General features: G+C 44.1%; 3 protein-coding genes across 9 annotated transcripts in view; all 3 read right to left on the reverse strand.

Annotated features, from left to right (window-relative positions):
• Positions 1-12,819: 12,819 nt before the first annotated feature.
• Positions 12,820-180,899, reverse strand: ROR2 (receptor tyrosine kinase like orphan receptor 2; the record flags this gene model as incomplete). Of its 2 annotated transcripts, XM_084239397.1 has the most annotated exons (9): positions 12,820-14,268; positions 15,200-15,402; positions 18,436-18,681; positions 20,519-20,833; positions 24,641-24,768; positions 35,800-35,830; positions 36,733-37,020; positions 45,487-45,564; positions 180,812-180,899. In XM_084239397.1, the coding sequence occupies 9 exons, from the start codon at positions 180,897-180,899 to the stop codon at positions 12,820-12,822; spliced, it is 2,826 nt and encodes a 941-aa protein (XP_084095523.1). The 2 variants fall into 2 exon arrangements, with proteins under 2 accessions (XP_084095523.1, XP_084095524.1); XM_084239398.1 differs by lacking the exon at positions 12,820-14,268 and having other exon boundaries at positions 15,361-15,402; positions 18,470-18,681.
• A 43,797-nt stretch (positions 180,900-224,696) lies between these two features.
• Positions 224,697-275,191, reverse strand: SPTLC1 (serine palmitoyltransferase long chain base subunit 1; the record flags this gene model as incomplete). Of its 5 annotated transcripts, none has more annotated exons than XM_084238522.1 (15): positions 224,697-224,790; positions 226,647-226,720; positions 230,732-230,849; positions 233,455-233,509; positions 234,803-234,899; positions 235,208-235,303; positions 240,547-240,654; positions 241,978-242,067; positions 245,426-245,555; positions 251,706-251,838; positions 260,369-260,437; positions 261,104-261,201; positions 270,857-270,945; positions 272,335-272,442; positions 275,135-275,191. In XM_084238522.1, the coding sequence occupies 15 exons, from the start codon at positions 275,189-275,191 to the stop codon at positions 224,697-224,699; spliced, it is 1,416 nt and encodes a 471-aa protein (XP_084094648.1). The 5 variants fall into 5 exon arrangements, with proteins under 5 accessions (XP_084094648.1, XP_084094647.1, XP_084094645.1 ...); XM_084238521.1 differs by having other exon boundaries at positions 260,369-260,441; positions 261,114-261,201; positions 270,857-270,951; XM_084238519.1 differs by having other exon boundaries at positions 260,369-260,441; positions 261,108-261,201; positions 270,857-270,951.
• An 11,516-nt stretch (positions 275,192-286,707) lies between these two features.
• Positions 286,708-288,358, reverse strand: part of RAD51D (RAD51 paralog D) — a gene marked incomplete at both ends in the record, with an annotated part of 13,567 nt that continues 11,916 nt past the window's right edge. Inside the window, 2 exons of one of the 2 annotated variants that reach the window (XM_084236672.1) lie at positions 286,708-286,776; positions 286,942-287,106. In XM_084236672.1, the coding sequence (XP_084092798.1) occupies positions 286,708-286,776; positions 286,942-287,106 (234 nt within the window). Of the gene's footprint in view, positions 286,777-286,851; positions 287,107-288,358 lie in introns of those variants that run through there. The other variant, XM_084236671.1, reaches the window with a different exon arrangement.

A 288,358-nucleotide genomic window follows, 5' to 3' on the forward strand; every position in this document is an offset into this window, starting at 1 on the left:
AGAAAACTCAACTCTGTCTCCCTGGCTAAGAAAAAGAATGAGGTTATACAGGTTTTGGAGAGCAGGGCTGGGAATAAAGGAGTTGGTCACAGGGTAGTTCATGCATGGGGGGGTATTTTTCAGTTAATTGGAGTTTGAATTTCTGATGATGGGCCCCTCACCTCTAGGGAGCAACCCCTCCTCTGCATTTGTGTTTCCCAGCTCCAGCTGGTGTTGGAATTCAGCTCAAGGTTAGTCACTTCGCTTGCTCAGGCTGTGCTTTTGTAAATTAGGTTAAGGCTCTGCTGTCTGTGAAAGCAAGCCTCAAAGAGAAAGCTAGATAAGCTTTATTTTCTTTAGTGTTCTCATGTCGAAAGTTAATTTTACCATTTAGCCTCGGTTACAACAGCACCCCAAACACCCACCCCTCTCCACCTCACCAGGTCCAAAGGACATAAGGGACCGAGGGTGTGTGTGTGGGAGGAGGGGTAAATGCACCCAGGACAGATGAAGGAGGGAAGGAACCACTGGGAATGGAACAATGGGTCTCTGGAGCCAACCACCAAGAAGGATTTTTTTTTTTTTTTATAAATTTTATTGTTATATTCCCCATACAATTGCAGCCCCCCCATTCTGACCCCAATCCCTCCCCTCCCGCCCCCGCCCCCCCAAAAGTGTCTCTGGTTCATAGTTTTTTGTTGATTCTGATTTTCACTTTCTTATAGTTATTCATTTTCCTGGTCCCTTATTTAAGCTTTCTAGATTCCTGCTATGAGTGAGACCATCCGGTATTTTTCTTTTTCTTTTTGGCTTATTTCGCTGAGCATGATCCCTTCCAGCGCCATCCATGTTGCTGCAAATTGCATGTGTTTATCTTTTTTGAATGCTGAGTAATATTCCATGGTATATATGTACCACATCTTCTTGATCCAGTCATCTATTTTTGGGCATTTGGGTTGTTTCCAAAGCTTAGCTATTGTAAACAGTGCTGCTATAAACATAGGGGTGCAGGTGTTCTTTGGAATTGATGTTTCTGTGTCCTTTGGGTAAATACCTAGGAGTGGAATTGCTGGATCATATGGAAGCTCTATGTTTAGTAGGTCCAGAAATCTCCATACAGCTTTCCACAGTGGTTGGACCAGTTTGCACTCCCACCAACAGTGCAGAAGAGTTCCTTTTTCTCCACACCCTCGCCAACATTTGTTGTTGCTAGTTTTTTTAATATGCGCCATTCTCACTGGTGTAAGATGGTATCTCATGGTAGTTTTGATTTGCATTTCCCTGATGACAAGTGATGTTGAACATTTTTTCATATGCCTGTTGGCCATTTGCATTTCCTCTTCAGAGAAGTTTCTTTTAAGCTCTTCTGCCCATTTTTTGACTGGATTATTTTCTTTGTTGTTGTTGAGTCTCATCAGCTCTTTGCAGATTTTTGTGATCAGTCCTTTATCATTAGTGTTGGGTGCAAAAATGTTCTCCCAGTTGGTGGGGTTTCTCTTTGTTTTTGTTATTGTCTCTTTTGCTGTGCAAAAGCTCTTTAATTTGATGTAGTCCCAGCTGTTTATCTTTGCCTTCACTATCACTGCTTTGGGTGATGTGTCTGTAAAGATGTCTTTGATGTGCAAATCACGTAGTGTTTCGCCTATATTTCCTTCTATATATTTTATGGTTTCAGGTCTTATGTCTAGTTCTTTAATCCATTTTGAGTTGATTTTTGTGTATGGTGTGAGGTGGTGGTCAAGCTTCATTCTTTTGCATGTAGCGACCCAGTTTTCCCAGCACCATTTATTGAACAAACTTTCTTTGCTCCAATGCATATTCTTTGCTCCTTTGTCAAAGATTAGTTGACCATAAATCTGTGGGTTTATTTCTGGATTTTCTATTCGATTCCATTGGTCTGTATGTCTGTTCTTGTTCCAATACCATGCAGTTTTGATGATTATGGCTTTGTAGTATAGTTTGAAGTCTGGGAGTGTGATGCCTCCATTCCCTACCAAGAAGGATTCTTAACCTTTTCTTCACCATAGACCTCTTTACACTTGAATTCTTTATCTTCTCATAATAGTTTTAACCCAGAAAATACTCAAAATACAAAGGAAACATCTACACTGAAATTATCAATTTTTTTTTCAAACAATATAACATGCTTAATGAATACAAACGATACACATGCTTCCGTATTATCTCAGGATTCTGCAGCCGGCTGGAAAATGGGTCCAGTCTTGTGCTAGTGGTTGTTATCTTGCGGAGCGATTAGCAGCACAAAACCTTGAAACATCTGCCACACCTGTGATGTGGCATGAATTGAACCAATGTTTACTGGCAACCTGCCACAGCCACCTTAAACACATCTTTGGGTTTTTTCCTACTTTAATAAATAAGAGGAAATGCTAGATTTCAGTTCTCTAACTGAAATAGAGGTTTGTAAAAACAAACGTGATTTTCCCCATTCATATTGGCAGGCGGGTAATGGAGGTTGCGGGCTCGGGAGAGATTCTGCCAGCATACCCGGAGAGCTGGGAAGGATGGCATCTCCAGATGGAGGCAGGGCTCTGCCTGTAGGTACCTCACCCTCTCCCCCAGCGTGCCCCTGAGGGAGAGGGGAGTTCCTGTCCTTTGTCTCTTGCAAAAGTGAGATCAGACAGATCTTGTGTTACCTGTGACTTGTCAGTTGCTAAAGCCTGACTCTGCCTAAGTCCATCACACAGCACTCACAGCTGCCCAGGAAGACTTAGCCCATTATAATACAGCTCATCCAGAACATCATGGGGATTAGGGGTGCCAATCAGTCTTACAATAAAGTGAGCTAGAGATAAAATGATATTAAAAAAATTATAAAATACATTTACACTACTGCATTTATCAATATTATAAGTTGAAATCATCCCTTTACAAGATGAATCTCCTGTCTACCACGATCTACATCAGGATTGTCTTACCTGAACCAAAACATTGTAGATGTTATACTATTGTTAACTCTGGACATAAAAAAATAAAAGGATAATGTGAAAAAAGAAAATCACATTTATTGATAGGCATAACAATTCATGCATTGATAATGAAGCAGCAGCAATATGACTTTTACATTTATGTAAAAAATTGCCTTCAGGAATAAGTGGACCCTTGCTGTTCAAACATGTGTTGGTCAAGGGTCAACTGTATTTCTTGTTTAATAACTTCCTCTTGGGAAAGTGGGATGTTTCTTATCTTGTTCACTACTGAGTGCAACTGAAAGTACATCCAGAAGCAGTGTTGAATGGCATATGAACAAATTGAAGGGCATTTGGTGAGAATGAGGTGTTCTTTAAAAGGTTTTGTAATATTTATTCAAATTATAGCTAGATTGAAATATATGAATTGACTGAATTGTCCAAATCAATTTCTGTCTTCTAGAATAGCCTTGTGCCATGATAGTAATTACCCTTCATTTCTTTTTTACTGTTTTCTGATTTTTGTGCACCAGTCTATCAAAGGATTGTTTTGTGTAGTAGTGGAAATGCTGATCAACCTTGTATAACAATAAAAGGCGATCTTCAGGCACTTTGCATAATGGCTTTTTAAAGGATCCATTGCATTTGAGAGAACCCTGACCTAGCAGAAGTCAACAAAGATAAACAGACCAACAAGAAAAGCAGCCTACTCCACACAAAAATAAATGTGTTGGGCATGAGTACAAGAAATCCCACTCAGATTGTAATAGAGACTGCTGCAAACATTTTCTGTTGGCAAAGGAGACAATATAACTGTTTGGGGCTTGGAAGGAACTTTTCTGCTGGGAGCTTTCCAGACTGCGCAGACCCCATGGGGTGATGAAGGCCTAGGGAGGGGAAAGTCACAGGTGAGGCTCCTTTTCATTTCTAAATTTTTTTTTTTTATGGAGGCATGTTTTATTTATCTGTTTGTTTGTTTGTTTGTTTTGTTTATACATGCACTGGGTACAGTCAGAAGCGCGGGAGGGTGAGAGAATTCACCAGAGCCAGAGCAGGGAGCAGAGCAGGCAGAAGGACGGAAGTACACTGCTGAGGGGAGCAGCGGGCGGCAGGAGAGGTCTGCGCGCCATGTGGGACCCTCCTCCGCTGGCCAGGGAGCAGCCGGGGATCGAACCGGCGCCACAGAGGCCGCGGGCAGCTTCGCAACCCAGCGCTCAACCGCTGCGCCACCGGGGAGGCCCCTCCTTTTCATTTCCATTGGATAGCACTGGCCTAGGCCCAGCTAAGGATTTGCAGGTGGAACCCTGTATACAGCGTTACTTTGTACTTTGTAGCAGATGCTGGGGGGTTGGCTCACTCCTCAGGTGGTGCTCCCTAAGACTAAGACTTAGGGAGGGGTGAGTCCCCAAACAAAAACTGAAGGCTTGTACAGAAGCTAAGTAGACACTGCCTTGCAAATGTTCAGATTCTCCCTAAGCTCCACTTTGAGACCCAGTAGCCAACGTAAAGCTCAGTAACGGCCTTAGGATAAACATGTAAATCTACCTCCTCTTGCCACCATCTCCAACCCCTCTACCTCCCATGTGGTGGGCACTGGGTGAGGAGCCCCAGAGCCTGTATTGACACATGTGCTGAGCACTCCAAGGCCCTGGCTAGAGCGTGATTTTTAGTCACTTTAATGAAACCCCATAAAAAAAATAAACAATTCATAGAACTTGCCCTGCAACCTCAATCCTTTCATGTCATGTTTTCTTTTGATATGCTTAAAAGTGGAGGGCTCTAATTAAAATGAAACACAGCCAAACAAACATGATAACAAATGCTGGCAAGCATATGCCCAAATGGCCTCATTTACTGCTGGTGAGAAGGCAAAAGGGTGCGAGTTCTTTGGAAAATATTGTGGAAATTTCTTAAAAAGATCAAATGTTTTCCCATATGAGCCAGCAATTCCACTCCTAGGAATCTACCCAAAAGAAATGCCACATGTACACATGTGAACATATTTACGAATTCACAGCAGGATTGTCTAGAATAGTCCCAGAGGGGAAAAATCTAAATGTCCATCAACAGGAAAGTGAATGAGCACATGTGGTATATTCTTGCCATTGGGATATTTTCTGGCAATAAAATGAACTTCTGCTACGTGCAGCAACATGGATGAACCTCAAAAAAAAAAATTCTAAGTGGAAGAAGCCAGCAGCAAAACATTACATCTTGTATAATTCCACTTATATAAAATGTCCAGAAAAGACAAATCCATTCATACAAGAAACAGATCACCCAGAGCTGATGAACTCCCGAGGTCTTTGTGAGGTGACAGAATATCCACAAAATTAGGTTGGGATAAAGAGTGCAAGTTTACAAAAACCACTAAGTTGTACAATCAGGCCCCCCTTCATCCAGGGGAACACGTTCTACAGCCCCCCACTGGGTGCCTGAGGCCATGGAAATCCCTGAACCCTGTATCTATTATTTTTCCTATAAATATATACCTAAGATAAAGCTCAGTTTATGAAGTAGGCACAATAAGAGCTTAAAAATAACTAGAATGAAATAGAACATTTATAACAATACCCTGCACTAAAGTCACGTGACTATGATTTTTTTTCCTCTCATGTACATAATATTTTCAGATCCCAGCTACGGCTGAAAGCAAAGCTACAGCAAAGGGGGTATCGCTCTTTGCTCAGAAAGGGTAAATTTTCTGGAAGTTGATGACAGCACATTTCAGCTGTTAAAAGTGAGGTGACCCCCTGGAGGCTAAGGGAACCCCAACATCTCCACCTGGAGGGAAGTGAACTAGTTTCCCGGGGACCTAAATCTAAGTCCTTGCTATGAAACGCTGGGGTCTACTCAGAGGGTTCGGGGTGTACAACTTTGTGTTATTTATGAGAAAAGCTGTCGTATAAATGGGTAGCTTAAGGCAGCCAGAGGCCTAACACCATCTTTCAGGCAATTTGTGCATTTGTCGCCAGGCTTTTCCTCAGCACTCGTAACCTCATTTGGATTATTTTGTGCATCTCAAAGTAAGGGTGAATTTTCTTAATACAGTTCTATGGTTTCATATCCTTTTTACTTTAAACTGGCTTTCCCCCAAGAGTCACTTTAAGGCAGTTTTCCAGTAAAGACTCCACATCGAGGAAACAATAAAAAAAAAAACAAAAACGCAGTTAAAAAAGAAAAAGGTGACTATAATTGTTAAAACTTGAGAAAAGAATGGCCTTAGTAAACAAAGCATGAAATAGTTACAAGAAAAAAAAGCCTTACAGCTGAGGCAGTGGGAACAATCCGTGGCAAACTGCTGTCAGGTCCATTAGAGAAAGACCAGAAGCTTCCACCAGGAACGGCATGGAGGAAGACAGGAGCATGGGGAGCTGGGCTGCCTTTATGTCCCAGAATTCTGGCTTTTCTCCCCCCTTCCCATGGTCTATCGTGACCTCAGAAAAACCATTAAAGCAGGTACCGCACTTCACCAGAATTTATACCCTGGGGTCAGGGTTTTTGCCCTGCGGGTAGTGGTGGGTGTAGGGTAAGGAAAAATGTCAGGCTTTTCTGCCCTCTCGCCATCAGGATAGATGATGGATCCTTGCGGTCCTGAATGCATGCCTGATGGCAGGCACCTGGAGTGGGGTGTGGGCATAGGTAGATGGGATTCACCTGGGCTGAGACTGGGCTTTTAAGGGCGGCGTCAGGGGGACGCCAGCAGGAGCCAAGAAGCCGAGAATGAACAGAAACCAAGAGAGAAGCAGAGAACGTGGGAGAGCCCAGATAGAGTGAAAACTTGCTGGGGGCTAGGAGGCCTGCCAGCCTCCCGGCCCCCCAGCACCCCTGCCTGCTGTGTACCTGGTAATCCCAATAAAAGACCTGCAAAAAACCACTGAGGACTCTGACTCCTCCTTTAGCCGGTCTGCATGGGATCAGAAAATCTGCACTGTGTCCATTCCTGCTCCCTACAGTGGGTATTGCAGCTGCTTCTAGAGTTCATTTTCCCTGGGCCCCCTAAGGCCTTCCAGCACCCAAAGGATGGTCTGTCTCTGGGAACATTTTTCACTGAAACCTCAGTACTTCAGACTGGGAGAGTGAACAGAATTAATGAAAAGACAATGAATTAAAAGTGCTAAATTGACCTGCCTTTTTAAAGCTGGGTTAGAGCTCAGTGAGTGTCCCCAGCCTCTCCAGGCACATCTTCCTACCTAGGCCCACAGGAGAATAACCCTGTAGGCTGGGGAGCCAATGTTTTGAGAGATGCTGGTGGCAGGCACAGAGCAGCAGTGGGGGCCTGGGGAGAGGCAATTACCTGCCACTTTACAGCTCATGTCTGCCCCCCCACCCCCACCTGGGACACTGCCAGGAATTCCTTCAGAGACCATATTCTTCCAGACAGGCAGTTCTTTACCCACAGACAGGCAAAGATCCCCAAAACACTCTTACGTGAAAAAAAAGGCAGAAAGTAATTTGTAGAGGTTACGCTGGAGGAATAGCCTCCCCAGAAAGTTGAGATAGGTTTTTTCCAGTATGTGCAACCTTAGTAGGTAGAACTAAGGTCAGTGGAGGCCCTGTGTCTTGGGAGAAACTGTTACTAAAAGAATGCAGGTGACCTAGATTTAGGTCCAGCTTCAGGAATAAGCGATCTTAAAGAATAACCTATTTTAAGACAGAGCAAACCCCGAGAAGTAAGGAGGAGCCATCCCCTTCCTGGTGACGTGGACCCCTCGTTTTGCACCCATCCCAGGCCGGGGAGATTCATCGCCTGTTGTTGGCAGATGAAAAGATAATTTTGGTGCCTTTGGCAGATTTTTCTTTTTCCTGCGGTAGATTTCTACAGGTCCTTAATACTAAATTAGGGGACAGACCAACATCCTCCCTTAGCATACTCTTAGTTGCAGGCAGACACCGCCCTTATATCCCCTCACTTGGGCACAGGTGTCCCCATTTACATGTGCGCACCTAACGTGCACACGCAATGCTCCCTGGGCCCGGGTGTCTACACTCATAGGAGGCGCTCAAGGCTGCAGGTGCTAGCCATAGAGGCTAATGGCAGGAGGGCATTAAAAAGCCTGATTTTTTTTTAATGTCAATAAATCATTTACTGCAAATTTTAAGTGACTAATTTACAAAGGAATAAAATTAGAATTTGGATGTTTTTCCTATAGTTGTTTTTTTATATATTTTTTTATTTTTTTACATCATTGTTCATTTTTAAACAATATTTGCTTCCCCCACCCCCTCAGGTGTAGTCCCCATAGTTTCCTTCCCCAATGCACCCGTGCACCATCACCTCAGTCCCCTGTGCTCCTCCCTCCCTCCCTCTCATCCCTCTCCCTCCTCCTCCCCTGCAGAATGTCTCTGGTTTGTAATTGTCCGTTTTTGCTTTGTTGTGCTTTGTACTATTATTATTTTGATTCAAAAGAACACCTGTATACCTATGTTTATTGCAGCACTATTTACTAAAGGTAAAACCTGGAAACAACCCAAATGCCCGAAAATAGACTGGATCAAGAAGATGTGGCACATATACACGATGGAATATTACTCAGCAATCAAAAGAGATAAACTCGTGACATTCGCAGCAACGTGCATGGAACTAGAAGGAATTATGCTCAGTGAAATAAGCCAGAAGGAAAAAGAAAAATATCGGATGGTTTCACTTATAGCAGGAATATAGGGGAACCAAATAAGACATCAGTGTAAAAAAAATAACAGTACAAAACACAACAAAGTAAAAAGCCTGATTTCTGACTCGTTTACACTACACCCCTTTTCTTTCTGTGTTGCCCCAGTTTCCTTAGCACAAGATATAAACCCCCAGATGTCCCATTTACTGCAGGATTTACAGTATATAGTTAAATTTGGTCTTTTCCTCCTACTGATCTGTCTGATGTTTATTTGTAAGTTCATCCAGCCTGAGAAGAACCCAGAGAGGGGGAAATCTCCACGGCATCCTGATACCACTTATGTTAAAAGGGAAAAAAAGGATAGATGAATATACATGTGCATTTACTTATATTTGCAATAAAAGGCCTCTGGGAAGAGTCTCAAAAAACCAGTAACAGTAGTTACTATCAGGGGCTGGGAGAGCTTTTCCCATCGTCTTTGAGCTATAAGAATGAAATGAAGGGCCTCCCCTGGTGGCACAGGCGTTTGAGCGCCACGCTGTGAAGCTGCCCGCAGCCTCTGCAGCCCTGGTTCGATCCCAGGCCCGGAGAGGGTCCCACATGGCATGGCAGACCTCTCCTATCTCGCCCACTGCTCCCCTCAGCAGTGTATTTCGTCAGTCTGCCTGTTCTGTTCCCCACTCTGTCTCCGGTGAATCCTCTCACCCTCCCGCACATCTGGCCTGTACCCCGGTTCTTGTATAAATAAATAAATAAATCTTTAAAAAAAAATGAAATGAAATCAAAAAAGCAATACGATGCTGTGGAGGCTGGACTATCTAAGTGTGAACACCTGACAATAATGCTCACCACCTTATTGGAGGGCCAGGTAATCCGAATGGAGCCTGGCTCTCCACCAGGTTGAGAAATGCCTGGATTTGCTACTACTCTGGGGCCTGGTGAGGGGGAAGACAGAGAGGGACTGATCTTGGGAAAGTCACACTGGTTCTCTGAAGGTTTTAATACCCTACTCTGACATAGATTTACTTTGATACAACCTCCTTCTTAAAGCTTCGTCTCAAAAGATTTTAAATGTTTCAGTAAGAAACTCACGAGACAAATATCTGTGCAAGATTCATTTCAATCAGCTGTAACATCACAAACCGTCCAAAAACAGCCATCGATGCTGAATTTGGAGGTTGAACTAGGAAACCCAGTGAGTGTATATAAACAGTGCATCCATATTGAAGGCAAGAGTTTTCCTGATTTCATGGGAAGCTGGAGTACACGGTACAGTATACTGCACACAGAGTATACTGTACTTAGTCAAATGCCCTAAATTAGTACCAAAAAAATTAGCCATTGCTCTGACAAGCTGTTTCAATGAATATTGTGTGTCACAAACATAAGGAGTGCTTAAGGCATTTGCAGCTTCACATGACTCGATGAAAGTCAATTACACTCAGGTGAGTTGCTCAAGTGCAGCACTGGCGCTCTGCTGGGGTGAACAGGCTTGCTGCTGGGTGGATGGTACTAGGGACATTCATCTGAGTCACACAGATCATCTCTAAAGTTAGCTGTTCTGGAACATCCCCACTGTGTCACTTTTGTTCAAGTGAATGAACTTTGAAAGTCCAAAAATCTCCCAAAGGATGCATCAAGATTCAACAATCAGAACGAACCATAACAAACAAATGCTCCATTTAGCAAAACAAAATCCCCCAAATCAAAACTCCCTTAATGTGCCCCCAAAAAACCCTCCCAACATCTTTCTGCAGAATCTTGGCTCTGCAGCACTGCCAGCTGCCGGGGGCATCACGTTCCTCTGTGGGGCCCGGGGCCAGTGAACAACACAGGTCTCGCCCCCCTGACTGCGCCTGCAGAGAGAAGCCAGAGAACCGTTTCCTATTTTTCACTCTCAGGTCTCAGAGGAACAGTTCAACCATCAGGTGTACCAAATTAGACGGAAAATGAAGTTCCTCTTTCAGATCAGTGGAATGAGAAGCTCTCCACTTAACCCCAAGTTCTTTGCACAAGCAACAAGACACTGGGGGGCCAAGGGCTTTGTGGTTCGGATCCTCGCCCCAATCAAATCGGTTTCCACCCAGCAGAGAGAGTCCATCCTGACTTTAAGAGGTAAAGGCAGGCCTCCCTCACCTCCCCCCTCACCCCCACCATGGCACAGCCGGTTGAGCGCAGCACTGTGAAGCTGTCCACAGCCTCTGCAGCGCGGGTTCCATCCCGGCTGGCCAGGGAGAAACCCACATGGTGCAGCAGACCTCTCCTGTCTCGCCTGCTATTCCCCTCAGCAGTGTATTTCAGTCAGTCTGCCTGTTCTGCTCCCCACTCTGTCTCTGGTGAATCCTCTCACCTGCTCGCATCTCTGGCCTGTACCCCGGCTCTTGTATGCATGAATAATCTTTAAAAAAAAAAAAGAGGTAAAGGCAGTTCATTTGAGTATACTCCATCTTTGAGCAGCATTGTGCTAAAGCCTCAAGGCAGGAAGAACTGGGAGACCAGTTCAAGGAGGCCCTGAGACAGGATTGATGGATTCTGTGGCTCAGTGGCTCTCAGCAACATCAGCACCTTGGGGAGCCTGCCAGAAATGCAGTCTTGGTCCTACCGGGGCTTGCCAGGAGCGGAGTGCAGAGGACAGGGCTGGTTTTGTAACAACCCCTGCAAGGATTCTGAGGCAGGCTAAGGAAACAAGGTTTGATGTCACACAAATCCTGGCTGAGCCTTATTGTAGGCTCCCAGAAACACAGAAAACCTCCCAGGCTGTGTCTGTCCATGTAGCGGGGTGTGGGCAGGAAGGGCCAGGCCTGGGGCAAGAGGGGTCTTTGCTGACTAGCAGATGCACCTCCCAGCTTCTCCCAGGGCTCAGGAGCCCCTGACCTCCAGGTGACCCTGACTCAGGTGTCTCTGATTCAGTTTGCCCAACTGCAGAAAGTCCAGCACAAGGGGCCCTGAGTACCCCAGACAGGAGGTGGGTGCAAGAGGAGCCCTAAAGAGCCCTGCTTCAGAGCCTTGGGAAGTGTCAGGCACCAGGTCTAAACACAAGGGTTCTGGACCTCAGGAGGGAGCAGGTTTCACACCAAAGAGCATCCTGATGCATATGCACTGTCATCTTTGAGATCTTTAACAGAGGAAGCAATGGAATTTAAATCCATCCTTTATATATCCAGGCATATATATCTGCATCCAAACAGGAGTTGCTGGCCTAGAACAAGCCCCCCTAGACTCTAGGACCCCACCAAGACCCTCGGCCCAAATCATCACCCACTGAGAGTCTCCCTCACCCAGCACCTTCCCACACCCAATGTCCCCACAACCTGCAGAGAGCCAACAGAACACTCCTTTTCGCTTTATTGGATACACCGGGTTTCGAGAGTTACAGGTGAGCCCCATCCCGGGGGCGGGAGGGAGGCAGTGTGCCTGCAGCCTTTCTCCAGCATGAGCTCTGAAATGAAAGGACCTCGCTTACATAGGGGACAAACACAAGCCAACAGAATACAATCAGGTGACATCCCAAAGTGGGGAACGTAAACACTTAAATTACTAAGTCATTATTTTAAAGCTCAAAATACTTCAATGGAAATGGCATACAAAAACCATATAAATTACATTTAAGGTCTGTACATGATTAAAAAAAATAACAATACTGTGCTCTGTACAATATTGCTTCCCTTGGAACATTCTAAACCCAAGAAACCAAGAAAGTGGGCAAAAGACATATGCAGTATCGTTAAAATCACTTCACAAAAATACAAAAATCATGTTGGTTTCTTTTAAGGCACAGTTTAATCGGGGAACTCCTAAGAAACCCCTTTTTCTTGTACCCAGGCAGGCAGCAGGCGGCAGTGCCCAGTTCCCATCAGTCTTTGGCAGCCAAAGAGGCATATATTAATGGCAGGAGGGCACACAGAGAAGAGCAGCCTCTTCATCCTCAGCCAACAGGCTGGCAGGTAGGATTCACAGAGCCGGAGGTCCCACCTTGGCAGGCCTGTTTTCTCAGAGGTTTGCACGATGGGATTCATATGCAAAGTGGAGGGAAGCTGCCACCTCTTTTCCCTTGAAGCACAGATACTGCCCACCTCCAGTTTACCCCAGGGAAATGCAGGCAGTGGGGGCACCCCTTGCTGCTGGCCACCTCCACCTGGCCAGGCCCCTCGAATCACACGGTGGCCTCAGTGGCAGCTCTATGCAGGACAGGATGACAAAACCTCCCGTGAAGAACCTGCAAGCCAGTCATCAATACCCAGGGCTCGCCCTCTAAGGCGGCAGAGGTCTCCTGGAGCGCCCCGGCCCCGCTGCCCTCAGGCCTCCAGCTGCACCTCAGCCTCGTCCATCTGCAGAGTGTCGTTGTCTCCCAGCAGCTCGGTCTCCGGGACGGAGCCGTCCTCCTCTTCCTCCTCCGCTTCCTGCACGGGGCTCTGTGCCACATCTTCGGGGGTGTTCTGCACGTCCTCAGTGCCCTCTGACAGCAGGGCCGCCCTGTCCGCCACCGACGTGTTAGAGGGCGCGGTGGTGACATACCCTGTGCTGGTGGAGCCGCTGCCGCTGTGGTGGGAACCGGGCTTGGGGACCATCTGGGCGGGCACCTGCTGCGGGGCCATCTGCATCGGGATCTGGACAGGGTAAAAGTTGGGCAGGTAGGCCCCGTAGGCAGGCACTGGCTGGTACCCGTTGACGGGGATGTAGAGCTGGGGAGGGGGCACCATGGGTCTGATCTGGCCCTTCATGGGGATGAACTGGGGCTGCGGGAAGGGCTGGGCCTTTTGCTTGGGGCCCCCGTAGCGGGCGTTGCTCACGTTGCTCACGGGGCTGGTGCTCAGGGAGCTGGTCTGTGTGGCGTTGCTGGCTCCCGAGGTCTGTGCCGAGCTGTTGTAGGTAGACAGGTTGCCCCAGGCCCGGAGCCGGCTATGGATGTCCTTGAAGCGGGGCCGCCGGCTGGGGAACTCATTCCAGCACTCGATCATTAGGGCGTACACCCAGGCGGGACAGTCGTCCGGGCAGGGCAGCACCTGGCGGCTGCGGACCATCTCCACCACGTCCTGGTTGGAGTGGCCGCAGTAGGGCTGCAGGCCGTAGCTGAAGACCTCCCAGAGGACCACGCCGTAGGACCAGATATCCGAGTCCACAGAGAACTTGCCGTACATGATGGCCTCGGGGGACATCCAGCGGATGGGCAGCAGCGCACTCCCCATCAGCTTGTAGTAGTCGGCCGAGTACACCTCCCGGAACAGCCCCAGGTCCGAGATCTTCACATTCAGTTTGTCGTACACCAGGACGTTGCGCGTGGCCAGGTCCTTGTGGACCACGTGGTGACTGGACAGGTACTCCATGCCTGAGGCGATCTGAGCCACCACGTGCACGAAGTCGGGGGGCTCCAGGGCGGACTTCACTGTCCGGTCGTCATCCGTGCTGCCCACGTCCGAGTGCGGTGAGCGCATGACCAGGAACTCGTGGAGGTCACCGTGGGAGCAGTAGCTGAAGATCATGCTGAGTGGCTGGTCCTTGGTCACCACGCCCAGCAGGCAGACGATGTTGGGGTGCTGCAGCCGCGCCCGCAGCATGGCCTCGTGCCGGAACTCCTCCCGCAGCGGCCCCTCCGCTTTGTCCTTCAGTGTCTTGATGGCCACAGCCTGGGTCTGCTCCCCTGGGGCCGGACCAAACAGGTGGCCTTTGTAGACTTTGCCGAACCGGTCCTCCCCTAGCTCCTCCATGAACCTTACTGTGGACAGACTGATCTCCTTGAGTTTGGCCTGCTGAGAAGAAAAGCCAGTGAAACATCTCTGTCACCAAGACAGGGAGGGGAGCAGGCAGGCGGGGGACAGCATGGCCCCCAAGGACCCACATTCCCCACCCCTGCCCAAACTCAGCCTCCCAGCCCAGGCAAAAGGCAGCCTGAAACCTTCAACGGGCCCCACCTGCCTGCCAAGTTATTTCCGACGTATGGCAGAAATGCCACCGCAGAGTGTGGGTGTGTACATGCCTATTCACACTCTCACACACTCACCTAGTCATGCCACGTGCCAGCATAAAGTACCCTGTGCCCCCCTGCTGTACCCCCACCTATGGCCTTTCCTGCTGCTCCCTGAGCTGCACCCACTAACCAAGTCAAGCCACCACTGCCAACAGCAGCGCAACCTAGCGTCGTAATGTCTTTCTCAGAACCTGGTCGCTGAGGGAGCGAGCTGGAAGGAGGCACCTCAATGGGCCTGTTTTCGAGCCCCTCCTGATTAGACTCTCCATTCTGTGCAGCCAGCCTCATCTCCCTGAGCCCAGGGGGTTCCATATCCTCCCCAATAGAGCCTTCCCAGCACCCAGAAAACACTCAGTGACTGCTGTCTAAAGAACAGGCATCAGTCATCTCCCCCGAAAACCCTGAAGAGCCCCTTCAAAGCCTGGATGATTCTCCCCAAACTGCTATTATAATGTCCTCCTGTGGGGACAGCTGCGGCCAAGACAGCAGCATTGCTCTAGGAGGCGGCCCATCAACTGTGCGGCTGTGAGCTCTGAGGCTGCCATCGAGTTCCCAGGGGCATCAGTCCTGAGCTATGTCAGAGAGGAAATGGCAGAGCGAAGGACAGCAGAAGAGACGTCTGTCTATCAGTAACTAGAGACCCATAACATCGGGTAACCACCCCCGAGAGGAGAGGAGGAGCAGCCCGAGCAACATGTGGGCAGAGAGACCTGCTTGTGCTGGCTGATGAGGGGCATCTCCACGTCCTGGCTGGGGGAGGCCATCAGCTGGCGGCGCTGGGGCGTGGAGGCAGATGCCTTCTGCTTATTCCGGCACATGCAGACTAAGAAGAAGAGGCAGGCGATGACCAGGGGGATGGCTATGCTTGGAACTAAGATGTACAGAATCCCCATCTTGCTGCTGTCTTGGGGGCCTGTGGAGAGTAAGGAGCTGGTGAGTTTTCTGAAAGCATGCCCCTTTCCACTCAACATTCTCCACCAGCACACTGCACCCCCAACTCAAATATTTAAAGACAAGTGGACGATCAAGATAAGTTGCACAATGGGACAAACCTGCGCACAGACTTTAAAAATTGGGGGACATGCCCCCAAATGCTCATCCTCCTGTACCTTGTGACACTTCGACAACCGCCCACCAGGCACACAAAATGAAACAGAGGACTAGTGCGATCTCAAAAGGCCTTGTTAGTCAAAGTCGCCAGTGCAGGTCCTCCTAATCTCAGACACCATCAGAAATGGGGGCGTCGTCTTATTTCATCTTTACTGAACTTGATGAAACACATCTGACACCCTCCTCCTTCCTTCCTAGGATTAGAAACGATTCTTCATTCAACATTTTAGTATTTTCCACGTTTTTGTATGATAGCATCTTCGTCTGGATGCCAATTAAAAACGCAATTAAAAGAGCCCTGGCAGCTGGTGAGGCTGACCCAATCCAACACGGACAGAAACAAGAATTCCTGAACAGTGACAGTAGATGTACAAGCTGTCTGGGGCTTCCCGACAAGGTTTTGTGTTTTTTGTTGTTTCCCCCCCCAGGGTGAAGAGTGGCGTGCTGTCTCCCTCTACAGGATTTTCGGAGCAGCAGACCTCAGGAACCAGGCAGGTTGTCCCCACCAAGGGGTTAGCGTTGGGGGTTCCGTGCTTTAAGGCAGCAGAGCTGTCTTCCACTGTGGGGATGTGGGGGGCGAGTTCTCCAAAAGCTGCCTCCCAATACCAACATGGGCCCAAGGGTGCATGACTAGTGGGCTAATGAGCTCTCTATCTGAAGCAAACAAGTGATTTCTGCTCGCTGAGGTCCGTGAAAGAGCTGATTCGGTTCTAAAAATGCCCGCAATTGTCTCCCGTGGTTTAAAAAATAAAAATAAAAAAAAAAACCTAAAACATTGTCCAAAACCCAATATATCCCTCTGGCCTCCAAAATAAGATAAAACAAAGCAAATGGTTCTCGCGCCCTTGTGGGGACAGGAGTCACCAGCTCCATTTTCATTACTGGTGAGATGCTGCCCCCTCAGGGGAGATGCTGCCCCCTCAGGGGAGACACTGCCCTCCCCCCTCAAGTCAAGATCAGACGTGTGAGCACTATCCAAACATGGATGACTATTTCACCAGCATCTTAAAAATTATCCACAGAACACATGCTTATTATTCATTGTAATAAACAAAACAGTGAATATTCCTAATAGCCCATTTCACCAAAGGCTATGCTACTGCTAACAGGTTGGTTGTTCACTTTATTTTTCATGTGTATTTCAATTTGACCATGAAATAACAGCCAAGCAATTATTTGGACATACAGAATTAGGGATTTAGATAATTTCCTAAAATAGAATTTTAAACAGAATCCTGGGCTTTCTTCTATAGCCGGACACTGCTCCATGGTATAGATGTGTTTCAAGTGTCCAATCCAACCCTACTGATAAAAAAAATTAGTCTCTTTCTTATTCACTATTAAAAATGATTCTGCTTTTCTACCCTATGAGTACAAGTATTTCTGCAATACAAGATTTCAGGGAATCATTAGGTCAAAGAATATACATATTGCTCACTACATTTCTAAAATTATTTTTTAAAGACCTATCTATTCATGCACAGGAGAGCTGGGGTACAGGCCAAAGGGGTGTGTGTGGGGGGAGAGGATTCACCCGAGACAGAGTGGGGAACAGAACAGGCAGACTGACTAAAGTACACTGCTGAGGGGAGCAGCAGGCGAGACAGGAGAGGTCTGCTGCACCATGTGGGTTGCTCCCTAGCCAGCCAGCTGGGATGGGGGATGGAACTGGTGCTGCAGTGGCCATGGATAACTTGATAGCACTGTCTTTAACCCCTGCACCACCAGGGAGGCCCCTCATTGTTTCTTTTATAAAGAGAGAGGGGAGGGAAGGGGAGAGGAGGTCACAGAAGGGAGGGGAGAGGGAAGAGAGACGGAGGAAGCTACTGCCCTTCAGCGTGTTTTCTCCCTTAGAGGATCCTGTGGACACCCTTCCTGGCAGGAAATTGTTTTAAACAACTGTAGCACTCCACAGAGCAAGACAATCTGTCTGCAATGAACACACATTCTTAAAAGTGTATGTGTGAAGTGCTGACTTAAAGGGAGCGATAACTCTGGAATTGCCAAATTACTTCAGGTCACGAACACCAGATCTCACTCCCATCACCAGCAGGCTGGAGACACACCAGACCCCGCACTGCCGGGAAGTTTCCAGAAAAATGTGAGCCTTGATTTGCTTCACCCGTTCCTCTCCCTTTATCAGCCTTCTCACAGGAATTTTCCACCTCTGCCTCCAGGTTCCAAAATGTAAGAGTAAGAAGGCAGCGGAGCTCAGATCCCATGCAGACTAGAATGGTGAGATAGAAATGACGGAAATACAGAAATAATCATGTCTGTAAGGTTTGCAACCCTTAACAACACTCTTCTCCTGTTCAAAATTTAACAGAGAAATTACAGGGGAAATGGTTACCAGATTTAAGTCCTATTCTCTCCTCACTTGGCCACGCCCACGTGAGCTGAGCAGAGTGGGAAACAAGGGTGGGGGGGCAGAGGTGCCCCTAACTACAAGTTCTGGCGGAGCAGGTGGCTGTCATAGTAATGGTATGCATTTTTACTAGTTCTGGGAAATACTATGTGACAAGGTTAATGGAGAAACAAGATGCCAAATGGAACATCCCAGGGCCATCCATGGAAAGGGGTAGACAGCGGGACCCCAGAATGTAAACACGGTCTCCATCAAGTGGGGTGATTTGTATATTACTCTGCAGACTTTTCTATAACTTAAAATGTCCTATAATGAGGCAATACTACTTTTAAAACCGGCAACAGCTTTCCTTAAAACAAACGGCACGGTGGTGAGGTGGGCTGGGGCCCGGGCTACCAGGCTCCTGGCCCCCCGTCATCACAAAGAGCACTCAACAGTCAACACTTTAAAAAAAAGAGAGAGAATACATACTACAAGAGGGAAGGTCACACAGTTCCATGCGTACGTTTTTATTCTGCGTGAAGCACCACGGGCCCTCCATCTGGCCTCCGGGGTTCCGGCAGTAGGCGTGCCCCCCGCCCAGCTCAGGGAAGTCTGCACTGCTCAGGTGGTGGCTGTGGGGGTGCTGCAGGGCCCAGGGCTGGCACTGGTGTCCTGACTTGGTGGTGCTGGCTGTGCCTCTGTAATCCGTGCCGGAGCCGTTGTAGCACTGGTGGTCTGAGAGAGAGGAGGCGTTAGGAGGCCGTGAAGTCAAGAACCTTTCCCGCTGGGGTTCAATCAGCTGGGGTTCAAGTCCCGCTGGGGTTCCTTTTTTCAACCATACCAAAAAGAAACAGGATAACAAAACCACTTTGCATGCATAGTGGGCCACTTAAACCACTTGGACCCAAACTGGAACTTCCCAAAGACTGAAGGATTTTATATAATTTCCAAGAAAAGCAGCATTCATTTTTATTAACTTATTAAGTATTGACTTAATAAAATTGCAAGCCCACAAATTAAATTTGAGACACAACCGTGACATATAAGGAGAAGAAAATCTATTAGAAGTTATTCTGTGACCTTGAAGTCACCTTTGGGAACCACCAGGCACTCCTTTATCCAGAATGGGGACATCAACTCAACCTCAAGTTCACTTGTGCTAGAAGCAGGAAGGATGATAAACTCCCAGGTCTGGTCCACAATCTCAGGTCCCCTTTACTACTCAGGAGGAGACAGCTCAGACAGCTCAGCAGAGAGAGAGAGTCCCTCCAAGCAGGCCACCCAACCAAGCCTGGGGAGCACAGGCGCAACAAGCTCGGGCATGCTCACCACAAGGAGGCGCTGTTCTAAGAACAGCCCCAATATCAGCTCATGTAAATCTGCAGCCCAGCACCAGAGGGTGCAGTGCTCACCTGTAATACAGACATGTGCAGCACCACCGCATTCGGCCAACAATGACCACATACATGGCGGTGGTCCCAACAGCCAATGCCATGAAGCCTGGACGTACAGTAGGCTGTACCATCTCGGCGTGTGCAATTCCACTCTGGTGCTTATACAACAGTGAAACTGCCTAACAATGAAGTTCTCAGAATGTAGCCCTATTGTTAAGTGACCCATGACTGTATAAGGCGACGAGTGTTCCAGCCATGTGCGGGAGCTCATCCTCAGGAAATCAGTGTTTGCACCTTTGCCAGGGGCCTGGACACCAGGCTCTGACTACCAGGGTGGGGAGCTCTGCTGCACCCCTACGGGCAACCCCCAGTATGTACAGCCCCGGAGATAGAGAGATAGGAAGTCTCCCATCTAGACCTCACCCCTCAGGAGGGTTGCAGCCCTGAGGTAGCTGGTAACAAGAGCAGGTGTTTTTCCTTGAAGGGGTTGGCAGAACCGCCTGTAGGGTGTGTTCTCTCCCAGGGCAAGGTCACCTGCCAGGGCTGCCCAGGCAGGGTTGGCTAAATCTCCAGAAAGTGGGGCCATCTGCTGGCAGAAAGTGGGGGTGCAAGGAACATGCTCCGGTCCTTTTGGGACCGACAAATAGGCCATTCCTGGGCCTCAGACTCAGAATTAAGTGTCCCCCACTCCCACTCATCACTTAGCTCCCATGTTCCTGCAGAGAAGGGGGGGCTCCTCTATTCCTCCTACAGTGATGACTGGTTATTGTGGGTCCTTCCTACGCTCGCACCAGGCTGGACCTGCACCATCTCCCGATCTAAGCCAGCCCAAGGCTAAGAATCCTCCAGCCTTCTGGGGACAGTTTCAGAGACAGGCTCCAAGAAGCGGGGGAGGAGGGGAGAATCCACACATTTTCCAAAGCCTTTAGGTGCTTGTTTCCCAAGGCAGGTTTGGAAGCTGACCCTGACTCTCCTGAGACTCCTAACAGCCTGCAGGGTAGATAGGCAGTAAGATCACTCCCACTGGGGCTGGAGCAGAGGCTCCATGTTCTATAGATAGGCATGGCATCTGGCTGTGGAAATTCAAGACCTGTGACTAGAAGCTGCCCCACCCGCACTAGATTGGGTCGCGTCCTCTTCAGCCCCCCAGGACCACCCTGCTGGAACCCGGCACTCACAGCGGCCCAGTCTTTCCGCTGGGATGCCAATGCGCATGCAGTTGGCGGCGTCCGGGCTCTCGGGCATGGGCAGCGCCTCGCACTTGGGCAGCTGCAGGCGCATGAGGATGAGCGGGTTGGAGCGCGCGATGGTATATTCCTGGCGGCACAGGTCGCTCTCCAGCACCTCGCACTCGTCCCGGCACAGTTCCCGGGGCTTGGGCGCCCGTGAGCGCGCATCACACAGTGGGAACACGAAGTGGCAGAAGGACGGGATGGCGAACTGCGAGCACTGGTCTGACAGGTGCGTGGAGGTGCCGATCATGGTGAAGGCAGCTGTGGAGATCGCGAGACCGAATTAGAGCTGGGCCCCTCCTCCTCCTTCCTCACCCCCATTATGGGTGCAAACAACCCACCTTTCACACCACCTGGCCCTCTGGCCCCCATCTCCTGCCCCTGTCTCCCCCCCCCACCTGGTATCCCTGGCACCCAGCTCCCACACCCTCACCTTCTAGGCACCCTTGGCCCCAACTCACACCCTCGATCCTCATAAGGTCCCCTACCTTAGGCCAACCAAGGAGAGGCCTACCCACCACAGGACCCACAGCAAGTGAGTAGCCCTGGTCTGCTCCACGCAGAAGGGCCCTGGCTCCAGGGCTCCACTCCATCAAAAGTGGGCCAAGAAAGAAGAAAAATAGCTGAAAGTCTCATCCTGCCAGGCGTCTTCTTTGGCAAGAGGACTCCAATTTCTGACCCAAAGTCACTTTCTAAGAACCAGCTCTGAACAGGTGAGGGGTCGGTAGCTGGGCTTGCAGGAGGCACACAAGAGAAGGGACAGAGGACAGTTGGTCCCCCACATCCCTGGTCTGCAGGGGAAGGCCCAGCAGCATGCAGGCCACAGCATGCACATCAAAGATGAAGACATGCCAGGAAGACCGGCCACCAGTTCAGAGTCAGTGGGAGGAGGAGCAAGATGACAAAGGGACGCCTCCCCTAGAGGGCCCCAGAACAGCTGCAGGGTGTTCAGAGTGGGGAGAGGGGCAGGCTGCCTGTGGGAGAGCTGTGATAGAGGGAAGCAGAGCAGCAGGCTGGAGGAGCAGTGTCTGGAGCCACGGTCTGTTGGTTTGCTTTTTAGGGGAAAGACATCACAGGATGGAGTGTGATGAGAATGAGTCAGAAGACAGGAAGAACCTGATGCCTGAAGTGCAGACGGAGAGCAGGAGCCGCCAAGACAAGGCTGGGCAAGTGAGCAGGAGCAGGGCTGTCTGCAGCAGGCGCGTAGGCACCTCCAGCCCCCTCCTGCAGGCTGTCCCAATGAGGGTTCAAAGGAACGAGCCCCACCCATTTGCGCCCATAAAAATCCTGTTTATAGCGATTTGATCTGGGAAAGCTAAAGAAAGAGAGGCCTGCACAGCCTGCTGTTTTCTGCTAGAAAATAGTAGTAGTAGGAATTTAGTCCCTGGGTCTGGGCTTTACCATGACTTGTAGTACCAATTAGGAGTGGACAGCAGGTGGCGCTGCACGCAAGCATCCAACCTCCCACGAGGCCCAGCAGGCACCAGGCAAGAGCCGGGCACTGGCTTTGCGTTATTGGTACAGGAGAGTTGGTTACTGGGTCCTTTCTGGGCCTGTTCCTTTCTTTGTTGAGTGATATATTGAGACCCCATATTGTGGAATAAAAACCCACGCGGAGCCTATAAAGTAGCACCAGGTGAATGGTCCAGGAGGGTCAAACAGGCTGTGTCTACAGCAGTGCCCTGAGCTGGCACTCAACATGCAGCGGATCACACTGTCCTTACTCCTCTTGGCCTTAACTCCTTTCTGGGCCAACATGAAAATCGAGGCCTACAGAGAGTAGGTGGTTCATATGCAGGACCTCTCACAAAATCCAGGCTGGAACCCAGCTCAGTTCTATCATTGGGGAGTTGGTGACCACCAGGAGAGGCTGTGGAGATTGCTTGCTTGACCACAAGCAGAAAGAATTATCTAAGAAAGTCAAACCCTGTTTTCTTTTGGGTTGTCAAGGGAGGTCACAGCTGACCTAGTTAAGGTTTCTCTTCCTTCCCCGCTGAATGTTGAGGGGTTATTGCTGAGGAGTTATTTCTGAAAGTGCAGGTCTGGGTACTGAGGAGACCCAACAACTCATGTCCTGGTTTTTGTCACACCCTATCACTCTAGAAGTTTCTTGGGGTGCAGCCACCCCAAAGCCTCTAGAATCCCAGAAACCAGATGTCACAAGCACACTCTCCACTTCATAACCAACAAGGTCTCTAAACACAAGTCAGTCAATCTAGAGCAAGCTCAAATTTATTTTTTCAAAAATCAACAAATCTAGGGTATCCTCATTCTAAACGTTTATCTAAAAACTGCTATAAAATCAGCTGGCTGAGATATGAGTTGTTTAATCCTTTAAACAATCCCTAGAGAAATAATTGAGGTACAATCTTGTGCCATGAATCCATGTTTGCCAATTAGTGGGAGGTAAAATTAAATCTGAGGAATGCGGCTAGCATTTTACAAGATGATGAGAGCAGAACAGGGGATGTCAGGCGGCGAGGTCATCTTAAGAGCTGTGATCAATTTTCTGTTTTTTCTTTTTTTTCTAAGATATATTTATTTATACAAGAACTGGGTACAGGCCAGAGGCACGGAGAGGGTGAGAGAATTCACCAGAGGCAGAGAGACTGAAACACACTGCTGAGGGGAGCAGCAGGCGAGACAGGAGAGGTCTGCCATGCCATGTGGGTTTCTCCCCCCTCAGCTGGGAAACGAACCCACACTGCAGAGGCTGCGGACAGCTTCACAGCGCTGCGCCCAACCCGCTGCACCAGTGAGGAGGCCCTCAATTTTCTGTTTAAGGAAATGAAAACTAGAGGGAAAATCCTGAGTGCACTGCTTTTGCTAAGGGTGAATGTTTCCTCCAACTCATTTTAGTTCTACAAAATGCATGTATGTTTGACAAAGTCAAGATGTAAGTATATGTTTTATTGATTATTGTGGTCAAAAAGTTGGACCAGTTTGCTTCAAATGGCACACAGAGCCTTTCCTATGTCAGATACCAACATTTTCCCAAACTTCCTCCCCTGGGACCATCATGGCACCCCCTGAGGTTGCTCCAGGTCCCACACAGCTATCGTCCCTTTCTCACTGAACACCTAGGTCTGTCCTCATGGGTCTGCAACCACGGGCCAGATAGACCTTTCATGGCAATGACTTTCGACCTCCAGACCTAGAGGTGAAGGATAAGGCCAGGGTGACCTAAAAGCAGAAAGGCATTTCAGGGACACGGACATGAATTTCTCCCATGGATCCGTTCATGCTCCATATAGGGCAGTGCTTTGCGAGCCCTTTTGCAAGCCTCACCATAACCTCCCAGGGAGCCTAGCACTAGGGCCGCACAGGTCAAGAACTGTCATGTACAGGACCCAGTTAGATTGAGGTGCCGGAACTCTTGCACCTTCACAAGACTTGCCCTGCACCTTAGAGAATCAGGAGAGGACAGCAAATGGTGTTGCAGGGAGGGCAGGAGGGTAGACACGGGAGATGGGCTTTGCAGGACTTGTGTCTAATTCATTTTCTCACTTCTTAAGGGATTTCCCCAGGAAGATGCCAATGTGTGAAGGTGAAGCTTTGAGGGCTCTCACCCAGAGATGGGAAATCTGAAAGAGAAGCTTCAATTCTGAGTGATCAGCTTTATTCCTCAGGCTGGGAAGCAGGCATTGGAGACCTGACTGTTTCCTAGAAACAGAGGCTGACACAAGTCTGAGTCCACCGCAGCGCTCCCGTGGCCTGCAAACCTCCCTCCAAATCGCTGAAGTCAGACTTGTGCACCTTTCAACCCAGTGCAGCTCTGAGACAGTTTCAAGACTCAGGGAAGGTAGAAGAAAGGAGAAGCCAGGCAGGTGGAAGCCCTGGGCGCATGGCTCTCATAGCAGAGTCGTGAGGACAGGGCTTCACACCCAAGGTGTTGGCCTGACTGAGTGTGTCAGAAGTACATCCTGAGTGATCTGTACTCGCCAACTTAAACAAACAAATGGGAACCATGGCAGCAACTGCAAGTGCTCCTAAAAAGGGCTCTGACTTTCTACCAACCAACGTAACAGTTGTAGATGTGGTCACTGCCCCCAGGCCTGCAGCTCCTACCTGTGATACGGTTCTCAATCTCCCCCTGCATCTGGAGGGAGTCCACATAGATGGTGCGGTTACCGATGAAGCGCGCACAGGCGATGCCCCGGTAAGGCTGGCAGAATCCGTCCTCGTGGTAGTCATCTCTGGAAAAAACAAAGTCTGTAAGTGTGCTATCTAATACCCCTGATGATTTCTTTTTTCTTTTGAAATCCAGCAACCTATGAGCCAGCCTTGCCCCTTGGTATGGGCCCAAATGCATTGAGAACTGACATCCACAGTGGAAACCATGGGTAAATTAAAAAACAGTAGCACATATACACAATGGAATATCGTTCAGCCACAAAAAAGGAAAGAATTCTTGCCATGTACAACAATGTGGATGGACCTGGAGGGCATTAAGCTAAATGAAGTAAGTCAGCAAAAGACAAGAGTCACATAGTCTCTCTTGTATGTGAAGCCGAGCTCATGGATACAGAGAACAGACTGGTTGTCAGAGGTGGGCTGAGAGAAGGGAGGACTGGGGGAAGGAGGCCCAAAGGTTTTCCAACAAGAAGAGTCAAAAATACATGTTAAACCTACACACCTATTAAAACCCCACACAGATGTTTACAGCAGTTTACTTGGAAACAACAAAGACAGCCTTTGGTAGGTGCATATAAATAAACTGTGGTACATGCAGACAATGGAATATCATTCCGCACCAAAAACAAACAAGGTAAGGCTGGGCCTCCCTGGTGGCACAAGGGGTTAAGTCTAAGCACTATGAAACTATCAGCAGCCACTGCAGCATGAGTCGATCCCCAGCCAGGGAGGTGACCCACATGGCGCAGCAGACCTCTCCTGTCTTGCCAGCTGCTCCCCTCAGCAGTGAATTTCAGTAGATCCACCTGTTCTGCTCCCCACTCTGTCTGGTGAATCCTCTCACCTTCTGCACCTCTAGCCTACACCCCAGCTCTTGTATGCATAAATAAATAAAATAAATCTTCAAAAACAAACAAGGCACAAATAGACATGGAGGAAAGCTACATGCATATTATACAGTGAAAAAACCAATATGGAAAGCTACATTTACTGTTTGACTTCAAGCATATGACATTATGGAAAAGACAAAATTGTGGAGACAATAAAAACATCAATGGCTGCCACTCGTAGAAAAGGATGAATAAACAGCACAGAAGGTATGTAGGGCAGTTGAACTATTCTGTATGATGATGGTGGGTAATGTCATTATATGTTTGTAAACACCAAAAATGTACAACCCTAAAGTGAATGCTAATGCTTAACAGGCTTTGGTTAATAATGTCACTACTGGCTCATCAGTTGTAACAATGCACCAGGGCTGGCACAAGATGCTTCTAACAGGGGAAACTGTATGTGCTGGAGGTGGGGGGCACATGGCAACTCTCTGTACATTCTGTTCAATTTTTCTGTATACCTAAAACTGTCCACTAACATGAAAAAAAAAAACTAGCATTTTCAAGGGGGAATGCAACCAGGGGGAGACGAACTGGGTATGAAACATGCAACAGCAGAGAAAATTAACTATGAATCCAAATTCCAAACCCAGCAAAAACACCTTTAAAATAAATGGGTCTATTAACCAAAAAGACAAACATGAAAGCATATAATATCAGGGCTTCAAAGTATGGGGGCAATAATTGACAGAGGATGAAACAGAAAACTCCACGGGAACAGTTGGAAACTTTAAAACCCGCCTCTCAGCAATTAACGGAACTATACAAATAATGAAAGAGGGAAAAAAAAGTGGAAAAAATAACCCTCCCATTAACCCTGCACTCCTATATTTATTGCAGCACTATTTAAAACAACCAAGACATGAAAACAACCTAAATGTCCCAAAGTAGAGGAATGCATCAAAAAACTATAGTACACAACTTTACACAATGGAATTTTACTTGGAGATCAACAAAGACAAATTTGGGGCCTCCCCTGGTGGTACAGTGGTTGAGCGCTGGGCTGCGAAGCTGCCCACAGCCTCTGCTGCGCTGGTTGGATCCCTGGCCACCAGCGAGGGTCCCACATGGCGTGCAGACCTCTCCTGCCTCCCGCTGCTCCCCTCAGCAGTGTGTTTCCTCAGTCTGCCTGTTCTGTTCCCCGCTCTGGCTCTGGTGAATTTTCTCACCCTCCAGCGCTTCTGACTGTACCCAGTGCTTGTATAAATAAATAAATAAATCTTTAAAAAAAAAAAAGTCAAATTCATGCCATGTGCGGCACATGGATGGAGCTGGAGAGATTATTCTAGCCGAAATAAGTCAGAAGGAAAAAAGATAAAATACTGGATGGTCTCACTTATATGTGGACTACAGAGAAACCAAACAAAAGGTCAAGAAAAAGAAAAAACTAGCAAGCTGACCTAGAACTGAGAGGAAAGGTGGAGGGTCCAAGCAGGGGAGGGAAGAGGACAAGGGACTATGGTGATGGTTCACAGGTAACATGTGGCAGGAGAATTATGGGACTACATCTGAGGGGAGAAACCAATTACTGCACAAAAGTGAACAATGATCTACGAACACTAAAAAAAATAACCATCCCATTGACCTAATGGACCTTGGTACAAAACATGGACCCGACAGCATGCACATCTTCTCAGTGCAAGTCAGACCCTATATTGCCACAAAGTCACTCACAATAAATTTAAAAGAATTGAAATCAGGCCTCCCCGGTGGCACAAGGGGTTAAGCACCGCACTATGAAGTGATCTGCAGCCACTGCAGCAGGAGTTCAATCCTGGACTGGCCAGGGAGAAATCACATGGCAAAGCAGACCTCTCCTGTATCACCTGCTGCTCCCCTTAGCAGTGTATTTCAGTAGATCCATCTATTCTGCTTCCCACTCTGTCTCTGGTGAATCCTCTCAACCCCCACACCTCTGGCCTGTACCCCAGCTCTTGTATGCATAAATAAATAAATCTTTAAAAAAAAAAAGAATTGAAATCATTGTTTCTGCCCATGTGGAATTAAGTCAGACAAAGAGCAAGACTGCACTTACAATTTCTATTTAACATTGCCATGGAAGGCTTAACCATCACATGAAGGTGACAGACAGACAGATAGGAGACACCTAGCTAGATGACAGGTAATAGAGACATTAGACAGATGACAGAGAAGTAGGTAGGTAGGTAGCAATCAAACAATGATGAAGGTAAGACTTACTATAATGCTGCAATCAGCAAGCATTATATCAGGCATTATCAAGACTGTGGGATCCCTAGCCCCTCTTGTTCTCAGGGATGTTGTCTTGGTGCCCAGAGTTCCTGTTTGTCAGGAACTAGGTGTAGGGTCATACCCGGGGCCTCGCACCAAGGGCAAAAGTCTTGGTATGAGGAACTTATTGAGAAACCAGTATCTCCTGCAAACAGCAGGCAGACAGTACAATAGAGGTAATATGCTTTGATATTGGGAACAATGGAGCCCCCCCACCCCCACCCACCCCGGGCAATAGCCCCTGGCAACTCTATTCCAGCTTACATTCGGGATGGGATGATCCCCACTCAGGTACACTCCCTGCGTACCTGCCCCACCTTTGTACTAATACCTGAGGCTGCCTTTGGATCTGGGCTGGCTGCACGTTACATCCCTCTGTAACCCCTCTAGGCTTCTCTTTTCTCCACTTGGACTTTGAGTAATCTTTCTCATCCTGCGCTGCTCCCAACGCTGCCACCCGGGTGACGTGACACAAGACAGTGTGGGACACAGCAGAGAATCCCAAAACAGACCCTCTCACATGACAAACTGCTTTTGAATAAAGGCTCTGAGGCTATTCCAGGAGGACAGAACACTCTTCTCAAAAACGGTGCAGAAATATGGGCCTCCCCAGTGGCGCAGTGGTTGAGCGCTGGGTTGCGAAGCTGCCCGCGGCCTCTGCGGTGCCGGTTCGATCCCCGGCTGCTCCCCGGCCACCACAGGAGGGTCCCACATGGCACGCAGACCTCTCCTGCCGCCCGCTGCTCCCCTCAGCAGTGTACTTCGGTCCTTCTGCCTGCTCTGCTCCCCGCTCTGGCTCTGGTGAATTCTCTCACCCTCCCACGCTTCTGACTGTACCCAGTGCATGTATAAACCAAACAAACAAACAAATAATAAATAAATAAATAAGACATGCCTCTAGAAAATTAAAAAAAAAAAAAAAAAAAAAAAAAAAACGGTGCAGAAATAAGTGGATATTTTTAAGGAAAAAAAAGTTAACTTAAACCCTTCACAACACCATCCACAAAAATCACTTTTGAGATGAACCACAGACCTCAACTTAAAAACTAAAATTATAACACTCTTAGAAAGAAACACAGAAAAATTTATCATACTGCAGAGGTAGATAAAGACAAACATTTCTTAGGCATGATGCATAAATAATAATAATAAATTGGACTTACCAAAGTTAAAATCCCCTGCTCATCAAAAGACAGCATTAAGAAAGTAAGAAGGCAAACCAGAGGTTGGAGGAAAATATTTTATATATTTCACAAAGGAGTGATATACAGAATATGTAAAGAACTCCAGAATATGTAAATAATATGTACAGAATATGTAAATAACTCAACAGGAAGACACAGTCTTAGACAAAAGGTTGAATAACCAAGTCTTCACAAAAGTGAAGATGGTCCCTTATATTAGTGGTTGGATTAAACTACCATGAATCGTCATGATACAAGACACTAGAATGGCTGAAATGAAACAACTGAGAGCATCAAATAGTGGATGAGGGCATCCCCTGGAGCTGGAACAGGACCTCTGCACACTGCTGGTGGTCGTATACACCGGAAAGACCACTTTAGGGATGAGGTTGGCCATTTCTTACACAGTTTATATTTCCCTGACCATGTGACCCTGCAATCCCACACTAGGCTTTATGCTAGAGAAATTAAAACATTTCCCATAAACGCTTGAACACAAATATCCATAGCAGCTTTCTCTATAACATCCCCAAATTTGAAGGGCAAATATCAATCAACCGATGGATAGATCAACAGATTGGAGTCTCTTCATATAAGCCAAACCTGCCATGAATGAAAAGGTAAGAACTACTGCACGTGCTGTACCAACTGCACAGGAAGAACTTTTCAGACATTGCACTTAGTGACAGAAGCTGAGTGTTAGGGCCTCCCAAGAGAATATAAGCAGCAGGAATTTTTAGTTTTTGTCTGTTTCGTTCCTGAGTGTATTCCCAATGCTCTGAATGAGGCCCAGCACATAGCTGGCACTCAGCAGGAATTTGTTAAATGAGTCAATAGATGAATTAATGATTTCCTTGACAATTAGACACCACATTTATTTCTCTCTACTTCTAGATGAAATACTCCTAGTATCCGGTTATACTGAGGCGACATTAGAATTAGATGCAGCAAAAATGTCCATTTGGTCCTACTGAACACATCCAGTGCCAAATTCAAGTCGTAAGAACCCAAGTCAGCCACACCTTTTAGAAAAACGATGCTTTGCCATGGTCATCTCTAAGGCTGGGCTCACATGAGGGGGCCAGAGGCACAGACACAGTGGCTCGGACATTACCTGTTCACTGGGATGTGAGTTCATTCTCTTTTACAGGGTTCAGGAGACTGGTTCAGCTGGGCCTATCAAAGACTTTCTCCCTGGGAAGGCTGGTGTTTCCTTGGATAACTTTGGCAGTCAGTGTGTACAAAACTCTCTTCCATGCATAATTGGGCATAATAGCTAATACATGGGCTTAAGTGAAAACAAAGGCATCCGTGGGAGCACTGAACGTGTTACTACACATCAGGTGCTGACACTATCATTACGACCACAGCACAAACATTTGCACTACGTTCACTAGCCTGTCACTGTGTGGTCTGAATTAACTACTTTGCCAATGGTTACCTACTGAGTCACATATGCTTTTGACTATCTTTTATTTTACTTGAATTAAGTTTCTTGCATTCCAGGAGTCACCTTTTTCAAAAAATAGAACCTATCATAATAAGAAGTCATGGAGGAGAAAAATAGGTTGGCTTCTCTCTTCCTTCCACCTCAATTTGATCAGGTGGGTGTTGAACAGCTCTAATATCGAATGCTGAGTGTCGGCCTTTCACCTGAGTTACTGCACTCACCGACAGCGGCAATGTGATTTCTCCTGCCGTCATCTTTAATTACTAGCTTGTTAGTTGGCGGTTTCAGATTTTTTTAATAGTGCTATTTTCCTGTAATTAGGATAAAGTTTGAACTAGACTTATAACAATTCCCCAAAAATAGCAATGGGAGGGGTTAAAGCAGAAAATGGCCTAGTGAGTTCCGTTTAGACATGCAAAGTGTGAGGTGCCTTTGAGTCATCTCCTGGAGAGGCCCATTATGTGGTTGAATTTGGGGGCCTGGAGATGGGGAAATAAGTCAGATTTGGAAATGGAGATTCCAGGGTCATGAGCACATGGGTGGGGAAGGGCTAGAGTCTTGGCATCACCTGCGGTTTGTTAAGTTAGAAAGTAAACAGGCTTAGGACATGGCCCCAAAGAAGGTGGTTTACCAAGGCTAAAAATTAACAGAACTTTTAATTGTCCGCAACATTTCCTTTATATGTTGTTGCTGAGCATATTATGGCTACACACTTGTGGGCGGTGAGGCGGGCATAGGAAACAGAGAAGCTCTGATGCTCAGGCTCCAGAAGCACCATCTCTCCACCCTACACCACCCCACCCGTCTGCTGTACCACTAGGCTACCCACTAGCTCAGCATGCAAGCCTGTGTATGGGCCTATAATTGTGAAAGTGAACCACTTTTTTAAAGGGCAGAAAAGAAAACCACTAAGAAATGGGAGACATGTAGCCTCACATCAGTCCTCTCCCATCACTAACCTGCTACTTGAGCATGCTATAATAACCCATCTTTGAACCTGCATCTGTGGAGACAGTCTCATCTTAAAGCTTTTGTTCTCTATATACACAGCATCATCCCCCATTAAGATGAATGGAAGGAAAAACAATGTCTTGATGGCAATACATTCCTTAACCTCCGAGGATTTCCACCCCCACTTCCCTCAACACACAGAGGCTGATGTCCACCTTGATGCCGGGGTCCACAACCAAGAGCTTGCAGGGCATGAGTCCCACAACCATTCCAGGTCACACTTAAGAATCAGCTCACTGCATACCCAGCATCATGCTACAGAAAGTGATCAACCATGGCACCTAATGTTTGCTTTCCAACTCTCCATGTACATCTACAGGGTCCACCACAGGGCGAAAGAGGAAATGGTTTTAACTACAATATGTGACACTGACAAAAAGCTGGTGATGTTCCGAGACAGACATGAGACCTCTGGAAGATTCTATTTAAAAAATCACTGAGCTACTTTCTTTCTATTTATGCTTTGGGTAACTTCCAGAGATGATACATGGGAGTGGAGGTCAGGTCATTTGAACACAATCACAATGAATGAGGAGAAAACACTGAGTCACAAAAAGATGAATCTAATAGGCTGGTGCCTCAGGCCACAAGGGATCCCATCAAGTCAGTTCAATAACACACTGAAAGGATACTCGCCCTGACTGTGGACTTCAGTCAAGAGCTGCAAAGTTACTCAACAACTGGAACTCTATTATGTGACATAATATCAATATGTTGAAAGGAGAAAAACTATATAATCATCATTGTATCTGAAAAACTAACTGCAAAAATCAAACTTCTATGCAATTCTAATAAAAATACCAAAATAAAATTCATATAAAAGACAAAAAGACAAATAGCAGTTAAGTCATTTTAGAAAAACTATATAGTAATAAGGTAGATGTATTAGTTAACTGAGGCTGCTGTAACAAACAGCACAGACTGAGTGACATAAACAGCACACACTGATTTCTCCACTCAAGAGACTAGGAAGTTAAGTGTCAACGTGTCTACCAATTCAGTTTCTAGTCTACAGACAGCCACCTTCTCTCTGTATCACCATATGCCCAAGAGGGAGAGAGTTCTTTACTGTTTCTCCTCATTTTATAAGGACACATCAGTCCTACTAGATCAGGGCCCTACTCTTAAGAACTCATTTAAACTTTATCAGTTCCATAAAGGCCCATTCCAGATATTCAGTCACATTGTGGGTTAAAACTTCAACATATGAATTTGGGGGAACATTGAATCTATAATAGTAGGTGAAAATACTTCTCATCATATGACAAGATCTATTAAAGTTATACTACTAGAACACTTTGGTATTATTCATGAGCAGAAGCTCCGTGAACAAAATAGAGAGCCCACAAGTAGATCCACTTGTCCAGAAAGTCTACATTATAACAGAAGTAACATTAAATTTATTGACTATAGATGTGGCTTTTCATGAGATGTGCCAAGACAGTAAGTCACTGATAGAGAAAAATATTGTAATTGAACCCTACTTTTATCTGTATGAAAAATCAATTGCAGATGGAGACAAAACTATGTAAAAAATTACCTCTAGAACATATCTTAAAATGTGCAAATCAATAACAAAAAGACAAATATTGTAATGGAAAAAGGGACACAATACAGTAGATTCTGCTTAGTTGTGGTAGTTATTATCTACAAAGTCACCACAAATACTGAATTAGAAAATTCTGACCCACTGCTCCTGGGGAAAATATAAGGCTGGGGTGATAACATTTTCATCAATTGCTCAGTACATAACTTTACTTAGGTATGTTTCTGTTAAGACACCTTATGTAATGAATGTTGGTAATTCATTAACAGTGAGCCCTCAAAAGCCTACACGAAGCTCATTTAACACATGTGTTTTCTGTAAAAGGATCACCATAGCCTTCTTATGCTTAAGAACACTAGACATGGGCCTCCCTGATGGCACAAGGGGTAAAGAAGCAACCTAACCTATGACGTTATCCACAGCCACTGCAGCACAAGTTCTATCCCCGGCCAGGGAGATACCCACATGGCACAGCAGACCTCTCCTGTCTTGCCCACTGCTCCCCTCGGCAGTGTATTTCAGCCAATCTGCCTGTTCTGTTCCCCACCCTGTCTCTGGTGGATCCTCTCACCCCCCACATCTCTAGCCTGTACCCCAGTTCATGTATGCATAAATAAATAAATCTTCAAAAAAAAAAAAAAAACACTAGACACCACTTCAGCACTGTGCTTGGAGCCTTTGCAAACAGCGAAATCAGCAAGAAAAAGCACCAAAAGTGTGAAAAGGACACGTGTTTATAGTATGAGCTGAAAGGAGAAAGTAGAGTGTCTCCTTGTTTGTCCTCACTAAGAATGTGTGCACCGTGTGACCATATTTTTTTTGTTGCTCTACAAAAGTCTGTGAGGGACTGTGAAAACACCCTGAGTACTGATTTGGGGGGTTACAGATAAATTTTTGTAAGTAAATGAATTTGCAAACATGGAATCTATAAAAAATGAATACAGAATGTAATGAACTAGAGATTCAAGGGTTAAATGTTATATGTTCAACCTCACTATTTACTGATAAATCTGAAGTACAATTACCATAAATTACTACTTGACACCCAAGATATTGGCAAAATCTGAAGTTCTAACAATAGAATGTGCAGAAAAACAGAGGGAAATAAGAGCTGTGCTTTGTTGGTGGGATGACAAATTCCCTAGCTGTTCTGGAGAGCAACCGGCCATGCCTGGGAGAGATGTGGCAACTCCACTCCCCGATCTCTGTCCCTCTCACCCGTAGGTCAAGGGGATATGGGCAGACATTTTCCTCAGAAGGTTTGTATCAGTAAAAACAACTAAACTTCACTCAGTAGGCACACAAATTGAATCATAGAATGGAATATTGCATGTTTGTTAAAATGAACTTAACCTACATGTATTAACATGTCTTCCACACTGGAAAACCCACCTCACCAAATTTACAAAAACATCAACTTACATGCTATTCGCGAGAGACTGACATAAAACAGAACACAAAAAAAAGGTTGGAAAAAGAAAAGTGGGACAAGCAGAGTAAAGGAGGTCCCTGGAAAATACAAATAACAGGCATATACAATGTTGTTAATCAACATTACATCAATTGAAAAAAATTAAAATATATATCAACACACAATGTGAAAAAAAGTAATTCTCCAAAAAAATATTGTTCGGCAAAACTAAATTCAAGGCAAAAATTTTCAAAGGAAGGGAGATGAAAATAAAACTACAGCGCCCCACGCCGCTAGATACTTATGAATATACATCAAAAACTTAAAAATTTAAAACTGACAGAAATTGACAAATTCAGAATGAGTATGATATCAAATGCTGATATCTGTAACCCATGTGGACAACAAAAAATAGACACTTTTAACAGCACAACTTGACCTACACACTTTAACATACATGACCTAATTAACATATGTATTGAGAAATTGCACACTTATTGAAATAACAGGAAATATTCACAAAAACTGACCACAATGAAAATTTCAAAAAATCACCAAAAGCAAACTACCTCCCAATTCATTGACAACAGTGCAACAAATATCAGAAAGTAACAAAAAAAATAAAAGCCTTTACATGGTGGGGAGGTAAGGATGTAGCCAAAATGGTATTCAGAGGAAATTTTATAGTCCTAAACACGTGTCTCAAAATTTTAAATGACTAATAAAAATTACTTTTCCAAGAAGCTTATGACATAAAGTTTCACCTGAACCTCCACATACACTCCAGAATGGTACCACATAAAGAAGAGCAACCAGACCAAATGCCAGCAGTGACCAGAACATGCCAAGATGCCAGCTGTTATGACCACCTTAGAAAAGGGAGTGCCACTTGTTACTCAGCTAACATACAGCCAAGTAAGCCAGCAATTCTAGTCCCAGGAATTTACCTAAGAGAAATGAAAACACACGTTCATGTGTTACTTAGCAACAGGCACATATTCTGAGAAATCACTGTCAAGTAATTTTATCACTGTGTTAAGATAACAGGGTGTACTTAAACGAACCTAACAGTAACACCCACTACATACCTGGTCCACGTGTCTGCTGTCCTTCTGGTCACCCTGTAAGGAACTAACAATGTCTGTCTTATGACATTTTCCCTTGCACTAAAGATGGAAAGTATAATCATTTTCCAGCCCAACCAAGCACATGGCCATCCTTGTGTGAAGCCCCGCCAATTTCTAGAAAATTCGGCAGAGACATGCATTTCCAGATTTAAAACCAGGATTCTTACATAACAGAAACCCTCAGAGACTGAGAACAGGGTTTAGGGAAAGCAGATACTTACTGAAAGTTATGATTTGGGCTGTGTGTTGGACCTAAAGAGATAAAACAAAAAGACAAGTTATTAATACTTCATGATTTGGAATAAGACTTAATTCCAATTCAGCCAGCCAACGGTGAAGGCAGCCACAGCCAGGGCACTAATTTGTGGCAAGCTGTCCTCGGGCCCAGGCTCTGCCCCTGCCCATGATTATGTATGCCAAGGAAGGCAAAAACCACAAAGAAACGCTGTTTCTGGAGGAACTTATGGAGATATTTCTGGAGTCTTACTGTCTTTTCTCTTCTCATCTAACCTTGATACACAAGGTCTTTTACTAATTGGTGATGGAGTGGTTGGGGGGTTGTGTGACAGGATGGGGGCATTTCAGGGAGCTTCTCACAGCTGGGATGACAGGGACATCCCCTCATGTCACTTAATTGTGCCATTGCCTTCACAAGCACACCTATGACAAGCACACCTGAGACAAACACCTGTGACAGGCAGAGCTATGACAGCACAAAGGACAGAACTGTCATCACGCTCTAATTCCCTCTAGTTGTGTCTAGGTTTCTGTAGGTGCCTGTCCCCATCTGTCCAGGCCTGTAAGTAAGGCCTTGAGGCTAGACTCAGGCCCTGGGACCTGGCTGTCTTGAGATGTGGACAGTCTCCCTTTGGAGATGGCCTCCTGACATTTGACCTTTCAAATCACCCTCAGCGTCTGCACTCCAGGTTTACAGACCCCCTGCATCTGTGTCTGTTTTTCTTTTTTTTTTTTAATTACTATCAAATGCTAACAAGTTAAGCTGGGACCTCGCGCACAATGGAGAGGCCTCAGGAACACTTTTCATTGCTTTCCTCTCTGCTGGTTTGTGTGTGTTCGGTTTCAAACTGCAGTGAGTCTCCCACTTGGCTGTGAAGACATCTGTTAACCAATCTTCCTGGGCTGCCCCGACTCACCCAGTCGCACAAACAAGACACCAGTGGCTGTGATGGTCTTCACCCCGTTGGTGGCCACACACTGGTAGTAGCCAGTGTCGGTGGTGTCCAGGTCCTGAATGCGTAGTCGAGAGCCATATTCTGTTTTCCGGATGATGACGCGCCTGGGCTCCTGTACGACCGGGGCATCATTCTTCAGCCACCGCACGCTGGGGGGTGGGTTCCCAGCCACCTTGCAGTGCAGAATTGCTGTCTGACCCTGGACTATAGTGATATTGTTCACTGGTTCCAGAAAATTCAGAAAGTAACCTGCAAAGAGGAATGATCACAAAAGAGCAAACCTCAGTGAGGGCTGGAAGGGCTGCAGGGCTGCTCAGGGAAGTTTTGATGTTCTCATTTGACAGCCCATTCTTGTTACTGGCAGGAATCAAGTCCTGGCGTGTTGCAGCCAAGGCTGAACTAGTGACTATGGAGCTGTTTCTTTTGGAGAAACCCAGAGCTAGGTTCCTGCGAGCTCTCGTCACAGCATTTTCACCATAACCTGAGAACACCAGCTTTAAAGAGCTAAGGATAAAAAGCTGTCATTTCAGTAAACCAAAACCCAGAATGAATTTAGAGCAACCAGAAACTACAAAGAGAAGAAGCATTGCTGGAGGGGATCCCTAGGTCTGGAAGAATGTTCTGGATGGTCATTGGAACCTGAAATGGTTTCACATGCAATGGCATGTATGTAAAAGGGCTGTCCAGCAGGGAATGGACAGGACAGAATCTCCATAGTGTCTCAACCCAAGCCTTCAATCAGCCTCTTTCAAGCTCTACTGGCAGTTCATGAGACCAATCATACCCAAGCCATGACAGCTTCGAGTTATTGCTTTCAAGTGTTTAGTTCCTCTCTGCATTCAAACCCCAAGTGATTTTCACTTTCAGAGTTTATTCAGCTTTGCCCACCTGTTTACCAAGTCCTTTACTTGACATTCACTTTCAGAGTTTATTCAGCTTTGCCCACCTGTTTACCAAGTCCTTTACTTGACAACACTGCTTGCATCCCACACCTCCCTCCAAGGTTCAACTGAGCTTATTCTGAAGTGCATATGTTCTTTGAGTAAAGGGGGATGAGGCTGTCAACAATCTTGAGTCCTTCTTGGATTGTAAATACCTGTTGCCTTTACACTTGAATAGTTGTTTAGCTGGGTACAGAATTCTAGACTGTCAATCATACTACTGTCTCTGGTTTTGTGGTTAGAATTGCAAATCTGTAAGTTTTTACTCCTTTGTAGGTAAGTCAACCTTTTTCCTCTTAAGAAACTTTTCACATTTTCCCTTAATTTTTGCCATTCCAAAGTATGACCTTCTGTGAACTTATTTTCATTTAAGCATCCTTGGCCTGTAGTGCTATTCCTCACAACTGTATAATTCTTTATCAACATCAATATTGAGAGACATCAATAATGATCTCCCCCTTCCTCTTTATTTCCTCCCTGGAAATTTCCTTCAAGGTATATGCTGAACATTTTTATGTGACTCCTCAGTGAGCTATGCCTATTTTTATATTCCCTGTCTTTTTTTTCCTCTTTACATATATGCCATCTACTCCTTAACTTGTCCATCAAGCTTCTAATTCACAGACCACGTTCTATACTTCTAGAAGGTCTCTGGATCCTGTTTAAATCCATTACTGCTTTTTTCTTCCATGTGGTTTCCATTTCTTCCTTTATCTTTAATCCTTTGGCTTCATTGTTTACTAATCCACCACTCATCCTGGGCTTCTCTGAGTGAGTTTTGGAATTTCTCATTGTACATCTGGCTTTCTGTGGGAATCATTGAAGAGTGGGTTCCTGCAACAGGCAGTGCCAAGTTTTCATGTTAACTCTGCATCTGGGGTCCTCCCACAGCGTTCTTATAAAGTAGATTTTGTTTCCTGGGGTGTGGAGCCAAGTTTGACTTTTCATGGGAAAACCTATTCCGATGAGTGAGAGTTGAGGGAAATCCTCTTCCCACTTCCCTGGCCTGAAGTGTGACCACCACCCCTTTCTCAAGACTATAGCCCCTAGCTTATCTATAATACCCCAATTCTCTGGACTCACAGGCTCCCAACTGGGTTGACACCAAAATCCATCATTCTTAATGCAGCTGAGCTGAGCAGAATAGCGTCTGTCACAGGAACAATATTTTACAGGCCTTGAATTAGGGAATAATAAATGTAAAGTCCTTTACGTTCTTAAAACCAAACTTCATATTTTAATTCTAATCCCTCACTTCTCCTCACTGAAGGAAACACAAAGCATCCAAATCCAAGTGAAATCAATAACTCCACAGTATTTATTTCATATAACCCCCACCAGCATTTTCCTATCCCTGGGGATTTCTTCTAGTCAAGCTGTGTGTTCTGGGGGTAATTCCAGCATCAAAGAGTTGGAGGATTTGACATGTCTTCAGCTGCCCTCGTGCCTGCACCACGTCTACGGGTGCTCTTTCTACACTGGGGTCCATGGATACATTCGCAGGTGCTCCATGACCACATGGTGAAGTCACCGTTCACAGCTGGGTACTTCGTGTCATAACCGCAGACCCAACGCTTAACCTGAGATGAACTTTCTGGGAAAATTATGCCATTTTTCAAGGCTACAAACCATCTCAAGGGGTTCCTGGCTCAGCAGCCCAGGCTGTCAGAGTGCTGTTTCCTTCCTATTGCTGGTGCCTGGGCATTTCTCCACCCCTCCTGCAAGTTTATCCAAGCATTCACATCTTTTGTTAATATTTTATTGAGTATTTGCATGTCGTTTAAGTGGCAGGCTGCCAAATTAGTCTGGCCCACCATTTTCACCATTACTAATTCTCCGAGGGTCAAAATTAAAGCTATAAAGAAAACTCCATGCAGATGAAGAACACCACCACCTTCTCCTGCAGATTTAATTTAGAGGCCCATTTAACCTCTCTGGGCTTCACTCCCATCCTGGGTACAAAATATGGAGCTTGTAGTAATCATTTGCTAGTAAGTTCTCTTCTAGCTCAGAAACACTTCCTGCAGAGCTGTACAAACCCCTCCAGACATGATGGAACAGGGAAAGAGCCACCAGGACTGCAGAGAATTCAGCCTCCTCATGCTAGCTGATGCCCCAGAGCCTGAGAGAGAACAGAAGTCTTCCTTTTTAATTACGCTGAAGAGTTTTCCTTGCTCACAGAGGCCAGTGGGTCTTATCTCCCCCGCGCCGACCTAGGCCTGCACTCTGCTCACCCCTGAACTCTGGGTGGCACAAATGAGTCCCAGCATGACAACACACCAAAGGCTGAGGAAACAGGACTCCCTGTTACCAGGGAACTGCTCCTCCTCACAAGCAGAGCCGTGATTAATGATTTCTTGACCCCACTGGACCATGCACGGATCACCAGTTGGTCAAATTACTGAGGTATTTGAGGACCTGCTGTTTGCACCGGTCACACCGGCTGGCCTGGGAAGGAGATAAAGAAAGCCTTCGACTAGGGGTCATGAGGTCCCGGGCGATTGATTGGTGGGAAATAAAACAGCTTTCCTGAAAGGGCAGGTGAGGAGGAAACAAAACCACTCTCCCCAAGGGGAAATATTCACAGTCCATTAATTGGTCAGGGCAGTGGCAGGGGCCACTCCATTCAAACTGCCCACTGAGCTGGCAGTGCTCGGGCAGCAGGTTTAGTGCAGGGAGCAGGAGAAAGGGGTGTGAGATTAGTGTGGAATAGAATGGGATGAAATCAGAGGAAATAAGGAACACAGTGAAAGAGGAATTCAAGGACATGAGAAAAGGTTAAAAGTACTTCAGAGTGTTGCAATATTTGGAGCAAAGGAAACTGTGTGCCCAAGAAGATATGTTGGAGCCCTAATCCCAGAACCTGTGAAGGTGCCAGGGACAGACACAAGACAAACACACAGGAATAAGCCCATTGCAGTTTGGGGTTCAAAACGATGAGTGGAGGAAGGAGAATCACCGCCTTTCAGTCACCTCCAACAGGAAGAGTGAACGGCAACTCCAGTCAGATGACAATGGTCACAAGTACAGGGGCTCTGGCCCAGTGAAGCGCAGGAGGCCAGGAGCTCTACCTGGGAGACAGGAGAGGATTTGGGGGAGGGCCTCTAAGAAAAGGAATAAAAAGGTTTGCAGGCAGAACTCAGTATCACTGTTCCTGGAAACAGATTGTTCCTGCCTTCCCCGGATGGGCTCCAACTTATGTGACCCCTGTTGCCCAACCTCAGGCCTCCCCAACATGACTGCACACGGCTTGAAAGTATTCATCTGCGGTTGGCATTTTTATCCAACACTGTTCATTCACTTTGTCCAGATCCCGCACAGCCCATCAGGCTCTGCAAATCCAAGGCCCACAGAGATAGGAGTGCTTGGTGATGGCCTTCTCCTTGAGAAAGGCACAGGGTCCAGAGCCTGGAACGCCCATCAGTGTTGCCAAAAGAGACTAGAACCCATGCCCGGCCCTCTGTCCACAGGATGGGCAGCCTCAGATTTCACTGATGAGCGAGGGGGCATCAGAGGGAGGTACAGATTCACAGACTTAGTGCTGCAATGAGGCAGCTGTTTTTGATTTTACCTCATCAGCCTGGGGCCATCACTCTAGTAAATTCTAGGACACACATACGTGCATGCACACACACACTCACCAAGAGGTCCCAAATAAACCAGAGACACATGCAACATACATGCTAATCAATCCATGCACCCTGTATGAATCAGGAACCCAAAGCTCAGTAAACAGACCAGGCATCGTCTCCATACCAATATAGTGAATTCTGCTGACGGCTTTGCATTTTCTGTCCAGGAAAATTTTAGTTCAGCACTAAAGCACACCACATCACAAATAGCATGACTGTCTGTGAATAAGGAATAGATTTCTACGCAGAGGTAGGAATTCTTCTGGTCTCAGTGTGGATGATAGGTAACTCGTCTCCTCGGGCAGGGATACAAGCACACTGGGCCCATATTGGGAGCTGCAAATGAGCAAGACCAGAACAATCCATCCTGGCTCTCAGAAATTACCAATTCCCATGAACATTCCAAAGGACTGTTCTGATTATACAAAACCCAAGATGTGCTACATATGCATTTAAAATACAGTCTTGGAACAAATGAGCAAATGATTTCTAGGCACACGTAAGCTTTTGTATAATAAGAACAATGATAATAATTAGTGTGTCTAATGTAGCAGGGAATACAAAACCCCAGATCTAGCTTCGCTCCCATATTCACCCAGCACTGCAACCCAAGTCCTGCAGCCACATCAGTCCTCACAATGACAGTATCTTGGCAGATGGACACGTCAGGCAAACTTTTCAGTTGTAAATCAATGTTCTTTGTTCATTTTCTCTTTAATATATGCCTTTTGCTCTCGACTCTCAATGCCAGCCACCAGCTATGTGGTAAGTGCTCACTACCAGCGCAAGGCAGCTGAGCACGGATGCTGTTGTACAGCTTGTAGTTCATTCTCGATCTTGTTTTGCTTGGACCAAGGTAGAGCAGTCATATCACGACAGATTGGTGGGATGTCACTTTTACCTGCCTCAATTTTACAGGTATATGGGCATCATAAATGATAACTGTGTTGAAGGAAGAGCCTTTGGTGTGTTGTCATGCTGGGACTCATTTATGCCATCCAGAGTTTAGGGGTGAGCAGAGTGCAGGCCTAGGCTGGCCCTGGGGAGACAGGACCCACTGGCCTCTGTGAGCAAGGAAAACTCTTCAGGGTAATTAAAAAGGAAGACTTCTGTTCTCTCAGGCTCTGGGGTGCCAGGTAAATGAGGAGGCCAAATTCTCCACGGTCCTGCCTGTTGGCTCTTCCCCTGTTCTAGAGAGGTTTGTGCAGCTCTGCAGGGAGTGCTTCTGAGCTAGAAGAGAACTCTGACTCTCGAATCTAACTGGTATTTTTAGTTGATAGGCACCCAAGAGAGCTTCAATCAGACTGGTCAATTTACAATCCTGTATTTCTATATTTGCATAGCTGAGCACTGTGAGGAGGGGTGCCCATCCCAGATATTTGATAGATGTTAGTCAAGCTCCAGTCAAACTGGTCCGTTCTCAAGCCCATTCCAATAGCCTGGAGCCTGACATAAAAGGGAGCCTGGCCTCTGCCTCTGACTTGCACTGAGGTCAGGGTAGGCAACTAGGCTGGAGGGCCACAAGGAACCGCCACCAGAGCCTGCCTCAGTGGGGCCAGAGGCAAATGCACCTGATACCCTTCAGCTCAGCAGGGCTAGGTCTAATAATTTTGGGGGCCCTGCTTCACTTCTCTTCACCTGGCCCACCTTCTTCAAGCTGCCCCCTCCGCTTCCCCCATCACCCTCCAGGGCTGCCAGAGAGTGAATCAGGTTACACCATGTCACAGCACTAGAAATAGAACCTTCCTTGCCATCCAAGAAGCTGTGTAGGCTCTACCCAGGGCTGCCCAGTGGACCTTTCTGTGACGATGGAATGTTCTGGACGTGCACTGCCCATCATCATGGCTTGAGCCATATGTGTGCTTGAAATATAATTAGCAGGACCAAGAAGGAGAGCAGATTTAGCCACTCGGACCTCAGTCACTCTAGGTCCATCAGCCACCACCTTCTCGCAGTTGTCCAGGCCGCTGCACAGGCCACTGCTTTGATCTGGGATACTTTTCCCTCCATCTTCTTTTGGTTGAGTGCCTGCTGCTCAGATCTCAGTGCACGCTTGTCCCCGAACAAGACATTCTTCCTTTCCTTTCAGCTCACCATGACCTGACCTCTCCCTGGGGCTACTCACTTCAGTTCCTAATATTATAATGACTTGACTGTTTCCCTTTATGTTCCGCCTCCCCAATCCGGTAAGCTCTGCCAGGTAAAGACCTCACTTGCTTCATCACCAGTGTGGGCAGGACCAGGGGCCACATGTGTGGGCCTTCAGGACTGCAGGCTGAGATGGACATTTGAAAAATGATTTCAGAACCTAACCATCAAAAATCATCTTTCTAAGAAATGTTTCCTAGGCCCAAGTCTTCAGAGCAGAGACCTTCAAGTCCTGGGGACACATCCCTGTCCTAAGAGAGGACAAGCAACCAGGGTCCTTGCAAGGCTCCAGCAAGCACACAGGAACATGCATGCTGATGTAAAGAAATGCACGAACTTATTTACTGCATTTAACACATTAGAGAAGAGAATGTTGTCAAGGGAGTTCAGGCACCAGTGAAACCAACCACAGGGAAGTGCATCCAACAGAAATTTAAGCCAAAGGCACTCACGCCGTCAACACAGAGTCAGAGGGAGCTCAGCACCCAGGGTGACCCCAATATACTCTCTCAGGACACAGAGGGATGTTCTGGGCACCCAGGCCAGGACCAGTGGGCTTGAGTCACCAACACTCAATCCCAAAAGACCTGGCCTGTGGCCCAGAGATGGACACGTTCCTGAGTGGGGCAGGGCAGCTGACATGTGCATGGAACTAAGGAATTCTCATGGGCCACTGGGCTCTGACTCGGCTTTAGAAAATGAAGCAAAGCAGAAATGAAGTAGCTACTCTGCTACCCCAGTGTCATGCACTGAATTATGCACCCCTGCCATGTTAACCCCCTACCACGTTAGGTCATCTTGTAGTCCTAACCCCAGTGTGATGGAACTAGAGAGTGGGGTCTTTGGGAGGGGGTTAGAGTTAGATGAGGTCATTAGGATGGGCCCCCTGACGAGATGTGTGCCCTTATAAGAGGAGAGGGGTGGGCTAGAATGGGCTCCCTCTCTTCACCTTGCGAGCACACTGGAAGGCAGCCAACAGCAAGCCAGGAAGAGAGTCCTCACCAACAACCAACCATATCAGCACCTTAATCTTGAACTTCCAGTCAATTCAACAGAAATAACTTCCTGTTGCTATTTGTCTGTAGGGTTTTGTTTTGGCAGCATGAGCCAACACAGGCAATAATCTAAGGCAATATGGTAAGGAGCCGAAGCAGGAAAAGACCCTGCTTCCTCCCCGAGTAACTGAGCTGCATGGAACGAAACGTGATCCCTCACCTCTGCTATTTCAGGTGCTGCCAAAGTATGAGAGTGAGCATAGCCCTGACAGGGAACCTGTGGGAAACGCCCAGCAACAAGACAAAGAACCAAAATTGCAGCTCCTGGTGGCAGCACTCACACCGTGAGTGCCCATTCACCCTGGACAAATTGACCCCAGAAGACGCCTGCTTGTCACAGGACACTTAGTCACCAAGCCAGGAGTCTAGCTCCTAAGGCTCTGCTCAGGCCCACAAAGCAGCCCAGGGCCCCTTCCTCCCCTTCTCTGCCTACCTTGTCTAGTCACCTCCCATCTGACCTTTTGAATAGCTCCAACCAGCCTTCTGCACCCTCGCAGGTGCATAAAGAGACACAGCTATGAAGGCAGGCGCACCTCCATGCCACCACCAGCCCTGGTCACAGGGCTCCAGGCGTCAATTCTGCCAGCCAGCTGTGAGCCTCTTTACATGGTCTCTGAACTCACTTTCAAAAACTTACATTCAGGGGCCTCCCTGGTGGCACAAAGGGTTAAGCACAGCACTGGGAAGCTATCCGCAGCCTCTGCAGCCGAGTTCGATCCCCGGCCTGCCAGGGAGAAACCCACATGGCGCAGCAGACCTCTCCTATCTTGCCCGCTGCTCCCCTCAGCAGTGTGTTTCAGTCTGCCTGTTGTGTTCCCCACTCTGTGTCTAGTGAATCCTCTCATCCCCTGTACCTCTGGTCTGTATCCCAGTTCTTGTGTGCATAAATAAATAAATCTTTAAAAAAAACTTGCATTCAAAGAGCACTTCACAGTTTACCTTTCAGAGTTGGCACAGGGCTGTCTTGTCCATCCAGTTGTCCCAAAGCGTCATTCAAATCAGAACCCTCCACCTCCCCTAGGAAAAGAACACAGTACACACATTAAATGAGAATTAGCTTCAGGAGGTTTCACTTAATTTGCATTCATGCAAAAAAGATAATGCTCCAGCAAATGGTTCACTGTTGATGGAAAACCTTGAGGGATGCAGTGTTATGGTAACTTCTAAAGGGCTTTTGTGGTATCAGATTTGAAACAATAGTAAAAGTGATTCTTAAATTTATCCCAAGAACAGCAAAATACAAATGCTTTGCAATACAGAAGATGAAACAAATGTGTAAGTGAAGGAGCCCTGAGCTACATCAGGGAGGGAGAGAGAAATGAGGACTGTGCTTCGCAAAATAAAACACATCTGTAGCCAGCGTCAGCATGCTGCCCTTCAGAAATGGACCCTGGTAATTTTGAATAAATTCAGAATTGGAGAATTTCTTAAGTGACTTATCCCCTCCTCCATACCCCCCAATTCCCGGACACTCTGGCAGTCATCCATGGAACAAATACAGACAGAAGCAGCAAATTTTTAAATAATAGCAACTCCACCCCCCCAGAGTGGGAGTCGGCCCCTTCAAATTCATCACACACAAAGAACAGATCTGGTCTACTGGGCCTGAACACTCAAGTGAGAGCACAGCACCAAGGAGGCACCCCAGACTCTAAATCCCAGGTGAAGGAAGGGCAGGTGTGGCTAACACCCTAGAAAATCACCGGGCTCCCACATCCCCTTCTCCATATCCCCGACCAGTCTCTTCCCATTTGCTTTTGCTTTCACACTCTCACCAACCCCCCCCCCCAAAAAGCCACCCCCCCACCCAGCCTTGGCTGGGCCCCGGGTGGGGAATGGGTTAGGAATGGTGCAGTGATGGATGTGACAATAATACATCTCCTGCTGGACCTGGGTTTGCGGTATCACAGCCAGTCAGAAAGAGACATATATGCAATGGAATATGCACAGCTTGGAAAGGAAGGCGATCCAACCCCTGCTGCCCCTGGGGGAATTCTGAGGACACTGTGCTCAGTGACACAGCCAGACACCAGACGCCGACCACTGCCCCCAGGAACATGCAACCTGGAATAGTCAGATTCAGAGAGACTCAGAGTAGACTGGTGGGTCCCAAGGGCTGGGGAGGAGGAAGTGTGCAGTTAGTGTTTCATGGGGACAGAGCTCATACGAGGAAGAGGAAGAAGCTCCAAAGATGGATGGTGGTGATGGTGCTGTGAATGAGCTTAGCGCCACTAAGCTGTGCACTTGAAACTGGTTAAGATGGGGCCACTCTCCTCCTGAGACTGCCCCCCGTGTCTACGCAGGTGCCTTTTTCTTTTTCCTTTTCCTAATTAACCTGTCCTTTTAAAATGTTTTTTAAAAAACTAGTTAAGATGGTAAGTTTTATGTTATATGTATTTACACAATTTTTTAAAAATATTTATTTATTTAATGATGCAAGCACTGGGTACAGTCAGAAGCGCCGGAGGGTGAGAGAATTCACCAGAGCCAGAGCAGGGAGCAGAGCAGGCAGAAGGACCGAGGTACACTGCTGAGGGGAGCAGCGGGCGGCAGGAGAGGTCTGGGCGCCATGCGGGACCCTCCTCCGGTGGCCGGGGAGCAGCTGGGGATCCAACCGGCGCTGCAGAGGCTGCGGACAGCTTCGCAACCCAGCACTCAATCGCTGCGCCACCGGGGAGGCCCTGTATTTACACAATTTTTAAAAGGCCTCTCAAAGACATAATTCAGTGTTGGGTCACCCCATTTGGACTTTCAGATACCACTTAAGATACTTGGAAAAGCTGAGTCCTAAAAGTGAAGCATAGGGATTTTTTTAGGTGGAATCACAAAGATTCTTCATATTGCTGAGCTGATATAAACACTGGCCAGCTCTCACTTAAGGGCCTGGTGTCTCTCAGTCAAGCCTCTCTATATGGCTGGTTCCTAAATCACAAGACCTGCCTGCACACCCTTAGAATTCACCACTGGCTCCCAAACGGCCAGGGGGAAGAGCTGATCAGAAAGGCCCCAACCCTATTCACTCCTAATGCAGGGACATTCCTTCTTCCTGCCACTTGTAGTCCAAAATACCCACCCATCCGAGGCCAGGCTCCCAAGACATCTTTCAGAAAACGATCCCAAACAGCCATTCAGAAGTAGTATCTTTGTTCTTTAAAATCACTCCCCAAACTGCCCACCTCTCTCCCGGCATATCATTCTCTCCTGAGTTAACAGTTGCACATTTTAATCTTCCCACAGGGGATGTAAAGAGCTGGAGAACCTCAGTGCTGTATGGTGGGGAGAGCTCACACTCCCAGCATTAAAACCTAGACAGAATCCTGGGCTGCTGCAGAAGGGAGACAAGCACATGCTATGGAAGCAGTTGAAGGGTTTTTGCTAAAGAATGAAACTTCAGTTTAGGGTTTGAAATTTTACATTGGCATGTTACACACAGCATCACTCAGCACTGTTTAAATGTAGAGAGACCACAGGAAATCAAACACACTTGTACTGTATACACACATCTGAAAGAGGCGTAAAAATTATTAACTGCTTAGCAATTGACAAATGGTGTGAAACAGTCAAATAAATATACACACTGAAGAAAAATAAGCACCATTAGTCCAATTCCACTGTGGAAAAGTTTCCCCGCTCTTTCAAGGCAGCGTGCAGTTTAGAAATGTGTTTTCTGAGGCGTGGACAGGCACACTCCTTGTAGAAGAGCCACGTGATTCCAATGCTTCTACTGACTCATTAACAGATGTCACCTCCCACAGATGTGCAGAGTCGCTGGTACGTGAGAAATGCCAAGGTTCTCTTTGAATATGGTCAGTACATTTGCTGCAAGTTAATTGTTTCTTGTAGCTCATGCACTGTCCTAGGTAACATTTACTTCGGGTATGCACACAAGACCATCATCTACATATCTGGGGAAATGGATAATGGTAAATAGTCCAGGGTTTGGATGTAACAGGGTCCAAGTTTGGGGCCTGTATGGAACAGGGTCCAAGGACCCTATGTGTTTGCACTACAAGTGAAGCACACGAATAAATGCAGGTTGTTCACTCGCTGCAGTCCTTAGAAAGGCTACCTCAAGGGTGAACGAGCTAGGCCTTCTTAGGCCTTCTTTTGCTTCCAGAGGAATTAGGGTACCATTATATTCTGAAATTTAGAAGTATTCTCCTAGATAAAACTGAGGCACAGAATGGTGGTCCTCCCTTATGACACTGCATGTCTTTTTTTTTTTTTTAATAGAGGCATGTTTTATTTATTTATTTTGTTTGTTTTGTTTATACATGCACTGGGTACAGTCAGAAGCGCAGGAGGGTGAGAGAATTCACCAGAGCCAGAGCGGGGAGCAGAGCAGGCAGAAGGACCGAAGTGCACTGCTGAGGGGAGCAGCGGGCGGCAGGAGAGGTCTGCGCGCCATGTGGGATCCTCCGCCGGTGGCCGGGGAGCAGCTGGGGATCGAACCGGCGCCGCAGAGGCCGCGGGCAGCTTCGCAACCCAGCACTCAACCGCTGCGCCACCAGGGAGGCCCGACACTGCATGTCTTAAAATGTACAAGCAAGGACTCCCTGGTGGCACAAAGGGTTAAGCACTGCACTATGAAACAATCCACAGCCTCTGCAGCATGAGTTTGATCCCTGGCCAGCCAGGGAGCAACCCACATGGTGCAGCAGACCTCTCCTGACTCACCCGCTGCTCCCCTCAGCAATGTACTTCAGTCAGTCTGCCTGTTCTGTTCCCCACTCTGGTGAATCCTCTCACCCCCCACCCCACATCTCTGGCCTGTACCCCTGCTCTTGCATGCATAAATAAATAAATCTTTTAAAAAATAAAAATTAAAAAAGTATAAGCAAAATGCAAGGGGTACATATGTGAACCTGGAAAGAGGGCAAGTGAGAAACCATCTTTCAGCAAATCCCAATGGGGTTTCTCCCAACTCTAAAAGGGATTAGTAACCAACCTAAAGAAAAAAAAAATAAAACACACACAAAACAACAACCACAAAAAATTGCCATATATACATCAAAATGTTACTATTTGTTACTTAGACTTACAGGTAACTTAAATTTCTTTTATTTTGCTTTTAAACATCTCTACAATGAACAAGCACTGAGTTTTTGATAGGCATAATTCACATGCCATAAAATTCACCAGTTTAAAGGGTACAATCTAGTGGTTTTTAATATACTCACAAGATTGTGCAACCATCTTCACTACATAATTCCAGAATATTTCATCACCCCCCAAAGAAACCTTGTTCCCATTAGCAGCCCCCCTCTCCCCCTCCCCTAGGCCCTGGCAACCACGAATCTGCTTTCTGTTTCTGGATTTCTCCATTTTGGACATGTTATATAAGTGGAGTCTTACAATGTGTGGTCTTTTGAACAAACATCAATTTTATGATTAGATTTTTAAATTTCATGCCCCGTAGTAGCAAAAAGGAAAAACAAAGGTTGGACCGAAGCCAGATGCATGGGGTGATTAACAACGGAGCCGGTCAGACCCTACCCAACCACGTAGGGGCAGCTTTACTCCCCACGTGGAACAGGATGTAGAGACAAACTCAAGAAGCAGAGGTGACCAGAAGCTGGACAGGCAGAACTAGAGCACCATCTGATCCAAAGATGTGACAGAGTCAGGGTTCAAAGGCTCACAGGCAATGAGACCCTACACATCCATATTCTTGCTGCAGAAAAGCAGACCCTGAAATGTGCAGTATTTTTTTTAAAGATTTATTTATTTATTTATACAAAAACTGGGATACAGGCCAGTGGTGCGCGGGATGAGAGGATCACCCGAGACTGAGTGGGGAACAGAACCGGTGGATTGACTGAAATACACTGCTGAGGGGAGCAGTAGGCGAGACAGGAGAGGTCTGCTGTGCCATGTGGGTCACCTCCCTGGCCTGGGATCGAACTCTCATTGCAGTGGCTGCAGATAGCTTCATAGTGCTGCGACTTAACCCCTTGCGCCACCGGGGAAGCCCCCTGAAATTTTCAGTATTAAGGAAGCATTTCAATATTGCCACTTTAGAGGCCACCATAAAGGCTCTTGCTCCCCAAGTAGCAAATTCTTCTGTGGGTCACTGGCGCTGGTGGACCACTGTCCACTTCTTAATCCCTTGACCTGCCTCACCAGTTACTGCCAGTCCCACATGATGTGATGGATCCTGGGTAGTGTGTGCCCAGTAACATCTGTGTGTCATCCAGAGGCCTACTTGGGTTTCCCTGGCCCTGGTACCATCACTGCCAGGGGCTGGCAAGCCAGCTAAAGGTGAGCCCAGGTCCTTGAAAGCTTATAGGATATAAGGTAAGACCTAAAGAGAAGAGACACTTTGTCCTAACTACTTGGGACTTGACTATTTCCTTCTAAAAATGAGGACACTATGTGGAGCGAATTGCACGTCCTCACGTGGCAGAACTCTGAAAGGCAAGCTACTGTGCCATGTGTCCACTAGACAAATACTAACGTTCTTACCATGGGACATGGTGACTCTGTAAAACTGTAAAAGCATACACAGCACAGTGCCGAGCTACTGGAAAACTCAAGCCTTTGGTGGCATCAGTTGGGTAGTGTGATTTATTAGTTCCTTAGGTGTTTTTGATGCTTAAAGAAAGGAGAATATTTAACATGAAACAAAATTTTAAGTTTGGCTGGTTGCAGTGCAGTGATAAATCAAATATACAGTTTGATTCAGGTCAAAATTACAGTCTAAAGACTAGAGCAAAGACTTAGTGTAGTAATCTGGATGGGACTTTGAAAGACAAAAAGGAATTAGGTAAAGTCTAAGGAAAAATGAACAGTATGGATTTTACTTACAAATAATGTTAATATTGGCATATTCGTTGTGACAAATGACCCATATTAATGTAAGAAGTTAACACTAGGGTAAATGGGAGTAAGATATATAGGAACTCAACTATCATCACAACTCTTCTATAGATCTAATACCATTCTAAAGTGAAAACTGGGCCTCCCCTGGTGGTGCAGGCGGTTGAGCGCTGTGCTGTGAAGCTGTCTGCAGCCTCTGCAGCCCCAGTTCAATCCCCACTGGCTGGCAAGGGTCCCACATGGAGAAGCAGACCTCTCCTGTCTCACCTGCTGCTCCCCTTAGCAGTGTATTTCGTCAGTCTGCCTGTTCTGTTCCTCGCTCTCTCTATGGTGAGTCCTCTCACCCTCCCGCGTATCTGACCTGTACCCTGGTTCTTGTATAAATGAATAAATTTTTAAATAAATAAAGTGAAAACTTTGCGGAGAAACAATTATACATCCCATTGCATTGTTCAGATCCTTAATCAAAGCTCAAAGGGCAAAGAAAAGCTACAGGAGAAAGTCAATCTCCAAACACCTTATGCACTTAATGGTGAAATCATTGGCTAGAGCCCCAAAGCCAGGCAAGAAGGCTGACTTCATGAACAGAATTTGACACTTATTCACTGGATTAATTAAAGATCAATAAATGATTCAATAGCCAGAGAGTACTCAGAAATTAATCACTTCAGAGAATGCTGAGTGCTAAGCTGGATCCTACACTAACTGTGGGGCATGATGATACCAGCTCCCAAACAGGAGCCTAAGGCACATCCTTGGCAGCACTTCAGTATTCTGAATATTGAGGGCAGCGTCACATGAAAGGATGCTTTGCTCATGTCAATACTTGGGTTTTACAGGTAACCTCAACAGGTGGAGGTGTACACGCCACCCCATTGTCTTTATGTTCTGAGTAACTGGGAACTGTGCACCATTTTTCTGTAGACCACCTCTCTGTGGGTCACCAAAGTAAAACCTAGATTTATATCCATAAAATAAGAGAAATCTACAATCTATATCCATTAAATCTAGACATCTACACATCTACAATTTGCAAAACAGCAAATGGGTCTGCCCTGATTTCCAGACTCCGGCTCTATATTCAAATACTGGTTCTCTTATTAGCAGCAGAGGCACCATGAGTCCATGGCACTATTCTATTTTTGATTTGTGTCTCTCTTAAAAAAGCTTTGGCGGTCACACTTTTAGTCCATTAATCAATCGGTGCCTATTGGTTTCAATCAGTGCACTTGTGATTAGAGGCAGTTTGGGGCATATATGGACAGGTTCAGAGCACTTTTACTTAGCATTAATGAAGGCAAAGCTTTGTCTTCTTGGATTGGTCATCCTTAGGAAAAGGTACAACTGCCACAAGATGAGGAAGAAGACCAATCAGGACATGGGAAAAACCACAGCCCGGCAGGCAGATTTTGCAAAGACCAGAAGCCTTTAAAAGGGGGCAAGAGTAGATGTGACGAAGAACCATAACATAGAAATGGTCAGACAACACGTCCACTTGCAACTGGAAATGTTTGTCATGCCTTCTGGAACAATCTCTTGGTTCAGCAACACATCAAATGGAAAATATCCCTGATGACAGGAATGTACAGTTGGGAGGAGGGGCGAATTAATAATGGGAAAAGGTGCAGAGCCTAAGGTCCTAGAAAGAGTCCAATAGCCTGGGAACTGGGCCACAGAAAGCATGTCTACTAGTAAAGAGACTCGATAATGTTTCTGGGAATGTGCTTATTAAAATGTTGCACAGTGCTTCTTAATTGCTGGCTAGGAAACCACCCAGCGTTCAAGGAGAGCTGCCAGTACCTAATCACTGGTAGTAGTCTTAACAGTTTGTAATTTTTTATTTTCATCATTCTAACTTTGAGTTGAGTAAACATTGGCCTCTAGGTCTACCTTCCTAGAGGGGCTGGCCAAACTCTGCTTTGGAAATATGAAGTGAAATTCAACAACCTGAAAATGCGTCCCTCACCAGTATAACCTTGGCTTTGATTCCAAACCCCCAAACGAGCTCGCACGCAGGCCCTCCAGTATCGCCTCTTCATAAAGCGCTTTCTACCTTCTGTCACCCACAGCCCCACAGCCCCCAACAAAGGCCCCACTGTCAGGGCCCAGTGAATATTTGGCTGAGCAGGGGAGACCACTCAGGAGGCTGAATTGGGGCCTTTCATCGACCTTCTGTCTTCCCCACTACTACAGCCCCCGGCAAGGCAGAGCAGGAAGGCTGGGGGGTCCCACCCACAACAGCCGTGGCTGGAGAGGTGAGACCCTGCCACCCACTCACACGGCTCACACTTTCACTAACGCGGCCGCTTGTTACTGCAACAAGCCAGCAGAAAAGAGCAAAGAATCGCTGGTGAGCACGCCGAGCTGATTGTTTGCACCTACAGGAGAATCTTTTGAATGTCAGTTATTCCCTTGCACACAACTGAATCACTTTTTCACCTTGAATTTCTGGGAGGTTTTAAAACAAATGTAAGAGGGGAAATTCTCTTTGAAATAAAACATTAGAAAAGGAATTAAAATGTGTATTGTTCCACGGAAATGATGGAAGTTGCCTTCTATTTGCTTGTAAGTGTGAAAGGCCTCAGCTGTGTAAACTGCAGCCTTGGAACCCAGGGGAACAGGAGCAATCTTGGGTGAAGTAAAAGGAAGCCAGAGGGGATGGTTCTGAAAGTATGGGGTGGACTTCATCAGCCAAGGGTCTCTGTTTTAGGCCAGAGAGGCTTATCCAGTTGGCATGTAGGAAAGCAGCTCACCTCAAGTTCGTGGAAGCAAATGGTGACTGTAAATGTCTGCTATAATCTAAAGTGGTGATATTTAAAAGATAGCTTTATAAAAGTTTATTAGTGATGTCATAAGACAGCACACAGTCTGGGAGGCTTAAACACCAGTCTGGAGGCTGAAGGCTGAGAATAAAGTGTGGGCAGAGCTGCTGTCTCCTGAGGCCTCTCTCCTTGACACATCAGTGGCCACCTTCTCCCTGTGTCCTCCTGTGGTTGGGTCTCTGTGTGTCTGGTTCCCCATGTCCTCTTTTTGTAAGGACACCAGTCAGGTTAGTTTAGGGTCCATCCTGATAACCTCTTTACCTTAATTAGTTCTGAAAGACCTTATTTCCAAAGAAGGTCACGTTCTTCACATTCAGAAATGCTGGAGATTCGTTAGGACACCAACAGATCCATTTTTCAGGGGACGCTGTTCGACCCTAACAGGTAATGTTATTTATCATCAAAACTTACCAATTAATGTTGATTTGAAAGTGATCTTTGCAACTGCATGTTGCAGACTCATAGAAACAGAAAAAATTCCTTGAGGAAGAATAAACAGGGTACCTGGATCGAACATAGGAGCTTCAGGTAGGGTTGCCCACCCCTCCAGGGGCCTGCCAACAATTTGCTGATGACTCCAGCACTCTCACTCCTTCCTTCTGAAACTGAGCCCAGGCTGCCTTCAGACAACTCATCCACTGCCCTCGGAGCCTCACCTTAAGGCCCCAGCAGCATTCTGGCACCTTCCCAGACCCTCCATGCCTTGGGCTGGCTTTGCTTTTGATCATTCTGTTTACCACATGCCACCCTTGCCATCATTCCTCCACTAGCAGCATGGTGGGGAGGGATGCAACGTCGGATGTGGAACAGCTCAGCTGTCTTCTGTCCTGTCTCTGACATCAGCATGGTGCTTGCATTTATGAACACTGTCGCCACAACTCCTTTCATGTGACTTTCCATACTTGGATTTCCTCTTGCTTTGTTCTCCTCATCTCTGAGTTTGGCCCCTAGAGGACCTGGGCTATAAATGACAGCAGAACAACCACGGCTCCCAGCCAGGCCTCACCACGGCAAGCCAGGCCCAGAGAGCTAAGGACTTGCCCACTTCTCCAGTTGCATATGTAGGAGATGCATCATGCAGGACTTGTCCAAACAGGAATGCAGCCTCCCATCAAACAGTTCCCTGCAATCCCCCACCTTCTTAAGCTTTGACTCCACCCTCCCACCAGTAAAGGCCACTAATTCTGGCTTCTTTAGCGCTTTCTCTCACCTCCCACATTAACCCATCAAGTAATGCTGTTTGCTCTGTCTTCAATGTGCACCTGAACAACAGATCCTCAGTACCCCCTGCTCACTACAGTCCCAGCTCAGATGTGACAGACCACCCCCCCACCCCCCGCTGGCCTGTCCCCCCACACTGCATCCACAATGAACCTCTAAAAGAAGCTTCTAACACTGTCAACAGCACAGCAGGGTGAATCTCAAAAGCACAGAACTGAGTGGAAGAGGCCAGAAACAAAAGAGCCAGCATGATCCCACTTGCACCAAGTTCCAAAACAGGCCCACCCCTCCTCTTGGAACTATTAGTATTGGCAAATTACATCTTTACATGTTTAAGTTCATCAGCACAGTTTTATAAATATAATTTTACACAGGATAAGAGTTACAAATAAAAAATATCTATATTGTCATAGTATCTATGTGATTACCTTGCTGGTAATCTTTTGTTTCCTTCTGTGAATTAGAATTCCTTACCAATGTCTTTACATTTTATCTTGAATGCTTCTCTTAATTATTTCTTGTAGAGCAGTCTGTATATATATATATACATATATAGAAACACACTTATATACAAACAAATATACAAATATATACATATATAAATATATATATATAGTTCCCTCTTTTTAGCATGCATAATTTCTACTGGCCTGTCTTCCAGTTCACTGATTCTTTCTTCTGCCAGGCCAAATCTGTTGTTGAGACTATCTAGTAAAATACAGTTACCATATTTTCAAGTGTGGGATTTCTATTTAATTCATTTAACTGCTGTCATTTTATTGATATTCTCTATTTGGCAAGCTAGAATTGTAATTTCCTCTAATTCTTTAGAAATCCTTTGCTTTAATTCTTCGAACATATTTATAAGTTTTGGCCCTCTCAGCGATTTTTTCTGTTGGTATTTTTTCCTTTCCTGTGTATGTTGCACACTTTCCTACCTCCTTGCATGTCTTTATAATTCTTTGTTAAAAAGTGAACAGTATAGATAATAATATTTAAACAATGCAGTAGCAAATCCATCTATTCTTCAAAATTTGGTGTTGCTACTGTGGTTTTGTTTATTTTTAACTCTTCTCCTATGTAAAACTATAATTTATAAAAACTATTGATGGACTTAAACATGTAAAGATGTAATTTTTACAACATTTATAGTTCAGAGAGGAGGGATAGGAAAAGTGATATTGTAGCAAAGTATTCACTATTAAAATTATATTAGTATTGATAAAGGACTGATCACAAAAATCTGCAAAGAGTTTATGAGACTCAACAACCACAAAGAAAATAATCCTGTCAAAAAATGGGCAGAAGAGCCAAAAAAGAAACTTCTCTGAAGAGGAAATGCAAATGGCCAACAGGCATATGAAAAAACATTCAACATCACTTGTAATCAGGGAAATGCAAATCAAAACTACCATGAGATACCATCTTATATCAGTGAGAATGGCACATATTAAAAAAACTAGCAACAACAAATGTTGGCGAGGATGTGGAGAAAAAGGAACTCTCCTGCACTGTTGGTGGGAGTGCAAACTGGTCCAACCACTATGGAGAGCTGTGTGGAGATTTCTGGACCTACTAAACATAGAGCTTCCATATGATCCAGCAATTCCACTCCTAGGTATTTACCCAAAGAACACAGAAACATCAATTCCAAAGAGCACCTGCACCCCTATGTTTATAGCAGCACTGTTTACAATAGCTAAGCTTTGGAAACAACCCAAATGCCCAAAAATAGATGACTGGATCAAGAAGATGTGGTACATATACACCGTGGAATATTACTCAGCATTCAAAAAAGATAAACACATGTAATTTGCAGCAACATGGATGGAGCTGGAAGAGATCATGCTCAGCAAAATAAGCCAGAAAGAAAAAGAAAAAATACCGGATGGTCTCACTCATAGCAGGAATCTAGAAAACTTAAATAAGGAACCAGGAAAAAGAATAACTATAAGAAAGTGAAAATCAAAATCAACAAAAAACTATGAACCAGAGACACTCTATAGGGGGTGGGGGGCAGGGAGGGGAGGGATTGGGGTCGAAATAAGGGGGTTGCAATTGTATGGGGAATATAAAAATAAAATTTATAAAAAAATAAAATAAAATTACATTAGTATTAATCTGAACTAGATTTAAACAATATGATAGTAATCTTTATGGCAATCACTAAGAAAATATTTTTTAATGTATGTAGATATACAGAGAGTTAGGATAAAGTTATTTTTAACTTACACTAAGAACTATCTATTGAACACCAAAAAGGACAGTAATCAAGGGACAGAGGAACAAAAAAGACCTACATATTGAAAACATGTATCAAAATGATAGGAGTAAAATCTATGTATCAGTAATTAAATTAAATGCAAACAGGTGAAAATAACAAATTAAAAAACAAATACTGGCAGAATGAATTATCTGTAAGAGATAAACTTCATATTCAAAAATACAAGGGTGCTGAAAATGTTAGCAGCAATCATAAGAAAACTGGACTGGCTATATTAGACTAAATAAAGTACAATGCAAAAATCATTGCTAGAAACAAAGGACATTTTGTTTTAAGAGCATCAACCAATCAAGCTACTATAAACATGTATGCATCTAATAAGAAAGTCCCAAAATACACAAAGCAAAAATGTACAGAAACAATTAGTGAAACTAACTAGTAAGTAAAGAGGTAGAAGTAGTAATCAAAAACTTCCTAGAAAGAAAAGCACAGGACCAGATGGTTTCTCAGATGAATTCTACAAAATGTTTTGAGAAGGATTAACACCAATCCCTGACCTCTTTTCAGACAGTATTAACCCTCATACTGAAACCAGACAAAGACATCACTAGAAAACAAAGCTACATAACAATCTTTCTCAAGAATATAGATGCAAATGTTCTCAACAAAATGTAAATAGCATTTCTTCCTTTTTTTAAAGATTTATTTATTTATGCATACAGAGGATTGGGGTACAGACCAGAGGTGTGGGGGTGAGAGCATTCACCAGAGACAGAGTGGGTAACAGAACAGGCTGATTGAAATACACTGCTGAGGGGAGCAACGGGAGAGTCAGTAAAGGTCTGCTGCACCATGTGGGTCACCTCCCTGGCCGGAGATCGAACTTGTGCTGCAGTGGCTTCAGATAGCTTCCTAATGCTGCATCTTAACCTCTTGCTCCACCAGGGAGGCCCCAAATAGCATTTCCTCTTTGGAGAAATATCTCTAGTACATGGATAGCGGTGATGGAAATTGAGAATCCAGAAATGACCCACGTATATATAGAAATGGTCATGATCAACAAAGCAGCTTTTCAACGAATGGGAATGAATCCATAAATCGTTGGAACAGGACACCATTTGGGAAAAAAGCAGAAACTATCACTCCTCATGAAAACTAAATTTTAATTATCAAAGATTTAGACATATGATATAAAACCATGATATAATGCTCTGCTCATGAATGAGAAAAAGACCAAGAACCAAATGCAGAGAGCTGAAAGATTAAGAGTTGGCAGATAAACTCAAATGAGTAAGATATCAATATATGACTCAATATGCAGTGTTAATCTGGTGAACTGAAGTGTAAGCCCAACACTCACACGTCTCATTGGAAAGGAAGGGAAGGAGACATTTACTGCCTGGTCCAGCACATGGAAAATCCCTGATCATCTCTGCTATACCAGATGGGCATCCACCCAAACTACTTATCCTCCACTTAGTCTGGAGGTGCCAAGATGTTACTATAGGATTCTTGTTCCAGCCCTGGCTATTACAGCTGTGCTCAGGAGAATCCACAAATACTGATCAAACCAACATTGCTTGCTAAATTATAGTAGAGACAAGGTATGGTGAGAACGAATTGTGCATAGTATATACCGCTACACCACTTCCAGTCTACAGTCACTAAAAGCTACATAAGAGATCACTGTGGAGACTTAGGGAGGGAAAAAGGTGAGTTTGAATCTATATTGTTTTAGCACATTTAGGCTTTTTCTTTTCAATTAAAAAATTGATTTATATTTAAAAGTAAAGCAAAATAAGTCACCATGGAAATTCTGTGATCAATGAGATTCTCTAATGTTTAAGAACTATTAACATCTTAATGAATGATGTAACTTAAAATATCTATTACAAGAAGAGAGATGTGGCTGTATTTAGTTTGCCCTGTATGTCACACACCTCCATCCCCATTGGGCATTTCAAACAACTTGAAGATACTTTATATTCTATTTCCTGAATGTCTTCCACACACCATCTTTACACAGTCGGTACCATCTGATTTCTTGATTATAAAGAGTAAGGATTTTGCAACTCATCACATACTTTGGTATTTTATAGTGACAGTGCTGTAGCATTAATACTGACTGTAATAAAGCAATATAAATGATTGCTAGTAATTATAAAATGCCTGTAATCACCAACTATGATTGCTTTCTATAATTTAATGTCTTTGTTTCTTCTAAACTTCTTTTAAAGGAAAGAGTTTATTGAAAAATTAAGTAGGTAATCATATCACCAGACACCACTTATTTCCCATGCCCCTATAAAAAACATTTTCCACTACATTGTTTTACCTAATTGAGACTCTTCAACTCATAAATCATGGCTGTTTCAGGCTTCTCTTTGAGCCTTTTTTTATTTTCACAGCCAGAGCCCTAAACTAATCAATCATGGAATCATGTCATGGATAATTACCACGGCACTGACTTGTTTTCTGTCTCTCAAGGCTGCAGGTGTGCTCACAGCTGGGTATTTTAAAGCTCTTTTGCCTTAACAACCAAGAGGCTCCAGGGGAGCTCTTGTCTCTCTCAGTGATTGTCACAAAAATCTGCGTGCATGTACACACACGTGGGGCACCCAGGAAGAACACGCGCACACACTGCCATGACTCAGCGGTTCCCACGGCTCCAGCCTTGTAAATTTATACTTTCTCAGGTCTTAAGTCAGATGTGACCTAGTGAAAATAACACTGCACACGGCAGGCCTACACCAACAAAGCCCGGAGCTGGGTGATTCACTGAGTGAGGGAAACAAAGCAAAATCTCCAGGGTACTAGAAGCTGGGCTTCTGCATGGAGTGAACTGTGGGCTGAACTCATTCTCCAAAGGCTGTCTCTCCTAAAACATAGCTTTGTCTTTTACCCTAAATTCTTTTTTTTTTTTTAAGATTATTTATTTATACAAGCACTGGGTACAGTCAGAAGCGCGGGAGGGTGAGAGAATTCACCAGAGCCAGAGCGGGGAGCAGAACAGGCAGACTGACGAAACACACTGCTGAGGGGAGCAGCGGGCAGCAGAAGTCTGTTACACCATGTGGGATCCTTGCCAGCAGCGGGGGGGGGGGGGGGGGGGGTGTCAAACCGGCACTGCAGAGGTTGCAGGCAGCTTCGCAGCCCAGCACTCAACTGCTGCGCCACTAGGGGAAGCCCTACCCTAAATTCTTAAGGGCACATTTCCACTTCCCACACTTTTAGAGTCCTCACCCACCAGCTCTCATGGGTGCCTGTAACAGCGTGGCACCCTAGGGCACATGGACGGGGCTGACACCTCTGACCGCCTTCCTGATCCATGAAGTCAGTTGCACCAAATGCCTCCTATCAGATGGTCCAGTGCTATGTTCTGTTTTACTCCAGCCTCTTTCTCAACAAAGAAATCCTGCTACTTCTGCCTATAATAGATCTATGAGGCTGGGCAGACCTTGGAATGGAGGAGGAAGGAGGAACACAGAGAACAAACATCTACCTGCAGACAATTTCACAAGCTGCATCAGAAAACTACCATTCTGGAGATCTGCTTATAAAGAATTTTTAAAGAGAATCACCAAATCCATCCACACCCCCTTTCTTTCTCACACACCCTTCCCCTCTCTCTCTCTCTCTCTCTCTCTCTGCTTTAATTGTGCACTTTTCCTTGTGCATAAGGGCGTCTGTACGTGTGAGGTAGAAAGAAGTTATAACAGATCCCTGAGTGGCTGCTGTTCCAATCCTCTTCCCGCCTTCCCAGAGGTTTCCTCTTTTACTCTAATAGTTCTCAATGGTTGGAAAGATTTTGCTCCCCAGGGAGTCGTTTCTGATGGTCAGACTGGTCGGGGTGCCCTTGGCATCTAGTGGGCTGAGGCCAAGGATGTTTCCAAACATCTCCAATGCACACCACAGCCCCCAGCACAAAAAATTATAGAGCCCCAAATGTCCACAGTGCCAAATCGGGAAATTACGACTCCTTTCAGCCTTAGGTTTTCCTGCATGTTCTTAGTTTAGAGGCAGCGAGGCTAAGGGTTGAAATAAAACTTAGATCTAATCTTTTCCAGCTGTCATCTCCTTGCTCTGCCTTCTTACAATTTCACATACAAACTCTGAGTCCCGGAAGGCTCTGGTGTGCTGGGAAAGTCCAACATTTATAGTCAGGCAGACACCCACAGGAATCCCACCCCTGTCACTTATTAACTTTGAAGAGGGGGGGAGGGGGCAAAAAAACATCTTCTGGTCATCTCAGACCCCAGAAAAACAAAATGGGAATTGGGACCTCGCTACTGGGTCCCTGTGACGATTCAAGGGGATTCAGGCAAACTTGGGGGATTGTGCTTTCCCCTCTGCACAGAGAGGCCAATGCATGCTTCTTCTTTCTCTCCATCTGTCCCCCTTTTTCTCATTTTCCCTCTTCTCACACATGATGCCAAAGAGACTCGTGGAGCGCAGAGAACACCTCCTCAACTGGGGCCAAAGCCCTTTCCCCTGCGGATAGCCCGTCCGCTGCTGGCACCAGCACCCAATACACCAGGTGTGGGTGACCTAGGAGCACCTGACAGAGAGACGGCAGCTCAGCCGTGAAGGGAGAGGGCCTCTCGCTCACCTGCTCTATGCCCTTGGCCAGGTTTGCATTTGTTTCTCCGTGAGCATGGTGTATGCCAGAGAGTGATGTCACTGAGACAGGGCTCTATCGTCTGCATGGTACAGCACCTTCTGCCAGGCCCTCTCCTGGCACCCTGACGAGGATGACAGAGAGAGGCAGGGACACCATCACTGGCTGGAGGGAAACTTAGGAAATTCAGGCAATTAAACTACTGGAGGAAACATGTGCCCTACACAAGGAAGGACACCTGTGGGGTCTCGCCTTCCCGCGGGCTCTCATCACAATCCAATGCGCACACCCACCGGAGGCCAGGGGGGCAGGAACACGAGCTGCATCAGAAAGGAGGCAGAGGAAGGACGAAGGCCAGGCGCTCTCTGTGCAGACACTCCCAACTCTACCACCCGGACCTGATACCTTCCCCAACAGGTTTTGGTAAAGTTCACAGCAAGTTTCCAAAGAGACTTGTTATGGATGTAAACACTCCCTTCTTCCATGTACACTGGCTGCAAACAGCAAGGAACAACAGAGGGACACAGCCTTGTTGAAAATCTTTATCAACAAGGATGCTAAATATAGCACCACATTCAAGCAGGGCAGAGGAAAGGCCTGGAAAACCTTCCTCTGAAGGCACAGTCTTGATGAATGAGGATGTTAGAGAGGGGCCTCCTGAGAGCTGGGTCTAATCCATCCCCCTTGCAGACTCTCCCAGCATTATTTTTCTATGGAAATTATTTTTAAATATGGAAGGGTGAGATAAATTGAACACAGACAATCCCCACAAGGGAGGCTACACGGCCGTGGGGTATCCAGCTTTGCTCCCCTGAACAGGTTCCGTGAGTGCCTGGAATTCAGAAGCTGCCAGGAGAAGCAAGGTTTGCAGGATATGGCCCGAAAGGCTTCATATTATCCTTTCCAAAGCTTCTCTGGACCAAACTGACCCCCAGGCTTGATGCTAAAAGGAGGTAACAAAGGCTAGTCCCAGAATGCCACAAAGGCGGGTGTCTAGTAGGGAAGTCGATCGCAAGGCACATGGAGTGGACAAAATCTCCTTGGTGAAACTAGGTGTGCCCTGACCCAGCCTCGCAAGCAGTGTTTGCGCAGGAAAGCAGAAGGAACCCCAAGATCCAGAAGCGAAGGGCCCACCCAAGAAGCCTATCACAAATGAGGGCCTAAGGACTCAAGAACTGGGGCTCTGGGGCTGCTGTTATTTCTCCAAACTCACCTGTCAGGCAGATGTGGCCAGGCCCGAAGGAAGGGAGGCTGAGGCCGCACCAAACATACATAAGCACACACACCAAATTTTTCCCCATCACAATAGTTTTGTCTTTTTGAGAAAAATGGAATAAAACAGTATGCAAGTGTAGAAGACCAGAACATGCCACATCAAATATGCTACTTCAGGGCTACCCACTCAGGACCCATCTCTGAGTGGGTTTCCACAATGTGACTTCGTTTGTAGGGTCAGTTTCCCGAGGTGGGGTTGTTGGTGCGGGGTGCGTGCCTTGTGAGGGGCAGATGCAGGCTGCTGTGTGAGCAGAAGAGACCTTTTCCTGTCCACCTTATCTGACAAGAAATGTCTTGCTTTCCTGCCTAAAAAAAATGCAACTCTGGCAGAAGGACTGTGGTGAGCAGCAGGTAACTGAGGGACAGCAGACCCAGGAAGCAGGACATAATCTCGCCTTGTGAGTCCATCCCCCTTGCAAAAAGGAAGGGAAGAAGGTCCCATATCACTGGAGTGGAGGTGGTACCAGGATGAGCCTGAATAAATTAGTCTTCTAAGTAACCCCTATCTACCATTCATTTCCACCTATATTTCCTAGTCATTCTTTTACAAGTTTCAGTCCCCATAATTGCAAACCTCTTTCTTTTGTCTAATCACATCTCCTGACTTCATCACCCTTTGTTCAAATAGCATCAGCACCCAAACTTAACCACTTATTTGTTTTCACTTTGTGTGAAGTTTTCATGCAAATAAAAACATTAACATGTCTAAAATCTGCAGGTCTTTTCTCCTGCTAATCTCTCTCTTAACAGCTTAATTCCCAGCCCCCAGTCACAGAACCTAAGAGGGAGAGGAAGTCTTTCTTTTTCCTCTCCTACATAACATTTTGGTGAAACTGGTTCCTTTCACTCAACATACTGCCTCTGAAAGCCATCTAACTTGATGCCTGTAGAAATAATTCATTCCTCTTTTTTTGCAAAAAAGTATTCCAGGAAAGGTTGGATCAGGGCTTGCTTGTCCATTCATTCACTAGAGGACATCTGTGCTGTTTCCTGCGTTTGGCTCTTCCAAGGAAAGCTGCTAAGAGCATCTGCAGACTGGCTGGGCAGCAGCCAAGAGCGGTGAGGGCCACTCTGGGGAGACCCATCCAGCAAACCAGCCTGCTCACACTTTACCAAGCACACAACCTGCCCAAGGAGCTCATTAAATTGGACTCTGACTCTGGAGAGAGCCTGGGACCTGTGACACTGCAGGTCTCCGGGCCACTGTGAGCAGGGAGGTCCTGGCTTCTGGCAGAGCCACAGCGGCACAGCTTTGGACTCCCACCAGCTCCTGCCCAGCAAGCCTTTCAAGGCCTTGGTGAGTGGGGTTAAGGCTAGCAGTTGTCAGCAGGTCCTCTGATTGGTCAACATAACCCATCACTAATAAATTTTTTAATTTGGAAGATTTTAGGTGGAGCACACTTGGCATCCTCTACCACATTTGCCCATTTCTGTCACCCACCTGGGCCCTGTGGGCACTTGGGCTTGTACTCCTGCTGAGGCCCAATTTGGGCAGAGGCAGCTCTGGCTTCCAGAGGCATCATGTTTACAGCACAAGGACACAAGGGCAGCACCTTCTCTGCACAGTGGGGCTCCCCTAAAGGACATTCACTTAACCCCCAGGGCTTGGCAGGACAAAGAGAAAGGGGAGAGGGGGGTTCCAAGAGGAGGGCGCTCACAGAGCATCCACTAAATAATGCCAGCAACACCCCCCTTTCGCCCACAGGAAATGGACTGAATCCAGCCTGCAGCAGGCGACATGTGCCAGGAAAACCATGGTGGAAAGAATGTGAGGTTTTCCTGATTTCCTGACCACCAGGGAGGCAAAGAAACCACCGCACCATTCCTGCAGGAAGAAAAAGCAGGCAGCTCCAGTGCCACACAAGGACGTTGCCTCACAAAAGGCCAAACGTGGGCAAAGGACAGAAAACATCATTTTTCCAGAGGATCTACAAATGGCCCACAAGCACAGGAAATGATCATCTTTAGAAAGATGCAAAATCAGGGCCTCCCTACTGGCGCAAAGGGTTAAGCACCACACTGTGAAGCAATCCGCAGCCTCTGCAGCACGAGTTCGATCCCCGCTGGCCAGGGAGAAACCCACATGGTGCAACAGACCTCTCCTGTCTCACCCGCTGCTCCCCTCAGCAGTGTATTTTGGTCAGCCTGCCTGTTCTGTTCCCCACTCTGTCTCTGGTGGATCCTCTCACCCCCCGCATCTCTGGCCTGTGCCCCAGCTCTTACATGCATAAATAAATAAATCTTTTTTAAAAAAGATACAAAATCAAACCACAGTCATACCCCACATTACACCCATTAAAAGAAAATCGCAAGTGTGGGTGAGGATGTGGAGACATCCTTGTGTGTTGCTGGCGGGAACGTAAAATTATACAGCTGCTAGGAAAACAGTATGGTGCCTCAAAAAATGAAGAATATACAATCACGTGTCGCTAAAGATGTTTCAGTCCACAATGGACCATACATGGCCGTGGCCCCTGAAGGCCACTCCAGCAGCCCAGCTGTGTGTAAGTGTGCTCTGCCATGCAGGTGTGTGCAATTACACTCTTGACATTTGCACAATGATGAACTCATCTCAGGATGAGCCCCATCTCAGAACAGAGCCCCGTTGTTAATGGCTGCAGTTACCAGCAACCCCACTTCTAGGCATTTACCCAGAAGAATTGAAAGCAGCATCTCAAGCGGTATGTCAGACTCAGGTAGCTTTACTCACAGTGACCAAAAGGTGGGGAACACACGTGCCCATGGATGAATGAAAGGATAAAACAGGGCCTCCCAGTGGCGCAGCGGTTGAGCTCTGGGTTGCAAAGCTGCCCGCGGCCTCTGCAGCGCCGGTTCAATCCCCGGCTGCTCCCCGGCCACCGGAGGAGGGTCCCACATGGCGCGCGGACCTCTCCTGCCACCCGCTGCTCCCCTCAGCAGTGTACTTCGGTCCTTCTGCCTGCTCTGCTCCCCGCTCTGGCTCTGGTGAATTCTCTCACCCTCCCGCACTCTGACTGTACCCAGTGCTTGTGTAAATAAATAAATAAATCTTTTTAAAAAAAGGGGGGCATGTCCACACGACAGAACATCAGTCTTGAGAAGGAAATTCTGACACCTGCTACCATGTGTGGACATCACGTGAAGTGAGACAAAACAGTCCAAAAAAGACAGATATCTGATTCCACTTATGTGAAGTCTGTAAAGTCATCAAGTCCAGAGGCACCTAGGAGGTAGTTCCCAGCAGCCGGGAGACAGGGAAGTTGAGTTACTGCTCAACAAGGGCACGTTTCGTTTTGTAAAATGAAAAAGTTCTGGAGACTGAGTGTTTGGCAATAAGAATATACTCAGCACTACTGAACTTAGGAGTGAAGATGCTAAGTTTTAGGTGATGGGCTTCTTTTATCTAACCACCATTTAAAAAAAAAAAAAATCCAAGCAAATTAGATGAGAAATCCATAGAACGACACTGCAGGCTGGAGCTGGGGAAACCCGGACACACTCCGTGGGGGTGGTCCCCACGGTCTCAGGGCGAGCCACACCGTGTGCTGGAAGGGACCCACAGGGACACACACGGTGCACCCCGCCATGAGCTGTGCTTTCTGCAGACCTCCACCTTTTCAGAACTGTCCCGATTATGCAAGTTTTGCTTTGTGGGTGCTCACCTTTAGAATTTCCCAAGTTGGAACAGGGACTTCAAAGCCCAGGTCACATGCTTTCTGGAATCATTTCTTCTCTGGGTGAAAACATTTTAGATTTTATGTTTAACGTCTCCCATGGACGATGTCATCAGCAGAAACACACTCATTTCTATACACTGGGCATCAGGAGCATGACCTTGCCTTTGTCTCGTCACCCGGAGATGGAACGACTCTAACTGCCACATCCCTGATGGCTGCTCGGCTCAGGCCGGCACACAGGCCTGCCCAGCAGCGCTGGATCCACGGGGAGCATAACTCCGGGTACACGCGGGAAAGTAGAACGCTGTCTCTGTCTCCTTGCCCACTCTCTCCTCTGTTTCAACAACCGTCTGATTGAAACACTGAGCCAGCTTATACATCTCCAATACCCAGGGCTATCTTAGCAGAGAGTGTGGTTCCCCACAGCTAAGCCGAGCTCACTGCCTTGGAAGGGGCCTGTGCTCAGCATGCCCTCTCCCCACACAGCTGCACGATCTCCACCGCCGGGGCTGTGCCAGGCTGAAGCTGCGCACGCTGGCCCCCAGTCTGTAGGCTCTGCATGAAGCAGAGTCCCCAGAAAGCAGCAGGCACACAAGATCATGGTGTGTTCCAGAACAAACCAGAAACAAACCCTACATATATTCTAATCAATCTGCAGGTGTAGCATGAATTGGGATCCCAACACTGAGTCAAGAGAGGACCACTCTCTCCCTAAGGACAAGAAGGAAATGCCTGTCTTTCAGAATCAGGGTCTGGCAGGCTGGCAAGGCCTAATCCCAGTGCATGTGACCAGGGTCACAGGCATCAGTGACCAGGTGGCCAGGGTCACTTTCATCAGTGCAGTTGCTTTGGACTTCTGCGGCTCTGGCCCAGCGCTGGTTCCCAGAGCCCCCACCATGCCCCTTGTACCTCCCGAGGAGAGCAAATCATTAGGGATAAAACAACAGCAGTGTTTAAGAGTGGGGTCACAGTTTGAGCTCTGGAGACTGGAAAGGTGAATGAAAATGGCTGTTAAGTTCTCTCAGCAGCCAACTTTTGAGTTGTTTCCCTCTATTTTAATTAACTGGATAATTCCAAAGCTTCTTTTGTATGATCCAAACTCTCTCTTGGTACTCTCTACCCCCATCCAGGAAAATTCCTTTTTTTCTTTGCTTTGTGATTTAAAAGCTTAAATCAAGATGCTCTGCAGGAATAAGGTAGGTGCCTTTAATCCTCCTCACAAAAGAGCACCTACTTAGCCAAAGTACTTCACGTTAATACTTGAACAGTGAGTATTTAATGACTACAACCTCTTAAGGGACTTATGTTCTACAAAAGCCCTGGGCCTGTCCCCACGTCTCCTCAGAAGCCCTCTCCATGTCTCAGGATCCCTCGTGCACTGTCACACCCAGCAGACACACGGCACAGTGCCCACCACACAGTCACAGTCACAAAGCCCATGTGGGCCTCTAAACACCTGTACTCCTGCAATACACACAGGACCACCCGGTTTTTATCCACCCACTTTGCAGGCATTGAGTTGCAGAGAGCACCCTGAGAGGCATCTCTTCAGCCTCAGTTCCCCACACCCGCCAACCCAGGTGCAAAAGTGTGGCTCACTTTGGGGTCAGCAGAGAGCCAGAGCTGCCCCAGGGCCCACCCTCTCCCATCCACCCCTTACCTTTCATCAAACTTAGCTCCCCTGCCTCTCTCCCTACTCCCACACCAGAATGACATTCTCAGGTTCTCAAGAAGTTCAAGAAGCTGCACCTCATGGCTAAGTAGCAGCAACTTTGCATGAGAATGGAGCATCCAAAATGAGAGGCTCACAAGCAAAGGGTCTGGTGGAAGACATGCCAATGTGCCCTGGGTGTGTTCTCTGGGAAAGCAGCCCTCTTGAGCACACATGCACACGCTCACGCTTGCACATACACACCTGTGCACACACATCACCCGCACAGCAAGCACCCCACAGGACTCCCAGGAATCAAGGAAGAAAGAAAAGGGATGGGTGGATGGAAGTCCATTCAAACTTTCAACTGAATCCCAGTCCATCATCAGCACGGGCCTGAAGGGATGACCCAGCTCACGTTCTCCTGGAACACTACTAATAGGAAAGTATAGCCCAGGAATGCAGCCTAAGTGCATCTACACCCCTCGACGTGTGCTCAGGCAGTTGGGAGTGAGTGGAATGCAGTATAAAGTTCACTTTTCATTTGATGGTAGAAAGCAAAATAGCCTGTGACATGCATTTCAGTGGTAGAACCAGCTGCTCTATGGCTGTGGGATGTGGAAGGTTAGAGAAAGGCCAGCGGTGGTTTATTAACAGACACACGGAGAAGAGGTTTGGAGGGGGGAAAGAAATTCCCCTCGGCCCTGCTGGGGAGGGTCAGTGAGATAAGTGTTAAGTCTGAAACTATGACAGGAGAACATCGGCTTCCAAGCTCCCTGGCTGATTTCCCAGAGGACACGAGGGAAGGAGGGCCCTGTCCATGGCTGGTGTCCCAGCCTTCCCCAGGCCCGCCTGCATCAGCAGCCCAGCACCCCCAGTCAGCTGGGGCCCCAAACCAGCTCCTGCCAGCTGTCCGTGATGATTCTGTGCTGTTATCTAGTTAACTGTTACAAAATGTGACAACAAAGGGGCGCCAGGTAGAAAAGAGGTACAGGGCATTTCGGAAGAAAAAGGAAAGGAGATCACTTAAAAATTGATGAGCTTCCTGTGCAAACACGGGGCGGAGGGGAACATGAGGATTCTGAGGACTGTGTCTAGGAGCTTCTGCTCCATTTTAAAGAAATTCAAACCTGAAGAAATCAAAACACACTTTATGGCTTAAGAAGCACTTAGACACACCAAGACATTTAACTAAAGGCAATTTATTTGCCAAAGCATAATAATTCACAACAAACAGCAGTTAAATTTTTGATGGTGAATTTTTAACTGTAAATGCAGAAGTTAAAATAAAATGGAACTTTTTCATGTTTCCCGATTTAACCTGTTTCCCCAGCTGCTAACCTCAGTGCACCCTCAGGTCCCCATCTGAATGTTTCCTGTGTGCTGGGGCATGTGATGAATCACACAGCATCATCGTTACCTTCCTTTAGATATCTCTGAAGTGCTGCCACGATGCCCATCCTTCAGGCAAGCTGCCAGTGAAGTGTGGTGGCCTGAGCTAAGCAGCCTGTGGGTCTTGAGTGATGACCTTTGCTCAGTTGCTAGTGTGCAACTTAGTTCCTGGTATGACTCTTGATTCATGTTAGACCATGTACTGCCATGAGGCAGAATGGACGTGGGTGGGGGGCGGGTCCCGTAACTACTGACCTTTTGCTCACTCCTTGGTATGCAACTGTACGACTCACCTCTTGGTGTGTAGCCACATCATATCTGACCTGTACAGCTGCCAATGCAAACCCACCAGGAACCTTGTAGAAACTAAAAGTGTATATAAGACCCTGACTTACTATAAATGGGGCTCAGCCTTTAGATGCAAATCCACTGAGTCAGCACTAGTGCAATAAACCTACTTCTTTGTTGGCCCTGGTGTCCAAGTTTCCTTTGTGCCATATAACAGCAGAGGCAAAGAGGAATAAGCGCTTCAATCAAATGCACACCAGGCCATGCAGAAGTTGCTCCAAGTCTTCCCCATCCATTCACAGGGAAACCAGGAAGCAGAGAGGGTGGGCTTGAGCCTAGGAGCTGGTTCATCCACAGAGAAGGAACAAGGACCCTACTTGAATCTATCCAGATGGTAACAAAGTCGCAAACGAGAAAGTGTGAAGGGAAATTCATAGTCAAGCCACACACAGAGACATTCACTTTCAAACACTGGAATTCAAACAGAGGAATCCCTCCAGACCACTTGTTTGGCACTTTGTCCCAGCATGAAGCTCCCAGTCTAGCAAAGCACCAGCTTGAAAACAAAACAGGCGAGCCCACGTCTCCTAAATGAAGAGAAGCCTGAGGATAGCCATCCTCGGGAAGAGCTCTGCCGTGTACACCCATATAGGAGACAACGCCAAAGAACGTGAACACACCTGTGCTCTGGAGATAGGACACAGCTGTGGCTTGGGCTGAGCAGCCCTGCTGTCCACATGAGGGAAGTCCTGGAAGGGTCCCCAGCGTGGCAGATGCAGACATGATACAAGGGACATGACAGTGTGCAGAAGACATGGCAACATGGAAAGGATTCGCATTCAGCCCTGAAAGTGAAAAAGAAGGCAAGGGGGCATCTCCCTTGTCCCCCACTTCCACACATCCTGGGACCATGTCTGCAAGGCAGTTGGGACAGTCGTACTGAAAACAAGTGCCTCTCAGACACATAATATGGGGAGAGTCACTAGAAGTGATCACGTGCAGCAGGAGGAGAATGCATATCTTCTGCAAATCTGCTATTGCAGAGGTCAAATTATGCTACGAATTCTAGCAACACCAAGTCAGCACCTCCCAAATAACCACGCATAAAGGGGGGCAACCCCCTCCCAGCCCAACAGGGGTCTGTACCCCCACTCTGGGCTGAGCTGGTTTCTACCCGGCCTGAGGCTACATGGCAACAGAATCAAACACGCAACGATTTCCCCGAATTCAGGAGTGTCTTGGCACCTGTTTCCATGTCTTCGGAAAAGCCTTCAAGGTGGTGCTATTTCACAGTGAAAGCCGTGCTCATTCATGTACAATATGCCTCACACATGCCAGACGCAGCCTGCAAATGCCTCCTCAGAGGCGCTGTCAACCCTGAAGGGCCTGCTGGATTGACAGGTGTGGTTTTCGCATTGTGCTTAAGCAGATGTTTTCACAGGTATTACTTACCTTGATATTTGGTCTTAGAGTTCCACAGGAGGAGCAAAAACATACCAGCCAATCTAAGACCCTCATCCCCTCCCGCTGTCTGCCTCTGTGCTCTACCTCTCACTGTTAAACACTGGCATGCTGGAAGGAGGCGGCCACAGGACAGCCCAGAACGTGCTGCAGCCCATGGACAGCTAAGGGCGATTCAACCTCAAGCAGGGTTAACACAGGTGTCTCCAAGGTTCTCCAGAAGGAGCCTGCGGGCCCAGAAAAGAAGGCTGTTACGTGGACAGCTAGCTGCAGCACTGGAGACCTGTGGCCCAGGCCACTAAGGTGGCCCAGACAGCAGGGACCACACTGTCTCTGCTCATGGCTCTGGCTTGGGAGGTAACAGAGAGTAAAGCAGACCTGGGGGGTCCAGGAAGGTCTTGGGGCCCGTTTGCCAAGCAATGCTCTCTCTCAGAGAGCACAAACACTGAGTTCCAGCTGCACGGGGCTGAACAGAGCTGCCCAAACCCCACATGACTTGGTCACTTTGCACAGGAAGACGGCAGCCTCCCAGCTCAACCAGATGTCTGCCCAAGTGCTAGCGACAGGGACTCTCTCAGAGGGGTGCCAAAGATGCACACCACGATGTTCCACTCGCCGCAGGGTGGGTCTGCCACAAGGACAGCATGAGTGTAGCTACCCGACTTTCTCAGGTTGGTGTCTGTGATGGACTGGATTGTGTCCCTTTAAAATCCATGCACTGAAGCCCTGGCCCCAGCACTTCATGATGTGATGGTATTTGGGAAGAAGGCCTTTTAAGAGTAATTAGGTCATAACGAGGTTGTTAGGGGGGGTCCCATCCAATACACCCGGCATCCCTAAAAACGAGACCAGGACGCACACACAGAGACCGCATGTGATGCCTTGACAGCTGGGGCCTCGCTGACTCTGAAGTGGCCGCCCCTCCCAGAGTCAGCCAATGCAGACATCAGACATCCCCTGCCCTAACCACCCTGGCCAGATGCTAGACAAGCAAGGCGGCCCCAACACCCTAACCTGCTCACCTTTCTTGCCCATTTCTCCTGTGGAAACCACAAAAGGCCCTTGTGCATGTCCCCCGCCCCCTACCCACCCTGGTGCTCCCCCTCAGCCTTCTGGGGCCCTTGCTCCCTGCTCTGGGATCCACGAAGTTAAAAATGTCTCTCTTCCTGTCTGTGTGTTTACATACTCGATTAAAACAAATCCAAGGCACGTTTAGAGCAGGTTCTTGCTGCCTGGGACTGCCCCACACATGGTGCTGGCCTCTGGCTTGGTTGGTCTGCCCTGTGTTTCCTTCACGTGATTCTTCACTGCTGCAAAAGTCTATAAAACCCTCAGTTGCTTTTCTGTGTGTGAAATCAATAGTTCATGTCTCCTGGAAGAAAATGAGCAGATTTAGGGTACTCCCTGGTGGCACAAGGGGTTAAGCATAGCACTATGAAGCTATCCGCAGCCTCTGTAGGACGAGTTCAGTCCCCAGCCAGGAAGCAACCCTCATGGTGCAGAAGACCTCTCCTGACTCGCCTGCTGCTCCCCTCAGCAGTGTATTTCAGTCGATTTGCCTGTTCTGTTCCCCACTCTGTCTCTGGTGAATCCTCTCACCCCCCACACCTCTGGCCTGTACCCCAGTTCTTATATGCATAAATAAATAAATCTTCAAAAAAAAAATGAGCAGATTTAGCATAGAGCTAGCTGACTCACCTGCTCTTTATATATTCCCAAGGAGGTAATCCTAAAGCAAATACATCCTCAAGCTCCCACACTGGGCCAGGCATTGGCTAAGGAGAGGATGTCGGGAAGCAAGGCCACGAATTTGTATCAATTATAAAAATCTACATCTAGTGTTGTTTCCAAACCTAGGTAGGGATCTGTACCTCGGAGGGTCACATGAGTGTGAGGTCATCCCCCACACGGAGCCCTCTCAGGCCCTGGATGGGAGCAGCTGTGCCATCAGAGAGGAGAAGCCTAGAAATCCCTCACACCCAGAGCCTCTGTGCCTGCCCTGTTTCTCCTTTAAAGAAAAATACTTCATTTTACAGGTCTTCAGGTAGTTCTCAGCCAAAAATGAAGAGAGGGAACCTCACACTGCACTTTCACCCGGACCCAGCCTGAGCAGTGTTGACCCACAGCATCTGATTTCCCGACTCCAAAAACAGGGACGCCCGGGACGGCTGCGCACCAGGGCCAATGTCTGTGGTTCTGTCTCCCTTGTACTCCGCCTACTTACAGTCGACTTCCCCTTCACCACCTGCCTTGGTAGTGTGCTGTTAATTGTTTTCTCTGTACTCAAAGTTAATGGTTTGCCCACACCAGCCATGCCAGGGAGCACATTCATCCTAGCCACCTCTATGAAATTTACCTTTTTGGCAAAAAAAAAAAAAAAAAAAAAAGATTTCTGGCAGGTGCTGCCCCTTCGGGATGAATTCACAGCGAACGAAGTAAAACAAAGTCAGCCTCCTGGCACAAAGACAGAATATACATAAACGAAACGTCGGCTCTCTTCAGTTTACATCATTCACACCCCCTGCTCTACAAGGGCCTACAAATTACAGCTGTTGATGTTTGCACAGAAACTAAACTTTCACTCTACAGAACTCTTACTTGTCTAAATGTATTTATACTCTCGGTAACGGAGGGACTCATTATTTACACTGGTTGTTTAAACAGTAACCAGATTGTTTAGGACTGGCACGTCTGGGTCAGGGTGGGTTTGCCGTCTGTGGAACGCCACTCAGAAGCCACACGGTTAAAGGAGCCAAATAAATGGGCAGCGGGGAAATTAGGGCGCGAGAAAGGGTCTTTGTGAATTGTAAACAGGCCTACATTGTGGGGCCTGCTCTGTGGGTCCCTGAGTAACCACACGGCAATAGGATATCAAAAAAGCATCCAACCACAGAAACCTAACTAGTCCCTGCTGCTGGGCCCAGAGGAGCCTTCTAGAAGATTCCATCATGTCCCATCCCCTTGGCTGCATGGCACCGTTCGTATGAATTCAAGGCCCACTCCAGGAGCTCTCCAAATAGGTCTGTCCAACTCTCCCTTCATACAGAGGTCCCAACATAAGCACCCTACTCTCAAGAGAGAATGGTTATGATCTGGGATATAAGGCCTCCCCAAGCCAGAGCAGACCCTCGCATGCCAGAAATGAGCAAAATCCACTGGGAAGACTTGACGACAGCAAAACAAGAGAGCTGAGGTTGGCAGTATGGGCTCTCAATGATGAATTGTACTGCATTGCTCTCCAAAAGAAGAAATTGAAAAATAAGGTGTTCTGTCAAGAAGAAAACTGTTCAAAGGGGAGAAAATATCAAAGTCAAAGAAACCTTGGAGTACTTCCACACTTGGAAAGCATCTTCATCTCTGGAGTGCAACAGACAGCTTTGTCAGCTGCCTAGAGAAGAGAAAATAACTCCCTACGTCCAAGGGCTCTGGCCTCCAGCACCATCTCAGTGCACGCCTGGTGAAGAGCAGGGACACGCCACCTTGCAGAGACACATGCAGCTTCCAGAGGCCCAGGACATAATAGTCATCTTAGATTCTAATAACCTTCTCGATCCCCTCTCAGTGACTGTACAGCCACCAACAAGCCATGACTTCTGAGTATAAAACAAAAACAGAACATCACTGTAAGTAATGCCACTGGGCAGGTGAGCTGCTAAGTAAAAAAAAAATAAGTCAACTTCAGTTCACCTCCCTCTTTCCACCAACTCCGGTTTAGGGACCCCCTCCCTGAAGGAACTCAAGTTATAAGAATTTATAACATGTACTTTTTTATAACATTTCCATTTATAACATTTCCAGCATGTACTCCTAGCTCTTTCGCTGAAAGATAAAATCACAGGTTCCTTCTGCTTTTCAAGGATCTGAGAGATGGTGGAAAGATAACCAGAGGCCCAGGAAAAGGAGATGAGGTGATAATTGATTAAAACATAACAACAGCATGGCTGTCAAATAAGAGCTTGGGCTTTGGAATTTCAAGAACAAAACAAGGAAAGTGAATTCACACCCTAAACTCTCTAGGCACCCTTTCCTCATCAGCCCAAGGGGCTGACACATTTGGTGACAATCCCCTTCTCTTCAGGCAGTCAGGAGAAATGAGGTGTCTTGCCAAGTGCACAGCCGGATGCCTGCACCTAGCATAGCTCCCTCTTACCACAAGCTCAAAGCAGAGTGTAGACATGACAATGATCCTAAGTCAGGTCCAGTGACCGAACGCAATTTAAGTCTTCCAGGGAACTGTGGAAGTCTACTTAGGCAATGGCTTTAAGAGACAGTTCATGGTTATGTAGATTATGTTTCAAGAAGGAAATCCAATAATGTCAACTACACTTTCCATAATAAATGATATATTCATTACACTTTAAAATGATCTACGGCTTCCAACATGCCACAGATTCATGGCATTTATAAAATGATTTTTCTCTGATGAGCAGTTATTATAAAACACTATGGCTCCTTTTCAGTAGCAAAGAAACCACAGGCATTTTCATTCATAATAAAAGTTATCACATGGGTTGAAAAATAAACTTCAAGACAATTAGGATACAAGGGTCAAAAATGGTACTTAGAAAAAGAACATTAAATATTTACAGGTTAAATGGGTGTATTTTACTCAAGACTGAAACATTAAACAAGCTCCTTTTGCGTTTGACAGGCTCATAGAGAATTACAGGATTTTCACTAATCCTCAAATAAATGGCATAAATACTGTTCTTAGGTCAGAAACTGCCTGCTGGCTAAGGAGGCATCTTTGCAATAGAAAAGATGATAGCACCTCAATTGTCAGCCTTTGAGAAACTGATGGTCTTTGAGTAAATATTCTGCAAACCAAAAGTAATTGATGGGATGCCAAAGAAAATCACAAAGGACTGCTTGGCAATGCAGAGGAAATCTGGAGCCCTTTTCAATTGATTAGGAGGAAATCATTAAACCCCTAGACAGCACCCTGATGTCTGAAAGATGGGTATGTTCCAGTAACAAAAATGCAAAAGCAACAACCACTTATTAGGGGGGAGCTGCCTTCAAATCCGGTACACACACAAGCCTTGTTATGCATGATCCTTTGACCATTCTCTGACTTCGCTCAGGTTATATGGGTAACGAACCACCTTCTAGAATTCCCAGAGCCCAAGTATTCCATAGCTTTGGAAACTCCTCTCAATAAATGGTAAACAGATCATGTCTGATCCAGTTACTCAAGACAAATGCCAATCCCCTTTTGTTCTGCCCTCCCTAAAATTCCTCAAAGTGCACTGGCCAGGAGTCTATCACCCAGATGGTCCCAAAGTCCATTCCTTCTCTCTTCTTCCCTGCCCACATTCTACACCAGCCACCACCATTCTTGTTCTGGTCCACCAATGTGGCCTCCACCCGGATTACCTGCAGATACCCTCTGCCACCACATCAGTTTACAAGCAGCTAAATGGAAGGTTCCCTCAAACCCTCCGAGAAGCTACCTATCCCACATCAAACAGAATAGAGAGCCCCACTCGACCTCTCTTCAGATCTTATTCCCCCAAAGCTCCTTTCTGCTATAAGACATGACATTGTGTTTCATGGGCCAGTTTGCATGCAGAGACACTTCTCAGCCACATATCCCACATGGGCTTCCCCTGCTCCCCAGTCCCTGCACTCACTCATACCACCTCATGGGACCACCTCCATGGCCGTTACCTGTATCCATAATCCCTTGGTTTGTTTTTTCAGTTGTTGGCTGACTCTTCTCCCACCAGAATATGCTGGATATACTTCAAGGGAAATGACAACCCACAAAGGATCTAAACACGAGATAGAGAAGCAAGGACATGGAGGGTGTGGCAAAGACCATCATTTACCACTTATTACTGGTTTTGAAGCATAGTTTCAAAAGAAAAAACACTTGTAAAGTGGATTTGAGAAATACTTACAAGCATTCACTAGCAAATTACACAATTTTCAGTTGACATTACGTTAAATCTCCTAAAATGTGACAAAGTATTACTCAAGGGACCATTTTTAAATACTTTGATGTCACTGCACACTTGTGAGAAATAAAGGACTCTTAGGAGGGAATCATGTTGCTCCAGCAAACCTCTGTTCTGCCTGCCTTCTTGGTGGTCCCATCCCATCTCCCCCAAGTCGTGAGGGGCTTTGACAGTTGGCTACTTCAAACAGAACAGGGGATACATCCATGAAGCTCAGTGTTTGAGTCTGAAGCTGAGCTTGGGAGTGATTCCCTGGATCCAGTTTGTGGAGCAGACCTGGTAGGCATGGCCCCGGGCTCCCAGAGTTCCTTCCAGGACAATGAATTGCCTCCAACAGCAGGGGAGGCCTTCCATGGCATCCAAAGCTCCTGGTGGCCACCCACAAATGCAGGCCACCCTAAGCTCATAGATAACAGACTGTATCACACTGTCACCATGAAAGCACTAGGCCAGGTTAGGACTACTGCAACCATGGCCTTGGCATACATGGATGAGTCTAAGAAGAGACAGTCTACACAGCAAGAAGTCAAAGAAAGGGTTTTGAGACCAAATCTGGCCCCAACGGCAGCCTTTCTATACCCCCATCGCCCCTGCCTCAACCCAGATAGGGGTCTGCCTGGGTTCCTATAGTCCAGGCACTGATGCCCAGGAGGGACACAGCACCACAGCCCCTCTAAATCTGGTCGGTCCTTGGCCATCTTGCCCAGTCAAGGCCCCATCTAGTATCCATGGGAACAGAGGAAAAGTCAAGGCTGAGTTTAACTACCGTGATGAAGATTTACTTAGGGAGCAAAAGCAAAAAGAAACCACAAGCCCAGCGGGTAGTTAATGGGAGGGGGTAGGCCAGTGAGGCTGGCTCGGTGTCTCCAGGGTTTGTTTATAGCTGTTCCAGACGATCTTAAAATTATCAGGTGGGGGAGGGAGGCTCAGCACTCTGGTCCACGGTGCAATTTATGAAGCATTTCCTTTTCTCTGGGGCCAAAGCTGTGATCACATGAGACTTTGCTTTTCTAAACTCCATGTTTGTTTTTGTAGTTTCTGCCAAACTAAATCAATTCAGCTTGTGGCAACCTTTAAAGACTCTTGACTCCCTCAAACAGTCTCAAAGTTTGACTCCTTTCCAAGAACATTGACCAACATTTGTATAGGTTTCACATGCCTGGTGATCAAATCCTCTAATTACTCAAATCTGTGTCACATAACTGTAAATTAGTGACTTCTAAGATGACAGATTTCTGTTCTTTGATATGCACGGCTAAGTGTCTTTTTTTTTTTTTTCATTCCAGTAGGGCAGAAACACTGAACTTTTCTTAATAGCACTCTCCCTCTGCACTCTTTAATGTCTTTAACCAGAACAAAATGCCACACGTCCCCACAAGTCCCCTTCATCAATCCCACCGCAGGCACTAACCTCCCCCAGAGTCCACTTTGTTACCCTGGCGCACTGAAAATCTGAATCGTCCCTAGCTCGTGCTGTGGGGTGGAAGAATGTGCTACAAAGGAAGCCCCTGGGGCTCTCTATAGAAGGAACTGGAACAACTCTCTGGGCAACTGCCCAGTTAGCCTGTGTGTGAGTCTCAAAATTCAGTACTGAAATCGCCCCCAATGTGATATGGTAGGAGACGGAGTCTGTAGGAGGTGCTTAGGTCATGAGAGGGGAACCTTATAAGAGAGACCCCCCAGAGAGCTGCCTTGTCCCTTTGTCCATCTGCAACCAGAGCCCACCTTACTATCATCCTCATGTCAACCTTCACCCTTGAGAATTGCGAGAAATCAGTGTCTGCTGTTTCTGAGCCCCTCTCTGCCTGGGGTCTTTTGTTACAGCAGTCCGGATGGACGAACGAGTTGGAAATAAAATACCAACCAGAATGGGGAGCTGACCCAGCTGACTCTGGGATTCCAAGTAAGCCAGTGCTACCCAACACTGGTTTCTGGGTCCCAGGCCCATTTCCTCTGGGTACCCCAAAAATAGAAATGGGGACAGGGACGAGCCAGCCAGCTGCTACTGCAGCCCAAGGAAGGTAGGGAGGCATAGCTTATTCTCTCACTGGAACAACGGCCACTGCCTGTCTGCTTTATCTCCTCGGTCCACTTCTGATTCCTCCCCCACCAGGCACCTCTCTGCCAACATGCAGAGAACACCAGGTTCCTCAGGGTCCTCCCCACCACACCTCTAGGCAGAAGTATGTGTGTGTCTGAGTATGTCTGCCTCTGTACATGGGTATGTGCCTATATCTGTGTGTCCAGTGTGAGTGCGTGTAACTTTGTGTCTGCATGTGTGTGTCTGCCTGTGTGCATTTCTGTATGTGTAGGTTTTGCCATCTATGTCTGTGGGTGAGTCTGTGTGTGTCTGTGTCTGGCGTGTGCTCAGAGCCACCAGGAAAACAAGCTCATCTTCCTAGAGAGTGGATTTTTTTAACTCAAAATTTGGAGGGAAATCTAAACAATCAAAACAAACATGAACATGCCCTGGAGGAGAACACAGAATTAATACTGATTTTTAAGTGAAAAAAAGTCTGTAAAGGCAGCTCCTATTTTTCAGTCTACAGCGTGACCCAGGCCTCACTATACAAGACTCACCACCAGCACCCCATCTTTGGGAAGTCAAGAACCTCAGCTCCAGCAACAAATTAGGGGTGGCTTTGGCAGCCTCTGTAGCTGCCTGAACCCCCATGGGAAGGCAGGGCTGGACTGGACCAGGGAAGAGCTGACAACATATTGCCATTTGTTGGGGAATTTGAGCAAGACCAACACCAAGGCCCACAATGACCAACAAAGTAAGAACCTCCGATGCGGGACCCAGGAAACTCCAATGCACGTCACCAGGACTGGGAGGACAGAACAGACTCAAAAGCGATCCAAGAAAGGAGAATCACATGGGCAGTAACAGTGACCATAATCCCTCCACTCAGATCTTGACCCTTGGTGTTCCCTTTCCTATGGATCAGTAGAGCAGAGGGTAAGGCTGCCCCCTCACACTGCACACACATTCGTGGCTGTTGAAAGAATCTACCTGGGGGACCAGAGCTGGAAAACCTGCTGTTTTCTTGCGGGGTTTTACCACAGATGCTTCAGGCTTCAAATTGACCCCACTCTTCTGACAATCAACTTCTAAAACACAAACCTCCTCTCCTCTGTTGGAACCATCTCTCTCCTCCCCTTCAAAAGGTGGGCCCTTCCCACTCTCTAGGTCCCAACTCTCTGGCACCAGATGGTCAAAACCACCTATGAATGCTACAGAATCCCTGCTGGGGAGCAAAAGCTACTTGGGGAGTCTCCAGATGTGGAGTGTTACCCAAAGGAATGTCTCAAAAAAGAAAGGAAAATTTTGTTGGATACTCAAGTCCCAAGGTCATCTGGGAGTGCTCTGCCTCCAGTAGCCACTGAACGCCTGGGGTCACCTGAGGCAGCAGCAGCACACAGTCCGGGTGTTGGCATTCAGAGGGTGGGCTCAGAAAGCAGAGAAGAGGAGGGGACACAGAGGTGACAGCAGTGAGAGGGAAAGATAAGAGTATGTTTCCAAGGGGCGGTACCTCTAAAAGCAACACCCAGTGGGTCAGCCCATGGAGAAACAGAAAGGAATGGCTGTCACTAACAAGGGGTAACATCTAAACAAAGATGACACTAGACCAGCAGGATCAGACACATTATTTAATTAGATTTTGCCACTTGTCAAAGTCATGCCAGAAAACCTAACAATGACTGGCACATAAAAGAATAAGCAACAGTAGTTCAAAATTGCAGCTGCAGAAGATGCACCAGCAACCACCCAGCAAGCTTCCCCTTCTGGCTCTGCTAATCCAAGAGTCCACCTGTTTATGGCCACAGCAGATGGACACTGTTGAAAAATCAAATGTGAAGGTTTGTTCGGGGAGTGACCTAACATGCTATTGATGAAGAGGCACGCCAAAGCATTCACTGTGGGGGGGACCCAGAATTGCTGGGGATTTCACAAAGAGCAAAGCAGTTCCATCCCCAACCCAGAACAGAGAGCAAGCACAGCGATCTCCACAGGTCCCAAAAGTGATGGCTACAGGGGGCACCTGAGGAGGGTCTGCCCCCAACCCCAGAGAGCTCCCCCACCATGGAAGCACTGATTTTTCATAGCGCAGTGGCTAGCAGGTAGCCCAGTGCTCCGTGATCCATGGATTTGATTCAGTTGCTACTTACAAAGAGGGGAGCTCTTCAGAAGGTGTGGCCCAGGCTGGGGTGAGGCTCTAGGAGAGGAATGAAGGGAAGAGAGGCAGGGGACCCCCATGCAGTGATGGGGTTCTTGGCATTCACAGGCCCCCAGGGAATGAAACACTGATCAAGCAATCAGAAAACCAAGTCCTGCTCAGCAACTGGAGGCTCCAGTCCCTGGGAAGGGGCAGGACATGCAGAGGAGCCCCATGGGGGCGGCACCCTCAACAGCTGGACTGAGTGCAGCTGTGGAGTTACCTGCGAGAGTCACCAGTTCTGATGATGTCCACGGAGAGAGAATGCACTGCAGCTGAACACAGACCTATGACCTACCTACCGAGGAAGAAAACCCCCAAGCTGTAAAGTAACAGAGAGGAAATAAACACTTTATAAACAAAAAGGTAAAACCCAGCATGAATTGGACTGGATGTTCCTTGTGAGCAAGGCCAGGGCTTGTATTTCTGTTACATCCCCAGGGAACAAAGCCAAAGGCTGTGCACAAAGCAGACATTCATGAAAGCCATTACCAGCAGCAGGCACGAGGGCAACTCACTTCCAAAGGCAGAACACCTCTGCTGTCATCAGCGATGTCACACACACACACACACACACACACACACACACACACACGCACACACATCGCTGTAAGAACACTCCTCATGCCACAGCGACATGCCCAGCCCCATCATCTCGCTTCCCCCGGACGTGTGGGTGCTCTGGCCAGCCTGGGTGGGATGGCAGAGTCCCAGCTGTTCTCAGGTGTGGGCCCTCATGCCAGGGTGAGCACTGCAGATAGGTGACCCACCACAGGCAGGAGCCTGGGCATTGTCGCCCTCAACTGCTGGGGCAGCAGAACCTCAACTTGGGTTTCCAGCTTCAAAAGTTTCAGACCCTACACGGAAAAATCAAGAAGGTTCCAGAAGCTTCAGATCATTGCAAGGAAAACAGAGATCTGGTAACTGAGATTTTATAATAGAACAAAATGGGGGGTGGGGAATGGAAAGAGACCCATCGAATGGAATACTTTGCTAGTCTCTAGGCAAAGGTAAAATGCTTGCACAGACTGCTCTGCCTCTCTGTGACCTCTCATCCATGGGCCACAGTCCTCCAGGCCCTGAGACCCACGTGCTGGGTTTCTCCATGGAGATGGCAACACCTGCCCACATCCCCCCAGACGAGAGGAAGCCCCCACACTGCCCATGCAGTGCCCAGGAGGGATCCACACCCATGCTCTCCATCAGGCCACAGGAACTCCTGGAATGGCCACAGAGCAGAGCCGTGGTCACAGTCTGCAGAGATGGGCATAACTGAAGACGACTCAGGTCGGTGGCCAGCTTCCTAGAGGGAAAGCAGAGAGGGCAGTGGAAACAGGGAAGCAAGGAGTCCATGAGGACAGTGATGGGGTTAAAGAGGGCCATAGTATGAAGAGAGCCCAATGGGCCCACCCAGGGGGTTTGGGGGAGGGAGGGTCCACTGGAAAGGGGGTATCCTAAAGACAACAGGAGGAGCTAATGGCTGGGTGTGTGGTTCTCAGTGTATCCAATCTACTCTGAGCTCATCAGAAACTACAAAGTAAAAGTGGACACATTTTTTTTCTAGTTAAGGATCCTAATGGGGAGGCTATCCCCTCCCCAAAATACGTTTCCTAAGATCAGCTGGAAAACATGGCAATTGGCCACAGGATTCAGAACCCAGGGTTCCTGCCTGTCAAGGCTTTTCATTTCCTGGGCAAGTCACATAAAACTGGTGCTTATTGCCTGCTTGGTAAAGGGTGGACCTGAGCAAAGAAGAGAGAGAAGGAAGAGAGCTCTAAAAATGTCACTATGTAACAAAAGCCAAGAAAAGCTTTCAGGAAATGGCAGTTAACCAAAACTGGGGTGTGGGCAATTCGTGAAAGTGACAGAAATGCAGAGGCCTACATGCAATATTAAGTTTGCATTGCAACTCTCGGGACAAAGTCATGATTTTTTAAATCGTATTACTTCCCGCTGCTGCTGGAAGGGCCTGAACACGGAGTAGCTAGGAGAACAGAGGGCCCACACGCTGTCCTCTCCCTGCCACAAGCAAGGACCGGGCTCCTTGGGAAAACCATGGGTTGACCATCTAGGAGAGGGGACAGAAAGTTGAGCCAGAGACCCTTCCCTGTGCCAGAGAGCCGCCAGGGTCAGCCAGCCTAAAGCCCTGCCATTGACTAAAAGGAACATCAGAAAGAATAAAATAACGTGGAACAACTATAACATATTGAGGGGGTTTCTTTTTTCAAATAAATAACCAATCCTTAATAATTCTCAACAATTAGATTAACGAGTAATTTTCAGTAGAAATGACTAAATGAGACTATCATCATCTTGCAACCTGCCACTTAAAAGCTGATTCAGACAGAGTTCATCCCTGGGGGCAAAAGAAATACATGACACTAACATCTGAATCTAGACTCTGTGTGTGTGTGTGTGTGTGTGTGTTTGCTGTATAATCTTTTTTTTTTTTTTTTTTTTTACATAGTTGAAAACCTTCCTAACCAAGGTGGAGGGAAATAAAGAGGCGGGTGACAGGGAGATTGCATTTAGCTAAATGTCTCCAGAAAGCACAAACACAGAACACTCCAAAGTTCCCTATTTGCAACAGCTAACACATTCACAGGAAGACAAAGCAAAGAGAGAAAGACTTCAAAGCCATTCATCAAGAATGCAGGAAGAGAGACAGAATGACTGAAATGCAGCTAAATCCAATTTCACCAACTCAGCCCTCATATGTTCACAGCAGGCACATCTGGGAGTGCCCAGGGGTTCACCTGCATGAGCTGTGACAGCTGTGCTCTATCCCTAGTATATGGCACCCCAGTTTCCTTGATGAGAAACAGCATGAGAGAAAAGACCCAGGACTCTCACCAGGAGGATAGGAAATGTGTCCCTGCATCCTGGAGGGAGGTGAGTCAACTCAAGTCTCTTCTTTGGCAAACCCTGAGAACAGCAGCGCCCAGGGGGCATTCCCCGTCCTCCAGCCTCCAGGAGATGAAAGAAAAGGGATCTCTGGGTTTCAGTCAAGCAGCCAAGTCCAAGAGCCCATGTGGTTGCAACCCAGAATATTTCTTTGTGGCCTTCTGGAAGCCAGTGACAAACAACATGTGTCTTTCAGACATAGGGGACAATCAGAAAAACACACACATCTGTTTCCACCATGGACAACACGTCTGTAATACACAGAAGCCCTTACAACCAGCAACCCTCCCCAGATGTGGGAAAGGTCTGGATAATCCTGGAAGACTGGTTAATGGCAAGAAAGGGAAACCATCACACACACACAAGAGTGGGTGCCACAAGGTGCCAGCAGGTTTGGGACAGGTGAACACCAGATCACACTCCCACTGTAGGGATCAGCAAGGGAGGGTCTGGGCAACTGGTAGGTCCTGCTCACTTTTGACTCAACCGCAGTTATTCTGGGGCAAACACTCAAAGCAGCAGAGTATCTGAGAAGCCATCTGGAGATTTTGCATTTGAAGACATGGGGAAACAACACGGTTCAGATTAGTAACAAAGATTTGCAATATCCATCCTGAGCCGCGGGAGGGGACGGGCACAGCTTTGAGGAAAGACCCCCGCAACTCCAGTCTTTTGGGTGCCCTGAGGGACAGGGAAACCATCCACAGAATAGGGCACCAATCACACATTATATTATATAGCTCATGTGGCTTTTGAATCAGCTTGGATTGGACTGTGGAAGGAAGAGCATCAGTTTAGCAAAGCTGCAGGTTTTCTCCATTGGCTCAAATTGTTGACTTAGACACATAATCTGATTTTTAAGCAGAGAAAAGAAAGAGAAGTTCCTTCTGCTAGCAAAGACACCAATAAGAGGAACTATAGCTCATTAAGTCAGTGTTGACCCACGGGCACAGGGGACAGAACCGCACTTCCAGGGAGCAGTGCTAACTAGGTTGTGTAGATGTCCTGGGGCCCTGCTCTCTGAGCTCTCCGCAGTAGTAGCTGGCCTACCAGGTCACTCCCGGACCCAGTTCATTCACAAAGTGGGAGACAATGCCCTCCCATCTCTCAAGATGGAAGCCCTGGCGTGTGCAGGACAGAGTCTCACCTGTGCGCTGCACCCGGGGCTGGCATGTTTGTTTTATGCCTATGTGTCCCACACATTCCAGTTTGCATTTCTTTTTTTCTTTTTAAAGATTTATTTATTTTTATACAAGAACCGGGGTACAGGCCAGATGCGCAGGAGGGTGAGAGGATTTACAGGAGACAGAATAGGGAGCAGAGCAGACAGACTGACGAAATACACTGCTGAGGGGAGCAGCGGGTGAGATAGGAGAGGTCTGCTTCTCCATGTGGGATTCTCACCAGCCGGCTGGGATCAAACCCGCGCTGCAGAGGCTGCGGACAGCTTCACAGTGTCGCGCTCAACCGCCTGCGCCACTGGGGAGGCCCTCCAGTTCGCATTTCTTAATTCATGGGACTTTGAACCCTAACATACCTACATCTTTATGTGTGTTCTAACAAAAGTGTATCTTGAAAGAAAAAAAACAGAATATATTGTGGTTAAATTACACAATCCTCCGATTGTGCAAGGTAACTTGCTGGGCAGAAACCCAATGGTTAATTCAAGGGGTGAAGTCACTTACCTCCAGTAAATGCAAATAATCAACAATTTCTGTGGGTGTGACATTACATTTTGAGAAGAGGAGACTGTGGGGATTTCTTTATTAACTTTGTTTTGATTATGAAATCTAAATCAACTTTTATAGAAAACCCGAAAGCACAAGGAAAGAATGAAAATCACCTGTCATATTTTGTCCCAGACAAAACCAGTATTAAAATTGTGATGCAGGCCCTTCCTGGTGGCGCAAGGGGTTAAGCACCACACCTATGAGGCAACCCACAGCCTCTGCAGCACAAGTTCAATCCCCTGGCAGGCCAGGGAGCAACCCACATGGCACAGCAGACCTCTCCTGTCTCGCCCGCTGCTCCCCTCAGCAGTGTATTTCAGTCCGTCTGCCTGTTCTGCTCCCCACTCTGTCTCTGGTGAAACCTCTCACCCTCTGCACATCTGACCTGTACCCCAGTTCTTGTATGCATAAATAAATAAATCTTAAAAAAATAAATAAATAAAATTGTGATGCATTTCTCTCTGCCTTCCCAAACTCTGCACACATATAGTCACACACTTTCATTTCATGAACTGAACTTCTGATTACATTATTATGAATAATATTATATTCTTCCTTGACTGTATGTTCCATACAGAAGAGAAATCTTTGTGTAGTTTAGATTCGGGGGGGTTGGAACACTGCCTGATGCATGTTTAGCACTTAGTATTCTTAGCTGAATGGATAAATATTACATTGTAAAACAGTCCATCATTATAATATATTATGAAGATTTTGCTCTAACACTAAACATTCTTTGAAAATGCTATTTTTTTCAATTGAAGTAAAATCAGCTTATAGCATACATAGGTTTTAGGTGTACTGACTTACAACTCAACATCTGCATATACTACAGTATGTTCGTCATCAAAAGTCTAGTTTCCATCCTTCACCACACAGTTGACCAGTTTTGACACCACCCCACCACCACCACCCCACCTCCACCCCGTATCCCTTCTAGTAATCATTAGTTTGTTCTTATCATCTAGAAGCTTGTTTCTGTGCATTTGTTTCTTTATCTTCCACCTAGGAGTGAAATCATAAGGTATTTGTCCTGACTTAGTTCACTAAGTAAGTAGGTCATAACCTCCTAGTCCATCCATGTCACTAATAATGGCAAAATTTCATCTTTTTTTTTTATAGTGGAGTAGTATTCCCTTGTGTATATATGCCATATCTTCTTCATCCACTTACCTGTCAACGGACACTTAGGTTGCTTCCAGTTCTTGGCTATTGTGAATAATGCTGTGATGAATGTGAGGATGTATGTGTCTCTTCTAACTAATATTTTCATAATCTTCTGGTAAACACAGATTTTTTTATGTCTACAAAATACTTCTCTGTAGAGCTTTCCAAGTTTACTTAACTATTCTGCAACTGAACACTCAGATGTTTCACTCATTAGCTGTACCAAATAACGCTGTGATAAACATCCTGTCTGTGAATCTTTGTTTATTTCCCCCCCATATTCTCAGGACAGATTCCTACATGTAGGAGTACTAACTAAGCCAAAAGGTGGGATAAAAAGAAAGGTCCAATTTGCACATCCACCGGCAATGCACAAGAATACCTTTTTTTAAAATTTATTTAATTAGGCTTAACGTCTATTCTGAATTTTGAATGATTCTGAGGTCTTTTTAAATCTCTGTACCACCCATTATGACTTTTCTTCTGCTAATTTACTGGTGTGCTTTGGTTAATCTCCTGCTAGCAGTGATCACTCAGGGCAATACAATGTTGTTTTAGCACTTGCAGCTTTATAATATATTTTAAAACACAGTAAAAGATTTCCTTTTAGGGCCTCCCCTAGGAGTGCAACGGTTGAGCGCTGGGCTGCGAGGCTGCCCACAGCCTCTGCAGCGCCAGTTCGTTCCCCGGCCACCAGCAAGGGGCCTACAAAAAAAAAAAAAATTTCCTTTTACCATGTTTCATTTTCAAACTTTTCTCTACCATTTAACTATTTCTTTATTCTTAAAGAGGGGCCATCAGCTCATTTTGTCCAGCACAGCCACAAAATTCCCACTAGATTGAATTTGTGGACTAATATTATTTTAAATGTTTTCTAGACTAGGGAGAACTGACATCTTTAAATCATTTAGACTTCCAGAGCATGGATAAATTAGTCTTTTTTAAAAAGTCCATTATTCTAACATGCTTTTATATCTTTGGTAGCGTTTTCAGTTTACTTCTTTGATAGGACCTACACAGGTTTTGATGTTGTTTATCTGTATTTCTTCTTACAGTGGAATTTTCCCCATATATAGACCTGACTATTGGTGATTTAAAGGAAAGCTTCTCCAACAAAATTGTATGCAAATATATTAATGGATTCACTAATTCTAAATGGTTTTAGTCTGTTTACTTAGCTTTTTAAGGTACACAGTCCCATAAAAATAATGACATACAATCCATTAAATCTCCCCTTGTTTCTGTCTGATGTCTGAATATATTGGCAAGACTTGCAAAATAATATCACATAAGGTTTTTTTAATTGGCCTTGATATTAATGGGAGAGCCTGTTTCACCACTGTTTGTTTTTAGTTTTGTAACAGTGTAATCCCATAGAAAGGGGAGGTTCCTGGTTCCCTGTCACACCCAAGGAAGGGTGGAGCTCAGCAGCAAGGGGAAGCTTAAAAGGACTTGGGAGAAAAGGCTGGGGAAAGGAAAATTGGGGAGACCTGGAGCAGACACGAGATGCAGAGAGACATGTGAAGAAGCGGCTGCGCTTTCTTGGACTAATACCGGGGACTTGGGAGATACGGAAAGAGACAGAGATGTGGGTGAGAGACCCCAGGGGGAAGGCTGACAAATGGCAGCCTTTATCTTGACTTGTATTTTGATTTTATTCCTTTCCAGATGTGCCTGGTCTCTTCTGCCCCTTTCTTTGGGTTCCCCACCAGAAGGTGCCTTAGACTTGGGCAAGTTTTAAGGCCTCAGTAGCCCCAGTTTGGACCAGCCCTTTTTGGCTGGGCAGCTACCCATGAGGGGATGGACAACTGTGGGGCCTTGATTTGGATACTATATTCTTTTTCTTCTCTTCTTTCTATTGCATATTAATTCTATTAAAGTTCTTTTTGTACTGAAGGTCTTATATGCACTAAGAATGTGTTTTGTCTTTATGCAGCAGAACCCTCTTAGAGCAGGCAAGTTTGAGGGTCTAAGGGTGCTCCTCATTCTGACCCCTAACAGTTTGAAATAGATATTAGCACTTTAAAAAGTTACCCTATCTCTAGTTTCCTATGGCTTTTTTTTTTTTTAATGAAAAATGTGACTAATTTTCTTAAAATCTTTTTCTGGATCTATAATCTGTTTATAAAGTCTAAATGGTTACAGTTATTAGAAAATAAATACAAAAATACAAGCTGGGAGTGACCTATGGTATAGTTTCAATATATGTTAACTGGTCATCTTCACTCTCTCCCACCTCCAAATAAGTTAAACTGGCCCTGCAGTTACTTCCCTGAAGTGCGTTCAGAGTGAGGGGAAACGTGGGTGCTCCTGCAACCCCAAGTCCTAGGGCGGAAGCAGGGTCCAGGTGAGGGTGAGGAGAGGTCCCCGAGAAGAGGATGTGGTGCCCTCGCTGTAACACAGCTCTCCACAGTGGAAGTCCCAGACTTGAAATAAATTTAGGTGCACGGACAGCACAGGTGGACTCTCCCCCAGCCTAGCAACAAAGCAGAAGGGAAAGGTCAAGTGCACCAATCTGTGGAGCCTGAAGCTTCCCCTCTCAGCACATCCCCCAGGTGCTTGGGATCCTGAAGCCTCTGAAGCATCACACTCCCTGGCTCTGTGCACAGTCTCCGTGATTGGCCCTGCTGGAACAGCCCAACCCGCACCAGCCTGCAGAGCCTGAGACCTGACCACCCCCAGGACTCCAGGTCTGCTTCTCCTGGTCAACTCAGCTAGACCCCAGGCTGGGGGAGTGGGCTCCCTCCTCCTAACAGCTGCCAGCTTCAAAGGCTAGCTCCAATGCACTGCCCAGCTTCTGGGAAAATCCAAGGTGTGGGTAAGCAACTAGATTTCTTTCCATGGCCTCACCCCCAGCCTCAGGCATTGTAGGCAGAAGTCAGAGATGGGGGATTGGGAGAGGCCCAGCTTCCTCCAGGCTCTATAAGTCCCTCCAAGTTAGGTGAAGTTGAAGAAAGAAAAATACAAAGGCATCTCAGCTGGCAAACTGATTTCCATGACAAAGGCCAGTAAATCTTGCTACACAGAGGACACCCCTGATTCTGGGGACTCAAGAGTCAGAGCGGTCTCCCTGGGAGTCCCTGGGGCCATCCTCCGGGCATCCTTAGGGTGGCCCTTCCTTGTGTCCTTCCTCCCCACCCCCCACTTCACCAGCTCCCCTTTCCACCATTCAATCTACCACCCTCAGGACATTCTAGAGCTGCAGCAATTAAAGCCAGCTCTGCTTGAAGGGCAATTATGTTTGGTGGTTTATTTTTTAATTCAGTCACAGAGTAAATATGCATCATGAACTCAGTCTGGCATGAGCTCTGTCTGAATTTTCTTTACATCTAACTCCAGTGCAGGCAGGAAACCTAGTCTCCAAGTGTGACAGCGGATCTGCGGGACAAGCTGTCCCGCCACACACGGTCCGTCAGACTGTTCTTTTAAAGCCATGAAAAGCCAACGTCAGCAAGATTTATGTTCAGCCCCCAAACAAAAACACAACCCTGGGTAATGGGTTCGTCTATCAAAACATTTAAGGTTCCAAAATGAAAACCTGAAGTGGGGTCACATTTTTAAGGACTTCTCAAAAGGTATGAGTCCCAAGTGCAAGACCATGCATTTTAAAGCTGAGGAAAACTTTTGTGAGCCCTGAAACTAAGGAAGGTGTGGTCCCTCAGATGCAGCCCCGAGATTTACCCGAAAGTTCCATTTGAACCAGGGCTCTAACTCCCACAGGGCTCAAGATAAACACAGCGCTAATAAAACTCGATAGCGTGGGCTCTGTTCAAGTGAGGCCACTTTATAACTTGACCAAGCCCTCTGCCAGGAAATGATTGCTTTTCCAGTCCAGCACAAGAATGTGCTCTGCCTAATGTCTCTGAACACAAACGTCAGACGAATGGGTGGGCCGGAGGCCAGTGAGGGTCTGCAAACACAGTGACGGGACTTCAGAAATAACGGTCCTTCCATCTTCACCTGACCCTTCTGGAAACAACAGGAATGAAAAGGGCAGACAAAAACTGCCTCCCTCCTGACCAACAAGTGTTCTTCACCAACCCGGCCAGTTCAGAAAGAGCTGTTCATTGATGAAAGCAAAGATCTGCCTCGTTGTCTCCTCTGTGCTAAAGCTCTGATTTTGGTGGCTTCTTAGAAAGGCACTTCCAATTTCATGACCATGGCCGCTGTTTTAAGAGTTCCGTGGCTCTCTTTACACACCCGCCACCCTCAGACACCATGCCACATGCCAAAAAGGCAACAGCAGCAAGGACAACAGAGCAGGCTCCTGGGGGTTACCTCGGCTTGCTTGGGTTCAAGTTAGTTGAACAGGTCCCTCCATGGCCCAGATGCCTGTTTCCTGCCACCTGCCAACAAGGGAAGATGCTCCCGATCACAGCCATGGGCTTGGGGCCGGCAGCATCAGACCTGGGCATCTTTCAGTAAGATCCATGAACTGCAGTGAATGGTCTCTGCAGGGAGAAAGGCCTGCAGACAACAGGCTCTGTGACAGTGGAAGGCAGCAGGACCACTGGGGACCGGGAAGTGTGACTGGTGGAAACAAAGCTGCCCTCCTGCCTGGGAAGGATGCTGAGAAGACACCACAAAGGCAGCTTCCATAGACATCACATCCATGTGTCCTCCCGCTCATGAGTCCTCCTTCCCTCCCAAAGGGCGTCTTCATATCTCAATGCTATGACGACGCTTTCATGACAATCGCTTTTGTCACCAACATCAGCCCCTGAAACAACTGCGCTTAGCTCGGTCCAAGTAACAGCTCTGCACATGGCACCCCACGACACTGCCGGCAGAGCCCTCCTCTGGCCTGACGAGCTGGGGGCAGGACTGGTCAGAGATGGCGCGCATGCCTCCAGGGCCCCTTTTGCGTTGCCAACCACAACTCCGGAGTATGAAGAGGTCCCAGTTTACAGACCCATTGCTTGCTCAGAAGCACGATGCTCAGCACATCCCAGACCAGATCTCCTGTGGCCCCCGTCAGGACGCAGGGACCTACTGCACCCTGGGCCTGGGGGCTGCATGGCTGCTGCTCACAGGCTGCCCACATCAGTGCCAATTCCATGACTTCTCAGGGCTGCAATCTGCCCAATCCTGAATCACAAGTGGGTATGGGCTTAGCATTTACTGGTCCAAAGGAAGAATCGCAGGCGTCCGAAGTGAAACTGGGCTAAAGAAGGCACCGGTGTCTGGTCCTTTTCCACATCCCTTGAAACTGGGTGGGCTTCATGGCGGCACTGGCCAAGAGACAGAGGAAGCAGCACTCTGCCAGTCCTGATTCCAGGACTCCTGAGCCTGTGGCCTCAGTGACCTGATGCTCCCTTGGGAACTGAACCACCAGGGCAACACACCTGCCCCGGGCTCCCACACACCTGGAGGAAAAGGAGCCACCTCTCCCACCCAGGTCACAGCCTCCTGGCTCAGGGGCCGTTGAGGACACCTGGGGCCATGGAGATCTGTCCCTCATTCAGTCTGTCCACTTTAATACACTGGAATAACCACAATATTTGAATTTTGGGTGATTTTTGTTTGCAACTTCAGGCAATGGTATATATTGAGTATGTTTGTTTCCAAAGGAAGTTACAGTGACTTAAGATTATTGGATTTCAGAACCACCAGGAAAAAAATGAAATCATTTTCTTTACAAAATGAAAAATGCAAGGCAAGTGATTGAAAAAGTTCACTTCAAATAACAAAAATTATATATATATACACCCCCATTACTAAACATTTAAGAAATTTCTGTTCTTCAGTGTTTCCTAGTCTTTAAAAAAAAATAGAAAAAAGAAAGAAAAATCATGTAGTGAAATCCTATCCACTATAAAGAAACCAAAAATTGTAAGTAGGGAGGGAAAAGTCACCAGATATTATAAGCTGAGACTTAACTGTTTAAGCGAGGAAGGGAAAATCCTCTCTCTATTACAACAAACCCTTCCCCCAGAGCATTTAGTTGAGTGGTTTTTTGGGAGGAGGCCCATCAATTAAGGGGCCAGCAGTTATTCTCAAAGGTTTCTCATAAATTGTTCATTTCCCAGTTGTCTCGTTTTCAAGATGCTTAAAGTGTTTTAAAAGGAGAAGAAAAATTCCAATTGTGCGCAAGAACATTTCTGAGAGCCCAGAGTCCTTAGATTGATTTACACACATTTGACAAGTAGAAAAAATATTTTTTAAAGCACCGTTGTGGTTCCATTCATTTTCCCCACATCTCAATTTTAAACTACAAAGTATAAATGAAAGACTAAAAAAAGGTAAAGTTGTCCCTAGCCCACACATTCTAACTGGAACATGTAAAAGAAAAAAAAAAAAATCTCAAAAGGATAGCTCTATTGTCAATCACATTAAATACACATTTTAGTGAAATCAGTCATGTGTCCATTATCCCCATAAAGCTGGCTTTTGTCACTGAGGCTTCTGCCTTGTTCAGGGGTTTATTTGGGGTTGCATAGTTTGTCCAGCAATCACTATCTCTAGCATATACCTTTACCTGGGAGCACACCTGATGTCTATATTCTTCCCTTTGTATTTTAGAAGATGTGTCCATTACAGCTTATTAATAAGGATCACAGTATCTCTTTGAAAAACCTTACTTCTCCTGATCGCTTCTAGAGGCAAGTTAAAGCAGGCAACAGGAGACCTCTGAGGACAGAGCAAGCCACCCAGACAAGTCTGATACTGGATTAACCAAGAGAAGGTATTGCTACGTGACTGAACAGACATAGGTGTGTAACATGTAAGCTGACACACAGTAGGGCCTGAGAAAACATTTAGTGGGGTGCGTATTTCTAAGGTGGACACCCCATTTCTGCTCCCACTTTTCAGGAGGTCCCGCTGTAGAGAACCGAAGCCCACCTCAAACGGCACCTGAGGCCGGGCATCCCTACCGGCCATGGCTAGCTCAACCATCCACCCCTCAAGTCTCTGCAGTTATTCCCTCCTCTACTCTCTTGTGGAATCATTCCAGAACCACCACCTATATCCCACCTGCCCCAAAGCTCTGTCTCCCTCCAACATTTAAAAAAAAAAAAAAAAAAAAAAAACCTGTATAAAACAGGATCCCAAATCACTGAGATCAAACCCCAGGGGCGTCCCCTCGGATTTAGGGTCTCACAGCCAAACTTCTCCATTTCTGAGCCATGTTGGGTGCCCAGGGCCCTGTCCCCCACTAGGCTCGTGGGGGGAACCCACAGCCTGGCTCCATTCTCTCCAGAGAGAGGGGAGGGGGCTGGGCTTCTGGAGACCAGACCCCTCTCAGAAAAAGGGATCTATCTTACCAGGCCCTTTCAAAACAGCAAAGCAGGCATTGTGTGTTTACGCATTTAGCCGTTACAGATGTTATGAATTTTCGTGAAACCCAGCATTCATAAAAGCAAAGGCCCCACTCTGGAGTTTTAAATAAAAGAGCACAAAGAACAAGAAAATCGTTTTTCGGCATAAGGCAGAAACTAGAGAGAAGGTTTCTTTGTGAACTCTGATGGAAAAGTGGATACATTTCACATTGGTAGGGAGGAAAACTTAATAACGACCCTGGGCAAAGAGTCAAAAGGACATTGAAGTACACAGGCCCTGGGTACAGAGCACACAGGCCTGGGGCCCACGCTGCTCACAGCTGCCGCTCGGCTGACAACCCAGCAGTGACAGGAAATTCAAAATAAGCTCCGTGATTGAACAAAATAGGGGCTCGGAGGGGTGTTGGGCTTGTTTTGTATTTACCAAAATACTTTCTCCAATATTCCAGAATTCCGGATGATTGCTGGAGAGAGAAAGAGAGAGAGAGAGAGAGAGAGAGTGCGTGTGTGTGTGTGTGTGTGTCTATTTTTGTGTCTGTGTGTCTGAGTGTGTGTCTGCATGTCTGGGGAGGGGGGTGGACTAGCTGCACATTTAGAATCCAAGGCCACTTTTCTCAGCTGCTGCCAGAATGCTCCCTGGAGATCAAGATATATTTAATACAATTCCCAGTACCTTTTATGTCAGGAAGCAACATTGAACACAGTCCTTTTCTCACAAGCACATCTCTTCTGGGTGCTCACAGAGGTCCGGCTGCTCAATTCCCTCCTGCAGGCGCCAGCCTTCCTTCCCAGAAGCTTTTCCTGAGCCATCCCCCTGCAACAAGCCTGCCTGTGCGTCCCCAGAGACCTACCCAGGCGTCTGGGCATTTCAGCCAGCCCTGAGTGGGTCCTTGTCCTAGGTAGGGGGGTCAGGGGTTGTAATACAAGAATGTGCTGGCAGGTGTGGTTTATGGAAGCCAGAAAGGATGTGACCGATTAAAATAAAAATGATCGTTTGCACGGGGCTATTCTGCACCCCGCTGGAGGGGGAAGGAAAAAACCTAGCAGGCTCCTGGCCCCTCTGGGCAGCTGGCAGCACCCTCCCCATGTCCCCAGGAAGGTGTGCTCAGACCCCAGAGCCCCCAGGGAACCTACAGGCCCTCTGGGAGGGCTTTCTGACTTGCTTTTCTGCTTTACATTCAGGAGTATTTGCTGGAAAAATGTGAATTGAAAGCAAAGCAACTTGGGATGGGAGAGGGAGATAAGCAGCCCATCCCAAGTGTTCACCTGAGCAAGAGTTGCCAGGGCTGCAGTCATCCAGATAACTTGAGAACCAAGGAAGGCTGGATGCCAGCAGGAACCCCTGACCATAGGCATGGGCACAAGCACTCAGCTTCCATCCAAGCCCTTACCCCAGGCACAGGCGCAGGAGCAGGTCACAGACCCACGTAGCCCCATCAAGACAAACTGTCTATCCAAAACTCATTAATTTTCCAGAAATGTTCTTCATCCCCTGGATCTTGACAGGCCACAGCCCCCTGTAAGAAATGCTGGTCTAGACTGAGTGGCCGGGATGCTAATTCTTCAACTCCTGACTTTCTTGGGAGATAGTAGACTTCCTCTAACGGACTCTGCCCCATGTCCACCAGCTACTCCCATTCAGCAATCACTGCACACACGCAGATCCCCACATGAAGACATGTCTTTCTGGGTTTAAACCAATGTCATCATGAAATAAATCAAGGACAAAGGGGAGCCTAGAACACCTGCAGTCTGCTTCTGCTTCTCTTCCTGGAAATGCCTCTTCTCCTATACCTGGCAGGTTCCAATTCTCCTGGGAGGTGGTTCCTGCCCACCGAAAGAGAAAAGTCTGGATGTCACAAACATACACACACACCCCACAGCAGCAAACCCCAATTAGTTAGCAGCAGTTATCTGGACAAAACCAAAGTCAACCAACTAGACCCCACCGAGGGCAGGAAGGAGACCACTCCATGCTGGACCACGGATGAGACCAGAGAATTGGGGAGGTCTGGGCCCCAGACCACAGATCATGGGTTGACCCGTTCACCCCACATGTATTCTGGAGAGAAAACTGGAAGCAAGTCCCAAATCCACACCTGCCTAATGGAAGGAACTCAGACGCCCCATCACCTATGGAGAGAAGCTACATGACATCATGACATCATCCCCAGGGAAGCCCACACCTGACGAGCCTGGGGCACACGTGGGGAGGCAGCTGCCCTCACAGCCACAGCCTCGATGTCCTTCACACGTCTCGTGTGGTTGGGGCTGCCTCTATTTTTCTGAGAGGAAGGGGAAATCTCCAACATCAAACTCAAACAACTCCCGTTTGGCTAGAGGGTCAAAAGTCTCAATTCAGAACAAAAGGACGCAGCCTCAGCGTGCACTCCCCCTGCTGACCCCAGCATCTACGCATGTCCCCACCACTTCCCTGCAGAGGTGCACCCTTCCAACAGCCATGTGCAGGCACGAAAGGCCTTTGGCCCACTACCCTCTGAAGTGCCTTTTCATCCGTGAGATGAGGAAGGAAGAAGAAAAGGGGGATCATAACTCTGAGCGCTGAACATTCAGCAAAGCTGCTCAGAGTCAGCAGCATAAATCAGAATGTTTTAGTATTTCAGGGCAGAAGAAATGGTTCTCCGGCTAAGCTCCCTACTGTTTCTTAAAGTGATTATTTTGATTTAAACCGCTGCCTGGTGGCTAGACTGCTAGCTACCAGCTTCGGGCCGTTTGTCCTGGAAGCCAGAGCACAAAGAAACACTGTTGGCTGGCTCCCGGCTCCTCCAGGAAAGCTCGGTGGCTCAGCAACCTCCACAGACACGCACTGTTCCTCACCGGGGCAGGAAGCAAGGGCTCAGGGTCGCTGCCACCACTCCCTCTTCTGCCCATTGCTGTCACACACACACTGTGGTTTTATTCCAGCTCTTTCGGCTATCTTGACATGGCAGGTTCTCACCGTCGGGGGAAGGTCTCATTGCCACCAGAACCAGCCCAGTGCGGAAGGGTTAAAAAAAAAAGGCAGAACCTGGTGAATTCATTGGGGCAAAAAAAGGCTGCATTTAGTAAGCACTCTGCTCAATCTCAGTTGTCACTGGTGGGTGAAGGGGGAGGAATAATTCTGCATTTTCCACACATGTGTCCTGATTTAAAGCAACCATTTCATGGTTTGCAAAATATTGCTAGACAAAGCAAAACGCATTCATGACATAGTTCACAATTATGAATCCAATCAAAAATAGGGGAAATTACAAGGGTTGGCTGGGGTAGGGGCCATTGCCTATTCTCCCCTGCTTTCCCCACCCTCAAGGGGCTCACAGCAGGTTGAGGAATGCTTACTCTGTCCAGTGACACAAGGACATAGTGGGGGTCTCTGGACCTCTCTCCCAGTACCCCTCAGTCTCAGGCTCCAGCTTGAGCTTGGCCTGGGAGATCCAGGGCCTGACTCATGCAGAAGCCTCTCCCAGACTGCAACCAGCAGTCAGAGCTGCCCCAAGTCCAAGAATGCCAGGCCTTCTCTGCCTTCTGTGGTTGAAACAGTAGTTGGTGAACTCTGGAAGCTTTTTTCTTTGGAGTCCCCTCCCCAGAACCCTGTCTTATTCCCACTTGTCATGTGGGTGAATTTGAATAAGATTAAGGTAATTGGATGTTTCCATGAATGACTTCGGGTCAGCCCCCCATTTAAGCAGAGAAGGCCTAGGGGAGAAGGCCCAGATCTATGTATTACAACCCTGCTCCTCTGTACACTGCACCAACAAATGGAAGGGTACATTTCCGTGCACAGAGAAACCCAAATACACCCCTAGGAAGTCTCCCTAAACCTATACTCTTGTCTTGGTCAGCCTTGGGCTGCCATAACAAAACACAGGCTGGGCAGCTTACACAAAAGACAATTCTTTCTCACGGTTCCAGAAGCTGGAAGTTCAAGATCAAGGTGCAGGACGATTCCGTTGCTGGCAAAGACTCTCTTCCAGGCTTGCAGATGGCCACACACTCCTCACGTGGACAAACAGTAAAGAGAACTTGGGTTTCTTCCTCTTCTTCTGAGGTTGATAACCCTATCATAGGGCCCTACCCTATGACCTCATCTAATCACCTCCAATACCATCACATGGGGGATTTATGGTTTCCCCATATGGACTGAGGAGAGAGACACAAGCATTCACTCCACAGTGTCTTCTCCCCACCCCACCCCCCATTCCCATATAGACAGACTCGCAGGACACCAGAGGAGATCATGTGAGAGGAAGTGCAGTGTCTTTAAAAAGTCAGCCTAAATGCATACAACCCAGCTACCCACTAAATCTTTTCTCCAAGATGCTGTTCTCTTTCCTGTATTGGGTGTGCCAGGGGTGAGGGCAGGAGAGCAGACTGAGAACTGCCCCAGGGGCTCGGTGGACCCTGCTCTTTCCATCCGAGAGGGTGCTGCTAAGCAGGAAGACATCTCTCACATCTCCAACACCACCCCAGACTCCACTCCCCAGAGCTGAGTTCCGCTCCGCTGGATGCAAGTCTGTCTTTGATCTTAAAAGAAGCTCAGGCTCACTCTCCAGGATGAGAAATACACAGACACCAGCTTCCACACAACTCCCAAGCTACATCCCCCACTCAGTGGTGTCGAAACTGCTTCCAAATGTAAAACAGATGAGCCTTTTAAAGAAAAAGTTATTTATATTGTGGAATCTTTCAGAGCAAGCAGAAACTTGAAGTTTATCACCTGGGGCACAAAACTAATGATACTTGAGTCTTCTCGCACTGAAGGGACAGATGTGTTTTATGGAAAATAAGACAAGGAAATGTGTCGGCTTGATTCTATTTCTTGATTTCTATTCTCATCAGGGATGCATGCCAAATCTCATCAATCAAGGAAAAATGCCATTCAGAGAGCTGGGCAAAGGGCTCTTTCCTGAGAATCCCCCAAAGGTGGGGTTTAGGAGAGGTTCTCCAGTAATTAAACCAGGGGAGGCTGTCTCTAAGCTCTGCTGACCTTTCAGAAAGGGATGGGCATCTGTGCATCCACCCATCCAGAGCACAGACTTGGACACGCGCCCTCTGCTCCACCACCTTAAGTTCTACTATTTCAAAAAAAAAGCTGGACATGAGACAACTTCAGTGAATAATTCTATAGGGCACTGGACTCATGTTGACCTCCACCTGGGGACATTTTTATAACAATTTCCAGCTAATACATGAAGGAAAACAACACATTTTTGTGTTTGGAGACTTTGAAAGCCATCATAACTTTAAGACGAATCTTTCTCTATGAAAATCAGGATTCTTAACATTCTACCCCTGAGAACTGAGAGTTTAGGGAACCTGAGTCCAGTTCCACAGACACCACTGTCCAAATGCCCAACAACAAGACCATGGTCACACTGCTGTACAGAGGGCGGCCACTGGCCTACTGCTCGTGCACAAGATGTGCTGGACCAGCCCCACCCTCGGAGCAAAGGCTTTGCCTGTGGATCTGTGATCACAGGAGCATAATAGGAACTGTACCTACAAACTCCACATGTCAACCATGATCTCACAGCATTCCCAATTTCTTTTGATCTCGACACTGAGAATCTAGGGAAACGAGAAAAAGGCCAGAAAAGGGGCCCAGGAGATGGAGATGACCTGAGACAAGAGAAACACCTCCAAGGATGAGCCCAGTAGCCCTGATTACAAGAAAACTCAATCTCAAGGCATGATCGTGTTCTTCCAAGTCCTGCTCTTCCCCTTTCCAGTGAAGACTAAGACATGCCAGGGCTCCAGTCTGAGTCTCCACCCCAGACACATGCCAAGTTCACAAAGAACCCACAGCCCAAGAATCCAGCTCGCTTTCCTCAAGAGCTAACCCTTCTGGAGTCCACTGCAGAATTTTTTACCTTCGGTTTCAAACAAGATGCCCTCACTTCTCAAACCTTCTCTTACACTCTGCAAGTGATGTCTGAATGCCCTGTCCTTTGAGCCATCCATAAAGATAAAGCTAAGAACTGAGAACACTCACTTCAGACACCAGTAAGGGCATTTATAGTTATATAATGGGCATACGCGCGTACACACACACACACATACATGCATATCTATATTATATGCTTCCACATCTCTCTCTGTCTATAAGAATGTGATGTTTTGAGCATGTCTTTTCCCCTAAATTACATCCCAGTAGACATGATTTTTTACAAATGACTTTTTTCACTGAGCCATCATTCAAAACCAGCTCACTTTTCTTCATTTCATTCACAGCGAATGTATTGTATTTCCTAGCACGCTTATGCTGTGTGTGTGTGTGTGCGCGCACGTGCATTTACCATTTCCAAAAGAATTAAGTTAACGTTTCTTTTCTCTCTCACAAACAGCACTGTCATGACACATTCTTACATCCATCCTCTACTGTACCCACACTCAGTGATTCGGGAAGAGAATCTCAAGACATGGAATTAATTACCAGGTCCATGGGGCTACAGATTTTTATTTTTAAGTAATACAGCTAATTGCCTTTCAAAATAACTAACAATTTATAATAAAGTTGACGAATTACCCACTTCCCCACACTCTTATTAGCCCTTAATAAAATTCTTAAAACATACCAAATGATAGCCAAAAATCATAACTTTTTATACTTCCTAACACTAGAGCGGTAGACAGAATAATAATCCACCAAAGGAGGCCCTCCCTGGTGGCGCAAGGGGTTAAGACTCAACCTATGAAGCTGTCCACGGCCTCTGCAGCACCAGTTCGATCCCCGGCCGGCCAGGGAGCAACCTACATGGCCAGCAGACCTCTCCTGACTTGCCTGCTGCTCCCCTCAGCAGTGTACTTCGGTCGATCTGCTTCTGTTCCCCACTCTGTCTCTGGTGAAATCTTCTTACCCCCCACACCTCTGGCCTGTATCCCAGCTCTTGTATGCATAAATAAATAAATCTTTAAAATAATAATAACAATCCACCAAAGTGACCCATATCTGAATTCCCAGAACCTGTGAACATGGATCTGACATAGGAAAAGGAACTCTGCAGACATGATTAAGTTAAGAGATGGGAAGACAATCCTGGATTACCAGGGTAGCACCATTGTTATCACTAGGGTCCTTACAAGAGGAGGCAGAGGGTAAAAAAGGGTGTTGGGTGATTGAAGCTGCTCCACTGCTGGTTTTGAAAATGCAGAAAAGTGGTCATGAGCCCAGGAATGTAGGTGCCTCAGAACTAGGAAAGGCAAGAAAATGGAGTCCCCCAGCACCACCAGAAGGTGCACAGCCCCACTAATCCATGTTAGATTTATGACTTCTAAAAGTGTAAGAGAATAAATTTGTGTTGTTTTAAGCAACTAAGTCTGTGATATTTGTTACAGCAGCACTAAGAAACTAATACAATGAGCAAAGATAAGTATTTATTCTAAGTTTGCAGGCTATTTATATATTTCTTTCTGTAAATTCCTGTTAAAATATCCTTTACTCATTCTACAGAGCTTCTATTAAGATGTATCAGTCTTTTCAATTATATTCTTTTTTTTTAACTGAAAATTTTTTTTAAAGATTTATTTATTTATTTATACAAGCACTGGGTACAGTCAGAAGCATGGGAGGATGAGAAAATTCACCAGAGCCAGAGCAGAGAGCAGAGCAGGCAGACTGACGAAGTACATTGCTGAGGGGAGCAGCGGGCGGCAGGAGAGGTCTGCACGCCATGTGGGACCCCCGCCGGCGGCCGGGGATTGAACTGGCATTGCGGAGGCTGCGGGCAGCTTCACCACCCAGTGCTCAACCACTGCGCCACCGGGGAGGCCCTTCAATTATATTCTTGTTGACTTATTTAAGAATGAAAAAATCAGGGCCTCCCCGGTGGCGCGGCAGGTTGAGCACAGCACTGTGAAGCTGTCCGCGGCCTCTGCAGTGCAGGTTCAATTCCTGGCTGGCCGGGGAGATACCCACATGGAGTAGCAGACCTCTCCTATCTCGTCTCCTGCTCCTCTCAGCAGTGTTTTCGGTCCATCTGCCTGCTCTGCTCCCCGCTCCGTCTCTGGTGAATTCTCTCACCCTCCCACACCTCTGGCCTGTACCCCAGTTCTTGTATAAATAAAATAAATCTTAAAAAAAAGAATGAACAAGTCATTCTCCACCTCAAGGTCACAGACAACTTGTCTAAATTTTTGGTGACCTATATAAAGCAGATATATATTATGGCATTTTCTCAAAGGCACACTCAAATATCCTTACACCACTTAATAAAAACTTCATTATTTCTCCTGTCATTTGAAATGGTTCATTTATCATTTAATAATCTCCCAGATATTTCATAGGCCTATTAATGGATGATCTATTCTAGTCCTTTGATTGATCTATTTAATTACCATAACACATAGGATACACTAAGTTCCCATTAGTTTTTCTTTTTCAAAATTTCCTTGTCTTTTTTTTTTTTAAGATTTATTTTATTTTTTTATGCATACAAGAGCTGGGGTACAGGCCAGAGGTGCAGGGGGGTGAGAGGATTCACCAGAGACAAAGTGGGGAGCAGAACAGGCAGATCTACTCAAATACACTGCTGAGAGGAGCAGCGGGTGAGACAGGAGAGGTCTGCTATGCCATATGGGTTAGCTCCCTGGCCGGGGATTGAACTGATGCTGCAGCGGCTGCCAATAGCTTCATAGTGCTGAGACATACCCCCCTGAGCCACCAGGGAGGCCCCCCAAAATGTCCTGTCTTATTTTGCTAATTTTCAATTCTACTGGGTTTTCAAAATAGTGAGGCAAATTCTATATAATAACTTACTGGCGTACTAACAGGATCTTATTAAATATATATATTAATTTGGGGAGAACCAAAATCCTTGTAACACTGCTTTTCCCAGCTCTGGTTCCAAGACTGCCACCTGTGTCTATACAGGTGCCTCTTTTCTTTCTCTTCTTTCTCCTTTTCCTAATAAACCTGTCCTTTTAAAGTTTAAAAGAAAAAAATATGTTGCTTTTCCATCCCACAATTGGGTTTCCCTCTCTGGTTATTCCAATTTCTCTGATGCCCTTCACTGAAGTCATTTAATAGAATCAAGAAATGCAGCTGCACACTTCTTACTAAGGTTATTCCTGGTCAGCTGATTCATCTGCTGCTACTACAAACAGCACTTTTTTTTCAGGTTAGCACTTTTTTTTAGTCTTTTTTAAAACTTTTCTTTTATTTTATACATTTTTTACATCATTTTTCTTTTTTGCACAATGTATGCATTTTCATCTTGGCTATAGTCCCCATACAATTCCCACCGCCCCTCCTTGTTTTGATCCTACTCCCTCCTCTCCCCCAGTAGTGTGTCTCTGATTTATAGTTGCTTGTTGGTTTTGATTTTTACTTTATTATAATAAAGCACTATTTTTAAGATTTACTTTTCATTACTTGTTCTAGTTTATTGCAGGTGTATAAAAATGATGCTGTTGTTTGCAACTGATCCTGAATCCAGTCAACAAACTCATCTTATCTCCTTATGTTGTAGGATGTTCAACTGAATTCTAGACATTGTCTATTTGCAGACAATGGTATCAACTAGAATTAAAGCTTTATTATTTTAAAAAATGTATACCTATTGTTTGCTTCATTTAAATTTGTCTTAGAGAAATGGTGCTGTATCAGATAAACATATTTGGCTCTTTACAACCTGCTAATGTTCTTGAGACTAGTTTTACCTCTAATAAAAGCAGATACAGAAAGTTCCCAAGCACAGGAGCTATTGTCCCTGTGGAGCTGAGGTGCACCACCCTCCCACTCCATGAATGCATAGACCAACCAGACGCATTCCAAACCCCTAATTCGGGGATCTTTAATGGAGGCGTCACCAGATGGGAGGCTGAAAGTTCCATTTCTAGTCGAGGCTAGTCTTTCTGGTGACCAGCCTCCAACATGAACTAACCAGAAGCCCACTCTGCTTGGCCTCATCAGAACAAATGACACTCCTATCACTAGGAAATTCCAAAGGATTGAGGAGCTGTTTCAGAAACTGGGATCAAAGATCCAATATTCAAACAAAAGATGTTCTTAACAGCTTTATCACCCAGGACATTACAAGAGTTAGGAGCTCTGTGTCAAGAACAAAAGGCAGGGTCTCCCTGGTAGTACAAGGGATTAAGTCTCAACACTATGAAGCTGTGGCCAGCCACTGCAGCATGAGTTTGATCCTTGGCCAGGGAGCTAATCCACATGGCACAGCAGACCTCTCCTGTCTCACTTGCTGCTCCCCTCAGCAGTGTATTTGAGTAGATCTGCCTGTTCTGTTCCCCACTCTGTCTCTGGTGAATCTTCTCACCCCATGCACCTCTGATCTATACCCCAACTCTTGTATACATAAATAAATAAATCTTAAAAAAAAAAGAACAAAAGGTAGAGGCAATAATACTCAATATTGGTTATTATAGCACATCTGGTAGTGGACAGGAGAGAGAGGGAAGGAACAAAGCCCATCCAAGTGAGTTGATGGGCAGGTTACTATGGTCCATTTACAATGGGCACCCTTGGGAAGCTGTGCAGATGGAGACGGTGGAGCTGACCTTGCAATGTGCACAAAAGCTGGCAAATTATCTTTCCCTGGTCCTGGTCACTGCTGGTAGAGTTCTGAGGGAGGAAGGGGTATGGTACATGCTAGCTCCCCAAATCTCCAAGGGACCTGATCTGCAGATCAAGTATGCTTCTGGCCAGACAAATCCAAAGGCAGAGTCTTCAGGGCTTGAAATCAACAGCCTGCTTAACAGGGTCAGGTCAGGCGAGGTGTTGATGGGGACGCTCCCCACTACATAATTATGACCTTGCACCTCCCCTGTCACTATAGGCTTTACTACTCCCGACATTCCATCTGCAGACATTACTCATCTGCAGTCTTCACTGCAGAGTAAGAAAGCATGAATTTTTTTTTAAGATTTATTTATGCATACAAGAACTGGGGTACAGGCCAGATGTGTGGGGGGTGAGAGAATTCACCAGAGACAGAGTTGAGAACAGAACGGGCAGATCAACTGAAATACACTGCTGAGGGGAGCAGCGGGAGAGACAGGAGAGGTCTGCTGTGCCATGTGGGTAGCTCCCTGGCCGGGGATCGAACTCATGCTGCAGTGGCTGTGGATAGCTTCATCAGTTGTGTCTTAACCCCTTGCACCACTGGGCAGGCCCAAGAAAGCAGTAATTTTACCCTCAACTCTTAGTGAAGATGGGTGCTCCATCCTACTTCCCAATTATTTAAATCAAGAAATTAAGGTCAAGTGTCCTTGTTTAAGGAGTCAGTTATGTGATGGTAGTGCCAGTTTGTAATCTCAGAGCATGAGGTCCTCTGTGGCCTTGGAGGAGGTAGCACAGTGGTAGATGCTTGGTAAGCCAAGGGTCTCGAACCAAAATGTCACCATGTCACCAAGCAAAACCACTTGGTAGCCTTTATTACTTTCAACAGAGAAGTAAGGTTTGACCTGTAGAGTACTGTTAAAGTAGCACTGTCACCAGTCACTTGGCTTCTGCAAGCCAGCAGGGAACTAGTAAAGGCTTTATTTTAAAAAAATGTAATCAATAGAGATGCTGGAAATATTTTAAAAGAGGTAAGAGAAAACATTTATCGTTAGGTTATAATTACAAATGATATTTCTAAAATGCTTAGACCAAGGTTTTCAAGGAGAACAGAATTATCTTCATGTCAAGTGACTGTCCCCTATTTGAGAACATAAAATTTAGCTCATTTTTTTTTAAAGTTTCCTGACCTTAAATCAGCATATCCAGGTCCAACTCCTTCTGCCCCTGGACACTGACCAGGCATCCTTGGGCCCAGGTGCCAGGCCTGGTTTACACAGACACATACAGAGGGACAACCACGCAGGACACAAGGAAAAGGGTCTCAAAGCCAAAGAGAGAGGCCCCAGAAAGGACCAGCTCAGTCTACGCCTTCATCCCAGACACCTGACCTCTACGTCTGTGATAACTTTGAGGGGTCAGAGGTAGCCCATGGTCTGAGTCACATTTCCTAAAGCAGATACCCCAAAACAAAAAAAAACAATTTCCAACACTAATGGATGCTTGCTGTTTTGAGTGTTTCACATGTCCAATCTCATTCAATCACCACATGCAACAAGCATTATTCTTATTAGTCACAATGGACAAGGACCAAATTCAACCATTCTCTGCTGAAGTCACTCCCCCAGGCTCACCTGCAGGTAAGTGACAGAACAGGAGCGGGGCTCGAGTCAGATCACACCCATGCTAAAAACAGCCTCAGAAGCAAGGGGTCCCAGTGTGGACTGGACAGCAGCTCTCAACCCCACACCTGATTCAATGGGCACCCACACCCTCCCTGGCCCCGCCACTCCTACCCCCCACCCCCATCCCATCCAACTCTTCCAGACTGAGCTCTGTCACTGGCCATCTAAAACCCCCGGCACACCACCAAGCCACAGCTCAGGCATCAGCAGGTCAGACTTCCCTTCTGCATGGAGACTAACCCGCCCACTACCTTGACCTTGAGTTCCTGGGAGGGCCCTTACCTCTGTTCAAGGCAAGGAGTGCTGGCTTGATGACCACCAGGGTGGCATCTGGACCTCACGGCTGCCTCTATGGTGAGTGTGACCAATTTGGAGGGATGGAGTCGGCAGAAAGCACACTCTTCACCCGGGCAGCAGGACGCGCAGGAAGCTGACGGCCCTGCAAGCAGAACTGTACGGGTCGCACTCCAGAGCAACCGTTAGCACTCGACCTCCAGGCGGGGCTGGGGCTGTGCAGACAACCTCCCGGGCAGTGGCCAGTCAGCCACATCCCCAGTCCCCCTGGGGCCAGTTCCAAGGGCAACAGGGCCGCCCTTGTTTCCCTGCAGGTTCAACAATCTGGTTCTCATTGAGCAGAGTTTGGAGTGCTCTCCCACCACATTTTTCTTTAATTATGATAAAAGAGAGTAACTTAATCAAGCATAAATCCTGTTGCAATGAACATGAGAAAATAAAGGGGTTAACAAAGGGGTGGGGGTGGACACTACGCCCACGGGTCCTCCGGATTTAGGAGGAAGCAAGAGTGCAGATCCAGTAAACACAAACGAAGGCTGGTCCCCACTCAGAATCTGTTCTTAATCCTGCCTCGGGAAGAAGAAACAAAGGCAGGCACCCTGTCTGACTGTGGCACCTGGAAACAAAGACTACATCCACTCAGGCTGTCCTGCAGAGGAGGGGGCACCATGTTCTACAGCACCCTGAGCTCCTGCCCGACCCCAGGGCCACCAGGGGAGGGTGTGACTATTAGCAACCTGCCTGGGCAATGGAAAAATATGGTCACATGTGTGTACACCTATACATATATACATGCACCATATATATGTGAACACATGCACGCACGTGCATCACTGTATGTTCATACATATGTGTGTTCACATGTACATGCCTGCATAGGCACACACGCACCCAAAGAGCAGTGGTTTCCATAGTGCCAAGAGGCCAGCAGCAGCACCCAGAGAGGAATGCTTAGAAATGCAGAATCTCAAGTCCCACCCCAGACCTAAAGAATCCATTACTCCAGAGGTAAACTGGACATTGTGTTTAATAAGCCCTCTAGGTTAAAAGATAAGAACCACTGCCAGCTAGAGCAGGTCTAAGCCACAGAGAGGGAGAATGCTGTTTCAAAAATAAGAGAGACATTAAGACAGTGAAATATTATTCAGCACTGAAAAAATGAGCTGCCACAAAAAATGGAGGAAACGTAAATGTATGTTATTAAGTGAAATACAGACATAGTAGCATTATTCATAATAAGTCAAAAAGAAACCCAAAATGTCCACAACCTACATGTCCACACACTTAAAAACAAATAAAATTATGCAATGGAATATTATTTGGCAGTTAAAAATAATAAAGCACTGACACATTAACATGAATGAACCTTATACTAAGGTTATATTAAGTGAAAACATTATACTAAGTGAAAGCAGCCAACTGCAAAGACTACATATTGGGTGGTTCCAATTATATGAAACATCTAGAACAGACAAATCCTTAGAGACAAAGTACATTAATGGAGGGTTGGGCTGGGGGTATGGGACAAGAGGAAGATGGGGAGCTAGGGCACAATGGCTGAAGGGAAGAGGTTTCTTTTAAAGACGATAATAGGTGCTAAAATTTATTGAGGACATGGTTGCACAGCACAAAAATACTAACAGTCAGGGAACTGTACTCTTTCAATGAGTTTCAATGAGGCATTTAAATATATCTCAAAAAAAGTATCAATAAGAATGATTAATTTGGGGATAGTAGAAATGGGGAGGCAGATAGGCTCCAGTAACATACAAAGTGGAACAACATTGAAAATCAGACAGTTTCAGGAAAGGTGAAAGGGGGCTATTTGGGAAATGAATGCCTGAACCCAGCGTCAACATGCAAGACTCCCATCCTTATGCTCATGTGCTACCCTATTCCTTTCCCATCCAATCTCTGTGTTCCCTGGAAGGCCCCAGGACTTGTGATAGATCATCAGACACCACCCTGGGAAGGGACCTCAAGAGTGTGATATGCTCCAGTGGTCTTGGTTAGAACAAGACCTGGTTCTTAAAGTGGGAGAAAATCCATTAATCAGAGAATCAACTGTAGGTCTCCTATCATTCCCTCCCCCACTTCCCAGGAACTGAGAACATGGGTCACAACATCGAACATCGGAGGAGAAGGGGTGTGCGAATAGGAAGAACTGGTGATATACACATTGCAAAGGGGAGAGAGATTCCAGTTCTGTTATACAGTCTTAATTACAGCCTAGAGAGGTTATAATTGTAATACCCAAGTTTTCAGGGAAGCACCACCATAGATCAAAGCAGGTGGCAGTCACCCGGCCGGGACTGTGACAGTCACATGACTCAAGAGGGCTTGTCGTACACTGTCTTCCTTTCCAGAGTGGTCACCCTCACACTGCTTCTTCTTTCAGGTAGACACCCAAAAAAACTACGATTTCCTGATTTGCCCAGTGCTCCTCTCAGCAGTGTACTTCAGTCTGCCTGTTCTGTTCCCCACTCTGTCTCTGGTGGATCCTCTCACCCCCCTCACCCTGCATCTCTGGCCTGCACCCCAGCTCTTTACATAAATAAATCAATCTTTAAAAAAAAAATGTACAATTTCCAATGTCTATGCACATGCCAAAGAAGTCCAAAGGCCAGGATTTATCCAGGACATGCTCACTTTAGACAACAACTTCTTTAAAGGGCAGATCATTTACACCATAATTAAGCAGTAGAAAACAACAGATAAATCAGACCTTGTAAATCCGAATGCACCATAGGTTTTATTCACGTTGCTGTTACACACCCTGTTATAAATATCTTCTTTCTGTCTGTCCCGAAGCGGGGAGGGTGGATCATGAAGATCAAGTTCTTTTCTACCAGTTGAACCAACAGTCTTCTTCTAAAGGGAAATTTAAATGACCACAGTATTTCCCCTAGCCAAGAATTTTTGTGCTTTGCCATGTACGTTCCCCCAACAGCCAAGTCTTCGATTCAGTTGTATATGATCTGCAAAATCCCCAAAGTAAAAGCTAAGGCTAAAATTCTTCTTAGTATAGTTTTCAAATATAGTAATTCTATATGGCAATAAAAAGCTTAAAAGATCCCAGCAGTCCTTTCAGAGGACAACAACAGAAAAACCACATGAAGGCACTTGCTTTTGTAGCCCATCAGGCCAGGTAAAGAGGCAGTCTGCACGCCTCCAAGCAACAGAGCTGCCCTGGGCTACGGTGACAGCTCTCCCTAAATGACACCTCAGCTCAGGGAAAGTCCCAGATTAGAGACGCAAGGAATCAAATGATGACACTGTGAAACCGGTTTCTTGGTTTTTAATTTAACTGAAAAATACTGTGGTTTTAATCACATTAACTTTCCTTCTCTAGAAAGCAGGCAGCAAAATGTGGACTTGGCAGGAGTACATTAGGGAAAGGGGATGAGCCATTTCATGTCTGAAAGCACACCAAGTAACAAGAGCAATTAGGTAATGTCTTGTTCGAAGCAAGCAAGAGATACCTTTTTGCAGAGTAGTCTTTGTTATTACGAAATTAGAGGAGAGCATGATAATAATATATCAGAATATAGGTTAAAGACATGAGTTTATATTAAACAAGCAATTACGAGACTGTGGGATAAATTCTATTTCGGCTTTTCCCTTGGATACAGGAGTGTGGGGAAAATGAAAAACACTGGCTTCTTCAGGGGTCAGGCGAACCTGTCCAAGGTGATTTCTTCAGAAGGCAACAGCTGAAGCAGAGTTGCTGGGGATGTTGGCTGGGGCCCCACTCCCCGCCACCCCCAAAAAAATGTAGTACAGAAGATGTTTTCTTTAAACCTCTCCAGAAGATAGGCCTCTACCTTGGGATGCCATCCAAATTTAGTAACTCATTGGAAAAACAGTTACTTCCAGAATTACCTAAATCAAAACACTCCACTAGGGCTTTTGTTACAACAGTAGAGTCACAGTGAAAATGCTTCAGTGAGCAGGCAAGGAAGAAAGGGAGCTGTTCTTTCCCTCCACCTCCACTCAAGCTGGCCAGCTGCAGGTATTAAAGCTGCAACATACAGGACCACTGAAATTTAAAGTAATTGAATTTAAAGATCTAAAACATGATTACTCAATCCCACTACCCGCATTTCAATTTCTCAATAGCCACATGACACTAATGGCTACCATACACAGATAAGGAATATTTTTGTCCAGAAAGTTCTGTGCCACACAACTCAGGAAGGAATTTAACAAAACATTCCACGTAGGGGTTTTTTTGCCTGGAAAAAAAAAATGGATAGGATCTTGAAACAACCTTAAATCTGCAAATCCTCCTCAAAATGAGGCTGGTGCTATTGTGTTTTAAGGCAAAACAGAAGATAAATTTTGTAATCAGCTGTTATGATCAAACACCATGAGGGGGCCTCCCCGGTGGCGCAGCGGTTGAGGGCTGGGTTGTGAAGCTGCCCGCAGCCTCTGCAGCGCCGGTTCGATCCCCGGCCACCAGGCGAGGGTCCCACATGGCACAACAGACCTCTCCCGCCGCCCGCTGCTCCCCTCAGCAGTGTACTTCGTCACACTGCCTGTTCTACACTCCGCTCTGGCTCTGGTGAATTCTCTCACCCTCCCGTGCCTCTCACTGTACCCAGTGCTTGTATAAATAAATAAATAAATAAATAAATCTAAAAAAAAAAAAAAAAAAAAAAAAAAAACACCATGAGGGTTGTAATTCCTCAGATGGTGTGAGCAGTTTCCTGTCTCTCCCAAGGAATTAACAGAGAGCAGCAAGTCTGGGCCTCGCAGTGGCCCTAGACCTGAACTCAGCAGAGTCTGAACTCGCAGGTGGCAGCACACGGAAGAGACAGCGCAGGCCAGAGAAGCCTTGTGGGTCTCCATGGCAGTGAAAAAGTGAGTAGAGTGAAAGGAGGACCCAGTCTTTGCCCCCCCCCACCTTTTTTTATCCCTTTCTTCATTCTCTTGCACACCCCCCACCCCCCAGGGTGCTGTGGTGGTGGTGGAGGCAACAGGTGAATGACTGCAAGAGCTTAAAATTCTGAGAAAAAGAAACTATTTCTGCAGCTGGAGAATTGGGGCCCCAAGAGGTGATCAAACCCTGATGCCTTTTTCTCTTTCTGTCCTCCAACTGCTCGGCCCAGGGCATAGATACAGTCAAGGGGCACAGGCCCAGAACACGGTAACTAAAGCCCAAGGTTCTGTGCCAAAGGATTAAAAATGGGAGTCCCAGAGAAGGAGAAAGTATAGGGGAGATGATGGGGAGGGAAAAATTCAGAAAAGTGATCCCTTAGTATTGTTTATAAACTCCTGAGACCACCCATGAGCTGTACATGTCTGGATCTGACCACAAACAGATTCTGACAATAAAACTGAAAAATAGAACACCACCCAGTTCCTAGTCTGGCCACAGTGTGATGCACACATGAATTGTGTGGCACACCTGGGATAGTTCCAAAAGCACCACACAGGCTCTGAAGGCAGAACTGACATTGGAACCAGAAATACGGAAAGCTGGTGGGAACTTGCAGCCTGAACCCAAACAGATCAACCCCTTTGTAAATATCAACATTCCTCGTAGGGTTAAACAACAGAGCCTCACAGTTAAAATGTAGTATTTTAAATCTCCATGATACAATCCAAAATAACTCAACATACAGAAAACCAGGAAAATCTCCAACCATCAACAAACATTAAAGGTAAGATAACATAGATGTCAGAATCATCTGACAAAAAATGTTAAGACAACAACTACAGAATGTTCAAACAAGTGTACTTTGGAAACCAACAGAAAGATGGAAAGTCTCATCAAGTAAAATTAATATACAAAAGAAATAATGGAAACTTGAGAATGAAAATATACAATAAATGGAAGGAAAATCTCAATGGATGGGATGGAGCTGATAGAGGTGTCAATGAAAATCATTATCTGAACAAAAGAGAACTATGTAAAAAAAAGACCCTCATAGACCTTGAGATAAAATGCAGTGAGATACGAAATTCATATCATGAGTCCTAGAAGGGGAAGATTGTGGAAAAATCATTGGTAATAATTTCCTAAGAGTGGCCTCCAAAAAAGAATAAATAAGTTCACAAAATAAATTCAGTGAATTCCTGAAAAAAAAAATGAACTCAAAGAAAAGTAAACCCAAAAATGTAATTATCAAACTGCTAAAAAGTAAAGAGAAATAAAAATCCTTGAAAATAATCAAATTATTGAGGAAAATCCATTTAAATGGCTTTAAACTTCTCATTAAAAATAATGGAGTTCATGGGTCTCCCTCGAGGCACAAGGGGTTAAGCACCGCACTATAAAGCAATCCACAGCCTCTGCAGCACGAGTTTGATCCCCAGCCAGCCAAGGAGAAACCCACATGGTGAAGCAGACCTCTCCTGTCTCACCCGCTGCTCCCCTCAGCAGTGTATTTCGGTTGGTCTGCCTGTTCTGGTCCCCACTTTGTCTCTGGTGAATCCTCTCACCCTCTGACCTTACCCCAGCTCTTGTATGCATAAATGGATGGGTCTTTACAAAAATAATAATAATGGAGTTCAGGAAGACAATGCAACAGGATATTTAAACAAACTTTGAAACAAATGATGGACCCAGAATTCTATACCCACCCAGTGAAAAAATCCTCATGAAATGAAGATGTTTTAAAGTGATTGAAAATGGACAGAATTCATTGCCAGCAGACCTATAGTAAGACAAACATTAAAGGAAGTACTTCACACAGAAGGGAATTAATATCAGAAAGAGAACTTGAATGATCAGGAATGAAAGAAGAACAAAAATATTGATTGGGAACTCTTTTTGTAGCTAGGGGGAATGCAAAATGGCACAAGCACACTGGAAAATGTCTTGGCAGCTTCTTAAAAGTTAAACATACACTTAACCACATAACAGCAATCTTACTCCTAGGTATTTGCCATAAAGAAATGAAAACTAAGGTTCTTGCAAAAACCTGCCCACAAATATTAATGTGACTCTACTTATAATCATCAAAAAATAGAGACAATCCAAATGCCCCTTGATAGGTGGATGGGCAAGCAATTGTGGTTAATTCAAACAATTCACTGCTCAGCAATGAAACAAAAAGGACTACTAATACCTCTAACAATGTGGGTGAATCACAAAGGTATTATTCTGATGGAACACCCAAATGACAAAATATAGGTCAGAGAGCAGATAAGTGGTAACCAAGGCTATGAAAGTGGGGAGAGGGCAACTATAAATGGGTGCCACAAGGAGGCTTGGGCGGGGGTCTGGAATCTCTCATCGTCATGATTCTGGTTAGTTACAATCTATCTGTATTTGTGACGTCTACAGCAACTCAGGATCAAAAGAAATATCTTCATAATGAGTAAAACACTAAATGTTGAAAGTACATATATCAAAAGGAAAAAAAAAGCCTTCATATTGCAACAGACGTGGGTTGTATTATTTCATTCAACCTGCAAAATAGCCCTAAGATCCAGAATTGTAACTGATTTTAAGATGAGTTTGAGCAAGTGTGTGTAACATTTTTATATACCAAGGGAATACATCCATTCTAATTATAATCATGGGGTCAACTTTTGGGATGATCATCCTTTAGGTTTTGGAATGTTATTAGCAGATTTCTATTCAGTAACTTTCTATTTGGATTTCTATTCTATTTCTATTCAACTGCAATGAGTTTGGTAACACCAATGGTAAAAATAGTATTTACTGTTCAACAGCTCGAGCAAATTATTCTTTAAAGCAGCACCTCCCAGAGAGAGACACAAATCTCTAAATTTATGGGTTCTCCTAGCCACAAAATGCTGATTATTTTAATTTGACCCATAGGGTAACTATGCACCATTTTCCCTGATTTGAAAAAGTCTAACTTGAGGTAGAATGTCCCGTGCTGTCCCTCCATCTCCTGTCTCTATCTCTCCTCCGCAGAGGATCACTTTCTGTTTATACATTGGACTCCCTCCATCTGTAGGTCAGCTATCTGGCAAAGCTATCACTCTGTGTTTGTCTTTCTCTAAACCATTCTGTGTCTTCTACTCTTTCTATTGTCCTTCCTTATCTCATTAATTGGCTGTAATGCATCACACAGCATACATGAGATAAAAGTTTGTTGAATCAATCAATCAACCTGCAGATTGGAAGAACGTGTCCATGTGCTATAATAATACAAATGTATTTATGCCAATCTTAAAGGGAGCTCATATTCAGTTTCAATTTTAAAATCTTATGACGTTATATTTTCCAAGAAGTTTGCAAAAAATATCTCCCATTTCACATGTTCTTCTGCAAGATGACCCTGACTCCTGCTTCTACAAAAGATGGGGTCTATTTCCCATAACATTGGAATCAGGGTGGACCCTAGATTGTTCTGACCTATAGATTATAAGATTATAGTGAAAGTGACCCAGTGACAGTTCTAAATGGAGTCCTTACCTGGCCAGATTCCTACCCTTAGGGCACTCATTCTTGGGAGAGTCCTTCTTGGAAAGCATGCCATGGAGAGGTCATGAGTGAGTTTTCCGGTAAAGCAAAACTTCTGACCTCTGAGCTGCCAAGTGGCATCAACTACCAGCCATGTCAGGATGCCACCTGAAATGGCCAGTCCTTTCCTGTCTTCAGATGAGCCCGCAGCCCCAGCCAACAATTTACCATAGCCACATAAGAGGCCCCAAGTTGGAGCCCCATCAACCCACAGCACTGGATAACATAACAACAAATTATCATTTAAGCTTCTATGCTGTGGAGTGTTTAATTACACAGCAACAGATACTCAAAACAGATCCATAGAGAAATTTCATTTTCTCCATAAATCTAAATAAATAAGTTCTTGATTTATTCAATCCCATTTGCTTTTTTTTTTTTTTTTCTTAACTTTCTGAAAAACAGCTTCCCCACCTTTGGTGCACTTAAACTCAGTCTATGATGCATGGGAAGTTTTCTGACCAGGGTCCCTCTTGGAAAATACATTTGGAGCTACAACCTCAGGTTGGAACTTTTCACCTTTGATCCATCTTGTCGTTTTAATTATGAATAATTGCATTACCCCAGGGCAGCTGCTGTTCTTTCTTGACAGATGTCAGCCATCACCAAGATTTCCAAAATGTCCAACAACTCTTTCCACTCTCCTGCTCAGCCCTGAGGGAGGATCAGGCAGGGTGTACCCCACATGGCAGGAATCAACTCTATTTTTGTAACCACAGACTTCTGTAAGGTAACTAGTGAGTTAACTATTCGTACATCTCTGCATTTCCCAACTCTTACTTTGGGCTGGTGTGCTTCAAGAGCCATGTATTCCGTGCACCAGGTTACACTGCACATTGCTCAATGGGTAGCACTGTGGCGGGCTGAAACACAGGGCATGCATTTTATTATGTAACCCAGGAGACTAGGCTAAGAAATATAAAAATATGCAGAATAAGAACTCCTTTGGCAGCTCCTCAGTATAAATTAGGAAGGCATGGCGCATAGCCAGAGCAACAACACACACTGGGGGACAGAAGGATCTGAACTCTGTGGTCCTGTTCACACTGGAAAAGTTAAGGGCACTTTGGTGTGCTTTGCCTAAAATTAAAGAACTAGACCCACAAGGTCCACAGACCCAGTGTCCCAACCACAGCATGACTCACGTTTTGTGCTCTGTGGAGAACCTAAGCACATTCCTCAGAAATTCTTAGGGCTCATGGAGACTCTACTAGTACTTTCCTGCTATCATCATTATTGTCATCACCTTGCTTCCCTGCAATTCTGACAGCTATGGGCCACTGCCTGTCCCTACCCATCACTCCCCAGCCCTGTGGGGGTCTGGCTCTTTCCTCTGGAGGAAACAGGATAAATCCTGGTTGTACCCCTCCTCACCCCACCACATCCCATCATTTTCCACTTACGAAAACTGCATACCAACTCCAGACTACCGTTTGGGTGTACCTGGCCCGAATTGCCCTTGTCAACCACCGGAAGTACTTTCTAGTAAGAGCACTAAATGTCCCCAAAAGAAATAAGGGTAAATACTGGTACAATAAAGCCCTCTTGTTGCAATTCCACAGACATCTGAAGTGCATTTAGCCAGGGCAGATACACACACCACCCCCACAGTAACACAGTCCACAGTAACATAGCGTACCCAACCCGGCAATATATATCCCTGCGTTGACAGCACTGTAATTTATCCAGCCCTGAGCAGCTGAATCCGAGTCCAGTGCCTTGTCCTACATCCAGATTCCTCCATAAAGAGATGCCTTCAGGGAAACTTTTCCTCCCCTGAAAATTCAGGCTGTAAATTACCTCTGACAAATTAACTTTCACTTCTCCTCAGAGACAAATTTTAAAAGAAGAGCGTCTAAGAGAGTACATTAAAGGCTTTTCTGTCTGGTGGTCCTGTGGATTTGGCTGGGGGAGTCAGCCTTCTTTTGCTTTGACAGAGACTTACAGCCTATAGTTCGGTGTCTGTCCATAGAAAATCAAGTCAGTACATGGGGAAATGATAGCAGCCACCTGGAAGGAGCTCACAAAATCTGCTCCAGAGAGGGCCTCTGAGAGTCATTAAAATTAGGCTTAAACTCAGGGAAAAAGAGAAGGCCCTTCATTTCCATTCTGATGGTGGGAAACTTAATCCACTTCAGAGCAAGATTATTCCAGCCAAAGCCTCTTAGCCAACTTCAATTCAACCAACTCCTCCTCCAGATATGGGAGACTCCTCAGAGCCCATAGAAAATGTATCCTCAACACTATTCCAATTGGTCCCACCCGCCTCCCTTTTGCTCCAAGAAGTGGGATGCACGCTTAGGAGGTCTCAACCACATCGGTGCCCAAGCCTGTTGATGCCAGCTGCATTTATCAGAGTAGCTAATTAATTTAAATACTATCAAAATATGCGGTATTTAAAGGATCTAAAAGGTTCAAAGAAGTTCTTTCTAGGAGAACTAAGTTGACTTTGAAAAGACTCAACATGAGGAAAACAAAACTGTGTTAGAGAAATAGGAGAGAAAACAGTAAAAGATTAAGAAAATACTATAATCACCCAACCGCAGCCTGCTTCACAAGGTTTTATCAGTTTTCATTCCATTTCTAAAGAAAACAAAACTAAAAACCCTGAGTCATTTAAGCAGGAAGACAACGGGAGACTCCAGTTGGGTGAGCCTCTCTAAGAGATGTTGGCCTACATCCAAAGATTGGCAAACTCGCTGACATTTATATGATTTAAATTGAACACAAGGCTTAATATATGGATGTATTATTTTATTACTTTTCCCCAACTTTAAGACATTATGTGGGTTAGCCCACCCAATTACAGGTCCCCACAGCAGAGGGTAAGCAGACTTCCACTCTAATCTTTATTTCAATATGCAGTGCTGCACATTGTAAATGCCCAAAAACATTCTTCAGGCTCTTTCATTCTTTCATTTATACCATTTTTCTTAAGTGGACAAGAATTTGAGTTCGCCAGCAGTAACAAGCATCCCGCACTAAGAAGTATACGGAGACATTCTAGTAAGGCTCTCAATTGACTTTACAAAGGTGAAGAAAATGAAAATGCTTTTATAAGGATCCAGTTCTTAATAAAATAGCTGGCTAATTTTCTTATTTTAAGAAGCAAGCAGAAAACAGGCAAAGACTTATTGCTGTACTTCTCAGATTATTATATTCAGCAGTAAAAGAAAAAAAAATTGCTGAATCGGTTCCAGGGCAGAGAGAGGGGCACCCCAGACCCCCCAAACCTGCCTGCTCTAAATAGGTTCTGCCATCTGCCGCATCAACACAAAACATATTAGACTATAATGGCAAGGAACTTTAATACAATTAGGAAGCAATACAGGAAAGGCAAAGAATATAGTTTCTAAATCAAGCACCCAAGGTTACCTGTCCCCTCATGGGTGAAAGTTCACCCAAGCAAGATTGGCCCAGAACAAAGCCCCAAAGCCGGCCACAAGTCTAAAGCATCTTCCAGTGGGGACCCACAGAAAAGGATCAGAAACAACCAGACAAGTCTTGGAGGAAAAGAGCAAAATCAAAAGCAAGACAAAAACCACCATTGTCACCTCCCCAAGGGTCTCTCACCCATATCTGTGTCAACCAGTCCACGACCAAAAGGCAAGCGCAGTTTCTTCACGTGTCTCTCGGCAACATGTGCCTCCTCCAGGTCTCCTTCTGTCTCTCCATCCTGCTTCCTTTCCTCCTCAGTCTCCTCTGCAGCTACTTCTCTCCCTGCTCAACTCCACCCTCCTTTTGGGTGGGGCAAGAAACCTGGAACCTCCCCCTTTCCTGGGGACCACCCTGTTACGGATTGACCAAATGCTTTTCTTCCTGAAAAGCTCCACAAAACAGGGGACCTCCCTGGTGGTGAAAGGGTTAAAATCTCAGCACTATCAAGTTATTGCCAGTCATGGTGGCATGAGTTCAATCCCCTACCAGGGAGCTAACCCACATGGCACAGCAGACCTCTCCTGTCTCACCTGCTGCTCTCCTCAGCAGTGTGTTTCAATAGATCCACCTGTTCTGCTCCCCACTCTGTCTCTGGTGAATCCTCTCACCCCCAACACCTCTGGCCTATACCCCAGTTCTTGTATGCATAAATAAATAAATAAAAACTTTAAAATATATATAAATAAAAGCTCCACAAAATAATAGGGATGAAATAAGTCATAAGTCCATAATCATATACAAAACAAGGGAAAGGTCGTGAGAGGAAAGAGCTCCACAGATTTGTAGAAGACTGTCAGTAGGCTCCAGGTACAACAGGCAGGGAGCCCATACACAGTCTAGAGGATCTATGGAAATAAGCAGAGGACCAAAGAGCATAAGGGGGTCCAAGTGACTAGCACAGCCACAGAAAGACTCAGAATTGAGAAGCACCACACTCATCAGCCAGGCAGGGGTGAAACCCAGTGAGACTGCAGACATATGGATGAGTAGAAACCTAAACCACCAATTCTCATCCCCATTGTGCCCATACCCTGCCCCACTGGAGCTTTGGATTAGGCCTGGCAAGCAAGCACCCATTTCCTAGCCTCCTAATCCCTGCAGGGGCATAAAAAGAGTGTTCCTGTCAATCAAGAGTAAAATGAAATGAACCCCTGCCCCCAGGAACAAACTTGCATCTTGTATGGCACCCAGCGCCCAACACCAAACCGGGAAGGAAGCCCATCCACCCTCATAGTACCAGATAAAGCTGAAACCCCACAGCAGATAAAGCTGAAACCCCACAGCAAGGAGAAGAAATAAGGAAAGTTTCAGAATGATAGAACAGAAGAAATAGGAGAATAGATCCATATTTTTTATTGAAACTTTACCGAGGTAATTGTTGACATATAAAACTGAGTATTCATATTAAAAAGTCAGCACTCAAAGAAAATCAAAAGCACATACATCTAGCATACCATCGTGAAATTTCAGAACACCCCGGATAAAGAGAAGTTCCCAAAGTCTCTCGAAGCATAAGCAAGTTACCAGGAAGGAAAGAACTGAGGCTTCAGCAGCAAGTGGGCCCCTCAGAAGCAAGCACAGGGGTTGGGAGACTGTATATTTCAAGGAAACATGACATTCGCTTAAGAAAGGTACCCAGGCAAACTAATGTGTGTGTGTGTGTGTGTGTGTGTGTGTGTGTGTGTGTGTAACACACAAGGACTCAGAATCAAGCACCCAAGCCATTTACATACCAGTTCTTTGAACTTCCTATCTCTTCCCATACGTGCTCCACCTCTCCTCAACCTCACTCATCATCACACACTCGAGTTTGCATACGCACTTGTGAAAGGAGATGGTCAGCAGTCCCATAGATACCTGTGTAGAACACAGGCCCATCCCTAACCCCGTGCCCAAAGCAAAGGGCAGCATAAAGACACGGACTGAGTCTCCCAGGGCAGGTACAGGGTCTGTGACCAGAAAAGGATCAAGCGGTTCAAGACAAAAACTACAGCATTCAGAGAGGACAGAGGTCCATGAAGGGAACAAGATCATCAAGAAGTGGCCAGATGACTGGACCCCTAGGAAAGACTGTGTTGCCAGATGACATCACTGCCTTCACCCCTGAAAGTCCACTCTTGTTTAGTTTCTAATAATTCTGATGAATCACCACAGATGACATTTATCAAGTCATTTCACAGCCAGGGTTTGTTCTATACCAGTTATTCCTGTTATGTCTATTGACAGACTAAATTACACTTAGGCAAGGCGTTTCATCTCCCAAGTTTGGATTTAAGTTAAAATAGGAGGGGAAGGGAGGGGCCCAGGGGGTGATAATACTCAGTGGGAAGTTAGAAGACTTATAATTAGATTGCATTTCAAACTTTTCCAGAGCTCCCCAGAGAGAGGCTATAAATAACTCAAGGTATTATTATCCCCAGAGATAATCAATTATTTTCTCATCAAAAGGAGGCCAACAAAGAAAGGCTTTAAAGAGAGGGACCCCCTTCATTTGTTTAAGCCTCCAGATTTCCAGAGTCTTTAGAACTTCACAGGGTCCAAGGACCAACTCCAGCTTCCTCCAACAAATGGAATATTTACATTACCTGAGAAATCCCTTTATTACTAGAAAAAATATCAGTTGTACTTTAATTTAATGCACTTACTCTACAGACTGGTGGGGGGGGGCACTAAACAACTGCATTTGCCTCAACAGACCAGACAGCCCTTCCCTCCCTGGGCCCAAGGTTCCCTGTCCCTTCTGCTTCTCTCCATCTGGTAACTATAACTGGCCCTTTATGGACAGTGCCAGAGGCCATCTGCTCTTCCTCCAAGTCTCCCTGGCCTCACCTGCAGAACAGGTATGTTTCTACTCTACGTCCTCCCAGCATTACAAACCAACCCATCTCACAACCTCTACCACACTGAACACTTACTCATTTGTACGGGAGTCCCTGAAGACAAGGTCTGTGTTTATTGTCATTAATCCCATTACATACCCTGCACTCTGTTGGGCTTGACTCTTTTTTGATTTTTGATAAATGAAGCAAATTAGCCTCTGCAACACCACTCAGAGGCTCAGACCAAACGGTGGCCCATCATTTTCTAATAAGCACACAGTTCGAAGAAGAGCCTGCTCTTCGGGACCAAAATTAAAAGCTGACCATATACCCAAAACCTCTAGTTTTCCAGGGGAGGAGGAGGGAAAGGGATCAGAGGGAGGAAGGGAGGAGCACAGCGGACTCTGGTGATGGTGCACGGGTGCCTTGGGGAAGGAAATTCCATGGGGACTACACCTGAGCAGCATTGAGGGGGGGAGAAGCAAACATTGTTTAAAAATGAACAATGATGTACAATGTATATATATCTGTTTCTGGTGAATCCTCTCCTCACCCACACACACACCTCTGGCCTACACCCCAGCTCTTGTGTGCATAAATAAATAAATCTTTTAAAAATAAATACATAAATAAACTAATGGACTATTAAATAAAGGATTATATTTTTTAGAAAAAAATTCTGTGTACCATACTTGCTATACTTACTCCATACCATTTGAACAAGTGGAAAACTCTACATGTCTAAAAACAATGGAACACTTGACATGTTACAAGATAATGTCCTTAATTAGATGCAACCATTTATATGGCAGTTATGAAAAGACTAAAGAGGCAACAAGTCTATGTACTCATACATGCTACTGCATGTATGTTCACAAATGTGTGAAAATGGGAATATGCCATATTTTAAAGAGTAAGCTATCTCCAGTGGTATAATTGCAAATAATTTTTTCTTCTTTATATAAAGTTTAAATTAATCAAAACCAGGAGTCAAACTAGGCATTCAGCTTCTCATTCACACTTTCACTTTTCAAGCGCTCAACAGCCACCTGTGACTGGTGTTACTGACCTGGACACCACCGATAAAGAACATTTTCTTCATGCCAGAAAATTCCACTGGACGGGGCTGCTCTTACAATGCCACTGATAAGAGGCCTGGAGGAGACGTGTGAGGACTGGAGCCTCTCTCCCTGCCAGTGGGAAACCTCCACCTGCCTTCAGGGTTCCAGCAGCCACAGCCCCGCCTGGTGCCCTCGCCACTGGAAGTTGCTGGATCCCATCCAACAAAACCCTTGCTTGAGCAGAAATCTTGCCAAAATTCCTTCTCCTAAGGAGGTCCACCAGCCCACAGCATCCCCTCACCCCTACCGGGCCCCTTTCTGGCTTGAGTTCCAGCTGGGAGGAAGTGTCAGAATTTCACACCGACGTGGTTTTCCCCGGGCACACTCACATCTCGTCTCAGGAAGAGCGTGTATGGTCCCGGAGAGGCCACGAGGGAAATCACACTCACACCTACCCTTTAACTTGGGCCAGCACACGACTCAACGTAAAGGAAGCTGGCAGAGTTGCCAGAGTGAAACCCCGAGTGGGAAGTCAAGGTACTTGAGTCTAATCCGTCTCTTTTCTCCTTTTCACCACTCTGTCAGTCCGGTTCAATCCCATCATTCCTCATTCAACACCATCCAATAAAGCCCGTCTCACCTGTCCACAAGACAGCTTCTGCTGACACGATCCAAACAAACACAGGTAGCAACACACGCCCGGCAAGGCCCTAATTTTGGATTTCGACTCCAACAACGATGTGTGCTGGCAAGAACCCGTGTGACAGGTGGGTCCCCCCTCCAGGAATCACCAGGTGTGATTTGCCTACTTGACCTACAAAGAGGATTACTTTCTCTCCACTTATCCTTGACTACCTTTAAAATAAAAAAAAAAAATTAAAAAGTAACAGGCCTTCCAGGTTCAGAAATCCTGTATTCCACATTCTCTCTTCACCTGACTGTCTTCCTGACTGTTTTAATACTGTCAAATATTAACACACAAGGGCTTCATCTCAGTCCTCTCCCTGATCTGACAATGCCTGACAAACTTGTTCTTCGCTTGGGTTTTCAGTCTGAACTAGAGATAAAGCAATTCCCTTGGCTGCCAAAAACATCCAAGACCGTTCCATCCACTCAGCCTGCTTCCATTTCCAATTTGGCAAAACTTTCGGTCTTTTTTTTTAATGAATGTCAGAATATAATCTGGATAGATATTAACATGCACTGAGTCTTTGGACCAATTTTTTAAACATATTTTCTAAATTAAGTCGTATCATTGACTTCCTGTGCTGAGAAGGTGATTAATTGGTGGAAGAGACAACCAGGAAACATTTTATTGCCTGAATTCAGCATTTTCTGTGTTACAGGCCAAAACCCTCTAAGCCTTCTACTTTACAAAGCAGATCCGTCAGCATTCAAGACGCCAGACCTACAGTTCTCAGAACCCAAGGTAATGAGGCCAGCAGGAATCTCCATTTTCTACCTTGCCCCAAAATATTCCCTGAGAGATGTGAGCCTTTGCATCCAGGCTCTGCACCATTTGTTAATCAGACCCGAAGCGTCAGCCTGGTTTCCAAATGGCAGCATGGCCTGCAGCTGGCTGGAGAAGAACAAAGAGCAAAGCTCTGCAGAGAAGTTGAAAAAAAAAAAAAATAGAAAACAGCCTCTGCTACAGTTCTGGAGGGTGATCTGTTTCTGGAGGCCCTGCCTGGACCTCTTCAACAGGAATGAGCAGGCTGCAAGGCCTGTGCTTTTCATGGAGCTGAATTCCCAGCACAAGTCACGATGCCAAGATAATACTGACTTTTAAGTTCCCCTTACCCTGGGGTGGCAGTAGGGGGGCTCCCAAAACTTACTAAGGTGTCGCCCCTCCTCCTGCATCACTGCACCGGAGGGAAGAGGACATAGGATATAATTAAAGGACAGGGTCTCAAGCCTGGGTGAGGCTGGGATCTGAGGGCTTCAGAACTGCCCGCTGGGGATTTCAACAGGAAACTACCAAAGCCCTCCCCACACCCACCCCACACCCCCAAGCTGGGATTATGTCAACTAATTCCAATGCCTAGGTCTTATTTCACAAGTGATAAGCAATAAAAAATAAAATCATGAAATAAGCAATAAAACATAAACACTGAATATTTTACTTTATGAAACTACTGCTCACTGTTTCCAGTGTGATGATGGCGTTGTGGTTCCTGTGAAAAGGAGCTTCTACTTTTGGAGACACATAATAAGACACATACTTACAAATGAAAGGATGAATTTTGAAAAGATGGGTGAGAACAGAGGTGAGAGTGGGCAATTGTTGGAGCTAATGGGACCCACCGGGTTCATGCTACTCTCCCTATCTCTGTTGGGGCCTGAAATATTCCATAATGAAAACATCAATCCTCCCCCATCCCTCTTTCGAGGATAGCATGAGTCTGGGCTAACCTGGCCTGCAGTGACCATGCAGATTTGGTATCTGTCTACACTGCACACTGTCTACACCAACGTGCCTGGGCAGGATCTGGAGCAGCTACCCCTCCGTGCTGACATACAGGCCTTTCTCCCGTTCCAGGGGTTGTGCTGGAGGGTGAGGAAGTGATCCCTGACCACCCCAAGTTTCCTTGGAAATACAAACCATAGTCTGTTCCCAGGATGTTTCTTTTCTTTTCTACTTAAGAAAGGCAGGCTTTCCCGTGGGGGCCAGCTAGCAAAAGGTGTAAATGCAGGGTTCTGGGGAACACACAGACCTAGGGCTGTGGGGGTGTTTGACAGGCAGCAGGGGGATTAGCAGATGAAAGGAAAAGATAATATTACCTGCTGGGGTTATCTTTCTCTTCACCCAGGGTCATGAACCCATTACTTACCATTTAAAAGCCCAGCAGGGGGAGGATCCTATGAATATATAAATACAGACCCAGCACCAGAGCTCCTGACAAAAGGAGAGACTGCCCGCTTTTCTTTTATCCCGGACTGCAGGGAAATTCAACCTCTTCAGGAATCTGGAGCAAGACAGCTCTTCACTTCCTTTCTGGCTTCCCAGAACAAACCCACAAGGCAAGGCCAGGCAGGAATAGCAGACGGGTGAGCTCCGGGTGACAATCTCCTGCCCGGGGCACAGAGTATATTCACGGAAGGATAAGCTTTTAAAGTTCCGTTTCTAACATCTGACTATTGGAAGGTTCCAGGTCCTTTTTTTTTTTTTTTTTTTTTGCAGGCTTGGAAATATTTTAATTTACTATATAGTGTCCATACTTGCTTAAAAAAAAAAGTGAGTGAATGCTACCCAATAGGCAAGTGAAAGGATGACTTAATCCTACCTCATTTCTCATCCAAAGGTCCCCACTGTCCTCAATTTATATTAATACAATGTCTCCATCCAGGGCTTTATGCTTTGGCATCTGTTGATCTCAAAGTAACATATAAAGCTGCTCTGAAGAGTTAACCTTACATACATAGCACCATTTGCATATCCCACATCTGGCTTTTCCTGCTCAAGCTGTGCTGGAAGAGTGGAGGTGGTGGAACTTGGGGTTACCCTCAATAAACAGGTCATAAGCGTCTTCCACTGCCACCAGCAGAGATTTTGTTTACAGTTTTTGTGAATACTAATGAAGGCACTAGGAGGGACAGGTTTCCTCAATCCTGGTGTGAGGGTTTCTCCTGCCTGGGAGTGGAGAGGTGAACTGCAGTTTTTCCACATGTGGCTCAGGAACTGAAAACATGAGTGTGCCAATCAAAACTCCTCCAGCATCTGCGCCCTACAGCAGGTTTTTGCCAACACTTGGAAATGCAGACTTCTAGAAAAAGTGGTATCTCCTTGTGATTTCAACTTGCTCTCCTCAGTTCATGAGTCTCTCTAAGGTTTCCCGCCTGCTTATATGTTTGAGTTCCAACTGGGACCACAAAGCAACCTTAGCAACAGGAAGGAAGCAGCACATCAGAGCACATTGATGACGGAAGTCTCAGCATGGGGCCATCACTGGAGACTGCCTCCCCGGCACCATCCCCTCCTGTGAGACTTGGGAAAACATCAGCAGTTTTTCCAGCTCCCCAGGCAGCTAGTGGTAAGCCCCACTCCTTTGCATAATGACTCTACCCGCTCACAAGTATCTCTGGGCTGGGGTGCCGTGAAACAGAAGTGATACCTCTTACAATGCTGTCAGAGGCTGACCAAGGCCTAGGTCACTGCTCAGAAATGAGAGAACAAAAGACATCGGCTGAGTGAGTAATAGGAGACAAGGGTACCCAGATTCATGAGTCAGGAGAACCGCGGTCAGGAGAGGAGCAGCCGCAGCCCAGGGAGGAGGCCAGCTGCACCCCACCACAACACCACACTAAGCACTCATCCCTCTCCAGTGGGCCTGTGGGGTGAGAGTGCCGGGGTACTGAGCATGCTGAGTATGCAGCCCCATCAGCAGAGCTGAGGCTGCCTCCTGCGCCCAGGCCCTGGGCCCATGCCATCGCCTGATGTGCAAAGTGACTTTCTCAAATCTACATCAAAGTCACCCTGGGGGAACTAAGAAGAAATGTCCTCTCCTGGCAAGCCTTATGCTTGAAGTCAGCTGGTTAGGAAGCTGCTGTTATAGAGCAGCCCCGAAATTGAACGGGTTGCCTGGCTGTGGGTCCTCACCCGCGCGCTTACAAGGGACTTTTTAATACTCCACTACAGGCATACACAAAAGGTTAACAAAAGGTTTATTTACAAGGGAAAAGGAAATAAGGAAAATGTACAACTCAGGGAGAAAATAGGGAAATAAAGTCTTTAATGCGTCCTACCCGATCCGCCGACCTGGAAACCCAAAGGCACTCTCAGAGCTGGCCGGACGCTGCGAGCTGGCGGAAAGCCAAAATGGGGGACACCCCCCCCCCCAAAGCCCACGTGTCTGGCTTTATATCATCCTGGCTGCTTAACCCCACCCTCAGGTCCCAGCCACCTTCCCTTTGGTGGTGATGGGATTTGGAGTTCCCAGTGTCTTTGGCTTTGGCCTGGGGTGGGGGTGGAGTCCACAAAGCCTGTATGGAATTAGCTTTAGGACATCCTTCCCCCCCCCTCCCCGCCATCCCCCCTCTCCCTGCTCTGCTGTCCCTCCTTTTAAGGCTCATGCAAAGACCACACTGTTCTGCACATACCTCGCTGCCCACTTCAATCAGGTGGGCCAGAGTCAGGTGCTCACTCAAAAGTACCAGGGCCAAGGTCAGACTAGGAGACTCAGCATAGAACATGGGGGCGCCCTACAGTCAGGCCCAGAGACCTGGCATCAAAAAGGCCTCTCCGGGCCTCCCTGGTGGCGCAAGGGGTTAAGACCTATGAAGCAATCCATAGCCACTGCAGCATGAATTCGATCCCCCAGCCGACCAAGAGCAACCCACATGGTGCAGCAGACCTCTCCTGACTCATCCGCTGCTCCCCTCAGCAGTGTATTTCACTCAGTCTGCCTGTTCTGTTCTCCACTCTGTCTCTGGTGAATCCTCTCACCCATCCACACCTCTGGCCTGTATCCCAGTACTTGTATGCATAAATAAATAAATCTTTACAAAAAAAAAAAAAAGGCCTCTCAAAGTCCCAAGAATTGTGCTCAACTTTCAGATCCTCATTTATGCTTCTCCACTTCTCACCATGCAGGCCCCTAAGTGCAAGAAATGAAGTGTTGGCATGGCTGGCACCCAGAGGAATACCTCACAGGGGACAGGCTCCAGAACTTGGTCAGGGACCTGAGGAATAGAGGAAATGACACTGGATCGGGGGGTCACTGCTGCTAGGGCCAAAGATGACAGGTCAGTCGGCCCAAAGGAGGACAGAGAGACAGACCTGGCAGGAGTCAGTGACTTAGGCCATGCAGGTAGGAGAATCCCATGGGCCAGGCTATTCTCAGTGACACACCTCTGCACAGAAACAGCACTGGCTCCCCAGGGAGGCATACTCAGTCTCAAGCAGGGCGATGCCACCCCACTTTCCAGGCAGGCGATCCTTGGGGACAGGGGACACTTCTGTCCCCTGCTCAGACTTCTCTCGTGACAAGCAGCTGCTTTGCCACGCCCCCTGCCACAGGCCTGACCACTGTCCTCCATGCTCCGGATGCTCCCGGTGCTGTCCTGGTGTCCCCACAGGGTTCCAGGGAACTGTTTCCCAGATCTTCTGCCTCAGTGACTACACCTTACACAACAAGGCTGGGTTTCAAAGCCTAGGGAGACACTGTACTCGTGTGAATGCTGTTTAAAACCGAGGTTGACACACATTGACTCCATTAATACGATTGCTCGGCTTTTCCAACAGAGAAACAACCCCCTGTATCCAAAGAACCACTTTTCCTGCATGTTTCAGGGCAAACATCATGATTCTATGCCTGACACACATGGTTTAACATGATAGGCTGTAAGGAAACGCTGACACCAGCAATCCCATGAACGTGACCTGGCAGAAATGTGCCCGGATTTCAGTGTTTCTGCAACAAAACCGCTCACCCTTCCAAGAGCTGTGCCCAATGGGGTGTCACCAATCCCCACTCCCACCCCATGTGAGCCTGGTCTTTCTCCAAAACAAAAGGCCACCAAATCAAATTTTAAAATAGACTGTCTCCGGAAAATAAGAGAAAGAATCGAGTGTTAATTTTTCACATGAAGAATGCAGGAATCTTCCCCAGCCCCTCTCCCCCTTTTTGTATTCACTGACTTCCCAGATGATCATCGACTTAAGCTCTTACATGCACTTCCTTAGCCATCTGACCCTAAGTTAGTGAAAGGTGAGGGTAGAGCCCCAAAGTCTTTCTCATAATAAATGGTCACACAGACAGAGCTCAGATCTGTACTGTGTCCTTATTCAGTTGTATTGGATTGTTAGGGCTGCCAGAACAAATCACACAGCCTGGGGTCTTCAATGACAGACTGCATCAACTCACAGCTCTGAGGGTGGGAAGTCTGAGGTCGAGGTGTGGAGAAGGCTTCTCCTTCCAAGGCCTTGATCCTGCACCTGGCCAGACCTGTGGGCTCCCACTCCAAGTGTCTGTCCACTCTCCCTTGCTAGAGAGTACACCTGCCACCGTGGATTCCAGTCTGCCCACAGACATCATTCGACTCAATTACTTATCTGAATCCCCTATGGCCAAGTGCAGCCATGTTCTGAGGTTTGGGGGTTAGGATGTCCACACGTGATTGTGCAGGGGGACACATTCAACCCGCAGCAGTTGTGTATTCCTATGTCAAGACCATGCAATTCTAATGGTTAAAGCCTTGGACTATGTTCCGATATCTAGTAAGATAAATTCTCCATGTTTATAGTTCATTTTCAAAATGGTCTTGATTGCTTACAGGCTTGGCACCTCTTCATCAACGTAAGAATCAGCTCATTGAGTTTGATGAAAACAACCTTTAGGGCTCTGAATTACAAAGCACTGAATTCATGGATTATTTGGCAGGCAACCCCCGTTTTTAACAAGCCCGAGACTTCCTAGACAATGACTTAATTTCCCTTTTCATTTGGGTCATCTTATGGGGTCCACTCATAAAGTTTATAGTTTTCTTCTCATAGATGTTGCCCATTATTTAATAGACTTATTTCTGGGGTTCTTACAGTTTGGGATATTTTCTAATAAGGTAACTCCTGTAAAAGGAAGCCTGTAGGTTTTCTACCTTAACTCATATCCAGTCACCTTGCTAAACACTGTCCTGAGTTATAACACTTGTCAGTTGATGCTCTTAAATTTTTCAAAGCAAGATTAATATAATCTATAAATAATGACAGCTTTCTCTCATCTTTTCTAATTATCACATTGGCTGGGGCCCAAAACAGCACTGCATGGTGACAGTGACAGCAAGTGTCTGCATTTTGTCCCTGACTTTCAAATGTTTCACTTGAAATGTAACTTACACCATAGATTTCCAAAAGAATTATCGAGTTAGGGCCTCCCTGGTGGCGCAAGGAGTTAAGCACAACCTATGAAGCTGTCTGCAGCCACTGCAGCACGAGTTTGATCCCAGGCCAGGGAGCTACCCACATGACATGGCAGACCTCTCCTGACTCGCCCGCTGCTCCCCTCAGCAGTGTATTTCAGTCCATCTGCCTGTTCTGCTCCCCACTCTGTCTCTGGTGAATCCTCTCACCACCACTCCCCCGCATCTCTGGCCTGTACCCCAGTTCTTGTATGCATAAATAAATAAATCTTTTTAAAAAAGAATTATCAAGTTATCTAAGATTATTCTGCTAATTGTTTCATCTGCAAAGACATCCAAAATTTAGCACAAGTATTTATAGCATCTATTGAGATTATTTTTCCCTCTACTCTGTTAATACAGATTTTTTTTTTTTAAATGCCAAATCCTCCTAGAATTCCTGGGATAAACCTGGTTAATTATTGTTCTTTTAATATATCTCCAGGTCTTAGTGGATAATTCCGCATAGGATTTTTGAATCTGTGTTTTCAAGTGTTCAAAAAGCATCTAGCTGTGTTCAGTATATTAATTTTCACAGCACAATGGGTTCTCAGCTTAGGGTCTTACAAAGCTGAGACCAAGGAGTCTGCACGGCTGTGTTCCTTTCTAGTGGTTGTGGGAAAGAGTTACCACTTGCTACATTCAGATTGTCCAAACTCAGTTTTGTGTAGTTGTAGTATTCAATAGTTATAGAACTAGGGTCCCCATTCTCTTGCTAGCTGTCACCCGGGGATGACTCAGCTCCTAGAGACAACCCACATAGCTTGTCACACACCCCCTCTAGTTCCAAAACCAGCAATACACAAACCCTTCTCAGAGTTCAACTCCTGACTTCCTGTCTCTGACTTCCAGACCCAGGTGAGTCTCATGTGACAAGGCCAGCATGACTGGATGACCCCTTTTTTCTTAAAGTCAGCTGAGCAACATAACATTACCTAATGATGAAGGGAGCACAAGAAGCTGGGGGGGGGACCTTAGCATTCTGCCCAGAACCTGCAGAAAGGCAGTACAGCCTGGCTCTGAAGCCAAATGCCTGGGAATGAACTCCATCTTCTGTCACTTCTGGCTCTGACCTTGGACGGGGTGTTTTTAAACATAAAACCAGATGACATTTCTCTGCTCAAATCCTTCCAAGAGTTATGCCCAACACTCGGAATGAAGACCCAAGCCCTACTCCAGCCTTGCAAGGCCCAGCATGCCTGCTCCTGCTCCCCAGCACCAGCCTCCAACCAGGCGCTCCAGGCTTTTTCTAGCCTCAAGCCTTTGCACTCTACCATGAAAATTCTTCCTCAGTCATTTCAGTGTTTCTGTCCCTCATTTCCTTCCTCCATTTGCACAATCAATGTCAGGTTCATCTGAGCTCTCCTGACATCAAAACATATCCACTTGTTACCTGATTAACATGGATTTTAGACTAGAAAATGGATTTAGAACAGAAAATGACAAAACTTGAAACTTCTCAGGGATCTCATAGGTGACCCCTCCAGTACATATGCCCAGGATGTTAGTCCCAGGGTATTTTAACTGTTATTCCTAGGGATAGAAATGAATTCTGTCCTTTGCTTCAGAATACTCAATTATTTCTTCACTGGAAATTTCTTCTTACCCAAACTACTGACTGTGTCAATTACTGCTAAGGATGTGGGACAAGAGGGTGTTGGTGGGTACATTCATCGGGTGCTGGTGGGAAATGCTAAATACAGTCACTTGCAAGACATTTTGGCAGCAGCTTACAAAATTAAACATGCTCTTAGCGTAAGATCCAGCTATCACACTGGTATGTATGCAAATGAACTGAAAACGCATGTCCATGCAAAAAACAGCACACAGATGTTTACAGTTTTTATAATTGTCAAAGCTTGGAAGCAACTGAGGTATCTTTCAGTAGGTGCATGGAAAAACTAAGACACATCCAGATAGCAAAATATTACTCAGTCATGAAAAGTCATGGAGGAACCTTATATGCATTTCACTAAATAAAAGAAGCCAATTTGAAAAGGTTATCTACAGTATGATTCCAACAATATGACATTCTGGAAAAAAGCAAAACTATAGATGGCAAAAAGATCAGTGGTTGCTCAGGATTAAAGGGGAGAGAGAGAACAGAGCACAGAGGCAGAGCACAGAAGATTATTAGGACATTGAAACTCTCCTGTATGATACCATAATTGTGAATACATGTCATTATACATTCGTCCAAACCAAGAGAACATACAACAGTAAAAATAAACCCTAATGTAAACTAAGGACTTTAGGTGAAGGTGACAGGCCAATGTAGGTTGATCACTTTTAACAAACACTCTGATGAAGGATGCTGATGGTAGAGGGGGCTCTGCATGTGTGGGGTAAGGCCTCTAAGGGGGCTCTCTGTACATTTCTCTCAATTTTGCTTTGAACATAAAACTACTCTAAAAAATAAAATCTACTTAAAAAGAAAACTCTTTCTTTAGTGGATGCTTCAGTTTTTTGGTGGGTGGAGTCCTGGTCCAGCTCACCAACCCTGAGCTTGTGCTTCTCACCAGAGGGACCTAGGGAAGCTTTGGATTCCAGGAATGACCACACAGCACTAAGCCGTGTCCAATCATTCAGGACTATTCTGGCATGTTCCATTTCTGACAAATGCCAAAATTTAACATTGGAAGCAATGACAAAACCCCTAAGGCCCAAGAGAAATAAGGATTTGTTAGTGGAAAAGTCTCCCCAAATCTGTCTGACTTCCTGCCTCTAGAAGCAAAATCTAAATCCTGCAATCGATCAGAAAAAGCAGCTGCAGGCTGCCCCACCCAGCTCTGCGGGCACTGCTGGCAGCTTATTCACAGCCGCTGAGGCTGTCTCTGGCTGAATCTTCTAGAAGCAATCTGGGACCTCCTGCTTCCCCCTTATTCTGTCCCTCTCAAGTTTCTCTTCAAAACCACTCCACACAGTCCCCAACTTATGATGGTTCCAGTTAGGATCTTCTGACTTTGTGATGATGCAAGAGTGATAAGCATTCAAAAGAAATCATACTTTAAATTTAATATTAGGGCATCCTGTTTCTCCCTTTCAGTAGAGAACTCAATAAATTGCATGAAAGTCAACACATTCCTATGTAGGCTTTGTGGTAGATGGCGTGGACCACCTGTACACTAGGGAGCTAGACTCAGCTATGATACCTAGTAGGTTAGGGGAATCAAGTGCTTTTCAACTTACAATTTTTTTAGCTTACAATGGGTTCATCAGGACGGAACACCACTGGGAGTCAAGGAAGATCTGCACATTAAAACCAGCAGAATTCTCTTTCCTCAGATACCCATTTCTTCTTACAAATGATTAAATGCCAGGTTTCTCCCTTCAGCTCTGGGAATATCTGTTCCCTTTTGGATTGTGTGTAGAGGGGAGTGCGCAAACCACCAGGTAACACTTCCAGGTCATACCTGTCCACTTCCCGCCCACATTGTAACCTGCCTCTGGTCCCCATTGTAATCTGCCTCCTAGGACAGCAGGAATAGACTAACCTGGGCTGCCCCTCCACAGTCCAAACCCATAAAGTGGATGGAAGAAAGCTCACAATGTAAACTGTAATCTTTTTTAAAATAACTTCGAAGGGTCTTTTTTTCCTTCCTTTTGGGCTTAGAACTGATTAAACAAAACAATGTTTTGTCCAAACCTGCGTTTTTCTTATTACTTCCTAATCATTTTACCGCTGACATAAAGACCTGTTCTTTTCCAACACTGGGCTCTTTAATCATTTCTGACAGGCCCACTTTCTGCTTGGCCGGGCCCCAGCAAATACTGCTGGGCTCCACCACCCTTCACTGCTCTCTTAAGACCCTCTCTTGGGGTAACACAGCTCATTTGAAGAGCAAGTCAGAAATGGGAGGGAGAAAGGGATGTTTCCACCCCAGGACAGAGCTGCTTAGAGCTGGGAGCTGGGCATACACGAGACATCGTGAGGCACTGCGATCAGAACCATCACTCCAAGATCAGGTGGGAGGTGGGGAGCTAGCAAAGTCTGCTTGCGAGCCAGGCTAATTATTAATATTAGCAATTAAAACTACACTGCTTAACTTTCAAAGTACATTCAAATTTGGTCTCTTGGGATTCCCCGGTGGCGCAGCGGTTGAGCGCTGGGTTGCGAAGCTGCCCGCGGCCTCTGCGGCGCTGGTTTGATCCCCGGCTGCTCCCTGGCCACTGGAGGAGGGTCCCGCATGGCGCGCAGACCTCTCCTGCCGCCCGCTGCTCCCCTCAGCAGTATATTTCAGTCCTTCTGCCTGCTCTGCTCCCCGCTCTGGCTCTGGTGAATTCTCTCACCTTCCCACGCTTCTGACTATACCCAGTGCTTGTATAAATAAATAAATAAATCTTTAAAAAAAAAAAAAAAACAGGAGAGTAAAAATTTTGGTTTCTTGTTGAGGTCCAAACAGTCACACAGGGATTCAGAGCAGACATTCCCACCTGATTTAAACAGAGGGAAGAAGGTAATGTGGTCTCCTGGCATGCCTATCTTTAAGGAGCTGCCAGAGGTCGCTGGGTTCAGACGTGGTATAAATAATCCCATGGCTGGGACTCCTAACAGGTAGTATGGACTGTCATCACTTTAGGAAAGTTGCATCAGCTAAAAGAGGGAAATGGTACTGAGAAGTGTTCTGAAAGCAGGATTTTGAAGGCAGAAAGGAGGTCAGGTGAAGGAAACTGCCAGCCAAAGGTGTGGAGGCTGGATGAAGCATGAGCTGGAGGAAGCCAGTAGACAGATGACAGCCCCCCAGGGCCCAAGGGGTGAGTACAGGAGCACAGTCACTGGGGCCCACCCGGGAAGGGCTCTGGGGGACTAACACTCAGAACCTCACAGCACCTTCTAAATCAAAACACTGGGGAGGCCCAGGACATCCACTTCGGAGCTCGCAGAGAGGTCAGGTGGGAGTCCCAGGGGCAGAAGGCAGACCTGGCCAGGACACCCAGAGCTCTTGGAAGGAAAAAATCTTTAAATCAAGAATGCACATCTGTTTTTAAGAAGGAAATCCGTTATTAATTAAAGATCAACTAAGCAGCAAAACTCTTAGGATTAAAAAAAAAACCCAAAACACTGTTTAATCAGGTACTAGACTGTAAATCCTTTTCCTGAGCAGATTTAAAACAACAGCCACAGGGCTGTTGTTCAGATGAACAACCCAGGAACCTGCATAAGGGCCCCTCTGCTTATATCAGATGAGACATAGGACTGATACCACCATTTGTGATTTCTCCCATTTTCTCTGTCATTCAACCTAAAGAAACAAGCACTGTTTCCTCAAATTGTTTTACTTGACAGTCTAACCACACCCACCTGAAATGTGAACTATACAACAGACAGGGATAGTGTACGTGATCTGATGTATATACGTAGACACGTTATACAGCAAATCTAGTATAAATTATACCCAATAACCACTGGAAATGCAAACCTGTACTTAATAGTTTGTGGACAAGTTTAAGAAACTGTGAAAGTCAAAACTAGAAGACAGAGTTTAAAGTTGTTTCAAATGTATCCAGACCTATACTGAGCTCATCAGCTTATTTTCTCCCCAACTTATATCAAAGCTTCAGGTTCTCCAATAGGAGAAAAAGTTCCATGTAATTTTAAATGTTGACTCAGTACATGATCATCTTCTGCGGAGGGTGAAGAATAAAGGGCTATGACAGTTCTAGACCTGAGACACAGGAGCTGCACGTGTCCTTCCCCACTGCTGTCCAGCAAGGTCATCTGTATCTGTGTCAAAGACTAGAGCATCTGCCAGGAATGCTGAAGGCTCTGGAGTAGTAAGGCCATATGCAAACAACTCCCTCTGTTGACTCATCGAGTCCCCACTCTTCAGTCCATGCAGTGGGGTGGCCGTGCCCACTTTACAAATGCATCAACTGAGGATGGCAAGATGAGATACTGGCACATGCTCGAGGTCCCTGCTCCAGAACCCGTGCCGTGGCACCTCCTCCTCCACAACCAGACATTGCAAACTGTGATGAGATGACTCCAAAATGGAGAGTCCACCTCCCAAGGGGCATGGGGGAAATCTCAAGCTCCCCTGGCTTTCTATGTACCCCGAAAATAACTAGGAGCTTGGGAAAGCCCACAGAAAAATAACCATTTACGTTTTCCTCGTATTTTCTTTAGCTAATTCTTTCCTCTGTGGAAGAAATGTTTCTATGCCAAAGTAGAATGCTCAATTTTCTATCCTTATTTGTCACAAAATGAAGTAATCCTCCTCCTCCTTCCTCTCTGGGTCTTCCTTTTCTTTCTCACCAGGAAACCCAAACCCAAGCCCTGGGTCAGCTCCAGGGGGCCCACCTTACCTGCCCCCATTCACAAAGTCTGAGGGTCACAGAGTGGAATCTCCTGACTTCCCAGGGTCAGGGCATGATGTCCAGGGCCACCCCATGGACCCTACAGATGAGGCAGGCCCTCCAGACACACCACCAGTGAGAATCATTAATTTCCCTAAATTCAATAAGACAACAGTAAAGGAACATAGCTGAGCTCATTCTAATATAAACTTGTTTCATCAGAGTGGAGTTAATAACTGAACATTTTATCTGCATTGACAAAAAAAAATGACCATTTAAAAATCATAATAACCAGATGGGCCTCCCTGGTGGCACAAGGGGTTAAAGTCTCAGCAATATCAATCTATCGCCAACCACAGCAGCATGAATTCAATCCCCGGCCAGGGAGCTACCCACATGGTACAGCAGACCTCTCCTGTCTCACCCACTGCTCCCCTCAGCAGTGTATTTCAGTAGATCCACCTGTTCTGCTCCCTAATCTGTCTCTGGTGAATCCTCTCACGCCCCACACTTCTGGCCTACACCCAGTTCTTGTATGCATAAATAAATAAAATAAATCTTTAAAAAATAAATAAATAATAAAAATCATATAATCAGGAAGGACATTCTGACACCAGCTAGAAACAGTTGATCCACTTTTAAGACATTATGCTGAGGGAATAGGTCAATCTCAAAAAGACATATACTGTAGAATTCCACTTATGTGCGGTCCCTAGAGTATCAAGTTCATAGAGACAGAGAAGAGAATGGTGGGTACTAGAACTGGGGGAGGGGAAAGGGAATTTAAGGTTCAGTGGGGATAGAGAGCTTCAGCTGGGTGGGAAAGATAAAAAAGTCCTGGAGATGGATGCTGATGGTTGTTGGACAACACCGTGAATGCACTTGATATCAACAAACTATACACTTAAATGTGATTAAAATGGTTTTATGGTAGGTATACTCTGCCACAATAAAAATAAGAAAAAACCCATATACTCGAAAGCCAAAAATTAGAAAAAATATTTTCCCCTAATGAGTGAATTCCAGGAAAAGGAAACAACCACTTGGAGGGAACAACCAGATTCCTTGTGCTCCCTCCTATAAGGGCACTCGCTGACACTCTTGCTGGGGACCCTCCTTATTCAGTCCCCCAAATAAATGTACCTTACACTGGGCTGACTTGTGTCTTGGGACAGCAATCCACACATTTTCTTCCCCAATCAGAAATGACATCCAGTTCTATGTCTCCAAATACAGGCATGGAACATTCCAAAGGCAGTCACTTGTAGAACAACCTCCCTCAACCAAAGTATTCTCTGTAAAGGGAATTTTCTCCCTGAAGTCAGCAAATCAACTCATTCCCCAGGAACTGAATCTCCCATATTCTCAGTGTCCCAGAAAGCAGCACAGTCAGCCTGGCCATCACGGCTGCCGCAAAGATGCCGAAAATCTGCAGACAAAGGACCAGGGCAGGTTTAGTAGGAGCTCATAAAAATACCTAAGCCTGAGCTCATCTAAGGAGTATATAGCAATAAAATTCCCAGCTGGGTTTATGTATTTAAAGGGACATGGCTACATTCTCAAAACAAAATCTACTTGATTCCCCAAAACACAACCAGCTGATGGCTGAAATCTTTTACGGGAGAATGACTATGTACAGTCAGAGGAACAATGAAGACAAGGTGAACCATCCACAAGAGACAGGCAGCCCTGCCCAATCATTGGTAGTGGCAGCCTCGAGCAAACCTGAGATTTGAGCACTGGGATAAGAGGATCCTGGAGTGAGGAGACTCCCCACATCAGAACCTGAGCGCTCTCCCAACTCCACTCTGCCATTCCTGACTTAAGTATGCCCTCGAGTCCACCAGGATCCATGAATGTCCCACCAGGCAGGTTCAGGGTAAGGGCACCATCTTCCTCCAGGGCACCATGGGTGCAGCACCTGGTCCAAGGCAGACATGCCCTCACCCCAGAAAGAAGTCATGACACCTTCCATTTCTCAACAGGCGCATGGCAGGAGACCAAGAGCCAGCACCTAGGTCTACCCTTTGATATCAGGATGGGTCTCCTTTTGGCACAACCTTACAGGAAGTCATGAAGGTGGAGGAAAACCAACAGACCTAGGGTCCTTCCAGGCTGACAATATCCTGTTTCCAAAATCAGATACTTCTGGCTTATTAGGCTCACCACTAGGTCTGACAGCTCCTTAGTTCTGATGTCATCTAAGGTTTTAGGAGCCTTGATCCTAAAAACAAAGCAGATACTCCAAAGGGGAAAAACCAAGTGTCATTACTCATCAGCTTCCATACTGCCTGCCACCTGGAACTTTGCCAAGCTCAGGACTGCAGAATGCACACATCCATACACACATGCACACACATGTACACATATATGCTTGGACACACACACCCTGGTATTTTTATTAAAGACCACAAGCATTTGCATGCAAGAGGTGGGGGAAAACAAACAGCATACTTTTCAGAAGACAAAATGGAAATTAAGCAAATGCCAAGACATGGGGGAGAAAGTTCAAGACTGAAAAAAAGGAGTCAACCAGCAAGCTTTCTTTTTTTTTTTAAGAGCCTTCCCTGGGAAATTCTAGATCCCAGTAAAAGATTGCATATTAAAGAAAATGTAGAAAATTACAGACTAGATGTATGTGCAATTCTGAAGTACTGGTTTCAAGAAGCCATTATTAATGAAGAAGCAAAAACACTGCTGATTTGAAGAGAATTCCTTAAAAAACAAAATAGTAATAATTGCTGAGCAGGCATAATAAAGTAAAACTCAGGGGAGGGTTTTAAAACCACACAATGCTGGCGTAGGCTGTCCCCAAGCCCCTGCTGTCAGAGCAGTAACCTCGGAGGCTGGGAGACAGGTATGCAGGGGAGCCTCGCCCAGGGGCCCCTCTGGCCAAGCCTGGAGGGGCTGCTTTAATGGGAGTCTTTTGTCCCCACCCTGCAGAAGGCTCTTCCCAGGAGGGCAGAAAGACGTTTCAGTAACACATCCCTGAACAATGACGATCTTCTAGTTAACTGGGAAACCCGAACAACCTTTCTATGCAGTTTGGGAAAACTGTGTTTGAAGAAAAAACACCCCACCAAAGCCAGAGTGACCTGCGCATGGCCACTTGCTGGCAGGGTACCACCAAAATCACCAAATTATGACCACAAGCAAACTGCCTCCAGCTCCCACGGAAGAAACCCTAAGTGTGCCCAGGGCTGCTCCTCTGGTCTGTCACCTCGAGGGAGACAGAGAGGCAGAAGTTCCTCGGGTCTCTTCCACCAGGCACAGCCCTTCCTTCAGGCTTTCAAAAAATTCCCTTCAACTGTACAAAAATGAACAACAACACAAAAAATAAATATAGGAGAGGGGGAAATCCTTTCTGGTTTATTGTTTTTTCTTTAAGTCTTGGTCATATGGTCTTGGCCTCATTAAATGGATTTCATCTAATTGCCAACTCCCCGAAGCAACTCATCTATTTTTTAAATCAAGGGATAAAAACTGGCAGAGACTGAATCACGACGATGAATAAAATCACATGTGAGAAATCTGCATAATTATCTTTATACCCTAGACAGAAAGCCAATTACTTAAAAACTCCTTTAAAAGGGGGTCAAACTTCCCCATTCTAATGAACTGGCATGCATTTTCCTTCCAGTTTATCTCCTAAGCCCCCAGACCCCTTCTCACAGGGCGACCAGTGAGGGTGGGATATGCCAGTATCCTGGGAGTTGACACATTTGGGAACTTCCTTCTCAAACTTAAATCAAGACAAGGAATTTGTCAAAATCCACAAGGAAGTAAAGAAAGGAGTTCCCTGCACTCCTTGGACAGGAGGATCCAAGCAACTGCCTTGCCCAGTTTCTTTAGGAACTTCACCATGTTAATCCCCAAGTGCAGCGGGACTCTGCAGAATGGAAAACCAAAAATTAAAGGGCTGGGGAAGGGGATTTGAACACAGAAGGAATCAAAATGGAATCAATTAAGTCATCTTTCTGAGACCACATTCCAGCAGCTATACTGAGGCCAGCAGACAGGCTCTGTAATGCCGGGGGTGGGCTGGGGGGGGGGCCGGTGGGGGGCAGCGGTTGCCATTCCTTAAATAGAAGTCATCTTCTCAGAATACTTTTCTACGTGAACCAGAGAATGCAGTGAAATGAACTGTGAGTCTCCTGCCTGCACTGGCATTTCAAGGTCATCCAGCTATAGTGTGAGATCCAAGCATCACCCCCACATCCAAGGGGGGCTCTGGACACCCTACCCGCGCCACCTTCAGTGGGGAAAGGTTCAGAGTGAAGAGGAAGAAATGAGTCTGGCCCTCCAGGCACTATCTGGGGCTTGGGATGGAACTGAGTGTGATAGAAAATTCCTTCCTTGGAGACAGCAGATGCCACAGTACAAAAACGCCTTGATGAAAAGTTAAAAATGGGTAATTATGGAAGCAGTGATGCTACCTCTAGGTCCTGAGAAGAATGGGAGAGAGATGCGCACGCTCGTGTCCACGCATGTATGGAGAACACCGTGAATCTCGGTCTGAAAGAGGAAGGAAATGCTGGCAGGCAGAGCAGGGACAATCCCTGCCGACACGGTGCTAAGTGAAGCAAGTCAGTTGCTGGAGAACAAACCCTGCCTGAGTCCTGTCATATGAGGTATTTGAAGTAATCAAATTACTAGAGGCAGAAAGCAGAAGGCAGGTGACCAGGAGGGAGGACGGAGGACAGAGCTGACCAGGGACTGAGTTACAGTCTTGGAAACGAAAATGTTCCGGGAACGGATGGTTGTGAGGGGCGCACAGCCACGCAAGCACACCCAAAACCCCTGAACTGTCGTAGCTGTTTGAATGCTTGAACTGCATGGATAATCACGTTACGTATAATTTACCACAGCTAAAACTTTCTAAAGATGTGCATCTGAGCGTTTGGGATATACTGAGCACCCAGACCTTCCCATTTAGGGAGAGAAGCGCCCCCTTCCTCTTCTGGGTCAACAAATCCAGAATTAAGGCCATTTCCAATGTCCTGTGAACAACAAAAACTTTTTAGGGCCTCCTTGGTGGCGCAGGGGATTAAGGTGCAACCTATGAGGCTGTCTGCAGCCTCTACAGCACAAGTTCGATTCCCCGGCCGGGAGCAACCCACGTGACACAGCAGACCTCTCCTGACTTGCCCGCTGCTCCCCTCAGCAGTGTGCTTTGATCAATCTGCCTGTTTTGTTCCACTCTGTCTCTGGTGAATGCTCTCACCCCCAAGCCTCTTGCCTGTACCCCAGCTCTTGTGTGCATAAATAAATCTTTAAAAAAAAAAACTTTTTAATTGATTAAAACTTGAAAACACAGGGTCTCTCTGGTGGCACAGGGGTTAGATCTCGCACTATCAAGCTATTGTCAGCCACTGCGACCTGAGTTCGATCCCCAGCCAGGGAGCTAACACACATGGCGCAGCAGACCTCTCCTGTCTCGCCTACTGCTCCCCTCAGCAGTGTACTTCGGTCAATCTGCCTGTTCTGTTCCCCACTCTGTCTCTGGTGAATCCTGTCACCCCCTGCACCTCTGGCCTACACCCCAGTTCTTGTATGTATAAATAAAAATAAATCTTTAAGAAATACTTGAAAACATATGCCTTAAAATTTATTTATTTTTTTTAATAGAGGCATGTTTTATTTATTTATTCATTTATTTGTTTGTTTTTTTTGTTTATACATGCACTGGGTACAGTCAGAAGCGCCGGAGAGTGAGAGAATTCACCAGAGCCAGAGCGGGGAGCAGAGCAGGCAGAAGGACCGAAGTACACTGCTGAGGGGAGCAGCGGGCGGCAGGAGAGGTCTGCGCGCCATGTGGGACCCTCCTCCGGTGGCCGGGGAGCAGCCGGGGATCGAACCGGCGCCGGAGAGGCCGCGGGCAGCTTCGCAACCCAGCGCTCAACCACTGCGCCACCGGGGAGGCCCTATGCCTTAAAATTTAAAAAGTGAATATATTTATATTTACTTTGAGCCCTTAGCCACCTAAGTCACTAGTAGATTCAGCATTGGAAAGTAACATCTGGTATATATTTCTCTATCAGTGCAAAAACACATTAAGATAATAAAGACTCACCTGAGAAGTTTTGTCCTTTGGGAACAAAAGGTCTCTGAACAAGGGGAATGCAGATGGTTTCTTAAATAGAATATTTAGCTAGGGTAAATGTAAGTTTCAGTGATTTTTAACAAGGAACACAAATAGGCTTTATAGATGTTACGTTAATGAATACCAATATAGCACTTTCTGAAGTCAAGCATTGAGCCTAAGGGTTTTATAACTATTAATTCATTTAATTCCCAAGTCAAGGAACCCCTGAGGTGGATCAGTACTAGTACTTACCCCTGGGGCGGTGTGTTTACACAGGAGTCAAGGCGCATATTGTTACCAAGGAAAAATAAATAACATCAGTCCCAAAGAAAGATGCTTACAATGATTCCACATCCTTCCACTGTTCCTTCAAAACTGATTGATTATTAACTCATATGAATAACAAATAAAATTAACATCATTTTAATATATTATCCAAAATGAGTTCCACTGAGAATTTAAAACATTCAATAGAGCCAACAGAAACAGTGTTGGGGTTCCCAGTGGAAGGTGCCAATTAACAAAAGTGACTCAAATTCCAAGAAATGCAGACCCCTTATAATTTCATTATGAAAACTTATAAAGCTGACACCTTGGACAGTTGGAATCTGCTGACCAGGAGGGCACGTTTCCCTTTCATCACCCCAAATTAGCACATCACGGCAGATCTGGCTGTTGTCGGCATCAAGCCAACAAGAGGAATTTAAAAAGAAACCACAATAACCCCAAACCTCTTTAATTTACAGAGTCCAGGGGCCTAACGCAACACTCTTCTTTGCCAAAAATAACCTATAGGATTTCTTTCAGATGAGAAAATTTAAATTGCTTGCTAATTGCTTTCCTCTCCAGCATACTGTCTTGGAATCTCTGGCCCTTGGGTGCACATCACCCACCAGGATGGCAAGATAGCTCTGGGCACCTTCCAACTCTGGGGACTGGGGTCCAGCCTCTGTCCACAGCTGTTTCCGGGGGAGGTGGCACCTACTACATGGCCTGTTCCCATTTCAAAAAGCAGGAAAGCACCCTTCTCATGGGAAAGAAAAGGTTTATCCGCACTGATTGGGAAATCCGGAATGAAGGCCAAAACCTGGAAGGTGTCCTCACCTGCCACTGCCTCTCAGCTTCTGATGATGACAGGTTCACAGACCTGAGCTCTCCTATTCCTTCTGTGGATTCTGGTCCTGTGAGAAACATCATTTCTTTCCCAAAAAAAGGAATACTATGCTTGTTCTTCAAATCATCTGCTTTTTTTTAAACATTTTATGATTCTCATTATTTTTGACCTATCAATTTAGCAAAAAAACCTAAGTTGCAGTGTCGGGTACTGGTAATAAGGTGGTGAGAAAGGGGACCACAGAGGCATGACCAGGTGTAAAGCAATGGCTGTGTGCTAGAAGCCATGTAGTCAGTCATCAAACACCTCCCAAACGCCTGTACCTGTTAGTAGAGTAGTGGTGGCTGGAGAGCTCTGCCAATGACCATGGTTAACATCCCCAGTAGAGGACTCATGGACATCACACACCTCCACGTATCATCCAGTGTTCCCTCCTGTCCTCTTCCCAGGCAGACAAGCCAACTAAGGGACATTGCACAAAATGACTAGGAAGTGCTTCTGAAGAGTGTCAACGCAATTCTGAGGGACTATTGCAGACTGAAAAAGAAAAAAATATGTGAATTAAATGTAATATAGGGGCCTGAATGGGATCCAAGGCCCAAAACAGATACTGGTGAGAAAACCAGCCAGAATCAAATACAGTCCATGGTTCTGTTGATAGTATCATGCTAATGTTAATTTCCTAACTGTTTTAATAAATGTGCCACTTAAACATAAGTTGTTAATGTTGGGAGAAGCTAAGGGAAAAGGTAGATATAAGGAAATGTACTTATTTTGCCATCTTCCCATACGTCTAAAAGTATTTCAAAAATAAAGTTTGTGTGTGTGTATGTGTATCTTCCCACCTGGAAAATACTTTCTTCTAGGTCAAAACAAAGAAAATCTTTGTATCTGAAAGTCTGTGAAGGATAAATATTTTTTAAAAGTTATTAAATTCATCAAATATACGACAGGTGAATTTTTAGCATCTTTTTGATATATCAGTTATAATTATATTCTTTAAACATGTTTAAATGTTTAATATTAAATGTGATTCTTTAATACTCTATTTTCCATATGTATTATTTATTAGAGTAATTAGATCTTTAGTTTAGTTCCTTAAGATATAAAAATGGGTGGAAATGCTTAAACAATAAGCCAGCCAAGAGTATTGAGTGGTACATCATTGTAAAAGAAAAACTGATTATTTATTAAAACTTAAAATGACTACCAAAAATCTGTCAGAGGATAATAGCTGATAGGAAACCTTCAAGTGCCCTGACACAAAGCGCCATACCCGATACAGACTGGACAGGTTTTTATTCTTTGGAATGAGACATACTGAAAAGATTTAGTCTCTTCTCTCTCTTTTTGGCCAAAAGTGGGGCCACCTTCTCCCATCTCATCGTGGGTGGACTTCAGTCAGCCTGCTTCCCTTTGGGGGAGGTGAGGAGGGTAAAGGAAGGGCCGTGTAAATCAAGTGCTAGAACTCAGTCACTCCTAAGTAACATCTCCCTCTTACTGTTGTCACAGATCTGTGAACAGAAGCTACAAGAACTCAGCCACTTCTGAGATGTGCGTGAAGTCACGTTTAGCTACGATTGCTTCCACTCTGGATCACAAGAAAGTGGGCAGGGTGACTCTTTCGCTAGCAGCCAATGCTGACATAAAGTCATGGAATTGTGTTTGCTTGGTCCTAATTTTGGCACCTGGAATTCTTCTATGGTCTTGCCAAGAGTCCGTGCTTCTGAAAATTAGAAACTCAGAATCAAGAATAACCTGACATGGATTTTAAGCCCTCTTGGCTCATTTTTTTCAGTGGAAGCTTCCATGACTGCCTCTTGGTGAATTCTGTAATCTTGCCAGACATTTGCCACATGAATGCTCCATCAGCAACCTGCCCTAGCTGGCCCCACCAGAGCCACTTCCCCTGCCCCCTTCCCAAAGCCTCAATGAGGGCACCTCCCTTCCTGCAGAGTCAACCTGAGGGAAGCCCTGGCCTTCACCTACTTCCCACCCTCATCTTTCTCCTCAGGATCCACTTCCACCCAAATGGAAACACCCATTGGGCTTCAAATCCAAAAATTTTGGTTTAACCTATTGTAAATAGTGCTGCAGTAAACATAGGTGTACAGGTGTTCTTTTGAATCAATGTTTTTGTGTCCTTTGGGTAGAGCCCTAGCAGTGGAATTGCTGGGTCGTATGGTAGCTCCATGTTTAGTAGACTGAGGAACCTCCAGACAGCTTTCCATAGTGGTTGGACCAGTTTGCACTCCCACCAGCAATGTAGGAGAGTTCCTTTTTCACCACATCCTCGCCAACATTTGTTGTTGCTTGTTGTTTTGATAAGTGCCATTCTTACTGGAAACAACCCAAATGCCCAAAAATAGATGACTGGATCAAGAAGATGTGGCATATATACACAATAGAATATTATTCAGCAATCAAAAAAGATAAACTCATGCCTGGACAGAACTAGGAGGAATCATGCTCAGTGAAATAAGCCAGAAGGAAAAAGAAAAAATATTGGATGGTTTCACTTATAGCAGGAATATAGGGAAACCAAGTAAGACATCAGTGTAAAAAAAAATAACAGTACAAAATACAACAAAAACAAAAACGGACAATTATGAATCAGAGACATCCTGCAGGGAAGGAGGAGGGAGAGGGATCAGAGGGAGGGAGGGAGGAGCACAGAGGAATGAGCTGATGGTGCACGGGTGCATTGGGGAAGGAAACTCTGTGGGGACTAAACCTGAGGGGGTTGGGGGGAAGCAAATATTGTTTAAAAATGAACAATGATGTAAAAAATAAAAAAAAATTAATGTAAAGAAAAAAATTCCAAAAATCTTCATTGGAGTCAGAAAATTAACAAGTGGAAGGAATTCTAACCATCGCCAGCTGATTCCATCTGTTCCCACTGTGGTTAATTTTCCTTAGGGGAATTCTGATTTTGAGCAAAACATCCAAGTGGATGAGTTACTGTTTGGGGCCTTGTCCATGCTTTTACACCAGGCATTTCATAACTTTTTTTTTTAATTAAAAAGATAAACTTAGGGACACTCTTTGAGAATGTGAAACCTTATTTTATAAATGACACTGAACCACTGATTTCTCCCACAAAACATGCAAAAGAGGAAGAAAAACTGAAGTTGGCCATCAGCATGGTAGGAAGACCCTCTAAAATCTTTAAAAATAGCAGGCTTTGCAAGCCCTCAGATGGAAAATATTCACTGCCTCCAGTCCATGAGAAAAATGAAACCAGGAGATACTGTCTTCTGTAGTTCTTTACTTTTACTCCTTCCCAGTGTCTCCAAAATTAACTTCTCCATGTTTTATTTGTTTCAGCACTGACTGTCCCTCGACCTTCAGTCACCTTCTCCTGCCCCCACAGCATCCCACCACCACCTTGTCAGAGCTGTGCTGGGTCTGATACAGAGCTCAGATTTCCTCTGCAAGTAGGAGCTCTGTGCTCTTTCATGCTGTCATTTCTCTCCACTGATTTGGAAGTTTCCTAGTTCTAAACTCTTTGGCTATATGATCTAAATATGAATTTAAGAAAAAGAACCCCAAACCCAGACTTGAGGGAAGATGATATCTGCAGGGAAGATGATATTTGACTTTATAATGTCACAGGAAAAAAAAGACTCGATCTGGTGACACCAATGGACATTCTGTGCCCTCGCCTCTGAGACACCAATGGGCCGACCCTTCAGAAACTTCAAGGAGAGACAGATAAGGCAGGACGGCTGAGAAAGTTGCCTCCCTGGTCACCCACCATCAGCAAGGACACTCAGAACACACCCAGCGGTAATTTCAGAGTTATACCTGCCCCCCCCCCCCAAAAAAAAAAACCAGAATGAATAAAAAAAAAAAATCAGGTGATGATGGATGTTTTTGAGGCTGTGGGGACACAGAACTCTGATATATACTACCGGTGAGAAGTAAAACGTGCACTCTGGAAACAGTCTGCAGTTCCCTCAAAATGTTACGCCTGGGGTCACCACCTGCTCCCACCGAGCCATTCTTAGATACAGAGAAGAAAATGTGTGTGCATGCAAAAACATGTACAGGAATATTCACAGCAACCTCATTCATGATCGTCCAAAAGTGGAACCAAACCTAGTGCCCATCAGCTGATGAATAAATAAATAGAATGTGGTCTCTCTCTACAATGGAATGTGTTCAGCAATAAAAGGAAAGAACTGTGATCACAATAAACATCGTTGGTGATGACATAGGTGTGGTTCGTCCCCTTGATATGATGTGAGAATGGCACTACACCCCAGGCATCCCCCTAAACCCACAAGCCCAGTCTAGCCATGAGAAAAACATCCAAAAACCCCACAGCGAGACACATTCTACAAACCACCTGACCAGGACTCCTCAAAATTGTCATGGTTCCCCAAAACCAAGTCTGATAATGTGGCATGGTCAAGAAGAACCCAAAGGAAATGGAAAGCTCTCCACTGACGATGAGTGAAGCTGAAGAACAATATAAGGGTCCCCCTCGCCAGCCCACCAACCATTCTGTCGGCTTTCTCCAGATCTCCCCTGGGCACCCCAACTGCAGCCTGATGTTCCAGCCCATCACTCCTCTGATTCAACCACACCAAGGATTTAACATCATTTTTTTATGAATTATTTTATTTTATATAATTCTCATATCATTTCTCATTTTTGCATAATGTATGCATTTTCATTTTGGTTATATTCCCCACCCCCTTTTTCTGACCCTAATCCCTCTTCTCTTCCCCCTGCCCCCCACTGTATTGTGTCTCTGGTCTGTAGTTGCTTGTTGATTTTGATTTTTACTCTATTGCAATTAGTCTTTTTCCTGGCCCCTTATTTAGGTTTTCTAAATTCCTGCTATGAGTGAGACCATCTGGTATTTTTCTCTTTCTTTCTGGCTTATTTCACTGAGCATGATCCCTTCCAGCTCCATCCATGTTGCTGCAAATTGCATGAGTTTATCTTTTTTGATTGCTGAGTAATATTCCATTGTGTATATATACCACATCTTCTTGATCCAGTCATCTATTTTTGGGTATTTGGGTTGTTTCCATAGCTTAGCTATTGTAAACAGTGCTGCTCTAAACATAGGGGTGCAGGTGCCCTTTTGAATTACTGTTTCTGTGTCCTTTGGGTAAATACCTAGGAGTGGAGTTGAATTTGACATCATTTTTAAACAGAGGCAGTTCAGCTTCTTAAGTAGATTGGGAAACCTCTAAGGACAAATACGATGTCATCAACAAATTTCATGTTGCCAAGACAACACTCTGCTCTTAAAAGCTCTTTTTTTATACAAGAACCCCCTTTTTTAAACAGTTGATTTCTCAGGCAACCAGAATTCCTCCACCCAGCTGTATAGCAGGATGTGCTTTACAGTCACACAAGAGCCGGCTTTCTTTGATTCTGTTCTTTCTTTATACTCCAAATTCACCCTGTGTAATTTCTTATTAAACCAAATACCAGTTCCTAGAAATAACAGTTTGACAAAACCCATAGATTGCTCTCTGTCTTTGTGCACACAGCCATCTGAGGAACGAACCCCAGATTTATGGCCTTCCAAATATTATTCCTCCACCCCTGACTCACTTCCAGTATTAACCTTATTCCAAAATCTCAGTGGATCACTTCATGTGTTTAATAGCCTCATTTAACTTTTTTTCCTTCCTACCAAACATGTACCTGGGTTCCTACAATAGCAATTTAGTTGTGAGTCTCTAGAGGAACTTTTCTTCTGACGGTTGGCAATATAAATTCTCATTTTGGCTGCTCCCACCAGAAAACCCAGGTCTTTAGGTTCTAGGTGGAGGGTGGGGAGGAAGGAGGGTTAGACCCAGGTCACTGACTTCAGATTCTGCTTCCTGTGTCATCTGAGGGAAGGTTTCTCTGTACCCCATGCCACCACCATGGAGAATTCCTGGGAGGAAAAAACCGACAGCCCCAATATTTTCTGGAACTGAATTTTATGAAACATTTTGCACAGGCTGCAGGGGGCTGCTTTGAGCAACACAACCTGTACTATATCTGCCCACCAAGGCGATCTGACCCCCAGATGTCTAGAGCTAATAGAAGCAGCCAGTCACCCTATATCCAATTCAACTCCCAAAATTAGGATGCTGTGTTAAAAGGAAGTTTGGAGACATTTCTTCCCCCTTTTGAGTAACTGGTAAGAAGTGGCAAAAGGTCCTAAACCCTCACTGAATCACATAGTAGATTGTACAGTGTTATTACTGGGACACAAATATTAATAAGTCACATACTATAGCCTGATTAAATAATTCTAGGAATGTAAATTTTTCTCTTTAATGTTAGGCCCTTGTATTTAAGAACAAGCATCCTCCTGCCAGAGGTGAGCAATGAAGGAATAAGGGAGCAGAGCCCCCGGGGGAGAGGGCCAGTGTCTCACTCAGCAGTTTGTCCTGAACACCTGTGCTTCAGGTGCTATTCCAGATGCTACTGCAGGCACTTGGGGGAACTTTCAATAGAGGAAGGCAAGACTTCCACACAGAGCTGGGAAGCAGAAAAAAATGAACAGACATCAAATAAATGGTGTGTTGAAAGGGAACAGAGCTGTGCACAAAATGGGCAGTGGAACCCAATGAGAGACTTCAGGAGAGATGTGAAATGAGCATAATTCACTCACTGAGACCCCAGAAAACGGGACACCAGCCTTAAATATCTGCATTAAAATAGCACTGGGGCGGGGAGGGGGCTCCCTAGTGGCGCAGGAGGTTGAGCGCAGCTCGATGAGGCAATCTGCAGCCTCTGCAGCACGAGTTCAATCCCCGGCCGGCCAGGGAGCAATGCACATGGTGAGGCAGACCTCTCCTGTCTCGCCCACTGCTCCCCTCAGCTGTGTATTTCAGTCAGTCTGCCTGTTCTGTTCCCCGCTCTGTCTCTGGTGAGTCCTCTCACCCCCTGCATCTCTGGCCTGCACCCCAGCTCTTATATGCATAAAAAAATAAATCTTTAAATAAATAAATAAATAAATAGTCACTGGGAGGGTCTACATAAAGGTCTTTATCAGGGGATGAAACACTGAAATCAGCCAGTTCTTGTGGACATCTGCCAGCAAACAGCTAAACTCATGCCAGTATTTACCAACAAATTGAACCTGTACCCAAAGGGGTGATACAGCAGGTCATCTGCAGCCAAGTGCTAAATGACAAGTGGCAAGCATGAAGAAGTGGAGACAGGAGAACAGCCTGTCCCACAGGCCCCAGGGTTGGTTATGGGCATATCCTAGTTCTCTGCCTAGCACATGGGACATGAACCAGGGCTTGAAGTCAACACACCTGTCTTTCATATGAGGGAAAGAGGTGTTAAAAGCAGACTACAAATTAAAAACTTCAAAAAGATTCTGAGTTTTTACTCAATCAAGTGTGATCAATCCATTATTTGAGTTATTATACCTGTTCCCACTTTACTTTTTAGAAAAATATATGGCAAAGTGGGGCAGAATCAGATCAACAGTGGAACCCACACCAACATCAATCAGGGCTTCAGCACCCATGCCTGAGTGTGGGTGCCTCAGGCCTCCTTATATCACCATGTGTTCCTGTGCCAACCTGAAGGGAATGGAAAGGTCTACACCAGTAATAAAAGACAAATAACCTATGCAAAAACGGGGCAAAGGACAAGAACAGACATTTGTCCAAGAAGACATACAGATGGCCAACAGCACATGAAAAGACACTCAGCAACACAAGTCATGAGGAAATCAACACTCAAACCCAGGAGAGACCAACAGATGCCTGTTTCCAAACAGAAGGCCAAGAACTTGTACTGGCAGCGATGTGGAGAATCTGGACCACTCACACTGCTGGCAGGAATGGGAAATCGGGAGAATAGAGTGACTAGTGGTGCCTCAAAAACCAAGCAGAGCTGTCACTTTACCCTACACTTCTACTCCCTGGTGTGTGTACTCCCAGGGCAGCCAAGCTGTTCTGATGGCCTTGATGGTGGAAATCAGCACAACTCCTCCAACTGGGCCCATCTGCTCTGCCTCCAGCAAGAAACACTCCAACTGTGAATGGACCAGTATTCATACTAAACACCGCATGTTAAGGAGACTCGAAGAATGTTTTCTAAAGCCAATGGATGGGAATGTTTTCCAAAACCTGCCAATTCCTGGGCATTCACATTTCCTTCCTTCCCTGTCAAGCTCCACAAACCAGTCCTTGGCCAGGTCCTGCCATCCACTCTGCCTGCCCCTTCCTTCTCTCCTGGGTATCTCGCCCAGCACTGTTAACCCACCTGGCCACCCACCTGGACTCAGCTGGCCCTGGCCTCCCCCGACCCCTACTTGAATACACCTTGCCTGAGATATCTCTGCCTTCACATGAAGTCAACCCCTGGTGCCAAAGAGTTTTCCAACTTAAAAAAACATAAGTTACAATAACAACAGGAAAGAATAAAGATATGTTGCTACTCTGTCCACTGAAGAGTTAGCTCCAGGACTTCAGAGAGCACCTGGCACAAAGATACTCCAGGTACTTTCTTGAATAAACCAACAAATGAGCAGTCCAGGGGCATACAACAGCTACCCCAACTGGCTGAAACAACAGGAATTAGAGACAGAGTACAGAGCAGCAGTATCTGGTATACCAGTCACAGCCATACACAGCTTCAGAGTCCTTAAACCTGGCAGGTGTGACTAAGAACTCAGTTTCAGTCCAACTAATCAATTTTAAATTTAATGAATTTATATTAAACAGCCACATGCAGTTAGTGGCCACCTGTGGGACAGTACAAACAATGCATACTCGCCCAGGCATCTGGAAATTACATCCCAGAAACATCTAAGCTAGGCAGATTTACAGTTGGTTAGTTTAGGACTTGGTGAGGAAACAGTTATGAGACCATGGGCTGAGGAAATGTATATAAAACCGCAAATACTTTCTAAAATTTACCCTAAAAGCATTTAAAATGGCACATTCAAGAACTGCAAGTATTATTCCTCCTAAATAATCAATGTCTTATCATTTTATTGCACTGACTTTAACACTATAATGCTGACCTGAGATTTTATCAAAGTGCTTATAAATTGGGTTGCTTATTGCCAATACCACCTATACAAAGGCACCACGTTGTCGGTCTTATGTCCATCCAAGTGTTCGAGAAATTTGTGATTTGGAAGAGTATGGCCCTTGTGGATGCAAAGAGGGAGGGATAGTAGAATTTTTCAGGTGGCAAAAGTATTGGATTGGCTGTCCTTTTGTGACCCCAACCAAGGAAGCTGAGGAGAGAATCAGGGTACCTGTGTAGGCCTTCTCCCCAGAATTCTGCAGGAAGCTCTGCTCTCCTACATTTCCACTGCAGGTCACACCTACTTGCCCCTGTGATCTGACTCGGCAACACCAACTGACCACTAATCCTTTCCAGTCATCCCCATACTCTGTCTTGTCGCCCGCGTGCACTGCACACAAATGACTTGGCAGGACATGAAAGCTTTGTGGGGTGAGGTCTTCGGTCCTCCCTGGGGGATGCTGACCAACCCCCTTTCCTTTCCTTCCAGGGAGCCTGGGAACTGATTTTATAGATACTCACACAAATGCAGAAAACACAAAGTGTATGTACAGATGTTCACTGCAGCACAGTCTATATAGAGGCTGAAAATCAGAGTATCCATCCAGAGACCGGAGATATAAACATTATGTTTATCCAAGTGACACATACTAACAAAAGTTTTTAAAAATGAGGTAGCTGGTGTGCAGGTAAGATTGAAAAGAGGTAATTTATATGAGATGGGCAGACTTTTGTAAGTCTGTTATAAACTCATCATATATAGAAACAAATCAAGGAAGCCACACGATGAGCCCTGAAAACATTATGCAGTGAAAGAAGCCAGATACGATGGCCACATATTGTATGACTCTATTTATACGAAATTTCCAGAACAGGCAAATTCAGAGACAGAAAATAGACCAGGGGTTGCCACTGGCTGGGAGAGGGGGTGGGCAGTGTTAATGCAGCATTTCTTTTGGGGGTGAGGGGAATGTTCTGGAATTACTGTGATGGTTGCAGAACACTGAATGTGGGAAATGCCACTGAATGATGCTTTAAAATGGCTAATTTTATGTTACGTGAATTTTACCAAATTTTTTTTAAAAAATAAGTAAAGGAGAAGTACAGACAAGCACGTGTCCATAGAAATGTCTGGAATGAAGCAGGAAACTGAGCCAAGTTTATCCGGGAGCCTGAGGGGGAATGTGTGGGGGCGGTGAGGAGTAACAGGTATTTTTCATTTACACCTTCTCAGGTTTGTTTGGTTTGTTGTTTTGGATTTTTTTCCCCCCAAACCTTCAGCATTTGTTACGGGGGTTTTGTTTTTCTTTTATTTTTCTTGATTTTTCCTGAGTCAAGTAATAAAAAGCATTGCCCTGATATAAAACTGAAACATTCCAGAAAACTCAAAATGAAGTTCCTTCTGATCATGTTACAGGGCAGAGGGAGGGGTACCCCAGACCCCCAAACCTGCATGCTCATGGGTTCTGCCATCCACCACATAAAGACAAAGCATACTCTAGTGCATGAGACTTTCAATGGAAAAGAACTGTAATACAGTACATTTAGTGTGCAATAGAAAGAAGAGGAGAAAGGGACTGTGGTTTCCAAATAACGCACCCAGAGTTGCCCATCCCCTCGTGGGTAAATGCCCACCCAAACAGGGTTAGCCCAAAGAGGGACCACTGAGGCCCAAGTCTAATAAAATCGAAACCCAAGTCCACATAAAGACTGCCATTGTCAGCCTCCCCACAGGTCCCTCACCCAAGTCTCTGTCTCTTTCAAGTGTCTCCTTCCATGTCCCCCACCCAAGTCCCTGGTACAAGTCTAAGGCCAAGAAGCAAGTACAGCTTGTATACATGTCTCTCGTTCACATGCCTCCTCCTGGTCTTCTTCCTAGTCCATCTCTCTCAGCTTCTTTTGTTTCCTGCTGCTGCTTCTTCCTCTTCCCAGTCTTTTCTAGCTTCAACTCCTTGCCCAGCTCCACCCTTCCTTGGTGGAGTCGGGAACCTGGAACCTCCCCTTTCTGTGGCCATCACACTGTAACAATCACACCCCAGAACTAGGAGGCGCATCTTGCAAGTATTTGCCTATAGAAAGCACCAACAACATGTATTCTTGGGGTGGGGGGGGGGGATTTTCCACATAATAATGTTTTTAAACAAATACTTGCAATTGAAAATAAATCACCTCCCTGCATAGCTCCTTCGATCTCATGTGGACCCCACATCACACACACAACCCCAAACTCATGGCAGGCTCCATTCTATGGTTGAGGCAAAAGCAAGTAGAAAGAACATTTTTAAAAACATAGTTGCAGGATTAAGTTTTACCCACAATTTATACCCTCACTTGGCTTTTGTTCTGTTTTGTTTTGTTCTATTCTGTTTTGTTTTGAATCAGCTTGGCTTTTGGACCCATAGTAATTTGTGGTTAGTCAACTAGAAGAAATTTGACTATCTTGGGCTTTTCTATTATTTTTTAAAAGAAAGGAAATAAATAGCTCAAAGTTTAAAATAATAGCCCAAAAAAAAAAAATCTGAACCACATTTGAACTCTGAAAATACTAATTAGAGGTAATTATGGCCTGAGATCTGCCTAGTGAAAAAATGAATTTTCCTTGCTCCAAAATAAAATGATAATGACGCACTGAATTTTGCAACTACTGAAGGAAAAACAGTATACATTTTTAAAAAAATCTAGCTGAATCTTACCAATGAAATAAGCGTGTGCTGGACCATGACTGATGCAATCAGATAGTTGTCTCAGAACTACAATCTCCTTTCCAGCCAAAGCACCCCCTTCTTTTAAAAACCTTACAGTCAGAAGTCCCAAAGTCACGTAGGTACATGCCAACAACACTTCTAAATATGTTCATTGCCAATTCTCCTCCCCTGAGTGGCCCCATGTGTACTTGAAAAGGGTTCTGCACCAAGGGCCTCTCCATTGAGCAGCCTGTCGTGCACCCCTGAGCCCCTGTCCTGGAGAGCCCCGGCAAAGTTATGAAGATGCCATCTAGAGTCTGCCCCATTAACAAACTCAGAGTCAGCACTAAGTCCACCCTCTGTGCCTTCTGTCTAGTGGGAACTTGCAGCTGCCTCGGGAGCCCCCCTATATTTTGGTTGTGGACAAGGTGAAGTAATTCAACCCTGAGTCAAAGGACAGAGAACTGCACTTTCCAGAGCTCTCCCCTATAGCCAGACCTGCTGCCCCTTTCTCTCCATCAGGCACTTCCAGGGCATCCCCACTAGACCAGGTCCACTAGGAGCCCAATGTCCTCCCTCTTCAGAGGCTTCGGCCTGGATGAACCACACGCTGACAGCCACAGAAGCCCAGCACCAGGGGAGGTTTGCTTTCCTTGGGTTTAGTTTTTCTTATTATCCAGGCTCTCCCAAAGGCAACAAAAGTTGAAGTGGCCACCTGGCATCACAGGGTCTTTCTGAGAAGGAGTGGGGCCACCTCACTCTGTTCTGACATCAGAAAGGTCCCTAGGGGACTCACAGACCCACTTCCAGGAAGGCAGCTGGATGAAGGTGAAGGTGCAGATAGACAGCTGACCATCAACCCCTGGAGAGCAGGCCTGGGGTGCAGAGCCAACCACAGAGAAGCTCCTAAGCCACAGGGCTGGCCACAGCATCGCCCAGGGAAGCATAGAACTTCAGGAGAACTTCAGAAACCATGAACTTCAGAACTTCAGAAACCATGTCAGGTGCCCTGACCCCAGCCCACGCTCCTCCACCAGTCTGGCCTGATGAGTCTGTGTCCCCTCCTCTGACCACAGCTCTAACCAGGCCTAAGGCCAAACAGGCAGCTACCACCCCAGCTCCAGAGAACTCACTGGCGGAAGGGTTGGCAGTAGCAGCAGAACCTTCTTATAAATAAACTATTTAATAATTAAATAAATCCCTTCTTTATTTAACTAAACTAAAATCAATACGAGACAGTACTTGCTCAGCATGCACATTAGTGCAGATGTGTATGTATGAGTCAGCTCAGGCTGTGTAACAAAGAGTCACAGCTTAGGGGGCTTAAGCAAACAATGGACATTTGCCTGTCATTTGCCCATCACCCCACTGCCCTGAAGACTGAAAGTCTGGGTTCTGGAGGGCAGGGCTGTTTCTCCTGAGGTCGCTCTCCCTGGCTTGCACACGGCTGCCTGTTCCCTCTCTCTTCACACAGTCTTCCCTCTGTCCAAATTTCCCTTTTTATAAGATACCAGTCATTTTAGATTAGGGTCCACCCTAATGACCTAAGTTTAACTTTATGGACTCTGTGAAGACCCTCTCTTTAGATAAAGTCACATTCTGAAGCACTAGGGAGTTAAGACTCCAGTGTACCTTTTTTGGGGAAAAACAAATTCAATGCATATCAGTCTAATGTTCTTTTTATTAAAAAGTCATTGCAGGATCTTCATAGCTATAAAAACTTGCATTGTTGGGCCTCCCTCATGGCGCAAGGGGTTAGGATGCAACCTACGAAGCTGTCCGCAGCCTCTGTAGCAAGAGTTCGATCCCCGGTCAGGGAGCAACCACACGGCACAGCAGACCTCTCTGACTCGTCTGCTGCTCCCCTCAGCAGTGTATTTCAGTTAATCTGCCTGTTCTGTTCCCCACTCTGTTTCTGGTGAATCCTCTCACCTGCCCCACACACACACCTCTGGCCTGTACCCCAGTTCTTGTATGCATAAATAAATAAATCTTAAAAAAAAATTTTTTAAACTTGCATTGTTAAGTATTTAAAGACATCTCTTATGACATTTTCTCCTCAACACTCTTTTAGATTTTCCAAAATTTGCTTTACTTTCTGTCTATCAGGAAAACTTTGACTGTTGGGGACATTTAGACAAGGTAAAAGTATTTCAACCCCTGCAGGACTGAACACAGATGGTTGCTTTAGTCTGCACCACACACCCATGGAGCTGGCGCGAAGCAAGCTCAGGTGGAGGTTTCCATCACACGTCAAAACATCCCCCGTGTTCAGAATGGGAACTGCACCAAGTATCTGGAAGCAGAGTGTGAGCACCCAGAGAACTAGCTGAGAGGCCCCCTGCCTCCTGCACTTCCCACTTCCTCACCTGTTCAGAGAACACCCAGAAGTGAGGAGGCCCCTGGAGAGCTGATGAACTCCCATGGTGTACTCGGCAAACTATCTTTCTAGTTCTCCCTCACCTGGGTAGAGCGAGACAAGGACTTTATCCAAAGGAGGAAATGATGGCAGAAAGCCCTTACTCACTTATTTAAATTTGCAGAAATTCAATTTGTACAAATGTGTACACATTTTATTTGTAAAAATTTCAGCAACGGAATAAATTTGTAAAAAAGGACCTAAAGAAATAACCCAATAAAGTAACCATTAGGAGGCATAATGGTATAAAAAGTTTTGACACTTTTTAATGACAATCAAAGCAGTCTCTGAGTTTAAAAAAAAAAAAAAAACCTAACACTAAGATATAAAGATTCCTTTGACCAACCTCTTGTCTTCCCGAGGTGACCACCGTCATCAGTCTGACAGGTAGGTGGGACACTTTATTCTAGAGACCGATGTCTCCTGAGATTTTTTAGGTCAATTGCATGTATTGCATATCTTTCTGCTCCTTGACTTTCTCCCCACCTAGTATGTCTCTTTGAAATTTCCTTCCCTGGCACCCCCGGGTCTCCATGTCCATTTACGCTATGTAATAACCCACAGTTAAGGCACAGCCCTAATTATTGGGATCCCAATTATTAAAAGACATGTTGATATTTTCAACTTGTCACTGTCAGCAATGGCTCTGCTGTGAACAGCACACCTCCCAGGCACACATGCTTTTACAGAGCAGGCCACAGTATGTGTGTATTTTAAATACTGCCAGGCAATGCCAACCTGCTCTCCAGATGTCGAGGTGCACAGCACAGCATCAAGTTCCCCACATCACCACTGACAGCTCCTTACCTCCCACTTCCCACACCAGCCAAAGTTCAGTCAGAAGAACACTTGTTGAAAGAGAAGGGGGAGGGGCAGTCCACACCCGAAACTAAAATGCCTCCCTCCCTTTCCATCTATACCACCCCGCAGGCCCTTTGTTTTATTTTTTTTTTTTTTTTGACAGTTAGGAATGGGAAGTATTTATTCTTGAAAAGTTTAGGTTTAGAGGAGACATTTTATCCATCATAATATTTGAAAGGCTGACTTGTAAAATAGGCAGATTCTATTTTTTTACATAGAAGACAAAACTAGTAAATAATTTTTCATCATCTGGAGGGGACCAGAATGATAAAGGGCAAGTAAAATACTATGAAGTCTAGATTAAAGTGAGAAAAACATCTTTAGGTGGCACAGGATTATAGGTTTGGTTTTGTAAAATCTTTTTTATTGAGATAAGAGTACATACTACGTGCACAAGTCTTAAGTGTAGAGCTGGATGACTTCACTTAGGTATGCACCATAGTTCTCTCCTGGTGTTCATAGAACTTTCCATCATCTCAGACCACCTTTGGTCTGAGCCATCTCAGCCAGTAAAACTCCCTTCAACTTAGAATCTTTTTTTTTTTTAAAGTTTACTATAAAATGGTCACAACTTTATTCCTAATCACCCCAAATTGGAAAACTATCCAAATAGCCATTAGCAAATATATTAACATATTGTGGTGTATCCACACAATGAAATACTACTCAGCAATAGAAAAGAATGAATCATTAACCCATGCTACAACATGGATAAATCTGAGAAAGATTATGCTGAGTGAAATAAGCCAGACACTTTATGATTCCATTTGTGCCAACCTCAAGATTGGAGATTTTTTTTTTTTTTAATAAATTTTATTGTTATATTCCCCATACAATTGCAGCCCCCCCATTCTGACCCCAATCCCTCCCCTCCCGCCCCCGCCCCCCTAAAAGTGTCTCTGGTTCATAGTTTTCTGTTGATTTTGATTTTCACTTTCTTATAGTTATTCATTTTCCTGGTCCCTTATTTAAGTTTTCTAGATTCCTGCTATGAGTGAGACCATCCGGTATTTTTCTTTTTCTTTTTGGCTTATTTCGCTGAGCATGATCCCTTCCAGCGCCATCCATGTTGCTGCAAATTGCATGTGTTTATCTTTTTTGAATGCTGAGTAATATTCCATGGTATATATGTACCACATCTTCTTGATCCAGTCATCTATTTTTGGGCATTTGGGTTGTTTCCAAAGCTTAGCTATTGTAAACAGTGCTGCTATAAACATAGGGGTGCAGGTGTTCTTTGGAATTGATGTTTCTGTGTCCTTTGGGTAAATAGCTAGGAGTGGAATTGCTGGATCATATGGAAGCTCTATGTTTAGTAGGTCCAGAAATCTCCACACAGCTCTCCACAGTGGTTGGACCAGTTTGCACTCCCACCAACAGTGCAGAAGAGTTCCTTTTTCTCCACACCCTCGCCAGCATTTGTTGTTGCTAGTTTTTTTAATATGTGCCATTCTCACTGGTGTAAGATGGTATCTCATGGTAGTTTTGATTTGCATTTCCCTGATGGCAAGTGATGTTGAACATTTTTTCATATGCCTGTTGGCCATTTGCATTTCCTCTTCAGAGAAGTTTCTTTTTAGCTCTTCTGCCCATTTTTTGACTGGATTATTTTCTTTGTTGTTGTTGAGTCTCATCAGCTCTTTGCAGATTTTTGTGATCAGTCCTTTATCATTAGTGTTGGGTGCAAAAATGTTCTCCCAGTTGGTGGGGTTTCTCTTTGTTTTTGTTATTGTCTCTTTTGCTGTGCAGAAGCTCTTTAATTTGATGTAGTCCCAGCTGTTTATCTTTGCCTTCACTATCACTGCTTTGGGTGATGTGTCTGTAAAGATGTCTTTGATGTGCAGATCACGTAGTGTTTTTCCTATATTTCCTTCTATATATTTTATGGTTTCAGGTCTTATGTCTAGTTCTTTAATCCATTTTGAGTTGATTTTTGTGTATGGTGTGAGGTGGTGGTCAAGCTTCATTCTTTTGCATGTAGCGACCCAGTTTTCCCAGCACCATTTATTGAACAAACTTTCTTTGCTCCAATGCATAGTCTTTGCTCCTTTGTCAAAGATTAGTTGACCATAAATCTGTGGGTTTATTTCTGGATTTTCTATTCGATTCCATTGGTCTGTATGTCTGTTCTTGTTCCAATACCATGCAGTTTTGATGATTATGGCTTTGTAGTATAGTTTGAAGTCTGGGAGTGTGATGCCTCCATTCCCTTCTTTTTTTTTCAGAAGAGCTTTGGCTATTCGGGGTTTTTTGTGATTCCATATGAATTTCATCAATAATTGTTCTATTTCTTTGAAGAATGACATTGAAATTTTGATTGGAATAGCATTGAATCTGTATATTGCTTTTGGAAGGATGGCCATTTTAATAATGTTTATTCTTCCAATCCATGAGCAGGGGATGTCTCTCCATTTCTTTGTGTCTTCTTCTATTTCTTTTAACAGTGTTTTATAGTTTTCTTTGTATAGGTCCTTTACCTCTTTTGTTAGATTTATTCCCAAATATTTGATTTTTTTTGTTTCAATAACAAAAGGGATGGTTTTTTTGATTTCTTCTTCTTCAGATTTATTGTTTGTGTATAGGAAGGCTACTGACTTTTGCATGTTGATTTTGTATCCTGCCACTTTACTGAACTGATTGATAAGTTGAATTAGCTTTTCTGTGGAGTTTTTGGGGTTCTCTATGTATAATATCATATCGTCTGCAAATAGTGATAGTTTGACTTCTTCTTTTCCTATTTGGATTCCTTGGATGTCTTTCTCTTGTCTTATTGCCCTGGCTAGGACTTCCAGTATTATATTGAAAAGCAGTGGTGAGAGTGGACATCCTTGTCTTGTTCCAGATCTTAATGGAATTGCTTTCAGCTTTTCACCATTGAGAATAATAATGGCTGTTGGCTTGTCATAGATGGCCTTTATGATGTGGAGGTATGTTCCTTGTATCCCAAGAATTTCAAGGGCTTTTATCATGAATGGGTGTTGCACTTTGTCGAAAGCTTTCTCAGCATCTATTGATATTATCATATGGTTTTTATATTTCTTTTTGTTGATGTGTTGGATAACGTTGATTGATTTTCGGATGTTAAACCATCCTTGTGCCCCTGGAATGAATCCTACTTGGTCGTGGTGAATTATCTTATGGATACATTGTTGGATTCTGATGGCTAAAATTTTATTGAGGATTTTTGCATCAGTGTTCATTAGGGAGATTGGCCTGTAGTTTTCCTTTTTTGTGTTGTCCTTGTTCGGTTTTGGTATTAGTGTAATGTTGGCTTCATAGAACGTGTTTGGTATTGTCCCTTCCTTCTCAATTTTTTGGAAGAGTTTGTGAAGGATAGGCACTAATTCGTCTTTGAATGTTTGGTAGAATTCATTTGTAAATCCATCAGGTCCTGGGCTTTTGTTTTTGGGGAGGTTTTTGATTACCATTTCAATTTCGCTAATTGTAATTGGTCTGTTTAGGTGTTCTATTTCTTCTTTATCTAGCTTTGGGTGATTGTAGAGTTGTAGGAATTTGTCCATCTCCTCTAGATTGTTGTACTTGTTTCCATATAACTTTTCATAGTAGTTATTAATTATTCTTTTGATTTCTGCTGTGTCCGTTGTGATTTTTCCTCTTTCATTTATTATCCTATTTATTTGTGCTTTCTCCCTTTTTGCCCTTGTGAGCCTGGCTAGGGGTTTATCTATTTTATTTATTTTTTCAAAGAACCAGCTCTTGGTTTCATTGATCTTTTGGATTGTTTTTTTAGTTTCGATTTCATTTATTTCTGCTTTGGTTTTTATTATTTCTTTTCTTCTACTGGTTTTGGGGTTTTTTTGTTGTTCTTTTTCTAGATCTTTGAGCTTCGAGATTAGGTTGTTTCTTTGAGTTCTTTCTTGTTTGTTGATGTGAGCATCTATTGCTATATATTTTCCTCTTATTACTGCTTTTGCTGCATCCCATACATTTAGGAAATTGGTGTCCTCCTTGTCATTCAATTCGAAGAATTTTTTAATTTCTTCTTTTATCTCCTCGTTAGTCCAGTGGACTTCCAGTAGTGTGGGTTTCAATCTCCATGAGGTAGGAGAGTACCTTGCCTTCTTTTTATGGTTTATTTCTAGTTTGATGCCTTCATGGTCAGAAAAGAAGGTTGGTATGATTTCAATCTTGGTGTATCTGTTGATGTTTGTCTTGTGCCCCAGTATATGATCGATCCTAGAGAAAGATCCGTGTGCGCTTGAGAAAAATGTATACTCAGATTTTTTTGGGTTTAGTGTTCTATATATGTCTGTTAAGCCCAAGCACTCTAGATCCTTATTTAGAGCTTTAGTGTCTTTACTTATTTTTTGTCTTGTTGATCTATCCATTGTTGATAGTGGTGTGTTGAAATCTCCCACTACGTATGTGTTTTCTCTGATGTCTGTTTTCAGAGATGCCAATAGTTGTCTGATATATTTTGGTGCTCCTTCGTTTGGTGAATATATGTTAATGAGTGTTATTTCTTCTTGAAGTATTGTTCCCTTGATCATAATGTAATGACCACTGGGATCTCTTTTTATCTTTTTAAGTTTGAAATCTGTTTTATCTGATATGAGTATAGCTGTTCCTGCCTTCTTTTTTGGTCCATTTGCTTGTAGAATTGTTTTCCATCCTTTAACTTTGAGTCTATTTTTATCTTTTGCAGCTAAATGTGTTTCCTGGAGACAGCAGAAGGTTGGGTTTTGTTTCTTAATCCAGCCTGCAACTCTGTGTCTTTTTATTGGAGAGTTTAGTCCATTTACATTTAGAGTTAGTATTGATATGTTAGCATCTGTATTTGCCATTGTGTTTGTCTTTCCTTTGATTTTATTTATTTATTCTTTTAATAACTTTCTTTGGCCTTCTTTTGTTGTTATTCGTCCCTCTGAGGTTCTGGCTTTAGGACTCCTTGTAGTATTTTTTGGAGTGGGGGTTTAGTTTTAATGAAATTCCGGAGTTTCTGTTTGTCTGGGAAGGTCCATATTCTTTCTTCAAAGAGGAAGGAGAGCTTTGCAGGGTAGAGTATTCTTGGTTGGCATCTGTTTTCTTGGAGTCTGTTGACTATGTCCCTCCACTCTCTCCTTGCCCGTAGTGTTTCTTCAGAGAAGTCTGATGTCAGTCTGATTGGTTTCCCTTTGAATGTTATCTGTTTCTTCTCTCTTGCCAGCTTCATTATTTTTTCCTTGTCTTGGATTCTTGGGAGCTTTACTATTATGTGTCTTGCTGTATTTTTCCTTTCGTCATGGAAGTTTGGTGTTCTTCTTGCTTCTTGTATATCAATTTTCAGCTCCTTCTTCGCGTTTGGGAAGTTCTCTTCAATTATATCCATGAATATTTTCTCTGTTCCTACATCTCTCTCCTCTCCTTCTGGGATTCCTATAACTCTTATATTTCCTTTCCTCATGGAGTCAGATAGTTCCCGAAGTCTTTCTTCGGTCTTTTTCCTTCGTACTTCTCCTTCCTTTTCTGTTTTAGTTCTTTTTATTTCTGTGTCTTCAAGAGTACTTATTCGTTCTTCCATTTCATCTATTCTGCTTTCATTGCTTTTCCCAGAGTTCTTTAGCGTCTCCATTAATTCTTTGATCTCCTGCATTTCTTTTACTTCCCTCTTTAGGGACTCAATTTCATTCTTTTGGTCATTAATTATTTTCCCCTTATCATTGTTTTCCTTTATGACTTCAGTCAATTTTTTAATCACAGCAATTTTAAATTCTCTATCTGTAAGGTTCAGAAGTTCTTCCAAGTTACTGTCGTTGCAATCTGGTAGATGGTTTTCTTTTTGCGGTGTGCTATTTTGCTGAGGAGTTGCTGGGTTGCATGTGGCTTTTCTACTCCCTACTGCCTGTTTTCTAATTTGCCGTATTCCTTGTGACACTGTGTTGCTGGTACTGGCCGGCATCTTGGGTGACCTTCCCAGCTCACCACTGGCTCCTCTGGGGAACTTCTGCTGGGTTCACACAGTCTCCAGCAAAGAAAGGTCGCTGCTGCAAACGCCCGGTCTGCCCAGCGGTGGGTGCTGCTCCCCTCTGGGCTGGAACTGCAGGCTAGAAGGCGCCCGGCATGGGCAAGCCTCCCAGCTTACCTCTGTCTCCTCGGTGAGCCTTCTGCTGGGTTCACACAGTCTCCAGCAAGAAAGGTCGCGGTTGCAAAATGCCGGTGCAGGGGACGCGTTCCCCTGCACACCCGGTCTGCCCCAGCGGTGGGTGCTGCTCCCCTCTGGGCTGGAACTGCAGGCTAGAAGGCGCCCGGCATGGGCAAGCCTCCCAGCTTACCTCTGTCTCCTCGGTGAGCCTTCTGCTGGGTTCACACAGTCTCCAGCAAGAAAGGTCGCTGCTGCAAAATGGCGATGCAGGAACGCGCTCCCCTGCACGCCCGGTCTGCCCTAGCGGTGGGTGCTGCTCCCCTCTGGGCTGGAACTGCAGGCTAGAAGGCGCCCGGCATGGGCAAGCCTCCCAGCTTAACCTCTGTCTCCTTGGTGAGCCTTCTGCTGGGTTCACACAGTCTCCAGCAAGAAAGGTCGCGGTTGCAAAATGCCGGTGCAGGGGACGCGTTCCCCTGCACGCCCGGTCTGCCCCAGCGGTGGGTGCTGCTCCCCTCTGGGCTGGAACTGCAGGCTAGAAGGCGCCCGGCATGGGCAAGCCTCCCAGCTTACCTCTGTCTCCTCGGTGAGCCTTCTGCTGGGTTCACACAGTCTCCAGCAAGAAAGGTCGCTGCTGCAAAATGCCGGTGCAGGGGACGCGCTCCCCTGCACACCCGGTCTGCCCCAGCGGTGGGTGCTGCTCTCCTCTGGGCTGGAACTGCAGGCTAGAAGGCGCCCGGCATGGGCAAGCCTCCCAGCTTACCTCTGTCTCCTCGGTGAGCCTTCTGATGGGTTCACACAGTCTCTAGCAAGAAAGGTCGCTGCTGCAAAATGGCGATGCAGGAACGCGCTCCCCTGCACGCCCGGTCTGCCCTAGCGGTGGGTGCTGCTCCCCTCTGGGCTGGAACTGCAGGCTAGAAGGCGCCCGGCATGGGCAAGCCTCCCAGCTTAACCTCTGTCTCCTTGGTGAGCCTTCTGCTGGGTTCACACAGTCTCCAGCAAGAAAGGTCGCGGTTGCAAAATGCCGGTGCAGGGGACGCGTTCCCCTGCACGCCCGGTCTAGGCCCTTTGTTTTAATAAGCCCATTCCTCCAGAACACCTCACATCAGAGGGGTCCCAAATGAAAAGGGCTGGATTACACAGCAGAGAGCTGAAGGTGGGGCCTGGGTGCATCTCCCACACGCCAGCAACTTGAAGGGGGTCCCTGCGCTCTTTGAGCCTCCTCCCTTCAAAAGGCCCCTTGCCTTGGAGACACTGAGAAATAGTACTTGTACCTGCTGAATGCAGAGTCACAGACCCAGTGGGATTCTCAGGGTCTGGCTTAAGGCTGATTCTGATGGTGCAAACCAAGGTTAATGGGTACACATTGCCTGGCTCCTGCCACAAACAAACCAAGTGTAAAAGGGCCACTTTTGAGAGAACTGTGGAAACTGGGCAGGGCCTAGGTGTCAGATAGCACTGCCTGTGATAACCTTATCAAGAGAATGTGGAAAACAGTTGCTACCATTCATGCTGAAGCATTTACAGGTGAAAATTAACTCTGTCTGGGACCCATTAAATGGGCTAGGGGAAATGAAACAAAATTAACAGAACATGGTAATCGTTGAAGCGGTGTGAAAAATATATAGGGGTTCACTGTACTAGTCTAATTTTATGTATGCTTGACATTTTCTATAATAAAAAGCATAAGGGAAGACATGTTAGACGTTCTGGGAGTCCAGGAACTAGACTAACACAGCAATTTTCAGTCCTCTCTGTGAAATGCTCTCTTGGTCGGAAGGCACCAGAACCCCCACCTTCCCCATCCAGGTGTGAGAACTGACACCATCCGGAAATATCATAACCATCTGAACCTTTTTTCCAATACAATGTGTTAAACTCCTTTGTTGATTCTATTGGTTAAGTCACATTGTTTCACTGCACATTTTTTTTTTATTTTTAAGATTTATTTTTATTTATACAAGAGCCGGGGTACAGGCCAGATGTGCAGGAGGGTGAGAGGATTCACCAGAGACAAAGCGGGGAACAGAACAGGCAGACTGACGAAATACACAGCTATGGGGAGCAGCAGGCGAAACTGGAGAGGTCTGCTCGCCATGTGGACATCTCCATGGCTGGCGGGCATCGAACCGGCACTGCAGAGGCGGCGGGCAGCTTCACAGCACTGCGCTCAACTGCCTGCGCCACCAGGGTGGCCTTGCACATTTTTAGTTCCTTGTTTTGAAATAATTTCAGCAATGTTGCAAGATTCGTTCATGAGCTCCCTGACACATTTTTTTAATCCAGGTTCATTCATTTTTCACATTTCACTCAGTGCTTCGTCATTCTCCTTTCCATACACACACAGTCTTTTTATCCTGCACCGAGAGGAGACTGCAAACATCATGTCCCTTAACACCCAGTACAGACTCCTAAAAGCCAAGCATCCCCTTATATAACGTCAGTACAATTAACAAATCCAAATTCCTCTTGACAACGAACACTTTTTTTTTTTATAAATTTTATTGTTATATTCCCCATACAATTGCAGCCCCCCCATTCTGACCCCAATCCCTCCCCTCCCGCCCCCGCCCCCCTAAAAGTGTCTCTGGTTCATAGTTTTTTGTTGATTTTGATTTTCACTTTCTTATAGTTATTCATTTTCCTGGTCCCTTATTTAAGTTTTCTAGATTCCTGCTATGAGTGAGACCATCCGGTATTTTTCTTTTTCTTTTTGGCTTATTTCGCTGAGCATGATCCCTTCCAGCGCCATCCATGTTGCTGCAAATTGCATGTGTTTATCTTTTTTGAATGCTGAGTAATATTCCATGGTATATATGTACCACATCTTCTTGATCCAGTCATCTATTTTTGGGCATTTGGGTTGTTTCCAAAGCTTAGCTATTGTAAACAGTGCTGCTATAAACATAGGGGTGCAGGTGTTCTTTGGAATTGATGTTTCTGTGTCCTTTGGGTAAATACCTAGGAGTGGAATTGCTGGATCATATGGAAGCTCTATGTTTAGTAGGTCCAGAAATCTCCACACAGCTCTCCACAGTGGTTGGACCAGTTTGCACTCCCACCAACAGTGCAGAAGCCAACATTACACTAATACCAAAACCGAACAAGGACAACACAAAAAAGGAAAACTACAGGCCAATCTCCCTAATGAACACTGATGCAAAAATCCTCAATAAAATTTTAGCCATCAGAATCCAACAATGTATCCATAAGATAATTCACCACGACCAAGTAGGATTCATTCCAGGGGCACAAGGATGGTTTAACATCCGAAAATCAATCAACGTTATCCAACACATCAACAAAAAGAAATATAAAAACCATATGATAATATCAATAGATGCTGAGAAAGCTTTCGACAAAGTGCAACACCCATTCATGATAAAAGCCCTTGAAATTCTTGGGATGCAAGGAACATACCTCAACATCATAAAGGCCATCTATGACAAGCCAACAGCCAGTATCATTCTCAATGGTGAAAAGCTGAAAGCAATTCCATTAAGATCTGGAACAAGACAAGGATGTCCACTCTCACCACTGCTTTTCAATATAATACTGGAAGTCCTAGCCAGGGCAATAAGACAAGAGAAAGACATCCAAGGAATCCAAATAGGAAAAGAAGAAGTCAAACTATCACTATTTGCAGACGATATGATATTATACATAGAGAACCCCAAAAACTCCACAGAAAAGCTAATTCAACTCATCAATCAGTTCAGTAAAGTGGCAGGATACAAAATCAACATGCAAAAGTCAGTAGCCTTCCTATAGACAACGAACACTTTTAAGTGATTTTTCTCGACATTCCAACTCCAACAAAGATTCCAATCAGTGTGTGTCTCTGCCCCCACACAGACCCACTCTGAAATCAGAGTGTTCATACATGTACTTAATTGCTTATTATCAATGTAGAATCTGTGCTAAATCCCATGTCTAACAGATACTTGAATTGTACCAGATTTGGGTTCTCTCCCCACGGCCATCCCTGATGTCCCCTTGTCTCTTCCCCTCTCCCTCTTAACCTCAGAGTCCTCAAGATGTGTGTTGATGTCCACCGGTTGGTTTTTTTTAAAAAAATTTTTATTTATTTATGCATACAAGAACTGGGGTACAGGCCAGAGATGCAGGGGGTGAGAGGATTCTCCAGAGACAGAGTGGGGAGCAGAACAGGCAGACTGACTGAAATACACTGCTAAGGAGCAGTGGACGAGATGGGAGAGGTCTGCTGCGCCATGTGGGTAGCACCCTGGCCAGCTGCTGGGATCAAACTCGTGCTGCAGTGGTCGGCGATAGCTTTATAGCGCTGTCTTTAACCCCTGTGCCACCAGGGAGGCCCTTTGTCCGCTGGTTTTTATAACTACTTTATTGAATGAACTGCTATGTAAATGTCCAGTATTTGTTTTTATCGTTCTAAATTGTCCCAGATTTAACCACTGGAACTCTTCAAGTTGGCATCTGTGTACATTTGATGTACATCATTTTCAGTCCTGTACAAACTTCCTATCACAAAACATACTCCAGGATCATCTTCATTTTTCCCTGTTCCAGCCGCATTATCAGTTAGTTTCTCCAAGGCATTCCTCCTTCCTTTAATGGGGAACAGTATTTATAAACCAAGATCTGGGCACTAAGAATGTTCACTCCTAAAGAGGTGCTAAGAGATAACTGTTATGCATAGAAAAAATACATTTTATAAATTATGAGTTTATAAGTTTAACATAACATATAGTTTACCCTGGACAACACAGGTTTTAACTGCGTGAGTCCACTTAAATGTGGATTTCCCTATAAGCAGACAATATCAACTTATAGCCTGATAACTACAATAAGGCAGTGTAAATGCATTTTCTCTTCCTATGACTTTCTTAATATTTTCTTTTTTCTAACCTACTTTATTATAAGAATAAGTACATGACACATAAAAGAAAAATATGTTGATCAACTTTATGTTGTTGGTAAGGCTCTTCAGTCAACAGCAAGCAGCTAGTAGTTAACTCTTGAGGAAGTCATTAAGTTAAATGAAGATTTTCGGGGCCTCCCTGGTGGCGTGAGGGGTTAAGGCACAGCCTATGAAACTGTCTACAGCCACTGCAGCACGAGTTTGATCCCTGGCCGGCCAGGGAGCAACCCACATGGTGCAGCAGACATCTCCTGCCTCGCCCGCTGCTCCCCTCAGCAGTGTACTTCGGTTGGTCTGCCTGTTCCGTTCCCCACTCTGTCTCTGGTGGGTCCTCTCACACCCCACACCTCTGTCCTGTGCCCCAGCTCTTGTATGAATAAATAAATCTTTAAATAAATAAATGAAGATTTTCAACTACAGGGGATGGGGTGTGGCAGCCCTAACCCCCACCTTGTTCAAGGGTCAACTATATACTGTTATATATGGATATGCATGTATACCTATGTATATATGAAAATATATCCAATCATGAATCATGCTGATGGCTCCAATTCCAATCCAATGTCCTTGGGTTCTTCTTGTTTCCCTCATTCCACATTTGTATCTCCCACTCTTGCTAGGTGAGAACCCTGTATCCCACACTATCAACACACAATCCTACACATCTCATTGGCCAATCCCACAATTCACACAACAGTTTCAGAATCGATACAGCCATACTACTATGGAAAACAACCCTAATCCCTAGAAGAGGACAAGCTTTGTTTTCAGGGCTTTTTCTAGACTGAGGATGGAAACAGTCAAAGTACTGGGTCCAGGGCCTCCCCTGGTGGCGCAGCAGTTGAGCACTGGGTTGCGAAGGTGCCCGCAGCCTTTGCAGCGCCGGTTCAATCCCCGGCCGCAGGCGAGGGTCCCACATGGCGTGCAGACCTGTCCTGCCGCCCGCTACTCCCCTCAGCAGTGTATTTCATCAGTCTGACTGTTCTGTTCCCCACTCTATCTCTGGTGAATTCTCTCACCCTCCCGCACTTCTGACTCTACCCAGAGCTTGTATAAATAAATAAATCTTTAAAAAAAAAAAAAAAAGTACTGGGTCCAACATTTACTGGAACTAGGTTTCATATTGTTCCTTTGCAGCACAGTTCGGTGTATTTACTTCTTTGCATTCAGCTTTAGTTTCTTTCATGATTTCATTTTTTGAATATATACAGCATTAACATGTTCCAAAGTAAAAACTATATAAAAAGATACCAGAATAAACTGAGAATGACTAACATAATAAAGGCCTTACATGGTAAGCCCACAGCCAACATCACACTCAACAGTGAAAGACTGGAAGCTTTTCATCTAAGACCAGGAATAAGACAAGAATGTCTGCTTTCACCATTTCTACTAAACATAGTACTGGCAGTGCTCGATAGAGCAATTAGGCAAAAAAATGAAATAAAAAGCACCCAAAATTGGAAAGAAAGTTTATCTATCTTTGTACGTGGCATCATCTTACATGGAAATCCACCAAAATACCATTTGAGCTAATAAACAAATTCAGCAAATTTGCAGGATACAAAATCAAAACACAAAAATCAGTTGCATTTCTATACACTAACAAAGAACAATCCTAAAAGGAAATCAAGAAACATTTCCATTCACAATAGTGGCCAAAAGAACAAACTCCTTAGGAAGAAAACTAACCAAGGCAGAGAGGCAAAGGACTTTTATTATGAAAACTACAAAACACTGCTGAGAGAAATTAAAGATCCAAATAAGCGGAAAGACTTATATTTGTAGACTAGAAGATTTAACATTGATAAGATGTCCCTACTACCCAAAGCAATCTACAAATTCAATGCAATGCTTCTCACACTTTCTGACTTCAAAACATACTACAATGCTGTGTAATCAAAATAGCGGGAAAAGGACAGAAACACAGACCAAAACCATAGACTAGAAAGCCCAGAAGTAAACCTACATATATGGTCAAATGGCAAGGGTGTCCAATGGAGAACAGTCTTTTCAAGAAGCAATGCTGGAAAAACTAGAAATCTGCACTCAAACATGAAGCTGAACCCTTAACCTTATGCCATATGCAAAAATTAACTCAAACTAGATCAAGGAACTAAACATAAGAGCTAAAGCTATAAAACCTTCACAGGGAAAAGTTTAATGACACTGGATTTGCAATGATTTCTTGGATATGACACCAAAAGCACAAGCAACACAAAAGCAATAGATAAGCTGGATTCCTTAAAATAAAAAAGCTTTTATGCATCAAAGGATGCTATCAACAGAGTGAAAAGGCCGCCCGCAGGATGGGAGGAAATAAGTGCAAATCACCTACTTGAGAAGGAGTTAGTATTCGGACTATTTAGAACTCCTACAACTCAACAACAACAGCAAAAGACAATGTGAGTAAAAAATGGGCACGGGGTGGGGGGGGCGGGGAGTGCCTCCCTGGTGCCGCAAGGGGTTAAGACGCAACCTTAACAAGTTCAATCCCCAGCCAGGGAGCTACCCACATGGCGCAGCAGACCTCTCCTGACTCTCCCGCTGCTCCCCTCAGCAGTGTATTTCAGTCAATCTGCCTGTTCTGTTTCCCCACTGTCTCTGGTGAATCCTCTCGCCCCCTGCACCTCTGGCCTGTGCCCCAGTTCTTGTATGCATAAATAAATCTTTAAAAAAAAAAAAAGGCACAGGATTTCATCAGTAGAACTTCAAAGATAATGCAAATTGCCGACAAGCTCAAGAAAAGATGCTCAACATCACTGGCCATTAAAGAACTGCAAATCGAAATCATACTCATGGTATGATGACTACTATCAATAAAACAGAAAAAACAATTGTTGACAGTGTGCTGGTTCCTCAAAAAATTAAAAACTACCATCCAACATTCCCACTCCTGGATAAATTCCTAAAAGACCTAAAAGGAAAGACCTGGACAGATAGTTGTAGATCCATGTTCCCAACAGCATAATTCACAATAGCCAAAGGCTATATTGCCCACCAACAGATGGAAAAGCAAATATATATGTTATATCTATATGTCTCTCTCTATATATATCCATGTTCATGTATACATGCATGTATATGGTTTGCGTGTATATGAAATGGAATTTTATTCAGCCTTAAAAAGAAACATAGCACTAGGCTTCCCTGGTGGCGCAGGGGTTGAAGTCTCAGGCTATCAAGCTATCACCAGCCAATGCAGCATGAGTTCGATCCCGGCCAAGGAGCTACCCACATGGCCCAGCAGACCTCTTCTGTCTTGCCCACTGCTCCCCTCAGCAGTGTATCTCAGTAGATCGGCCTGTTCTGCTCCCCACTCTGTCTCTGGTGAGTTCTCTCGCCCCCCACACCACTGGCCTACACCCTAGTTCTTGTGTGCACAAATAAATAAATATTTTTTTTAAAAAAGAAATAAAGCACTAAAGCATGCTGTAATGTGGATGAACACTGAAAACACTATGTGAAGTGGAAGAAACAAGTTACAAAGGGACATTGACTTTGTGATTCCATTTATTTGAGGTCTCTACTGCAGTGGGATTTGTAGAGACAGGGAAGAGAATGGTTGTTTCCAGAGGATGGAGGAGGGAGAGTGGGAGGTGCTGTTTAATAAGAACAGCTTTTCAGTTGGGAAGATGAAGTTCTGCAGATGAGTGGCACAACAATGTATAGGTACTTAATAGCACTGAATTGTAGGGCCTCCCCTGGTGGCTCCGCGGTTGAGCGCTGGGCTGCAAGCTGTCAGCCTCTGCAATGCTGGTTCGATCCTGGCTGGCCAGCGAGGGTCCCACATGGCGCAGCAGACCTCTCCTGCCGCGCCCACTGCTCCCCTCAGCAGTGTATTTCGTCAGTCTGCCTGTTCTGTTTCCCACTCTGGCTCTGGTGAATTCTCTCACCCTCCCGTGCTTCTGACTGTACCCAGTGCTTATATAAATAAATGAATCTTTAAAAAAAAAAAAACAAACATAGCATAGCACTGAACTGTACATTTACAAGTGGTTGAAAGAGTACATTTTATGCACATTTTACCTTACTGAAAAAAGAAGATCTGTGGTAACTGGTCTCTCCTTGCAAAAAGCAGCGTATGCCTACAGCCTGCTACTGCCATTTCTTCAGCCCTCCACCCACCTCTCCCACTGATTTTTTTTAAAGATTTATTTATTTATGCATACAAGAACTGGGGTCTAGACCAGAGGTGCAGGAGATGCAAGGATTCACCAGAGACAGAGTGGGGAGCAGAACAGGCAGACTGACTGAAATACACTGCTGAGGGAGCACCAGGCGAGACAGGAGAGGTCTGCTGTGCCATGTGGGTATCTCCTTGGTGGGGGATCAAACTTGTGCTGCAGTGGCAGGAAAAGGCTTGATAGTGCTGTGTCTTTCACCCCTGTGCCACCAGGGAGGCCCTCTCATGCTGATTTAAACTTGGCTTCCTTGTCACCATCGCCTCCTACAGACTTATATGGTCCTCAACTTTTCACTATTTTAAACTGCTCTGAAAACATACCCAATGTTATAGACCATGATTTGGTGAGGTGGGGGTGTTGCTTGCAGGGTGGAAGAAAATTCTCAATTTCCAAATGTCATTTCCAAATAGTCTATCAAAGTAGGAAACACAAAAGAACATGCTACAGTAGAATAGGGAGGACTCTTAACGCAAGGTGACCCAAAAGTGCCCGTAAGCCTTCTCAGCCTGTGCCCCTCACGCCTTTCCTTGCCATCAAATTTGTAGGTTGTCGCTTTCTTGATGGCAAATTCCACTCATTCTTATTTCCAATGCCCATTGCCTGCCAGGGGCTAAAAAGCTGAGCCTGTTTCCCTTCCACCCCTTCCGAACTCCTTAGGGAAAACTGAATTTTTCTATCTTGCCTCAGTTTCCTCCTAGGACCTTTCCTGGGAATCCTCCAACAACCAAGTCCCTGGATTTTTCATGCACCTCCTTTTTTGGGTACAAACACTATCCTCCCCCTGTAAATCTGTCAATTCCTTTGCCCTCTTCATCCCCCACTGGGATTTTGGTCTCCACATGGGAGACTTCATTTGCACCCTACAAGGAGCCTGGATAGTTTGGGAAGCTGACTGGAGATCTGGAAGGTTTCTAGGCCCTTTATCATGCTGGGACTGTTGGAATCTGCACTTGAATCTGCCTCCTGACTAGTTTCTTTTTCCCACTTGAAGTTTCCTTTTATGTCAGACTCATCCAGTGGGTGTCAACAGTAATAACTACCAACATTTCATGTGCTTTTAATGGCATTGGAGCCCCATGTCAGCCTTTCCAAACACGCACACACAGAAGTGCGTCTTCACAGAATTCTGGCAAACACCATAACCCAAAAATACACTTCAGTGTTTAAAAACTAACATTTCCCCCAATCAGCACTGTCTAGAACACAAACATGCTGCTAAGGTTGTTGCCTTGCTCATCACACAGGGCTGAGCCCCTCTCTGGCAGATTAAATGCCTTCAAACCTCCCAGGGTCAACAAAGAAAACTCTATGCAAACAGGTGAAACCCCAACTTGCTCTGGACGTTACGATTTGTTCCTGAAGCAACCGTGACAAACACACACACCCTGGACAAAGAAGGAAAAGGGTCCTCCAGGGCTGGTCGGTAGCGGTGATAAAGTTGTCCTTTCTGGACTGGACCCACTCTGGCAGCTGGCCACAAGTGTGCCTGTATGGCAGCGGAGTTGAAGCTTTCGTTTCATTTTAATTAATTTTAACCAAAATAGCTACATGTGCCCACTGGCGAAGCTAATCCACAGCACACCTCCACAGGAAGGGTCTCTGCAAGTCAGGTTAACTAGCCCTGCAGGAGAGAATCTGGGTGTGGAAACCATTAGCCCCATCTACCCCCACCCCCACCCCCCCACCCCACCCCCAGCATTTGGGATTTAAGGAAACCCTCCCCCACACCTCAATACTTGAAGAAGCAGCCACATACTCCCCCAGATAACATCTCAAAAGTGACAGAGTGCTTACTGAAGCCCATTCCAAGGACAATTAAAGACACACACACCACTTCCCACTGGAACTTAAGACCTCCTAACGGACAAGCCACTTAGTCGAATTAGGCTAAATTTTTCTGTAATTATTTCCTTCCCTTTGGCTTTTGATTTCTTGGTTCTTTCAGAGATAGAACTTTAAAAAAAAAAATTCCAACAATGGTGCAAACCACACTAACACAATTCCCTATTTTTGAAAGCTTTATGAAAATTCCCAGCATTGTTCAACAAACAGTTCCTTGGCTACTCTGTTAATATGATTTTAAACAGATCACACCCCAGACATATTTTATGACAACTACACATGCAAAGCAGAGCTGTCCCGCCCTTATTTCCAACTTGGCAAGTTCCTCAACAAAACCAAATAAATATATACTAGAAACAGGAGGCTGGTACAAACCCCAGCTGGCTGCAGCCATAATTAGGGGGCCAGAGCTACTCTTACAGTTTAGATTTTTACTTCTAAACTCAAGAAGCCTACACTACCCACTGAGGTCTTAACATTTCTGTTACGGTGCTGCAGCTGAATAAGGCAAACCCCAAGAACCCAAAGGGTCGCTGAGAAGTCATGTTTTCCACGTTGCTTCCAGTCCAATTGTCCTTTCATGAAATTGCTACTGGCTGCAAAATCCAGATTTAACTGGCAATGTCTCAGCCACAAAGCAAAGCCCCCCTGTGACTGGGCTTTGAAACCTTCCATGCATAGTGTTCTTGGGGTTCACCTGGCAGACACCACAGGGTCCCCAAAGAAGGAAATCACTTAATGGCAACTTTCTCTACCAGGAAGATTTGTGCCCCATCCCACCCCTTGGGGTACAGCAGGATAAACCCACAAGCCAGCCCTTCTCCGCCGAGGGAACCACCACAAGATGCCGGTAAGAGCAGGAGCCTATGAGTTCCCCTCTAAGTTCCCAGGGAAGGGGCCAAATAAACACCAAAAGGCCTCCAATGTCAACGAACGTTCTAGAAGAGGGTTATAAATTTGGGGTGGGGATAACTCATAGTAATCCTGTTCTCCCTGACAACAATTTGGATGGTATAATTAGAAATCTCCCAGGAAAAGAAAGTCCACACATTTCTTGAATTTAATCAGACTGGCCAGAGTTCTACAGATTAGGGAAGTCTTTCCTTCACACCAGCTCCCATTTCAATGATAATGGTGACCTTCTACATCCTGGCCTCCCAAGGAATGCATTTTAAAGACCTGCCTCTTCACTGAAACTTTCCTTAGAAATCCTACTTTGAAGGATTCATCTTCTCCACCTGTGACACGGGCAGTTCCCTATTGCTGTATTTCTATTCTACTGGCTTCAGAAAAGATACCAGAGGAAAGAAAAGTATTAAATATAGACTTTGCCAGGCTGAATTAAAGTGGAGGCTAAACCTTTACAGGGAACAAGTCATTCACTGCATATCACACCAGAGGCTGATCTACAAACACCAATGATGTTGTACTCGGACCAAACAACAGAAACAAAATACTTATCGGTTTCCTAACTATGACTGGCTTTAATAATCAAAAATTCAGCCTCACTGACTAGAATCCCCTCCGTCATCCATGAGGTTTCTAGAAACAATCCTTCAGCAGCTGACAATAATGTCACACAGGTCAGTAGCATTCAGAGTTTCTAGATAGAATTTTTTATCAAGTAGATTCCAGGGTTAAACTTGCTCTTCATTAAATACTGAAACATTTCAAATGTATGCTGCTTCTCTGCTTGGTACACAGCCATAATAAGAAAAACATGTTGCTTGACTTACTATATACATAAAAAGTCTTCTTTTTCCACAGTCTTCTTATTCAAGATGTTTTCATTTATTTCCTTCTAGATGGATCACTATCATTATTTATTATGACCAGGGATCTGGGCCAGAAGTAAACACTGCACTGTCAAAATGGGGGGTAAGAAGGACCCCAAAACTCCCCCTCCCAAACAGCACTGTCCCAAATCAAGTTTTTGTCTCCTTAGGGGGCAGAGCCTTCCATAAAAATGTAAAATAAACAACTTATAAGTCCTTTCAGAATAACCTTTCCATGTTTTCACATAGTCACTTATGTTTTCTATATAAAATACACTCAAATTACAGGGATTCTTTTTCTACGGCAGAAAAGATGCCAAACACCCAAATCTCCTGTAATCATAAAATTGTATTCATATTTTGAATATGAATGATCATATTCTTTGACTTTTCTGTTAACCTAACATTCCAGGAGGAAGAGAATTATAAACAGCTTTCCTACTCCCGCCCCACAGATTATTATTATTTTACTGGAAAAAGAAAATTACATCCACATAAGGTTCAAAAATTAACTAAAATGACACTGGATTGCTTTGTTGTTCAGAGATTTCTTAAATTTAACTGGAAATGAGGACTATGTTTGAAGTATTCCGCCCGAAATGCGGTCGCAACTTTCTGGTTTCTGCAAGAACCTTGATTTATGCAAAAGACCCACCATCCTTTCTATTATCTCCCACCTAAAACGCCTCCCTAAAGCACCCCATCTCCCCCGCAAATGCAACAGAAACTGCCCGCCCCCCTGCAGTTTGCCAGGCTGAGTTCCGCGCGGCCATCTAGGTAGCACAGGGCCACTGCACGTCCAGTCCCGGGTTCAAGCCCCCTTCTCGCTCCCGCACAGCCCACCGAAAGGAGCAGCAACTCTAATTCTTGTAGGGGGCGGGGGGAGGGAGGTTGCAGAAATCGACGGGGTTGTTAGAGACCCACGGGCTGGCGCAGAAATGTACTATGTACACACCGTCTCGCCGTGCGCCCCGTGCGGCTTAGGCTTTAAGGGAGAGCGACATAAATGCAAACCCCTTCCCGAATCAAAACACCAGAGATGTCTGAGGTAACTGGCATCCGCTTAAACCCAAACACTCCCCCCAGAAAGGCCGCCCAGACTTCTGCTTCCGAGGACCGGATCCCTGGGGCGCGCAGCTGGCAGCAGGACGCAGGAAGAGCTGAGGCCCCTTCCTGCTCCCGGACCCCAATTCTCACCTGCCCGCAGGAACGCTGGGGGGAAGGGGTGCCCAACGCAGGAGGTGGGCGACTGTGAAACCCACTTACAAATAAGGGGGCGTCTCACATTTGTGGGACTTGAGGAGAACCTCTCCCGCGCCTGGAGGTGGCACCCCCACCCCAGCAGGGGGCCGGGTACCCCGCGAGGCTGCGCGCCGCGCGGACGTTCTCTGAGCGTCTGGACCCGGTGGGCAAGCGCCGCCTCCTGGGGTGCCCTAAGCCGGTACCCCCCGCCCCCGCTCCGAGAACCCCGGCAGCTCCTGCGCACCCCAGGGCCCCCGCTGGAGACCGCGCGGGCCCCACGGAGACAGCGGGGGCCCCACGAGGAAAGTGCCACCAGGGCGCCCGCTCGCCCCTCCGTCGCGCGCCTCGCCTCAGGGCCGAGTCTCGGTGTGACCCGAAGGCACAACCGCTGAAGGGCCGCCCAGGGACAGCGACCCAGGCACGGGGACCGCGCTCCGGCCACCTCTCGGCGTGGGGGAGGGGGCGAGGGGCCAACAATGGGGAGGCCGGAGACCCTCTCAGCCCCGCGGCGGGGTGGGGTGGGTCGGAGCCGGCTTCTCCCGCCCGCCCGTCCCCGCCCCGGGGGAACTCGGGGACAGCCGGGGGTCTTGAGGTCCGTGCGCCCCGGATGGGTGACTTGGGGTAGAGGGCTGAGTCAGGTCCTGAAATCACAGGGCACGTCTGCGGACCCGGGCCGCGGTCACACCTCCAAACCCTCGGAAACCCCCGGCGAAGGCTGCCCGCGGGCGCGGCCGCCGCCTGCCCGGCCTCTGGAAACACTTAGCCGTCCCCAGAGCGCGCCTCGCTGGGAGCAGCCCGGGCGGCGGGGAGCGAGCACGGAGGGGGCCGGCCCCGCGCCCCTAGCCCGGGAGCACGGCGCCAGCTCGGCGGCCCGGGGCGCGGTCCCCGCGGACGGCAGGCGCACGGAACCGGGGCGGCCGGTCTTACCTGAGGTCCGGGGCACCGAAAGCAGGAGCGCAGCGGCCGCCCAGACGGCCGGGGCGCACAGCAGCGGCAGCGCCGAGCCCAGGGCCATGCCGCGGGCCGAGGGAGCTGGACGCGGGAGCCGGCGCGGCGCTGGGGGCCGGGCGCCACCTCCCCAAGGGGCCGCGCGTCCGCTGCCCTTTCTCCCTGGTGCTCCGCCGCTCGGCGCCTCTCGAGGAACTGCTGGTTCTCGTTCTCTGCGGGCCCGGATGCGCCGCTCCGACCCAGGCGCGGCGCGGGCTGCCTGCGAGGCTCGGGGCGCGGGCTCGGGGGGCGGACCGCGGGCGCGCAGGAGGCAGGGTCCGCGGCTCGCCCGCCCCGATGGGCAGAGCAAGGCCGGCACCTGCGCCCCCTGCCGGCGGGACGTGTCGGCGGCGGTGCGGTCGCGCGGGAAGTAGGGGGTCGAGACCCCGGGCTGCGGCTCGGGGCGCGGAGTGCCTCCCGCCCCCGCCCTGGGGCTTGCCCCTCAGGACACTTGGGGTGCAGAGGTGGCGCCAGGTGGGCGACCCGCCGGACCTCGGTGGGACTGCTCGCTCTGCAGAGGCGCCCGGGGCGGTAGAAACCACCTTCAGGGGCGGAACCCCCATGGACCTGTGCACACACACACACACAAATAACTCGGGACGACGTCCCTCTGCAAACTCCACGGGGGCAAATCAGAGAGTCATCCCGGCCCAGAAGCCAGCGGCGGGGGAGGCAGAGGAGCGAGGTGTTAGAGAAATGAAACGTTCACTCAGGGAAAGGAACTGGCCACGTCCCCCGTCCCCCCCGCCCCCCCCCCCCGGCGCCTTCCAGGGCCCTCCTCACCGCGCCCCGCCTGGTGGGGACAACCACTCCTGTCCCAAATGCCCCGACACTACTGAGAGTGGAACTGCGTGGAGGGCGACCTCGGGAGTGCGATACTATCTGAAGCCACCGCGGCTTTTTGGTTTACTGTTAAAAGCAAATTGTGTAATTTTACCCATTAAAGGCAGAACACTATTTGTTCTCTGCAGAGCCCCCAGAACATGCAGAAGTAATTTGCTTCACTTGTAAAAGACATTTTGAACGCAATTCAAATAACATGTTTTCTTGCTTATTCTTGGTTTTGCTTAACACATGCAAAGGTCTGGAATTGGAAGGCCTGACCCTCCACTTTGTAACTTAGGAATTTTCTTTGTTTTTCCTCCCCTGGAGAAAGGATTTGGAACCTCCAGCGTCTGGGTTGTTTGTTTTGTAAGATTTATCTTTTAACTGATTGTCAAGCAGTTTGTTTGGCGGGTTTTTTTTTTGGGTTTTTTTGTTTTGTTTTTTTGTTTTTTTTGTTTTTTTTTGTTTTTTTTTTTTTTGCTCAAGCACCATTTCCTGCTGGTTGGGGTAAATTAGCAGGAGCCCCGGTCTTGGGTGTCAGACTCTGAGGCCCCCCACTCTTACCGCCCCAAATGACCCCCCCCCCTCCCCGGGATTGCCCTTCCATCACCCCACACATGGCAGGAAATAAACGTGCTTCTGCTATGGTCTGCTGACAAAATGGCTGAGCCAGCCCCCCGTTGGTTACTCTGTTAAAAGTATTTAGACCTCTCACTGTCTCTGCTGAATTTGTTGGGGGAAAACATCCTCCACAGTTCTCATTCCTAATGCACGCGAGAGGGTCTGGGACTGGCCGTGGCAGCCAGGGATCCAGGGAGAGTGGAAGAAGATGGTAAAATCATTACCCCGAGTCAGGACCCCAGCACAGGTGGTCCAGTCAATGCTGCCGGGGCTTCTGAGCTGGGGGTCTGCTCTCCTGGGTGTTGTTTGAGGACTGCCAGGTGTTTATCTTTGGGTTTTTCCTCCCCTTGGGACCCCTCAAGGATGCTTTAAGAGTAAATAAGTTTTTTTTTTTTTTAATAGAGGCATGTTTTATTTTTATTTTTTTTTAATAGAGGCATGTTTTTTATTTATTTATTTGTTTGTTTGTTTGTTTGTTTATACATGCACTGGGTAGAGTCAGAAGTGCGGGAGGGTGAGAGAATTCACCAGAGCCAGAGCGGGGAGCAGAGCAGGCAGAAGGACCGAAGTACACTGCTGAGGGGAGCAGCGGGCGGCAGGAGAGGTCTGCGCGCCATGTGGGACCCTCCTCTGGTGGCCGGGGAGCAGCCGGGGATTGAACCGGCGCCACAGAGGCTGCGGGCAGCTTTGCAACCCAGCGCTCAACCGCTGCGCCACCGGGGAGGCCCGAGGCATGTTTTATTTTATTTTATTTATTTGTTTGTTTGTTTATACATGCACTGGGTACAGTCAGAAGCGCGGGAGGGCGAGAGAATTCACCAGAGCCACAGCGGGGAGCAGAGCAGGCAGAAGGACCGAAGTACACTGCTGAGGGGAGCAGTGGGCGGCAGGAGAGGTCTGCGCGCCATGTGGGACCCTCCTCTGGTGGCCGGGGAGCAGCCGGGGATCGAACCCGCGCCGCAGAGGCCGCGGGCAGCTTCGCAACTCAGCGCTCAACCGCTGCGCCACCGGGGAGGCCCAAGAGTAAATAAGGTTTTAAGAGTTGGTCTTGAAGCACTTAGTTCCAGATTCCTATGTTCTGGATGTGTTGCAAAACCAAATGGGCTTATAAAGAAAGATCCTAGAAGCCTTACTCTCAAAACCCTGGCAATGGGCAAAACGTGATCTGTTCTGTGGCCCCATGTGTGTTCCTTTTGCTTTCTGTTGTGCCTGGCTGGAGGTTGTGGTTCCAGAACCATCCCATCAGCAGCTCTGTCTCTTTATCTTGGTGTGAACTTGGGGGAAATGACTTAATCATGCTTCAGCCATTGATCAATACGTGAGATTTTCACATGAATGGGTTCCCTACAAACCTGACCAAGTTTAAACAACAGCATACATTTTTGCTGACAATCTCTTAGATAGGTTCACAAATATGGGTTCTATCACACACTATTCCTGAAAGCTTTTCAAAAATTATCTTTCCAGCATTTCTTTCCCCAAAGGTTTCCTATCTGTAACTCTGGCCTGCTCACCCCCTCTGCCCCTGACTCCCTCCCTGCTCCCTCTACAAATTCAGAACTGAAGGATAAATAATAAGTTTATATTTCCAAATGGAATAGGGTCAAAATATGTGCTTTCTAAGGAGTTAGCAGAATGTGGCTTAAATCCAAAGCCAGATTGCTGTATAACAAATCATCCCAACACCTAACAGCTTAAAACAGTAAACATTTATTATTTCACATAGTTTCTGTGGGTCAAGAATTCAGGAGAGCTTCACGAGGCGGTTCTGGCTCAGCATCTGTGTCAACCTCAAAAGCAAAATAACCATTCATTTTACCAGCAAAAGGAGCTTACTTGGGAATAGCAGAAAGGCTGCAATCCTGGATAAGCAAATCATGATAACCCATAGACAAATCTGGGGAAAAAAGGAGAGGTGCTTGCTTTTATAGGGGGAAGGAGAGGTTGAGTGGAGCTGTTAAATGAAAGTCCTTGGGAGGAAATTAAGAATTCAGGGGGCCGATGACTCCTCATTGGCTGAGTACAGCCTTTTCTATGACAGGACTGTTGCTGGGCGAGGGGAAAATCTTCCTTCCTGGTAGCAAAGTAATTTTCCTTTTGGGAGTGCAAGGTGTGCTTCTTCCTGCAGGCCAGGCAAATAATAGTGAGTGCTAGTGTGTGAGAGCTCCCCCTACAGGCTGAGTCATCTGCTCAACGGAGGTTTCCTTGATACATTTTTACAGCTCCATTGTATCAGGTTGCAGTCAGATGTCAGGGCTGCATCATCTGAAGGCTTGACTGGGCAACATGATCTTCACACCAGGCTTCATGCACCTGACAAGTTAATGCTGGATGTAGGCTAGAAGCTGCTGGGCCTCTCTACAGCATTCCTTTGTCTTCTTGACAATGTAGCAGCAAGCTTTCTCCAAAGGGAGAATAGATGGAAGCTCCATTTTTTTAAAGATTTATTTTATTTATTTATGCATTCAAGAACTGGGGTGTAGACCAGAGGTGCAGGGGTGAGAAGACTCACCAGAGACAGAGTGGGGAACAGAGCAAGCAGATCTATTGAAATACACTGCTGAGGGGAGCACAGGGCAAGACAGGAGAGGTCTGCTGCACCATGTGGGTCAGCTCCCTGGCCAGGGATTGAACTCATGTTGCAGTGGCTGGTGATAGCTTGATAGCACTGCGCCTTTAACCCCTGCACCACCAGGGAGGCCCCAGGAAGCTTCAATTTTTTATAACTTAGCCATCGAAGGCATACACTGTTATGTCTCCTGTATTCTGTTGGTTTCACAAGCCAGCCTCCTTCCATGTAGGAGGGACCCCTACAGGGTGTGTATGCCAGAAGGATACAATCAATCCAGCAAACTATGCCAACGCTGCCCACCTGGAATACAACCATGCTGTCCCCAGGTCAGGCAGATGGCAAGAGGGAGAGAAAGCCAACATGGTATGTGCCCAGCAGGAATAAAGGGAAGAAGCCACATGCCTCGAAGACCACCAGAGGGTACTTGTGCTGATGTCTGTGGAAGAGCATCCCACATGCTCTGCAGGGGCAACGTGAGAAACTTCGAGGTGAAGGAATCCCAGGTTATCCGCAGAACAGCCCTTAAACCAGGGTAGCTATAGCCACATGGTTTTAAGTTGAATTTTCCTTTTTTCAAAAGATTTATTTATTTATGCATACAAGAACTGGGGTACAGGCCAGAGGTGCCCGGTGGGGGTGGGGGGGGGCCAGAGGGCAGGTGAGAGCATTCACCAGAGACAGAGTGGGAAGCAGAATGGGCAGATCTACTCAAATCCACTGCCAAGGGGAGCAGCAGGTGAGACAGGAGAGATCTGCTGAGCCATGTGGGTCAGCTCCCTGGCCTGCTAGGAATCAAACTTGTTCTGCAGTGGCTGGTGATAGGTTGATAGTGCTGGTTTTTGGACCCCTGAGCCACCAGGGAGGCCCTAATCACCCATTTCTATCTCCCCTACCACAGTCACAGCCTCTCATCCTCAACTAAGTTAGTGCAATGGCCTCCTACCTGCTCTCTCTGCTTCTATCTTTGCTCTGCTAAGTCTGTTCTCAACAAGGCAGCCAGGTTGATGACCATAAAAGCCAACTCTTTTTTCCCTCCTCTCCCTTTAACTTCTGCAAGAGTCCTCATCGAAGGAAAAACAAACATCCTTCCAGTGGCCTTATTCGGTATGAATAGGGTCTGTGCACCACATGTCCCCTGAGCGCCTACAACTCTGCCAGTGCCTCCCTCCCTTGCTCCTTCCCCACTGACTTCCTTAGTTTTTTCCCAACAGGCTGGGCCTTGTGCCCACACCTGGAATGCTGCTTTAAGAGGCCACGTGCCATGTTTCTTCGCCTCCTTCGGGTGCTGCGCAAGTGTCATCTTCTCAGTTACACCTTCCTGGCTGCCCTGTTCCCATCACTGAGCATTCCTAGCTTCCTTAGAGGCTCTCTTTTTTCTCCTGAACTCACACCATTATCTATAGTGCCATATATTTTATTGATTTTTTATTGAGTGTTTAGTCAATATTCAACTCCCCACATGACCTCATACAATTTTTTGTTTTTTTGGTTTTTTGTTTGTTTGTTTTCAGATTTCACTTCTTCTTTTCCATAAGATGTCATCTGAGAACATGAGTGTGGCCTCCTGTATTCTGACAGTGAGGAGAAGAGAGAAGAGTCCTCATGTCCGCGCAGAGAAATTGGCAGCCTCTCTGGTGGGATGACTGGATTGTTCCACTCTGGTTCCATGTGGCCTTTGGAGTGATGTACTAACACTTCCTTTGGGATCTCCGCCCCTAACCATAGCAAGGCCACCCCCAGTGGTCTTCTTCTCAGATCTGGGTTCTGCATTCCACAGATGGTGTCAGAGTCTCTTTGTTGGAAAACTCATTCTGTTCTGCTTCAAGAGAATGTATGATTTATGCATCTCTTAGGGGTTGTAGATTACATAAACAATACATTATGCCGTGAATTCCAGCCCTGCCTTTGTATTTATTTGAGAATCTGATGCCACATCATAAAAATGATGTGAACAGTAACAACTAAAACTCACTGGTGCTAGCTGAAACAATAAGATTGAGAACCTGTTTAAATAATAACATAAAGAGTGTTTTTCTTTTTATGGAAAGATATTTGGTTTTCACATGGAATGGAAACTAAATCCTTTTTGGTAAATCCTAATCTAAGCAATGTAGCAAAGTAACACACCAGGATGCATACCATCCTTTAAATTGATTATACTCTATAGCTAAATATTTTCTAAGCTGCTGTATATAGCAACGCTGACTACCCTGTTGTAAATTTCTTTACAATGAAGTAAGGTTAAATAAATTAATATATGCACTTAGAATGATGCCTAGTATATTGTAAGCACCATATATGTAAGCAATTTTTATTCACTATAGAACACACAGCTGTGTGTGACATTATGCATTTACTTTCCTTGTGAAAAAATAGTTTACAGTAGCATTACTCTAATCTATCAAGTTTATCCATCAACTATTCCACATATCCAACCTTTGGGGGGTCTAGACGGACATACATTGTTGAAACCAAGAAAACTCTATATTTGGGCCTCCCTGATGGTGCAATGAGATCAGTCTCAGCACTATGAAGCTATCAGCAGCCACTGCAGCTCCATCCCAGGCAAAGGAGCTACCCACATGGCGCAGCAGACCTCTCCTGTCTCCCCTGCTGCTCCCCTCAGCAGTGTATTTTAGTCAATTCGCCTGTTCTGTTCTCCACTCTATCTCTGGTGAATCCTCTCACCCCCTGCCCCACCTCTGGCCTGTGCCCCAGCTCCTGTATGCATAAATAATATGTCTTTAAAAATAAATAAATAAATCTTTAATCCATTTGGAATTCACTTTTGTATATGGTATTAGCAAGTAATCCAACCTCATTCTTTTATGTGTGGCTTTCCAGTTTTCCCAGTACCATTTGTTAAAGAGACTGCGTTTTTCCCATTTTATGGACATAGATGCTGTAGCATAGATTATGTGCTGGTATGTAAGTGGATTTATTTCTGGACTTTCAATTCTGTTCCATTGGCCCATGTATCTATTTTTGTTCCAATACCATATTGGTTTTAATACTGTGGCTTCATGTAATTTAATACCTCCATTTCTCTCCTTTTCCCTTAAGATTGCTTTTCCAATTTGAAGTCTTTAGTGCTTTCATATAAATTTCAATATTCTTTGTTTAACTTCTTTGAAACAGACTGCTTGTACATTGATGGGGATTGCATTAAATTTGTATAACATTTTAGGCAAGATAGTCATTTTGATTATATTGATTCTTCCCATCCAGAAGCCTGGATTGCTCATCCTATCTTTCCATCCTCCCGTTGCAATTTATAAAACACATCACACCGCATTCAAGTGCACAAGAAAATTAAGAACATAGAATCCATTCAGTACCACCAAACAGTCTCAAAAATTTAAATGGATACAAGACAGGCAAAGTATTTTCACTGACCACAATGGATTAAATTAGGAATCTATGAGTCAGGCAAGATGGGCATATAGAGAGGACACTGGGATCACCTCCTCAACACACACACACATAACAAAACTGATGTGAAAATAGCTATAAGCCCCTGAGGGAAAAATTAATTATCATCATACACAATAGGAGCATCAATGCTGGGTGTGGGCTAAACCCTTAGTGAACTTTGGAGGGATAATGGGGCAGTGTGGTGCCCCAAGGAGGAGTGACTGCAGTGCAGAGTCCTCTACAGCTGTTGGCTTCAGCACACACCAACACTAGGTCTTCTAGGGTCCAGTACTATACTTGATAAGGGGGTGCATGAGCGTGCAGGATGGCAGGTGCATTGAGAGAAAGCCACAGAGATGAGAGCACAGAGCAAGGATAACTGGCTCATAGCACAAAATAACTGTAACCTAAATTGGGCCAGAGCATCTGGACTTCCTGAACCATCTGCCACCCCACCTCACCCCAGGCTGAGATGTCTTAGAACACTTATCACTCCCCTCAAAGAAATTCTTGACAGCAGGAATTTCAAATCCCCATGTCTGCTGGAAGCAATGCTTTGATGACTATTGCTCCATCAACTTTTATAATTACTACCCCTAACTGGTACTTGATAGTCTCCCAACAACTCCAACAAGCACAAAAACAATTGCTGAAAATTTAGCATTACTAAAACCCACATAAAATTTTTAATGAGGAGACAGAAGAACTTGGTACAAATGTAAGAACAAAAACACCGTGAAAGGAGTCCCAGCTCCGTGGGGTTTTGTGGAGTATGACAGAAAAGGTATTCAGGGCAATGCTGATGGAACTTACAAAAAAACAATGGAGGACATATAACAACCACTGGATAAAATTAATGAAAATATGAGGCAGCTGCTTTCAGAAATAATGGAGTTAAGGGCCTTCCCTGGTGGCGCAGCGGTTGAGCTCTGGGCTGTGAAGATGCCCGCAGCATCTGTAGCGCCGGTTCGATCCCCGGCTGCCGGCGAGGGTCCCACATGGCACGCAGACCTCTCCTGCCGCCCACTGCTCCCCTCAGCAGTGTATTTCGTCAGTCTGCCTGTTCTGTTCCCCGCTCTGGCTCTGGTGAATTTTCTCACCCTCCCGCACTTCTGACTGTACCCAGTGCTTGTAAAAATAAATAAATAAAATCTTAAAAAAAGAAATAATGGAGTTAAGGTTCTCCCTGGTGGTGCAAGGGGTTAAGTGGCAGCACTATTGTTAGGGGGAAAGGATGTCCTGAGCTAATCCCATACAGGCTTTGTGGACCCCACCCCCACTCCATACTAAAGCCATCAGGACATTGGGAAAGACAAATCCCATCACCACCAAAGGGAAGGTGGCTGGGACCTGAGGGTGGAGTTGGGCAGCCAGGCTGGATACAAAAACCAAACATGTGGGCCTTGGGGTGGCTCGCTGTCGCTCACCTCCTGGCTTCACGGCTCCTGGCTCGGGGCCAGCTCTCAGAGCGCCATTTTGGGATTCCTGATCGGAGGATCGGGTAGGACTCATTTAAAACTTTGTCTCCCACTTTTCTCCCTGAGCTGTACATTTCCTCATTTCCCCTTCCCTTGTAAATAAACCTTTATTAACCTTACGCGTGTGCCTGCAGTAGAGCATTGATAAGTCCTTTTAAGTGCGCTGGTGAGGACCCACAGTCAGGCACCCAGTTTTGTATCGGGGTTGCTCTACAACACTATGAAGCTATCTGCAGCCTCTGCAGGAGGCACAAGTTCCATCCTTGGCCAGCCAGGGAGCTGACCCACATGGCACAGCAGAGCTCTCCTGTCTCACCTGCTGCTCCCTTCAGCAGTGTATTTCAGTAGATCTGCCTGTTCTGCTGCCCACTCTGTCTCTGGTGAATCCTCTCACCACCCCCCACGCCTCTGGCTTATACCCCAGTTCTTGTATGCACAAATAAATAAATCTTAAAAAATAAAAATAATAACATTAAGAAACACTACAACTGGGGCCTCCCCCGTGGTGCAGAGGTTGAGCGCTGGGTTGCGAAGCTGCCTGCAGCCTCCGTGGCGCAGGTTCGATCCCCGGCTGCTCCCCAGCCACCTGAGGAGGGTCCCACATGGCGTGCAGACCTCTCCTGCCGCCCGCTGCTCCCCTCAGCAGTGTACTTCAGTCCTTCTGCCTGCTCTGCTCCCTGCTCTGGCTCTGGTGAATTCTCTCACCCTCCCGTGCTTCTGACTGTACCCAGTGCATGTATAAACAAAGCAAACAAACAAACAAACAAATAAAAAAAACATGCCTCTATTAAAAAAAAAAAAAGTTTAAAAAAAAAAAAAGAAACACTACAACTGATTTTAAAAACACAAGCAAATCAAAGCAATGGAGAGATCTGATGAACTTGAATATTACAACAAAGTAGAGAAAAAGGAATTTTAAAAAATGAAAACACCATAAGAGTTCTCTGGAACAACTTACAGAGGAATCTTATCTGCATAATGGGGATCCCAGAACAATAAGAAAAAGAGAAAAAGCATGGAAAAGCTATTTAAAGAAATAATCACTGAAAACTGTCGTGGTATCATTATTAAGGTGAAAAATTAAACCTCCATGCCTTGCCCAGCAGGTAACTTTGTGAGGCTTGAACGGATAAGGGAGAGGAAGGGACTGCCCTGGGAACTGGGCCATTAAGTCAAGTTCCAGACCATGAGTCTAGCCCGAGGCTAGATACCTTAGCAAATCACTGATGCCTGAATATAAATAGAGTCTCAGGATCCTCCCTCAGGACCTCTCCCCACCCACTGCTCCTCTCAGCAGTATATTTCAGTAAATTCCCCTTTTCTGTTCTTCATTCTGTTTCTGGTGAATTCTTTCACCCCTGTGCCTTTGACCTACACCCTGATACTTCCCCCACGACAAAAATCATTCACTCTGATCAATGAAGTTTATGAATTTTTTTTAAAGATTTATTTATTTATTTATACAAGCACTGGGTACAGTCAGAAGCGTGGGAGGGTGAGAGAATTCACCAGAGCCAGAGTGGGCAACAGAACAGGCAGACTGACGAAGTACACTGCTGAGGGGAGCAGCAGGTGTGGCGGGAGAGGTCTGTTGTGCCATGTGGGACCCTTGCCAGCAGCCAGGGATCGAACCAGCACTGCAGAGGCTGCAGGCAGCTTCGCAGCCCAGAGCTCAACCGCTGTGCCACCAGGAGAGGCCCAGTTTATGAATTTCTTACCAGAGTGATACAAATGACTAGTACTAGAAAGGGGAGAGGAGGCATCACTATAGATTACACAGACTATCATTAAAAGAAGAATAAAGGGATAGTTTAAAAAACGTTAGGCCGATAATTTCAAAAACTTAGAAGCTTTGGGCAAATTACTCGAAAGACACCAGAGCGCTTTCTGAAAGAAATGAACTGAATAACAACAAACTCCCTTTGCTGAAGAATAGACATTATAGCCCAAATCTTTCCAAAGAAAGTGCCAGCCTCACCATCAACTTTACTGGTGAATTCTAGAATTTATTTAAGGAAGAAAGAATATCAACTCTACACATAGTCTTGCATAAAACTGGAAAGGAGGTAACATTCTCAACTCAATTTATGAAGCCAGTATTATCCTCATACTAAACAATGCAAAAACTTTGTAAGAAAACAAAACCATAAACCAGTATCTCTCAAGAAATAGATACAAAATATTGTAGCAGATTAAGTCCCATAGGTATAAAAGTATCCATACATCATGACCAAGAGGAGTTCATCCCAAGAATATAAGTTTTGCTGCAGAAACTTATTGCAGTCTTGGTTCATCTATTCACAAATCCGGATGTCAGTACAAGATGCACGTCTTCCACCCTATTCTACGCTCTTTTACTTAGGGTCTGTTACTTTTCCAGTCACCTATTGCTACATAAGAAACTACCCCAAAACTTAGTGGCTAGAAACTTAGTGGTTATCTCCCTGACCAGGGATCGAACTCAGGCTGTCGCAGTGGTAGCACTGAGATTTAACCCCTAGGCCACCAGGGAGGTCCCAAGATTCATTAGATTTTAAACAGCAATTTAAAAACAACTATGGCTTAAGACAACTATTTGATTTTGGAAGTGTTTGATTGGGTACATAGTCTCTAACTACATAAGGTCAGCAAGGATGCCACAGGTTGGGGCACTTCCAGATGCCCTCTTTACTCGCATGCCATAGGGTTCATTGCCCTTTCTTGGCCTTTTTCTCTGTTTGCACAGTGTCTCACTCTCCAAGGCATCTTCACTTACCTTGGACTTCTTATAGCAAAATGTCATTAGTGTAGCTGTATTTCTTATGTGGCATGTCAGGGCTCCAATAGAACAAGATAATACCTTCTGTCTTAAAGACTTGCCTAGAACTAGAATAGCTTCACATCTGCCACATTTCATCAGTCAAAGTATAGCCACATTCCAATCCAGATTCAATGAGAGGGGGAAGAGACCCACTTCTATGGGAGAAGTATTATAGAATTTATAGCCATCCTTAACCTGTCCTCACTCCACTACTGGTACCAATTTATGTGTTACTTAAGCTTATTTTTGGGGAAATAAGAAATAAATTCAAGTTTCCTTGAGCAAATAGGAATTTATATGAGTGTAGAAAAACCTGAAGGACCAGACTTAGAAATCATCAGGAACTGATGGAGTTCCATTTGGTCCACAGTAGTCATCTTTTACCACATCAGTTGTAAAGAGTCTGGTGAGTGTGATCCCATGGTAGCGTATAACCTACATCCATTCCTTCTATCAGTGTGTCATGAGCTCTGGGAGAGGGCATCCAGTTAGAAGGTACCATTTCAAAAGTTTACACTGGCATCAACTACAATGAGAAACTGTCCCTATGTTACTGTTACTATGGCAGTTACTGTTACTATGAGCAATCTTCTCATCAGCATATCATGCAGGAGTATTTCGGGAACCATTAGAGATAGGTATTGTTTGTTGAGTAAATTTCTCAATGCTCATTACAAGAGGATGAATAAAATTATAGAAAGCTATAATATATAGAAAGCTATAAAGCTGGGTGAGGAAAATTGAGGTAATTTATACACTATGGTAATTTATGTGATTTATACAATGATTATACCACCCCCTCCACCAAATTCATGTGTTGAAGCTTTAACACCCAACCCTGCAGAATGGGATATTTAGAGACAGAATGGGGCCCTATTTAGAGATGTGATCCAATTAAAATGATGCCATTAAATGGGTCTTAATCCAATATGGCCGGTGTTCTTATGAAGAGGAGAAATTTTGATACAGAGACACATATACAGGGAGACAACATGTGAACATGAAGGCAGAGATAAGGCAATGTCTCTAGAAGCCAAGGAATTTCCAAATTGCCAGTAAACCACCAGGAGCTGGAGGGCAACTGGAACATTCTCCCTCTCAGGAGGAATCAACCATGTGAACACCATGATCTCAGACTTCTGGCCTTCAGAGCTGTGAGACGGCAATAAATTTCTGTTGTTGAAGCTTGTGGTTCTTTATTACAGAAGTTGCATTAATCAAGGGCCTCCAGAGAAACAGAACCAATAGTATATGTCTGTATGTATATATAGAAACAGACAGACAGGCAAAGCCACATAAAGAGACAGATATGTATGTTAAGGAATTGGCTCATGTGATCATGAAGGTTGGCCCGTTTAAATTGTGCATAACAGGCTGTCAGGCCTGTGACGCAAAGAAGAGAGGAAGGTTCAAGTCTGAGGGCAATCTGGAAGGAGAATTCTTTCTTGGGACACCACTGTCTTTCTTTTTTCTTAAGGCTTTCAACTGATTAGACAAGGTCCACCCATATTAATATGGGTAATCTGCTTTAATGAAGTCTAATGATTTGCATGTAAATCACACTGAAAAAATACCTTCACAGTAACATCTAGACTGGTGTTTGATCAAAAACTGGTACTGGTGTCTAGCCAAGTCAACACATAAAACTAACCATGACAGCCATCAAAGTCACAAATAATGAGAATTGACTACATATGTCTATAAATTCACATGTAATTTTCAAAATTGCATCATATAACACATTGTTTTCCAGTTTGATTTTTCAAAGTAACCCAAGAAGGAGACATTTCATATCAGTACATATAGCTGAAATGAAGTCCTTTAAGCCAAGGGCAGGAAATCTGTGGCCAAGTCCAGCTGCTGCCTCCTTTATAATGAAGTTTTATTGGAATACTGCCATGCTCACTCATTTTAGAATTTCTTATGGCTTCTTTTGCAGGTCAATGGCAGAGTTGAATAGTTGCAAAAGAGATCATAAGATACCCACAATCTAAGACTACCAAACTCTACTTCAAAGTGTTGTAAGAGTCCATAGCATGGATGGTCAATGCCGGGGACCAGCCTCCAGCAAAATGTCGTGTCAGGGGTTCCTGAAAGGATGAGACGGCCTACGCGACCTGTAAGGGGCTGAAAGGAAGGGGATTAAGGAGACACTGATACTGGATGGGGTGCAAAAATCTTCTGCTCCGAGACTCAGCAGGTCTTTATTTAATCATTTTTAGTAATCAGAAAAATTACATCATCATGTGCAAAGCAGAAACAATTAGTGCATTTTATTCCCATGGACTATTGGCTCCTATGGGTCTCAGCTAGACGGTAGCCTTCAAGGTTAATAGATAAAAAATCGAACCTAACACTAAAACTTATTATTCAGCTAGACAATTACCTAAGACAGTTGATAGCCGCCAGTGCTTCCCTTTCAGCTAAAGCCTAAGCATCAAAAGACTCTTCCATTCTTATGGCCTTCAGCCGGAGACCAGCTGCGACTCAGCTATCAGAACTTTTTCTACCTAGAAACTTCTTAACACAGTTAACTTCATTTAAAAACTTTCCTAAAAATGTAAATCAAAACTACCATGAGATACCATCTTACACCAGTGAGAATGGCACATATTAAAAAAACCAGCAACAACAAATGTTGGCGAGGGTGTGGAGAAAAAGGAACTCTCCTGCACTGTTGGTGGGAGTGCAAACTTGTCCAACCACTGTGGAAAGCTGTGTGGAGATTTCTGGACCTACTAAACATAGAGCTTCCATATGATCCAGCAATTCCACTCCTAGGTATTTACCCAAAGGACACAGAAATATCAATTCCAAAGAACACCTGCACCCCTATGTTTATAGCAGCACTGTTTACAATAGCTAAGCTTTGGAAACAACCCAAATGCCCAAAAATAGATGACTGGATCAAGAAGATGTGGTACATATATACCATGGAATATTACTCAGCATTCAAAAAAGATAAACACATGCAATTTGCAGCAACATGGATGGCGCTGGAAGGGATCATGCTCAGCGAAATAAGCCAGAAAGAAAAAGAAAAATACCGGATGGTCTCACTCATAGCAGGAATCTAGAAAACTTAAATAAGAGGCCAGGAAAAAGAATAACTATAAGAAAGTAAAAATCAAAATCAACAAACAACTATGAACCAGAGACACTCTATGGAGGGTGGGGGGTGGGGAAAGGAGGGATTGGGGTCAAAATAAGGGGGTTGCAATTGTATGGGGAATATAAAAATAAAATTTAAGTTTAAAAATTAAAAAATAAAAAATAAATAAAAACTTTCCTAAGAAACTTCTAAATAAAAAGGAAACTTCTAAAAAAGCAAAAGAAGGACTTACTATAACAGTTGTGCTGGATTGCTTGTCAGATATGTACAATTGTCTCCCATTGTCAAGTGGGCCAAATTGTTTAATAACTAATTTCTAAACAGACAATTTTCCGTGCCGTTTATTTGCAGTATGCTGATACATATAATTTATTGCCTAATGTACTTTTTGGGAAATTTTTCTCTTTTTATGACCAAGAACAAAAAGTGAAGGAATGTTAGATCTTCAGCCCCACGGTGTGAGGCACAAGGAATCTTCAGCCTCACAGTGTGAGGCCCTTTACCTTCGGCCCCACGATGTGAGGCCCTTCAGCTTTGTTGCTTGCCAGTGTCTTATCTGGCTGGGGCAACAAGGCCCCCTGCAGCAGGTCAACATTTTAGTTAGGCTTTTATTGATTTGAGAATATATAAGTCTCTTATTACTTTTCATTATTTTCAATAATAGTGCACAGATCATCACCAACCTTTGTGTAAGTAGATATGAATATTTCTGTCAGAAATTTCTGGGTTTTTTTTTTTTGCCTAGAATTCCACTTTTATTTTCCAATGTGTAACATCTTTCAATAATTGTGATTTAAAAAATTATTGAGGTAGTATTGGTTTATACAATTATATAACTTTTAGGTGTACAACTTTGTAATTATAACAAAAAGATTTTTAGAATTAGAATGTGTAGGGTATTACTACTTTAATACGTATGTTTCAAGGGTCCTCCCTGGTGGCGCATGGGGTTAAGACATAATCTATGAAGCTATCCGCAGCCCCCGCAGCACAAGTTCGATCTCTGGCCCACCAGGGAGCAACACACATGGTGCAGCAGACCTCTCCTGCCTCGCCCACTGCTCCCCTCAGCAGTGTATTCCAGTCAGTCCTCCTGTTCTGTTCCCCACTCTGTCTTTGGTGAACACTCTCACCCCCAACGCCTCTGGCCTGTACTCCAGCTCTTGTATGCATAAATAAATAAATCTTTAAAAAACAGAAATGAAAAGGAAAAAAAAGTGTATATTTCAGAGACGCTCATAAAATCATCTCCAAACAGCATATACCTTTGCCTTTTCAAGAGTTCCCCTTTGCCCTTACCAAAACAAGCAGAAATTCTATGGGGACTACACCTGAGAAAAGAAAGCAAACATTGTAAAAAAAAAAAAAAAATGAAAAATGATGCAAAATATACATAAATCAATTTAAAAAAATCATGGATTGAAAAAAAGTTTTCACCTTGTTTTACTCTGCTTTCCCCTGATAATTAATGACATGAAAATTGTTTTCATTCTTCATTTCATACTTTCACCACTAACAGACAAATATATTTTTTTCTCTAATTTTGAGAATTAGAATTAATTCTGAATTTGAGAATTTGTTTATGCTCTTACCTTTCAAGACAAACTTACTAGTGTTTTGCTGCCTTTGTTTTTTTTTTAAAATCATTATTTTTTTTTAAGATTTATTTATTTATTTATACATGCACTGGGTACAGTCAGAAGCGCAGGAGGGTGAGAGAATTCACCAGAGCCAGAGTGGGGAGGAGAACAGGCAGACCAACGAAATACACTGCTGAGGGGAGCAGTGGGCGGCAGGACAGGTATGTGCACCATGTGGGATCCTCGCCCGGCGGCCGGGCATCAAACCAGCAGCCGGGGATCAAACCAGCGCTGCAGAGGCTGCAGGCAGCTTCACAGCCCAGCGCTCAACCGCTGCGCCACCAGGGAGGCCCTGCTGCCTTTGTTTTTTAACTATGCTGACTCTTTTCTCCCACATTGCACGAAAATGAGAGTTGCACTTATAAACTTTTACTAAAAATAACAACACATGCTTCTACTTTTAAAGAATCCTTTTACAACCAAAGTTCACTTTGTAGTCATACCATCAATAATTGCTAGCTCTAACTCTAACATCTTTACGTTTCTTTGTTCACCTTCTTCTTTGACCTGAGTGCCATTCTTCTCCTCCCTCCCCAAACTTCTCTTCCATTTTATTGGAGTATATCCACAAGTAATTTTTTCAGAAGGGACATGAGAGTGTGTAGTAGATATCATTATTTGATGACCTATTATCCATTCTCCCTTTTATATTCAGGTATTTACCATTGTCACCTAGATCACAGGACTCAGAGTAACTTTACCTGATATATAATTTTAAAAAATTAGCAACTTTTGCTGATTTCTCCCTTTTCGTAGGAGAAATCATTCTTGTTTTCTCAATGCATCATGTATTTGAATCTATCTAAGCATCATCATTTTAATTCATATTGACTAGAGTTTTTTCAGGTAAATAAAAAAGATGACTATATTTTCCAAATATTAAGGGCTTTAGTATCCAGAAGCAGGGCGCTCACATAACTGTTGGAATGTAGAACAAAGAAAAGTAAGTGAAGAATTCATTGAGTATTTTAACCCTATGCCTCAAAGTGGGTGATTGCCATCAGATTGCCAGGAAGATACTGTAATCCTCAGGGAACTTTGGAAACCCCTACCAAATTGCACTCTGCAAAAATGGTGTGGGGGGTTCTGCATAGGAATCTGGGAAGATGCTGTGAATGCAACATCTGACCATGTGTTCTGTTATAAGTGCCACTTCTGAATAATGGTCTCTTCTCTTCCACCTTCCTAATCTCTTGCAAGTGTCTTTTGTGGGCAGGCACTATGCCAGAAACTTCCATGGCAGAAGATCCTGGGAAATATTATTCATGACTCTTGCAACATGAAAACCATAGGTGGAATGCTGGCACGCCTTGTTGACAATATGCTGCAAAGCACATACCCTTTATTGTCTGTTTCCGTTGGAGGCCACTCTGTTTGCTCATCTCGGTCCTTTTCTTTCATGAATGTTCTGAGTGAGTCTTCTTATATTTCCTTTGTAAACTTCCCAAAGAGACTTCAGATCCCTTTCCGGGAGGTGTCCTGGAGAGCTGGGAGGCATGGCAGGGAGCCATAGTTATCAACAGAGGATTTTATTCAATGGGTGATTGAAATTTATATACTTTTTGCCACTGGGTAAGATCTTTCTTTTCTTCCAATTTCCGATTAGCTCAAAAATGACCTCATTTTTTCCCATACTTCTCTAAGAGAAAAATATCCATGCTGCCAGATCTCTACATTGTTTAGACTCTAGAGAGATAAACCAGGAGCTTTCGTTTTGAGACATGTAGCCTCTCTTGTCAGCTGCCACCTTCCTGTTTGTGATGAGGCAAAATGTTTGAGTTTCTGATAAGTCCATTTGCTGTTTCACAAGCCTATATATTTGTCAATTTAGAGATAAGTTTTTGTCTCATTACAGTGGAATTTTTGAAGAAAGAGTACTACACACAGGACATCCCTTGAAGAGTACCTAAAGTACCTCTGATATGCCTTCTAGTCCTGCTCAGCAGATCAACCTTAGGGGGGAAATGTGAGTTTGGGCAAGGGAAAGCTAGTTCAAAAGTGAATTTATTGATAGAATTTTCTCAGAAAAAATGGGAAAACTCATTTATACTTTCATTGTCTTATCTAAAGAACATCTGGAAAGTATCACCATCACTAACTGAGCCCATTTGCATTGTTTTCCTAAGAAATAAAAAGCAAATCTCAAATAACAAAGGTTGTGGGCTGTTTTGTTTTGTTTCGCAGTGCCAAATAGCTCTCCTTATCATAGGTGTATTTGATGACAGCTATTGATATAGCTATCAACATTTGGTAATACAGGATTATAGAGTATATATATATTATTACAGGTTGTTGAATATGATAGTTGTACCTACTATGAAACATCATGCTTCAGAATGCAGGGCATAAATGCAGCTGCTGCCCACCAGGAACAGGGGACAATGTCAATGGTCCTTATACAATTTGAGATCATGACATGACAATAGGGGTCAATAAGGACTCGGAGCTTGGGGTACAAAGAATACCAAAGTATTTAGCTGACTTTGAAGAGTGATTATTCTAGAAACATGGGATTAAGACATGTGGTATATGTTCATTATCTATTAAACCTATCAGTTTAAAATTTATCAATTTAAAATAATCCACAATTATAATCTCATAGCTTTTGTGAATTGGGAATAAGGAAACAGCATGATTGAGTGATGTGGCTGAGACTCTTGGGAAGCTTCACTCAAGGCATCAGTCAGGCTGGCACGTCATCTGAAGGCTTGAGTGGGGGACAGAATCTACTTCCGGGATCCTGTGCATGGTTCTTGTATCCTCAAAGTTTATCAGACAGAAGATTTCATTTCCCATTGTCTGTTGGAGGCAGGATTCACTGAAATCAGCCAGAGAGACTCTGCAGGCCAGATGGAAGTTACTATCACATGTAACCTAGTGGGATGGACGGAGGGGTGACACCCCTTTACCTGTGTTCTATTTTGCTCATCAGAAGGAGGTCCCAGGTCCTGTCCACACACAGGGCCATGTCCACTATGCGCACTGGTGTGACTATGCCTGCTGGGGAAAGTTGGCCTCAACATAGACAGCACAAACAGAAGTGTGGGTGTGTGGGATGCAGGGGTGTGAGATCAGGCACAGGGATGGAGCACTGGTCAGGGAGAGGAGGCCCAACCAGTGGTGTGGACACAGTAGAGGACTCCAGGGCATGGGAAGAAACCAAGGGAAATAGCCCCACAGATCTTCTTGCCAAAAACATTTTAACTCAAATCTCATCAAACTTTTATTTTTTTTAAAGATTTATTTATTTATGCATACAAGAGCTGGGGTACAGACAGCTGTGTGGGGTGCGGAGGGGCGGGGGTGACAGGATTCACCAGAGACAGACTGGGGAACAGAACAGGCAGATCGACTGAAATACACTGCTGAGGGGAGCAGTGGGTGAGTCAGGTCTGCTGCATCATGTGGTTATCTCCCTGGCTGGGGATCGAACTCGTGCTGCAGTGGCTGCGGATAGCTTCTTAGGTTGCGTCTTAACCCCTTTTACCCTCAGGGAGGCCCTCATGAAACTATTAAACCTAACTTCAGTTATAGGAAATATGGAGTCACAGGAATGGTGTCTGGTATGACATTATACCAGAAGGAAACAGCCTGGCACAAACCTTAAAGTGAGATACTTCTCATGACAACTGGCCTAGGCTTTCAACATCCCAATGTCATAGAGAAATAAGGGAGTGCTGGAAGGTTGAGTTAGGTAAAAAGAAAAATGAATGTTGGATGGTTGTTCTCAAAAAAAAAAAACAACTATGGAAGCATTTGGGGATGGACAGCTGGAGAAATTTGAAAATGACTTGGACATTAGAATATATTTGGGAATTATTAAGCATGATAATGGCATCATGCTTATAGAGGTAAAAATCCTTACTTTATAGAAGTGTAGGATGAAGTATATTCATCTAGGATGAAGGCCAAAGTGTCTTCTTTAAAGTAGTCTGCCTTAGGGGTCTCCATGGTGGAGAAGGGGTTAAAAACATTGCACCATCAAGATATCACCAGGCACTACAGCACAAGTTAGATTCCTGGCCTGCCAGGGCTAACCCACATGGCTCAGCAAATCTCTCCTGTCTCACCTGTTGCTCCCCTCAGCAGTGTATTTCAGTACATATGCCTGTTCTGCTCCCTGCTCTGTCTCTAGAGAATCCTTTCACACACACACCCTGCACCTCTGGTCTATACCCCAGTTCCTGTATTAATTAATTAATTAATTAATTAATTAATTAATTAAATCTTTTTCTTAAAAAAAGTAGTCTGCTTTATAATGGTTCAAGAAAAATATATACATAGCCTTACATTGGAAGCTCATGGCAGAAAAAAAAAAATCAGACTTGGGAATATGACAATAACCACTAGTAGGCTTTCTAAAAATTCTGAAAAGCATCTTCTTTGAAGCTTCTAAGAATAGCTGTGTGTTTCCTTCACACCAGTACAGGGCTCTGCTCAAAGAAATTACTTAAATATTTCCTGTTGAATTGAAAATCTTTAAAGATATTAGACAAACATTTGGCTAAAAATACCGAAAAAAAACAAGAACTTAATTTCGTACAGAATAAGTCAAGTAAAGGTAAGCTTTGCCAGAGTTTCTAAGTAGATATTTGGGGCAAGAATCCATATAAAAATTAGAGGGGGAAAAAAACTGAAAAATTAATCTGAAAAGGGCCTCCCCGGTGGCGCAGCGATTGAACGCTGGGTTGCGAAGCTGCCCACAGCCTCTGCAGCGCCAGTTTGATCCTCAGCTGCTCCCCTGTCACCGGAGGAGGGTCCCACATGGCGCGCAGACCTCTCCTGCCGCCCGCTGCTCCCCTCAGCAGTGTACTTCGGTCCTTCTGCCTGCTCTGCTCCCCGCTCTGGCTCTGGTGATTCTCTCACCCTCCTGCGCTTCTGACTTGTATAAATAAATAAATAAATAATCTTAAAAAAAAAAAAAGAATGGGAATGCTTTAAAAAAAAATCTGAAAAATCAAGGAATGTAGTACAGATGGAGCATGAATTCCCTCTATAAACATTTCAAAAGCTACCAATTACACACCAAGCATTGGGTTGAAAACCTGGGAGACAAAGATGAATAAGGGATGCATTAGAAAGTTTACAGTGCAATGTGGAAACAGGCCTGTAAATAAACAGTTACAATGAATGTGGGAAAGATCCTATAAAAGAAGCACTAAACAGGCTGTGATAAACTATCTGGGGGACTCAAAAGCGTTTTAGAGAAAATGCAGCACAGACAGGCAAAGGCCTGGTGACAGGGGCAGCTTGATACCCAGAGAGCTTTAAGTAATTTTGTGTGAGTCTTCTTGGGAGGCTCTGTACGTGTTACTCAAAGATCTTCTATTTTTCAGCTTTGCAGAAAATGGACAAGACATGCAGTTGGGAGTCTGCTTCTGGTTCTGCTGCTGCTGATTATCTGTGTGCCATCAGGTTTGAAATGTCCCTCCAGAAGCCTCTCCATTTTTTACCGACCTTAGAGCATTTCCTATTGTGTGAGCCTGGCATATGCTTCACACACTCGTTTGGGGGTGTGCATGGTTAGAATTGCACCCATCTGCTAACACTTGATATGTGTGTGTGTATGTATGTGTATACATATGTATATATATCCATCAAAACAAGCCAGGCATAACTTACTACAGTGAATTTGTACCTGGAAATCATAATGCTGTGATGACGGGCAAGTTCTATGGTCATCCAGGAGTCTAGCCAAACTGTGAAGACAACCTGAATCTTGCTGGTGGTGACTTCCTGGGACAATACTGGCTTCTCAATGACACGTGGCACTCAAACAAACTATTACCAAGAAGAAAAGTCTTTACATCAGGAAATACTGAAAGAAGTTTGTATTTGCCAAATTGGGAGAAATAGATTGCACGATGTCATCCGCACTTTAAATTTATTTTTAATAGGAAGCCTTCACCTCTCCTTTTTTGGTCACTTAGACTTTTACTGGTGGTTTTAAAAATGTCTTTTATTCCATGACATTATAGGAAAGGCTTTTTTGGAGCCATAGTTCAGTTATAAATGACTCTAGCACAACTGTTTTTTATTTCCATTTGTTTCACTGACTGAGAATGTAAATTGAACTTTAGTGCTATTGTGCTTTGTTCTGGCTCTCTGTGGAAATGTGTTCTGAATTAAAGCCCACGAATAAACCAGAGCAGTCCCAAATATTGCCCGTCAGCTTTTGAATAGCCTGAGAGCCAAGAAAAGATAGAGAATGCAGTTTTATGAGCCCCAGATGGCGTAGTGGGTGTCATGGATGTCTTTATGTGGAGAGGTCACGGGTTCAGTTTCCATCTGGAGCAGCCTCAGAGCCACTTCATGTCTAAAGGAATCAAGATGGGGTCTTGGGGAAAGGACACTGTGCCTTCTCATCATGATTTCCCCACTGCCTTCACTGACTTTCCCTTTGCTATAATCCCTGGATCAGTTCTTTCTCTTCTTTGTTACTGGGAAACTCACAGCTCCTGTCACTCACTCCTGAAGCAAGTGGGAAGGCTCCTAGGAATATTTCCCAGTTGTCCCTCAACTGCTGTCCTTGAAGAGAGAATAACTAAAAGTTTGAGTCCAATTTTCTCTTCAGAGCAGATAGAGCTACACATAGCCATGGTATTTGTGTCTTACTTATTTTTTTTTAAGATTTATTTATTTATTTATACAAGAATCAGGGTACAGTCCGATGTGCAGGAGGGTGAGAGAATTCACCAGAGCCAGAGCGGAGAGCAGAACAGGCAGAGTGACGAAGCACACTGCTGAGGGGAGCAGTGGGCGCGACAGGAGAGGTCTGCAGCGCCATGTGGGACCCTCACCCGGCTGGCCGGGATTGAACCGGCGCTGCAGAGACAGCGGACAGCTTCACAGCACGGCGCTCAACTGCCTACACCACCAGGGGAGGCCCTTACTTTTGAAGAGTCCTGGTTCATAAAGCCATATGGATCTGTGGCCGTGTTACTACTTCATGTGCATTTCTTCTTTTATATTTTAATAACTTTTAAAATTATAGTTAAAAAAACACAATATAAAATTTACCATCTTAACAAACTTGTGACAAGTGGTAAATAAGCCTTAGAAATCTAATGCACAGTCTGGCAAATACGGACAATGAGATTGTATTATAATCAACAAACTTGCCAAGAGACTAGAACTAAATTATTTCAAAAATTTAAAAAAAAGATAATACTGTAATGTGACCAAGTGCTAGTTATTGCTACATGGGTGATCACATTACAGTATAGGAATCTATCACATGACTAAGTTGTACACCTTAAATTTATACAAAGATATATGTCAAATATATTTTTAAAAATAAAAAGAAATTTTTTATAACACTTGTTAAGCATACAGTTCAGTGGCATTAGTGCATTCACATTGCTGTGCTACCACCATCCATCCACAGAAATCTTTTCATCGCAAAAAACCGAAACTATCCCCCATCAAACACTGAATCTTCATTACTTCTCCCAACCAGTCCTTGGAAACCTAAATTCATGGACTTTTGCTAGACTTCCAGGAATAAACAATAGGGAAACCATTTCTCCTCTTTTCCCAGATTCTGGCTAAGCCCATGAAGAGGGAGCACTTTCCCTTCACTCCAGTCTTCTAGAGGGAAGTTGAGAGTGCCTAGTTCAGCCTTGGTTTTTTAAGGCAACATTTTCTTGAGACCAAATCATTGACTTGGGGGCTGTGGTTACTCAGATCTGCCTGTGACTGGATGGAGTGAGGTCATTAGAGGTTCCTAAGTCTACTAAAAATGGAGTTACCATATGACCCAGCAATTCCACTCCTAAGGATCTACCCAGAGGACACAAAAACATTGATTCAAAAAAATACCTGTTCCTCTATGTTTATTGCAGCACTATTTACAATAGGTAAAACCTGGAAAAAACCCAAATGCCCCAAAATAGATGACTGGATCAAGAAGATGTGGTATATAACAATGGAATACTATTCAGCAATCAACAATGATAAACTTATGCCATTCACGGCAACATGGATGGAGCTGGAAGGAATTATGCTCAGTGAAGTAAGTCAGGAGGAAAAAGAAAAATATCGGATGGTTTCACTTACAGGAGGAATATAGGGGAACCAAATAAGATATCAGGGGAAAATAATAACAAGATAAAACACAACAAAAGAAATACACAGTTATAAATCAGAGACATCTTGAGGGAGGGAGAGGGATCAGAGGGAGGGAGGGAAGAGCACAGCGGACTGAGGTGATGGTGCACAGGTGCATTGGTGAAGGGAATTCTATGGAGACTACACCTGAGGTGGGGAGGAGCAAACATCATAAAAATGAATAATAAGGGCCTCCCTGGTGGCGCAAGGGGTTAAGATGCAACCTATGAAGCTGTCCACAGCCACTACAGAGCAAGTACGATCCCCGGCCAGGGAGCTACCCACATGGCGCAACAAACCTCTCCTGACTCGCCTGCTGCTTCCCTCAGCAGTGTACTTCAGTCAGTCTGCCTGTTCTGTGCACCCTTCTGTCTCTGGTGAATCTTCTTACCTGCCCCACACACATACCTCTGACCTGTACCCCAGTTCTTATATGCATAAATAAAAATAAATCTCTAAAAAAAATGAACAGTGATGTAAAAAAAAGTTAAATAAATTATTTATATTGAAAAGGAAATAAAAGTACCCTTAGAAAGTAGAGGAAAATCCTTTTCTCTGATCTGCTTAATACTAGGAAAATGGATGTTTTGATCTTTTATTTGTTGATTCAGAACCCAGAAGAAAAGAGGAGTATTTGTTGTCCCTCCAAAACTCTGCATGAGCCTGTGTACCTGGCTCATGCCACTGACGGTAGGTGATGTACACATTTAGTCAACGTGTCTGCTCTGAAGACTCCTTAATTTAACTTTCTGCTAAGTCATATGCCAGTCTTGGTGAGCAAGATCCAATTCTATTAATTATTCAGAATAATTCACTTGTAATGTATAACTCAGTTAATTATTAACTAGCATCCTCCCATTTTGTACAAGACAAAATAAATCTCCAACCATGATTTCCCTCACACTGTTCCAGAGGCCCTGAGAGAAGCTGTAGCTCACTGATGACAAACCCCTGGCTGCAGTTGGGGGCAGACCTGTGTGCCAGGTGGTAGGGAATCATTCCCTTTGTTGCCATTGATTCTGTTTTTTACATACTTAATTTGAAAATGATTTTGGACTTAGGGCCCTGTATATTCTCTACCAGCTCCCCTTATGTTAGCATCGTTCAAAACAAAACAATCACATCAGGGAATATGTGTAGATAGGGTGCTACTAAACAAACTGCGACCTTGTATGAATTTTACTGGTTTTCCCACTGATGTTTTGTCTGCTCCAGGATCCCACCCTGCATTTAATTGTCCCTTAGGTGTCCATTCTGGAACAGTCCCTGTCTTTCTTGGTCTTTCATGGCCTTGGCACACTTTTGAAGGACACTAGTCAATTATCTCTATAGAATATCTCTTGATTTGGATTTGCCCAATTTTTTTATTATTAGATTGAGTTTTTTTAAATTTTTAGCAAGAATACGGCCTCCTTGGTGGCGCAAAAGGTTAAGATACAACCTATGCAGCTGTCCGCAGCCTCTGCAGCATGAGTTCAATCCCCCGACTGACTAGGGAGCAATCCACATGGTGCAGCAGACCTCTCCTGACTCACCCGCTGCTCCCCTCAGCAGTGTATTTCAGTCAATGTGCCTGTTCTGTTCCCCACTCTGTCTCTGGTGAATCCTCTCATCCCCCACACCTCTGGCCTGTACCCCAGCTCTTGTATACATAAATAAATACATCTTAAAAAAAATTTTTTTAGCAAGAATACTGAGAAACGATGTCTTGTACCTTCCTCTGCAATGTGCTTTTTAAAAAAAAAAAGATTGATTTATTTATGCATGCAAGAGCTGGGGTACAGGCCAGAGGTGTTGGGGGTGAGAGGGTTCACCAGAGATAGAGTAGGGAGCAGAACAGGTGGGTCCACTGAAATACACTGCTGAGGGGAGCAGCGGGCGAGACAGGAGAGGTTTGCTGCACCATGTGGGTTGCTCCCTGGTCGGCCAGGCATCATACTCGAACTCTGCAGCAGAGGCTGAGGACAGCTTCATAGGTTGCGTCTTAACCCCTTGCACCACCAGGAGGCCCCTGCAATGTGCTTTCTCAGGGATCATAGACTGTGGATGCAGTTGTCTGTGGGGGTCTTCACTACGCAGAGTCATTATTAGAGGGGGATATTTTGAGAAAATTCAAATATCCTATTTCTCCTCAAACTTTCCCCCACTCCACCAATCTATAGCTTGGCTCTTAATTATTACTATGGTATCCACCTAATGATAATTTCCAGTTTTGTTCCTTGTTCTGCATTTGCTAGCTGGAATTTATCTGTAAGAAAGAGTTGTTACTATGTTCCCATTTATTTACTTAATCACATTTCTATATTTATCATGGATAGACTCGTGGGTACTTACTACTCTCTGAGGTTTAGACTGAATTATTATCATTATGCTTTTGTTGTTCCATTTGTCACCCATTGTGTCTCATTTCTGATGCCCCCCTCCTTCCTGGTGTGTGTAAAGGATGCAAAACAGTTCTAAAACCAGAGGTAGCCTTCTTTTCACTGTAGTTGCCATTCCAACAGGTGCTCCATGAAAACGTCAGTGGATTGCTAGTATCTTGATATAATGGCCTATTAATTTCTCTTGATTTAAAGATTAAATTTATTAGTCATAAAAATTTGGTATTCATAGAGTTTTGCTGGGTTTTGAGTGAATAAGTGCTGGTTAAATTGTAGGGGTCATTAAATGCTAATCACTATTGTTTTTGTTTTTATCACCCATGAGCAATTTAATTATAAACAGGACAATTCATAAAATTGTCGACAGAAATTCATTCAGAAAAATTCCTCATTTATAGAATTACAGAATGAGGAGAATACCTACCCCACAGAATATATATATATGTATGTATGTATAGAATATGTAAATATATACATAAAATAAAACTTTTCTTCAAGTGTTAAGTGGACTATCTTCAAAATTTCTTCTTTAAAGATTTTTTCCTCCAGCTTCTGAACTAACTCTATCACTAATTAGGTGACAATTTTCAATTTTTTATATTAATTTGTTGGTTACCTGTGTGTGACAGAATGAAGGGTGATTTTTTGTACTTCTTACTCTCCTGAACTTTTAAAATTTTTATACCATGAACATGTATTTCTCCATTATAATAAAATGTTATTTAAAATATTTTTGCTGGGCCTGCCTGGAGGCACAAGGGGTTAAGCACCGCACTATGAGGCAATCCGCAGCCTCTGCAACACGAGTTTGATCCCCGGCCAGCCAGGGAGCAACCCACATGGTGCAGCAGACCTCTTCTGTCTCTCCCGCTGCTCCCCTCAGCAGTGTACTTCGGTCAATCTGCCTGTTCTGTTCCCCGCTCTGTCTCTGGTGAATCCTCTCACCCCCTGCATCTCTGGCCTGTGCCCCAGCTCTTGTATGCATAAATAAATAAATCTTTAAAAAAAATGATAATAAAAATATTTTTGCCATGCTTTTCAGGTTTATTCATTAGTCTCTTCACAAGCACTTTTGACTTTTTTTCCTAGCAATATTGAGATATAATGAGGATACAACATTGTGTAAGTTTAAGGTTTACAATGCATTGATTTATTTATTGGTGCTCGTATACTTTGTAATCTGATTCCCACCACCATTTATTTTTTGTGGTGAAAACATTTAAGAGCTAATCTCTTGGTAACCTTCAAGTCTATAATGTGTTCTTATTAACTGTAGTAACTATGATAGACATTAGATCCAGGAATTTATTCGTGCTCTCTCTGGAACAGGAGTTGGGAGGCGGGAAGAAAACTTTGACCAACATATTTAGAGTGCTTTATAACGTAATCCTTTAAACCCCACTCAAAGTGCAGCAGATTTTGCTCATTGAAGAGACAGAGTTTTCCTCTTATTCCTCATAGTAAAGTGGAGAGTTGTTTCCTTTCGGGCACAGGTTCATTTGTTTATACATTAGAATGGTGTTAGGTAGATTATTTTGTTAGCTTGTAAAATACACACAATTTTATTCATCGTTCTCCATTTGAACATAGTACCACCAGGAAAATGTGATCTGTTAAAATTTGCCCAATACAGTAAGGAATTTTAATTTACTTATGTTTTGGCTTTGAGAAACAGGATTGCTTAAACAAACTCCCTCAAGACCTTGGAGTGTTGTGGGCCAAGCACTGGATTAAATTAAACAAGCTGAGTTTTCTTACCTAGTGTAACTGTATAGGAGTATTAGCACTGCATTAAGACAGCATTTGTTCACCACACTCTATTAAAACTTTGAATGGAGTTTTAGCCTAAATGGGTTTAATTCAGAAAATTCTTTCTACAGAAATGAACCTTGAAAGCATTATTATTCAAAAAGGCATTTGGAATAATACCTGCTAGCCTAATTCCAACTGAGGTGGAATGATGTAAGTGCTATAAGCAGTGGTCCCTGAAGTCCTTCAGCACTAAGTCTGGACTGGGTTCAGATAAAGCCCACTCCAAGAGGAAGGAGAAAGGCTGATACCAGGAGAGCCCCAGTAGGGGCCTGAAATCAGGATCTCCCAGTCTGGTTGTGGAGAAGAACTCACCAAGTCCCCCAAGCACTTATTTGCAGAGAATATCCATTTCTGTTAAAATCTCCAGGCTATTTCTTTGCTTGGCCTGGTCATGATGACCCCCTACCAAGCTGGGAGGACCATACCACATGTCTCTGAATCTGGGTTCTAACAAGCCAGAAAGGGGAAAGGACTATAGAGTCTATGACACTAGAGGCCTGGGCTTTTTCCCTCTGAAAATTTAGGGCTATCTCTGGTGTTTTGGGTAAGTCCCATCCCCTTTAATCTAGTCTTGGCTAGAACATTTAACTGAAAAATGAAAGCATTGAATGAGAAACCCTAAAAAATGGGAATCTGGTGAAATGGATGCTTTCATAAGAACAACTCTGAGCTAGCCATTAGATTTTGAGATAAATGAGGAAATCTTCAGTGACAAACCTATAAGGGACTATCTTGTAATATTAATAGTGTTGCCTATTAACAGTGTAATATTATGCTGCCTTAATAGTTTCAAGGACTGTTTTCTTGTAACTTTGAGATTAAAGTATGTTTGTTAGGAGATAGTCTAAATTTCAAGATGGCTTGGTATAGACAAACTCAGTTCACTTAGTGTTGTAAATGATATTTCTCTCTAAAGGCTGACTTTACTCACCAACCCTGGTAACTCGCTGATATCACTTTCACTCTGATTAATCAGCTTCTGTAAGATGACAGCTCTCATCCTCTTAAAATTAGAAACAGCTCAAGGCGTGGCCTTTTCTGAATATGTATTTGTAAATCCATAACGGGACTCTATCATATTACCTTTAATATATAACTGAGTGTAGGGTAAATGATTTTCAGGCTTTTCTGCCCTTGCCACTAGGATTGCCCTGCCTGATGGAGTCCCTGCATTTTGTTACATTGTTATAAGTTGTATTGCTGACCTCCGGGGGCCATGACTGCAGTATTGAGATATTCACCAAGCGAGAAGAAGGCAGGAGAGAGAACTGGAGAGAAGGGGAGAAAGAATGCCAGAGAAGTCCCCGGTGGCACAGTGGTTGAGTGCTGGGTTGCGAAGCTACCCACAGCTTCTGCAGCACCGGTTCGATCCCCGGCTGCTCCCTGGCCACCGGAGGAGGGTCCCACATGGCACGCAGACCTCTCCTGCCGCCCGCTGCTCCCCTCAGCAGTGTACTTCGGTCCTTCTGCCTGCTCTGCTCCCCGCTCTGGCTCTGGTGAATTCTCTCACCCTCCTGCGCTTCTGACTGTACCCAGTGCTTGTATAAATAAATAAATAAATAAATAAATAAATAAATAAATAAATAAATAAATAAATCTTAAAAAAAAAAAGTCCAGAGTGAAGACTTGCCTCTTGGCCCCCTGGCATCCCTGCCTGCCTTGTACCTTGTTGCTGCACTACCTGTAAAACCTCAATAAAAGCCTGAGAAAGCCACCGAGGACTCCAGGACTCTCTTTTACCCTATCCGGTCTGCTCAAACCATAGATGAACCAGCACTGTGCTCATCCTGCCCCTACACTGAGAAACCCAGCTTGTTAGATCGGAAATCTCAGAATGATCTGCTTACGGGATAGGTCATTTAAGTTCATTTTCCAAAGTATTCAATGGACATTTTCAATATGAAAACTTATGTCCCTGGTTCTAGGAAATTTCAATGTATTAATTTTTGAGGAGTGGAAAGCCTGTGTTATTTATCCATTTCTCATTGTTCTAGAAAATCCAATAATTGGCAAAATCTTCATAACAAATTTTTGGGGAAGAGATTCTTTGCTAAGAAGATCCAGAATGCAGATCTGCATTTGAACACTCATGTTCAAGGGCATGTCATTGGATACCAAGGCTTAGATATTACCCCAAAGTGCAGAATCAAAGACATCCTGCAGTGAAGGAGGAGGGAGAGGGATCAGAGGGAGGGTGGGAGGAGCACAGGGGACTGAGGTGATGGAGCACAGGTGCATTGGTGAAGGAAACTATGGGGACTACACCTGAGGGGGTGGGGGGAAGCAAATATTGTTTAAAAATGAACAATGATGTAAAAAATTAATATAAAAAATAAAATTAGACCAAAGATTTTGCCGATACAAAAGTTCATCAAACACCCCATCTTTGAAACATAAATATGCTTGGAATTTGGTTCCTATGGAATGATTTGAGAAAATACTGTGTGACATTATATATCTGAAACAACATCAAACAAGGAATATGGTTGGGAAACTCTATTTTTTTTTAATAATAAATTTTATTGTTATATTCCCCATACAATTGCAGCCCCCCCATTCTGACCCCAATCCCTCCCCTCCCGCCCCCGCCCCCCTAAAAGTGTCTCTGGTTCATAGTTTTTTGTTGATTTTGATTTTCACTTTCTTATAGTTATTCATTTTCCTGGTCCCTTATTTAAGTTTTCTAGATTCCTGCTATGAGTGAGACCATCCGGTATTTTTCTTTTTCTTTCTGGCTTATTTCGCTGAGCATGATCCCTTCCAGCGCCATCCATGTTGCTGCAAATTGCATGTGTTTATCTTTTTTGAATGCTGAGTAATATTCCATGGTATATATGGACCACATCTTCTTGATCCAGTCATCTATTTTTGGGCATTTGGGTTGTTTCCAAAGCTTAGCTATTGTAAACAGTGCTGCTATAAACATAGGGGTGCAGGTGTTCTTTGGAATTGATGTTTCTGTGTCCTTTGGGTAAATACCTAGGAGTGGAATTGCTGGATCATATGGAAGCTCTATGTTTAGTAGGTCTAGAAATCTCCACACAGCTTTCCACAGTGGTTGGACCAGTTTGCACTCCCACCAACAGTGCAGAAGAGTTCCTTTTTCTCCACACCCTCGCCAGCATTTGTTGTTGCTAGTTTTTTTAATATGTGCCATTCTCACTGGTGTAAGATGGTATCTCATGGTAGTTTTGATTTGCATTTCCCTGATGGCAAGTGATGTTGAACATTTTTTCATATGCCTGTTGGCCATTTGCATTTCCTCTTCAGAGAAGTTTCTTTTTAGCTCTTCTGCCCATTTTTTGACTGGGTTATTTTCTTTGTTGTTGTTGAGTCTCATCAGCTCTTTGCAGATTTTTGTGATCAGTCCTTTATCATTAGTGTTGGGTGCAAAAATGTTCTCCCAGTTGGTGGGGTTTCTCTTTGTTTTTGTTATTGTCTCTTTTGCTGTGCAGAAGCTCTTTAATTTGATGTAGTCCCAGCTGTTTATCTTTGCCTTCACTATCACTGCTTTGGGTGATGTGTTTGTAAAGATGTCTTTGATGTGCAAATCACGTAGTGTTTCGCCTATATTTCCTTCTATATATTTTATGGTTTCAGGTCTTATGTCTAGTTCTTTAATCCATTTTGAGTTGATTTTTGTGTATGGTGTGAGGTAGTGGTCAAGCTTCATTCTTTTGCATGTAGCGACCCAGTTTTGGTTGGGAAACTCTAAATGGGAAAATGTTTTCTCTTTTAACTAGATACTGATCTTAAAAAATAAACTTTCAAATATAAACATTCCTGCAATCAGAAAAACTATACATGTTAGAGGTAAAAACTGGGTTTAACCCAATTTTACACCCTCTTGTTCATTGGCTGCAGTTAGAGATAGAGTTGGTGGATGATTGTTTGCTGCAGATGCAGGGCGACAAAGATGGGGGCAGGCATGCAGCAGCCACAGAGCTACCCACCGCCTCCCAGAACACTCTCATCTTTATATATATATATATATATATATATATATATATTTTTACATCGTTCTTCCTTTTTGTATAATGCATGCTTTCTTTTTTCAGGTGTAGTCCCCGCAAAATTCCCATCACCAATTCACCCATGCATCATCACCATAGTTCCTTGAACACATTCCCTCCCCCTCCCTCTCCCCTGCAAAGTGACTCTAATTAATAGTTGCCTGTTAATTTTGATTTTTGATTTTTTTTTCCTGGTCCCTTATTTCATTCCCCTACATTCCTCCTATGAGCGAAACCATCTGATATTTTTCTTTTTCCTTCTGACTTATTTCACTGAGCACAATCCCTTGCAGCTCCATCCATGTTGCTGCGAATGGCAGAGTTTGGTTTTTTTTTGATTGCTGAATAGTATTCCATTGTGTATTTTTATATCACATCTTCTTGATCCAATCATCTATTCTGGGGCATTTGGGTTGTTTCCATATCTTACCTATTGTAAATAGTGCTGCAATGAACATAGGGGTCTCACACCTTCTTAATGGCAGGTTATTTGGGAGTGATTTTCCATTCATTTAATAAGTGTTCATTGAACAAACTATTTAGCATCACTTAAGCTTCTGAGGGAAGAAATTATATACTAATACAGTACTATAGGCTTAATTTATCTTGGGCACGAAATCTGCCATCACAGATGAAAACTAAAATATTGCCTTCTAAAAGTTTTTATGGAAGTGGCTTACTGAAACAACAAAGTCAAGAATTAATATCAAAGCTTATTTCAAAGTATTTAGAACTCATATTCATTCTCCAAATCATCTCAGGACACAATGTCTGTCTGCAGTAGCAATTTCGTAGCGGGGTGGATGCCTGTATCCTACAACCTAATTTAAAATAATCAAGTCCAGATGTCATCGCCAAAAAAGAAGTTTGCACCATTCACTGCCATGACCTGGATCAGATTTCAAAAGTGTCAAATCAAAGCTGTCCCACCAAAGCCTGATTTCTTAACGAATTCCTTATGCATTTCATCTTTGGAATAAAAAAAAAGTAGGGTATCTGTTGGGGGGTAAAATCTCGATTTATAGAAACAAACCTCGTGGGTGTAATACTTTATGAAACATGCCCAGCACCGTTGATCTTCTCACTGTAGAGTTATTTACTGTGTTATTATGCAGTTTTCATTTAAAAAGTCACATCTGAGAGGCAAAATAATATTCAGAGAGAAAAGGGAGCATGACCTTCAAAAGATGAAATTGAAATTCCAACATAAAGTCTTAAAAACAACTGCTGATGTCATTTCTCCTACCTTTAGTTCACTAGTTCAATGTGATCTTTTCTCAGAAAGAGGCAGCCAAAGAGCTCTGGGAAATCTTGTTCAAGAATTCAGGAAAATGGGGATCTGCCTTACAGATGTCTTCAGGACACTGAAATTAAACTATGAAAACTCCATTTACTCGTCTATCCAGCCAGTAGTCACAGCAGCACGCCTCTCTGCACCAACACTGAGCGTGGCTCTTGGTCCACGGAGTTCAAATGGTTCTTTCTTGTTTCCATTTGCAAAATCTTAAGCCACTTCTAGGTTCGGAACAAGAAAGAGTAGACTCATTTGCCCTTCCTATTCCTACTAAAAATAATTAAATATCCAACTGAAATAATTAAACAGAATTCTGAAAGCTGGAAAGACAGTGAACTGTTCAGGACTGAATGATGAGGTGGCTTAGTGCTTTTATCTCCCACCTACCCCTTATGAGAATCAGAAAGTTCTGAAACCTGGAACCACCAAGGGACACAGACAAGTAAATAAGACAAGTCTGTCCAAGAACCAGGAAAGGAGAAACCCAACACAGATCAAAGGGCAGGAGGCAGGAACTCCCACTTTACAGGCAAGGGGACACATCAGGGGGCAAAATTTTTCTTCAAAGCACCACTGGACACCCCCACCCCCTTCTCCACACCTAGGTCCCAAGGGTGGGGGCTTATTCATCAAAGAGCAGCACAGGAGCCCAGTCCAGCATCTCTCTTCCCTCCACTCAGGGACTTAAAACTTGAGTCTAGCAGTTTCCTTTTTTTTTTTTTTTTAAAGATTTATTTATTTATGCACACAAGAGCTGGGGTGCAGGCCAGAGGCGTGGTGGGTGAGAAGATTCACCAGAACATAGTAGGGAGCAGAAAAGGCAGATCTACTGAAACACACTGCTGAGGGGAGCAGCGGGCGAGACAGGAGAGATCTGCTGTGCCATGTGGGTAGCTCCCTGGCCAAGAATTGAACTCATGCCACAGTAGCTGGCAGCTGGCGATAGCTTGATAGCGCTGAGATTTTAACCCCTGAGCCACTAGGGAGGCCCCAACATAACTTATTTTAAGGGAAATGCAAATTAAAACAACAATGAGATATTACCACACCTGTAAGAATGGTCTATACTACAAAGAATGAAAATAACAATTGTTGGTGAGCATGTGGAGAAAATTCCCATTGTTGCTGAGAATGCAATTTGATGTAACTTCTATATAAAATGATATCAATATTCCTTAAATAAATAAAAAATGGCAATTCCATATAATCTAGCAATATCTCTGCTAGGTGTTTATCCAAACAATATGAAAAATCTAACATGAAAAAATTTCTATTCATAGGTTCATAGTAGAACTTTCCACAATTGCCAAGTCATAGAAACAAACAACATGGCCACTGCTCAGTGACTGGTAAAGAAATTGTGGAATGTACACTAAGTAGAATACTATACCGCCATTAAAAAGATGAAATAGTTCCTTTTGGGACACAATGGATGGGCTGTGAGATGATTATACCAAGTAAGTCAAAATGTGAATGACAGATAATCAGATTATACTTATCTGTGAATATAAATAACAAATATATATATTTATATATACCAGCAAAGCACAGCAAAAACAGATTTTTTTTTTAATTTCTTTTTCCTTTTTTTTTTTTAAGATTTATTTATTTATTTTATACAAGCACTGGGTACAGTCAGAAGCACGGTAGGGTGAGAGAATTCACCAGAGCCAGAGGGGAGAGCAGAGCAGGCAGACTGACGAAGTACACTGCTGAGGGGAGCAGCGGGCAGCAGGAGAGGTCTGCGCGCCATGTGGGACCCTCACCTGGCGGCCGGGGATCGAACTGGCGCTGCAGAGGCTGCGGGCAGCTTCGCAACCCAGCACTCAACCACTGCGCCACTGGGGAGGCCCCAAAAACAGATATTAAGGGGTTTCCCTGGTGGCCTCGGGGTTAAGTCTCAGCACTATCATGGCGATAGGCTAAGTTCAATCCCCAGCCAGGGAACTAACCCACATATGACGCAGGAGATCTCTCCTGTGTTGCCCGCTGTCCCCCTTAGTAGTGTATTTCAGTAGACCTGCCTGTTCTGCTCCCCACGCTGTCTCTGGTGAATCTCTCACCCCCTGCACCTCTGGCCTACACCCCAGTTCTTCTGTCCAAAAATAAATAAAATCTTTTAAAAAATAAATAAATCTTTAAACAAATAAAACAAAAAACAGATATTAGGCTTAGTGAAAAATATACTGGTTACCAGAGAGAACAGGGGTTAAAGAGAAGGGAATCAGGGATGGAGGTGGGTAGTACATTGGCACCAGAGGTTTGGTGTATCGTGAGTGAAGCCCTAGCACATATGGAGGAGTAAAAATGTAACCCCAACATTATGTAGACATGTAAACAAATGACAAATTTAATTTAAAAAAAATAAAAAGAGAGGCATGCACAGACAAAAGAAAAATACATTAAAGAGAATATTGAGATTGGAAATGAAATAAATATAAAATATAAAGTGAAATACAGTACATAAAAATAAACCAATAAATCTTTTACAGCCATCGCCCCTTATCTATGGTTTTGTATTCCAAGTTTTCAGTTATTTATGACCAACGAAAGTCAAAGTAAAAATGATGCACAATAAGATATGAGACCACATTCACATAATTTTTGTTACAGCATGTTATCATTTTTCTATTTTAATTATTGTTGTTAATCTCTTACTTAACTAATTTATAAATTAAACTTCATCATAGGTATATATGTATACAAAAATAGCATATATAGGATTTGTACTATCTGTGGGTTCAGGTATCCATTGGGTTCTTGGAACTTATCCCCTGAGGATGTGGGAGGAGTGGAACTATGGCATTTCTAATGCAATTTATGGTTTCCAAAGTATTTTCCTTTTTTGATATTACTGAATTGTTAAGTAATGCCAGAAAATGATAAAGAAGCTAATATTTCCCCCCCAAGTCATGCACTTGGAAATAACTACCATTAATATTAGCTTACATACAATCTCCAAGGTAATGTGTCTGTAATGGGGTTAAGTCAATGTTAACCCTAATTCTAATAGTGGGTTACACTATTCTTTCCCCATTTTCTATGTGAATTACTCCTTTTTGTGTGTTCTTTCTTGGAACTCCTGATTTACACTAGGTAATGACCCCTACAGATTTCATACAGTTGCATTGTTAAATATGTCATCTCCATATAAGTCACAGATAGACATCTAACATTCTGACTCCCAGAGACAGCTCTACAGAAACAGCACAATGACAGTGTGATCCTGCTGAAGGAGCTGTGCGGACAGGCACATAGATGCTGCAGCCAAATTCTAACCAGATTCTACACTTACTGGCTGTGTTGGGATGGGTCACTTCACCTATCTGTGGCTCAGCTACAAAACAGGGGTATTGACAGTACCTGTCAGGGTTTCATGATGAGAGTTCACAAGTTAAAAGTGCCTCACACTATCTTCCTCAGCTTGATTTCCAGCTGCCAGAGGTGCCAGGAAGAGCAAGAGGGAACTTGCTGGGACTGGACTCTATGTACTCTTGAGATTTTTGTCAGTTGTTCCAAGCAAAGGTTCATCCATCTTTTGGGAGAGTTTTCTACTGCTCCTTGTCTTCCAGGGATCCCAAGAAAGGGGTGTCTCTCACCTCTTCTAGAACTTTCTGAAGGTTGTTGGGAGAAGGTTCTAACTGCTGGTTTTCACCTATATTTCTACCACTCCCACTTTCATTAGAAGTTTCATTTACCACCTTTTCCTAGAACTCTCCATCATTTGGCCAGAGACTCACCCTTGAGACTGTTTCCTCAGTTAACAAAAAAGCCACTTGTCGTGGAGGGAAAGCCATGTGCTCAGGGTCTAACAATTCCTGTGAGGAAGAGTGAATATTTAGAATTTATACCAGAGTTCAATGTTTCATCCTAGACAACTGTGCGTTAAATGTTTACCAAGAGTCTGAGGTAGCACTGGTGCTGGGGAGACAAAGATGAATGTAGGCCCTCCCTGCAGACTTTAGAAGAGGTTTCCATCAACACAGCATGTGATCTTCCCAGGCAGTTTATAACTGGTGGAATTAAGGTCGCTATGTGTTAGAAGATGTGGTACAGACGCATGGTACAGACACAACCATGCTTATTTGAAAATATGATAAGATGATATTTCTGGAAGAGAACAACCAAGAATATTTAGAAAATGACAAAGATAGTAGACTTACCAGATATACAAACATATTTGGAATTAACAAGAGTTGGCAAGTTCTGGCAACGCCCAAGAGAAGATCAACAGCTTATCAAAAGGCTATGAATCCCTAGAAGGAAGCATTTGAAGCATCCCTAAATGGGGAGACGTTGCCCTTATAATTCTGGGGTAGTGACATATTTTTAAGTAAGGCAAGTTTCCAGGCCATAATGGAATAGACTGGCAGATTGGGCAGCATAAGAAATTGAAACAGTTAAGAGAAAGATAAACTCAAGAATAGAAAGTAAAAAAAAAATGCATGTGATATAGATAACAGATAAAGTATTTGTTGGTATTTACTTTTAAAAAGACTTTGCAAACTCATAGACTCAGATTCTAATTCTAGAAATCCACAAAATGGAAAGCATCAGAGGCATACAAAGTTAAACGTTTAAAGATACTCATGTCGTTATTCTGTGTAATGGAAAAGAATTAGAAACTTAAATGTCTATAAATAGAAAATTGGTCATATAAATGGTAACACATCTAATCTATGATAATCTGATGGAGTAAAAGGAATAAGGGACTAGCATGGGAAAATTCCTACATTAAGTCAGAACAATGCAATTGTTTCTAATGTGTTTTTAAAAACTCCACTTCAGGGACTCCCTGTTGGTGCAGGGGTTAAAGACAGAGCCATCAAGCTATAGCCAGCCACTGTAGCATGAGTATGATCCCCAGCTGGCCAAGGAGGAACCCACATGGCGCAGCAGCAGACCTCTCCTGTCTCACCCACTGCTCCCCTCAGCAGTATATTTCAGTAGATCTGACTGCTGTGCTCCCCACTCTCTCTGGTGAATCCTCTCATACACACACACCACCTCCCCCGCCCCGCACCTCTGGCTTACACCCCAGTTCTTGTACACATAAATAAATAATTTTTTTTAAAGATTTATTTTATGTATACAAGAGCTGGGGTGCAGGCCCGATGCGTGGGAGGGTGAGAGGATTCACCAGAGACAGAGTGGGGAACAGAACAGGCAGACTGACGAAATACACTGCTGAGGGGAGCAGCGGGCGAGACAGGAGAGGTCTGCTCGCCATGTGGGTTGCTCCGAGGCTGGCGGGAATTGAACTGGCACTGCAGAGGCTGCGGACAGCTTCACAGTGCTGGGCTCAACCGCCTGTGCCAAGAGGGAGGCCCATAAATAAATAAATTTTTAAAAAATAAAAAATAAAACTCCATTTCAATATAGGTATATAAGTAAATATTTAGAAAATGTTCTTGAAGGATATCCAACAAACTGTGAATGGAGTTCCCCCTCGGGGATATGTGGAATCAGGTGGAAGTAGGATTTTTCCATTTTAGTTTTCAGGCCTCCTTATTGTTCGAATGTCTAATGTGAACGCATATCACTTGGGTAATTTTTTTAAATGTACTAATTATCTTTTTATTAATTTATTTTAGCATAAAAGAACTGGGGTGTAGGCCAGAGGTGGCGGGGGTGTGGTGAGAGGATTCACCAGAGGCAGAGTGGGAAGCAGAACAGGCAGATTGACTGAAATACACTGCGGTGGGGAGCAGAGGGCAAGACAGGAGAAGTCTGCTGAGCATATGGGTTAGCTCCCTGGCTCGGGATCGAACTCCCCATTTAATCCCCATTGCGGTGGGCCTTTACAGAGGTAGCACTGCAACTTAGCCCCTAGGCCACCAGGGAGGACCCCTCACTTGTGTAATTTTAAAACACACAGGCAACAAGAAAGTAAGCTTCCTCATCCCAGGACAACAAATTGGGACCTTGCATGTCCCTATTGAGTGGGGAGTCCGATGAGCAGGATGCCACCCAGGCAAGAGGGGACAGGAGATAGCTGCAGAGGCGTGTGGGCCTTACACATGCTCAGTTCCTTTCATCCAGCTACAAGGAGATTGTGGGTCATCTGCATCAGGGCAAAGGAGAGTTTCCTCTACATTTGAACTGAGAAAAGAGAAAACTCAAGACTTTAGAAGAGGCAGATGGACAACCATAAAATGATTTGTCACGCAAAGATCTGAGGCCCTTGGAAAAGGTATCTGGGCCCTGTTCTAACTCAATGCTACTCAGTGACAGTGTCAGGATGCTAGACAGAGAGACATCTGTGATGGGGGGGGCTCCTCCCTGCAGGGGACCCATGCCTGCTTGCCTCTCAGAAGGTCTAACCTCCAGCCCTCCCTTAATTACTCTGAACCCATGAACTGAGCCAGGGCTGGGCTGTAAACCCCCACCTTTCTTTTTTTTTTTTTTAATTTTAATTTTATTTTTATATTCCCCATACAATTGCAACCCCCTTATTTTGACCCCAATCTTACAGACACATCACCCAAAGCAGTGATAGTGAAGGCAAAGATAAACAGCTGGGACTACATCAAATTAAAGAGCTTCTGCACAGCAAAAGAGACAATAACAAAAACAAAGAGAAACCCCACCGACTGGGGGAATATTTTTACACACAACACTAATGATAAAGGACTGATCACAAAAATCTACAAAGAGTGATGAAACTCAACAAAAACAAAGAAAATAATCCAGTCAAAAAATGGGCAGAAGAGCTAAAAAGAAACTTTTCTGAAGAGGAAATGCAAATGGCCAAAAGGCATATGAAAAAATGTTCAACACCCCCCTTTCTTAACTGGAAGGAGCTGGGAATGCTGGCAACACACTCTTGCCTCTTTCACTTTCAGTGGCACCCCGTGATGTTGCATGTGCACACGGAGCACACACTAATATTTAGAGAAGCTTTTCACTGTCCACATCCTTCAGAGCCGTCCCCAGACTTGACCACTGTTCTCCTTGGCTCCCTATTCACCACTGTGGGGGATGAAAGGAAAAACTTGGAATTTACCAGGAGATCTGGATCCTCACTAGAACACTCAGGACAGTTCTAAGTTAGTATGTACATTCAAAGGGGAGGGAATATTGCTTTGGCTGGAAGTCTTCAGTACTTGTGGTGTAAAGGGGTTGTAGAATCATGGGCCTAGATTTCTTGCAAGTCCTGGAGTAACTTCCTACTGGAACAAGCAGAAGGTAAGTGTTCTACATTCCTGTGTGGGTTTTCTGCTGCCAATTTGCCTTAGTCATGATTTTATCATATTAGCACATATTTTGTACTTACTATGAATCAGGTATAAATTTCACTATTTGCATGTCACCCCTTTAATATTCACATGGTTCTGTGGCCTTAATCATGGTTATCCTCTTTCTGCAGACAAGGAAACTGAGGCACAGATGACTTCAGCCACTGCTCAAATTCACTTGGATAGTAGAGGGTCACAGAAAACTAGGAGAACCTGGTTGTAGACAACAAAAAGAAAACAGTTGTGTGGTTACTTCCTGCCCTAAGGGCATGTGTTGAGTAAAATGGGGTCCAAATAGTTTCTATGCTGCTCACCCCAGTAGTTGCTTCTCTGAAAGGGGATCATTCTAGAGACTACAAGAACCTTCACTGTTTCTAAGAAATTTATAACCCCTTCAGATTGAGATGATTTTTCCTTAGCAATTGCTTTACTTTTATACAAACTTACTGGCTTTATTTATATTTTTAAAGATTTATTTATTTATGCATACAAGAACTGGGGTATAAGCCAGAAGTGCAGGGGTGACAGGATTCACCAGAGACAGAATGGGGAGCAGAACAAGCAGATCTACTGAAACACACTGCTGAGGGGAGCAGCAGGTGAGACAGGAGAGGTCTGCTGTGCCGTGTGGGTAGCTCCCTGGCTTGAACTCATGCGCAATGGCTGGCAATAGCTTGAGAGTGCTGAGACCTAACCCCTGCTCCACCAGGGAGGCCTCAAACTTAATGGCTTTAGCAGATATTTTTAATGGTACATAATATTGAATTGTGGTCATTCTGTGGTTTTAATATAAAGGCTTTTATATTTATTTTATTTATATAATGTTGGTCTGTTTCAAGGATTGATGTAGAATGTCTATTGTTCCACCATTTCTCCTAAGAACTTCAAACCATTTTTAAAAAGCAGCAGTAAATTTCTAGACATATACCCTAGAAAGTATAAAAACAGCTGAAAAACTACTATCCCTTATCTATTTAAAAAAATAACAATGCTGCTACTTTAGTAGTTACAAGAAACCAATACTTTAATCAGTAGATACCTAGGATATTTCAGATACTATACACTGAAGGAAAACACTAAGAAACTAAATAGTTTCTCAACACACACACACACACACACACACACAGAATACTCTGCTAGGTTTACAAAAATGTTAAGATCAAGAGACGATCATGTTGAATAGTCTACACAGGCAAATAGACTGCTTTTCAGGAATGTAGGTTTATTTCATTAACAAAACAAAACAAAACAGATTCATCCCCCAAAGAGTATTCTTTAAAGCAGCAGCAATCACAAGGCACATATGTACGAAATACCTCAAGCAAAATAGACACTAAACATTACAAAATATGTTATTTAAAAAGATGTTGAAGACCATTTGTTGCTATTAACAGATTATAAAAATGACATCTTTTAATAATTTTATTCCCTTACCTTTAATAAGAGAAGGAATAACACATATTATCTCTGCACTATGTGGCATATATCACAAACATTTATACCACCTAACTTGGTTTGCTAAAGAAAAGAACCAGGTAGCTGAATTACAGCTTAAAAATTTTATTTTCAGTGCTTTCACATCTTTTAAAAATATTTGGAATTCATAATCTGAAAAGAACAAAAAGTTTCCTTTTCCTTAACTTAGAAAAAGCCTGTAATTGTATGTCTCAAGGCAAACCCATTATACAAAAAAGGAATACATTTAGGATGTTCTAAAATTTCAAGGACATGGTTTATACTTTGGGATCATTACAATAATCTTCTTCCTGAAACAGATTAGAAGTCAACACATAATAAATGTAAAGGTCAATTATATTAAAATAAAACAGTATTTGATTTAAATTATTGCTTACTTAGGAAGTATAATGACTATTCTCTGGCTAGAGATGCTAAGATTAGCTGTTAGAAATGGTACAACATCAATATTTAGTGTATATAAAAATTCTAGGATTCAAATATATTATAATGAAAAGTTTATAATAATCACACACAAAGTATTCCTTTATTAGCCACCATTGAGCTTCACATGATAAAGACTGAAAAAGATGTGGTTTAGATCTTTCGGAATATATTTTGCATCACACTTATTAAAGTGTTGTTCCTCAGAGCTGTAATGTTGCAAGGATATTTTTCAATGAAATTATTAAGGGATGCTTACAGAATCTTTACTATTAGAACACAGAGGAGATAAACTGAAGCTCCATTTTTAAATGACAACAACAAAAAGAATATAAAATACTAGTATAATAAAACATTTAAATAGTACTAAATAGCACAATTTAAATGCTAGTTTTCTGCTGTCATAAGTTTTCCTCTTAAAAAATATCTTGGGCTTTTAGATATGTTTTCTTTTTAAAAATAAACAGCATCCTTCTCATAGCCATCCAGAGTCCATATTTATACTATCTATTAAAAACCACAGGCTATCCACAAGCCCTCTTCCAGGTCACTCAGCAGCAACACTGAGGTCTGTCTTCATGTTATGTGGCAGGTGGCCACCTGGCCCGAGGTTCACACTAAAGCAGGACAGCCTGGGCCACCTCCTTAATTGTGGATGCGGCTTTCTCCAGTTCCTCTTCTGTTTGTTCCACTGTGACCACAACCCTAATGCTGAAAAGAAATAGACAAAAAATCATCATGTAAGCCTATCTCACCGGAGCCCATTTTTGTGAGTCAAGTTCTACACCACCCAGCCTCCCATTAGCTGACCTACTGTCAGTAACTGCTTTCTCACTACCACAGCAGGGTTTGAGTTGTGGAAGGCCCGTGTCCTGCAGCCTATCTGGACATTTACAGAAATCTGCTGGTGGCAGCCTAAACCCTAGTGTTTGTCTAGTTAAAGTACCCTGGCAGGGGCTGGCTCTGCCCAGGGATTCCAGGAGGCTTGGTCTTTTAAATAATCTATTGTTGCTTCAAGCACACCAGGCCTGAGGCAGAAGCTCAACACTGCTGAATTTAATGAGGGTTTGGATACTCACAGTTATAATCCAAGGAGTCATGTGAAAATCTTATAACACTGAGCAAAGCAGCAATTTTCATGTTTTCAGGAAACTGAAGACAAGAAATGGAGCCTGACAGGGTGACTCTACCCTTTGTCCCCTCACTTCCCTCTGCAAACATCTATTAAGTCCACTGGAGACATATTTACTCTGAGCAGCACTGTGCGGGGCATGGAGTCCTGAGGACACAGAACAAGTATAGCTTATCTTCCTCAACCGCACACCTTTCAATTGGGAAAGGGAGAAAGCAGCACAGGATTGTGAGGGTGTTTACAGCTACTGCCAGAGTGGCTCCCAGAAGCCCAGCCTGGCACCCCGTTTCTGTGCAGCACTCCAACTCTGCTGCTCACCTGGTCCTCCCTTCTGCCTTTCTCCAGCCTTCCTCTTGCTGGTGCCTCTCAATTTGTGCTCTGGGTTCTCCAGATGCACTTGTGGGTCTCCACATCACCGCGTACCTTGCAGGAAGGCCAAAGCACCCACCAGGTGTGGACAAGCATGTTTGACAGGTTTAATTTTCCACACTCAGCTTGAACATCACCTGAGTCCCTCCTAGGCCAAAACTGTGGCCTCTTCCTGTGACCTCACTGGCAGAGTGCCATGACCGCGAAACTTCACACTTTGTGAATCTACCTCCTTCAATGGCAGTGCATGTGCTCAGAGGCTCAGGATGTTTTGTTGAATGAACGCCGATTTTCTATCATGAATCAAGGCACCTTCCAATGTAGAGCTTGTGGAACCTCTCTAGACGTTCCCTGGGTGTTTCATAAGTGTTTGTCACGTGAAGCACCACATGGTGTTCTGGCCAGCAGCAGGCCAAGTCTGCAACCCACCTGGCCTATGCCCCTTTCTGCAGGACTGTCCCTGCTCACACAGCATGCTGCGTTAGCAGAGTGGAGCATGTGACTGGCACTTCTGCTATCCATTTCACTCTTGGGACAACAGCCATTTCTTTAAGTTAAAAGGGAGGGTACGGTGAGACCTGATGGCTTTTCAGTTAAAAATCTGAAAACATCTAACTTAAGAACAGAAAACAAATGACATACAGTTGACCCTTGGACAACATGAGCATTGGGGATCTGACTCTCCACCCGCACTCCACCTTGTACAGTAGAAAATCTACATACAACTTTTGACCCCAAAACTTAACTACTAAGTGCCTATTGTTCACTAGAGGCCTTCCAACAATATAAACAGTTACTGAACATTTTGTATGTTTTATATGCTGTATTCTTATAAGAGAGTAAGCTAGAGAAAAGGAAAAGCTAAAGTCCTAAGAGAAAACACATTTTCAGCACTACATTGTAGGTATCAGTACCTGCAGTTTATACTATCTGTTTACAAGAAAATCCAAGCAGAATTGTGCAGCTTGACACAATCTTCCTTACCCTATAGTAGACTCTCAAAAATACATTTCACGTAGAATTTAAAGTAGGAAAAATGCAAGGCCATGTTGTAATGTCTACCAACCTTGGAGGTGGGAGGCACTTCTCCTCTTTCTCCAGGTAGCGTGCCTGAGTTAGTGCAATGCCTCTGTTCATGCACTGTGTGAAGAAAGGGATTCCATTTACAACGTGGTTACAGACACCAGCGCAATTAACACAGGGAGGTACACGGAATACTATCCTCAACAACAGCTGCAATTAGATTGTCCAATTATAACCACTAAAGACAAAACCATAATGCTACAACACAGTCTGGACAGTGCCATTCTACAGAGCCCTCTGGGGCGATGGAGTTCATGCTACATCATCCAGGCCAGAAGCCACAAGGTCATGTGGCCACTGGCACTTTGAGAAGTGGCCATAATTTTATATTTTACTAAATTTAAATATACCTCTAGGTAGTGGTGACCATTTAGACAATGCAGAATTAGGACATGAGCAAATATATAAGCACAGTCCTGTAGGCTAGCCAAGAGTTAGACTGAGGAATAAGGCCAGCAGAACCGTTTCAGAGAGAGACTGCAACACTTCAAATAGCAGCAGTACCGCTGATCTCCGGGTGGTACATCTGGATAAGACGCCACCCGGCACAGAAGAGTCTGCTGTCACACTATTTTTGCACAGCCTCCCCATACACTAACCAAGTGACAATAGTTAAAACATCTGAAAACATTATCAAAACAAACATAAAATCAGATCATGGTAGGTTATGAGGGTTTTTTTTTTGGGGGGGGGGTGATTATGTTTTAGAATTAGATAATGATGGCCGCCCAGCTTGAGTGTGTACTAAAATTGCTCAATTGTACACTTTAAAAGGTGAAGCTTAAGGTATGTGAATCATATTTGTAAGAAATCAATCATTGCAAGGGGTGGTGTAAAGAAAGAACATTTTATTCCCAGTGCTTGGCAGAAAAGGTATCTGCTTGAAGAGTGGCCATTCTGTAAGCTGCAGGCAGGTTTTCCACTACAGTGAAAGATGGAAACTACCACCAAGCAGTGACACTAGACTTCTGCTGATTCCACATTTTAGAAGTGTATTTGGAAAAGTCCAATTGTCCCGAAAACATCTAGACCGGCTCTGCCTAGCCTTGGCTAGTGAACAAATATTATAGACCACTGTGCAGTGTTTTGTTAAGAAATGCAACAAAAACTTGGCAAAACTCTCAGCCTATGAAGCTTAAACTAGAGCTACAGTACTATGACTCTTCCTTCTCTCTCAAATATTGAAAAAGAGGAAAGAGGAGAGGAAGGATAAAGGATCTTTACGGTAGAAGCCAAGGATAATGCAAAGAAATGGTAAGATCTTTCTTCTTTCTACAAATGCAAATTTTCAGAGAGCAGTTGGTCCCCTCTCCAGAGGTTCTGCTCTTTTCTGTAAAAATTCAAGATGATCTCCTGAAGGCAGCCAGGATGGAGCCAGGGCCCACAGGGCATTTTGGGAGCTGTGCACTATATGCATTTTCACTGTCTCTTTGCAAGGTTAAGATAATCTATGAAGCTCAGGGTAATAGCACCAAGTCAGTCCATTCCCCTGTGTTCTCCTCAGTCTTCCTCTGGTGCAAAGTAGTGGAAAATCTTAACTGCTGCTATTAGTGAGAATAGGACAGGGGTGGTGTGATACAGAACTGGCACTGTGGCATCTAGAGTACCCCACAATGTGAAGTGCATAGAAGGTTGTCCTGCCTGGAGAATGATGGCACTGCTGTGAGGATTGTGGCTTGAGATATACAGCGTAAACAGCCTTCTCTGCAACTCCTGTGTCAGCTTCACCAACCCAGCAACTCAGTTTAGGAAACAAACTCAGGTGTCACAGGAGAGTAATATAACTAATTTGTATTTTACTGGGTGTGTCTATTCAGCTTCTATTTATTTTATAAGTTTGCTGGTATTACATTTAAGAATTCTAATCAGGAGAATGCTGTATTTCCTCCTCTTTTTTTTTTTAAGATTTATTTATTTATGCATACAAGAGTTGGGGTACAGGCCAGAAGTGTGGGGGGTGAGACAGAGTGGGGAGCAGAACAGGCAGAATGATCAAAGTACACGGCTGAGGGGAGCAGCAGGTGAGTCAGGAGAGGTCTGCTGTGCCATGTGGCTTGCTCCCTGGGTGGCCGGGGATCGAACTTGTGCTATAATGGTTGCAGATTGCTTCATAGTTGCGTCTTAACCCTTGCACCACCTGTGCCCCTCTCTTTTTTTTAAAGATTTATTTTTACTTATTTAAGCATGTAAGAACTGGGGTGTAGGCCAGAGGTGCAGCGGGTGAAAGGATTCACCAGAGACAGAGTGGGGAGCAGAACAGGCAGATCTACTAAAATACACTGCTGAGGGGAGCAGCAGGTGAGAAAGGACAGGTCTGCTACGCCATGTGTGTTAGCTCCCTGGCTGGGGATCAAACTCATTCCACAGTGGCTGGCGATGACATGACACTTTACCCCCTGCACCATCAGGGAGGCCCTGTACTTCCCCTTTTATGTATGAACAAATTTAAGTGACTTAACAATAAGTGCACTGAGGCAGTGAAAGGAGTCTGTGGGATGCTTTTCCTCTTTAAAGAGTCTTTTTTTCTCATTTTTGCTGTGCCTGAGGGGAAAGTTGTGACATTTCCTGCTGCAGTAAGTGAGAGACCCTCTAGCCCAGTCATTCATAGTTTGACACATTTCCTTAATTAGCTACCTCAGATTCTAGGTGGGATTTTATTTTGTTTTATTTGAGACAATTGACTCTGGAAGGCCACACACTGCACAGAGCCTGTCCACAGATCTGTTCCTCCATCTGATGTGGTTCACACGTTGTAGGAGATGAGATGCTGAGACAAGCCATGAAGTTGGTGGTGGCATGATACTGCATTCTCCATACTAGACAAGGGCCTGCCTTCCCTGAGCCAACTGGGCAGGCTAGCCAAAGGCACACACCAAAAGGCAGCCACCACTGTTACCTTGACAACTTGCAGCTCATACTTGGAGCACTGGAAGGAACTGTCCAGACAAGCGCACCAACGAAGGCTGTTTTCCTTCTCAAATACATCCTAGATGCACTTTAGATTATGGTAAAGGGCAGTGTTACTCCAGGCAAGCATGCTTATGGTGCTGCAGGGCCAATGGATGTTAGAGACAGTGGCACAGAGGAAAGTGAGAAGGCGAGGATCAGCAAAAGCAGAGGGCAAGTGAGTCTTCTCCAGTGGTGCCCAGGAGTGTGTGCAGTCACTACATCCAATGCATCCCCCTCTACATAGATGAAAGCCTGGCTCTGTAAATGGGAAGCAACTGGGTTTTCTGGAAGGCTAATAATTCAGAGTAGAAACAATGTATATTTTAAGAATAAAACCTCAGGGGCCTCCCTGGTGGCGCAAGGGGTTAAGCACCGCATTATGAAGCAATCCACAGCCTCTGCCACACGAGTTCAATCCCCGGCTGGCCAGGGAGCAACCCACATGACGTAGCAGACCTCTCCTGGCTCTCCCGCTGCTCCCCTCAGCAGAGTATTTCAGTCAATCCACCTGTTCTGTTCTCCACTCTGCCTCTGGTGAATCCTCTCACCCCCCGCATCTCTGGCCTGTACCCCAGCTCTTGTATGCATAAATAGATAAATCTTTTAAAAAAAAAAGAATACAACCTCAGCTGGAGCTGAAACTGACCCAATGGGACAAACTGCAGCTGTCAGTAAAGACAAGCTATAGACTCAACAGGGCAGAGCCAGACATGAGGATGAATGGGCATCTGAACAAGGGGTGGCCAGCAATTTCCATTACATGGGGCATTTCTTAAAAATGACCTAAGAGGGCCTCCCCAGTGGCACAGTGGTTGAGAGCTGGGTTGCGAGGCTGCCCGCGGCCTCTGCAGCACCAGTTCGATCCCCAGCCACCGGGTGAGGGTCCCACATGGCGCGCAGACCTCTCCTGCCGCCCGCTGCTCCCCTCAGCAGTGTACTTCATCAGTCTGCCTGCTCTGCTCTCCACTCTGGCTCTGGTGGGTTCTCTCGCCCTCCCACACTTCTGACTGTAGCCAGTGCTTGTATAAATAAATAAATAAATCTTTAAAAAGAAAAAATTACCTAAGACATTGCTTCACTCAGGGCAAGAAGACAATCACTGGAATAACAGACACTTACTTGATTTACAATTTCCTGAAGTAGTTTAACATCTTTTTCTCGAGATCCAGTGCTCTCTTCTAGCTGTAAGTGAAACGCTGGCGATATGGACTCCCCCACCACTCTTAATCCAGAAATGCTGAAAAAGGGAAAACACACACACCAGTATAAGTTGATCTTAGGGTTTAGGCTTTGAGTCTTCTCTTATTCACTGAACTTCTGGCAAACCCAGCTAACTTTACTATCAAACAATATCCAAAATCCAGCCATTTCCTACTGTCCCTACAAGACCCGAGTCACCATTATCTTTTGCAACACATCAATGCAATAATCTTCTCGCTTGTCTCCTTGCTTCTATATTTAGTACCAAATTATCTATTTTTTCATACAACACAAGAGTAATTTCTCTAAGACATAAGGTCAGACATGGCCCCCACTCTCCTGCTTAGAACCAAGCCATGGTCTGCTAAGTCAGGCTGTTGCCATGGCCGCAGGGCCTTGCTTGCTCGGCTCTGTGACCTGAACCCTTGTCCTCTACTGTTTCCTGCTTCTCCCTCTTGCCACACGGGCCCCCACGCTGTTTCACTTCCTCTTCCCTCGAAAGTCTAGATACCTGTGTGATTCATTTCCATACTTTCAACACAGTGTTCGGTGGGAGGGGTTTGTGGAGATCTCCAAGTGGAGATACTAAGGGGGCACTGCATATAAGATCTGACGTTTTAGAGTGAGATGAACTGGAGATACAAGTGTGCACTGTTCACACACATGTCATAAAACAATGTCAAGCTCTAAGGATGGAAGGAGGCTAAAAGGAAGCAAGGACCAAGCCCTGAAGAGGACGATTCTGTAAGAAAGCCTTCAGAGGAGACCACAATGAAGCACTTCAAAGAGATAGAGGAAAAGTCAGAAGAATTCAAAAAGAGAGCACACAAAGTAATACATGCTCAGCTGTGCCAGAAGCTAATGAGTGAAGATGACGAGCCCCGAGGCTGCCTGCTGGGTTCTGCACTGCAATGGCCACTAGAGACTCACAGAAATGTCTGGGTAAATAAAGTACAAGCACAGAGGCCCATATCCCAGCCCTCTCAGTAGTTTCAAATGTAAATAACTTGAAGACATGGAGAAAAAACCTTGGCAATTAGCTACAAGGAGAAGCAGAGCAGTGAATTAACTGCTAAAAGGCAAAGTGGGTCATCAGAAGAGGATTTAAGGCAAGAAGCAAGGCCTGCACTTGGATGCGAGTCAGTGCAGGAAAGGGGAGACTGGAGACAAAGGAGTGGGTGACAACCAAAGGCAGGGTCCTTAAGGGTCTATGAAGGTTGGATGGACATTTCTTTGGCTCTAACATGAGGGTAGATGGTTCAGATACCTGGAGGGGTGCTGGTTTGTGAGGGAGTTCCCAAATGACAGCATGAGATAGGGCTGTCAGTTAGCCCTGGTGGGCAAGATGAAAGATGGGGGATTTTGAAGAAGAAAGGCATGAAAAAACTGGACACTGTCAGTCAGAATGAAGGGCATCTGAAGTTGGTGTTCATGAATTTATGGTGACTTGAATGTGCAGGGCTGTGTCGCCATATTAATATTTCATAAACCACGTAACTGGAACCAGTACAAACAATCTTCTCCAGCATAAATCATGCAAGAACTTTTGTACTTTCATGTGGACACACCCGGAACTTTAATTATTTCTTTTCCACTTTATCTGGAACAGCTGTGATCTGCTCATTTATCAACTGTCCTTTTCTTTTTCTAAAGTCTCTAATTTTTAGATCTAGAATAGAAATAGGGCTTTTGAAATCAAAAGGCATATTTCACTTTAGGACAGTCAAACAAGCAAAACAAATACACATACCAAAAACTTGGGCAACATGAGTTTGCCTAAAGAGGCCACCAATCTCAATTTTTTTCCTCAACTCTAGAGGACTCGCCAGGAACTACTCTTTTATAGTTGAAACAAATCAACAAACATTCATAAGGTTCAATTCAACTTCATTTGTTTCTTTTTCTTGTATTTAAAATAAAACAGTAATTTTCTTTAAAATAACATGGACAGGGGCCTCCCTGGTGGCGCAAGGGGTTAAGCACCACACTATCAAGCAATCTGCAGCCTCTGCAGCACAAGTTTGATCCCTGCCCAGCCAGGGAGCAACCCAATTGGCAAAGCAGACCTCTCCTGTCTCGCCCGCTGCTCCCCTCAGCAGTGTATTTCAGCCAGTCTGCCTGTTCTGTTCCCCACTCTGTCTCTGGTGAATCCTCTCACCCCCCACATCTCTGACCTGTACCCCTGCTCCTGTATGCATAAATAAATAAATCTTAGAAAAAAATAACACAGACAGCATGAGCCCACTGTTGTCATATGTACATATAAAAAACAACCTTTTGTGTGTATAGATGTGAAAGATGTGAGAGGTTCTCCAGTGCTTACCCTGTTATTTCTGATGGTAGCATGTTGGGTTATTATTTTCATTTTCGTATTTTCTATACTACTATAATATTTTATTAATGACCTTGTATCATGTTTAGAAGAGCAGTCACGATTCTTTGTAACAATGACAGAATGGATACTCTGGTTTTGTACACATGGACACATGTGAATGAACTCAGTTTTCAGGTTCTTAGGTACATTTCAATCAAACTGACCCAAGTCTATCAAATATACTGAAATCAGAGAGATGACATTCACTTTTTCATTGGTTGTTTAAATGTAGTGCAGATTAAATTGGTTGAAAAGAGATAAAACTTACCCTTGTAAAGCTTTATGAATTTGTTTGCATTTTTCCTTCAATACTGCAAAAATACCTGGATAAAACACACGTGCACACACACTTGTTGGTATATTTGCAAGATGTGATTATTAATCTCAAAATGCTTTTTTAAAAATGCTATCCAAGCTCATCAATTTGAAAAGCTGTAAATCCTCCCATATACTAATAATACATAGTTAGAAAGAAAACTCCTTTAAAGACCCTAACTTTCATCCTTGGCAACTTAACTTTACCCCACTTTCAGCAAAACCTAGGATGATATTTTCCACAACCAAATAATGGTTCTTGTTCTCAATATTCTAGAAATAATCTGGTTGAGAGAATTAAAGGGAACGAATATAGTACTTATTTATGGATGCTAAATGATCAGGTAAAAAATAAGACACTATAGTAATGTTTTTGATTTCTTCCTCTTCTTGATGGCTTTCTTTCCAAGGAAAACACAGGAGCAGGAAGTGGGTATGCCAAGCATATGAAAGTGCACACATTTCCTTATTCTTGGAATTAAAACTAATGTTGAATATTCAGAAATACCAGGTAATGCCTGCTATTTCCTTTGTGTTTTATGCTTTGGTGAAGAGGCACCCTTCCAGCCAAGAGTCACATTTAGTCACATTTAGACCTATTAAGTAAGGTCTGTGTTTAAACAAGGTTTGGCCTCAGAATCAACTTATTCAGAGACTGAAGGGGAAAACTAGCTGGTAGTTATAAAATTATATATACCAAAAATTAGCAGCAGACTAATTTCTCAAAAGATGATAAACCAAGTGATTTAAAGTCTGGAATTAACTCCTCCCCCTATCATCTCCATCCACCAAAGGCACTGCTGTGCTTTGGCTTCAGCTCTGAGAAGAGGAGAGAAGCTCTAAACCAAATCCCTGAGGGAGGTACAACCTTCCTCACTACAATTCTTCCTGTAAATGCTGGATAGGAGCCTCCCTGGTGGCACAGGGGTTAAAGTCTCAGTGCTATCAAGCTATCACCAACAACTATGGCAGGCCAGGGAGCTAACCCACATGGCGCAGCAGACCTCTCCTCTCTTGCCCATTGCTCCCCTCAGTGTATTTCAGTCAACCCATCTATTCTGCTCCCCACTCTGTCTCTGGTGAATCCTCTCACCCCTGCACCTCTGGCCTATGCCCTAGTTCTTATATACATAAGTAAAATAAATCTTTAAAAAATAATAATAATAATAAATGCTGGATAATATAATTTAGAGTCAGTTTTATGTGATAATTTCTGCTGGCTAATACCTCCAAAATGCAAACCACTAGCATGGTTACTATAACCCAGGTGTCTTTGATTTCCTGGAGTTTATAGGTTATACCTGGATTTTCTTCCATGATGTTGAGGGCCTCGATTGCAGCAGCAGCTAACAGGGGAGGTAATGAAGCTGAAAAGCAGTATCCCTGGCCTGAAAGCCGCTGAGAAGAAACAAAACAGTTAATACATAAATATATTTCCCTGCATTTCGTGAGAGCTAAAAATTCTAAAGGCACCACATCTTTGTACCATCTACCGAATGTTGAGGTGGCAAGATCCAGAACGCATAAAGGTATATACATAAATAAGAATTTTTTTTTAAGGGACATAACTTCTAGATGTAAATATAATGAGTGATTCTTTAACAAACTGACTAAAAAAATTTTAATGTAAATCAGAAGTTACATTTATAGGTTACCAATGAAATAATTGGTTTGTTTTTGCATTTTTTCTTTAAAAAAGAACCTACCTGGTGGTCAATTACAAAAGACCTGCCACAGCAGAAACCCCCAATAGAAGCAAGTGAATTCTCCATATTGGCACTGATAAGATCGATATCATCAATCTGCCAGAAAAGAGGGAGCATGGATGTTATTCGTCAGTGTAAAAGAAAAAAGGCTAATGTCAAGCCTGCAGATAAAGTTTCAGCACTAATCAAGTCAACATCTGGATTCAAGAAAAACTACCTAATGAAAATAAAGGATAAACCATACAAAATCTATCATTAAATGGACTGTTTTAAAAAGTGTTTCACTTTACACCTTTTTGCCATTTCATCATTCATTGACAATTTAGTCACAGTGGAAGAGATAAATTCAGAGGATAAAATTCAAAACTGTTTGATACTAAATTTATTCAGAGGTACAAAATCATTTCCTTGCTGAAACAGTGGTCTAGTCAGCCGTCCACCACAGAGGAAGACTTAAGATAAATTTTAAAAAAAACCTAACAGTTTGGGGTACCTTGTCCCGACATTCAATTTACCTCTTTTCAAAACTGAAATCAGTTCATCCAAACATCATGGCAATTGATTCTTTTTTTGTTGTTGTTGTTTATACAAGCACTGGGTACAGTCAGAAGCGCGGGAGGGTGAGAGAATTCACCAGAGCCAGAGCAGGGAGCAGAGCAGTCAGAAGGACCGAAGTACACTGCTGAGGGGAGCAGCGGGCGGCAGGAGAGGTCTGCACACCATGTGGGACCCTCCTCCGGTGGCCGGGGAGCAGCCGGGGATCGAACCGGCGCCCCAGAGGCCGCGGGCAGCTTCGCAACCCAGCGCTCAACCGCTGCGCCATCGGGGAGGCCCATGGCAATTGATTCTTTAACCAAACTGGACAGACTAGCCAGTGGATGAACCTAATGTGCTCTGTTGAGAGGGCACATTCTCTTCTCATCTCATTAATCCTCCTGCCATGCTCACCTCTGCTCCAGTCCCCAGCACCATGTGCCATCCTGGGCATAGGATAGTCATTTAGTAATTACTCATTGATGGTTATGATAACAACCAGTTAAGCCACATCTGGTATTTTTCTAAGCATCCCACAGATTCAATAAGGAAACCTCTGTGCTCCTATTCTTTTACAGTTTGTCATAAAGAATTTCAAACAAATACTATAGTATTGGGGGACTGGTTCCAGGATCATCACCCCCCATCTCTGGATGCTCAAATTCCTTATATAAAATGGTACAGTATTTGCTAATAAGCTGTGTGCATCCTTCCATGTACTTTAAATCATCTCTATGTAATATGATATACCTAATACAATGTAAATGCTATATAAATGGTTGTTAGGAGACTGTACTGTTTAGGGAACAATGACAAGAAAAAAATGTTGTACATGTTCTGTACAGATATAGCCGGACTACAAAGGGTGTATTTTCCACCCACAGTTGTGGAATCTGCAGATACAGAGAGCTGACTGTATGAAAGCAGAGAGAACAAAAAATCCTCAGCACCCAGATTCAATAATTACCAAGTCACATCCTATTCCAATATACCCCCTATTGCCCTCATCACTTTTTCTTTGGGGCAAATCTCAAACCTCATACAGTTTCATCTATAAATATTTCAGTGTGCATTTCTAAAAGATATATACACTCTTTCAAAACCATAATCACAAAACTATTTTTACACCTAAAAATTACCAAATAGTTGAGTTTCAAATATCTGATTGTCTCACAAAGCCTTATTTTTATAGTATTTGTTTGAAACATAAGGCTCATACATTCTGCACCTGTACTCAAGTCCTCATAAACAATCTTCAGGACAACTGATGAGAACAGTTAAAAAGCCAGAATGATGTAATGAGTGCCTTTTTCGTCTTTAGAATTTTCATCATAAAAACTGCTCTAGTAATTTTGTTTAAATTATACTTCAATTATCTTAAATTCCTCAGGGCATTTAACTGCCAAATGTCACCATGGAATATTACTCAGCTTTCAAAAAAGATAAACACATGCAATTTGCAGCAACATGAAGAGCGCTGGAAGGGATCATGCTCAGCAAAATAAGCCAGAAAGAAAAAGAAAAATACCGGATGGTCTCACTCATAGCAGGAATCTAGAAAACTTAAAAAAGGGACCAGGAAAATGAATAACTATAAGAAAGTGAAAATCAAAATCAACAAAAAACTATGAACCAGAGACACTCTATGGGGGGTGGGGGGCAGGGAGGGGAGGGCTTGGGGTAAAAATAAGGGGGTTGCAATTGTATGGGGAATATAAAAATAAAATTTATTAAAAAAAAATAATTGCCACCCATTCATGATAAAAGCCCTTGAAATTCTTGGGATACAAGGAACATACCTCAACATCATAAAGGCCATCTATGACAAGCCAACAGCCAGTATCATTCTCAATGGTGAAAAGCTGAAAGCAATTCCATTAAGATCTGGAACAAGACAAGGATGTCCACTCTCACCACTGCTTTTCAATATAATACTGGAAGTCCTAGCCAGGGCAATAAGACAAGAGAAAGACATCCAAGGAATCCAAATAGGAAAAGAAGAAGTCAAACTATCACTATTTGCAGACGATATGATATTATACATAGAGAACCCCAAAAACTCCACAGAAAAGCTAATTCAACTCATCAATCAGTTCAGTAAAGTGGCAGGATACAAAATCAACACGCAAAAGTCAGTAGCCTTCCTATACACAAACAATAAATCTGAAGAAGAAGAAATCAAAAAGACCATCCCTTTTGTTATTGAAACAAAAAAAATCAAATATTTGGGAATAAATCTAACAAAAGAGGTAAAGGACCTATACAAAGAAAACTATAAAACACTGTTAAAAGAAATAGAAGAAGACACAAAGAAATGGAGAGACATCCCCTGCTCATGGATTGGAAGAATAAACATTATTAAAATGGCCATCCTTCCAAAAGCAATATACAGATTCAATGCTATTCCAATCAAAATTTCAATGTCATTCTTCAAAGAAATAGAACAATTATTGATGAAATTCATATGGAATCACAAAAAACCCCGAATAGCCAAAGCTCTCCTGAAAAAAAAAGAAGGGAATGGAGGCATCAGACTCCCAGACTTCAAACTATACTACAAAGCCATAATCATCAAAACTGCATGGTATTGGAACAAGAACAGACATACAGACCAATGGAATCGAATAGAAAATCCAGAAATAAACCCACAGATTTATGGTCAACTAATCTTTGACAAAGGAGCAAAGACTATGCATTGGAGCAAAGAAAGTTTGTTCAATAAATGGTGCTGGGAAAACTGGGTCGCTACATGCAAAAGAATGAAGCTTGACCACCACCTCACACCATACACAAAAATCAACTCAAAATGGATTAAAGAACTAGACATAAGACCTGAAACCATAAAATATATAGAAGGAAATATAGGCGAAACACTACGTGATTTGCACATCAAAGACATCTTTACAGACACATCACCCAAAGCAGTGATAGTGAAGGCAAAGATAAACAGCTGGGACTATATCAAATTAAAGAGCTTTTGCACAGCAAAAGAGACAATAACAAAAACAAAGAGAAACCCCACCAACTGGGAGAACATTTTTGCACCCAACACTAATGATAAAGGACTGATCACAAAAATCTGCAAAGAGCTGATGAGACTCAACAACAACAAAGAAAATAATCCACTCAAAAAATGGGCAGAAGAGCTTAAAAGAAACTTCTCTGAAGAGGAAATGCAAATGGCCAACAGGCATATGAAAAAATGTTCAACATCACTTGTCATCAGGGAAATGCAAATCAAAACTACCATGAGATACCATCTTACACCAGTGAGAATGGCACATATTAAAAAAACTAGCAACAACAAATGTTGGCGAGGGTGTGGAGAAAAAGGAACTCTTCTGCACTGTTGGTGGGAGTGCAAACTGGTCCAACCACTGTGGAAAGCTGTGTGGAGATTTCTGGACCTACTAAACATAGAGCTTCCATATGACCCAGCAATTCCACTCCTAGGTATTTACCCAAAGGACACAGATACATCAATTCCAAAGAACACCTGCACCCCTATGTTTATAGCAGCACTGTTTACAATAGCTAAGCTTTGGAAACAGCCCAAATGCCCAAAAATAGATGACTGGATCAAGAAGATGTGGTACATATATACCATGGAATATTACTCAGCATTCAAAAAAAGATAAACACATGCAATTTGCTGCAACATGGATGGCGCTGGAAGGGATCATGCTCAGCGAAATAAGCCAAAAAGAAAAAGAAAAATACCGGATGGTCTCACTCATAGCAGGAATCTAGAAAACTTAAATAAGGGACCAGGAAAATGAATAACTATAAGAAAGTGAAAATCAAAATCAACAAAAAACTATGAACCAGAGACACTTTTAGGGGGGCGGGGGCGGGAGGGGAGGGATTGGGGTCAGAATGGGGGGCTGCAATTGTATGGGGAATATAACAATAAAATTTATAAAAAAAAAAAAATAAAAAAAAAATTGCCAAATGTCAGTTTGTCTTTGGGGATTATACTTAATTCTAACTCCATACAATATTAATGCTACTGTTTTCCTCTAGGATTGTATCTGTAGTGGGATGCAGATAATCTAATGTGATTTAATATTCTACAATTCAACTTTTAAAAATATTTTTGTATACAACCTTTTTACACAGATTGCAAAACTTTTCTGCACAGAATTTGGAAAAAAGCTTCCTTTGATTCTACCACATAGGTTGTGCAGGGCAGACAGGTTCTGCAGATGGGCGATGCTGTTCCTCCCTGATCTCAGGAGCACAAACTGCTGAGACTGTGAGCAGTTGGAACTCATTTCTCCTCAGTAAAAGAAAGCATGACAAACTCCCTCCATTTGTCCAGGACCTTGAGAAACTTTGCTAATGGTGTTTCTGACACTATTCAAAAATAAAAAAGTAGCAAGGCTCTTATCTACCACCCCCCCACACACACAAGTTACAAAAATACAAATTTTAAATTATAGAAAGAAAATCCTTTCATTGCCATCATAAAAACTTTCTAAGGGACAACTAAAGAATTCACGATTTTAAGAATAAAACAGAAGACAAATCTTTTTCTAGATAAGAGGCACTGAAAGTCAGGATCAAATGCTACTACCAAATAAACAGAACACAAATTTACAACTAGCCACTCTGAGTTTATAGGTTTCCAGGTTAGACTAGTCCCCTGGTCTGACAAACCAGCTCCTCCTTAGGTTCAGTGAGGTGACATACCAGTCACTAGCACTGAATTCAGTGAGGTGACAGTTTTGTGCCTATAAAACCTGACCAGCAGAATGGAACTACATGTTTTCTGTATGGAGAAATGTTCAAAAAGGAGAACTTACATTGATTCCAAAATGTTCTGTGATGCCTCGGCCATGCTCACCCAGAACTCCAAATGAAAGGCTTTCCTCCAGAAAGATTCTTGCTTTGTATTTGTATTTTAATTTAACCTATGTGTTAAATAAAACAGCTTTAAAATAGTGATGATTAGCAGCATATACAGCATATTGGGAAGAACAAAATGACTTCTATAGACATTTTTCCGAAGAGATGTACAAAAGGTGTTCAAACACAAGAAAAGAGGCTCAATATCATTAGTCATTTGGGAACTGAAAATCAATACGACATACTTCACACCTACCAGGATGGAAAAAATTTTAGAGACCAAATAAAAGTTAGTAAGGATGTGGAGAAATTGTGACCCTCCACAGTGTAGCCACTGTGGGAAACTGTATGGCTGATCCTCAGTAAGTTAAACAATTATATGATCCAACAACTATATTGCTAGGTATATATAAAAAAGAACTGAAAATGAGCTGTTCACAAATGAATGTTCACAGCTGCACTACTCACAATAACCAAAGCAAAATGCAGTATACCCAGACAACAGAGTATTATTGAGCATTGAAAAGGAGTGAAGTACTGAGGCATGCTATAAATTGGATGAACAATGTAAACATGCTAATTGAATGAAGCCTGACCCAAAAGGTAATACATATTACATGATCCCATTTTTGGGAAATATCCAGAATAAGTACATCTATATATATATATATATAAAGCACATCAGTGGGTGCCAGGGCTTAGGGATCAGATATAAGGGGGAATGATTGCTTAATGGGCAGAGGGTCTTCTTTGGAAGTAACAGAAGGTTTTTGAATTATAGTTGATTGTTGCACAAAAAGTGAATGTACTAAATGTCACTGAACTGTACCCCTGAAAATGGTTAATTTTATGTTCTGTGAATTTCACCTTAAATTAGTCATAGTTTCAAAAGTCTATTGCTTTCCCTGTTAGAAAGCTGAATTTTACAAAATACATATTGTATGATTTCATTTATATGAAAATCTACAAAAGGCAAGACTATAGGAACAGAAGGTCGGTGAATGGTGGCTGGGACAGGGCACTGACTCCAAGCAGGCCTTAGGGAACTTAACAGAATGATGGAAATGTTTTCTATCTTGACTGTGGTGGTAGTGATAGGAGTACATGTATCTATCTATCAAAAGTGATCAAACTGTCCACTTTAAGTCTACTTATCATATGCCAATTATACCTTAATAAAGTTTGTTTTAAAAAACTAAGCCTTGATTACACTTTAAAGGCCAGCATTGGCATTTAATGTTAATTTCCCCCTCTGTATGATTAGAATGTGTTTTTGACACCTATTATACAAAGCAATGCAGGCATTAGACATTAAAAGTGGTCATAAACAGAAGGAACAACTGTCAAATATTCCCAGTGTTTAATTAATGACTAACAAGGTTGCTTACCAATTCTGGAAGCGGACAGATAGTTCCAGTATTCATATACAAGCCTTCCACTACAATGAAACGCCGAGTCACACGAGCCTTGCGAGGATTCTTTAAAAGGATAAAAAGTCACATTTTAATTTTTGTAACTCAAAATACAAAATGTGTCCTTAATACTTTCAACTGACAATATTTAGTCATGAAAATAAAGTCTGAATGAACTGAAAGCCCAGGGTATGAGATCCTGCTATTTTGAGATGAAGAACAGTGTTTTCTTCTCTTAAACATGACTCTTCAGTTTACATAATCAACCAGGAAACCTCACATACACAGTTTAGGCACTAGGAGCCCATAAATCCTCCAAGCCCATAAAGATGGGAAGGGGCCCAAGGGAAATTTCTAGGGAGACAGTAATGTTTCATGTCATAACAGGGGTCCTGATACCTGGGTTATGTGGGTATAACCAATGAATCAACTTCTGTGGTTAAGATTTGTGTATTTCAGTGCCTGTAAATGTTATCTATGATGAGAGGAACTATAATGGTGATGGCAATTACCACCATCATAGGGAAGGAATGGGGAGCTAGGTGGAGGCTCAAAGGATACAAAAATGCAGATGATAAAAACAAGGCTGGGTGAAGAAAACGGGATTCATGATACAATCATGTTTCCATAGAATGTGCTGGCAATTTTCTATAATAAGTTAAAAAATAGACAAACCCCTGTACTCTGTCATTTGCCAAAAAGCAAATGAAATCCTCTTCCTTCACTACTCCTCACTACAAGGTCAAGTAAAACTCATCTGTATCCTTACCCAGATATGCTGGAAGGCAGTGGTGGGACTTTTCCAAATAACACACAGCGCTCTATACCCACTGAGGGCCAGTCACCAACACACCACTCACTGCTAAAGAAATCTGTAATGCTGCAGGTGTGCTGAGCTGGATCCACAGAGAGAGCCTGCCACCACCTTCCTACTCAAAGGTTTCTTAACTTTAAGCCTCTGTCTAATGGATAACTAGGAGCTCAGGTTCAGAGTAGAGATTTAAGTGGCATTTTAGAACCCACACCTGTGCAGCTCAGAAAAAAGAAATCTGTTTCTCTGGTGAATCATTTCACCCCTCACACCTCTGGCCTACACCCCAATTCTTGTATGCATAAATAAAACTTTTTTTAAAAGTGATTATTTGTTTTTAATTTATTTTTTTTTTTAAGATTTATTTATACAAGCACTGGGTACAGTCAGAAGTGCGGGAGGGTGAGAGAATTCACCAGAGCCAGAGCTGGGAGCAGAACAGGCAGAAGGACCGAAGTACACTGATGAGGGGAGCAGCGGGCAGCAGGAGACGTCTGTACGCCATTTGGGACCCTCCTCTGGTGGGCTGGGAGCAGCCGGGGATCGAACCAGCGTCGCAGAGGCTGCAAGCAGCTTCGCAACCCAGCACTCAACCATTGTGCCACTGGGGAGGCCCGCATAAATAAATTTTAAAAAAATTAAAACAAAAAAAATAATGTACACACACAAAGACCTTAGATTCATACATAAGTCAAAAGGTATGAATATTTAAGAATCCTGGACTATAAGTGCCCATTTACCCTCTAGAAAGGTTGTGCCAATTCAAACTCTTCCAGTTACAGAAGGGTCCTTTGTCTTATCACAACTGATTAGCTCTGATTATCAACTATTAAAAAGTTCCTTAAATGGCTAGGAAATAGCTAATTTCACTAACTGTTAACAAGGCCAGACTACTCTATTTCTCACTTGCTCAGTTATTTGCATTTTTTCTTTAAACAGTGCTGTATTTTTTTTTTAAAGCATTAATATGGGACACTATACAAAAGAACACTAAACAAAAAGGGAGGAAAAATAATCTATGAATTACAATACTTGGAAGAGTGATAATAAAATTTCACATAACTTTGGGTAAACTGCAATATTTTAGTTTCAAATGAAAAATAAGCATCCAAGTAGAAAATCTCAAAATTTTTAATTTATATGTATATGAAACTGAAAAAATTGTTTCTAAAACCAAAAATGTTATTTAGAAAGTCTACTTTTGACAGGAAAACATGGTATAAATCAGTAGAAAGGTAAAAATTACAAAACAGAAATACCTATCAAGATAATGAATTTTATTTCTTGTTATTTTCATTAAGAAAGACTATAAGTTTTGTAAAACTTATCAACTTGAATATGTTTTCCAAATTTGTACAATGCTAACTTGGCAAAATAAACTCTACAGCAGACTATTTCACTGGTCACTCTTTCCAAGGTATTGCTCTTCAATGTGGTAGCATTCTATTACTGACTCAGTATAAGGCACCTCTTTTTACAATCTGGAGAAAGAAATTTCTCAGTGGAATGGGTCTCAATATTAAGCATTACCCTATAGATTTTTCTAAATTGTGTAATGATGAAACTCTGGCCTATACATGTCTGCTATAAAATGTAAAATATGCATACATACATATTCATCACAAGAATATGTATATTTATAAAGTAACTGCTCTTAGACTGCCATCTAAACAAAGATAACAGAATCTTAAAGGAATAATGCAAATAGCAAGAAAATGGAAGTTAACACAAAAACAAGGAATGAGATGAGCAATTTAATCAGTTATTCCATCATTGGGTGAGTTGCACTGGACAAGTCCACTTGTAAGTGTTGAGTCCAGCGATGTGGTGACCGGGTTCCAGGTACAGCCTATACATAATGGTTTCTGCTGAGACCCACAAACCAGAACGACCTTTTCCACCCTTGTCCTCAGGGGAACAGATATGATTAACAGTAATGCTCCGAACACGTTTCCCATTATACTTTCCAATCACAACACCAAGGAGCAGTCCCACTAATCCCCAACCACAACCCCCACCCTCGCCTTCTCCACAGGAACTAAGAAGGTTCTTGGGAAGAAATGTGAACAGGCTGCAGATGAGAGGAAGCCAGGGTGGGGCAGTGTTTTCCCACAGGGAACAGCTGCTCAGAGTTCCGGGATGAAAGCAAGGTGGAAAGAAAGAGTCTTGCCTTGCTCATAAATTCATAAATTTATCTGCTGCCATTGTTTCCTCTAGCTAATTGATACATGATTTATTCTGACATGACTAAGCCTATTTGGAATTCACTAGGCAAATCTCTTTAACACCTAATGAGTTCTGATATTATTTCTACAGAGTTGAGAGCACATATCTTCCAACCCCCCAAGTGTGTGCTGTTTCTCTCTCTCTCTTTTAGAAAGCTGGCTGGATTACCTTTCCCCAAATTTGCCATATATAATTATGGCAGTGAGGAGGCAATTACAATCAAACTTGGCTCTCCAACAAGAAGCACATTTAATAAGCAGAAACACCTTACTTAATATCCAAATATTATCCGCAGGCAAGTTTTTATGACAAATTATCATTTCATATATAATTTAGCTGGTTAGAAAGTACAAAAGAAGTATATAATTTTCTTCAAAAGAATCATACCTTTTGATCTTCAATCTCTTGTTCTTTTAGTAGTCGCTCCAGGTCAGCCATATCATTATGCTTAAATAACTTAATGTCACTACGTGATGCCTGTAATCCTTTCTGAATAGCAAAGCAGGCAGCTCTATCTCTGCAAGAAGAGAGAATCATCAAAATGGAGTTTAAGGGACGTTGTTAAAATTCTCAGAAAAAGAATCCTAGCTTTTGTAAGGTGACTGATACCCATTACTACCTTTACATGGCAAATAAATGAAACACATTTGAACACTTATATATCATTGTTTTTGCTTCACCCTGCAACTCCTGTTCATATAACTACCAGGACAATTCTGTTCCTAGAAGAATACTCTTGTCACATTTCACCCTTTCAGAAATTAACACACATTTTAGGTGGGCACATCAGGTTACTCTTAGCAACTTCTCTAAGAAATACATGGTGTTTCTCAGCATTAGGCCACTCTGATTTGACAGCTCTGCCATCATTTTGCCAAGAGAAGCAATACACGATTGACCCTCATAACCCAGGGGAGAATTTTGGGTGCTGGAGATTCAACTCCAGTAAAAAAAATCTTTTAAATAGGGCTAATCAGGGTCAAAATATTTTTTAAACTAAATTATATTATTTGAAAGTATATGACAGGGCCTCCCCTGGTGGCGCAGCAGTTGAGCGCTGGGCTGCGAGGCTGCCCGCAGCCTCTGCTGCACCGGTTCGTTCCCCGGGCCGCTGGTGAGGGTCCCACAAAAAAAAAAAAAAAAAAAGAAAGTATATGACATTGGGCCTCCCTGGTGGTGGAGGGGTTTAAAGTCTCAGAGTTATCAAGCTATCGCCAGCCACTGCAGCATGAGTTCGATCCCCAGCCAGGAAGCTAACCCAGTTAGTGCAGGAGACCTCTCCTGTCTCACCCACTGCTCCCTCAGCAGCATATTTCAGTAGATCTGCCTATTATGCTCCTCAGGCTGTCTCTGGTGAATCCTCCCACCCCCATCCCCACCCCTCTGTCCTACCTCAGTTCTTGTAAACATAAACAAATAAATCTTTAAAAAAATAAAAATAAAAGTATATGACATTACGAGAAAAGAAAGATCAGCTAGGTACCTGAGAAATGAACATTAAATGGATTTTCCCAACTTGGAGTTTATGAAGCTGGCAAAACTGAAAAAGTCAATAGAACACAGACAAAAAAAGCTTTAACAAAAGTCTGCTCTTTCTGGCCAAAGGTACAGGGAGAGGCAGCCCAGCAAACAGTCATGGTTTTATCTCAGTCAAACTATAAAAACCTAGCCTATCACCTCCATACCAGCAAAGGCCAAAGAATGAACCTATTCTGATCTTGCATTATTAACAAGGCTCTCCCAAAGTCCCCTTGTGTGGTAATGGGAAAGGGAGCCAGAACGCTTTGCTTGCCAGATGGTAACAAGCAGCCACCATTGTGGTGTTTGTGAAGAACACATGGGGAGCCCCAGCTTCCATCAGATTTCCACCCTCCCTCTCTCAGGCTAGGGTCTGTCAGAATGACCCAGTGTAAAGCAGGGTTCTCACCAACACCTAATAGAAATGTTTTAAAACACACCCCACCCCCACCAGGTGTCAATGGAGGCCAAGTAGGGACTCTGGATTTGTACCTCCACCTAGCAGTCATGAGGCAGCAGTGCCCCCTGCCTCTGTTAAGATTATTAGAGAAAGCCAATTAAAACAAGTTTAAATAAAGCAGACTAAAATAGCATAATAGGAAAATTCCAGGTTTCAATCAAATATCACTATTCATATACCAAGAGTCAAAAAAATACCAAACAGAATGAAAGTAAACAATCAACATATGCCAATACTGAGCTGACAGATATCAGAATTATGATTTTAGATGAACAATTATGAACATGCTTGAATCAAATGAAAAAACAGAAAGCTAGCAAAGAAACAGAAGACAGGAAAAGTCCTCCAGAAATAACAGATTGAAAAACAAAGTAACCACATATAGCAAGAGAAATAATTCAAGTAAAGAGAGAATGGGAGAGAAAAAGACTAGAAAAAAAGGAGCAGAGCCTCAGGGCCTGTCAAACTATCATAAAAGGCGTAATATACATGTCAGTGGAGTTCCAGCAAAGAGAAAGGAGGCAGAACTAAAAGGAAACTGAAAGAAATAGTGGCTGAAAATGTCTCAAATTTGTAAGAAGCTTAAACCTATGGACCACATAAATGAAATTCAAACAGGTAAAGCCCAACAAATAAATTACAAGACAATTATAGTCAAACTTCTGAAAAGCTAATGACAAAGAAAGAACCCTTAAGAGAAGGCTAAAATGGGAATATATTTTAAAGACTGCTACACATTTAACCCGACAACTCAGAAGAAATGGACCAACCAATTCTTTGAAAAACATAAACTACCTCAACTCCCCCAATCAGGATACAGATAATTTGAATAGCCTTTATAAAGAATATTGAATTCATAATTAAAATATTTCCAAAAATTAATTCCCCAAGCCCTGTGGATTTCACTGGAGAATTCTACTTACGGAATTAACAATAATGTTACCCACTATCTCCAGAAAATAGAAGAGAATACTTTCCAATTGGTTTTATGAATTATTATATTAACATAGACAAAGAAAGTCCAGACAAAGAAACCAGACAAAGAAAGTCCAACGGGGGAGTGCAAATTAAAACTTCAAAGAGACTACAATTAAAAACAATAAAAAAAATACTAATAACCAAATATTCCTGAGGATGGGGGGGGGGTAACTGCACCACTTAAATAATGCTAACAGTAAAAGTACACTCTGGAAAACAGTCTGGCAATTTCTTATTAAATTAAACCATCGACAATACCATGTGATCCAGCAATTGCATGCCTTGACATACATGCCCGAGAAATGAAAACTTATGGTCATGGACAAACCTGTATATGAATATTTACAGCAGCTTATTTGTAATAGCTCAAACCAGAAACAACTGAGAAGTCAGATAAAAGGTTTGACTGAGGTACATCCCCATGGAATAGGACTCAACAAATAAAAGGAACAAACTCTTGATCTACACAGCTTGGTTGAATCTCCAGAGAATTACTACTGACTGAAAAAAGCCAGTTCTCAATTGCTATTTACTGTATGATTACATATATATATATATATAATAATCTTCGCATGACAAAACTACAGAAATGGAGAACATTAGAGGTTGCCAGTGGGTAGGGTTAGAGGATGTGGTGTGGAAGCAGGCAGGATCCTTGTGGTGACAGAAGTGTTCTGAGCCTTAGTTGTGTCAATGTCAGCATCACAGCTGTGAAATTGCGTTCCAATTTTGTTAAGAGATGACCCTCAGGGAGACTCGGTAAAGGGGACACGGGATTACTGTATGATATCTTACAAGTCTGTGTGATTCATCTATTAGTTCAATATAAAACATTTCATTCAACAGAGGTACTGCAGTAGTTTGAACACAGACCAAGCAGACTGACCAGAACAGATTGAAGTACATGAACATCCAAGCGCTGAGATGGATGATCGGGAAAACAGCATCGCTTTAATAAAAGGAAAAGAAGCATGGGACATACTGTCTATGTCTAATCAATTTATTAAAAACAATTTATCAAAGAATTTACTAAATAGCATTTTAACCCCCAATATATGCCTTTCAAATGAATTCCTGGCATGATATTTAAAATTATGTAGACAAGAGGGGCCTCCCTGGCTCGCAAGGGGTTAAGACACAACCTATGAAGCTATCCGCAGCCACTGCAGCATGAGTTTGATTCCTTGGCCTGCCAGGGAGGTGACCCACATGGCTCAGCAGACCTCTCCTGACTTGCCCACTGCTCCCCTCAGCAGTGTATTTCAGTAGATCTGCCTGTTCTATTTCCCACTCTGTCTCTGGTGAATCCTCTCACCCCCCCTTCACCTCTGGCCTATACCTCAGTTCTTGTGTGCATAAATAAATAAATCTTTTAAAAAATTATGTAGACAAGAGTAATTAAGTTGTCTACAGATTCACTAGAAAATGAAGTTTTAAGATACGAGGCACAACATTTAAAAGTGAATTTAGACTAAGCTTCAAGCAGTTAAAGTCTAGAGGACAATACAGTATTTATTACCTCAAAAAGGAATGCACAGTGGGTACTTGTATACAGTGATAATGGACGACAAGGTGGTTGTGTGTAACAATGCTATTACTAAAAACCTAGAAATACTGTTTAAATTAATGGCATTCAAGTTTGTGTTGAGTCTTAATATTTGATTTTCTTAACTGTTCTAATGGTCACATGAGGAAACAGTACCACTCAGGCCAGGCTGTGTGATGGTTGCTTCCAGGTTGTTCAGGGCTTCGGGAAGTAGGGGACACATATACCTTGAAACGCCAGGTAGAGCCAGCACAGCAACGTGTGCCTGAGCTTGCTGCATGAGTAGGAGCCCCAACTGTGAGTGAGAAGCAGCAGGATAGTGCAGAGACCAAGTAAGCCAAGGCCACCTCTTTCAGTTCCCTCATCCATTTATTAATTTACTGAACTAGTACTTACTGAGCACTACTACATGCCAAAACTGTCAGAGGCAATGGGCTACTATAAACTGTGGTAAGTACCATAAAAGGGCAGTGAGTCTGAGGCAAAATGAGCAGAAAAAAGTGAGACTGTGTGTGTGTGTGTGTGTGTGTGTGTGTGTGCTTACATGTGCAGGCAAAGCAGGTTTGAGAAAAGTAATTCTGATGGGAAGGATGAGGGCCTGCACGATTACAGATCCACAAGGACACCCAATTATCTGGATGTAAGGTTTTTCCTATAGGCAACAGAGGGTCTTGGCCTGGTTTGAGAGGTTAGAGAAGTTTTCCTGCAGAGTTGATAATATGTGTAGCATCAGTAGGATGAGCGGGAATTAAACAGATAAGAGGAGAAAAAATACTCCATGCATAAGGACTAACATGTACAAAGACCCTGAGAGGGGAGGAGATTAGCACAGAAGGTTGCTGAGGCAACAGCATGAGTACCTGAGGAAAACAGCAAAAAATGAGCTTAAAAATGTACCCCAGAAGGCCCTAGATCATAAGAACCTGTATCTTTATTTTAGGAACAATGGAAGGTCTTAAGTGGATGGACAACCAGATTTATACTGAAAAAATATTCCGATTATGGTATGAAAAAGGAAAAGAGAAAACAAACATCTGATAAAATTAAGAGTCATCTAATAGTCCGCTCAAAAAAAGAGGCTTGGGGAACAGACCAGGCAGACTGACTGAAATACACTGCTGAGGGGGCAGTGGGTGAGTCAGGAGAGATCTGTTGCGCCATGTGGCCAGCCTAGGATCGAATTCATGTGCAGAGGCTGTGGACAGCTTCAACCCCCACAGCTCTGGCCTGCACCCCAGTTCTTGTATGCATAAATAAATAGATCTTTTAAAAAAAAAAAAAAAAGGAGGCTTGGGCTAGAGACAGTGTTTCTGACAGTGTAATCAGCTGCCTGTCTTCACCAAACCTCAATCTGCTCCTTTCTGCTTTGCCCCTGACAGTAAATGGCAGCCCTGTGCCAGCAGGCACCACGCCAGGGTAGAGATTTGCTTGTGGGAAGTTTTGTTTTGTTGTTTCTTTGTTTAAGATTTATTTATTTATACAAGAACCGGAGTACAGGCCATATGCACAAGAGGGTGAGAGGAATCACCAGAGACAGATCAGGGAACAGAACAGGCAGACTGACGAATACACTGCTGAGGGAAGCAGCGGGCGAGACAAGAGAGGTCTACTGCGCCATGTGGGATTCTTGCCCGCCAGCAGGGATCAAACCCGCACTGCAGAGGCTGCAGACAGCTTCACAGTGCGGCGCTCAACCACCTGCACCACCAGGGAGGCCCCTGCTTGTGGGAAGTTAAGGAAGCCCCCAACTCATGGCTTCTATGTTTTTAATATGCTACAATGCAAGATGTGTGGAGAGCAGGAGCCTGGGTGGGATGCTGAGAAGGGGAGTGCATTTCCCAGGTAGTGTGACTCATGAGGACACCACACTGTCACAGAGCTGCTGATGGAAGGCAGATGGCTACCCTCATCCCTGGGTAAGCTTGGCATTCTCAGCATCAGAAAGTACAATCACAATGGCAGGTAACCAAGTGCCGACACCTTCACATGTTATTCTAGTGAAGGTCTCAAATTGTGTTGAATTACTTGGCTAGAGTATGTTCCTTAAAAAAAAAATCATTATTTTAGGCAGATAATCTCTAACTAAGGCATTCTCTAGAAGGTAGAGGAGGGTCAGGATTATTTTCAAAGAAATTCTGATTTCTTTGGAGGTCAAGGTCACTTACACAAACACAATGTCTCCTCTCTTAGAGTAGGCAGGAATAGCACTGGCTATCGTGGCAAATCCATATGAGTATATAATGGCTTCTTCTGTCTTCATAAATTTCGCCAGGCGGTCTTCTAAATCCAAGTGGACATCTATTTCAATAATAAAAAGTTAAATGTCTTATAATTATACTGTCTTATAATTCTTTCTTCAGTGAAGAACAAAGAAAGAAAATAACATAAGCAGTTTGGTTATTCATACTTGGGCCAAAAATTAAGTGTTTTACAAATTACATAAGATCTATTAAGATAATTTTGGGTCAAACTTATTTCCAAAGTCTGTGAACTGAATCAGTCACACATCTGTCTGTGAAATGTTGCAGGGGTAGCTCCAGCTCTGAGTTTTGCTTTCGTCTCACTAGAGACGAAAAGCCCAATGACTTTACCTGTCTTAACTTCCCTCAACCAACAAGGCTGAGGATTTACCAATTTTATTAATGCCTTCTTGCATATTAGCAGAAGGGACCAAAACAGGTACTAAGAAAACTGTTTTTAAAAGGAAAGCTTTTAAAAAGAAAACACAGAAAAAGAAAAGTAGTTAATTTAAACAGAACCTCACACACTCTGAAGATTTTAAACAGTGGCGGTCACTCCTCCCAGTTTGTGTCAGTACTTGGTTGTGGCACCTGCCTTTTCTGTGCAGGACTGAGTTTTGTCTGAATTCCTTTCAAGTGTATTCAAAGAATCAAATTTATAGTACAAAGAGAAATACGGTCCTTTTACAGAAGCAGCTTAAAAAGAATGCTGATGTAATAATGAGGATAAATTGTAACTGCTAAGCTGATTTTTTCCTCTCTTACATCGTTGTTCCTTAGTCACTGACCTCTCCAGGTTAAGTTCTGAGGCTTCAGGCCCTGAGAGCGAGGAACCAGTGACTGCTAGAACAAATAGCCCACTGACTGGCCGTGAACTGGAGAACTTCCAGGTGGTCTTAAAGTGAAGCAATAGCCAGGAGAAAAAAGGATTTTTCTCTTTTAACTATGGCAGTACAAGCTGGAGAATTGAACCACAGCTTTCTCAGTTGCCTTGACCAAAGAAAATCAAGCAGATAGAAGAAGGATGCAGCTGGGATGTCCTTGCCTTAAAGCTTTGTGGGAGGAAAGTGAGAAATCAAAGGCAGTATAAGCAGATTTGAGGCCCTGAAAGTGGGAGTTATGGCATGTCCATTAGGGGAACTCTGAAGTCCAGGCAGTGGCAAAGGCTCTCAACAGCCCCAAAGGAGGGGAGGTGGTGTGCTAGGAATGGCAGGGCCCACCAGGGGATACTGCTCCACGGCCTCCAGCTTCCACTGCCCTCAGCATTAGTCTTTTTATTAAAAAAAAAAAAAAAAAAGATTTATTTATTTATGCATACAAGAACTGGGGCGTAAGCCAGAGGTCTGTGGGGTGAGAGGATTCACCACAGAGTGGGGAGCAGAATAGGCAGATCTAATAAAATACACTGCAGAGGGGAGCAGTGGGCAAGACAGGAGAGGTCTCCTGCACCATGTGGGTCACCTCTCTGGCAGGCCAGTGATTGAACTTGTGCTGTAGTGGCTGGCAATAGCTTGACGGTGCTGTGTTTTTAACCCCTGCGCCACCAGGGAGGCCCCCTAGCACTAGCCTTCATTTCAAGAGCAGCCAGTACCTCACTCCTCACACTAGGGAAGAAGACAGGCCCTGCACCACCCTACTTCCCAGGGACACACAAGTCCCCTCATCCTAGGAGACCATCCTGGGGAGGAGGTGAGGGACAAGACCTAAAAGATTGAGATACACAAGAGACCACTTAACCCATGTGGGTAACGAACTGAATATGAGTGGACTAAAGTATTTCCATGGCAAGTGAGAGAGACACAGAGACAGATTTTAATTGTCAAGGGTAAGGCTTCTATCACCTTCCAGGGGGGTGACATGTGAAGGGAGGACCATTTGGTAGAGCAAATAAAGTAACAACCTCTTAGAATCTGAATAACTTCTTAGAACATCTGAAATGAGTGTCTAAAATCTGTAAACTCTGACTCATTGATTTATCAGAGGCAGGCTAATGTTGCTGTGATGCTATTTATTTAGCAAAAGGCAAAATTAAGAATTATGAAAGCTGTAACTTCACAAATAATTACATTTTAAGAAGCAGTTAGATGAGAGTGGTCCAACCATTTTCTCAGTTAAGTCATTTGCTAATCAAACATTTAGTAAATATTACACAGAGATAGATACTCTGATAAGTACTGCACCAAGAAAAATTTTAAGCTTTCTGCCACTGGGCAAAGAGACGAAGGTCTGGCAGGCCTGTGGTAGCTGTCACCAGAGAGCCCAGAAGCTAAGCTGTGTCTCTGGTCTGCTGGTCTGAAGCTCTTGGGTCCCTCTTTCACTTCAAATGACAACAGACCCACAGGCTCAAAAACAGAGAATAGTTTTTGATTATGAACCCAAAATGGGTGGGAGTCACTCCTGGGGGAGAAATAGGAGGGTACAGGTGGTCTAACGAAACCCCAATTTGATGTGTCAACAGAGACATAGTGAGGAATTAGGACATTCAGCAGCAACATCCAGAAAGTAAATTGAAACCCACTTTAATTACAGATTTCTTAATGGATATTACAGACTTGTTAAAATGAAATATTTAAACCCATTCCACTTATGTAACGGTAAAAAACTAAGCATGCCTTTTCCTATCTGTAAGGCAAAACCCATACCAAGTCTAGTATCATCCAAAACACACATGAACTATTTTATTAACATCACCAATTGGTTAGTCATTTTTATAGACCTGACACTTTCATTTTAACATTTTTAAAATGTGGAATTTTACAAAAACAAGATTTAGAAGAATGGATCCAGTTAATCAAAATGGTACCCAAAGGGGAGTTTATCAGTCCAAGCTGCAGATCTACATTATGGCCACAAAGTGAGACCTGCAGCACCACCTGGCCCTGTACCTGAGTGCTCACTCTTGTGTGAGAAGATGCTACCAGTGAAAAGCTTTAGGTCAAGCCTGGCAACAAAGAGGAAGCACCAAAGCACTAGAGAACCAGCCTCCCAGGCAGCTGAGCAAGGGCATTCCTCCTTTCCCTCCTCCTCAGTTCCTCAGTGCTCTCCCCCAGCCCCCCAGCATGCTGCTGCCCCCTCACTTCCCATCAGGTGATCAGGTGTGAGGGCAGGTCCTCTGTAGGAATTACAGGTAATTCCTCTATAATGCTGACTCTAAATTGGGCACAATACACCGAATCGTCACAGTTTAGCCAGCAGATGGACAACCTAGGCCATGGTGAACTGCTTTCATTCAATATCTCCATTTCAAAAAGAAAAAACATGCTATAGATACAAATTTTGCCAACTGAAAAAGGGACTTTAAATCATTAGCTCTAAGTGACTTCTCACTGATTGGTGATGAGAGGAGAAAACAATCTTCGTTTGTATCAGGGGCTTTAGTTTGTTTAGTAAGTTAGCTTTACCTAGCTGCTCACGTGTTATGAGAGTATTATGATCCTCATTACAGACACTCATAACCATTTTTATACTTGTCCATGAAAGTGGTGTAAGAATCTCTATGCAGAGAATTAGTGACTTATTGGTCCTTGCCAAGTCCCAAAGGTTTAAAAAGGACTGGTCTTTTCTTCCTCCAGGTAGACACTGGGTTTTGGCTAATGTCAGGCTTGCAAAGCCGGTTTTGTGACAGGTAATTATGGAACACTGCTGTACCTTCTCTTGATGTTAGTTATTTTGTGCAGTGAAGAAACTCTCAAATCAAGGGAGGGGAGGCAGTAAACAGGAAAACTGCCAGGGCCTGTTCTTTGACTTTTGACATCTTCATCTTCTGTGTATGATCCTTTTCACCAACTGGGGTCACGGATTTGCTTTGGGTAAAAGTAACCCAGTACTTTGTCTGAGTCACTGCTAGGAACAAATAGGGTAGGGGGGAGGAAGAAACCACACAGGTGGGGGTGCAGAAAGCCCTTTCAGTGTTTGCTTTCCTGTCTGGTACCTGCTCCCACACCAGAACTAAGACAGGAAACAGGGCCAGCACAGACCTATCCAGCACCAGCACAGGGCCTGGTCATAGTGGTCATCACAGGGGCTCAGATCTTGGCTCCCTCACTACCAGATGTGGCTCTGGACTATTCTATCTCTCAGGTCCTTCCTCTATCAAACAGGTAACAGTTGTGCCTGCCTCCAAAATTGGTTAAGAGGTCTGCACAAGTTAATGCTTACAAGACACTCACAACAGTGTCTGGCAGGGAAGGCTATATGCTGCAGGTTTGTTCAATTAAATCAGTATTTGTAGAATAAAAGAAAAGGTTTTCTTTTAAAAGGTAAAAACAGTTACACTATTTTCTAATTCATTATCCAAAGCTTGGATACCTAAGGATTATCTTATATTCAAATCACTTGTTCAGTTACTCATGTATATAATACCTTCTTGTATTCTGATAATTATGATATTCTAATACTATGCACACTGGGCTGCTTTTCAGAGGAAAGATGATAAAATATTCAATACTATGCCATTTAAAAGAAAGCTGAACAAGAACATCTTTTTTTTGTTGTTAAAGATTTATTTATACATGCACTGGGTACAGTCAGAAGCGCGGGAGGGTGAGAGAATTCACCAGAGTCAGACTGGGGAGCAGAGCAGGCAGAAGGACAGAAGTACACTGCTGAGGGGAACAGCGAGTGGCAGGAGAGGTCTGCGCGCCATGTGGGACCCTCCTCCGGTGACAGGGGAGCAGCCAGGGATCGAACCGGCGCTGCAGAGGCTGCGGGCAGCTTCGCAACCCAGCGCTCAACTGCTGCGCCGCCGGGGAGGCCCCTGAACAAGTACATCTTTTGATGGCCTCCATAATGTTGTATTTGAACCATACTTTAATTTTTATTTATTTCCCTTCAAACTTATACAGGGCTTTCTTAAAAGTACAAATAAAACCACTTTGCACACATTAGAACATAAATAAAAGCTGAAAGTTATATTTTTCAAAATGTTTCACATACAGTATCTTATGTGATTCTTACTCAAATGTTCTAAACTGGGCCTAGAAAGGTAGCTCCCTTCCCACACCTGGGGAAACCATAATCCATGACTGGTGGGAAGAAGTGGCAGATCTAGGAATCCTATGAGCAATTTCTCTTCCTACTCTAAGTAAGAATGCAGTCATAGTTCAGCTGACTGCTCTAAAACAAAGAGAGAAAATATTTGTAAAAATAAATGAACAATTGTTTACTCTTGGCTCTAGAACACAATTAAATGCCACTCTCTCTCACCATGAAACCTTGCCATGAATTGTCTTTTGCTCTAGTCTAAGACTAGAGAGCCAAGTATGCATTAAACATGATGTGTTTAGCCACAGGTAACAAAACCTGAATGGCTTAAAACCAACACACAACAACTAAGAAATTCAACAATGGAAAGCCTCAACAACACACTGGGGACCAGACTGAAAGGAAAGGAAGGCTCCCTAGCCTGATAAGATCACTTGTAGCATGGTAATGCTCATGTTAAAACAATATAAGAAGGTGGGAAAACTTCAGATCACAATCCTTACAAGACTATTAATAGAACTTGTTCAGTTCTACCTGCCCAGCCTTTAGGAGGCAAGAGACATTTAGCCCTGGAGATGGGATGAATTGTAACTCAACCATTCCTCAAAATTTTATTTTGTTATATTAATCATCTACTATTACATGATTAATAATATGCTACTATGAGATAATGAAGACAATGATTTAATAAGGAAATTTACTTTTACAGCAAGTGAATTATATTCATTATCTGAAAGTTGAGAAAAGAACTAGAAGAAGGAAAATTTTCATCTTTGAACACAGATGCTTAAATGTGATATTTCCAGGAGAAAAAAAGAGATAAATTTGAAAGCCCCTTTCTGAGGGCCCAGGGAGAGATCCCAGGCCTTAAAGTAAACTCTTCACACATACACAAGCAACTTCAAACAAGAGGAAAGGTCCTCAAATCTGCTTCACAGTTCAGAGCTAAGGGCAAATGTACTCTAAATATTCAGAATAATTTGATTGTGAGAGTATCTTAGAGATTTAAAATTTAGCCTTACTTTACCCCAAGCAGCTTCTCCCATCTTCAAGGTAAGTTAATATAACAACAGCAATTTAATGAGTTACTTCTAGGATAACAACCAAAAATATCCAAAACATTATACTGCAGGTTTGGTGTCTTGTTACAAAATGATCACATGCAAATTAACCCACAATCTCTGTCCAGATGCCACAGTCTTCACTATAGTCAGGCTAAGGATAAATGAGTGACCAATAAAGCCATTTACAAAGGGGCTGATATACAACTGTGTGGTCAATATAATGTTTCTGGTGGTCCATTCAGAATCTAAAAGATCAAATCTGGGCCTCCCTGGTGGCACAAGGGGTTAAGGCAGCCTGTGAAGCTGTCTGCAGCCTCTGCAGCACGAGTTACATCCACGGCTGGCCAGGGAGCAACCCACATGGCGCAGCAGACCTCTCCTGACTTGCCCGCCGCTCCCCTTAGCAGTGCACTTCAGTGGATCTGCCTGTTCCGTTTCCCGCTCTGTCTCTGGTAAATCCTCTCACCCCCCACTCCTCTGGCCTGTACCCCAGTTCTTGTATGCATAAATAAATCTTTAAAAAATAAAAGATCAAATCCAATTTAAATTCAAAACATACTTGCTCCAACAGCAAGAACAGAACACGTATATGGTATGCTATCATTTTTGTCAAAATGGAGAGGGGGAATATATACACAATAGTGGTTGGCATATCTTTTAAAAAAAAGTTCTCTGGAAGAATTAATAAGAAACTACTGATACCTGTCTTAATGGGTGGCAGGAGTAGGGGATAGGATATCTGTAGGGAGAAGACTTTTCATTCTCTATAGCTAAAATTGTTGAAGTTTATATCATATATCATGAACTGAATTAATTTTAAAAATTAATTAAATAACCATTAATCTAAAGACCCTGTGTTTGGAAGGACCTACCGCTCTATCATGCATTTCAGGTGACTGTCCTATTTTAACAATACATTTCCACAGCTCTGGGAAAACTAGTTTAGTAGTTTTAAAACAGTTTTTTTTTTTTTTTTCCCCACGTGATTTAGCAATAAATCTCTCATCTGTCTGCTCAGCTTAACTCCCAAGCAGGGGCCAAGGTCACATACGCAAGTCAACTCCACTAGAAAGAAAGGCTTTTAAGAAATCAGTTTCTTTACCCCAGCAAGTAGATCATAGAAAGAAAATGTTGTTGATCAGATAACAGGCAACCTCATAAAAAAATGCCTTTTCTTGTTTCCTAATACTTAACAAGGAAATCATTCCCTACCAATAAAAAACAAGCAAACAAACCATGTTTGCAATAGACCAGAGTGAAGAGGGAGACTCTGATCTGAGTTTAAGTCTTTGATCGTGACAGTAAAACCGGGGGTCAAAGCACCTGGTTTCTAGTTTTAACGCTGAAATTACCGAGCTGTATAACTTTAAGGAAGTCACTTAACCTCTCTGGGCTTTCTTTCCTTTTCTGAACAGCTGGGATGCTAGACTACAAGATTTTTAAGATCCTTTCCTGATATAGAATTCTCATAGGCCAATTCCTGTCATCTACTTCCAATACAAATAACTTAACCAGGAAACTAGCTAAGGGATAAAGAAAGGTACTCCCTTTAATTAAAACATCTTACCTGTTAAGGTGGAAAAAACACAAAGGCCAAGATATGGAGATGAAAAGACAGCAGAGACTTCTGCTCTACTTTCCCTCACATGCTAATAGTTTGACATTTTGTGAGCCAGAATGTTTATTCCAGTAATATGGTCACTTGAACGATTGTTTAAAGACAATTTTGGGCCTTTCAAATGCAAAGAATACATACTTAATAAAAATCACAAAAAGCTAGATCTGTCTTCAATGACTCTGAGGACAGGAGTTCAATAGTGTTTAAAATCACAGTATTTACTAAGCCTGTCCCAGGTCATCCAACACACAAGCAAATCAATAATCCTTCCCCAGAAAGAAAGAGCTATGTAGTCTCTGGCACCCCCAGTCTATTCTCGCCTCTCATCCAGGCATGTGGGGGCCATCCAATTGGAGCCACTTCCAGCCTCCTTTGTTTGCATCACGGCATGATCCAGGCTCATTCTCACCAATAGGATGTGGGCAGAAGGATGCACAACTCAACCCACATGCCTTAAAAGGGACTCCTGTGCCCCCTGCTTATCATCTTCAGCCACACGACAAGGACAGTGCCCTTGGCACTGGAGCAAGGAACTGGGGAAGATTTGGTCCCTGCACAACTATACAGAGCAGTCTCCCACAATGGAATACTTCACCTTACTACTGTCACGTGCTACAAAAATAAACGGGGTCCTCACACCACTGTCTCATGGGGCACATATAACAGCAGTTGAGCATTCCCTTCCTGAGACAGTGCACCTGAGGTTCTTACAACTTTTTTCCACAAGTGACATTCAACCTGAGACTAATGCATCTCCCACCAATGGGTCCAAGTGTAGTATGTTTTAGAAAGTGAGATAAGAAGTAGCACACATCAGCTTAGCACCACCATTAATTACAGATATCTTGTCCAAGGAATTTTGAAGTAAAATTTAATTTTACTTTTGAAAGTAGCAGTCTGGAAAGAAAATGACAGAAACGTACCAAATGTGCCATAAAATCCTCGAGGTCCACACGTCCCCACACCATACTTCTTTAGAGATGCCAAAGCTGCTGCCTTTGTGGAAGTACAAACAGAAGACACTCATTTTTCTTAAAGAGTCTGAAACTGACCACTCCCTATTCTTTACCCACAGCTCCTTCCACCCTCCTTCCCTCTACTTTCCCTCCTATGACAATTTTATTTTTACATTTTAAAAGGACAGGTTTATTAGGAAAAAGAGAAAGGAGAAAAAGAAGTGCTTGCATAGACACAGATGGGCAGAGAGGTGTTGTGGTGGCTGCTGCTTTTCAATGGGAAAGGGGTTTAATAGATACACCTGCATAGACATAGGCAGGCAGTCTTGGGATGAGAACGGCCAGTACTATGACAGTCTAACAGGATATAAGGAAAAGCAGATGTAAAGATTTAGATAAAAGCCTTAAAATATGGAAAAATTTTAATAGCTCAATTCTCAATAACTGGTTAACTCAATGCCTTCATATGTTGCTGTGTTTAGCAGCATAAATCTATCCTCAACAATGTGTACAACCCACAACCCCAATGGGATTTCCTCAACATGACTGACTACTACCCAGGTCTGGCTCATTGAAATCCAGTGACAACTCTGTCAGAAAAAAGTAAATGCTTCTATAGCCCTTTCTGACATTCTACATTTGTGTCCATGTTCGGTTTCACAAATCAGCCCTGTTGTCTGACTACTTTAACATATATAATACTTACCTTGACTCTAGGGTTATCCAGCAGTCCAAGAAAATTAAATGAGGCAAAGTTTATACATTCTTTTCCATTCACCACAATGTTGTGGCTTGGAGGGCTAGGGAAGAGAGGCAAGAGTAGCACTGAGGATACATTCATGATACAGGACACATGTAACAGCACATTACCCTGGTTGTCATTCTACCTAATTGCATAATAGTCTCTTATTTCTTATTTTTTTAAAGTAAATTTATATACAGTGATATACTAAAAAAAATCAGGTATTCAGTCAATACTTCTAATCCTAATGGGTTTCCTTAAAAAAAAAAAAAAAAAAAAGTGCGGGGATTCCCATTTGGGGAAGTGGCAAGTATTTGCTTTGGTTTTAAACCCCCTTAAGAACAAAGTAGCTAAATAAAGTGCCTCAGGAAAAAAATTTGAAGAAGACAAATGGGGAGGAAATATAAAAAGATTAGGATCAAAGGCAAGAATAGGCAGAATAAATTATGATCCCCTTCAGTTAGGCAGTTTACAAATAAATCTTATTTATAGGAAGGTACTAACAAGTGGGATATGTTCCCAATTTCTAAAGTTATATGGAAAGCTATTTAAGAGGCATACCTTCCTGCCCCTTTGGGGGGTGGGGGGCTGGGGAGAACTGGTGGCCAGCTGCACAGAAGCCTGGACTAAGTTTGGTGGGGATAAGAGAGGGACTCTCCTTTGCTGGCAAACACTCTAGCTACAGGTCACACTTCAAAAACACAAGTCACACCATGGGCTACGAGCTACTGAAAGGTTGTAAAACCAATTCAATCAGTCACACCAGTCAATTTTAACTAAAGGGAACTATAAGAATAGAATAAAATAGAAAATACCAGACGGCATCACCTAAGGAAAGGGGAAGGACTGTGGTCAGAACATGTTTCAGTGGCATTCAGGCAGTGGTCTATGTGCCGGTCAGCTCTACAAAATGTACTGCAGTTAGGAAAATTTAAGAAAACAGCTCTCAATGATATGTTTTAACAGAACTGGTTTTCTGAGAAAAATGAAAGAAGATGCTAAGAAACAAGGAAAGGAAAAGAAAGACCACAAAAGCAGATTAACTCATTAAAAAGTAAAGTAGACACAGTGGTTGTAGAACAAAAATACCTACATAGCCAAGCTTGTACTAAGAGCTGCTGCTGTGAAAATCAAGGCCATTCTACAAAAACTGGAACACATAAATCAAACTATCAAGAATAATAATACTCAAAGGGCCTTGCTGGGGCACAAGGGGTTAAGTCTCAGCACTATGAAGCTATCACAGTCACCGCAACATGAGTTTTATCCCTGCCAGGGAGACGACCCACATGGCGCAACAGACCTCTCTTTGTCTCGCTCACTGCTCCCCTCAGCAGTGTATTTCAGTCAATCCACCTGTTCTGCTCCCCACTGTCTCTGGCCTACACCCCTGACCTACACCCCAGCTCTTATATGAATAAGTAAATAAAATAAATCTTTAATTAAAAAAAAGAATATTACCCAAAGCCCATGAGGACAGTCAATATGCTAGCAAGAGGCACATGAGGTGGGGAAGAAGGAATATTGTTTTTGTCCAACACTTGGAGCCAGAAAGGAAAAGATTACAGTGAGAAATGGAAGGCTCACACTGTACCCTCTGCAGGCTCATATTAATGAATCACACTGGGTACATGACACAAGAATCCTGGAGCATAAGACCTTTGAGGGCCCTCATAGAGGCAAATAAAACCAACCAAGAAAGACATCTCCACAATCTCACCCTCAGGGGACTTGAAGGAAGAAAAATAAAATACTTTCCAGCCGAAATCTTTAACACTGTTAGTGATAGTCAGGGATTGTATGGATGAATAAAGGTTCACATGCAGTTAAGTAAACTTAGAAAGGATGGTGCTTTAGCAGAAAGAAACAAACATTAAAAAAAAAAAAAAAGAAAGAAACATTCAGACTTGCACTGATATGAAAATAGGTGGCTAGATCAACAAAAGAATCCAGAACTCAAGAGAACTATGTATATATAAACACTTGGCAAATGAGAGTGGCTGCCCCAATAGAGAGCTTTCCCTGTGGAGAAAAATAAAGTTGAATTAATCAAGCACGGAAGTGAATGAATCAGACACACTAAACATCCAAGATACTTTAGAAAAAATAACAGAAAAAGATGTAGAAAATTTTCTGGGAAATTGGAATAGAAAAATGATTTCTGAGACAAGTCTCCAAACACATAAATACAATGAGGTCAAAATAAATAAATATAAACAAGTCAAAATTAAGAATTTTGCTTACATGCAAGACCAAAGAGAGTTAACAGATGGTTAATAAAGAGGTTTACTGGATATTTCACTGAATTTCAGATAGCATCAACTAAGGAAGTAAAACACTGCCAAGTAAAATGTAACAATGTTGTCTTGTCATCTAGAATTTTTTTGTTTATATTTAATGAAGAAGATTTATTGGGGTTCTTACATACAAACTTTTGTACTTATGAGAAGGAACACATAAGCAAGATAAACATTCCTAACCTCTTCCGCAAGCTTGACCATGTGGTCTCCTCTGCTAGGTCATCAAAATCCTGAATATTTATATGATAATCCCCTCCCTGCTGTCAGAAGCACTTGGCATCACTTAGGAGCAAACTCACCCATGATCTCTGAGACCACCTTACCAGGTTAGTGTAACCCAGTGTAGCTCTGCTGCTGAACCACTCCTACTGAACTAAACTCATACATTCATCTTTTCCACAATCAAATCATGTTCCTGAGAAAGTAAGCTATTATTAACCAAAGGCGTAAGTTTGACAAAAGGATGTCCAAAGCCTCAGTCACAGGAGCCTCTGTTCACATCACTCACAGGGATTTGGCCATTTCTCCAGGCGTCAACTGGCTGATTTACTCAGCAGGTTCATAACTCAACTGAAGGGCTGAAAGAGAGCACTGCCATGACCACGGTCATTGCTATACAGCCAGTGACAAACCCCTTGCTGACAATGACTCTCAGCAGTTGTAAGATTCATCCCCAATTCAGAAATCTTAAAATAGGGGCAAAAAAAAAAAAAGGATGTCTTAGAATCCAATCAAAAAAATGACTAAAGTTTACATGGTATGTGGAACTTTTGCTACCAAAATCAAGACTGGGAATCCATAGAAAAAATAGCTTAAATATAGGGAGGGACATTCACAAAAGGGGGAAATCTCAACAGCAACTACGTAGATGAAATGATACTCAAAGGCTCAGAGAAAGAGCAAAACAATAATCAGAGAAGTACAAAATAAAGCATTATCAATAAGGGATATGGGAAATCTGGATTCTCATAGCTAACTCAGAGGGACATGGATGGGTCATGACACAGATAAGTCCCTCAAGGAAATGAGATAGGCAGGTATCATCCTGCTCTTGGTTCCACAACCCAGAGACTCAAATAGGTCCACTAGAGAATATTAACCAGGGGAATTTTTTTGGAGCAATGTGAATGTTGATGGTATCCATTCTGAGGAAAATGGTGAAGTAAAGCATGAGCTAGAACTAACTAGAACAACAGGCGGCAGTTAGAAGAAATGAACAAGAAGTAACCTAGCAGCCCCATCTCTCTCTGTTTGCCTGCTTTGGTATTTCTTCATATTGTGTAATATCAGCTAATATTATGATTATTTCTTTGGTCTGCTTGATCCAAGACTAAGATTTTCATTTATTGCTATCAACCAACAAAATCAGTGTATTCATTGGATGTGGCAGACACTCAAATATTTGTTGAAAAAATAAGCGTTGAGTAAAAAAGTTATGAAAAATCAGAATGATGTCTAGAGCACAAAATTAAAAACATCCATTCATAAAACATTAAGATTATATGGTCTCAAAGGTACATAACAAAAATAATGAAATGTAAAATTTTAACAACATAGAAATATATATATTTATATATGCGTGTATATATATATATAAAGAGAGCTAATATAAACAGTAATACAAAGCATAATAAAAATATCAGTGGGGTACCTTAATGGGAAGCAGACACTGGGAATAAAGAAAATAAAGAATTAAAGCAAATGAGAATATTGCTGATGGGAGTGCCAAGGGGAAAATTAAAGCCTGTGTCTGCAAGAGAAGCCCCAAGTGGAGAGAATAAAACAGACTCAACTGACATAGAAGAAAGACCTCTGACGAACTGTCAGCAATGGACACAAGAGCCCCACAGATAAATTATTTTATGTCACATACATCTGCATGTATATGTATGTGTGTGTGTGTGTATGCCCAGATATATAGATATCTATATATAGATATATAGATATACACACATACACACACATACACACGCAGGAGAATCCTATAAACTACTTCATACCAATACACTTGAAAGCTTACAAAGCAATGAATAATTCCTAAATGACGTTAACTAAAACTTATTCAAAAAAGAAGCCTAAGTAGACTTAAAAACACTAAATTCATGATTAAAAATCTACATTCAGGAAACAAACAATACAATAAATACATACTGTTGGTAAGAAAATGGTAAGACTAAACAAAATTGACCCAACATAGCATGAGAAAGAAAACAAGAGACAAATCTTTCAACACAGTTGTTAAAAATCCCAAATACGGGGGCCTCCCCGGTGGCACAACGGTTGAGCACTGGGTTATGAAGCTGCCCGCAGCCTCTGCAGCGCCGGTTCGATCCCCGGCCACCGAGCAAGGGTTCCACATGGCGTGCAGACCTCTCCTGCCGCCCACTGCTCCCCTCAGCAGTGTACTTCGTCACTCTGCTTATTCTACTCTCCACTCTGGCTCTGGTGAATTCTCTCACCCTCCTGCGCCTCTGACTGTACCCAGTGCTTATATAAATAAATAAATAAATCTTTAAAAAAAAAAAAAAGATGGTAAGTAAAATTATGAATTGTAATTATAATTACAAATTTAAAATAGAAATATGGAAAAACACTATGAAATCACAATGTATTTCCTTTATAAAATAAAAATCCCTAATATTAGCAAAACAAATGCAGCGATATAAAATGATGCTATAACTACTAAGGGCTCCAAGAAGAAAAGAGAAAATGAATCAGTACATTTGAACACCCTGGACAGAGATGAACACTTCTGATGGAAGACAGTGAAATGAATTACACTGAGCAGTAGAACCAAGCAAGCAAATGGACAAACAAACAAAACTGGTTAACTTCAGGAAAAAACAAAAAGTGTACAAGAAAGAAAATGTAATCCTGCAGCACGGGCTTACCTAGGGAGTGATATAAAGGCAGTCATAAGAATGTAAACACTAGGACCCGCCCTGGTGGTGCAAAGGGTTAAGCACTGCATTATGAAGCAATCCGCAGCCTCGGCAGCATGAGTTTGATCCCCAGCCACCCAGGGAGCAACCTACATGGCGCAGCAGACCTCTCTTGTCTCGGCCACTGCTCCCCTCAGCAGTACATTTCAGTCTGCCTGTTCTGTTTCCCACTCTGTCTCTGGTGAATCCTCTCACCCCCTGTGCCTCTGGCCTGTACCCCAGTTCTTGTATGCATAAATAAATAAATCTTTAAAAAAGAAAAATGAATGTAGACACTGAATAGTCTGAGGGCACATGATGCAGTAACAGAATTCTGGGGAGAAGGGAGACCGAGGCACTACATGTGGCTCTGCAGTAGGCCTCCTGTCCAGGGTGCCCAGCAGCCACAGCCCAGGTCCACAGCAGGCTGCTGCATTTGCAACACATTTTCAGTCCACACACTGGCACCAGAGGGGCTAGTATGGGCATGGGGGAGGAAGTGTGTGTGTTTTCAGAAAGCCAGTCTTCATATTCTATAATTAATGGAAGTAGCTAAATCTGGGAAAAAAGAAATAACAGCGCAACTAAGGTTCATAGAAAAATAGAGGTAAATGCCAGGAAAAAAAAAAAAAACTACAGAAATAGAAAGTGACTACTTCTAGAGTATGGGAATCTGTTGAGGAAGGGTGGCATGGCAGACTGTAGTTTTGCTCATAAAAATTTATGTACAGGGCCTCCCCGGTGGCGCAGCGGTTGAGTGCTGGGTTGCAGGGCTGCCCGCAGCCTCTGCGGTGCTGGTTCGATCCCCGGCTGCTCCCCGGCCACGGGAGGAGGGTCCCACATGGCGCACAGACCTCTCTCCTGCCGCCCACTGCTCCCCTCAGCAGTGTACTTCGGTCCTTCTGCCTGCTCTGCTCCCCGCTCTGGCTCTGGTGAATTCTCTCACCCTCCCGCGCTTCTGACTGTACCCAGTGCTTGTATAAATAAATAAAAATAAATCTTTAAAAAAAAAAAATTTTATGTACAGCCATATATACCATGGAATATTACTCAGCATTCAAAAAAGATAAACACATGCAATTTGCAGCAACATGGATGGTGCTGGAAGGGATCATGCTCAGTGAAATAAGCCAAAAAGAAAAAGAAAAATACCGGATGGTCTCACTCATAGCAGGAATCTAGAAAACTTAAATAAGGGACCAGGAAAATGAATAACTATAAGAAAGTGAAAATCAAAATCAACAAAAAACTATGAACCAGAGACACTTTTTGGGGGGTGGGGGGCGGGAAGGGAGGGATTGGGGTCAGAATGGGGGGTTGCAATTGTATGGGGAATCTAAAAATAAAATTTATTATAAAAAAAATTTATGTACAGCATAATTTAAAAAACTATTAGCATAATGTAATACAGCAACTGATTAGAGGAGAAAAGTCAAATGATTATTTTATTTCAGTAAGATTTTGATAAAATTTAATATCTGGATTTAAAAAACTAACCAAGGGCCTCTCTGGTGGTGCAGGAGTTAAGTCTCAGCACTATCAAGTTATCACCAGTCACTGCAGCCTGAGTTCGATCCCTGGCCAGGGAGCTGACCCACACGGCACAACAGACCTCTCCTGTCTCACCCACTGCTCCCCTCAGCAGGGTACTTCAGTAGATCAGCCTGCTCTGTCCCCCACTCTGTCGCTGGTGAATCCTCTCACCCCTCACACCTCTGGCCTACACCCCAGTTCATGCATGCATGCATAAATAAAATAAATCTTTAAAATAAGATAAAAAACTAACCAAACAAGAGCTCTCAGCAAACTAGGAAGAGAAAGAAAGGCCTATAATTTGACAAACTCTTCAAAGACATCAGGTGAAGGACAGAAACCCTTGTCATCACTGTTATTCAACACTGAACAGGAGGTATCTAGCCAGTGCAGTAACACAGAAACAAAAAGAAAAAGATGCTCCTCAGGACGGAAATGAGATGTCTGGTATCTCTCTGGTATCTAGAGAACAAATCTATTCAAAGACATACGATGTCAATTTCCAGGTTGAGATACGGTATCACAGTCCACAAGACTAACTTTTGGGAGAAACTGAAGAAGGCTATGTGAGAGCTTTTTATTTCCTACCACTGCACATGGCTATGATTATTTCAAAATAAAAATAGTGGGGGGAGATAAGCAAAGTCTTTATGGAGAAAGTTGAAGCTTTACTGTAGGACATAAAAGAGCTAAGTACTAAACAATGTACCAAATACATAGTTGGTCAGACTTAGTATCAGCAAGATGCCAATTCTCTCCAAATCAACTTATAAGTTCCACATATTTCGTGTCAAAAATTCAAGACATTTTTGGGTCAGATTTAACCAGCTACACATAAAGTCAAGTAATGAATGAAAAATTAAGAATTACCTATATGATTCTGAAGAACAAGGAGGTGAGGAAATCACTTGGGTCAAAGCCTATGATTAAATGGTGATATTGAACTGAGTGAGGTCCTGGCACAGGGAGAGACAAAAACACCAAAAGAGTAAAAATAAAGTCAAAACAGACCCTTTATAAGGGAACTTGGTATACAAAAGAAGGGAAATTTCCAATCACTCTAGATTGATTCATGTAAGAATGTTGAGACAATATATGAAAAGTGGGACAGCAAAGGATTTTTGTACCATAAGATCAATGATTGGTAAGTTTAATTTCAGAAAACATAAAACTTTTCTAAGAGCAAAGACACCACAGACCTGAAGACTACAAGCCTCTCTTAGATCAGACCAGAAGTAGGACATGCTCAGGAGAATACTCTGTATCTCAATTTTAAACAAAATAATAAATATTTTCATGGCAACTGGCATATATGATAAAAATATAAGCAAACGAAAACATTGATCAAGTGTCTATCTTGTGTGAGAGGCAAACGTAAGTGAACAATGGGAAGAAGGTCCTTAAGCTATATTTACATTTATTTCTTTTAAAAATTGATTTGAGGGCCTCCCCGGTGGCGCAGCGGTTGAGCGCTGGGTTGCAAAGCTGCCCGCAGCCTCTGCAGCGCCGGTTCGTTTCCCGGCTGCTCCCCGGCCACCAGAGGAGGGTCCCACATGGCGCGCAGACCTCTCCTGCCGCCCGCTGCTCCCCTCAGCAGTGTACTTCGGTCCTTCTGCCTGCTCTGCTCCCTGCTCTGGCTCTGGTGAATTCTCTCACCCTCCCGCGCTTCTGACTGTACCCAGTGCATGTATAAACAAAAACAAACGAACAAACAAATAAATAAATAAAACATGCCTCTATTTAAAAAAAAAATAAAATAAAATAAAAATTGATTTGAAGTAAAGAGAACAAACTGGTGATGCCTATTTATTCTAGATGGTACTACACACATGTGTGGTATTTTCTGTATGCTTAAAAATACACCTTAATTTTAAAAGCATATACAATAAAGCAAAGATAATTAGAAGAATTAAAAATAAAAATATATCAGACATGGGAAGCAAGGAGAGAAGTAGCATAAGTGTGCAGAAGTTTCATAAATTCACATTGTGAGAGTCAAAAGGTGCTATCCAATATTAATCAATAGACTACCAAGAAGTGGTAGTATAAGTGCATTATATAAAGGTAACATATGACAGGTCTAAAATCAGAAATAAACCAAGTAGGAAGAAACAGGAGTGTTGCTTTTCATTCTAGGGGTTTCTGACCACTTGTAATGTCATGACTGAAAAAAAAAAATTCTTTTAAGGAAAAAAAAAAAAAAGGGACAAATATAATACGGAAAATGGAGATTAAAAAAAAATTCCCATATTATCCCTCAACAGAAACTAAGGCACTTAGTTTCTGGTCTTCAGAAATTTCTAAGTGTTTTATTTCAGTTAAAAAAGTAACACCACTAGAAAACTTAAATAAGGGATCAGGAAAATGAATAACTATAAGAAAGTGAAAATTAAAATCAACAAAAAACTATGAACCAGAGACACTTTTTGGGGGGTGGGGGCCGGGGGGGAGGGATTGGGGTCAGAATGGGGCATGTGCAGTTGTATGGGGGAATATAAAAATAAAATTTATTGGGCCTCCCAGGTGGCGCAGCGGTTGAGCACTGGGTTGCGAAGCTGCCCGCGGCCTCTGCGGCGCCGGTTCGATCCCCGGCTGCTCCCCGGCCACCGGAAGAGGGTCCCACATGGCACGCAGACCTCTCCTGCCGCCCGCTGCTCCCCTCAGCAGTGTACTTCGGTCCTTCTGCCTGTTCTGCTCCCTGCTCTGGCTCTGGTGAATTCTCTCACCCTCCCGGCTTCTGACTGTACCCAGTGCATGTATAAACCAAACAAACAAACAAACAAATAGATAAATAAATAAGACATGCCTCTAGAAAATTAAAAAAATAAATAAATAAAATAAAATAAAATTTATTATTTAAAAAAAAAAAAAGTAACACCATAAAAACTACTGTACACTTTGGCAAATTTACCTACCTGTTTACCAAACACAGGTCCTTCAAGAAAAAAAATCAACTTACCCTGAAACAATGTTGTAGTTGAGAGCAGGATGGTCTTTTGATACAGGAGGAACAAGAGGTTCTGGTTGCCACTCTTCAATCAATTCTTCCTTTTCCTATAGGAGACCAATTGGTTAAAATACAGCACAGGGCTATCCACTGGATTACAGGTCCAGTGATTTCTTTTGCCTGTTACTTCATGCATTACAAGTATTTGACATTCTGTGTTTCTTACCCTTTCTTAAATCAGACCAAAAGAAGACTCTGAAAATACAGCCTGGCTATATGGTAGATGACAAAGCCACTCCTGCCTATGATAGGCCTCTCACCATCGTTGTTAAATGTTTCTCTGCATTTTTTCCTGGCAGGCAACAATAGGGCAGGACCAAGGGCATGTTCAACTGATGCCTGAACACTCAACAGAGTTAGGCTGAGTAAATTAACCTACAGATTCTGCATCTGTTTCTACCAGTGACTGCATGGGAGATACCAGCAGCCCAGATAAGCCCAAGAGGAGGTGTCACACACACTGTGTACTTGCTACTGTGAAGACAGATGTTAAATCTACTCAGTGTCCCATACAAATGCTCCTAAGTGCCCCCAACATGAGTAGAAGGAAAAGCTTCTTTTTCTTAGTGCCCCATACTAAGGGACTGCACATGGACAGCATCATAGTTCCCCTGAACTCTCCTCCTTCCTAAGGGTTTGCTGAGCTAGGGCCTGAGCTAGATCCCTTACCATATGCAACACATTAACCTACTATTAGGGGTGGGAGTTGGGGGGAGGGCTTTCCAACTCAATTTCTTTTATGAAGACCACAGGGAAAACTTTCACTTAGGGGCCTCCCCGGTGGCGCAGCGGTTGAGCGCTGGGTTGCGAAGCTGCCCGCGGCCTCTGCGGCGCCGGTACGATCCCCGGCTGCTCCCCGGCCACCGGAGGAGGGTCCCACATGGTGCGCAGACCTCTCCTGCCGCCCGCTGCTCCCCTCAGCGGTGTGCTTCGGTCCTTCTGCCTGCTCTGCTCCCTGCTCTGGTGAATTCTCTCACCCTCCTGCGCTTCTGACTGTACCCAGTGCATGTATAAACAAACAAACAAACAAACAAATAAATAAATAAAAAAACATGCCTCTATTAAAAATAAATAAATAAATAAATAAATAAATTAAAAAAAAAAAAAACTTTCACTTAGGCTCAGAAACAGCTGTGCTTTCCCCAAGCAACTCAAGTATTCTGCAGGGGGGCATTCTGAATACAGAAGCTGCCCATGCTTTCCTTCCACCATCTCCTTCACCCCTAGCAAAGTCTGTAGAGCTCAGTAATATGCATTCTCCTGGGTACTGACTTTAACCCTGGCATCCCTTATTTTGCCTGCCCTGATATTTCAGTCCCCTGAAGTTACACAAAATACTGTAGCATGTAAGTTAAGTCACCACAAGTTCTTTTTGGAAAGATATAGCAACCATAATCATAGACCAAATAAAAAGATATTTAACTTCTTACCTTGACTGTAAGATCAGATCGTTCTTGTAATTTGTAAGTTTTAGAGAAAAGAAGTCTGATTATCCAGAGTATTAGAATCCCCTCCAAAATAAGATGGTAAGCAGGAGCCTAAGAGTGATTTCAAAATAAAAACAGAAATGAACATTTTCAAAACCTGAACATAAATGTAATTACCTGCAACACTGCTTCCCATGACCTTCAGGGGGCCACCTTGGTGACACAAGGGGTTAAGTCTCAGCACTATCAAGCAATCGACAGCCACTGCAGCACTAGTTTGATCCCAGGCTAGGGAGCTAACCCACATGGCGCAGCAAACCTCTCCTGTCTCACCTGCTGCTCCCCTTAGCACTGTATTTCAGTAAATCTGCCTGATCTGTCTCTGGTGAATCCTCTCACCCTCCGCACCTTTGGCATACACTCCATTTCTTTTATGCATAAATAAGTAAAAAATAACTCTTTAAATAAATTAAATAATACACCTTTAGGAATCAAAATTATTTTTTTTAAAAATCTGGTGAAAAATATGACAAACAATATCAAGTATGAGATCTTTTATGTAACTTTGCACTGGTAGGAAATGGCAGTAACAAACATATCACAGCTTCACAAGCCTTCTGCCACTACAATCTACCATGGATGAGTTGCATTATTTGGAAAGCAGTTTCTACAATTCTTAAAGAATTTTGCACATCTTACTATATTTTTTAGATCCCTGATAAGTCATTTTAAATCATTCTTAGAACATGGTAGAGAAAAGTGCTTAAAGGAATAGTAGGTCTCTTTTCTACAGTAGTTCCCCAAAAGTGTGTAGTATTTTCCTATCAACAGGCATAAAGATACCTTAGTAAAATTATCCATGTTAGATCTTTTCTTTATTTCCAGGACAAAGGCCAAGCTGATTGTTTTATATTTTGTATAACTAAACACACTAAGTGTATGTGGAAGATTGCAGATGGAAGATTGCAGATATCAACTAACTTTAGTCAGTTGTTTAACAGCTTGATCTACTCCAATAGATTATCATTGGAGGCCCTCCCTGATGGAGCAAGGGGTTAAGTCTCAGCAATACGGAGCTGTCAATAATGCCCTCTGCTCCCCTCAGCAGGGTAATTCAGTCAATCCACCTGTTCTCTTCCCTATTCTGTCTCTGGTGAATCCTCCCCATGCCCCACCCCACACCTTTGGCCTATACCCCAGCTCTTATATGCATAAATAAATAAAATAAATCTTAAAAATAAATTATCATTGGAAAGTACTTAAAAGGTGTTCAGAAATATAAAAATTATTTTTAAACATCAGACAGAAAATGATGATTCATCAGTTTTTTTTTATTTTATCTGTTTTTTTTTTTTTTAATTTATGCATACAAGAGCTGGGATGTAGGCCAGAGGTCGGGAGCAGGGGGTGGTTGTGAGAGGATTCACCAGAGACGGAGTGGGGAGCAAAACAGGCAGATCCACTGAAATAGACTGCTGAGGGGAGCAGCCTCTGCAGCTCGGGTTTGATCCCCGGCCGCTGAGGGAGGGTCCCACATGGCGCGCAGACCTCTCCTGCTGCCCGCTGCTCCCCTCAGCAGTGTGCTTGTCAGTCTGCCTGTTCTGTTCCTCTCTGGCTCTGGTGAATTCTCTCACCCTCCTGCACTTCTGACTGTACCCAGTGCTTGTATAAATAAATAAATCTTTAAAAAATATATTAATTTCAAAGAAAAAAGATTTCAATTTTAATAGTTCTTATCTTAGTCACTACAATTAATCTAATGTTGAACAATACAGACCACATTTGTTTCCTCCACAGGTTTTCATGAAGACCTAATACATCTAACAATGGAAGACACAGTTATTACCTAAGCCAGTAACTTTTTAAAAAGCTATTGAAATAAAACAACAATTCAATTTAATTGAAAGTAAACTCTATAAACACAGTGAGTTTGCCTGTTTGTTCATTACACCAACCCTAACGTCTAATTTGTGTTGTCCAATACCATGACCACCAGTCACCATGTGACTATTTAAATATCTAAATTAAATTAAATGAAAATTTACCCTAGTCACATTTCAAGCACCTAATAGTCACATATGATGAGTGGCTACAGTGGCTACAGTTACAGAGAAACCGCAGAAACTTCTGTCAGCACAGGGAAGCTCAGTCAGTATGTCAAATACATTCTCTAAGACTGACATTGGATCTCAACTATCTTACACACCCTTCAGAAAATTGCTACCTTTTCCAAAAATTTCTTAACTAGTCTTCCTATAAAAATCTCCTAACAGTTATACCTTTACAAGTTAGAAAATGGACATACGCTGAAGAATGACAATGTCATAGTCCTTAAATCCTAAATCACTCCCACACCTGATAAGAACAGACGCATTCCAACTTAGTGTAATTCTTTGCCCCATCACCTCCTCCGCAGTGCCAAGGACCGGACTTCCCTAGAAGCTCCTAGACTGAAATTTCCCATCTATTTCCACCACCGTTTTACCATCAGCTCCAACTCTGGTTTCTGCAGATCAGTCTTTTCCTACGCCCTCTCCCACACGTTCCTTTCCAGCACCGGGACAGTACCCGGGCGGGTTCGGCTCGCCAGAGCTCAAAATGTGACCCTCGGTTCCGGCTCCCGCCCTTCCCTCCCTACCCTCGGGCACCCGGACCGTCTGAACGTCCCCCGTCAACCCTCCCAGAGATGGTAGCCAAGGGTGGGCACAAGTCAGCCAGCCCCGCCCAAGCCTCAGCCCACACATCTACACAGCGCGTCCACCTTCCCAGCGCAGGGAGTTTCAGCTCAGACCCTCCCGCTCACCTCGTAGAGTGCCTGTACCATCTCCACCAGCACCCACTGCTCCGCGGCAGTCGCCATGGTCAGCCGCTCAGGCTTGCTTCCGGAAGGCGGGGGAGAGGTACGTCACATCTTGCGCCGCGCGCCGCACTGACGTTCTGGAGCCCGGTGGGCGGGGCGTCCGAGGGCCGGGCTCTGCCGCCCGCCGCCTTCAAAGTGAATCTGGAGGTTGAGCCCCTGGCGGGGAGCCTGAGGCGCCGATCGGTGGGTGGACCGTGGGGACTCGCCTCAGGCACTGAGAAAGGTGGAAAACGGCGAGCTCGCCCTTATGGTGCCAGGCCCTGCACTGGGCTCCATGAATAGAGGGATTAGTAATAATTGGCCTTGTCCTGGAATAGGCAGCTAGGTGCAGGGAGTATCGCAGTCGCAAACATACCCTTTACTTTTAAATTGCATAAGTAATCCAGGGATGCATTATGATAAGAAAATATACAGAAATATAAATAAAAATAGGCTAATCTCAGGTAGCACTTAGATGTCACATGCAGACTTTGTAAGATTTTGCAGGTGTTTTCCTATAGCAGTTTGGTATGGAACTGTAGTGCCTTCATGGGCACATGCAAACCTAGCGAGCATGCATACTTGGGTTGGATTTCTCCAGTGTAACTGGGATCATGGAGCCAATATTGTTATACAACTTGCTTTTTAATTTTTTCACTATTTTTCCCCTATATTAAAAGACTTGTATTTTTAGTGATGGAAGAAGTATTTCTTGGAATAATTTGTTATGTGTATTTCTTGGTCCATTTTATCTAAGCATTTTCCGTGTAGAACACACTTTTTTTTTTTTTCACTATTCTGCTTCAAACAAACATTCCTGTGTGTGTGTGTGTGTGTGTGTGTGTCTGTGTATATCTGTGCTCTTTAGCATACTTCCGGCGAGTTTTCTCACGGTGGACTTTTAGTGACAGATTATTCGTGTTATTCATTTTCATAATCGCTGCCATAAATGCTCTCCGGAATGGCTCAGGTAGTTTGAAATGTTTGAAAGTATACCCACACTTTAGCTCATGATGGATTATATCAATCTTTTAAAATGTTTTGCCAATCAAATGGAGATAAAATGATAGCTCTTTGAGTCATTTTCATATTGCTGGTTATTCATGAGGTTGAGCAGCTTTTTATGTTTATTGGTATTTATATTCATTGGTGATTCTGTGATTTCATATTTTGACTATTTTTCTATTGGTCATTTCACATTTTCTATGGTCTTATAGGAATTCTTTATACATTCTGAATATCTTTATTTTCCTATTTTATAGGTGACAGTTATTGTTGCCCAGTTTTGGTCTAGTTGTTTATGTTATCTTTTGTCAAACCTACACTTTAAATTTTATGTCCCTTATTGCCTCTAGGTTCTTAGGCTGCTTAGAAAGGCACAGCTGTATTTTCCTCCCATACCTGCATTAGTTTGTCATTTATAGTTAGCTCTTTAATTACTCTGAAAATTGTATTTTTGTATGATTAGATGGCCTTAATTATTTTTTCCTAAAATGATAATAGAATTTCCCAACCCCACTTATTTCAGTAATCTTGACTTTCCCCAGAGCAGTGAGACCTCCCTTAATATCTGCCATAGGTTTTTTTAATCAATATATAAAGAATGGACACTGAACAAAATAATGTTACTCTAGCACCAGCTGTGTTGTGAAATTCACCAGCACTATGCATTGTATTTCTACAGGAAGTACATGCTGTCCCCCATCAGGTCAGTGCACTGTCCATACCCTTGGGAGCCCATGCTATGCTTATGTACACTGCGAACCCCAGTGCATTAGTTCCCAATAGTGGACACCTGCATTTTTCAGAGGCCTTCCCTCAGGCCACCAGGACCCATGTTTTCTGCTTTCGTGGAGAACTGGAAGGATCTGAGAAGTTATGTTTTCTCAGGCAACACTTAAGTGGGCTGACTGATTTCTGCAAAGGTCATGAGGTTGGAGAATTGTTAGAATCTTTCAGGCAGAATGCCCCACAAGGCAGGGCAGGAGTGAAGCAAAGGAAGAGAAGCAGGTGAGGTTCGGAACAAGGAGGAAACCAGTCTGATGGGGCTGCGGGACACCCTGAAGACTGCTCTCCCGGATGACACTTGGTCTGTTGGAGAGTTTTAATTGAGAAGTGATATGCCCTGATTTGCATTTTTCAGAATTGCTCCACCTGCTCTGTTGAGACTTAACTGACTGGGTAAATGTTAGAAGCGGTGTTATCAGCCAGGGTCAAACCAGGAAACATAAACCACTTGACTGTTGAGAAAGAAAATCTGAGACCCTTCGCTGCTGTACATCATGTTTACTCTGCCTTAAGTTCTGTAGGTACCTTAAATCTAGCTTCTGCCTAAGGAAGCAGTTGTGCTCAGGTGCAGCCCAAAAGCACCTGTATCAGTTGCACCATGCATGTCTTCCTTTCTGACTTAGGGCCAATGCATAGATAAGAGTCATCTAGAACCAGCCTGGCACTCATCCATAGGCAACCGGGACATACTTGGGAAGTGGCACTCTGTGGGACCACCCACTCTTGTCTTCTCTCTCTCTCTCTCTCTGTTTCTCTCTCTCTTTCCCCTCCCCCCAACCCTTTGTACTGATTTTCTTTTTTCGTTCTCCCTGTCCCTACACCTTTTCCCTGAAAGCACATCCCAAAATTCAAAATTACCTTTCTGGATGCAGCTCTTGTCTGGCCCTCTGCTTTCTTGGGGGCTGGGCAAGGGAGGAACCATTAGGTGGAGAAGAGTCTTGCAGAAGCTGTAAGTCTGCAAGAAGCTGTCTTTTGGAAGCTGTAAGTCAGTGTTTTAGAAGCTGTAAGTCAAGCAAGCAAACAAAAACCAAGAATACCTTTTCTTAAATTTGACACTCCCCAGTTTTCCCTAAATTGATCAAGTTTAGTACTGGTACTGGGGTCTGTTTCTTGCAGGTTCTATTACCTAAAGGAAAGCAATTTAATTTCTTTCTTTCTTTTTTAGCTTTTTTTTAAACTTATGCATACAAGAACTGGGGTATAGGCTAGAGGTACAGTGGATGAGAGGATTCACCAGAGACAGAGTGGAGTATAGAACAGGCAGATCTGAAATGCACTGCTGAGGGGAGCAGAGGGCGAGACAGGAGAGGTCTGCTGTGCCATGTGGGTTGTTAGCTCCCTGGCTAGGGGGATCGAACTCATGCCATAGTTGCTGAGGATAGTTTGATAGCGCTGAGACTTAATCCCTATGCCACCGGGGAGGCCCAAGCAACTTAATTTCTGATCTTATCCTTGTGTGTGGAAACGGCTGTTTTCAACCCAAAAGAATAATTTGTAACCTGATTGTAATATTTTTGTTTCTTCTTTTAAATAACACTATTTTCATCTGAAATCTAAACTCTGCAACAATTGCAGTGTTCTGTTTTGTTATCAACAGTATTTAAAGCAGGGGAGTTTGAAGAGGTAATAGAAGAAACCAAAAGGGCTACAGGAAGGGCAGGCAACCTGGAGATCAGCACAGTGGGAAAGAAGTGGGAGACAGATGTGACTCAGAGCAGAGCTGGAGGCTTGGGAAGGGCGAGGGTGTCTCTGAGGGCATTGGGCCAGGAGTAGTGCAGTGAAGGAGACTGGTTAAGATGCCATTAAAATAATCCAGGTGATGTGCAGGGGTGCAGGCGGAGGGCCTGTGGGGAAGTGGTGGGTTTCTGAAGCAGGTACTTTGAAAGTAAGATTAAGATTTACTGGTGGACCAAATGGAGAGTATCAGGAAGAGAGGGGAGTGAAGGTTTTGTCATATTCACCTCAAAACCAAGAGATAGCTAAAAGGTTATGTTTTTTTCCAGGATCAAGGCAAGCTTTTTTTTTTTTTTTTTTTTTCTTTCCATATGCAGGAATTTATTTTTTTTTTTTATAAATTTTATTGTTATATTCCCCATACAATTGCAGCCCCCCATTCTGACCCCAATTCCTCCCCTCCCACCCCCGCCCCCCTAAAAGTGTCTCTGGTTCATCTGGAGAAAGAAAACTTATTTATATAGAGAAAAGTGGGGGGGGGGAGGGAAGCTGTTCTGGGAGGAGAGGAAGGACTCAGGATGGTGACAGGTTCTCATTGGCTGAGTTGACGCTGGACAGAAGCCTCTTTCTTGGGCCAGTGAAGTAGACTAACTACTTCCTGCCTGGAAGTGCATGGGAAAGCTATTTCCTATTGGGGTTTGTGGTGAATGAAGTGAAGGATAATGCATGAGAGCTCCCTCTATAGGCTTTTCCAACCCTGATTTCAGCTAAGGCATCATTATGTAACTAGCAGTCCTGAGGAAAAGACAGTGGTGTAACCAATGATTGAGGTGTGGAAGGAGGCGGGAGGAGCAGGTTTGGGGAGAAATACCAGGTGGTGGGTTTGGGACACATTGTTTGCCACACCTAGAAGGCTGTCAGGGGAGATGCCAGGTACCAGTTGGAAGACTGGGGTTGGACTGGAGGAGCAGGATCACAGTTGAAGGTGTAACTGTGGGAGTAGCCAGATGGACTGGATGGATCAGGCAGGCAGGAGGACACCAGGGAAGGATGGAGTCCTAGAAGCCAAGGAAGTGGGCCAGAGGGTGGGGGGGAGACAGAGAGAGAGACTGCCTGCGCAAACACCACCACTAGAGAGCCAAATCAGAGGCAGACAGAAATGAGCCACATTGTGAGTGGTGGAGTGGTAAAGATTAAAGTTGATTGGGATGAGTTGTAGAAATGGGATAGCAGCATGTACAACTCAACCAGACCCCGAGTATACAGTTACAGTTACATCTGCTCCAGGGTCTCCAAATGTTTTCAGGAGCATTAGTTCTCTTTTGTGAGTTGGTTTTCCTCAAATGCTTGATGATTTTTGATAATGTGTTTGATGCTTGAAAGTCCCTGTTTTTCTTTAACTGTTGAATATTTTATCTCAGGCTTTCCCTCAAATGCTTCTTTCTCTTTTGAGTATTAAACTATCCTCTTTGCCCCATTTGTGTCTTTGATTCTATATTGTTTGATGCTTATAGTTCTGTACCCCCTTCTCTTAGTTAGATCTGTTCTTCTGTAACATTTTTATAAAGTAAAAAGTATACATCCAGTTTATTTTTATAGTTACAAGAATCAGTATGGATAGATCTCAAAAACACTGTGCTGATAAAGGCATATTGTAAAAACACAATTTATAACTTTATGTAAAAATGTTAAAGTGTATATAAACATAAAATAATGTGATATGTACCTACTAGGCTCAACAGTGGACAACATTTAATATAATTTAATTAAAAAACATTGGACTTAACAAGAAGAAGAGGGGTTAAAAGTATAGAGATTGGAGGAGGTGAAATGTGTGGGAGAGGAAAAAGTTCCAAGTCTTCATCTTGTGTAGTGAGCTATTAACGCACAATGGCAAAATGAAAACATCATAAAAAGCTAGTTATCACACTGTTTAAAAACCTGAGAATCTTCAGAAGTAACTAAAGTGGGTGCTCTGTAGCAATGGGGATCTGGGGTGGGGATGGGAGGACAGGACTGATTTTTTTGTTATGAACCTTGTGTTTTTATGTAAATCCTTAAGCTGTAATACATGCACTGCTCAGAGAAAAATAAAAATGACACCAAAATTATATATTTAATTGTCCTATTATAATATTTTACCTAACACTTAGTGTTATACATTAAGCACTTTTTTGTCATTTATGTGTACTAAACAGTCGGTTAATATGCTATTGTGGGGTATGGAAGATTTCTGTTTGCATCTGAAATCAAATAGATTTGGTAGCATAATAAAATTAATCCTGAAAATTCCTTAAATGTCCCATAGTGCCACAGTATATCACTGTATTGAAACCATATAAAGCTTTAAAGTGGTTTAACATATAGATATATAAAGCTCCTATCACAGTAATTGACAGTAATAATTGACATTTTTGTATTGCCAGTTTCAATGGTAATGCAAGGGCAGAGAGCCTTTACCAGGGTTCAGAAACTATGTCCACAGACAGTTCAGACCAGGCAGGTGATTTAACAGGATCCCCAGCTGAGGTGAGACCAGATGTGCATGCCAGTGGCTTCATCTGAGTCATCTGGGATGAAGCAAGCATTCATATGAACCCTGAACAAAAATATGAGTGATAAGCCAAAAGGATTCCAGGATATGATTTCATGTCCCATCTTCTTCCCACATTGGTGACTAAGATTTAAGAGAAGGTAACCCTCCCTCACCCCAAATCTGGACTGAGTAACATTGAATTACATTTTTAACATGAAACTCTATTATGTTTTTCAGGTTAAAAACTCAAGTTTTCCAGCAGAGTCAATGGTTTTCTATGCAGACATAAGAAATTAACCACCACCCTTTCTTTATTCAAAACACATGCATGTTCAGGGTGCAGCAATGCTAGTTCTGAAGCGGAGTGCGTCTTATTTTGGGTGGGATATAGTGAAGGAGACTATGTTTTGAATTCTTGATTAAAATGAAGTGCAGGTTTCTGGAGTCAGACAGTCAGGAGTTGTGAGCAGCAGGACAAGTTTGACATCATTGACAACATCCTTTACTGGGTTTCTTACTAGCCAGGTTTGCACAATAGCATTTAAAAGGTTTCTAAGAGTACCTGTTTTAACAGTGTTCTTTTTTTTATTTCTGTGATTAAGTAATGATTTAAGTCCTGAAATTGCATTTCTATGGTGAACTAAACCATGTTGACTGAAAGGGACAGGTGTAAAATTTGGCTGTTTCTGAAATGCTTTCTCATTCCCAGTAACTAAAATCAGCAATGTAAACACCATGTGATCGTTATAGAACAATGTTGTTTATATCTTTGTTTTGGGTTATCTATTTTTATTTATCTTTAGAGTAGTTTTAGGTTTGCAGCCAAAATTGAGTAGAAGAAACAGAGTTCCCATATGCTCGCCTATGCCCCCAAATGCACAGTCTGTCCCCACTATTGCACCCCTCCCTACAGTGCTACACTTGCTACAATCAATGAACCAATGATGACGCACCATAATCACCTAAAGTCCATACCTTACATGAAGCTTTCTACAGGTATACCTAGTTTTCATTGAACTTTGCTTTATTGTGCTTTTCAGATGCTGTGTTTTTACAAATCCAAGATTTGTGGCAACCCTATATTGAGCATGTTTGTTGGCACCATTTTTTGTAACAGCATGTGTTTACTTGGTACATTTAGTTAAGATATATACATTATTTTGGTTTTTTTAAGGACATAATGACATTGCAATTTAATAGGCCATGGTATACTGCAAGCATACCTTTTATATACATTAGGAAACCAAAAATTTTGATATTTACTTTTGTGGTCATCTGGAATTGAACCTGCAATATCAATGTACGCTATGCATTTCATGTGTTTGCACTAATGTATGACATCTTTCCACCACTGCAGTACTCTTTAGAATAGTTTCACTGCCCTAAAAATCCTCTGTGCTCTATTCATTACCCCCTCAACACCCAAACCCTGACAACCACCAGTCTTATCTTCTCCATAGTTCTATCTTCTCTGGAACATCATGTAATTGGATCTTGTAAATGTATGTAGCCTTTTGAGATTGGCTTCTTTCACTTAGTAATATGCATTTAGGATTCTTTCACATTTCATGGCTGGTTGGCTCATATTTTTTAGTGCTGAATAATATTCCATTGTCAGGATGTAGCACAGTTGGTTTATCTACCATCAACTGGGCTGCTTCCAAGTCTGGGCAGTTACGAACAAAGCTGCTAGTGCAGGTTTTGTATGGTCATAAAATTTCCAATCTTTGAGTAAATATCAAGGAGCACAACTGTCAGATTGTTTAATAAACATGTGTCTGGTATATATACATTCATAAGCCTATAAATAGTATACATTGCTGCTGTTATTTTGAACTGTTATCTGCTAGATCAGTTAAAATGAGCTTTTATTTCTACCTATAACACATTCTCTGAAGAATTCTCTTCATGTAAACATGAGCTTCTGACCTGTATCATTTTCCTTCTTCAAGAATTTCTTTTAACATTTCTTGTGAGGCAGAACTGCTCACAATTTCCATCCATTTTGTTTTGTCTTAGAAAACCTTTCATTTCTTCTTTACCTTTGAAGGAGACTTACTCAGAGTACAGAATTCTGGGTTGGTGGTTTTTCTTTCAAATTTTCATCTTTGATCTTCGTAAGTTTGAAAATATATCTGCCATTTTGAGTAAGTATCGGATTTTTTAAAACTTTTTTTTTTAACTGGGTGATAGTCTATGAGTTTAGTGGGTCTGTGGTTTAGTATCTGACATTAATTTGGAGGAGAGTCTCAGTCATTATCGCTTCAGTCATTTTTCTGTTCTTTCTTTATTCTCCTTCAGAAAATCCCACTATGTGAATGAGACACCCTTGTAGTTGCCCCACAGTTCTTGAATTGTCAATCTATTTTTCCCTTTGTGTTTCAGTTTTAGAATTTTCTATTGTCCTGTTTTCATGCTCAGATTCCTTCCTCAGCTGTGTCCTTTCTATCTGAGTCCATCAAGTGTTTCTCCTTTTCTGTTAGGGTGTTTCTGACTACTGACATTTCTTTTTAATTCTTTCTTAGAATTTCAATTTCTTTGCTTACAATGCACATCTGTTCTTGCATATTATCTTTTTTTTCCATTAAGCACTCAGCATATTCATCTTGTTTCAAATTCCTTGATTTCATAATTCTAACATTTCTGCCAGATCTGAGTCTGGTTCTGATGTTTACTCTGTGTTGTCAAGCTGAGTTATTTTGCCTTTTAGTAAGTTTTTTTTTTTCCCTTTGGTAATTTTTCTTGGTAGACAGACATGACACATTGGGTAAAAGGAACTCTGGGAAGTAGGTCTTTAGTAATGATGTGGTGAGATGTGGGAAAGATACATTCTGTACTGTGATAAGGTCTCAGGCATTTGGTGAGCCTGTGCCCTTGCACTGTAATATATATATATATATATATATTACATATATGTGTTCTATAATATATGTATAATATTATATATATATATTTCCTAAGAGATAATGACTGAAAACGTCCCAACATTGGCAGAATACCTAAACTTCCAGATATACGAAACTCAGTGAATCCAAATAAATCCATGCTCAGATACATCACAATTAAACTGCTGAAAACTAAAGAAAAAAAATGAAATGGGGTGAAAACAAAGTGTACAAGGGGCACAACAGATGATGGTCATGGACTGTGGGTGTTCTGGTGAAAGGTGCGGTGTGATACCAGTGCCTAAAGGGGTAGATCCTACACTCTCAGACACAAACAGTGATGTAAACCAATGTTACATTGATTTAAAAAAAAAAACAACAGGGAAATAGGAATTTCACATGGAGGAATGGGATTTGAATCATTACATGTTTCTCATCAAAAATCACAGAGATCAGGGGGCCTCCCTGGTGGCACAGCGGTTGAATACTGGGTTGCGAAGCTGCCCGCTGCCTCTGCAGCGCCGGTTCGATCCCCCGCCTCCGGTGAGGGTCCCACATGGTGCACAGACCTCTCCTGCCACCCACTGCTCCCCTCAGCAGTGTATTTCGTCAGTCTGCCTGTTCTGCTCCCCGCTCTGGCTCTGGTTAATTCTCTCACCCTCCCGTGCTTCTGACTGTACCCAGTGCTTGTATAAATAAATAAATAAGTCTTTAAAAAAAAATCATAGCGGTCAGGGCCTCCCTGGTGACACAAGGGTTAAAATCTCTGCACTATCAAGCTATTGCCAGCCACTACAACATGAGTTTGATCCCCTGCCAGGGAGCTAGCCCATTTGGTGCAGCAGACCTCTCCTTTCTTGCCTGCTGCTCCCCTCAGCAGTGTATTTCAATATATCTGCCTATACTGCACCCCATTGTGTCTCTGGTGAATCCTCTTACCCACCCCATACCTCTGGCCTAGACCCCAGTTCTTGTATGCATAAATAAATCTTTAAAAAAAATCATAGAATATATTTTATGCTGGAAAAAAAGAACTTCATTTTCCACATACAAATACCTATCCAGTTAATATATCCTTCAGGAATGAGGTAATATAATCTCAGATGAAAGAAAACTAAGAATTTGTCACCAGGAAAACAGTTCCAAAAAATGCCAAAGGAATTTCTTGGGAAATGATACCCAAAGAAAATGTAGAATGTCAGGACTGAAAGAATAGCAAAATAGTAAAAATGTATGTAAACACAATCAAAAATTTTTGTTTGCTTAAGTTCTTTTAAATATGTATCACAATAAAAATAAAAATTATATCAATAACATTGCCTTACAGTTTCTTAACATATGTAGAGATTATGTATAGGACAGTGTCAATAGGGAAGAGTTAGTGGATTTACATGGTGATAGTCCCTACATTCAATTTGATATTAAATTTGATATAAAATATTAAATTCTACATACATTATGAAATGCTAAACAAATACTATACCAAGAGCAATCTCAAAAATATACAAGGATATATTGTAAAATTAAACCTCGAGCGTAATTAAAATAGAGGTCTAAAAGCAATTCAAACACTCCAAAAGAAGCCAAGAGAGAGTAAATAGGAACAGAAAACAGAAGGAATAAACAGACAAGGAATACTATAGCAGTTGTATAAACGAACAGCAAGCAACAACACACCCCACCTCACTAGTAACCAGGAATATCAATCAGATCGGCAGAGACCTATCATTTCTCCAGTATTGGACCCACAAGTCTCAGTGTGGATGTGACATGGGAGGTCACAGACACTTCCCACTTGTATGGGTGGGAACATAAATCAGCCAGTCTTGGCCACAGCACATGGTGCTCAGATCAGGGACAAGAGCTGCACGCAGGTCCCATAGGGACTCACATGTCTGCTGAGATGTTAGCAGTGTTCAAGCTCAGGGTCCCGGCAGTGGTCCCCATGTTAGCCTTCCAGACACTCAAAGAGTTTCCCCTCCCTCACACACCCCAAATCCTCTCCCTGGTGTTGGAGGATTGGAAGAGTGGCACTGGGGGGGGGGGGGGGGGGGATGGTTCCCGAACTTGAGCATCAGAACCCAGCAACTGTGATAGCACAGATTTTTCAGTGCACTCCTGGAGCTTCTGATTCAGTGTGGGAGAGTGCACATACCCAGAGATGCAGACACAACACTAGAGTTTGAGAAAAACATGGTTTTCATTATTCTATTAGACAGCTTGAGCTGCCATTGCAAGGACCACAGACTGGGCCACTCAGACACAGAACTTATTTTCTCACAGTTCTGGATGGTGGAAGTCTGAGATCAAGGCAGGACTGGTTTGTGCTGTGGCACCATCCTGTAGTGTAGACAGCCATCTCTCTGAATTCTTGGCCCCTGCAGGAAACATGCAGAGTGGAAACAAGGGAAGAAAACTTGGCCCCAGCATGAATTACCAGGCACTTCCATCACGGCATCCTCTCACCTGGCGTCTATTTTTTCCACAGATCCAGCAGCTGAGCCAACCAAGATGTCTCTTTTGACTGGCCCAAGAGCTTCTACTGTAGTTCCAAATGCGAGGTGCCAGTGCACAGCAGGCATCACCGTGCAGGAGAGCTGGGGCCTCCACACCTCTCTCTTGCCCAGTCAACAGCACAGCTGTATCTGATCTGCCTATAATGTTGGACTCCGCTCTGGAGCCCCCCAAGTCCCAATGTCTACCGTCTCCTGGAAACCTGTTGGCTGCAAGAGACAGGAGGGAAGGGTAAGTTTTTGAGTTAAGCAACCCAAGTAGGTAGCCTCCTTGGTTGCAGGGTCTCAGCATCTGAGAGTTCCTCTAGAAGACATCTTGGGCACAGAGACCAACCCCCGAAGGCTGATTCCTGGCTTTCCCCTGGGGCTGCTCACCAGACGGGGAGATTTGGTCAGACGCGCCATGCGCTGGCTGCCTGAGGTTCCTGCCCCTTCACCGACATCCAGGAGAATCCGGGTGCTAGGCACAAAGCTCCAGGAGCGTCCGAGAGCAGGTTTGAGCTTCCCACTGTCCCTGTCTCGGGTCATATGGTTGGTTACCTGTGCAGAAAGAATGAGGCTTACAAATCCACAATGCTAGTATTGGGGACTGCACTAGCAGCACTTCCTACTACTTCATTTAACAGATGAGAAACTGAGGCTCAGTGCAGAGAAGTGACTCCCCCAAAGCTCATTAACTTCTCAACAGCAGGTCTGGCACCAGAACCCTGGGTTCCTGACTTGTGCCACCTGTCCCCATAGAACAAAGAGGGCTCACGCTGAACTCCAACCAGGCAGCGATGGGGCATGTGTCTGGGAATCAGCAGTGCTGGCTACACTTTCCTGAAGGAAAGACAACAGTGGGTTTGCGTCTTATACCTCTAATCCAGCAGGCAGCCACTCTGAGACCTCTCCATGCCCTTTGTGGCAGTGGGGGTGGGGAGTTTTGGAAAAGGGGTTCAGGTCTAGTCAGTTAACTCTGGTCTGCCAGGCTAGTCATGGGGAAGCAACCCGAGCCACAATATCCTCTCAATGATATTCCCCAACCTGGCGCCACGACAGGGATATGGCTTGCGCATCACTGAACTCTGACTGCCCGAGCCAGTCTGGCACACAGAGGTGATCACAGAGACCCTGTGACCCAGTAAAAGAGCAGAATAGGAAAATCAGCCCTCTTCTACTGCCCTAAGGAGCCACAAAATTAGTATAACCTTCTCGGAAATTTGGCAATGTCATATCTAAACACTTAGAAATAGAGGTATCACTGACTCAGTTGTCATATTTTTAGTTTGAGGGAATATGAGATGTTCAAAGGTTGAGGTATAAGGACATTTACTGTAGTTTTCTTTATAAGAGAGGAAGCCAGTAATGACTTAGAAGCTCCAAGTCAAGAAATGTTCAGATTGTTACGGTGTAACAGGGCTTGGTAAACTATCGTCCACAGGAAATTTGGTCCCCAAACTGTTTTTGTAAATCAGGTTGAACTGGAAGACAGCTATGTCCATCTGCTAAGGTGTTATCTACAGCAGCTCTCATGCAGGGCTGAGTAGTTGCAACAGAGAACACATGGTCATAAAGCCTCAATATTTACTATGTGATCCTTTACAGAAAAAGTTTGCCGACCCATGCAACACGGGCATTAACTAAAATAATATGTAACTGTTAAAAACAGCATTTTCAAAGAATCTATTTAAGACATGGAAAATGGAATGAGATACTTTTTTTAATGAGGTTAGAGTTTAGGTAGAAAGTTGGTTAAAAGTTTGTATATATATATATATATGCAGGAAAAAAAAGTTTATGGAGATATAAA

This window comes from Talpa europaea (genome assembly GCF_964194135.1).
Source record: "Talpa europaea genome assembly, chromosome: 7".
Taxonomy (NCBI): Eukaryota; Metazoa; Chordata; class Mammalia; order Eulipotyphla; family Talpidae; genus Talpa; species Talpa europaea.